Here is a 288358-nt window from a genome sequence, read left to right as displayed (position 1 = left end):
AGGAAACAAAACAAAACAAAAATAATAGAGAAAAAGCAGTGAAACTGAAAGCTGGTTCTTTGAAAAGATCCATAAAATCAATAAACATCTAGCCAATCTAATGAAGTAAGAGAAGACACAAATTGCCAATATGAGGAATGTGAAATCAGACATCATTTTAGATGTTACAGACATTAACAGGATAACAAGGGAATAGTATGAGCAACTTAATTGCAATAAATTCAACAACTTCTATGAAATGGACCTGTTTCTTTAAAGACACAAACTAATACAGCTCAATCAAGAAAGAATGGATAGCCTAATACACCAAATCTATTTTAAATTGAATTTGAAGTTAAAAAATCTTCCCACAAAGAAAACACCAGGCTTAGATGACTTCAGTGATTAATACTACCGAACATGTAAGGAGAAAATAACACCAAGTCTACAAAAACTCTTCCCCATCCAGAAAACAGATGATAAGGGAACACTTGCCAACGAATTTTATGAGGCCATCATTATCTTGATACTAAAACTAGGCAAATACATTACAAGGAAATAAAACTACAAATTTAAATTCCTCATAAACATAAACTCTAATGTCCTTAACAAAATATTAGCAAATTGAATGCAGCAATATATAAAAACAACACGCCATGACTTAATGGGGCTTATCGCAGGGATGCCAAATCAGTATATTTCACCATATCAACAGAAAAAACCACAAACGATTAAATCAGTATATGCAGAAATGCATTTGATGAAATTTAATACCAATTCATGATGAAAACTCTCAGCAGATAGACAGGAACTTCCTCAATCTTATTTATGAAAAACCTACAGCTGTCTTCAAACTTAATGGTAAAAGTCAAATGCTCTTCTAACATCGGGAAGTAGGCAAGAATATCTTCTCTCACCACTTTTATCCAACATGGTTCCAGACGTCACAGCCAGTGGATTAGCACAAGAAAATGAATTATAAGGCAGATCAAAATGGGGAAAGTCAAACTGTTTTTATTTATAGCAATGTAATTGTCTATATAGAAAAATCCTAAGAAAGAGTTTTTAAAAACTAGTAGTAACAATCAGTGAGTTTAGCAAGATCACAGGATATAAAATCAATGTACAAAGTTAATAGTATTTTTCAATACTAGGCAGAAACAATTGGAAATTGAAATTTAAAACATTACACCCTTCACAATAGCACCAAGGGATAACTTTAACAAAAGGTTTGCTGGACATGTATACTGGCAACTACAAAACTTTATTGAGAGAAATTAAAGATCTAAATAAAGAGACATACCATGCTGGTGGATAAGGAAACTCATTCTTGCTAAGATATCAGTTTTTCCAAATTGGCCTATAGTTTAAATGTAATCACAATCAAAAGCCCAACAGGCTTCTTCGTAGATATCTACGAAACAATTCTAGAATTTATATAAAAATACGAATGATGTAGAATACCCCGGAACAATTTTGAAAAAGAACAACAAAATTGGAGGACTTACACTACCTGATTTTCAGATGTACTAAAAAGCTTCAATAATCAAGCCAGTATGGATTTGGGCAAAGAGATAGAAATATAGGTCAGTGGAAGAGAATAGGGAGTCTAAAAATAGACTTACTTAGGTCTATATGGCCAACTGATTTTTTACAAAGCCTCCAGGGCAACTCAACATATGTGTAAATGTTGCTGGAACAACTAGATATCTACATGGGAAAACAGCAACAACAAAAAACCTTAAACCTTCCCTCACAGCAAGTCAAAAATTAATTCAAATAGTATCAAACTAAAACCAAGCACCAAAATTATAATTTGCTTGGAAGAGGAAAAAAAAAAAAAAAGATGCTCTCAGTGCGCTTCCAATACACCCCAAGGTCCAGCCTTGCCAGATTCTCACCTGCGTCCGTCGGCCTCGGTGCTGTGGCTTCTCTGTCTGCACCAGAAATCCATGTGGCCGCACGTACTCCAGAAAGGCCGAAGAGGCCAGAAAGGAGGTCCCCAAGTGAAGCCTGGGCTCACGTGACATCCACAGGGTAAAGCAACAATACACAAGCAGCAAATGCTTTCGAGTCTCCTGGGTACACTGGCAGGTGACAGCAACCCCTTTTCTTTTTGAACCATTTCAAAACCCCCTCACCTCATAGTGACAAACAGAAGTAGGGGCCTTTTATTCCAGAAAGTTTAGGGAAAAGAATTCCTGAAACCACTCTCTGCTTCAGCATGAAGACAGCTGGAGGTCCAGTCTCGAAGATGCCTCTTGACTCACATGGGTCATGACAAATGGTGCTCTCTGTGCCTTACCTCAGCAGGCTTTCTGCCCGAGAAGGGGGCTAGCAGGTGTCCTTCGGTGCCTGGGAATGGGTGGAAGGCAACAGGAAGACGCTGGGCTTCGTGCCTGTTGCAGGCTGAGGCTGAGGGACGGGAGGTGAGGGACGGGAGGTGAGGGTCTAGACTCACCACATCATGAGCAGCTGCCCTCTGGCTGGACGGAAGCTCTCAGACACTGAGACACCAGGGCTGTGCTCTGAAAGCAATAGCTCCTGGCCTTGAGGCCCATTTCCTCCTCCAGCTCCAGGCTGGGGCAGCTTATTCTCTTCTATTCTATTCTATTTTCTATTCTATTCTATTTTCTATTCTATTCTATTCTATTCTATTCTATTCTATTCTATTCTATTCTATTCTAAAGAGTTTATTTTTAAATAATCTCTCTACCCAATGTGGGGCTCGAACTCACAACCCCGAGATCAAGAGTCACATGTTCTATGGACTGAGTCAGCCAGGGGCCCCTGGGGTAACTTATTTTTAACAATAGGCTGCATGGCCTGGATGGTGCAAGCTTATTACCCCCTTTGTCACCAGCCAGGGGCAAATTCCACTAGCCACCCCCCCCCACCCCCTGAGTGGAGGTGACGACACAGCCAGGGCTTCATGTGTGCAACAAACCACTACAAACGCAGCGGCTCAAAACAACCCTGTTCCTTAGCTCACATTTCGAAAGGCAAGGAGTGCAGTTACAGCGTGGCTGGTTTCTCGTCAGGCTGACACCCAGGTGTTGGCTGCCATGTTCCCGTCCAGAGCTGGGGGTCCTCCTCCGAGCTCATTCGAGTGCCTAGCAGAATTCAGTTCCTCTGGGACACCATTGTATGAGAAATAGAAACCCCTTATTTGAGTCACTGTCAGGTCGTCTGTCACCCTGACCTGAGCACAATTGTTGACTGACTTAGGGTACACTTTGTGTCCCCACTGCACGGGGACAGACACGGCGGCACAAGGAGGCGCTGGTAGGCCCTCCCCCTGGAGCTATATCTGAGCGGTGAGACTAGGTTCTCACGGCCCCATCTCACACCTTTACACGGTATTATTTCATGAGACCCTCATAGCTCCTCTTCTGAGTTGTTTTAAATCCTTTTCTTACAGATGGACAAACAGGCCCAGAAAGATGAGGTAAATTTCTCAAGGACTTTAGCCTCCTAGGGGAGCTCAAAGACAGAGCCGGGTCTTCCTGACTCCTAACTCGGAGCTGGGTTTTCACATCCCATTGCCGGCCCGGCCCCGGCCTCCAGCCCAGCTCCCCTGCTGGCCACCCACGGCCCAGCCTCAGCCCCAGCCCTCAGCCTGGCATAGCGCCCATGACCCAGGGGAGGAGGAGGCTGGCGTGTCCTTGGGCAGAGGGCAGCATCCGTCCTCAAACATCTGCTCAAAGGTTCGTACCGCCTGCCCTTCCCTTGCTCTAGCAGAGGCGGCCACACCTGCCCCATCGGAGGGGAATGACAGGATCTGACCAGGGCTTTGATGGAGGGGGTGGGGGTGCAGGCTCGGTTCCCACGTCCCCCAGACCGGCCCTCAGCTGGGGTTCCAGAGGACCATTTTCTGAGTGCAAACAGATCTTTCGTGCCTGCCTACCAGCCCTTCTCGGAGCAGCCTGTCAGAATAAATTGTATATTATGGGTTCTGGGGGGCTGGGGGGACCAGCTGTTACCAAAATGCCTGGGCTAATTTTAAATCTATTCATTCCGCATGATTAATTACCAAAGCCCTGCGAGAGATACGTGAAGAAAACTCCTACAGCACGTGTCGAAGTCATGCCGGGAATATATTAGCCGAGTTACCTTTCTTCTCCTTTCGTTGTTGCTGTGGGGGCAAAAAATCTCATCTCAGGATAGATCTCGATCGGTACAAAAGTTGTGAAGACACTACAGCGTCTGCACTTACCCCAAATCTGACTTCCGCTGTTGCTCACATCTTACATTAGCGTGTCCGCTGCACGCCAGTATTATTAACTGAAGTCCGTTCTGTACTCGGATCCCCTTCGTTTTTACCTAATGCCTTTTTTATGTTCCAGGATCCCATCCAGGACCTCATGTCACATTTGTTGTCACGTCTCCTTGGGCTGCTCTGGGTGCTGACGGTTTCTTAGGCTTCCCCTGTGTTTGATGACCTTGACCGTTTTGAGGAGTGCTGGTCAGGTGTTTTGTAGAATGCCCCTTTTCTAGGGTTTTTCTGATATTTTTTTGTCATGGGTAGACTGGTGGTATGGGTTTTGGGAATGAAGTCCTCGGAGTTGTGTCATTTTCATCACATTATATCAGGGGCACATATTATCATCATGCCATCACTATCGACGTTAATTAATTAATTTGAGAGAGAGCACGAGTGGGGGAGGGGGAGGGGCATAGGGAGAGGGAGAAGCAGATTCCCTGCTGAGCAAGGAGCCAGACGTGGGGCTCGATCTGATGACCCTGAGATCATGGCCTGAGCTGAAGGCAGAGCCTTGACCCACTGAGCCACCCAGGGTCCCCTATCGATGTTAATCTGAATCACCTGCCTAAAGCAGTGTAAGATTTCTCTATTATAAAATTACTCTTTCTTTTCTTGACCTCCTTCCCATACTTTACTCTTTGAGAGACAGTCACCACACGAGGCTCACACATCAGGAGCAGGGAGTTACGCTCCGCCACCTCGAGGAGAGAGCATCTATATAAATGCTTTGGAATTTTTCTACGTAGATTTGTCTCATCTCCTATTTATTCCTTTTTATTTATTTATTTAACCATCTAGTGATATCAGTGTGGACTCGAGGCTATATATTCTATACTTTGGGCTATAATCCAATACTACAGTATTTATTCTGTTGCTCAACTTGGGAGCACTTGGGGAGGGCTGTAGGAATCACGCTCTCCCTCCCAGCGACTCACGGGGTGTGCCTGGACCAGCACGCTAAGGTGGGGCAAGGTGGGATTGGCCTCAGCTAAGGATCCCAGTTGTGATCGCCTGATTTATTGCCCGCACAACACCCATCAGCCTGTGCGGTTGGCATTGCTGCTCTGTGGTGGCACGGGAGAAAGATGACAAGTTTTGGAGACAGACGGAACAGTCTGAATTTATCCTTTGCCCCGTACTCACCAAGTAACCATAGGCACCTACATGAATCTTTGTTGCTCGAAGTGTGGCCGGCCGGCCGACCAGCAGCGTTAGCAGCCTCCGGGAGCTTATGAGAAATCTCAGACCCCACTACAGACCTACTGAATCACTTTAGGCAGATCCTTAGGTCATTTACAGGCACATTAAAGCTTAGATGCTTTAGTGAAAAACCAAGTTAGGGGAGTTTCACCATTGGTAAAATGGAGTCCCCAGTGCTCCCTTGGGCTCCCATTCCTACCACTAATGCGATGACATACCCTTTACAAATTGGAGACTCAGTTCCCCACAGCACAATTGAAACACAATGCTAGTTCAAGTTCCCTGTATGTCATTATTTCCTTGGCTCTAGACTTAAATGGCCTGAGAGAGAAGACCCTAGGGGATCCCCATCTCCCGTTTTTCCCAAATAGGAAAACTGATGGGGCAGAACCTTGCTCAGGATCCCAGAACGAGCTCACAAAGCTGGGCTGTGGGAGGACAATCTCCAGATTCCTACATCCCAGGGTTCATCAGTCAGCCCTGCTTCCCTACCCTGTCGCTGTCACTGCTCGATCCTGACCAACGCCACTTCCCTGGGGGAAAAAAGTGCCTGACTGCCTCGGGGCTCTGGCAGCCCTGCGTTCAGACCCTGGGATGTCCCTCTGGAGTTGTCTTCTGCCATTGTTGTTTTTCTGCTCCCGAGCTCAATTTCAGAAGGTCATTCTCAGAAGAGCCAGAAATCAATGCCTCCGGACGGGAAGGTCTAGGCTTCTGGTAGAGAAATGCTACTTGGAGAATTTCTTCTCTTTCAGCATCTATCCTTCCTCTAAGGGACAGACACCCCCTCCCACACACACACGCAACCTGTTTGTCACAGTTGTCCTGTTGTCTCCCCAACCCTTTGTCTCTCTCTAGAAGATGGTGATCTCCCCCCGAAGCACCTGTTGCACCCCCTTAAAACTGCCTCTCCCCCGAGGTGAGACATGTCTTCCGTAAGCAGAAACCAGCTCTATTCCACCACGTTTCCTTCTCATTCCGCCCTCCACGGCAGCCCTCCTGTTTCATCTTCACCACCTCCGCCATGTAGACGGCAGTCGTGCGGCTCACAGGGACCTCCCTCTGTTCCAATTGCCCCAGACTCTTGCACACAGGATGCCAGGATTAACTCAACTTCTTCATTCACAGATAACCAGTGCGAGGCTCAGAGAGGCAAAGAGACTTGCTCAAGACCCGTGGCTTTTTGGTGAACAAGAATTATCTAGACCAGCTGTTCTGTCAGGAAATTCCATACCCATCTATCTGTCCAATCATCTATCTATTAAAACCTCCTCTCAGCAAACTTTGCTATCCCCCAGAGTGGAAAGTACAGTTATAAGCAGGCAGGGACGCTTACTCAGCCCTGGTGAGGTTGAAAGGGACTGTGCCCCATGGAGGACGGGGCCCCATTGGAATCTTGAAGAAGAAGAGCTTCCCTCTGTGTCCTCTGCATCCCCTTCCCCCACCCCCGGCAGCCATCAGTACATTCACTGGCCTCAGATCAGATGTAGAAGTGCCCCTGTCCTGGAAACCACTGGAACTGCGGGTTCCCACCTTGCCAGAAGCAAGAGGACCCTCAGTTTCCTTATCTGGACGATGAGGAGCTTGCAGAAAGTGACTCTGAGGAAAGCCTTTGAAAACCATTGCATTCCATTAGAAATGCAGAACATCCTGGTGGTGGGTATCAAGGAGGGCACGTATTGCATGGAGCACTGGGTGTTCCACGCAAGCAATGAATCATGGAACACTACATCAAAAACTAAGGATGTACTGTATGGTGACTAACATAACATAATAAAATAAAATAAAAAAAGAAATGCAGAACATCTGCTTCTCTCTCCGTTTGGGTTTATTGGGTTTGACATGGGATCACCTGTTTCTTCCTACCAAGTAATCCAGCGGGTTCTAAAACCTGTCACGTTTGGAAATCACTCTGATGGGCCATCCTGACCTCAGGAGAATCTGCAAGGGACAGTTAGCCACTGTGAAGATCAGGGCTGATAAAACCGCTTCTCCGCCCCCCACTGGCCCGCCCCCCACCGCCCTGCCCCCGCTATGGGCTGGGATGCAGGGAGAAGGCTGGCGTTTGGTGCTGTACAGCCCTGACTTCTGTCATGTGTGCCCCTCTCTCATCAGAATCCAGAGAGCGAGACTCTCTGTTACCAAGCAGCTCCAGCCCCTGAAACTCTGCAGCCAACATGCTTGAAGTCAAGTGTTTCGGGGAATGTCCGTTGCCCAGGTTAAGTTTAATACTACAGTGCTGCTGGCTCACTTGCTACCGAGAATTAGCTAAGGCAAGACGGATGTTTGGAAAAGTCTTTAGAGAAAAGTGAAATCAGCTGGACTCCAGTAAGCTACCTAGTTTGCATATTTCCTCCCTCCCTCCCTCTCCTCCCTCCATCCCTTCCCTCCTCCACCCTCCTTCCTTCCTTTCCTCTTTCCTTCCTCCTTCTCTCCTCCATCCTTCCCTCCCTCCTCCTTCCTTCCTTCCTTCCTTCCTTCCTTCCTTCCTTCCTTCCTTCCTTCCTCTTCCTCCTTTTTTCCTTCCCTCCCCTCCCTTCTCTTTTACTTCTATATCCAGAAAACATTTTAATTTTGGAAAGAAATGCTCTGAAAGCCAAAGTTATGTGATATGTGAAAGTATGGGGTGTGGGAGGGGAGATTCAGAGGGAGGCATCTCAACACCTACCAAGGCAAGGAATTTGCTTTGAAAAGGATTCTGGAAAAACAACAAGCTAAGACACAGGCTTCAGAGGCATCCTAGAGATGGCCCCAAAGTGTCAGAACATGGAACAGTGCAATGACTCACTCAGATCCCGGGGACCGACTGGCCCTCATCCCAGGAAAGGCCGGGCACAAGAGGGGAAAGAGTGCATTTGGCCCCCCATCAAGCAATTCAATCAAGTGTCACTGCAGCCCCCCCCCCCAGTCCTCTTGCTCTTGACTGAGACTTTTTAAAACATGTGACTGGTAAATCCTAATCTGAACATTTGGATTGTGCAAGAAGAGTCCTAGATCTAGAAGTGAGGGTGAAAACCAATTTCTCAAGTACGTAGGAGCAGCTCCTGGGACTGGAATGGCAGTTGGTGGGTTAATCAAAAGTCTGCAGTATAGGGAGCACTGGTTTGAGTGGCAACAGGTGACATGTTTTCTAGAGAGAAAAGGAGGGTTGGTTGAGCTGGGAGCTAGTCAACCAGAAGTCAATTAAAAGAGCACCCATTCCATTTGAGAATTCCCAAGTAACAGCTCTCTTTAGTGTGGCTGTGCTGCGGTCTCTAGCTTGCTCCCAACCCCCCAGCAGGCACTCTGATGGCCACGGTCCCATACATCTGCTCCCTTCCTCTTTCTGGTTGGGTCGAATGCCTCCGAGGGTCAACTGTGCTTGTTGTCAATAAACAGTGTACAAACCCCAGTGAAATAAGGGGGCCAAATTGAATTGTTTCCACAAAAACTAAGTTTAATTCTTTGGAAAGCCTCCTTCTATAAAGGGAAGTCACTAAAAATAACGGCAGTTGAATTAGGTGTGGGCGAGGTGACTTTAAAAGATGGAGGAGAATGGTATAAATCTAAAAATACCTGCACTTAGAAGACTTTATCTTAAGTTCTCACTTGTTTTAGAGAAACCAAAATTGGAAATTAAAGAGATGTGTTTGGGGTGGGTTTATGTAAGAAAGAAGACCGAAAACTCCAAACAAAGAACTTGTTCTCAAAGAAAAGCTCTTGATAATCCATGAAATTCATAGGTTTTAAATTAAAATAAAATGTTTAATGTAGTATTATTTTATGATTAAGGGGAATCATAAAAATCATGATGGGTCATATGTGGCTCAAAAATTTTAGATATTTCCTGCAGCAACGGGCAGCCATGGAAGAATTCTAAATAGGTAGTGAGAAGATTGGCTTGGCTTCTCAGCTAGAGAGCACTGACTGTGTGTGGGGAATGAATGGGGGTTGGTAGAGACGGGGAGATCAGAAGAAAGGGATCAACAAAGAAGCTAGAATCCTGGGTGAGTGGAAAGAGTTTTGAATCAAGAAGATGGAGATGGAAAGAAGGGGACAGGATAGAGTGATATTTGGGAGGGAGAGCAGACAGGAGAAGGTGACTAGATCTGGAGGTTTGTGGTTTAGGTGACTGGGTGGATGGGGATACCTGTGATTCAAGGTGCAGCAAGTAGTAGGGACAGAGCCAAGTAGCAGGGACAGAGCAAAAATGTGATGAAAACAAGACAGGGGTTGGCACAAGCCATGTCCCATATCTCAAAGGAACTTCCCCTACCTGTCTGTCTTCCCCAAACCAATATGGCCTCAGATTCCCATGGAAGCGTCCAGTCTTTGAAGTCCCACCCCCAGAGGGAGGTGATCCCCTCAAATGGAGCTGCACCCCCACTTAGCCTAGAGCTTTTGCATTGTAGCACTGAGCGTACTACCCTGCATCCGAGAGTTCTTTGCTTGCTCATCATTCTTTCCTACTAATTGTGAGTCTTTGATGCCAGGGGCAACATCTTCTTCAACTTTGTGCCTTTAATTTATAAGCTAGTGTCAAGCGCACACTGATATCTCAAATGTGCATGTCATGAACTGATCAACAGTGTCATCTTCCAAATGATTATTTGAATTATATTTGTTTCTTTGTCAACCTATAGGTTGTCATAGCTGTCTCTGCAGAGAGTAACTTTTATCAAAAATTTATTAGTTTTACCCTACCTCCAGCCTCCAGAAAAATTATGATGCAATGTGTATAAAACACAGATAGTCAGGTCACTAACTTATGGAAGACTTTAACAGATTAAAAGAAAAAGTAAATTTATCAGAACCTAAGATTTTTTGTAATTTAGCATTGAATTTGTTCCTGAGACTCCTGACTCCTCAGTGTTAACGAGGAAATTATTTAAGCTACCTACAGAATTTTTCAAAATCACGTTTTACAATAGAGTTCTGTAGGATGCCAATAGATCACGGTGATGGAGGAGGGCAAGATGAGCCCTGAAGATCCTATTCCCAAATTAGTTTAAAAAGTTAAAGATGTCCTCTTTATTGTAAAACACGCTGAAGTTTGAATATGGCAAGGGGCACTCTGGATCTTGGGGGGCAGGGAGAGGTATTGAATGTGCCTTGACACCCTAAATCTCCCAGACTGGTGCCCTATGGAATCCCAGCCCAGGGAATGCTACAGTGTCAGGAGAGAGAATTATTTCTGGAAGCGAAATCTGCAAGGACTTTTGCACATGGCCCTTACACAGGAGACACAGGCTGTAGGTAGCCTTGTAGGAAACAGAAGCATCCCAGTCTCTAAGAGCCCTGCCTCAGACAAACTGATGTTCATATGTACGGGCAGGTGAAAAAACTTCCCCTTCCATTCTGTGCATTTACATCTCTTCCATTTTATTTTGAGGTTTAATTTACATACAATAGAAATCCCCCCCACCTTAGTGTTCATTTCTCCCAATTTCGACAAACGTGTGCAGTGGTGTAACCACCATCGTAATCAAGATATAGAACGGTTCTGTCAACTCCCCCAAATTCCCTGGTATCCCTTTGAAGCTGACCCTTTCCCCCATCCCTTGCCCCTGGCAACCACTGATGTGTTTTCTGAGTTTTGCCTTCCTAGAGCATGACGTGAGTGGAATCATGCAGTGGGTAGCCTTTTGAGTCTGACTCCTTTCACTCAGCATAATGTTTATGTGATCTCCATGTTGCTGCTGGTGTCCGGGGTTCATTGCCAGGTAATATTCCCTTGTAAGGAGGGACTCTATCCATTGTTTATCCACCCACTAGGTGAAGGACATGTGGACTGTTTTCCATGTGGGGGTCATTACTAAGAAAACTCCTATAAACTTTAGCGTATAGGTTTTTGTGTGAACATAAGCTTCAAATCACTTGGGTAAACAACTAGGAGTGGGAAAGTGCATGTTTATACTCTAAGTGTGTATTTAACTTAATAAGAAATGGCCACGCTGTTTCTCAGGATTTAAGGCTTTTGTTCCACAGATGAGCAGGGTAGAGGGGGAGGGGGGAGAGGGTCTGGCAGCACTTTCTGCCCCTCCTACTGCTGTTCCTGCCTCCGTGGAGACCACACTAGGGAGACTTTCCACCATCTCTGGCCGCTAATCTTTTGTGGGAGCCTCTCGTGAGGTCCATGGAAAGACCCCACCTGGGTAGGAATTCTGCTTGTGTCTGTAGCCCCCAGGGCTTCTATCGTCTCTCATTTGCCCACACTCAGCCTTTTACGACTTATTAAAATTGTAACTGAATTCTCAGTAGTGGCCAGTGGCATCTGCCCCAGTTACACAAGCTCTCGCAAGCCATCTGTACTTGGACGTACTAGTCTTTCCTTGGAGGTCTGGTTAGTCGGTTGCCCTGCAACCTCAGGTCTCTGATAGATTCAGGAACAGGTGTGACCTTGCAGAGTGCCGACCTTTGTTGTGATTGTTATAAGGGTGGGAATGATGCCCTTTCCCTCTCTCTTCATTCTCTCTGGAAGCTGGAAGTTCTGTGGGAGATAATGTAAGCATATTAACTTGAACCCTGGTGTATTACACAGAATTGATTATTCTCCTTGGTCTCAGGGTATTCAGAGGAAGAACAGGTAAGGTCTGCTAGAAGGTTGCTTTGTGATTCAGTCGGTCAGTCAGTCGTCAGTCTTTTGTGAGCCCTACTTTGAGCCAGTGCTGAGGAAGATACTGGAGATTGAACAGTGAATTAAGGGAGGTTGCTTGCTCCCAGTGGGGAGACAGACCCATAGGCATTTGGCCAACAAAGCCCTAGTAGGGGGACCCAAGATGTTTCAGGGGGTGTTGTCCAGTGAGGAAGGGGGTGGTTGTGTAGGGAAGCTTCCAGAGAGTGATGTCTGAGACCTCTGTGAAACTGGCAGGGGTGTGTGGGTGGGGAGTGCTGTCAGTGTAGCTGGAGCATGGACATGGGGAACCAGGAGGCTGGAGAAAGTTGAGTCTGGTTTGCTAAGCAGGCAGGTTCATATAGAGGCCAAGTATATGATTCTGGAACAGGCTGGGCTATTGGTTTTGAGTCCTGGCCCTGCCACCTAGCATCTGGGTGATCTCAGATGAGTTTTTGAACTTCTCTGTGCTTCAGTGTTCTCATGTGGGAAGCGAAGATGCAGCAGCAGGCTTACCTCACACATCTGTGAGAAGTTAAACATGTCGCCATGTTTAGCACAGGGCCTGTCCACGGTGACGGCCCTATCGGGTTAGCTGTAGTCAAGTAGGAGCCAGGCCAGGAGGGTCCTGAGAGCTACAGTAATAGTTCTAGACAAGGTCTTGAAGGAGTTGAGAAGCCACTGGAAGGTTTTCAGGAGGAGAGGGATATGATTAGATTCACTTTAGGAAGATCCATTTGACTGCAGAACAGGGAGTAGATTATGGTGGGAAGAAATCAGAACACCTGGGGGTGCCAGCATGCTGGGGCCTAAGTCAAGGTGGTGGCAGGGCTACAGAGAAGTAGGGAACTGGATGATGTTTAGGAGGTTGAACAGATGCACCTGCCAGTTAACTTAAATGGAATGTGAAGGGGAGAGAAGCCACTGATAGGTAGAGAGCTTTCTTGTCTGGTGAGGATGCTGCACAGTTACAAGAGGGTATAGAGTGTTCTTAATTTTCATCAGCAGGAATCGTGTCTTCTGAATTTTCCCGTTCTCTGAGCCTTGTGTAGTATCTGGCAAAGAGAATGTGTTCAAGAAATATCTGTTGGTGGAACGACTGGCTTCCCCACTTGAGTAAGTCATCAAGGTAAATCTAAGTGGAGACCTTTAAATGTTGAGCTGCGACCCCTCCCTGAGCTTCCTTTAACTCTTCACTGAGTCCAAAAGATAAAGGTACATGAAATGAAGGGATCCCTGGAAGCACAAAATAGTCATAAACCCGCTTCTCTGAGAAACATCCAGCACTTTGTAACACAAATGGAGCAACGTTCTGCAGCTTACATCTCAGCCATGACTACAAGGCAACCTCCTACTTCCGGCCATGAGAAAGATTCTCACTCCTGGGGAAACTGACAAGAAAATTGTATCTTTGGAAATTTGATAAAGAGGATGTTGTCTTTCATTGTCCCCTTGAGCTTTGCCAGAGAGGTCCCTGAGACACAAAGACATCTTTTCTCCCCACCCCCTCCTCCAATACCCATTGTTCCCAGGCCACTGTCCACTCCAGCCAAATATTTCAGCTATAAAATTGCATGATTTCCTGGTCAAAAATAGAACCATTTTTCCCTCCATGAAAGGCCTCACACACACATTCAATTTATAAGAGGTGATTATGATACTTTGTCCTTCAAAAGGTCTTTTTTGGCTTATAGTAGCACCAGGAAGGAAATTCCTAAACAACCCTCTTTGAAATGCACTGTGTCTAAAGAGGAATAAGGTGCAGCTTTTTGTAATAAGATATTTATTTTGTATGTCTCTTGTGTTCAGCCAGGAACAATCACGGGTAAATTGAGAGAGAGAGACAGACAGACAGGCAGAGACAGAGAGAAATAGCGATAGGGACAGAGACAGAGACAGGTAGACTGACAGAGAGCCCATCTGAATTAAAAAGGTGATTTTGTGCATTCTGCCCAGGTTTCTTACTCCAGGTTCCAGGGCCCCTGACAGCTTGTTTTGAGGGCTGACTTTGGGCCAGGCACCTCTCAGGTGCTGGAGGGACACAGGAATGATGGGCTGCAGGGCTCCTGCAAGAGGTCCCTAGAATGCTGGCAGGGGGATTAGACAAGTCCAAGTGCTGAAGGGGAAAACAATAAAATATGATATGCATGGTGGAGACTGGGGAGGAGATAGAGGCCAATTGGGAGTCAGGGAGAAGCAAAGGTAACTCCCAGCTGGACCACCAAGGATGTGCCAGAGATTGATAGAAGGGCTTTTTGGAGAGCACTCCATTTGATCCTCAGAATTTGTCTACAAACTGATGTCACCACCTAGCTTACAGCTGAAGAAGAGGAAGTTCAGAGACGTTAAGCAACATGCCCAAGTTGAGAGTCAAACTCAGGTTTGTGTTTTCAAAAGCTATTATGTGTGGTTGGCAGAATAACTGTCTCTCAAAGGTGTCCGTGTCCTTATCCTGTAAATATGTTAGGTTGTGTGGCAGGGGGAATTCAGGTGGCAGATGGAATTAAGATGCCAATCAGCAGACTTTGAGATGGCAAGATTCTCCTGGGTTAGCCAGTGGGTCAATGCAATCCCAAGGGTCCTGATAAGTGGAAGAAGGGGCAGAAGAGAGAGGACTGGAGAGATGGCAGCTTAAGAAGGACTCAACCTGCCATTGCTGGCTTTGAAGATGGAGGAAGAGTGTCATGAGCAAGCAATTTGGGCAGCCTCTGAAAGCTGGAAAAGCATGAAAACACATTCTCTAATGCAGCCCTGTTGACATTTTGATTTTAGCCCAGTAAGGCCCATGTTGGGCTTCTGATCTCCAGAATGGTAAGATAATAAATTTGTACTGTTTAAACCAGTAAATTTGTAGTAATTAATAGAAAACTAATACACTGTGCCACACTTTAAGCTGGATTTTTAAATTCAACAGCATTTCAACAGACATGTCATGCCTGAGAACTACATCAACTAAAAAACAGAGCAGGTGAGTCACTGCCTGATTGAAGTCCCTGTTCCACCCGTCACTAGCCATAGTTCCTTGGGCACATCATTTAAATTTTATAAGCCTCTGTTTCCTTCTCTGTAAAATAGAGATAATAAAAATACCTGCCTCACAGTGGTGTTGTAAGGGTCAGATGAGATAATACATAAAAATGGATTTGCCTAATGCCTGCTGCAGACTGAACACTCGGCAAATTGCAGCTCTCACCATATCACCACCATCATCATTGTCATCATCAGTGTTATCATCACCATCATCGTCATCATCATCACCACCATCACCATCACACCATCCACACCATCATCACCATCATCGCCACCACCATCATCATCACATCACCACCATCGTTGCCACCACCATCATCATCACCACCATCATCATCATCACATCACCACTGTCATCACCATGACCATCATCATCACCAACACCATCATCATCACCACTATCATCATCATCAGATCACCACTGTCATCACCACGACCATCATCATCACCAACACCATCATCATCACCACCATCATCATCATCACATCACCACTGTCATCATCACGACCATCATCATCACCAACACCATCATCATCACCATCATCATCATCATCACCATCATCATCATCATCACCACATCATCACCAACACCATCATCATCACCACCATCATCATCATCACATCACCACTGTCATCATCACGACCATCATCATCACCAACACCATCATCATCACCATCATCATCATCATCACCATCATCATCATCATCACCACATCATCACCATCATCACCACCATCATCACCACCACCACCACCACTATCATCATGATTGTTATTAAAGAGTCTCTCAATGGGAGGGAAGTTGGTGGGGCTGGTGGGGGGATGGTGGAAAGAGACAATTGAAGAGCACTGTCTCACCAGCCCTGACTTTTCCACTTCCTTTTCCTTCAGTAGGCATCCTTGTGTGGAAACCTCTAGCTACAACCAGAACTTCCCCATGGATTAACTCTGAGTCTTTTGGACCCAGAACAGGCTTTGAGCTGAGTCTGGGCACCATCTGGCCTGCACTTTGTGATATATGCAGCTGGGTTCTGCCTCTCTGTAGCTCCTCTGCCACTCCCAGCCCCCATGCCTCAGGACATAGGCCTTCCTTGGCAGGAGCCCAAGAGGGGGTCAGGCAGACATGCCTCTTCCTATGAAAGGGAACTGAAGTTCAAATTCTCAGAAAGACTGTCTCTGGGATTTTGCCAGATTTCCCAGAGGTCCCACAACTGGACTTCAAAGCCTTGAGCTTTAGGTCCATAGCATCTGTCCAGCATGCCCTGCCCCATTCCTACCCTGCACTCTTTGGCTCATGGCTTCCATCCAACAGGACTTCCAGTGCTATTGCAGCCAAGTGGAGCATAAAGGGCACCTGATTCAGCAAAGAGAGGTTTGCAGAGAATTCCGTTCTGGGCTCTTGGGTTGCGAGGCATGGGAACATGTTCAAGTAAAAAGAGGTAACGGGGACCGGGGGAAGTCGTATTAAGGTACCACAACCCCAAAGACAGAAAACCAATGCAGCTGGGTCTCTCACATGCTGGAATCAGCAGAAAGCCCCTGGGAGATGAGTCTTCTCTCCCATCCCATACAGCAGATGCCCTTCCCTCCTGTCTCATCACTGGGCATCTCCCATAGACTTCATCACTACTAGGATGTCATTGCTGCTAGGCCACGGATGCTATTGAATATAATAAGTCATGCATTCATCCTCATACCTCCAATTCAAAGCCAATGCCATGGAGCTCTTCCTCACCTTCCCCATTCCAAATTTGAATTTCCCTTCACCCACACAGAGAACCCTGGTTCTTAATAATGTCACTATATTAATTCATTTGCTCCATCCCACAATATACATAAAATAGTCTCTGACTTACTGCATTATTACTGCTACCAACAACAAAACAGAACATCAGTTTGCTGTTTTTGTCCTTAGAATATATTGCACTGAGGGTGTGCATTCTGGGGGCTCTGCTCAAAGGCAAGTGCAGTTTTACTACTGCCACTGACGGGGCACCAAGAGTGCCAGAAAATGAGGTACTTCACTGTCTGTCCACACCACTGATGCTTGTTCACCCTCTGAAACCTGAATACAGCCCTTGATGGGATGTCCACAGTGTTCAGCAAAAAAAACACAGGGGCCAGGCCCTCAGCAAACTAGGTTACCAGATGCCTCTATTTGACCTTTTGTCTGAGGGCAAATAGAGCTTCTAGGACATACAGGTGTCCACTCCAGTCCAGGCCCGGGTCATGCTGCTCTAGAGGCAAAACAAACATGCCTACAGTATCTTGGGGGGTATCAGTGGCTATTGCTAAGCAAGTTTCCATTCATTCATTGCCCATCAATAGTCATTCCCTGCACAGCTGTTGTGTGGTCAGCACAGAACACACGGCCAACAATGGCCAGCAGTTGTTGAGTACCAGTTATGTCCCTGGTGCTCTCCCTAGTGTTCTGCACATATCATGTCATGTATTCTCACCTTACAACAATCCAAGGGTGAGCACTATTATTACCTCCACTTATAGATGAAGAAAGAAAAGGCACTGGAGCCAGGGTTCAAGTGTAGGCAACCTGGAGATCTCTGTCTTCATTGTTAGCCTAGACAGTCTTCCACATGGTGGAAGAAAATCACATCAACACCAGAGCAGCTTCTGATAAAACTACATGGCCAATAAATCTTGGTTTGTCCAGGACTTTTCAGGTTTTGATACCAAAAGGCTCACATCTAGAAGACCTATAGTTCTGGGCACATTTTAGTGGCTGGTCACTCTAGGTGCCCCTTGGCTCTGTTTTTTTTTTTTTCTTGTTGTTGTTGTTGTTTGTTTGTTTGTTTGTTTTCTTAATCTCTCATCAAATAGAATCTTGGGCTTGTAGGGACTGTACACATCATCTTGTATAGGCCTTATGTCAGGCTTGACCCTCTTCCACTGTGTCTCTGTGATGGGGTATTCTCATCTCTGCTTTTACTTCTCCAGGAATCAGGGGCTCATGACTGTCCCAGGCTGTCCTTGTCATTTGGCAGGGCTGACTCTGAGCAAGGAAGTAGGACAGAGCAGACAAAGGACCCTGGAGTCAGACAGACCCGGATCTGATCTTGGTTCTGGCGTTTCCCAGCTGAGTGACCCTGGGTGAGTTATTGAATCAGACACAAAGTCATAAACATACCTCAGAGACCTGTAGTTCCCTCCTCCTGACTAAAGGTGCTACAGACGCTGGACCACACTGCTGGGGCACCTTGGCTGGCATCCGTTCTGAGCTCCCAAGCTTATTGGCATCCCATTTGGATCCTTGGGCCTGCTTAGCCCTTACTCCCCACAAAACTGAGCTTTATCCACACTGAGTGGACCTCCCCTTCCAGATTTGGATAGAAGACCACACCATGGGACTTTGGATAGCTTTCTGTGGGGCTCAATGACACTCTGCAGAAATTTGAGGGAATCAGGCCCCTATGGGGCAAGTCCTGACTCATAGGAAGTAGGAACCAGACAGATCAGCTCCTGCTACTTTCTCCCCCTGTGGAATGGGGAGTGACTGCTAATGAGCACAGGTTGCTTTTCGGGTGATGAAATGTTCTAACATGTGATTGTATTGATGGCTTCAAACTCTAAAGATACTAAAAACTACTGAGCTGTACACTTTAAGTGGGTGAATTTTATGGTGTGTGAATTATATCTCAATAAAGCTGTTATAATCGAAGCAGTGAGAAATATGTGTTATTTTTAAAGTGCACACATATATAATGAAAGATACATAGAAGATGTATATGTATATACATATAGAGAGTGTAAGTAGGGGGAGAGAGAGCAAATGTGGAAAATGTCAGCAATTGTGAATATGGACGAAGAACACCTGATTACAGGTATTTATCATACTGTTCTTGTTCTATTCTTCCAACTTTAATGTAGGTCTTTGAGTTTTCAAAATAAAATGTTGGGGAAAATAAACTTGCCATCATTGGAATGGGGAGAAAACCCACCCATTTGAGAATCCATCAGTGGTTCCTGCCTTTTTAGGACTTCGCAAAGCCAGTAACTCTGCTTACTTGGCTCCTACCAAATCAGCACCACCTGCACTCCTTGTGGCCACAGCTCACAGTTAGAAACCTCAAGCGTTCAAAGCCTGATCCTCCAGGCATGCTTGTGTTGCCCTCATGTGGTCAGCAGTACTTGATTGGCAATGCTCAATGGTCCGTGAGCTCACTTAGTGAAAAGACATCCCACAGTGCAGTCACCTGGAGTGTTTGCTGACCATGCAGATCCTGGGGCTTTAGCCTGGACCCTCCGAATAGAACCTCTGGCCCAGATGTCCACATGTTGAACCAGCTCCCAAGAGATTCTTGTGCATGTTCGTGCTGAGAAACTCTAGATGTGTGCCTCAGCATGCTTTCCACCCCCATCTGGCTGTTGGTTTTGAGGATTACATAGCAGAGATTCTAGGTCAGAGAAGACAGCTACAGATGTGACTGACAGGTGCAAAATCAAGTTACCCCTTGGAAACTGACACTGTAGATGTCCACAGAGACCCAACCGAAGTCACACAGCTACCAGACCTGACAAGCCACCTTTCAGAAGAGATTCCTCTCAACAATGTCCTCTTGGGAAGGAAGCTTTGGGGTTGTCCTTTGGGCTCTAAGGGCATGCCTGTGGAACATCAAGGGCATTAAGCTGGCAACACCCCTGATTTTGTTCCCGGATTTAGCCTAGAATGGTCCTGGGAGATGCCCATGGGTCACTGCTTGAATTTCCTCTCATGCATCGCCTGCCTGGTGCCTAACCTCAGCTGGATGACTCAGCCGCATGAGGCTGCCTGGCCCAGCAGGAACCGGTCTCAGAGGGGCCCTGAGTAAGTACATCTGCAGAAGGGCTCAATTCCCTACCATCCCCATGCTTTTGAAGGAGGTCAGCCCTATTTTTTAGAGTTTTGTCAAGGTGTTTCCCTTTCATACCTACCTCCAACTGTGAGTTTTATTAGTAACCTGAAATATTATCTGTGATTATCTGTAGGCCTTTGACAAGAGTGGGGAAAAGTAACCTCATTAAATCCTCTATTTTTAAACATTTAGAAAATGTGTTCCACTCAGAAGTATTTCAAGTTCTGCTCCATTGAATTAGAAGATTAATCTTGGCAGGTGAGAGACATTTAAGTCCATTTACAAAGTTTCATTTATTTGCTGTTGAGCTGTATACATTTTTTAACAGCCAAGTAAAACCCCAAACCAGTCATCACTGCCTAAACTTGCATTTGTGAAAGTGGGGAAAGATCTTCCCAGTCTGAACGAGGCCATGCTCCTGGGTTGAAGAAGGTCAGGCACACCGCTTGAAGAATTTTACGAAGTTTATTTGAAGTGAAAGATTTGAAAATGAAAGCAACTGCTAGTTTACCAGTCTATTAGGTGGTACCAATTCATACGTTTGCTTGACTTCAGCTGACTTACCCCCCTGCCCTGAATCCTGACAGGTGGTCCAGGGACATTCTCCCCTCATTGCTCCACCTGGGCAGAGGCTGATGTTGAATGCCCCAGTAAACAGCTGGTCTTAGAGGACAGACTTCCAGGGCAGAGGCAGACCTTGGGGTATATTTCAGTGCCCTGTCCCAGGCTGGGGAGTGGCCAGACCAGTGATGGCTGGAGCCAGTTCCTTGAGTCCAGGCCACACCAGTGGGTGACAGGAGTCTGGAGACAGAGGGAAGCTTTCTCTCTTCCCCAGCTGGCTCCTGAAGGGTGGTGAGCAGCCTGAAGAATTGAAAGGGGCAGTTGGGATATTCAAATAAAGTCAAATTTGGGGAAAATTGGATCTAGTCACCCAAGATGTTAGCAAAACAGTGAAAGAAGTTTCCCAAACCAAATCCTTGGGGATGTGCATGGAATCAACCTCACTAGCTCCCCAGCATGTTCTTAACAGAGCCAACCTTATCATGGAAGCCTTCAAGGTGCCCCCCACCCCCCGCCCTTCTGAAATTTGCTCCTGCCTCCCACATCCTCCTTATGACCTGTTCTTGGCTCAGAGTACTTCTTTTGCCTGGAATATTCTGGAAATGTTCTCTATCAAAACTACATGAGTTCTAAGGCCAACTAAGATTTGACTTCTTTCAGAAAACCTGCCATGATTGCTGTATGGAGACACTGTATATTCCTCCTTTGAACTCTCCTAATAAATCATCTCTCTCTCCCTTCCTCCCTCCCTTCCCCTGAAATTCAGATTTACCTGGGTGCTTATGATTTTTATTTCATTTTATTTATTTATTTTTAGAGAGAGCAAGGAGCAGGGGCAGAGGGAGAGACAGAGAGAGAGTCTCGAGCAGACTCCCCGCTAAGCATAGAGCCTGACGCAGGGCTTGATCTCATGACCCTGAAATCATGACCTGAGCCGAAATCAAATCACTTAACTGACTGAGCCACCCAGGTGCCCCTCGATTTTTACTTTTTAAATCTGACAACTCCCTCAGAGTTTATCTGAATCTAGGTTATGCATTCTCTACTAGAATCATAGGTAACATACTATTTAAGAACACTGCAGTAGCTTTGTCGTTAGACAGACTTGGGTTGAAATCCTGACTCCACTCCTTAGTGGCTGGACTTTGGGTATAATTCCACTTTGTGTCTCAGCTTCTTTTACTGTAAAATGGAGTGTCATGGACTGAATATTGGTTCCCCCCTCCATTTATATGTTGAAGTCCTTACCCTCAATGTGATGCTATTAGGAGGTGGGGTCTTTGGGACATAATTAGACTTAGGCGAGGCCATGAGGATGGGACCCCATGATGGGATTGGTGTTTTTTCCAGAGAGATCAGAGATCTAGCTCTCTGTCTGTCCCCCAGACACAGCAAGAAGATGGCCATCTGCAAGCCAGTTAGTGAAGCCTCACCAGGAACTGAATCAGCCAGCACCTTGATCTTGGACTCTCCAGCCTCCAGAGCAGTGGGAAACACATTTCTATCATTTAAGCCACTAAGTCAGTGTTATAGCAGCCAGAGCTGACCGATACAGGGCAATGATAAGAGTCCTGGTGTCCTGGGGTTGTTGGAGGCTGAAGGACGTAGATATGCTTGCAAAGATTTAGACTGTGAAGGCCCACAGCTGATGCCCATCCGTGCTGGTCATCACTACCAGCACAGTTAAAGCACAGACCAGCTCTTACTGACTCTGCTTCCACCTCACAGTGTCTATCAGTGTGCCTTGCTCTTAATAAACATTCAGTGACATTTTGCTAAATCAAAGAGTGAATTATCAATTGGTGATAAAGGTGAGAAATGATGCCCTCATATGCTCTTCACCACAGAAATTCCACAACTAATCCTAAATTTTTTACTCCAGCTGCAAACACATCTGGTTTCTGATATCAAACACAAAATCTCTCGGTGGGCCTTCCCCTCGACTTCTTCTGCAGGAAGTGTTTGCACAGTGACTCAAGCAAATTGCTGAGAATTTGGGAAGGATCAGGAAGGAAGAAAGAGATGCATATTGGTTGGTTGGCTGCTCTGTGTTGAGCATGTATGAATCCGTTTCTTCTGCCTTTGTTAGCTCACCTCGATCTTGAAAACCATGTCATTATTCTCATTTTCAGATAAAGAAACTGGAGGTTCAAAAGCCGAGTTATCCAAAGTCACCCAGATAGGAATCGGCAGGCTAGCATGTGATTACCACTGATTCCAAACACCTTGCTCTGCCTTTAGTGTGGGGCCCTGGGTCAGTGTTGGTTCAGCGCTGGCTACTTGATTAGCTGACCCGCAGTTCGGAGCGGAGTCAGCCAGGCAGAGATTGGAACAGGACAGAGTTGCTTAAACAGACAGCAAATTTGGTGAGGTTCAGGACACAGCAGAAGCAGGGAAGCCATAAAGGGGTGCAGTCAGTACCACGGACAGCTTCCTACCCAGCAAATGTAGACAAGCTGCTGTCTCCTGATGCTGGCAATGACAACCCCTCCAGATAACTGTCTTGAGTGCAATTAAAGAGACTGGTCTGGAAACCCAGGTTTCCTGGGGGAGTGAACTGATCAAGTATCACCCAAGACTGGTGATGTCTGTAGTGAAGAAGTGGGGCTCAGCTGGGCTATTTGGAACATGCAGGCTGGTGGAGATGTTCTCACACACAGGCCCCTGGACTCTTCCTCACTGGGTTCTACCTCCTCCAGGGTCCAGACCACACTTGGTCCAGGCACAGATCCTACTTGAGAGCCACTCAGCCAAGATCTTGGCCGTATAGTGTCAGGCAGTCCTGGGAAATATTAAATTCTGATGCGAAAGATGGAATGAGTAACAAAAGAGTCTCTAAATTCCCCAAACTGGGACGTCTGAATGGCTCAGTTGGTTGAGCGTCTGCCTTTGGCTCAGGTCATGATCTTGGGGTCCTGGGGTTGAGTCCCACGTCAGGGTCCTTACTCAGTAGGACCCTTACTTCTCCCTCTGCCTGCCTCTCCCCCTGGTTGTGTGCACGCTATCTCTCTCTCTGACAAATAAATAAAATCTTAAAAAAAAATAAATTCCCCAAACTGAAAAGTGGCATCTGGCTACAGCTCCTTAAACAGCATCCCCAAGCCTCTCCCTCAAATACCCACAAAGTTTGGAACAAGACAGCCAGTCACAATAACATTGAGAACTAAGATTGATGATATTCAAGGAGAGACTAAAATCTATCATCCTGTACAAGGCAGATGGAACTCCAACAGCAGAACTCACCAGGCTTTCCAAAGGGAAAAGCAAATCTCTGACAGTCGTCACATGTCACACACACTCCCCACACAAACAGCACACACACCATGCACACACACACACTACACTACATATATGCATGACACACACACCACACACCCACAACATACACACACATCACACAGACATCACACCCCCCACATACACCCCCACACACCCCACACACCACATATACACACCATGCACACATCATACACAGGTTACACTCACACAGTACTACGTGTCACACACACTGCATACACACACCACACACACATCACATACAGATCACACACAGACTCTGCACGCACCATACACGAAGTGAGGAGGGGGCTTCAGAGACTACTTTTAGGTATCACATTTAGGACTACATTTAGACCTCACTTGGGATGATTACAGAGCAAATTAGTCCTATTTAAAATCCTTCAGCAGCAAGCTGATTTACCACTCAGTGCTTAGCCAAAACTCCAGCTGGAAGCAGTGTCGTCTGCCCCATAATCTCTCTTATTGTCTGAGTTGTGCAGTGACAGGTTTGGCGTGTGCACATTGAAGTTGGATGGACCTGGTTCCTGAGCTCTGAGCATGTTTAGACAGACCTAAATAAACCTGACTACTGGTTTTAGGGATTTTCCCACTGCATTAAATGGCTCTTCAAACTCCCTAGAGGAAAAGCTTGGGCAAGCACTCCCTGAAGATACTGACATGGACAAAAACCAACATGCAAGATGTGCCCTGGCAGGTTCCCTGGAAAGGCCAGGACACCATGGACCTGCCCATCCTCGGACCTGGACGTGAGGCTGTGTGTCGGCATTTGCCTCCTGGCCGGGCAGGCAGCACATCAGAAACTGTAGAAGAAATTATTGTGTTTCTGAAAGCCTTCTGACATGGGAGGGCTGCTCCATAGGAAAGAAGGAGAGACCATGGAGGTGAGACCATGGTGGAGGGGAGAAGAAGGCTGGGGGCCTATGGGAGCGATTAGAGTCACCTTCCCCACACCTCGCCCTTAGTAGCTGTGTCCAAAAGGAGCACAGGGTATTCAGGCATTGGGGTGTTTGGGTGGCAGCCAGGGTCTTTGCACGATGGCACATCCATCATCTTAGTAACTAGTACTTCCTGGGAAGTAAGTAGGGACTTGCATCCTCATTATACAGATTCGGGGTGCAGACAGGTGTGGGAGCTCTCGAACAGTTGGTAGTCTGAATAAATTGAGTAAAGATGGCTTATCCCTCCAGAAAAAGATGGACGAATGCAGTTGTGCCCATCCGTGGTGGTAGAGGACCCTTGGAGAAGGCCTGCTAAGGTTAGGAGAGACCCTTCCCCACCCCTCATGGAACTCTCTTCCCTCTCCCTGGTTCCCAGCCCCACCCCCTTTGAGGAAAGTCAAAACCATTGGTTAAAACCATTGGTCAAGAGACCTGTTGGACCATGGTTCTGGGGGTCAGAGTTCACCGTGTCAGATTGAAGTCATTTGAACCTTTTCTTTTATACTCTCACCTGTCAGCCTCACCTGGAAGCACTTTCTCTCTTAAAATCGTCCCCTTCTGGATTGCTTCTTTACTCCCAGGGCTTCCTGTGTTTGGGAGCAGATGCTCATCTCTTCCTTAGAAAGACAGGAAGGGACTGGCTGGTGACCCAGAGGAAAAGCGCTTAGGCCAGCAGAGGGGGCTCTCACAGCTCTGGTGACCCAGAATGGCTCACTAGAGTTGGGGACCAGAGAGGGTCCTCAGTGGCAGCCAGTTTCCTCTCCATTCGAAGGACAGCAGAGGTGCCTGACGTTTCTTACGAGGGAGTATTTGTCAGCCTGGGTGCTGGGCCTTTTCCCAGGTTTACCATGCAAATCCTCGGGGCCATCCTCTGGGGTGAGGCCTCTGGTATCCAGGGAGGGTTGGGACCCTGGTCTTCCCAGCTCTGCCGCTCACTCGCTTGCTCTGCTGTCAGGCAACTTCAGCTCATCAAAGCCTCTAAGCCCCAGGACTACCAGGTTAATCATTTCCGTTTTAAAGACCAGGAAACTGATAGTCCAAGGAGATGCAGGGGCCGCAGGTGGCTGGGCAAGAACGTCACTGGGGTGTGGCTGCCTTCAAAGCACATGCTCCTTTGTCCCCAGTCCACCTGTTCAGCTCAGGGCTAATTTTGCCTCTGCCACCGGCAACCCCACCTGCTCTTGGGCACCAGTGGGGTCTCTCAGATGCAGGTGGGTACCCACTGTGGCTGCGAAATGCCACTCCTGGGATTCTCCTGCCCCGCTCTGTGCACAGCTTGGCATGTGAACTGACCAACATTCCAGTCTCCTTACCAATATATACTCCAATCAAGAAATACACACATGAAATATGACAATGTATGGAACGCACTTATTCCCTCATCCAATATGTAGTGGGCACGCAATGACCTCCACTGCTGTTCCAGAGGCTGGGGAACTAAGGCTGCTGCCGTGCACAGTCCTATGGACCCAGCCTGCCTTGGCCTCACCAATCAGACGCAGACTCCACAAAGCCCATTACTACATCTCCAAGACCTTTTTCCTGAACTGGACAGTTTGGTGATGGGAAGAAATCACATCCCAGAAATCATAGCTTCTAGCTAACCTGTAAGCTATAAAGGTTTAAAAAGGTAAAAAAAAAAAAGAGAGAGAGAGGGTGGGAAAATGTCTATTTTTGTGCTTTGAGACAGGCGGTCTTAGCAAAGTAACAGGTCCTCTTCGAAGTGCTCTTTGAAAATAAGTTTCCTATTTTAGCTTAATGACATTCCAGACTGAGCCAAATGATTAAATATTGAAACAGGACCGGCGATCTTGAGTTTCATCCGGCTGATCAATCTGAGACGAAGCAGCAGAAGAAAATGCAAATGTCAAATTACCAAATCCGAAGGAGTGCCAAGCCTTTGTAAAATGTCACAGGAGGTACCCGGGGCATTTGTATATTATTTTGGCCCAAAATGTAAGAGGCAGAGGGAAGCAATCAGGATTCTCCACACCCAGTTCTGCCCGAGCGGCTGGTTCGGCTGAGAAAGGTCACCCGTGCTAACAACCATGTAGGATCAGAGCCGCAGTGAGCGAAGCAAGGGTAACAGAAACCGCTTCTGCCTGGGCCTCTCCTGGGATCCTGGAGCCAATACCTGGCAGGTATCAGAAGACTCAGGGCCTAGAGGAGAGGACCCCCCCCCCCAAGGGGATTCACAGCTGGTCTCTGTGGCTCGGATTCTAGACCCACTTGCTTTAGGACTTGGGGTTGACAGATAAGGAGAACTAGGATAGCATGGTCACCATACTCCACAACCAACAACACTGTGGCCATTGTTCACAGACAAAAGACTGAAAGAGCCTGATTGTCTGTGGGGCTAGAGGGGATCCCCTTAAAGAAATCATGGCACATCTTTTCAATAGAATCTCTTGCAAGGAGATGGGAGAGAGACACCCCCCCCCAGATACCCTTTTGTATTGTTTGAATTTTTTTTTAAACGTGTGCCTATCACCTTTAAAAAATATCAAAATAAAAAATGATTAGGATTCACAAACTAAAAACATAGTTGAACTAGGTCAAGAATTGCTCTTTCTAAAACCCGTCTTCACCCCGCCCTTTCCCTGGCCAGTGTCTAATATCAAAACAGCTTTAAGTGGAGAATTGAATCCAACTAAGAATCACGGCTTAGGAATCACGTTATTCCAATTGTGAAAATAACTTTGCCAAGACAGTTGTCCCAGCAGCCACATCCTGACACAACATTTTGTGGACCTGGATATTATCTTTTTGAAATCAAGTCACATCCTTCCTTAAGTCCCTCCCACATTGCTCCTTCCCCCTGCAGCAAATTCAGAACCCCCAACTCAGCAGACAAGTCCCTCTATGCTTTGACCCTTCATAGGGTTCCTCACTCTCTCTTGCCATTTCCCGTGCCCCGCCAGTGCCCAGCAACTGCTCAGCCAACAAATACTTGTTAGATGAATGAATGAATGAATGAATGAACGAACAAAAGAATAGAATTCACCTGTTATATAGATGATTTTCCTCCAGTCACCTAGACCCACTACTCTCTATTCTTTATAGGAGCCATACTTCACACACTTCCAAGACTTTGCAGCTGCTGATTCTTCTACTTAGGATTCTTTCCAGGCCCTTCCTTCTCCACTCAGCCAATCCTAATTCATCTTTTCGAGCCCCACTCCCCTGCTGCCTGCTGTGACTTCCCCTTTTCTTTCCATGTAGTTCCAGGCTCTGCACTGAGCACAGGACTGGGACGAGAGGGATTGCAGACTGCGTGCTTGGAGCACGTCAGAGATTTGGGGCTCCAGATGATGGGGTCCCCTGCTGCCTGCCCTCCTCACCCTGTGCATTTCACCTGTTTGAACCACTGGCCAGTTAATGAACCAAAGCCCCTGGCAGCGAGATACTGGGGCTTTCTTCCGACTTTCCCCAAGATAAAAAAAAAAAAAAAGAAAGAAAGAAAGAAAGAAAGAAAGAAAACACTTATATTAAAATTTGATCAAGCAGCACAGAGCCAGGCAGCCCCCTGGAGCCACGGTGTCATCAGCCCTGCAGGTACATCTGAAGTGAGTTCCCTGGCATCGATGGGAGGACGGTGGTCCATTTGGACCAGCAAAGTTGTATTCTGCATAAATCCAAATAGCTTCGCAGAGGACTAGAATCCAGAGTTTGGTGACCTTGGATTTTCTTCTACTTCTACTTCTCAGCTAGCTACCCTGCTGGGAATAAGAAAAGACAAATTTGACACTGCTCAACTTCTGGGAGTGAAAATCTTTGACATGGAAGAGGAAAAACAGGGGACAGCACTTCTAATTTAGCTGAAGAACGAGGGAGTTCAACACCTAGGAGATCATGTGTTAGTGACATATCTGGGCTGGCTTAGATCCTGGTCACTTTCCCTGGGCTCCCAAATCAGGCATGATTCTCTTTTCTTTGCCTCTTGGCAAAGTAACAGGACAGAGCTGAGGAGCAAGTTCAAAAAGAAATGGCATTTCTTGGATGAAAGAGGACTGGGGGGAGGGGGGGAGGCAGTGGAGCCCAGTGGCGCCTGAGTTAACCCAGTGGTCAGAGGCCAACCTGGAAGGGAAGGTGTCTTTCAAAACTTTTTCTTTCAAAATAATTGTAGATTCATGGGAAGTTACCAAAAAATGTGTAATGAGGTCCCAATTTCCCTTCCATTTCCCCTGATGCTGATGTCTTATACGAGCAGGGAACTGACCCCCACACAGCCCACTGAGCATACCCGGGTCCCACCCATTTCCCAGGCACTCATTGTCATGTGTACACATGTTAGACGTGTGTGGTTTTGCGCAATTGTACCTCACACGTGGATTTGCGTAACCACCGTCACAGTCAAGATACAGAATTCTTCATGAACAAGGCTCCCTATAGTCACACCTTTAGAACCAGTCCCACTCTCCTCCCTAACTCCCAGCAACCACTAATCTGTTCTCCACATTTATAATTTTGCTATTTTGAGAAAGTGATATGAATGGAATCATACAGGATATAGCTTTTTGAGATTGGCTATTTTCACTCAGCATGAGCAGGAACGGAATGTTTTTTACAAAAACCAGTACTCCATACCAATGAACACAAATAGGACTCTTCAAGCCTCACTGTGTGGCTGTTTGGTTTATGGAAAACTTTCAGTAGGGAAGAGGGGGCCAACCTGCAGACCGACCCACCCTTGGTTGGGGTGGTTGGATGGGGGGTGAAGATGGTGAGGGTGATGAGGAAGGGAGTGGTGACAAGGACAATGATGACAGAGGTGACTGGAGCAAGTACTGAAAATGCACAAGATGATGATGGTGGACGAGGGTCACAGCCATGACAGCTCTGCTGACAATGACCTCGATGCTGGTCACAATGCAGACGACAGTGTGAATGACCACACAGAAGGAAGAACAAGGGTGCAGCTGACGGTGGTGATGCCAACAGGACTGATAATGGTGGTGATGACGAAGACTTTAGAGTGTATGAGACACCGTAATTTATGTTGCTGTATCTTCTCGACATGATAAACCCGTGCCAGGAATCTCATTGCAGGTGAGGAAACTGAGAGAGGAATAAGAGAGTTGTTCCAGGCTTGTAAGTGACAAAATGAGGTCTTTGCTGTTTTCTGACTCCAAATCCTGGGTTCTGTTTTCCTGCATCTTTTGTGTTTTGCATTTCCACGATCACAATAAGCCCTGTCGTCATACAGAGTAGCTTACTTCTGAGTTTTATTATAACCATTTTTGGTAAGCAGAAAAGCTGTCTATGGAACACTTAAGTTAACATGACAGCCAAAGGAGAGTGATTTCTCAGTCATTCCTGGGAAACCACTTTAACCTATCCAGCTCTCTTTCAGTCTATGTCCTGCCTGTGAGAACCACAGGACTACCACCAAATGTCAGCTTTCATGGTAGTTCTGACACACCATGCAAGGGTGGGCATGGGGGTAGCTGGGATTCTTCTCTGTCCCCCAAAAGCATCATAGCTTAGCTCCAGCTCTGCACAAAACTCCAAGCCCTTGCTTCTGTGAAATCTAATCTAGAAGACAATTAATCTCACGTCTACTTGGAGATCAAGAGGAAAGCACTGTCACCTAGACCCGGAAGTTACCCTGAAGCCAAATGAGTTCACACATACACACACACACACACACACACACACACACACACACACACACACACACCAATTGGGCTGACAGCCTTGGCCAGCAGAAAGAAGAAATGATCAAGCAGCTCAGTAGTTTGTCTCCACAGCAAGGTGACCCAGAAGGAGGAGGCACGGTTGGAGGCAAGGATGCTGGAAGAAGAGCTGGTCGAGTGCCCCAGACATTAGCGTAGCCCCAGATGGAAGCTGGATGGGTGTGACTGTGAAGCCCAGCACCCCGAATGGTTTTTAAAGCAGGTTCAGAGCCTCTGTCTGGTTGGTCTCATCCCTTCCATTTTCCATTTTTAGTCCTCCGTCTGGAGGCTGCCCTTCATTACTTATTAATGCAGCCAAGTAGTGTTCGGTTGTTTGAGTTGTGTCTGTGTCCTCAAAATCCAGTCGAGAGGAGAGAGGTGGCCAGCAATGGAAAATAAAACATGGCCAGAGACAGATGGCAGAAAGTGAAGTCTGTCTGTCACTCTGCTGGCCCTCAGGGGTGGTGGCGATGGGGAGTCAAGTGGGCCACCCAGCTCCCCTCCGTGCAGGATGAGGGGGAGCTCTCGGGGACAGCCCCATGAGATAAGCAGGAAACCCATTCAAGAAGATCCTGCTGCTCGTCCCTCAGCTACCTCTCTGGGTTAGAGACAGGGTGTCAGTTCATCCGTAAATATGTCAGCATGTGTCTCCCAAAGTTAGGAACTCCTTCCCCCCTCCCCAGACACCTATTATGTTTTAATCAAGGCACATGCGGGGTCCTCACAGTCTGCTCATGGTCCTGAGCTCATCCGAGGTGGCAGGGCTGCTTGTCAGAGCTGGATTTCAGGGGTCCACAGGGGTGTTTCAAACCTTGGGGCATATTCATGAACCAGAGCTCACAATAGTTCCATTATCATCAAATGTCCAAAATTTACATTTCTTGGTATACATTTTTTTAAATTCTTACAATTTGACTTGAGCTCTCGATAAGTTTCGTGCATCGTAATTGGTAGGTGGCTTTCCCCCTTGCAAGTACTTTATTGAAGAGCTCATCCATGTAATTTGTCCTAGAGTTTTCCATTATCTGGGTTTTGCTAATCGAATCCCTGTGGATTCAGAAGCTTGTTTTTTTCTGTCAAATTGGTAGTTAGAACTAGAGCTTTTGTCAGATTCTGGTTTCATTCTGTTTGGGTTTTTATTTTGTTTTGTTTTTTGGGTATTTTATTATTTTTTTTTGGCAAGACCGCTTCACAAGGAGTGTTGTGTGTTTCCCGTAGAGAGCCCATAATGGCCGTTTCCTCCCTTGTGATGTTAGCCATCGCTGAGAATCATTTGTTCTGGTTTAAAAGGACAAGTTCATGAAAGACATGAGCAGTAGAAGGAAAGGCATTCCAGGCAAAGGTCAGAAGGAAAAGTACATGGCCTGCCAGGGAGGGGAGGGGGCTCAGCGTGATTGGCGCAGAGAACACAAGGCAAGGATGGGGCTCAGAGGGCCTGGCCCAATAGGCTCCAGAACCTGGACTTGAACTTGCCAGGATGAGGAAAGAGAGGAGAGGCCATGGGTATTATCCCAACCCAGAAAGAGACCGGATCAGCTGGCTCTGCTGTTTAGGCCGTGGTGGGTCAGCCCTGGTCCAGCTGTGCTCACCTGGACCAGCCTCTGGATGGCAGGACCATCTTCTTCCCGGCCCAGGGCAGTTCCTTGCTAGAGCCCAGTCCTCTCAAAAACGCTTTGCATCGTCGAGTCCACCCTCCTCCGCTCGCGGTGCCGTACCACAACACCACGAGCTGGATGGCTTCAATACACATTTGTTCTCTCAGGTCCTAAAGGTGAGACGTCCGAAAGCAAAGCGTCAGCGGGGCCATGCTTCTTAGCCGCTTCTAGAGGAGGCTCCATTCCTGCCTCTTTCAGCTTCTGGAAGCCCCAGGCATCCCTTGGCTTGTGGCGGCATCGCCCCAATCTCGGCCTCTGCCTCCACATAGCCCCTATCGACCAAGAAGTAGAGGCTGTGAAGCAACCAAAAGTAATTGGGTTCTATCAGGGAACGGCCCTGGGCTGGGAAGAAGACGGTCCTGTCTCCTGCCATCAGGAGGTTGCGATCCGGGAGCCACAGAGTGGACAGAAACTGAAGTCGCGCTCTGAATTGCATGAGGAACGCGGGATTATAAAGGCAAAACCCACAAGCTTACATAACTTGTTTTGAAGGAATTCTGACTGGTGCTGGCAGAGTTTAACTGACTGCGTAGCACACGATTGGCTCTTCAGCCAACAGATGCTACATTATCTCGGTCGCAGTCCAAAGTAGAAGGACGTGTTCCAGGAGGTGGGCGAGGTACGAGCTGGGGGTGCAAATGAGGTCAAGTTGCAAAGGAGAAAAGTCAGAAGTCCGTGGTGTTCCCAAAATTGAAATTGGAGAAGCGCGTAGGCCTTGTGTCCTCAGTGTCCTCCCAGCCCTTGTTTTGAATGACTTTTCCCAATGCTTACCTCACTTCTGGAATCTCTGTTCACACGGTCTTCCCTCTGTGTGTCTCTGTGTCTTCACACAGCCTTCTCTTCTCTGTGTCTATGCTCTGTGCCTCTCTGTGGCTCTTCTCTTCTTGTAGGGACACTGGTCACATCAGATTTGGATCCCCCCTACTCCGTTATGACTTTAACATCTGGTAAGACGGGATTTGCAAGGAAGGTCACTTCACAGGCACCAGGGGGCAGGACTTCAACATCTCCTCCTGGTGGACACAATTCAATCTTTCACAGCATCTTATTACCAAAGCAAAATGTGAATGTCTTCAGCACTGACAAGCACTTTTTTCCCCCCAAAAAGGTGATTTTGGAATGATTGGTGTTCCCCAAGCCTCTGTGCCACAATTATTTCCTCTTTGGACACCATCCCACTCATCACACAGGATTCAGGCTGCCTAAATGTGGCCCAGCTGCATTCTAGCAGAGACGGTCCCACGGCATGTGGCGGGCAGGCCGTTCAGTGGCATACCCACCAAGCTGATGTTCACTTGGGCGTGCAACACATTTATAAAAGACAGAAAATCAGGAGAGGCCACTATGGTTCCAGAAAGACAGCTGTTTGCATATAATTAGATTCTTACCAAAATACACAATGAAGCAGCTAACGGAGCTTTGATGACAGTTGGGAGTAGGAGAGCGTGTGAAGTCGTGGTGGGCACGGCGCAGGGCCAGCAGCCTGGCTAACCAGCTCATCTCGAACCCACAGCCTGGCCTTCAGGGAGCCCTTTGTCCCTGTAGTCTCGGGCCTCCCACAATAGCGGGGGTTAAACTGGGCAGCTGGAAAGGCTTGCCCCAAGTCAAACAGGAGACGGGAGCCCCTTTTAAGTTCATCATGACTACTGTGAAGGATGAAATACGATGTCCCTACATGTCAAGTCTGCAATGTGGAGAGGGAAAGATGGCAGACCCTTCAGCCCCAGAGCCCCTGAGCTAATGCCCAGTTTGGGCTCGTGCTTCCGGGCTCCACCTTTGAGCTGCTGAGCTGGCTGTTCTCCCTGGAATTTGCCCACCCCCTGTGCCTCTCCCTTCCTGCCCTGAACTCACCCCTACCACTGACCAGGGCTGTCTGAATGCACGTGACTGTGAGGGCTGCACCCCCAGAGCTGATCTCAGGGCTCTAGCAGGTGTTTCAAACACTGGGGGGGGGGGCACAGACATGTGGGTACGCACGAAGATATACAAGCCCGCCACTTGCCATTTTAAGTTCCTGGGAACTTCCATCCACCCAGGATAAGTGGGCTGTTTTAACCAGGGAGCAGTCCTAGTATCTGTCCACGGAGATCCTGGGACGATGCCCTAGCAAAACCCGACAGAACCAGGATGCCTCATTTCCCTAACTCCTCGTATATCCCAGGCACACTGCTGCGCAAAAAAAGATCTCACTTAATCCTGTCAGTAATTTTAGTCACAACAATAGGTAACATTTATTGAACGCTTAGTCTGTGCCCTGCGTACTTCACTAAATGTTTTATAGAGTATTTCTTTTTTAATAGACTTTATTTTTTAGAACAGTTTTAAGTTCTTAATAAAACCGAGTGAAAGGTTTGGAGAGTTTCCATCCCCCGCCCCCCGCAGCTTTCCCTACTGTCTACAACCCCCACCAGACTGGTACATTTTTATAAGAGATGAACCCACACCGATACATCATAATCACCCCAAATCTCCCTTAGGAGCCGAAGATGTGGTCCCATTCCACAGATGGGAGCACTGAGGCTCAATAAGGGCCAGAGCAGAGGCTATAACCTTGTATCTCAGGCTGGAGAGACTGGGTCTTTCTCTGCTATGCTGCATGGTCCTGAGAATTGGGTATTGTCCCCATTATGTAGAAAGGGGGAGGAGGCTCAGTATTAATTGTCATCCAGCAAGTGAGTGGCCAAGCTGGATTCTAATCCAATCTGTTGGACCATAGAGCTCTTTCTTGATAGCAGCTCGCTGTCCCCTCTAGCCATCTGTGGACGGGAGACAACTGAGATCCATGACCTTGGGGCATGATGGCAGAGCTCAGAGATGTCCTCCAGCCTGGCCTGTTAATCTTTGAATCCTAAACTGGGGTTTCTTGGCTGTGGTGCAGTTGACATTTGCATCTAGAAGCTTCTTTGCTATAAAGGATTGCCTGTGCACTGTAAGCAGTATCCCTGCCCTCTGCCCACTAGACGCCAGTACCCCTTCCCGTCTTGTGATAACCAAAAATATCCCCTGGGAGGCAAAATCACCCCCTGTTGAGAACCACTGTCCTAAGTTGAGGAGTCCACTCTATTCTCCGTATGCCTAGCTCCCAGGAAAGAGGACACCAAGTGCATTGATTGGCCCTGACCCAGGGCTCCCAAACCTTAGCTCAAATGACATCACCTGAGGATTGAGCTAAAATGCAGGTTCTCACTCAGTGGTTTAGGGGCGAGGCCTGAGGTCCTGCATTTCTAACTGGCTCCCGGGTGATGCTGAGTCTGCGGCCCAGGGACCACACCTGGAGTGCCAAGGCCTTGGTCATAACTAAGCAAATCACTAAACAGGACTACCTTACGTCTCTGATTGGGACCACCACGCAGGCGATGGAGCCAAGCCAGATGCGAGGCTGCCTGCGGGACAGGGGGGCACACAAGGAGCTGTGAGAGATGCTGGGACGTGGGTTCTGCTCCTGACCTGCCAGGAGAGCTCGTGGGAGCCACTCGCTCGCTCTCGGGGCACGCCACCCTTGCTTGAAACCCCAAACGCATACTGCTGATCCCCCAACGGTCTGTTCCGTGGCCCTGAGGTTCACGTGCTTCTGTCCTGGGCCTGCGAGCAGCCTGGGAGACGGAACCACGTCTGTTTCTGTCAGGCGCTCCGAGGAGGCCACGAAGGAATGTTTGTTGTACAAACGAAGAAAGAGGCTGCTCTGGGGAGGGGGAACGTCGATTCTGTGTTTGCCTAGCTTTCTAAAGCTCTCAGCTGACCCGGTTGACTGGCCTGTGAAACAAGACTCAGGCTTCTTGAAGCTTTTTTCAGTCTCAGCTGAAAACACGCTGATCATAAGATCCACGAGTGACCGGCCCCAGTGGAAATGTGTCCTTTACGCAGCCCTTCTGGAACTCCTCGAGAACTTTGCTTTGCTGTTCACTTGTGGTGGGTTTTGTTTTGTTTTGTTTGTTTTGTTTTAAGATTTATTTATTTGAGAGAGAGAGAGTGCACGCAGGGGAAGGGTCGGGGAGAGAATACCCAAGCTGACTCCCGCTGAGTGCGGAGCCCAGCATCAGGGCTCCATTCCCCGACCCACGAGACCAGGCCCTGAGCTGAAACCAAGAGTCGGAGGCTCATCTGACTGAGCCACCAGGCATCCCTCACTTGTTTTAAGGTACACAGTGACTGCCCCCAAGGAACCAGTTTCAGGGAAGGGGAAAGGCCAGGAGACCCACTCTCCCCGGGCCTTCTGGGGACACCAAACACCCCTTAGTTCCCTTGGCTTCTTCATCCGCATGGTTGCAAAGACCCCGAGGACAGGGGGCCCCCGCAGGGAGGCTTTAAGCTGACACGCCCCGGGAGCTTGTTCGGGGTGCTGGGGACCCAGTGGATCCGAGCCCAGGTCTGGGCACATGACTGCAGCCCTGGGGCCCCAGAAGCCCATCTAGAGCCCCCCGGGGAAGAAGGGACGGAGACCTGCAAAAGCATCTCACTTTCCTTTTCGTTTTATTTTATAGAAGTAGACAAATACTTGCTACACAGATTTTTGCTGTAAAAAGAGCAAATAGTACAAATATAGGAAAGTCTCCATCGCCCATTTTCCAAATGTCCTCTCCTCCAAGACGTTTTTCCTTCTTTGGGGTACCCCCGTTGCTCTCGTCTCTCACTCCAGTTTTATTTCAGAGTTTAGGCGGGCGGAGTGCTCCATTTACAGAAACGGTTGAAGGAGGCGGGAGGGGCGGTTTCTCCAGTTCTGTGTATTCTTTTCCTCCTTCTCCCCGCCGCTCCCCTCCTCTCCCACCTCCTCTCCCCTTCTCTGTCTCTGTCCCGTTAAACTTCCCCCAAGGAAAAACATGGTGCAGTGGGTACCACTTTTGTTATCTATGTACATTGGATAAATGCACAGAAGGGATTTGGACATTTGTGACAGTTTAATAATAGGCGTCTCTGGGTACATTTGGGGGAGTCTTGTTTTCTTCCTGATTGTGTAGTTGAATTTTCTCCCCTAAGGAAGATGGATTGTTTATATAATTAAGGTGTTTTTTTTGAAATACTTTAAAAAATTAAAACCTGCACCTCTTTTATGACTTAGCACCATTTGCCCTCTAAGATAAAATCCTCCAAAGGCCGGCATTGGGGGAAAGTGTCAACCCATCGGTCAGTGCCTGGGTGACTTAGGTGTCATCTTCCAGACACAGTGGGGACCACAGGATCAGGAGGGGCTGAAGGCACAGGGCAGTTTCCCCCTGTTCTCCAGGTGGGGCGACAGGAGCAAGGGACGCAAACCAGAACGCTCTGCTGCATGGGGCTGGCTCAAGTTCGGGTCAGCACCCACGGCAGGTCCACAGGGGGAGGTGGAGGCTGGTTGGAAGAGCAGGAGACCTGTGAAGCCTTGAGCTCTGGCTCAGTGTCCAGCTCTGCCTCAGCCCTGGGCCAGCACCACGGCGTTTGCGGTTTTCTCATCTATAAAATGGGTGAGTATATACAGGGAAACCTACATCTCACTCAGCTGTGGGAAGAATCCAGTGAGTACCCAGTGCGAGAGGAATTGGAAAATTAAATCTCACTCCATGGCTCTAGGGAAGTATTATTACCGTATTGCTGTTTTTATATGACAGATACGTCAGCAGGCAGTGGTAGCATACAGACTAACACTGTAGGCGTTCGAGAGAGACAAATGACGTTTTCAGTCCCAGTTTCAGCACTTCTTAGCTCTGCGACCTTGTGCATTTAAGCAACCCCCCAGTACCTTCATTTCTCATTGGTAAAATTGAATTTCTTTTATTAGCAAGAAATACTCATAATGCGTATTTTATTTATTTATTTTAAGATTTTATTTATTTATTTGACAGAGAGAGAGACAGCCAGCGAGAGAGGGAACACAAGCAGGGGGAGTGGGAGAGGAAGAAGGAGGCTCCTAGTGGAGGAGCCTGATGTGGGGCTCGATCCCAGAACGCCAGGATCACACCCTGAGCCAAAGGCAGACGCTTAACCACTGTGCCACCCAGGCGCCCCCATAATGCGTATTTTAAAATCAATTTTACTGAAGTACAATTTATGAAAACCAAATGCATCCACTCTAAGTATAAAGTTCGATGATTTTTGACAAATGTATATATCCAGGCAACCACCACTCCGATCAAGATATATATGTGAGCTTTCCAAAACCATTTCATTCAAACCCCAGCCCCAGCCGGCCACGGATGGGCTTGCTGTCGCCACAGAGTTGACCTGTTTTTTCTAGAGTTTCAGATAAAGAGAATCATACAGTTGTGCTCTTTGGCTTCTCTTCTTTGGCGCCATGTTTTCGAGATTCATCCATGTTGCTGTGGATCAGTGGTTAATGCCATGTTTATTCCTTAGTAATATTCCATTGCTTAAATAGGTCACAATGTGCTTATCCATCTAGCTGTGGACGGACATTGGCAATGTTTCTGGGTTCAGGCTATTCTGAATAAAACTGCCAAGAACATTGTGTTGAATCATCTGTTGGACTTAGGCTATCATTTCCTTTAGCTAAATACCTAGGGGTAGAATGGCTGGGTCCTATGATAAGTGTATTTTTCAGTTTTTTTAGGAAACTGCTACATTGAGTCCCAAAGTGGCTGCACCCTAGTCCATCCCCACGAGCAGTGTACGAGAGCTACAACTGTTCCACACCCTTGGCCGCTCTTGATAGACAGTCTTTCCTTTCTCCTTTGCATCAATGTAAAGTGGCATTTCAGTGTGGTTTAATTCGGGTCTCCCTAACAAAGGCTATAGCCCCTGTTTCATGGCCAATTAGCCATTCATATAATTTTTTCTTGTGAACTGTCCTTTTAATCTTACACCCATTAAAAAATTGGGGGTTGTGTTTTATTATTATTAAGTTATAAGTGTTGTGGATACAAGAATTTTGTCAGAAATATAATCATAAAAATTTTCTCCAGTATGTGGCTTGCTTTATTTATTTTCTTAAGATATCTCTAGAAAGAGTTTTTAATTTTGATGAAGTCCACTCCATCCATTTTTTCTAATGGTTTGTGTTTTTTGTCTATTTTGTTTAAGAAACGTTTGCCTACTCCAAGGTGGTAGATATTTCTTCTTCCTCCTCCTCCTCTTCTTCTCCTTCTTCTCTCCTCCTCCTCCTCCTCCTCCTCCTCCTCCTCCTCCTCCTCCTCCTCCTTCTTCTTCTTCTTCTTCTTCTTCTTCTTCTTCTTCTTTCTTCTTTTGTAGAAGGTGTATTGTGGTTGCTATTAAATCTAGGTCAAATGATCTATTTCAAGTTGAATCTTTGTGCATGGCATGAGTAAAAGTCAAAGTTCGTTTTCCCCACACAATGTATTGAAAAGATGATCCTTTCCTCCTTGAAAAACCCTGCAAACCTTGTCAGACTTCAGTTGATCACATATACGTAGATGTATTTCTGAAGTCTCTATTCTATTTATGCTTATGTCAATACCACAGTATCTTGATTATTTGATTATTGAAGCTTTATAGTGAACCTAGAAATCAAGTGTCTCTCTTTGTTCTTTTTTCTACTTTGGCTATTCTAGGTCCTTCACTTTTCCAATAAGTTGGAATTCCTTCTGTGTTTAAGAACATCATCGGTAAAGACATCTGGACCTAGAGTTCCCTCTGTGGAGAGATTTTAATTATAAATTCAATTGATTTGATAGTTATTGATTTATATTGCTGATACCTACAAAAATGGTGCTCAGATTTTGGCTAAGATTGGCATCTAAAGATTAATTTTTGGAGAATTAATGACTTAACAATATGGAGTCATCTGATCCACAAGCATGATATATTTTCCCATTTATTTATTTGGTCATTTATTTGGTAATTTCTGTCTTTCAATGAATGTATCCATTTCATCTGTGTTCATTTAGATTATTTATTTAGGCTATTGTTTAGGTTATTTATTTCATTTGCCTCATTGATGTTTTATAGATTTTAATGTACAGGTCATGCAGATATTGTCATAAACTTATCCCAAAGTATTTTATATTTTTTGAGGCTAATACCATGTAAGTGGTATTTGAATTTTTAAATTTCCAGCTATCTGTTGCTAGTATATAGAACACTACTTTTTTGCTAGTATAAAAAATATAATTAATTTTTAATATATTGACTTGTATTTTGTAGCTATGTTGTGAGTTATAGTAACTTTTTTTATAGATAAGATGTATAAATGTTCTATAGATAAGAGTTTTGTATAAACATGATCATATCATTGATAAATGAAAGCAATTTTACTTCTTCATTTCCAAGCTAATTTAAGGTTTTTTTTCTTCCTTGCCCTATTGCACTAGCTAGGGCCGCTAGTGCAATGTTGAATGAACAGTATGAGAACATACATTCTTGTTTTAGTCCCAATCTTAGAAAGCATTCAGTCCTTCACTGTTAAATGTGATGTTAACTAGATTTTTAAAAAAGAAGTTATCAGGTTAAGGAACTCCCCTTCTATTCCTAGTTTTCCGAGAGTTTTTTTTTTTTAATCACAAATAGATGTTATATTTTCACAAATGATTTTTTGAGCATCTATTGTGATAATCATATTGTTTTCCTTTTTCAGTTTGTTAATATAGTGAATAACATTGGCTTCCAGATGTTCACCTAACCTCGCTTCCTTGGATAAATGCCACTTAGTCATCATGTACTATCTTTCTTTATAAATTGCTGGATTTGACTTGCTATTATTCGTCAAAGATGTTAGTGCCTGAGGAACACATGAGAGATACTGGTCTATCAGATTCTGGTGATATTTTTGTTTCTGCTTTGGCATCATGCCTTTATCTGTCAAGCTGGGATGTGTTCCCTCCACTCTGTTTTCTGAAAAATTTGTGTGGAGTTGGCATTATCTCTTTCTGAACTGTTCAAAAAAATCATTAGTGAAGACATCTGTGATTGGAATTTTCTTTGTGGAAAGATTCTAAAATATGAATTTAATTTCCTTAATAGATATTGACTCAGATTTTCTAGTTCTTCTTGAATTTATTTTGGTAATTTCTGTCTTTCATTGAATATATCCATTTCATCTGTGTTGTCAATATATCGACATAAAGTTGTTTAAAAATTCCCTTAGTGGCTGATCGTGTCTGTAGCATCCGTAGTGATGTCAACTTTTCACTTTCTGATTCTGGAAATCTGGTCTTCTCACTTTTCTTTCTGATCAGTCTAATTTGAGGTTTACCAATCGTCAATTTTTTTAAAAGACTATCTTGGGTTTCATTGATTCTTGCTATTGCTAGTTTGTTTTCTATTTTACTGAGTTCTCTTAACTTGATTGTTTCCTTCCTCTGACTTATTTTAGGCTTACTTTATTGTCGTTTCGGAACCTTAGATTGTTAATTTGAGACATTTTTTCTTTTCTATTATATATATTTAAAGCTATAAATGTCCCCATAAACACTGCTTTTGTTAAATCCCACATTTTTGATATTTTAATCTTCATCATGTTCAAAATATTTAGTAATTTCTCTTGCCATGTATTCTTTAATCCATAGGTTATTTAAAAATGTGTTAACTTCCAAGTATTTAGCAAATTTTTATTAAGAAATATTATAAAATAGTACTAAATGTAATACTAAATAAAATAACTAATGATAAAAAACAGAGCATGAGAGACATGCTGTAACATACATATGACTAGAATCCCAGAAGATGGAGAGGAAATGAGGTAGAAGCGATATCTGAAAGAGGATGTCTGAGACTAGCCCCAAATTGATGGAAGACATTAATCTACAGTCCCAAGAAGGTTGCCAAACCCCAAATAGAATAAAGACAAATAAAGACTTACTTAAGCACATCATGGCGTAACTGCTGACAAATTAAAACAAAGAGAAAATATCAAAAGCAGTTAGAGAAAAAAGACCCATTGCTTTCAAAGAGGGAAAAGAAAAATAACAGTAATGACTGACTCCCCAGCAGTAAACAGGAACCCAGAAGGCAGTGAAAATGATATCTTGAATATGTTGTAAAGGATAAAATGAAAACTAGCCATGGAGAATTTTATACCCAGTGAAAAATCTTTCAAACATAAATGGGAAATGGGATGTTTCCACACAAAGCAGAAGCTGAGACAATCCAAAAAATGCTAATGGGAATTCTTCAAGCTCTAACAAAATGAGCTCGGGTGGAAGCATAATCCTGCAGGAAGGAACTGGAGGCAGCAGAACTGGAGACTAATTATAGGTTATTTCCTCAAGAGGTGCACCATGGCAATTTTGAATGGATTGCAGGTGATTTTACTGTAGCTCAGTGCCTCATTTAATCCATAATGGAGCAATACTGCTGGCAAAACATTTTCTGCAGAAAAAGTAGTCATGATTATTTTGTAACACTACTGAAGAACATCATTGCCATTTTTAGACGACTGTGATGCCTGATCTGTGTATGTGGTTCAGATAGGTTTCAGGACAATAATCATTATTTGTGGGGGATTTATTTAAGCGTTGTTCTAGGTGTGAGGAATATCTAAGTAATATTAAATGCTTTCATGTAAGTGTGAGACGTTTACCTCATGTTTTCCCATTTGTATGAAGAGCTTTTGGAGTGGGGGGTTTAAGTAAGAATGGACAGATTAATGCAGATAAAAGTTGAAAATGTATCTATAGGACAATGTCTACCATTGCATGTGAATGCCGCAGTGCTGTTTGGTTCATTTGGTTTTGTTTTTACTTTTTAAAAGATGCTTAGGAGAGCAAACATATCTACTACTTCTACAGTTTAAGTTTCAAATTCCTAGAAGTTTCTTTTAAATTCAGAATATTTAGTTTAAAATATTCATTTCCTCCATAGAAAATCCATGATATTTTGTATGGTGTAGTTTTAACTTTTACTTTGATTTTCTATTCTCTTTTCCTACAAAATCTTAGATTCATATGTTTTTAAAACTGTCGTGCATTGGTTAAGTTTGAACTTTATTCTGTAGCTGATATGAATGTAATGCTTACCTTCAGGATTTTTTGTCTTTTACCAAAAAAGGAGGTAAGTCAAAACACTGAACTGAATTTTTAAAAACAAAACATTACATTTCTCTAAAAATGTTTGAGGAAAGGGTAAATTACTTACATCTTTAAAACATTGAAGCATTTGAATTTATTTGTAATTCTGTTTTCATAATTCAAAATGTCTTCCTTGTAATAGATGCTCACATAATCAGAATTGCTGTTTTGCTTTTTCATAAATCTGAAATGTACAGAAATGCTTGATTTTGATTTTTAATCTCCTCAAAATTGGTTAGTAAAGTAGAAAAGATGCTCTTGTTATAGGCACTTACATAGTTTCATAATTTTTTATTTGAATGTTCTATAATGCTCCATAATGTGGAGTTTTTGTGTTCATGGTAATTAAAACTTAATTGTTCCCATATTTGTCTCTCTTACCAGTGCTTTTTAAAGAATCACCACCATTTTAAAGAAATGGACTTTTTTAATAAAGTTTTTCTCCTGGGTAAAGAAAAATCACTCTAGAAGAGCAGCGTGTAGCCAAAGTGCTTACATAAGCTAAATGGAAAAAGACTATATAAGGTTTTCCCTCCATATCAGCCGAGTGTTGTGACTGAGTGGAATGATTCAATGAGATTCCTAAGTTGTTGTTTTTTTTAACTATTAAGGAATCTTTAGTGGGAAATAAAATATAGGTTACAAAAAGAAAAAGTGAAAGTAAGAGGATAAGAGAATACATATATATTTACCAGGCAAATAATCATAAAAAAGAGAACTGGAGTAGCTACATTAGTTTTAAACAAAATTAAATTTAAGACCAAAAAAAGGCATTAAGGATAAAGAAGGTCAATGTATGACGGCAAAAGAAAAAGTTCCCTGAGAAGAAATAACAATTCTAAATTGGTATGTATCCAGTCATATAGTCTCAAAATAGATAATAGAACAAAAACCAAAAGAATAAAAATCCATCCATCAGGTTGAAAAAGTCTTCATTTTTTTCTCTATGTGGAGCATAGCTAAAGGAAGCAGAAGTTGCAGTAACTTTGGAAAACATCTGTGCGTGGGCAAGGACAAGGATGTTCACCTACTGAAACCTTGCTCAAATGCGGAAAAAAAATGGAAAGCGCCTCAGTGCACCTTGATGGAAGAATGGATACGCTGGAATAGTCACATGACTGGGTAACACATAGCAGCTAAAATGAAGGAGTAGGGCTGCATGCAACGAGGTGGATGAATCCCGAAAACATAATGTTGAACCACCACGAAAGCCGTGATGGTTTATTGTGTTGTTTCCTGGATCAGATTTCCTCCAACTGATGGCACGAGGATGCCTGGCTCCCTGGATAAGGTGACTCAGGGCTTGGGCATGGGGTGTATGTCAGATGTCACCAATGTGTCCTCTGGAGATGTGGTCCTGCCAGGTAGCGTGCCCACTCTGGAGTCCACTGAACACAACAGCTCAGAAGTAGGTGCTTCTGGGGGAGAAACCCAAAGTAGCTTCACGGAGAAATTCCCCTTAGGAGACTCACAGAAAGCACCTGGAGGAGACCTTTTAAATCACCTGGTGCTCCCACCTTATTCTGCAGGTAGAAAAAGAGGGCTTGGAGTGGATCCCCTGAGACCAACCAGTGTGGCCACAACTGTGTGTGGTCAGGTCTGTGAGCAGCACATGTGGATTCTTTACCTCAGGGGTTCTGGGACACGTTCTGCATCTTGCACAGCAGAGGAGCTCCTTTCGTCCTTTCTCTCAGTAGAAGAGCGCTACTGTAAACAGGGAAACCAGCAACGTGTCAGGTGTCTCTCAAGGTAAGGAGAGAGGTGAGTTCTGCCCCCTCTTCAGGGCTGGGATGTTCAACAAAGAATTAAGAAGATAGGCCACCCTTGAGCTGACGTGTTTATCAGGGGTGGAAGGTGGGGGAGAACAAGGTGGAAGCAGCATTACAGGTAGAGAGAATACTGCATGAACGTGAACCTGTTGGCACGGGGACCTAGGCCATGAGTAGGGTAGAAGGAGCATAGCACAGAAGTCAGAGGAATCAGGATCTCAGTGTTCCCTCTCTGTCCCCTCACCTGTCACAGTTGGTAGAGAGATTCCTGGTTGGGGGAGAGCTGGGGATCAGGCAAAGAAACTGAAAACAAAGCCCAGGGCCAAGACACTGGCCCACCAACCTCCCACTCAAGAGAGAGGTTTCAAACAGAACGCTGCATGCCCAGAGCCAGCGGAAACTGCAATATCTCCCAGGGGATCTTAGGAATACACTGGCTTGGCAGGAGTTCCGAAAGAAATGTTATTTTCGCTTCGGATGGTAGCATCCGGAAAAACAAGACTGAGGAAAATCCCAGAGGAAGTAAAACTGTTCTACGCCGACTCAGAAGCGCCCACGGTTTCTCTGGAATTTAGGAGTTCTTTGGGCAATTGACCAGTAGGGCTGGACACAGTTGCCCCAGCTCAGTTACAACATTCAGTCAAACACGACTCCCTAAAATCCACCTGCCTTTTACACTGGGTGCAAGTGTAGACTCAGAGTGAACTGACTGCCCTTCCACCAAAAAGCCATCTTCATTAGTTTCCCCCACTGATGACATTTAACTGATATTTCAGTGACCAGGTGGTTCTGACCTGACAAAATGACGAGTTTCTGAGTATAGATGTATAACTGGTAGGAGCTTGTCTCTGGGCTCATCAGAGCCTGAAGCAAGGTCGGATATATCAGGTGAACCCTGGCATTTCCCAGACAAAGGCATTCAATCATTTCTTCAATCTGTGGGTCTCAAGCTTGCAGTTCACCACTGACCCACCAATACTCCCAGCAGCTTGGATACCAGTAGAGTAGACCACAGCGACAGTCCCTCTCAACAAGTAGCAGATGGAGGGTTGGAGGTTGGGGAGGAGAGTGGAAAGAGGGGAACTGTGCATCCCAGTGGATAACCAGTGCCCCAAAGCCCCCTTTTGCAACCCTAAGTTTGAAAATAAAGATGCTGCAGAATAGTAACTCACTGTTTTTGAAATCTCTGTACATCTCCTCTTTGGGACGAGACAATTATCTCCATTTCACAGATGAATATACTGAAGCCCAGAGAACAGGTACAACTTGGCCAAGTCACACAGTAGGAGAACAGTGGAGTTGCTCTCACATCCTCATGAGTTAGGACCCAAAGCTACCACGTTGACAGAGCCCACAACATGGACTGGTGGACATTACATAAATTCAGTGACAAGTCCAAAGACTTGTAAGATCCAGTCTATCCTTGGGGAGCTTTCAGCACAGCTGAAAAGAAAGAAGGGGTCAGAGTGATTGAATGTTACCATCCAGTGTTATGTCCCCATAAAAGTTCTCATGAAAGAAAAAATGAATGAAAGACACAGCACCTGCTTCAGTATTTTGGGAGGGGCAGGTGGCATTTAGACTTGTGTCACTCTTGCACGTGTCATACTTAGCTAGATCTCCCACCAGGAGAAGAGCCAGGGCCCATGTCTGTCTGTGTTCTTGGCACCTATCACAGTGCATGGCACGGAACAGGGGCTCAGGGGTCATCAGATGAAGTAAGGAAACACAAATGACCTGGGGGAAGGGACGCTTCCCATGTGACTCGCTTAAAAGGCTTTTGCTATAGTTGTTCATGGATTCTTTGCTAAGTGGAAATAGTAATACTACCACCTTCCTGATTTTTGTGAGGCTAAAATGAGACCAAAAAAGATAGAGAAAGTGTATGGTCATTGCTAAGGCTCTCCAAGGTAAAGACTCATCCCACAGACCTGCTGGCCCCAGGCGGCCTTCACAGAAGGATCAGACATGGCTTTAACACCTACCAGGTAAATGGGCCAGGCTGAGTTTTGCATGTTTGCAGTTTTTCTACACTGCTTTAACTTCAAAAGAGATACAGGACAGAAACTAGCCTTGGTCAAGATCATCACTCTTTAAATATTTATGTCTTGTCTTCTTAACTAGACTCCTTGACAGAAAAGGCTGTGACTAATTCCCTTTACTGACTACTGGGGGGCCAAGCAGTACCTGCTGTCGGTATTGGTAATAAGGAGCACTTACCGACCTTTGCCTGGTAGCTCCACAAACACACATTGAACCCATATTCATGCACTTATTTATTTATTCACGGATTCAATCAATGTATACTAATCCCTGACTCTGCCAGGCACTGAACTGAGGACATAAAAATGAACAAGACATGACTTAATATTCAAAGGGCACATCTCAGCAGAAGACGCAGAGATGCGACAAACACCAGCAGTGTAAGGATGGGTGCATCCAGAGTGTGAAGCTCAGTGTGGTGCAGCCCAGAGAAGGGGCCCAGGGAAGGAGATCCTGGACTGAGGGGCTGAAGGGGTGAGGAAGACTTTAAAACAAAAGGGACATTTGAGTTGGGGCTTGAACGATCGCCAGGGGAGAGAAGGACAAGACTTGTGGAATTACAGAGATGTACATGAGATTATTAGTTAGTGAACAAGTGATTTTATGTGAATGTAACACAGGACCAGTGCCTGGGTTGGAAGGAGGGGAGGCTGGATGGGGAGATGAAGCTGGGCCTTGGGGTTCTTGCATTGAAGCCACAAATACCATGCTGGGGAGTTTGGACTCCACTGTATGGACAGTGGGGCAGGGGGCAGGACAGATTTAAGCTTCTAGAGGAGGAGGGACACAATCTACTGATGTTGTGGGCAGAGGTCAGGAATAGAAGGGACAAGGGAAAGGAAGGAAATCAGGAGAGTACTGTATATATCCGGCTTGAGATGATGAAGTTCCGAACCAGAGCAGCTCTGGTCAACTGTGTCCATCAAGAAACCGCACTGTAGGATTACTCATCTCTCCAATGCCCTTGGCCTCTCCAGCTACAAACTTAGGCTGGGTCAGCTGAACCTCCAACTGTATGAACGGAGAGAGCAAAATTGCAATCATTTACTTGGATAGGTAGCTTTGGAAACACATAAGCTTGAACTGTGGTTTGACTTTGCGTCAGGTTAGCCCCATCCTGGGTGACTCATTCACTAAATTACTCACTGCTGGAAGCGTTTGAGCAAAAATGATGACCAGCAATTTGAGGAACACTTGAGAGTTTGTTCCCTCCCCCCACTGGGAGATGCTACACTGGATGAACTCTTCAGCTCGAGGGTCCAATAGTCTGCCATTCTAATGTCCAGACAGATGGTCAGAGAAAAGCCCTTTCTGGGCTCATGTTCTGAAGACTTTAACTTGCAGCTGTGGGGCAGAGTGGAGTCTCTAATCAACTTTTATGTGCGTGATGTGACTGCACACGACAAGCTTCCCAGTGAAAACCAGTACTACTGGTGACTCATCTCATTTCAGTGTCTTTCTGAGCATCAGGGACTGAAGAATGAGATATGCGGTTCACCCCCAGAAGGAGAAACCAGGCAGGGGGAAGAGTGTCAAAGATAGCTTCAGTTTTCTCTTCGCCACTTTTGACATACCCTTGCCTTTGTCAGCATCCCTTGTGCGTCATCCTTTTCTAATATGAGGAAGGAAGTCCCAGTGGGGCCTGAGGTGTCTGGAATGTGACCAGCTCAGTGTGGGGTGAGATTGTTTCCCTGGATGACTAGGGTCATTTGAGTAGAAGACTACTTGGAAGGTGAGTGGCGAGGTATCAAGATTCCTCCCCTGCTGAAGCCAAGGTTAGCTTTCCTGAGGTTCCACATTTTCTGGCCCCCACATCGTGGCTGAGGATAGAGCAGAACGCTCATAATTTGCTCAAACAATTCTCAAAGCTTTAGTGCTGGCTTATGCATCCCCATCCAGACAGTTAGTGAGAGGACAACTATCTTCCGACTCCTAGCAGCACTCAGAACAGCTTGACATTTGTCCCCATCTCAGCTGCGATCCACGGGCCAATGACCCTCATGATGGAAGTAGAGTCAGTGGGGGCTGCCTCATCACTCAGTGCGCCTGCCACACGTGGCCCCAACCGTTCTCTGAACCTGCCTTGTCTTCCTCCTGTTACCCCTATCCTAGGGCTACTGCTGTTCCCCTCATGCCCCTAGAACCTCCTGGCCTCTGTGATTTTTCTCCCTTGGCTCGTCAATTTCCTACAAATCCAGTCACTCAGAGCTTATCTCCTTCCCTCTGAACACATCCAGACCTTCCTACTTTTGTCTCCATACTGAGCCCTCAGCCTTGCCCCCTCTTCATACTGTTGAATTCTTGCCTTTCCTTTAAAGCCCAGTTGGAAGGCCACCTCTCTCATGAAGGCTTTTCCCAATCCTTGGTTGGAATGAAATTTCTCTGGGGCTCCTATAGGTTCTATAGGTACTGATGCAGTGAAACCGCCCCACCCATACTACAGTGACCCAGATACACGTCCCATACCCTTTCTCCAAGCTCCCTGAGATCATAAATAGCATCTGATCCAAATGGATACCTCGAGCTCCAAGCATGATGCCTAGGAGGTACTTCATTACGGATTATGGCAAAATATATCACGATGCCTAAAATCCCCCCTGCACAGTCATGCCTCAGGTCCCCGGAGACTGGAACATTCTATGAAGGGCATTTATTACCTGTCAAAGGTCCCTCCAGAGCCACAGTGGGTTTACCAATACGGTCATGAGCAGCCTGCGTTAATCCTATACAGGCACAGACTTAAAAATTTCTTTAAAAAATACTATCAAAACGTGTGTCCCTTCAGTTTGTGAAAACCTCATTTTTCCGCTCCTCTTATGAAAAATCCATTTAAAGATGAGACCCATTCAAGGGAAATAAATACAGCAGGAAGGTGTCCTCGAACACCTCTAGGCTGGAATGAGCTCTCCATCCACTTTGGCCCACGTGCTCTGGGACTTTTGCCTCTGATGACAAAAACAAACAGCCTAATGAAGATGGAAACAGTCTGTCAATTGTTTGCACATCGAGGATCTGCCTCAGTGCTGGAAGTAAAATTGGCTAAATTTTTACAGGTCCAACCCAGTGTTTTCTGTCCGAAGAGCTATGGCAAAATTGGGCGCAAATCAAACACAAACTATTTGAGGAGTCCGAACAGTGCACGAAGTTGGTATATTTCCCTGACATTTAAAATGGAAAATAATTGAAAGCCAGGAAGGAAAAAGAAGCATTTGCCTGCGCTGGGCAAAGAATGGAATCAAACAGTTCAGTCGGCCACAGAAAAATGGACTACGAAGGTTATTTCCAAGAGCTTCCTTATGGTCTTTGCCTGCAAATTTGAGGACTTCTGAAGAGTTACTTTGCTTCTTTTCAGACCGGAAGCTGGGTGCATCCCCAGGAGGTGTGTGGGGCACACACCACAGCATCTCCTCTGCGTCTGTGGTCCAGGTGAGGCCGGGCTGGCTGGAGTCTGAGAACCACGGCTGCAGCTTCTTTCTTGCTGTCCGACAGGACTGGAGGTGGGATGAGTGACCAGCCAGGGAGGAGGCCAGTGTCCTTGCCTAGGGCTTTGTTGCCATGACTTGAGCCTTCTGTGGCTTTGCCTGTCAGTAGAGAGAGAGTGACAGGTGCAGAATCCAAGGCTATCCCTCCCTCCTTGCTCCTGGCAGTCTCCTCTCAGAAATGAATGCCGGTTCTTTTAGAAGAGATTGGGCCCACGCAAAACTCAGGGATCCATTGGTCGGGTTTTTACTCCTAATGACGGAAGTTTCAGCTGCTTTAACAGCCAGTTTCTACAAACTTAATTAGGTTGGCCATGCAGTCCCTCCAATTCATATCCTCTGATTGCTGAGCACACAGCATGGGCCAGCATTAAATATTAGGAGGCTTTTTCTGGATTTCCTTGATCTCTAGTCTGATATGAGGCTCTGCTCTGACCTCCTTAAATGGCACTGCTGGGTCAGATGGCTCCCACCCCCCGGGGAAAACTCTTTAGGAGAACGTAGAGCGACAGTTGAGTTGGCTCCATGTGGCAGTGCAAAGCTTTCTGAAGCAAAGGATGAAATGATGGCATTGTGGTTCACCAGCAAGCCTCTGGCATAGAGAGAGAAATGAGAGCCACAGGCAGACCGCTCTCAGTGTGGGCTTCCTCCCCGCTCATGCAGTTGGACACATGCCATGGAATTGGTGACACTGGGAAGACCCCAGACCTCTCAGGTCTTACTGGCAAGCCAGCTTTCCTCCAAAGAGAGCATGCAACAGAGACTTCTGGCTACAAACTCTGTTGGAGTCAAGGCCGATAGGCCTTTGTGATGGATTCCAGGCTCGAAGTCACTCAAAGCAAACCTGCAAATAGCTCAAATAGTGGACAGAACTCATCGCTCTCTGGGGGCAGCAGGACAAAGAGGCAAGGGTGGGGTTTTTTATTTTTTATTTTTTTTTATTTTATTTTTTTTAAAGATATAATTTATTTATTTGACAGAGATAGAGACAGCCAGCAAGAGAGGGAACACAAGCAGGAGGAGTGTGAGAGGAAGAAGCAGGCTCATAGCAGAGGAGCCTGAGGTGGGGCTTGATCCCATAACGCCGGGATCACGCCCTGAGCTGAAGGCAGACGCTTAACCGCTGTTAAGCGGTAACCACCCAGGCGCCACAAGAGTGGGGTTTTTAAATCATTTTGTCTGACGTGGAGTCCCAGCTCCACCCCTCATTAGTGGGAGTGACCTTGTGTGGGGGGTGGATTTCACCTCTTCTGGCCTTGGTCTCCCCGTTGGCAAAGTAAGACACTAATAACTCCCTTGTAGGGTCGTAGCCAGGATGATGCAGAAAGGCATGGGATCTAGGAAGAGCTCAGTTAAGGTTAGTTTCTACTCTTCCTGGCAGAGCCTGGGTCAGAACTGGACCAGCTCCGTGGTGGTTGAAATATGGTGTTCTTGCCCAAGTGCTGGGGATAGAAGGACCGGTCAAAGTAGTATCATCGGGGACTGGTGACAGGTACCCGACAGAGGAGAGCTGCTCCAAAAGCCTCAGGGTCATGCCCTGACATTAGGGGTCATGATCAGTTCACTCCTTTATTATTTAGTGAGTGCACTTTATGTGCCACCTACAATGGTGCTTAGCTCCGGGAATATAATGGTGAGCCAGGCAGATGCCGCTAGCCTCATGGAATCTACAGGCTAAGGCAGTGTTTGAGTATCATTGACACACAATGTAACATTAGCTTCAGGTGTACAGCACAGTGATTCAACTTCCCTGTGCATCACGCTGTGCTCACCGCAAGTGGAACTCCCATCCGTCACCATGCAACCCGACTGCGGGATCATGGACTGCATTCCCGGGGCTGTGCCTTCTATCCCTGCGACTTATTCATTTCATACCCGGAAGCCTGGACCTCCTCCTCCCCTTCCCCCTTTCGGTTCAGCCTCCCACCCCCTCCCCTCTGGCACCCACCAGTCTGTTCTCTGTATTTATAGGTCTGATTCTGCTTTTCTTTTGTATGTTTATTCCTTTGTTTTTTTCAGATTCCACATATGAGTGAAATCATATAGTATTTGTCTTTCTTAGCCTGACTTAATTCACTTGGCAATAATGCAAGTAGTAATAATACAAAAGAGCTGATATTTAAAAGAAAGTGTTCATCTAAGCAATTCTTATTCCTTTTTTTTTTTTTTTGAGAGAGAGTTGGGGGGAGGGGCAGAGGGAGAGAGAGAACCTTAAGCAGGCTCCATGCTTGGAGCCTGACTCGGGCTTGATCTCGCCACTCCGAGATCTTGACCTGAGCAGAAAGCAAGAGTCGGATGGTCAACCAACGGAGCCAACCACAATTCTTATGTAATTCTCTCATTCTAATGTTACTGAAATGTACTAAAATACAAAACTACATATTAGTTTCGTAGGTAACTTCTACACGACTAGGGAAATAAAGCAGATTCACAGCTAAAATAGAAATAAAACTGTAAAACCAATCACACTTAAATTATCCTAGTTTGATGTGACAGATGATATTGTTTTCCTGAAACTAAACATCCGATTCGGAATTTAAAAGTAGAAAGATGCCGTCTCGTGTCTGTATTCAATGCAACTTTAATTTATGGACCCATAGAATGGGAGGCATTATTTTCAGATCATATATCTGATAAAGGACTGGTGTCCAGAATATAGCAAGAACTCTTGCCACTCAATATAAAAAGGCAAATACCCAATTAAAAAAACAGGCGAACATTTGAATAGACATTGCTCCGTAGGAGGTGTGCAAATGGCCAGCAGGTAAGTGAGACGAAGCCCCACTTCCTCGGCTGTCAGAGAAATGCACGTCGACACCACGGTGAGAAACCGCCAGGATAGCTACACTCGGCAGCTGGATAATAACACGTGTTGGCGAGGAGAAGGAGGGATTGGAACGCTCACGCACTGCTGGTGGGACTGCTTTGGAAACCAGTTCGACGGTTCCAAAAAACGCTAAGCACGGAGTGACCATAGGACCCAGCCGTTCCACTCCTAGGTATATGACCAAAAGAACATAAAAATGGGCCCGTGAATGCTTATAGCAGCAGTTCCTAATGGCCAGCAAGTGGAAATTTCCAAATGTTCTTTGACTGTTTGATGGATACACGAAACGTGTTCCTCCATCCACTGAGTAGATCGTATGCACACAGCCGCCTAGCCCTACAATGGGATATCATTGGGCCATAAAAGGAACGCCGTCCTGACATCCGCTACCACATGAATGAACTTAAAAACACGTCAAGTGAAACAAATTAGTCACAGGAGACTCCTACTGTCTGATTCCGTTTATATGACGTGTCCGTAGAGGCGAGGCAAATTCTTGCAGACAGAAAAGAAGTTAGTGATTGGCTAGGCCGCGGTGCAGTGGGGTGGGGCGCGGGTGGGAGTCACTGTTGATGAGTATGGTGAAAATGGGGTTTCTTAGCTGTGTGAGGTGAGCAGGGACCAAAAGCCTCCAAAACTAGATGTTGATGGTTGAACAGCCCTGGATATACCAAAAAACGTGATCATAAATTTAAGTGGATGAATTATACAGTATGTTTTTTGTATCTCAATAAAACTATTAAAAAAAGAAAGACAACACATGCCCAGAATGCCTAAAAAACAAAGGTGTGGTATCCGGCGGCTCTGTTTTCTAGTGCTGGACACGGAGCCTCTGCATAAAACCGAAACTTTCCCTGAACAATCCGTAAATGCCAATTTTAACGTGGTGCCCCATTGAAGATAGTTAGCGTTGGGGAATTATTCAAGCCGGGAAATTAAATGGATGTCTAATCTGATGACCGCTGGGATGGCGAACAAAACGTATTTACTATTGTCGTTGAAGGTTGGTGCACACGGAGAGGACTCCTCACACTGGGCCCGGTTTCCTGGCAAGAGCCTCTCACACCAGGGCTGGAAAGAGTCCAGTTCTCAAACACCGGCACGACCCGGTGCCAGGTGCTACCCCACCTGCGTTCTGTCCAAGAAACCATCTACACAGGTGCCCTGACATCCTCTGGCGCTCACCTGGCCCAGACGGGATTGCGAACACATGTGGTGACATTGACATTCTAGGGAAGAAATAGGTTGTTCGATGGCCTCCCTAGAAATTGTGTGTTTGTCGTGCACGTGCACGCACACAATGACTGTAGAGAAATCTCAGACCCGGTTAAGAAACACAGATCAGGAGTTTGGAAGGGATGGAGATAAGCAGAACTACGTGGGAGAAACCGGGTCCAGGGGCTCATGGGATACTGGGTCAGGGGCTTCACTGGGCAGTGAAATAAGCATCTGGGGGGTAATGGGCCAGAGTGAGGCACTGCAAGTGGGGTGGGGGGGGCTCCCTACTTTAAAAGCCACAAGGATTTGCAGAGGAGAGTTCGAAATGCTAAAATGTCACTTGTCCCTCCTGCCCCATCAGCTCTCCCTTCATAGACCTGGAGGCGGCCTCTAGACCTTTTTGTTCTTTCATCCAGAGATTTCCAGCCATTTTCAGGTAAAAAGAGGAAAAGCGCAGATACAAAGAGCCTTTGGAAGGCGCAGCCCACGACCCAGCAGCAGAATTATTCCACAGAGCTGCCAGGGGAGCTGGCCTTCGGCCAAGACCTCAGGCCTACGGCTTTTCCACACCTTCTTTGGTTCCTGGGGGTGGAAGGGAGAGAAACGAACTCATTAGGCCTGAACATCAGGCCACTAATTAACATTCTGGATAAATAAGGACAGAGAAATCACTCCTTCTCTTAAGCAACCGACATGGTGGGGTGGTGCGGGCATATTTTCCCCTTGGGTAGCCAACGTCCAATCCAAAGACCCCTCTCGGGCCCGAGCCTTTCCAGTGCCTTCCCAACCCCTTTGCTCAGCGCCAGTGCCCCGGAACAGGACCCCAGGGAGCCAGAATGCTCTTCTGTATTTAGCACATCGGACAGCATTCATTGTGCTTTCGAAAGGCAGGTGCTGCCCATAGCTGCTGTGGGGTGGCAAGCTCAAGGGTGAGTCTGGATTGGGGTGCGGCAAGTGGGGGCAGAGGGCAGTGGGGAGAGTTTTCTGTGGGATGGTTCTCTATCCTGGGGAGTCAGCGTTCTGTCTTCCAGCCCCAGGGTGAGGATCGGGGAAGCAGTGCCAGTGGGCTGGCATGCCCGAGCGACAGGAGACCCCTTCTACTGAACACCCACTTCAGAGGCGCCTGGCATGGGTGACTCCCCGGGATCCTGGCATCTAGACCCCATCACCCAGCACACTGCAAACAGGTATTGCCATGGAGGCAGAAAGAGGAGGGGTCCAGCCTGCAGACCTGAGTGACATTCTGCCAGTTACCAGCCACACAACCCTAGGAAAGTTAGGGAGCCTTGTTTTCATCCATCAGATGAAGACAGCAGTGCCTAATGATGCGATTGTGCTGGTAAACGCTGACCCCCCCCCCTCACCCTACCCCCAACCCCCCATGTGCGCGCTCCTCACCTTCTGATCGTGTCATGGCTGTCTTCCTACTTATGCCTGTTTATGATTTGCATATAAATGACCTTATCGGATCATCCCCCAAACTGGGGGTCCTGGCTTATTGTTGCTGTGTAACCGATGAGGGAACTGAGAGGTGGGAAGGTGAGGTCACCCGGGGCAGGTCCCTGAGCTGAGTTCCCATCACCCAAACTCCCTGAGTGCAAGTGCCTGTCCGTGCCCTCTGCTGCCCCCTGGTGGAAGTGGGGGTGGACGGCCCCGTCATGCACTGCACCCCACCCCTCCATGAGCCCTGTAACCCCTACTTCACTGCGGAGAACCCACCACCCCCTTTCCGAATTTATGCTCCCCAGTGCCATGGATTCAGTGTTTTTACATAGGTAACATTAATGGACCTTGTTACAAGAGAAGCAAAGAATATATGAGTGTGTAGTAACGGGCAAGGAAGGTCCTCATCAGCCCCCCAGCCTAATGCCTCTCTCTACCCAGACTGCCTCCAGGAAGGTTTTGGAGCATTCTTGCAGCCCTTTTGCTATGCTTTTACATGCATGTTCTTGGGTATATATATTTTAATACGCAAACTATATATTATTCTGAGAACTGATCTCAACAATATGTCTTGGGGAAACTTCTAAATCAATGGCCTCACTGTAAAGGCCTTTAGAGTGCTCCCTTGTGTGGTTGATCTCTATTTTACCACTTCTCCAGCGACGGACATCTAGATTGCTTCCATTTTTTTATATTTTGAATGACATTGCAATGACCACTCCTAGACACTGGTCTTCGTGCATATGGACAAAAATGTCTGCATTACACCCATTTTACAGGTAAGCAAAATGAAGCAGGCTGAGCTGAAGGGATTTGCTGGGACCAAAACATGGGTATTCCTAATCTTCCGTCAATGCTCGTGTTCTTCAGAATTCTCAGACTTCCTCAGAGGGAGCACTTCCCACTGCTGCATGGAATGCTGAGCACAGGTCCCTCCTCCCGTCATCCCACACACAGCACAGCCCTGACCACCCATTGCCGCTTACACCTGCTCACCGCCCCACTGCCTTCAGCGCAGAGTCTCAGCTACGTCTAGAAGCCTGTGTGACCCACTGACTCTCACCCCTCCAGTGCATCCCTAATGCCTCATCCCCTTGGGAGTAGCCATGGGGCCCTCTTCCTTGTTCCCTAGCACTCCTACCACACCCCTGCATGGCCCTTGTTTTTGAACTCCCTTGTCCATGCCCCTGCTCACCAGGTGAACTGCCCCCCACTCTCAGGTCACCGTGACCTGTCATGCCCCCAAGAAACCTCCTGGTGTCCTTCACAGAATTTTCTAGTCTAGATTGCACTCCAGCTGCCTGTCTCACACCAGACCGTGAGCTGCTGGGAATTAAGGACAGCCTCTGCTCCTAAGTCCCCAGGAGCAGTGTTGGCCTGGCAAGGACCGTGGATTTGCAGAACGAGTGAATGACTACTGAATGCCTGGCCCAGTCACATTCTGCTCCCCCTTGGTGCCCCCTGAGAAGCTGGGGGACATCGGACACTCAGAAAGCACTGACACTTTGGCGCGAGGCCACTCCCAGTATCCAGGGCTTGTCACAGTTCACAGAATTAGCTGCTTTCCTTTGTTCTATTTCTGATGCTGCAGTAGCCCCAGGAACAGAGTCTCCCCCAGAGGAAGGGAAGAGGGAAAGGAAGGGGCCCAAGAAGGAAGGATGGAGGGGCCCAGAGGGCCACAATCAAAGATGTCTTCGGACACTGGCACCTCGTCTGTGACGGCAGGGAGGGCAACACAAAGAACTGTGACAGCGTTGTGGTCACTGGATGAGACCGTCCCTGTAATCTGGGTCTTGAAAGGCCCAGCACCATGGAGCACGCGCCCTGTGCAGCCGGGCAGAGCTGGCTTCTCGCCTCACAGACCCATCGACTGGCACCGTTGGTTCCGTGGACATCGGCACCAGCAGAGCGGATGGAGGACCGGCTGCCCAGGCACCTGACTACCCAGCGTCCTCGCTGTCTGTGCCTAACAGGATTCCTGTTCCTGAAATGTAGACATTATCGTGCCCATGGAGCAACTGAACAGTGGAAGTTGGAACCTGGAGGGATGAGCCGCGTGGGCGTGGGCTCGGGAGGTCCCAGCCTGGCCTCCGTGTCTCCGGGCTTCGCCGCTGGTGCTGCAGAGAGCACGGGGGACTGAGAGCTGGGGATGCCATCTGTACTTCTCTCCCCCCCACCCCGCCCAACTTCCTCTCCCCCCTCTCCCTGCCACTTTCTATGCCAAGCTTCTTCTTTGGAACAGACCCTGTGAGTAATTGCTCCTCGGAGCACACAGTTCCCAGGAAAAGACCCACTGCCCTCGTGGAAGGGTCTGTGCAGCTAAAGCAGATTGAATGCTCGAGGACTGGGATATTTTTGATTTTGAGGCAGGTGGCTGAGGCAAGATAATCCCTAAAATTAGAGAAATGTGTAAAATGTATGCTTTCGACTCTCTCTGGAGGAAGACTCCCTGCCCGAGACGGGTGCCTCCCAGCATCCCTCAGCCTGCAGCCAGCTCGGCATCCCACCAGGGCATTGTAATGAGTTTCAGGACGGCTAATGCCCTTCCTTCCTAAGTGGTTCAAATGCTACGATAATGCAACGATCCCTCCAGATTCCAGAAGGGGCTGGATGACAGCATCTGACCTGCATAGGAAGGGACCAGAAGATACAGAGAAAGGCTGTCACAACCCGGGGTGGGAGGAGGGATGAAATCAAAGAAGAAAATAGCTGTGTTTGTTAAGAAGCACTAAACAAAATTAAAGGGGAAAAACCAGTTCCGGGGGATGCGGGGGAGGGGAATAAGTTAAGGACACCGTAAGGAAGCAGCTGGACAAATCCAGCTGGTGGGTTTGTCTGCAGGGGGCTTGACCCGGTGTCCTCCACAAGTCTGTCACTTTATTGGGACTTTGCTGATGTAGCAGGGACCTGGGGACAGAGCAATATGCTCTGAGAGGTCCTGCATCAGATGCTGCTGTGAACGAGCCAGCTCTAGGGAACGTGGCTGGGTCAATCAGGGAAATTAGAATATGGTCTGGGGACTGGATGGTGTAAAAATGTTCCAAAACCGACAGCAAAGTAGAGATTATTTACTGAAAACAATCGGATTATAAAACATTATGTGCAGAATGATCTCATTTGGGTGAAGTAAAAAAGGAAGGATATGCACTGAGGTGTTAGTGGTGGAAAGCTCTGTGTGGTAGGAATGTGATAACTTTTCATTTTTACTTTTGCTTGACTACATTTCCCCCTTTCCATAATGCACATGCAGGGGCGGGGCCGGGGCGGGGCCGGGGCGGGCCGGGCCGGGGCGGGCGGGCGGGGGGGGGGGGGCGGCGGCGGTGACTGGCCTGGTCTCTTCAGCAAGTCTGTCACTTTGCCAAGTAACAGGGACCTACGGACAAAACAATATGCCGTGGGTGTTCCTACAGAGCTTCTAGAACAATGAAGGATTCATTTAAAAGCCAAACAATTTGGGCAATCTTTCCTTCCTCTTTCCTTCCTTTCTTCCTCCCTCCCTCCCTCCCCCTTCTTTCTTTTTCTTTCTTTCTTTCTTTCTTTCTTTCTTTCTTTCTTTCTTTCTTTCTTTCCTTTCCTTTCCTTTCCTTTCCTTTCCTTTCCTTTCCTCCTCCTCCCCCTCCTCCTCCTTCTGAGAGAGAGAGAGAGAGAGAATGCGCACACATGCGCTAGCAGGGGTGGGGAGGGGCAGAGGGAGAAAGAATCCCAAGCAGACTCCACACTGAGCAGGGAGCCCAACACAGGGCTCGATCTCATAACCCTAAGATCACAACCTGAACTGAAATCAGGAGTCCAAGCCTTAACCAACTGCACCACCCAGGTATCCCTTGGGCAGTATTTCTACGTAGGCACGCCTACGGCAGACAAAGGGTTAATAACCCCAAGGGAAGCATTCCCCTGGTCTGATGAGAACACACCTAGGGAAGAATGGAGACCTGGGGCCCTGACAGGAATAGAAAAATCCAAGAACAAGGAAATGTAAATGACTAGTACATTTGAAAATGTTCACCCTCATTAGTAATCAAGGAAATGCAAATTGGAACCAGGAACCAACTCTGTCTCCATCAAATTACTAAGCACGGGAAAGAGAAAGAAGAGCCCGCTGAGTGAGAAGAGGCTCTGGTGGGCTCGCGCTCGCTACCTCCATCGTGGGAGTAATCTGACCGTGAACATCGGGACCCCTGAAGATGTCTGCACTCGTGAATTCCACCGCCGTAAAGTTTTCTTTAAAAAAAGGAATCTTAATATGAAAACTGGGGTGCTTGTTGCAACACTTTATAATTCTGAAAAATTAAAACGCCTCCAATCGTCTGGCGTGTGAAGGAGACTCAGGTAGACAGTGACAATTCAAGCGGCCACCTCAGGAAGTCAAGATGTGGGACGGATTTGTTATAACATTAAGTAACAAGGGCAACCGACAATATCATCCCCATCGAGGAAAGCAAAAGAGCAAAAAGAAGCCTAGGAAAGGATGAGAAAGAAATACCCAGAAATGTTTCCACCTCTGCCTGGAGGAGGGAGGCGTGGTCAGTTCTTTCCTTCTTTCCAAATGTTGACGCAAGCCTCTTACTGTCATCATGAGGAGCTAGAAAAAATAGCAAAAAGCCGATCCTGAAGATTTTTTTTGGATTTTGGGAAAGTTGAGAAAGCTCTGAGTGTGGGAAAGTCAAGCCGGCCAGTGCCATGAATGGCGGCCACGCATGTGCTGGTCAGTCCTTCCGATGCCTGGGAGCCCGGGAGCCTCCAGGTCCAGGAGGGGCTTCTGTGCAAAGGGAAAGGAGGTGGGGTGGAAGGAAGCCCAGGCAGGATGTGGACTTGCCACAAGGCGTGGGAACAGCCTCAGGGAAGGGACAGCACCCGAGGGTCTGACTGCAGTCACCCCATGCCAGAAGCAAAGCCACGCAGGCAGAGTGGTGCCAAGGAGACTCTGCCACCTGGTGGCCCAGAGCAGGGGCCAGGGTGGCCCGGAACGAAGGAGGGGCTTGCATGGCTGCATCCCCTGTGGCCTGCTCCGGGGCCTGAGTCCCTGCCCCAGCCTCCCTCACACTTCTTGCCTCTGTCCCTCTCTGGTGGTGGCTTTGGGTCAGGCTCACCTCTCCATGGCGTGGTTTAGTCCTGCGTCCAGTGGGGCATTCCTTCCCTAGGATGCTCTAACAGCATGTGGGGCGTGTGTTCTCTCACAGTTTTGGAGGCCAGGCATTTGCACTCAAGGTGTTGGCAGAGCCTGTTACATCCACACGCTCGGCGAAGGACCCCTGCTTGCCTCGTCCAGCTTCTGATCGTTGCCGGCGTTCCTTAGTGTCCTCGGCTTGTGGCGACATCGCTGAAATCTTTGCTTCCATTTCCACGTGACTGTCTTTCCTCCATGTCTGTGTGTCTGGGCCCAAACTTCCCTCTCCTTATGGGGACACCAGACATGGGATTTGGGGCTCACTCTAATCCGGCAGGACCTCCTCTTGACTAGTTACCTCTGCCAAGGCCTTCTTTCCAGAGAAGGTCACATTCTGAATTTCAGCATGGACATGCACTTGGGGGAGACCCTAGTCAACCCTGTACAGGTGGAGACACTAATCACATTTACTGTGTGCATTCTTTGAGCTTTAAATGAGTTACTATAGATAAAGTACTGAGAACAATGCCTGACATATAGAAAGCACCATCTAAGCCATGATTTTTTCTTCAGCCGAAGTCTGAAGCAGCCTTCTGGAACTTTCCCTACTCATAGGCAGGCATTCAAAGATGCAGAACAAACAGCCCAGCCATAAACATGCCCTCAATTTTACTGCCCTTAGATGTTTTCCCAGGGCTGCCATGGTTTTTAATTCCTTTATGGATTGCTCTTCATGCTTCATAATAGCCTGCGCCCCCCACCAGTGGGAAGTGGAAAAATGGGGGACAGGGAGCAGAATGGGGTGCATGGCAGCTACCAGGGAGCTTCCTTGGTCCTCGGGCCTGCATTGGACCCCCGACACCTCTATGAGGGATGTGGCCCATCTTGGGCCACACTTTCTGCTTCTTAAAATGCTGTCCCCTCCTGTTGGCAGCCACCCCTGCCGGCACAGGTGTCTCAAGTCCCCAAGGAGTTCAGCTACACCAAGTCCCCACAAAAAAACCCCAGGTCACGCTGTTACACCTCCTTTCCCTCCTTGAAAGGTAAACTTAGTGCCCTCTTCACCCCTGCCATTGCCATGCCCCGGGCGCTGTGGCTGATCCTGGTTGTAAAATCACCTTTGACTGATCTGCTTTTAGCTAAACTGGGGGCAAATGTACCTTACACTCTGGAATCTCCTTTCAGCCCCTGGAAGAAGGCTCATTTGTTATTTTGTCCACATACAAGCACAAAGCACAAAGATGACAACGAATTGGCACAGCTTTCCAACTGAGAACTAATCTCTCTTCTCTGACAGCATTCTTGACCGAAAGCAGTGATGCCCACGGCTCGGGTGTGAGCACCTGACCCAGCTCGGCCACTCAGAGCCCTTCCCTGGGATTTGTTCACGTCCAACTAACAGAAGGGGCTGGGGTCCCCTTTGGAGGTAAATTGATAACATGGGGGGTTTATAGGTCTTCAGTCACCACATTGTCTACCAGACAAATGAAACCAGCACAGAGAAGAAAGCTGATATGGAGAGAAGCAGGGTGACAAATGGGGACAGAAGGTGGAGGACAGTGCTCCTGGGGCTGCTCACAGGTGCCTGTGAGGCACAGACAGTCTCCAGATCACGGTTAGGGGCCACCCCAGTTTCTTTCCAATAGATCTCTTTTTTTCCTAAACTAGTTCACATTGGGTTTCTGCCCGTTACAAACACAACACTCTTCCTAAAAGAACCGGCTATATGCCTGTTCTCTTGGGACAGATTTTCTTTTTTTGGATGGAAAAGGAGAAAATTGAACAAATAATTCCAACTGTGACCAGAATTACAAAAAAGAGAAACATCAGGGATGGTAAGGTCTGATGCTACAGCCTTGGGTTTTAATGTATGCTCTCTTGTTGCTACGGGAAAGAAAACAAAGAAGAGAGAGAGTGTGTGTGTGTGTGTGTGTGTGTGTGTAATTAAACACAAACAAAGACAGCATCCTGTGGGCCCCAGCTGAATATTCAGAAATAGCCACACAATCATCAAAAACAACAATGTGCTAAGTCGTCCTGGGTTTTGTTTCTCAGGTGTTGGTGGTGACAGGTGCTCTCTAAATTCAGCTCCTGTCAGCTCTTCAGGACGTGTCTAACCATATTTCACATGAAAGACCAGTATGGCATGATGAAGGAACGGGGAGCCTCTCCCAGGCCAGCGAGGAATGGGGGGAGGGGTTGGGGTCACCGTCTGATCAGGGGGGCTCATGTCTCCAGGGCACCGCCACGTGACACATTGCCCACACCACTGAACCTTGTCCCAACAGGCGGCCTCCATTCCAACAGGATCAGAGTCTCTGCTCGTGGCATTCGTTCGTGGTTCGTGGCATCTGCACCTTAATCTGAAACAAGGCTAAAGAAAAACTAGTGTGGTCTTTCCAGCTCAGGGGCTAGAGATCTCCTGCAGGCTTCAGGTGTTCTCACAGTGCATGTGCATAAACTCTTCCTTCTACCAAAGTTGCTCTTCCTCCTGATTCAAGTTCAGGACTTAGCTCAGATGTTACCTGTCGGGTCCTTGGTCAGCCAGCACATCCTTAGCGAGCACCTACTGTTTGCAGGTAGTAGCCTTGAGGGCCAGGATTGGAGAGCCCTTGTCCTGTGCCTTCGGTGAGGTCCAGAGACCCTGTGTACTGTGCTGAAGGGAAGAATGAGTGAGCTGAGGCCACACGGGAAAGTGAATGTAATTGCTTTATGATGACTTCTTAGACTTAGCTTATGAACACAGAGCTGATGTCCTAAATAATCAATGAAAACTAACTGTGAACTTCTTAAGGGACAATCAAACACTCCTACAGGGCAAGCCTTTCAAGATTCTCCTCCATTCTCCCGTCTTGAGGAACCTCACCCCAGCCTACCCGTATGAGCTCAGTCCCTTCCAGAAGAAAAGAGCCTCCTGACTTCCCCATGGGTTTATATACTGAGCCTTACCAAAAACACAGCCCATCCCAGGGGAACCCAGGCCCTGGGTCTTGGCTCAAGCATTGTGTGATTCAATGCTAGGGCTTTGGCCCTTTTGGGTTCCCATAGCTGGAAGCTGTGGTGATGGGGTGGGGGACAGCCCAGGGTGGTTTTGCAGGATTTCAGGACCATCAGACTGGCCTGCTATTTTGTTGTGGGCACCATACTCACAATGGAGAGGATGTAATGTCTGAAACCGCCTTTGAGTCCACCTGGACACAACTGACCTGAGCGTGGACAGAGTGAGTGGAAAACTCCCAGAAGTGGTGGAAGGAAGTAACCAGCGGCCGTGAGCCTGCTCTCCTGAATTCACACGCTGACCATTCCCATTCCCTCTTTTAATTGACAAAAGAGGTGGCCCAGCCTAGAGGCCACTTGGAAAAGAATGTGGGTTTTGAATATTTTTTAAGGATTTTATGTATTTCTTTATTTATTATTTATTTAAAGAGCAGAAGTGGGGGGAGGGGCGGAGGAAGAGGGAGAGAGATAATCTCCAGCACGCTTCCTGCTGAGCACGGAGCTGGACACGGGGCTCCATCTCACAACCCTGAGATCATGACCTGAGCTGAAACAGAGTCAGACGCTCAACTTACTGAGCCCCCCAAGGGCCCCAAGAATGTGGGTTTTGAAACGAAATAGCCCTGGTCCTAATGCTGGACCTGCCAATTCTTACTGGAAAACTTGGGCCAGTTCTCCCAAACTCTGTCTGTGAAATGGGGAGAACTATGTTCTGTGGAGTAGAATGACAAAATCACATGGAATCACCCAGTGTAGGAGTTGGGGAGTCTGAATGCTGGATGCATAGCAGACAGAAAGGAGAGAGGGTCTGGCAAGAGATACGAGGAGGTTGGGTGTCCACAAGAAGCCAGGAACTTGTCTCAAGGCCAGTTTTCCTGGGCTGCAGCCAGGTGAGTTCTTCTCAGGGCCTGGGACCATCTCAGCCAGGACAACATCACTTCCTGGTTGCCTCCAGGGTCGCATTGAGGAGACAGGCCCTTCTGGCCTATGTCTGCAGTCACATTGTCCATTCCTGAAAGAGTCCTTCACTGCTGCTAACATTCCCTGAGGTGAACCACCCAGGAGGACAGGGACTCAAAAGGAAGAGAAGACTCGGCTAGACCCAGGCCCTTCCTGGCCAAACCCTCTTCATCCATCGATGTTAACCTTTGAGGGTCCCTATTTATGAGACATCTGATTGGCAGCCACTCTGATGCACATCTCACTGTCTCGGCATTCCTGAGGGCTTCCTTTTGAGGGCAAGTAAGTTATACTATCTACATGAGAAATGGGGCTCTTGTTCTAAATCTTCCAGCGGCTGTGGGGCTAGGATGGGGTTTGGGGAATCAATTCACTTAATGTGCTGCCTTTTCTTTTGTAAAATGGAAGTAAGGCGAGTTACATTCCTGGCTGGGGGGCAGGGTTGGAGAGTCTGGGTCTAGGTCCCAGTGTTATGTAACCCTCTCCAGGCTTTCAATTACCATCTGTAAAATTCTGGGGCTGCCATAGATTATTCTTAGGTTCCTGTTAGCCTTTGATGACCATGACTCTGATGATACAGTCTTGCCTCATGAAGGACTTAAGTGTGAGTAGTCTGAAGGGGAGGGGGCTGGAGATGCTTAAGGGACATTGGATCATTCAAAATCCAGACTCACCTCCCCAGCAATTTGGACATGAAACTATGGGACCAGGTGCTCGAGGAAAGACAGTGGGTTGCCAACAATAACCATAAGGCTCTTGCTACATAACCCCCCCTCCCAAAAAATAGAAACCTTCCGTTGGAGCTCTGTGCTGGCTTGACCAGAGGACTCAGTGTTGGCAAAGGCATGCAAGTCTTCTCTAAAAGCATGGACAGACTTTACCAAGAACGCTGCTCTCTCCTGAAGCCCACTTCCCTGGGCTGCTCCCCACCCCAAACCTGGCCGATACACCAGCATTACCCCGGATCAGGTGTTGCTGGAGGCACTTTAGATCAAGCTGTCTCAGGAGGTGATATCGACATGGTGGGAAGAGCAGATGGATGTTCAAATACCAGGGCATCTGTAAAATGGGTGTAACAATGCCAGACTGTCTTTTGCTAGGCAATTGAGGTGAAAGCAATACTTGCTGTGGTCTTAGTAATCCTTAATCTTATTAGAGAATGCAATAACTAGAAAGCCAGTATTTGGAAAATCTTCTGAGTGTGATATAGGAGACCCTGGCAGCCTGTGTGGCCCACCTGCCTCAGCCCTGAGCCTTTCTTCTGGGATCCAGGAGCTGCTTAGCAATATGAAGTCCAAGTTATCTCAGCCTGGCTTGAAGGATGCTTGTCCCCAGCTGCTGTGTTTGGCCCCCAAATTCTTTTCTTTCACTTTCAATTTTATGTTATTATGGTGGTCCTGTCTGATCAGTGCAGCCCAGCTCCCCCATACTGTGGCCTCCAGAGTGGGGACAGACACTTTTTGCATCTAGTTTTCATAGAGGGTTTAGCCTGAACTGCACAAGCACCTCCCATCCACAAGTTCTAGAAAGATTCTAATCTTGCTGCTTTCTTCCGCACCCCCTCTGCCCACCTAGGCTGCCTCTCTCCCACCCCCTCGCGGAGCACTGGGAGAGGTGCATGAGATGACATATACAAAGTACCTGAATCATCCCTCTTTCTATTAAATAAATTGAATACACACTTTAAAACTTTCCAACAAAGAAAACCACATGCCCAGAGAGCTTCATTGGTGAATTCTCCCATTTGGGAAATAAATAATATCAGTTCTATATAATATCTTTCAGAAGTTTGAAGAGAAGAAACACCTCCCAGTTGATTTTCTGAGGCTCGTATTACACTGATACCAAAACTAGGCAAATACATCACCAGGAAAAAATGTAGGCCAGTATCCTTCATGAATATAGATACAAAAATCCCCCAAAAAACATAAGCAAAAGGAATTCAGCAATATATAAGAAGGATAGCACATCAAAACAAGTGGTTTTTTCCCCCCCCCTAGGAAAGCAAGGTTGGTTCAACATTTGAAAATCAATATAATTTGCTATATTGAGATTAAAGGAAAAAGCTAGACGGTCATTTCCATAGATGCAGCAATAAGATTTGACAAAATTCAACGTCTATTCATAATCCACACCACTGGTAATCTAGAAATAAAAAGGAACGCATTTAGCCTGAGATAGAGCATCTACAAACTGCTTACAGGTAACCACAATGGATAGTAAAGACTAAATGTTTCCACCTCAGACTGGGAACAGGGCGAGGGTGCTCAATTTCACCACCCCTAACATAGTGTAAGTCCAAACCAGTGAGATAAGACAACCAAAAATAAATAAAAGGCATGTATATTATAGATGGCATGTTTGCTTACATAGGAAATACCATGGAATCTGCAGAAAATCTCCTGGAAACAATAAAGGAATTTAGCAAGTTCTCAAAGCCAATATACAAAATCAATTCTCTTTCTCTCTCTATATATATCTATCTATCCATCTAAAAGCAATGAATAATGTAAAATTAAAATAGAAACCTGGCACAATTTACATAGCATCAAAATATGAACTCAGGTGTAAATGAGTTTAGATATAAATATAATAAAATATTTTCAGTACCTGTATCTGAAAACTCAATAGCACTAATGAAGGAAATCAGAGATCTAGAGAGACGTATCATGTTTATGAATTAAAAGACTCAGTATTTCTAGGATATTATTCCCTCTGAATATTCTATAGATTCAACACATTGCCAATCAAAATCTGAATAGGATTGTTTTATAGATATCGACAAAGCAATACCCATATCTGTATGGGAAGGAAAAGTAAACAGATTAGTCTGAACAATTTAGAGAAGCAAGAACAACAAAGGGGAGTCACCATAGTTTATTTCAAGACTTATAATTAAGCTACAGGAATTGACACGATGTGACATTGGTGAAAGGACAGATACAGACATCAGTGAAAGAGAATAGGGTGTCCAAAATAAAACCCACAAATAAGTGGAAATATACTGAATTGCAAAGCCAAGTCAATGAAGAGAGGATGGTCTTTTGAACACATGGGTGCTGGAGCAGTTGGATATCCATATGCAAAAGAATGAATCTTGACTTATCCCTCACACCTCATAAAAAAATTAACTAAAATGAATTACATACCTAACATAAAACATAAATTTTTACAACTTTACAGCATATGAGAAAAGTCTCTGACTTTGGGTTAGACAAAGGGTTCTTAAAACAACAAATGCATGATCCATAAGAGGAAAAAATGAGAATTGGTACTTTATCAAAGTTAAATGTTTGCTATATGAAACACATTGGCTAAGAGATGAACCACAGATTAGGAAAAAAATACTTGTGAATCAACATATTTAACAGAGGACTTGTATCTGGAATTTATAAAAGAGTCTCAAAACACAACAATCAGAAACAAAACTCCAATTTAAAAGGAGCAAAATCTGAACAAACATTTTGCCAAAGGTAAATAAGGAATGAAAAGATGATCAATGTAATTATTCAATGTGGAAGTGTGAATTAAAACCACAGTGAGATACCACTACACACTATTAGAATGGATACTTTTTGAAACCAGCAATACTAAGAGCTAGGAGGCATGCAGAGAAACTGAAGCTCTCATATGTTTCAGATAACAATGTAAAAATATCATAACCATTTTGCAAAACAGTATGACAGCTTTTTATAAAGGGAACATTTCACAAGTCTTTCCATGAGGAAGGATAATCCTGATACCAAAACCGGACAAAACCAGCAGAGGAAAATAAAACCATAGGCAGATATTCCTCAAAAACACAGAAGCAACAAAACCTTGAAATCTTAGGGAAAAGAAGGGCCAACTGGGAATGTGGAGTTGGCTCATCATGAGAAAGTTAATGTATTTCACTAGATTAACATTATAAAGGAGAAAATACAAAGGATGACATTTTCCCCAAACTATCTAGGGATTCATTGCCATCCCAGTCCAAAGTCCAGCATTTAAAAACGAAAATAAATTGTCCAGCCAATTCTAAAATTTATGTATCATCAAGGACACCATTAAGAAAAGAAGTAGACAAGCTGCAGATTGGGAGAGTCATTGCAACAGATAAATCTAATAAATGACTTATATCCAAAATAGATTTTAAAACTCCTACGACTCAATAAGAAAAAGACAAACAGCCTATTTTAATGTTGGTTGCACTGCAAAATTGTACAGACACTTTGGCAAACTGTTTGGCACTTCCTCATAAAAGTTAAATATAAACGTAGGTATTTACTAAAGAGAACTAAAACATATGTATACTAAAAAAAAAAAAATGAGTGCAAGAATGTCCATAGTAGTTTTATTCAGAATATCCCCCACTTGTATATAAAACAAATGTCCATTAATAGGACAATATCTAATCAAACTGTTGTACATTCATACACTCCATTTCTACCCAACAACACAAAGGAATGAACTACTTAAATACATGACAGCATGGATAAACCTAAAAAATATGCTGAGTGTAATAAGACAAAATGTAAGACAATAAAGTTGATCTAAAAGAGGACACATGTAAATTTTCGTTCATATGAAGTTCTAGCTCTTTGCAAAATTAATCTATTATGATAGAAAGCAGGACAGAAGTTAGCTGGGGTCAGGGGTAGACTGACTGGGAAGGGGTGTGAAGGAACTTTCTAGGGTGATAGACACATTCTGAATCTTAATGAGTGTGTAAATTTCATGAATGCTATGGAACTCATCAATGGCATATTTGTATCTTACACTATGTAGATCAAACCTTGGTAAGAAAAAAAAATGAATCTGCACAAGAAAAAAGGAGGTTCCAATATCAGAGTCACAGCAGACAGAAGAGAAAGACTCCCACAATCTGACTGGCTTCTGAACTGCCACCCCAATGGGAGAGCAGAAGAGGGGATGAAGCCTTCCATTCCCATCTGGTTAAGCCAGGCCAGTATGACATCATTTGGTGGGGTCCCTAAGTACCAAAGCTACAACATCTGGTTCAGACAGTGACTTCTGATGTTAACAAGTGGTAATTGAGAATGCATGATCAGCCTTGGGTCTAAGAGAGGCACACTCCTTTCTGTAACACCTCCATCCCTTATCTCTCCTCCTTGAACAAATAGTTTGGTTTTCCATAAAGTGCCCTTCAGAATCCATGCAAAATAAAATTTTTTTCTGCTTTCTAAATCTTGCTAAGGACCCCCAAAAGTTGGGTCATTTAGTAGGAGATCTGCATCTGCCTCAGTTTCCCTTGTTCCCAAACCATGAAAAAAGATCATTTTCATGTCTCTAGCCGGTCTGACTCATTCCCTCTCCCTTTCCAACTTTCTTTCTTTCTTTCCAACTTTCTTTCTTTCTTTCTTTCTTTCTTTCTTTCTTTCTTTCTTTCTTTCTTTCTTTCCAACTTTCTTTCTTTCTTTCTTTCTTTCTTTCTTTCTTTCTTTCTTTCTTTCTTTCTTTCTCCCTTTCTTTCTTTCTTTCTTTCTTTCTTTCTTTCTTTCTTTCTTCTTTTCTTCTTTCTTCTTTCTTTCCTCTCTCTCTCTCTCTCTCTCTCACACACACACACACACACACACACAAACACACACACACACACACACACACACACACACACACACACACACAAAACCTCTGCTCCCAGCAGACCCACAAGCAGGCTCTTCTCCTGAATCATATACAGAATAGGGCCTGATACACATACACAGTCCCCTTAGGTGTGGTGAGGGCAGAAAGATGAGCCCCATGATTGTTCCGACCAGAACACAGTCAGAGGGGAATGAATCCTCTCACACACACACGCCCCCATACAGACCTTTAAGCTAAAGTCGTGCATGGACTTCAGCTGCCACTGTAGTGGAAGGGGTTGAGTTCCAGACAGATGGGGAAGGAAGGCCCCACAATGCCTGTCTCTGCTCCCACACCCCCTTTCCTTTTCCTTCTCCCTGTATCAAATCCCTGATGTGGCATCTTTAAGCAGCCTAAATTCACAAGTGAGATTGCCTCATCCACCCACTTCATTTCACAGATGGGGAATCTGAGCTACCAGAGGGGAAAGAACTCCCGAAAGGCATATGGTCAGTTAGGGCAGTGACTAGACCGGAATCCTGAACTCCTGTCTTCCAGTGTAGGGTACTATCTGCTGCATGACTCTGTCGGCCCAAGGTCTCTTTCCCATCAGAAAGATGGGCTCATTCCCACTGGAAAGTACTGGAAAGTGGTACTCAGACCAGGGCTCCTGCCATAGTTTGCTGAGGATATCATGTGACTACGGTCCCAGTCCTGGAGTGGGGACAAGACTGGGAGAACTTTACAATCACCAGTAAAGCATGCCTCCCCTTCAGACCCCTCAACATAGAACACAGAGGTACAGATCATGGGAACAGTCCTCAGGAAACTTAGTGGAGTCAGGTCAAATCAGGCCACTTATAGGACAGGGAGCAGCCTGGCATGTGTTCGGCATTGTAAATGTTACAGGAGCTGTTGATGGACAGAGAGAGTGGAAGACATGGTTTCCAAAATGATAGAGCAGTATAGTTCAGTGATTAAAAGCATGAGCTTTGGAATACAATAGACCTGAATGTCACCCCTCACTAGATGTGTGGCCGGCCATGAGCCTCAGTTTCTGAGTATACTGAATGGAAGACAACAGCCTAGAATTTGCTCAATAAATGGTAGTTGAATCTGGCTTGTTTTAAAGACCTGGTTTAGGAACTCAAAAGACATAGTACCAGGAGGCCAACTCTGGGCTTCCATACCCAGTGTTCCTTGAAAAAGATCAGAGAGCAGGAAGTGGCTAGGAGGAGAGGAGCTGTCCACTGTCTCAGTGCTGATCAGTCCGGAACTCAATCCTGGGCAAGAGCCCAGAGCCTTCCCACTGCTCAGGACCCCTGCTAAACCGCCAGTCAGCTATTGTGGGGGAGTAGGGACAGAAGCGGGACAAGAAACTGGGAGAAACAGCCCTTGCTGAAGATTCTAGTCCTGGGGATATAAGACAAGCTCCACTGCTCCACTGCGGCTCAGAGACAGGAAATGAACAGAAGCCAGACATCCTTAGAAGTCGGTCCAAACTCAGAGAAGCCATTGTTCATGGACCGGTTCAGTGCCTCACAGTCTAACACTCAGGAAGATCAATCACACACTTCTGTCCTCCTGGAGCCAGTATGGGTTGCAAATAAAGAGGCTGCTATTGCCATGGGCAGGTTTAATGGATTTTCAAGGCAAAGTGCAAACCTCACTGGCTGGCTGTGTGGGCACAGTGAGTTCCAGTGGAGAGAGATGGCTCTATATTTTGGCCAGGCAGACTCCAGCTGGATGGTAGCTGCTTCTGTCCACCCAGCTGGGGGGGGGGGGCAACTGTGGTATAGATGGCAAAGCCCTGGGCCGGGGGGCAGGGAGGAGATCAGCATTGCAATCTCAGACTTACCACAACTATCTGTAAGACCTTGGGCAAGCTACATAGCTGCAAGACCCTATCATCTCACCCACAAGTGGGATGGCGATTCCTATCCTCTGAGCTCTAAGTTGGATAATGAATGTAAAGTGCTCAGCAGAAGGTCTGACCCACAAGGAGCTCTCAAGCCTACATGTGTCACACACTGACTTCTTACAGCACCCAGCTGATGCTCACCCTAAAGATCCAGCTTGGGAAGGAAGTCAGAGGAGAGCAGGATGGGAGTGATGGTTGATGAATATCATCAGAAGACACCAAATCTGGGCAGCAGAACAGAGTCTCAGTGGTTACATGAATAGTGTTCACATCCCTTCCTTTCTTAACTGACACCCTGGATACACTGATTAACTTTTAAAACCTCAGCTTCCTCATCTGTATGGTGGTGGCAACTATAGCTTCTCTCATATAGGGTTGCTGTGAAGATCAAATGAGATTGGGTAGGCAGAATGTCTGGATCATCACCCACCTTTGATAAATGTTCTTAGCATTATGAGTCCCATTAGACTCATCTCTTCCAGGAGATCACCAGCTAAGATTGCCAGGCAATAGGCTTCCTCTTCCTTCTCCTGAGCCCACTTCCTTCTATGCCTGGTCTATGGGTCCTGGGACAGCCATGGAGACTCAGGAGTGGCAAAGACCCTGTCCAGACAGCCAATTCCTCTCCTCCCTGCTAATAGGCAAGTAAGCCAGAGGCCTGATGGTCCTGTTGGGAAAACTCTGTTCAGTTGCTTCTGCTTGCCCGGCTTGAAGGCTGGGCCAGGGAGTATGCATAAACAGCCTACCTGGGGAGGTGCCACCATAGAGGTACCACTGCGGGAATGGGCAGAAGCCAGCAGTAGAGAGGGCTCTAGATAGTGAGTCAGGATACTGGGTTCCAGGCCCTGCTCTGCCACTTATCAGCCACATGTTCTTAGGTGAGGAATGTCACCTCTAGGATTTATTTCCTTATCTGTGCAACAAGAGTGTCTCTGTGTTACTCCTAGACTCCCCAGGGTTCAACAGGGTGGCATGAGTTAGCAGGTGTGTAAGTGCTTTGAAGATGGAGACCTGATGGTGGGCTCAGGTGGAGAGCTGCCAGGGATGTATTCCCAGGATGGTTGGGTGCTCCAGGTCCTGGAAGTCATATCTAAAAGGGACCAACCTTTCTGTCCACAGCCTGGCATTGGGCTGACATCCAGGGTTTGCCACCACCTTTCTTTCCATCCATTCTATAGGCCATCTTCTCTTCAGAACCACAAATAAGCACCAGACTTTGGCCTCCAGGCGTTTGCTCAAGTAACTCCCTCCCCCCAGCTCCTAGGCCCTTCTCCACTTGCAAAAATCCTGAATCCTCTGATTTCTTAAAGGAAGTGCCCTCTGTGGCCGTGGCACTTCAGTGAGACCTTTCTCAGAGCATTGGTGACATTGTGGTTTCTGTTCAGCTTATCTAAATCCTTCACCTCTTCTTAAAGATAGCAGTGGAAAGGACCACCTCTCATTGTGAGAATATGTGGGTGTGGGTGTGTGTATTCAAGCATACATGTGACAAATTTAAAAAAAATTTTTTTCACATGTGACAAATTGTGTGATAAATAAAGTGTCATAATTGGAAAGGCATGGGTTTTAATGTCCAATAGGTAAGGATTCTAATGCTGGCCCTGTCATCTTAATTCATTCTGCCCTATCTATTGATGCCCACCTGGAGTGACCTTGAACACATCGTGGGTCTTTCTGGGTCTTGGCTCCTTTGCTTATCAAGACAGACTCATGATACTTATGCAGGAGGTTGTGGCAAAGATTCCCAGCCATGGGTGCATGTGCCTGCCTCTATGTAGAACTAGATTCAATGATCTGAAGGGATGAGACTCAGTTCCGTTTGTGAACATACCCACGGGGCCCAGTTACAGCATTTAATGACTCATGTTAATGCTGTCATGAACATCCCATCCTTTCTCTCCAGCTCAGAGAAGTATGCAGACATACAGATCTGGCCACACTGTGGCCCCCTGAGGACAGGCTCCAAGAACTTACTGCTCATGCCCCCTGATCAGATGTCCCAGGTGCGAGTCCACTCACAAGAGGCAGTGGGGACCCAGCATCCAGGCCTGGACAGGAACAGGCATCTCCCTTCCTTGGTGACTATGAACTTCCTGCTGGTGTCTGGGGCTCTGTCAGCACCTGCATCGAGGGAGGCCCAGCTTGATTGAAGCCATGGAGGCTGGGGACCTGGTCACCAGGGAAGCCAGTCCTCCTTCAGCCCCCCTAGGAACAGAAAATATTGTTCACAACCAGAAGAAAATGAACTCTGTTCTTTAGGAAACGGAGTTAAAATATTCTGAGTGTCTTTCTGGCATTTTAACCTTTCAATGTTGCCTTTAAGAATTCAGAAGGCAAATGATCTTCAAAATGATGTGTGTGCATGCGTGTGTGTGTGTGTGTGTGTGCATGTGTGTGCACGTTCACTGGCTTATTGCTCTTAGACCTGGTTACATAGTCACTGACATCATTTTAATGTTGCTAAGTTGAGATACCTTCAAGTTCCCCACCAAGGACGCCTGCTTGAGAAGGTGATGGAAGACCCTGGGAGTGTGCAGAAAGGGCCAATCTAGGGAGCCACTGCTCCCGGCTTCCTCCCTTACCAGCTCGCCCATGCATGTTCTTTGAGCTTCAGTGTCCTTTTCTGGTCATTGTTGCAGGGACTAAATACAGTGTGATAATGTTTGGAGGTGTTCTGTAAATGCCGAAGTGCTATGAGGGTATTAGTTAGCTCTTGACGTTGTGCTTCCTACACACACTGGTGTCGCTTTGGCATGTGCCTCCGGGCCAGAACTCAGGCCATTGCTGGAGGACGTGCTGGGGGTGATGAGCAGACCTCCAGCCGGCGCACCAGCCCACTTCTCATTGAGCGTGCTCCTCGGGCATCCTCACAGATCACCCTCACTGGAGTTACCTAAGGAGCCCACTGACAATGCAGAGCCCCCGACCTGCTGATTTGGAAACACCAAGTACGACCCAGGAATCTCAATCTTTCACCAGTACCCCAAGTTTATCAGGTGAGTCTGAGAAACATCAAAGTGTGAGAATCGTGGACCCACTGGTGCCCCCAGAAATGTATTCCTTGATTTATTTACTCTACAGCAGTGCACGGACACCTATCTCAAGCCAGGGGCTGTGTGGGGGGACAGTCTTTGGGAGCAGGGGAGACGCACAGGTGAACACCCCACTCTGAGGTCACACACCAAGAATCTCATGAAGACGTGTATTCAACCCTGAATTCTGTGGGCCCTGTGAGGGGGCCAAGGGATGCGGAGACAACCGGCATTCGGCTCCGTTTCTTCCCCTGGGAGGCAAGGCTCTGCACACACACCATCATAGTTATTGCTCACCAGAGCTCTGAAAGGGAAAGAAGGAAACTGAGGCTCCACAAGGTTAGTAACTTGAGCAGGGTCCTGGGAAGGCCATGGTGTGCTGGTTAATGTTCAGTCAGGCTCTCAGGGTGGTGGTGGGAAGCTCTGGTCCACACACCTTCCCTGCAGGGTCTTGGTAAAAGGACAGAAGGGCCACCGTCTCTATGCACTTTCCTGAAGGTAGGCTTACACCTTGGATGCCCAGAGTCCCTGAGGCTGCCACCAAGCCAGGCCACCCACCCTCCTCCCCTTTCTCTGAAGAGCTTCGGCACATTATGCCATCTAGGTCCTTCATTAACTGGTACTTGCTGTCTCACCAGACCCAGGGCAGATGGTGTGTGTGGCTGGCGATGGCAGCAGCTGGAACTCAGGCTGGGAATGCTGAGCCACACCATGGCGCTGCTGAGGCTGGCCCAACTGTGAGTGCTCAGGGTCGGACACAGGCCTCTCCTCGCTGAGGGGGATGCCCAGAGGATGTGACAGCATCCCCCCAGCAGACTTGAGAAGCTCCAGCTGAAAGGTGGTGGGAAGGGAACCTGGAGAACTGAACACCCCCAGGAGCACCGCAGGTGCCCTGGAGCCAGGCCCTTGGTCATGCAGGATGGAGAAATTCGGGTTCCTTCCGCTCTCAGCCTCTCTGAGTTCCCCTAGCTCCCTGGAGAGGGAGGAGCACATCAGCCCTGGGCCCCTCCACCCGCACAGGTGGGTAGGACCTCCAAGTCAAGGTCTGGCTGGGCTGGTGCTCAGGCTGGGACAGGTGGCACTGAGGCGTGAAGGTGCCCAGGCATCCGTCCCTTTTCTCAGACAGACTTCCTTGACTCAGCCTGTCTTGGACACACAGAGGGGAGGTCTGGAGGGGCGGGGGAGCGGCAAGAAGCCAATCACCCTGCACCTGAGCCTTCAGGGCCGGTTCTCTCTCTCGGTGCGAGAGCGTGTGTGCGCATCAGCGGGGATTTCTGTGATAGAAGCAGCCAGATTCCAGAGAGGGAGAGGAGAGGCGAAGAGGGGGAAGAACCGGAGGGGCGGAGAAAATTGGGGGTGGGCGAGACAGACGGAGAGAACAGCAGTGGGAGAGAGGGAAGAGAAGCGCAGCCAGGAGGGAGAGGCAGAGGGAGCGGGCGGGAGAGAGCGAGAAAGTGGAGGGGAAAGCAGAAAGGGAGAGCGAGCAGGGAGAGGGCAGGACGAGAGAGCCGGGAGCCGGCGGCGGGCGCGCGCGGCGGCGGCGGCGGCGGCGGCAGACCGCGGGTAGAGGGATGGGGTGAGGGCGGCGGGAGGGCGCCGGGCAGCCAGCTCCGGGGCGCGGGCGCGGGGGCTCATGGCGGCGGGGGCCGGGGGGGCGCGGGGCGGCGGCGGCGCGGGGCTGAGCGGCGGCGGGGGCGCCATGGCGGCGCGGGGTGGCGGGCCCTGAGCGCCGCGGCGGGCGCGCACCATGAACTCGTGGGACGCGGGCCTGGCGGGGCTGCTGGTGGGCACGATGGGCGTCTCGCTGCTGTCCAACGCGCTGGTGCTGCTGTGCCTGCTGCACAGCGCCGACATCCGCCGCCAGGCGCCGGCGCTCTTCACCCTCAACCTCACGTGCGGCAACCTGCTGTGCACCGTGCTCAACATGCCACTCACGCTGGCCGGCGTCGTGGCGCAGCGGCAGCCCGCCGGGGACCGCCTGTGCCGCCTGGCCGCCTTCCTTGACACCTTCCTGGCCACCAACTCCATGCTCAGCATGGCCGCGCTCAGCATCGACCGCTGGGTGGCCGTGGTCTTCCCGCTGAGCTACCGCGCCAAGATGCGCCTCCGCGACGCCGCGCTCATGGTGGCCTACACGTGGTTGCACGCGCTCGCCTTCCCCGCCGCCGCGCTCGCCCTGTCCTGGCTCGGCTTCCACCAGCTGTACGCGTCGTGCACGCTGTGCAGCCGGCGGCCCGACGAGCGCCTGCGCTTCGCCGTCTTCACCGGCGCCTTCCACGCGCTCAGCTTCCTGCTGTCCTTCGTCGTGCTCTGCTGCACGTACCTCAAGGTGCTCAAGGTGGCTCGCTTCCACTGCAAGCGCATCGACGTGATCACCATGCAGACGCTCGTGCTGCTCGTGGACATCCACCCCAGGTGAGGGGGGGGCGGGGAGGACTTGGGCGGGGGGTGCCGCGGGAGGGGGACTCGGTTCCAGGAGGGCTCTTGGGGAGGAAGGTGGCCCCAGCGTGCGGCCTCGGGCAGGCCCCTTTGCCACGCACGGAGCCTCCATTCTTTCTTTGGAAAACACAGGTGGGGGGGAGGGACCAGTGCTGCCGGTCTTGAGACAGGTGCCTAGAGCATCCACAAAGCAGGGCCGCCAAAAACGTGGGTGAAACAGTCTGTACGTTTTTTGAAGCCTCGGGGTAGAAAGGAGAGTCCGAACTTTGTTGGACTTCCGATACTTCTTTGATGTGTTTGTCGATTTCCCTTTAAACAGCAGGCGAGAAGGCAGTGATCTCTGTTCAGTGCTTGAGTCCTTTAAAAGGTTCTAATCAGGCCCTGAGAGTGTGGCTTAGATGCTTGGGGAGCCCGTGGAGAGCTCTTCAAGTGGGAACGTCCTGCTCTTCTGGGTCTTTCCTTTCTCTGTGTCTGGCGATGCCTCTGTCTCCTGATCCTGTGTGTGTGTGAGTCCTCGGGCTGCACCCTCCTCTGGAGATCCTTAAAGGAGCATCTGAAGGGCTCTGAGGGAACTGGAGGGGTCTCTTCCTGCTCTTCCCAAACGGCACTGCCCTGCGTCTCCCAGACTCGGAGGCAGGAGGCCCCTGCAGAGGGAGAGTGTCACCCACAAGGCTCCTGGGAAAAACCTGCCCACACCACCTCCACCCTCATCTGGCCACTGTCTCAGAAGGCAGGTTGGGGTGGGCATTTCAGGTGCGGCTACTCCCTAGGAACTCCTGCCATCCCCTGGAGCATCTCGGGGAAGGAAGGAGGAAACTCTTAGCTGAGGTGTCCTGAGCTCACCTTGGCTTTCCTTATGAGATTAGGAACCCAAGGGGGGAAAGAGCTGGAGGTGTCTCTGAGGACTCTGCCATTTTATATTTCATCATTCCAGGGAAGAGCAGGTTTCCCCTCTGTCACCCAGGACCCTGAATCCGGGGGCTTTGGCTTCCAGATGGCGCAGAAAGTGAGGTAGACAGAGAGCTCCTAAGGGGGGGCAGTGAGGGAGCTGGGTCCTTAGGGTGTGAATGCCCCTCCCCACCCAAGGAGAAGTAAGCTCAAGGCTGAGGGGGACAGACCGGAGGTGTCAGTCTGAGCAAAGTTTCCTTCAATGTGCGTTGTTTCTGCCCATGAGCAATAGAAAGAAGAGCCCTTAAACTTCACTGTGTCTGCACATTGCAATGGCATGCACGTGTGTGTTCATCGTTTCACTTCGGAATGGCCCTTCCTCATTCCCTGCCGGGCCAAAGCTTCCAGCCACAGAGGCTTCCCCATGTACGGTATTTACATGTGCATGACCGATAGCACAGAGACACCGGGCCTCTGAACCCATGTGTGTGAATGTGTGAGCTGCATGCATTGCATATGCTCGTGTGTAAACTGCACGTCTAACAGACGGGTCGCCGCACGTGCACACGTCGCAGGTGACATGCACGCACACTGACCACAAAGAGCCCGGGCTGACTCACTGCACGTGTCTGTTCACGGTTCAGTGTCGCTTACGGAAATGTACGGCAGCCACAACTGCAGAGCTACTCCCCTTCCCGTCTCCCGGGCGTGAGGCTCTCACTTTAGACGGTGCATCCCTAGGACTTGACTGGGGCTCTTTTAGAAGCTGAGGGAGTGTTGAACAACCGGGACTAGAACGATTCCTACTGCGGGCCCTCCCACCACGAGTCTAAGCAGAGAAGGCGTTGAGCCAGGAAAGGAATCCGTCCTTATTCAGACCGGTGTAAATCCCATCCCTGCTGTCCTTCCCCGTTCCAGAACTGGAGGGGCCATGGCTCCTTTTTAGCCCATTTAGGATATAGGGCCGTTTCCACTCTTGCAAATCTGTCACTGACTCCAGGCTAGCATGCTCCCTCTTTTCCCCTCTGGGGGAAGCTTGACCTCTTTGAAGCCCCGGGCTGCTCTCAGGAGCCCTGATTCCCAGTGTCATGAGGCCCTGGCTGGGGAGAGGAAGGGCTTCTGGGGCAGCGGTGGCCCTCAGCCAGTTCAGACAGGCCCCACTGGCCGAGCGCCGGCCTGAGGTTATAGCGTAGCAGGCACATGTGACAGCACTGTCCCTTCAGGGAACCCCACCTGCCTTCTGTGCGGAGACAGGTCCCCAGAGCGAGAGGGTGGGTGACGGCCACACAGGAGGGCACCAGCTTCCTCACAGCTGATCCACAGCCTTCTTTCCCGGCAGCTCCAAACTCTTCCTCTCCACAAATGAGAAACTGCAGAGCTAGCTCGGTCTGACGGAGAAGGCTGCCCCTCGAACCTCCAAGCCCTAGGCACGAAGGCTCCAGAAAGATCAGCCAAGCCTCCTGGGCTGGTTTGGTGCTGACAGCCAAGGGAACTGGGGGATCAGCAGAAGCCAGGCGTCCTTATCGGGACAGCCAGGGCAGCAGGTGGAGTCTTCGCTTGCTGGAAGTTTCCTTAACAGCCACCACACTAATGGCCTCCTGGGACTTAATTAGAAGGGGCCCGTTTGGAGTTCCCTGAGGCCCAAGGTGACGTTTGTCAGAAAGCTCCCTGGTGGGGCCTGCTTTTCCCACAGAGTGCTTAACGCCGCCGTGAGTGGCAGGCGGGGCTCCTCTGTTTCAACACTGCCAAAAGATCAGGGGCCCTCTGTTTTAAACTAAATCTGTCCTGAGAGACATTCCCCACATTCCGTCTTCCTGTGGTGGTTTTGCAAGTTGTGACATTGGTAAAGCAATTAGGAATTCCTAATATTTATTACCCACCTGGTCCTCCGATTGCTCTGTTTGCTTGGTTCTGTTCTCCCAAACCACAGCTCCGGACGAGTGGGGAGGGGGGTCCTCTCTCTGGTGTTGTCGGTGGCGTGGGCTTTCACCTGACGTGGGGCAAAGGTAGGGTGCCGGGGCATCCCTGCTCCCCCAGTCCAGCTGAGGGCCGCCGCTCGCCAGGACGGGTCAGTGACCTCACAGTTGGTGAAGCGCACTCATCTTTGTGACCAGGGTCTGCGGAGGATTGGCTAAGGGGCTGGCCCTGGAGGGCGTCCAAGCTGTGGCATAGGAGATGGAAGGGCCCATGGAGGTAAACCTCACTGTGCCACTGGTTTTACAAGTGAGGAAACTGGGAGACCCAGGGAAGGAGGGCAGGGCACTTGCCTAATTTAACAGATCGAGAATGTGGCTCAAGCCAAAACTTGTGCCCAGTTCTGCCCCTAAGATTTCTAGGTGGGACAAAAGTGCAAATAGAGGCTCACAAACCATCTATATAAATATTTAGAAGTTCTAAATTAAGCTTACAAACTGTTAAATGAAATATGTTCTATCCTCCTACCTTGACAAGTATACATTTATAACCCTCTGCAGGGCTGGGTTCAAATTTAGAATTCTCGGGCTCCTTGGAGTTCAGCCTCGTCCATGGTGGGGAGAGCTGACAGCTCAGCTCCAAGCACACGGCCCCGGCCTCTCCTCCCCACCCCTGGCTCTACCCAGCACCGCGAGGAGCCTCCACCCCTCAAACCCTAAGCCGAGCATACCTGCGGCATTTTCCACCCTCTCGGCTATGGGCCTGGGGAGGGTGCCTGCTCACATTCTGCAAGCAGGAACGGGGCATCTGGGCAGGGAATCCTGGGTTCCAGGTACTTGGAGCTTGATCCAGAGTGGATGATGTGGGCTCTGGGTGGGCACATGAAGTCTTGATTTCTTGGGGGGAGGGGCGTGGTCCCCTCACTATCCAGGACCCAGGACAGGGCCCCCTCTTCTGAGATCTGAGGACAGGACTTTTCACACTAGCGTCCTGACCCCAGACCCAAGGTCTGCTCCATCACCGGTCAGCCTGTTCCCTGGCCTTTTGTTTTGTTCTTTTAAAAGCCAGCAAACAATCTGGATTGCCCTGGGAGTACTTGGAGCATGCGCTCAGGACCGACTGCGGTCATCTGGGGACCATTCAGGGCCAGACCATTGTGTTGGGCATGGCGGTGTCTGGGACTGGAAGATTTTGGCTGTGATTGCCTCGTTTATTCACTTCAGATATTCCTGGCCTTCTCTGTTCATTCTGCCATTTATTGATGCCTACTGGGGAACATCTCTCTGGCCGCACATGTCACGATGCCAGAAAGCCCATCTCTTTGTCACAAAGAAGCGGTGGGAAGCCCCACACTGATCCACTCACTTGTACTCCGGGAGAAGATTGCTGGACAGAGAGATTTGGGGCCTCTCACCCTCTGCACTGCAGAGTCAGCGTACAAGTCTGAAGACTCCAGCTGCTACCGCTGTGCCCAGAACAATCCGGAGAATGCATTCATGTGGCTAGACGCAGCTTGCTTATTGCTCTGTGATCCTATGGAGAGGAGTAGGATCTGGGGGAAACACCCCAGATCTTGGAGTCAGGAGTCCCAGTTCTGTCCTGAACTCATTGTGCCACCCTGGGCATGGCATAAACCCCACTGGCCCTCTGTGCCCTCATCTGCAAATAAATAAAACAACAGCTCACAGGGCTACCAGATTTCAAGGAGCTCAGTTTTGCAAAGCTATGGTGGGGAACAAAAATGAGAGCGAGTGCAGAGTGCTTTTATTCTGTTGTTCTGGGCACAGGCGAGATGCTCTCATACTGTGCTTCCCAATAATAAACAAGGGGGGTGCCCTGCTGCCTTGTCCTCCTTCTCCTGCCATCTCCCTGCCTTACCTGTAAATTGGGGGAGCTCTGGGCAGGGAGGATGGACCCGTCCTCTCGCAGGAGTTCGGGGAAGCAGCCGTGTGGTTCCTGACCAGGAACACCAGACCGGGAGTCAGTAACTGGGTGTTGACTCTGCCAGCATCTCACTCTCTGGGGCCGGGGCGGGGCACGTTCCTCTCTTCTCTGAGCCTCGTTTTCTCCATCTGTGAGCTGGGTTGGGTGGATGAGGGCGTTTCCCATACTACACATGACCGTGTGACCGTGGGGTCCAGCCAGTCTGTCCCAGAGCAGAGACATGACTAAGCCCATGTGGGTGCTAACCCAGACACGGCATCCGCCTCAGACACCTGCAGCGATACCAGGGGCTGTTAAGACAGTATCCACTGGGTTCCTGGAGGCCAGAGAGGGTCACAGAGCCAGCACGAGAGTCAAGATTCAGCTCCGACCTCCTCCGGCATAGCCCCTGGTTACAGCCGTTTCTGACTCTCTGTCTCTCTCTCTGTCATAATTGCCTAGGGCAGAGAGAAAACTTGTGTAGTGGGGGGGGGGAGCCCTGTGGTTTTGGAGTTCAAGATAGTACTGGAACGTGGTAATCGTTCAGTAAACATGTTGAATGGATAATAATCGTGGTTAGCATTTACTGAGTGCTTACTGAGTCAGGCGCTGTCCTAGGTACTTTTTGGATGTTAATCTCACTAAGACCCTAGGAGATACATACTCTTAGAATTGTCATTTTAGAGATGAAGAGGCTGATGAACAGAGTGGTTGTGTAACTTGCCTAGAGCCACACAGCAATTAAGTGGTGAAGCCTGGATTTGAACCCAGACAGCGGGCTCTGGGGCCACACGCTTACTACCACACTATTAACGAGAAAGGGCTCCAGGCTAGTGGAAGCTTTCACGGCCTTGCTTTGTCCAATCGGCTCAAGATTTTTAAGGCTCATTTAAAAAAACCGGTGTCAGAACAGGTTTCTACCATCATCTCTTTTGAGGAGGTCACTTAAAAAAATGATCGAGACTTAATTTTCTAAGACGTCTTTTTAAGGGTTCATCACTTCATACCACATGGACTTGATTGGGTGTTTTCTGGATGTCAGATATCGAGCTTTGAACTGCGGACACCCACAGAAATACTGTGTCTGCAGAGTGCTTGCCATTTAATGTTTCCTGTTGTATGAAGCTTTGCAAGAACAGAGAGAATTATTCCCCATAGATTTTTACAGTGCACAGCAGTGACGTTGATCATTCCAGCCTGTACAGTGTCCATTTTATTCCTTTAGGGTCACTGAAATATGCCTGTTTATCCTTCCGAAGCTTTTACCGATAGCTGCTTTTAAGTATTCCTCACGTCGTTAAGGAAGGACTATCTGGTGCGGTGGGGAGAGGGGAGACAACTAGGTCCTCAGCTCGCAGCAGTGAGTGCAGTCCCTCCTGGGGGTGTCGGAGGACGCTCCTCACTCCTCAAGAGCTTGCTAGCTAGCTGATGAGTCATTTCTGTCCCTGATAAATGGTAGCTCTAGTTATAGCCATTATGAAATTCCCCTTGGATAAATGAGGAGCAGGATTCAGAGAGACTGAGTGACTTCCCCAAGGCCACACAGCAATGAGGGCAGAGCTGGGCCTAGGACACCTAACTCAGAACTCCTTCATTCATTGGGGTTATTCTGAAGCATCCAGAAATGGACCATATCGTCAGGATCACAGATGGGAGGAGGGCCCAGCCCCAGTGCCACCATCGGTTTCTTTGGGGTACCCTTGATGTGGTGCTCATTTTAGGGGATGCCTAGCATGCCCTACTCCTCTCATGGGGTGAGTGTACCATGATGGCTCAGGACACCCAGCTCGTGTCCCAAATCTCCACCATTTCTCAAGTCAATTACATGAATGTTTGGGGGAAATATTTCAATGCTAAAACAAATGGGCCTGTGTTATAGAGAATATACCAAACTTACTGTGCCCTAGGGTGACCACTGTCCTGGTTTGCCGAGTACTGACGGGGCTCTCTGAGGACACAGGAGTTTGAGTTTTGAAACCAGGACAGTCTTGGGCAGACAAAAATGAATCAATTACTTCATGGTACCCAGACCTCCCAGGTGGGGACCTGTGACTTCTCTCCGCGCCCACCCATATCACGCACATGTTACAAGAGCCAGAGGACGTTCATAGAAGACTGCAGAGACCCGAGTATAAATGAGGAGCTAGGAGATTAAGACTGACTCTTGCTCTGTGACCTCAGGCAAAGTCTCCCAGTCCTCCTGCCCCGTCGGCTGTGTTCTTCAGATTTTCTGGATAAGATGACGCCCTGGTGCATCCCAAGGGGCTTGTGAAGATCCCTACTAGTTGGGAGATGACACTCAAGCTTCCAGAGTCAGATGACCTGGGTTCAGATCCTGCCATCACCTGGGGCAACCGACTGTCCTCGTTTGCTCTCGATGGAGGGGGGGGTTTCCAGTCCAGTCTCCAGGCGAGACTTTCCAGGACAGTCCTGATTACCCAGGACAAGCTGGTCATCCTAGCACCACTACTCACCAGCTGTGTGATCTTGAGCAACTTACTAAACCCCTCTGGGCCTCATCTGCTTATCTGAAAAAAAAAAAAAGATTATAGTTGTATCAATCCTCAATGTATAGCGATGTGAGCATCAAATAAACTGAGGCTCAGGAACCTCCATCAAAGTGTCTAAAATGCAACGGGTTAAAGCCTCGAGAAATGTGGATTGTTACTAATATTAGTTATTAGAAATTAATTAGTAATGTGATTTGATAGCAATCCTTTTCCAGCCAGTGTGAAACCTGTTCGTACCAAACCAAACTCCAGTTCCCAACTCTACATTCCCAGGCAAGGGGAAAAAGTCCTGCAAGAATTTCAGGGGCCTTCAATCCAATCTAACATGGAATCGTCCATCTGTGATCGGAAATACGGTGAAGAAGAGTTTTGATTCAGTGTTTGTGGAAGGAAGGGGAGGCCGCCCTGGCATTCATGCTGCGTGTGAACCTGGCTCATGCACGTTCTCTCTGCTCCTTGCTTTCCCTGAACGGACTGGCCTAATTCTGGGGCCAGGGCTCTATAGTCAGGGCCTACTTTGGCCAGGTTATCTCCACTTCCTGGGCAACTCTGTCTAAGGTCTTCCTCCTTGTTCATTTTGGAATGACGTGATTTATTTTATTTTTTTAATTATGATATGTTAGTCACCACACAATACATCATTAGCTTTTGATGTAGTGTTCCATGATTCCTCGTTTGCATATGACACCCATGGCTCCATGCAATACGTGCCCTCCTTAATACCCTTCACCAGGCTGCCCATCCCCCCACCCCTCTCCCCTCCAAAACCCTCAGTTTGTTTCCCTGGGGTCCATAGTCTCTCATGGTTCGTCTCTACCTCTGTTCCCCCCCCGCTTCATTTTTCTCTTCCTTCTCCTACCCATCTCCCTGCTGTTCCTTATGTTCCACAAATAAGTGAGACCATATGATAATTGTCTTTCTCTGCTTGACTCACTTCACTTAGCATAATCTCCTCCAGTTCCATCCATGTTGATGCAAATGTTGGGTAATTTTCCTTTCTGATGGCTGAGTAATATTCCATTGTGTATATGGACCACATCTTCTTAATCCAGTCATCTGTTGAAGGGCATTTCGGCTCCTTCCACGGTTTGGCTATTGTGGACACTGCTGTTATGAACATTGGGGTGCATATGGCCCTTCTTTTCACTACATCTGTATCTTTGGGGTAAATACCCAGCAGTGCAATTGCTGGGACATAGGGTAGCTCTAAAAATAAACAGTAGATGGGGCACCTGGGTGGCTCAGTCAGTTAAGGGTCTGCCTTTGGTTCAGGTCATGATCTCAGGGTCCTGGGATCAAGCCCCACATCAGGCTCCCTGTTCAGTGGGGAGTCTGCTTCTCCCTCTCCCTCTGACCTTCCCCCCAACTCATGCTCACTCTCTTTCTCTCAAATAAATAATTAAAATCTTTAAAAAAAAATAAATATGTGGGCAGAACAACTGCCCACATGGAATCCCATGGGACGGAGCATGTAAGACCTAACGGCCGGATGGCTCTTCGCGTTCTCTGACGGTGGTGACAGACAGCTCACTGGTGCTCATGAATCACTCTGTGGCTGCAGGAAGTGGGCGGCACAAACCACTTCTCTCCGTTGGCACGAGATGTCAGTTCTCGAAAGTCCCTGGGGCCAGGGGAGTCACGACCAGGGTGTGGTTAGAAGCCTAGGCAGCAAGCTCCTGATTCCATCCTCGAAGCTGTGTCCCTGATTTCTCAGAGACCTGACAGTCTCTTAGCTTCACTGAGCTTGGTCCCTGAAGGAACCCAGTGACTTCTCCCTGTGACCCCCTAAGGTAGGGCCTATAGCTCCAGGCAGGGCTGAGGCTTTGGGATGGAAGACCCGGGACTGAAGGCGTGGAGGAAAGGAAGAGTCCAGGTCAGCCCAGGTAGAAAGGACCAGCTTTGAGAAACACGGACAAGGGTTCCAGTCCTGTCTCCATTGACCAGCTGAGCAAACTGTTTGGCTTCACTGAGCTCGTACTCTTCACGGTAACACAGGGCAGGCGAAACCCACGTGGAAGGTGGAACACACCTGGCAGGATGAATATTGGTAAAGACAAGCATCACAGATAGCACTCAGAGAATGTAGACTCTGGCGCTGGCATATAGCAAGTGGTCGGTGAATTTCATGGGCAGTAATAATGCAAATTTATACTTATTTGCACTTGGGCACTGTGCTAACGGCTTTATCTGCTTTATGTATTGAACGCATCTCGTGCATCTGTGTGCTTTTTGCATTTAATTCTCGAAAGAGCCCTTGGTGGCATTTTATTATACTACTATGCACATTTCACAGATGATGACCCTGAGGCTTAGCGATGCCATGCGTGTCCAAGGTCACATGCTGATGGCTGGGACTTGACCTCAGGTCTCTCTGGCCCCTCCCTGAGTCCCTGCACTCAAGGCCCGGCCTGTGTTCATTCATAACAAGTCATCCTCCCGTCTCTCGCGCAGCGTGCGGGAGCGCTGTCTGGAGGAGCAGAAGAGGAGACGGCAGCGGGCCACCAAGAAGATCAGCACCTTCATAGGGACCTTCCTCGTGTGCTTCGCGCCCTACGTGATCACCAGGTGAGCCTCACTGGCGGGACCGGGGCTTTAGGGGACAAAGCAGGGCCCGCATGACCTGGAGCAGTCACCGGCCTCTCTCGGACACATGTTTCCAGACGGTGTGCTGGGGGTGACCGTGAACTGGACAGGTTTGGTGAGAAGGAGGATGCCTGCTTTTTCTCTTCAGCCTTCAGAACCAGAAGGAATGGGAAAGACTCCCAAATCACATCGTCTAACCCTGCAGCCTCGGCCCCAGCCCTAAGTGGCCTGAAGGGAAAGGAAAGGGGAACAATGGACAGAGGAAACACCCTGCTCTCGTTGGGCTCCTATTGCCCACGGAGCACGGTGTGGCCCCGTCCCCCGGGCGTCCTCCGCCTGGACACCCTGGTCGACAGCGGGCACCACATGCCATCGGCACAGGGCGCAGGGATCCTGCTCCGTGCCCAGCCGGGTAGGCCTGTCTGTCTCGCCGCTCTGGGGACCTCCCGCTGTTCGTGCAGGCGCTGTGAGCTGGCCACCTTCGTTCCCATCTGCAGCCCCCCCACCCACCCCGTGCTCCGAGGCGCAGCTCGCTGGCCGTGGGGCCGTGCGTTCCCAAAGCCAACCTGCTCTAGCTGCAGGATTTCTCTCATGCTGTAGCCAGGCAAAAAATACCATCCCATCAGTTTTGCACACTGGATGGGAAAAAAACCCCACAACTCTGTATCCGGCCGGGCTTAGCTGTTTGGGAAGTTGATAATGAAAGGGGACTTTGTGATGTTTAATTAGGAAGTGGATGTTGAGCCTGGGAAGTAGGATTTGTGCAGGGTGTGTGTGTGTGTGTGTGTGTGTCTGTGTGTGTGTGTGTGTGAGAGAGAGAGAGAGAGAGAGAGAGAGAGAGAGAAATTGAAGAGGACACAGCCCAGTATCCCAGCGTCCCACGCCATGCGCTGTCCTCGGCTGGCAGGGGGAAGGGACCCCCTGCCTTGCTGTCCCCCGGGGCGGGCTTGCATGCTCTCGGGAGGAGGAACCCACCGTAGCCAGGCCTCCCGGTTCCTCCCGTCCATCCCTATGCTGAGCTGACATCTGGTTCCCTGGAGAAATCCCCACTTTCTTCAGCCCCTCCTCCTAGGGGCCCTGCTCGCCCAGGGCAGCCCCTGGCTTTACTCCTCTTGGAGAGTCTTCCATTGTCTTTTCACAGCCGCTTCCTCTGGGGGAAATCTTGCTTTGCACGTTGGACCTGGGACAGCCTGCAGGTCCCTGGATAGGTCTGACCTGGGCAGAGCAGAGCCATCAGTTCTTACTTCTAGAGCCGGTGACTAGACCTTCCCAATACTGACAATTTGAGTGGGATCCCCTTTGTGGTGGGGCTGCTCTGTGCATTGGAGGCTGTTAGCAGCCCTGTGTCTTCTACCCATGACTCGCCTCTACTTCCCTCCTGCTCCGCGTTCACGACTAGAAATGTCTTCAGACACTGCCCTGGGGATCAGCCTCCCCCTGGGTGAGAACCCGTGGTCTAGACACGCCACACCCAGCCAGGACGCCAGAGCTTGCATAGATCAGGTTTTCCAGCGGACATGAAGCCCAGGCAGAGGCAAGTGGGTTTCTGTTGCTGTCCCAGGGTAGGGCCCCAGGGTGGTGACCAGCATGGGCTCTGGAATGTGCCCACCTGGGTTCAAACCACAGCTGTACTTCTTCCTGCTGTGTGACCCTGGGCCAGCGGTATCACCTCTCTGAGCCTCCAGCCTCCCATCGAAGTGAGCAGTGCCTGCCTCTTTGGGCTGTTTTGAGGACTGAAGGGCTTTGAGCGTGGGGAGCGTGGGCAGCACAGGCCTGGCGTGGATGACGTCTGTGGTTGGCACTCCCTCCCTCGTACTACGACTGGCTGGTGCGTGCAGTGAGGGGACTCAATCCAACCAGGAAGGAGGCAGTGGGAGGGGAGGGCAGGCAGACAGCTCTCCTCTTAGGTCCCACAGGAAAGGGGACCTGTGGGCTAATGACAGGAACTTGAACCCTCGGAGGAGAATAGGTAATGTGGTTCCAGCTCTAAACTATTGGATTTTTCTCTGGCTTAATCTCATTTCCCAACAAAATTTTCCTTTTTTTCTGATTATAGCTTGGTTCCTCTAATGGTGCCCAGAAAATAACGTTTCAGTAAAATTGATGGTAGATTCACAATGCAATATGTTCCCTCCAAATGGATTTGATGCATTTGGGGTTTTTAAAAATATTCGCAAAACCATTCATCTTTTATGGGGATGAATGGCAACTTAGCAAGGAGAAAAAGCTATGCCCGGAAAACCTCATACATCCAAATAGTCTGGCGAAGCCACCCCCACACCCACTACCACCAGCGACCAGCTCCTGGCTTGACTTTCTTTTTTGGGGGTGCTGGTAAATTTTAATTTTTTTTATTGAAGTATAAATGACATACGGTGTTATATTAGTTTCTGGTGTATAATTCAGTGATTCAACACTTCTGTGCATTACTTGGTGCTCATTGAGACAAGCGTACTCTTGACCCCTTCTTTCTATTTCACCCATCCCCCGCCCACCGCTCCCCTCTGGCGACCACCACTTTGTTCTCTGTATTTAAGAGCTGTTGTTTTTGTCTGTCTCTTTTTTTCTTTGTTTCTTTTTTGTTTCTTAAATTCCACATACGAGTGAAATCATATGGTATTTTTCTTTCTTTCCCTGACTTGTCTCACGTAGCATTATACGCTTTAGCTCCATCCATGTTGTTGCAAATGGCAAGATTCCGTTCTTTTTATGGCTGAGTAATATTCCACGGGGTGTGCGTGCGTGTGTGTGCGTGTGTGTGTGTGTGTATCACATCTTTTTTATCCATTCCTCAGTCAGTGGACACTTGGGTTGCTTCCATATCTTGACTATTATAAATAATGCTACTATGAAAAGAAGTGTTCATATATCTTTCCAAATTGGTATTATTTTCTTTGGGATATAGCCCCAGTAGTGCAATTACTGGATCATATGGTAATTCTATTTTTGATTTTTTGAGGCATTTCCACACTGTTTTCCACGGTGGCTGCCCCAATTCGCATCCCCACCAACAGTGCACGAGGGTTCCCGTTTCTCCACATCTTCGCCAACACTTGTTATTTCCCATGGTATTGATTCTAGCCATTCTGACAGGTGTGAGGTGGTATCTCATCGTGGTTTTGATTTGCATTTCCCTGACGATGAGTGATGTTGAGCTTCTCATGTGTCTTTTGCCCATCTGTCTGTCTTCCTCGGAAAAATGCCTGTTCAAGGTCCTCTGCCCATCTTTTAATTGGATTATTTGTTCTTTCTGTGTTGAGTTGTGTAAGTTCTTTATACATGTTGAATATGAACCCTTTTTCGGATATGTCACTTACAAATATCTTCTCCCATTCCGTAGGTTGCCTTGTCACTTTGTTGATGGTTTCCTTTGCTGTGCAGAAGCTTTTTATTTTGGTGTAGTTCCAATAGTTTAATTTTGCTTTTGTTTCCCTTGCCTGAGGAGACAGATCTAGAAAAGTGTTTTTACGGCTGATGTCAGAGAAATTACTGCCTGTGTTTTCTTTTAGAAGTTTTATGGCTTCAGGTCTGACATTTAGGTCTGTAATCCATTTTGAGTTTATTTTTGTGGGCGGTGTAAGAAAGTGGTCCAGTTTCATTCTTCTGCATGTGGCCGTCCACTTTACCCAACACCCTGTATTGAAGAGACTCTCTTTCCCCCACTGCCACCAGCCCACCCAGCTCCTGTCTTGGCTTTCTTATGTGAGCAAAGGAACCATCCTAAGCAAACCTCATAAAATATGCAGACATTCCCTCATTTCATTTCGGCACACATTTCTCCAGCACCTTCTCTGTGCAGAGCATAAAAAAGACCCTGCAGAAGGAGGTCCTGCCAGAGACCCCCTCTGTGGAGACACTGACCCCGTAGATATGGGCCTCTCACCCGGACAGAGCACTATATCATGTCATCTGATAGGGACAGGGTCCAATGGTTCTGAGGCCGGAGGGAGCTCTCCTGGCTGGAGCTTTCTGGACCAGCCTTGTGAAGTGGGTTTGGCTATGCTGGAGGGACGATCCAAGCAGAAGGGACAGCATGAGCCAGGTTTAGAGCCCTGCATGGTGTTTACCCATTACCCAAGTTTAGAGCACTTGAACATGGCCTGTCTGAATTGAGATGCTCTGTAGGTAGAAAACGCACACTGAGTTTCCATGGCTTAGCATGACCAAATATATATATTCAATATAATATATTAATAATATTAACAATATTGTATAATCAATAATCAATAATTACATATAATCAATTATTATCAATAATATAATCAGTAATACATATAAAATATGTATATGCACACACACTTTATATTGATTCCATCAAGAATAGTGATACCTTGGATTAAATAAACTATACAATTAAATTTAATTTCACCTGTATCTTTTCACACCTGTGGCTTGCCTTCTCTTCCTACTGGACAGCACTGGTCTGTAGTCAGTCTGGGGTATGAGGTGTGCTGATGCCCTTCCTCCCAGCACCCTCTTCCCTTGCCCTTTAGCTTCTCATATCACCGTCCTTCGCTGACCAGGAACCCCCGGGACCCCCAGTCCTGCTATGCTGCATGAGTGCTCAGGACACTCTGCCTCACTTGCTTCCCTGTCCAGGGTCCTGCTCCATATCAGAGTTTATCTGGGAGCATACATGGAGTGGCCAAGTCACTGTCTCCCTCCACCTCAGGTGCACCGAGGCAGGGGCTCTTGGACGGCTTGAATGGGGGGACATCAGGCCCCAACAAGGGTGGCAGGGAGGCGAGTTTGTGGCTGGCACATAGTTAGTCCCCATGAAATTATACCCCTCTTGGAACCACCTGTCCCATCCCCACACGACATGAGAAGAGGTTCTGATGAGGTGTGTAGTGTTTATGGTCACGGGAGGCCCCAGGCACACGCCCCGGGCATAGGCCAGCATGCTCTTCACATGGAGGGAGTTCTGTGGGCTCCAGGGGTCTCCTGGGTGTGGCCCGGGTCACATCAGAACCACACTTTCACAGCCACGGGGTCCACACTGCCAAACAGGGTGGGCTGGGGCAGGATTTGCTCTCATACTCACCCCCAGAGAACCTGCCCCAAACTCTCCCATCCTGCTTAGAGCCCGGCCAGGAACCACACACTGGGTGCAGGGAGCCCATCAGGTAACCAGGCACGGCGCTCAGCTCTGTCCGTTGCCACCAACACTGGAATGCCGGTCGCTTCTGGTGGTGACGGATTCTCCTGCTCTTCCCAGCCGGGTTTCCAAGTGTCCACTTGACCTCCCACCTCAGAAGGAGCTGAAGACAGACCCCACTCCCGAAGTGTAGTTGAGGATTTAACCTCTTGCAGGAAGTGATTCCTTGCGGAGAACCTAGAGCCGGGGGTATTGGAAGGGAAGGTCCCTTCGTGGTCTCCCATCCAGGGAGCGCAAGCTGGTTGCGCCTTGCGGGCCAGCGGGTACCCACGGCTGGTGGCAGCTGAGCGCCTGCCGAGGGGCACCGTGAAGCCAGGCCGGGAGCGGTGGGAAAGGGCAGTGAGTGAACGCCTCCCCTGCCTCAGAAGACGAGGCGCAGGCTGTGTGGTTTGCAAACTTGGCTTCACATTAGCATTATCTGGAGAGCTTGAGCCCCCGAACCCCACGCAGACCTCACACTGGACCAGTTTAGTTAGCAGCCCCGGTGTGGCGCCTGGCATTGGTGGTTTCAAATCTCCCAGGGCATTCTAATCCTGAGTGGTGTTGAGAACCACAGGTCCAGTTCACACACTCACTCTCACACACATGCACACTCACACACAAGCATGCACACACACACTTCACTGATGAGGAAACGAGCCTGGGTTGTAGGGACCATTGCATTGCCTAGACTCTCGCACCAAGTCCATGGTGGAGCTGGGCCTCCCGCCTCAGTAGGCTGCCTACCAGCTCTTCAGACTCTCAGAAAGCTTGGTGGGTCTTCACAGACCCCACCTCTCCCCTGCTTTCTCACGCGCGTCTGTGGCTGTGGCATTAAAACGTCTGGCATGCAGATTGCTCCCTGACTCCCTTCCCCTGAACCCTCTTACCCACGGGGAGAGACGACCTTGTCAAATGACCACGTGGTATTGGGATTCTCCAGAGAAACAGACACGTAGGATAGCTACATAGGGAGATCGAGGGACAGATCGTAGGATAGCAGAGAGAGTGTGAGAAGTCCCCCAATCTACCCTCTGTAAGCCGGAAACTCTGGAAAGCTGGTGTGTGATTCAGTTTGAATCTGCAGGCCCAGCCACTGGGAGAGCTGATGGTCTAAGTCGTGGCCCAAGAGCTGGAGAAGCTGAGACCAGATATCCCAGCTCAATCAGTGAGGCAAGAAAAAAAAAGGGGCGAATTCCTCTTTCCTCTGACTCCGGCTCTATTCACGTCTTCAACAGATCGGCTGAGGCCCACCCAGCTGGGGAGGGCAACCTGCTTTACTGAGTCTGCTGATTCAACCGCTAAGCGCATTTGGAAACACCCCCACAGATTCACTGGAAGGTTTAATCTAGGCATCCGTGGCCAGTCAAGCTGACACGTGACACTAACCATCACACAGGTGCTCCTGGACTCAGGCCAGCCGGCCGCCCCTCAGCAGGCCTTGTGGAGAGCCACCCTTCCCTGGGACAGGCCGAAACTCTGGGAACAGGGCAGGGGTGGGCCCTGGAGAGTTCCCGAGCTCAGGGAGAAGGAGGTCACCTCCTTGGTCAAACAACACAAGCTCTCCTGGGGGCAGTAGGCAGCTGTGTCTCTCTGACCTGCCAGGTGCTTGGTTGATGAGGGTCCCAGTGACTTGAGCTCAGGGGCGGCGGGGCCCTAAAGTAGCAACCAGAATATGAGGCCAGTGGGGTCCCTGCCAGGGGTCAGGTCCCCGGGGTGTGTAGGGCTCCTGGGTTCATGAGGGATAACAAGCCCCAGGAGGCAGCGTGTTGGGCAGAGGTGGGCTTGTGGGAGCTAAGAGTTACGTTCTGGGACCAGGTTAGCCGGACCTGACATGGCTGTGCCTTCCGGCCACTTTCATGTTATCCTCCTGCACCCTGCGCTGCTCCCAAGGGCTGGGCTGGGCAAGCCCTGTGAGCGACACCCTGCAGATGGGGGAACTGAGGCACAGAGAGGGAAGGAATTGCAAAGATCATCGTGCTCACGAGGCACAGGTTGCTGGGCAGCCTGAGCCCAGTCTCGGCCAGCCACGGAGCGGCCCCGGCGACTCTCTGGGTACAGCACCAACTCTTTGCTCTCTGCCTCGCTCCCATGCACGGAAATGACGGTCAAAACCCCCAAGGCGGCAACTGGCTGACCATGTGGAATTCGGAGAGGAAAAGCTAGGAACCAGCTCTGACTCCAGAACGAATCCTGTTGAGCCCCACCTCTGTGCCCAGACCTGCGCCACCCTCCCTGCCTAAGTCTCACCCTCATTTTGAGGTGAGGATACTGAGGCTAAGACAGGTTCTAGGCTCGCCCGATCCAGTCATTGACTCAGCTGGGGTTCCAGCTCCAGTCTGCCCGTGCAAGGCCCTCGTGCTGCACTGCTCTGCTTCTCCTCTGAGAACACAGGGGTTCCCGCCCTCCTTCCAGGAGGAAGTAGGAAGGTACTGTGTGCTGTGACCCACTCAGATGCAGAAAGATGCAGTTTGGGGGATGAGTGGGAGCCAGCTGTCCAGGTGTCACTTAAACCCGTCATTGAGCTACCAGCTGGGAAGCTAGTATTTGCCCCCACTCTGCAGTGACTGTCTATCCACATGGTCTGTTTTCCACTTGCACCCATCCAGCCTTACAGATGGGGACGTGTGCAAGAGGGCGGGTCCGTGTCGGGACCGCCGTGGTGAACGCTGGGAGCTGGCAGAATTGGAATGCTGGAAAAGAGAAGGGGCTTCTGCTGTGACCTCTGCCACCTTTTTGAGTTGATCAGGAAAGATCTGGCTGGCTGGGGGGGGGGGTCCCCATCTATTCCCATCTCCCTGATAACTTTCTTAGACAGGAAGGCATCATTCTTGGGTCAAGAACCATTCAGGTCTTCAAATAGGTTCTCAAGCTCCCCTTCTTGGAGAACTCGAAGTCTTGATAGCTGCACCTGTCACCTATCATGGGACACCTGTAACGCACCTCGGGGTTACCAGTACGTACCTGATTGCACTTAGTACAGCTCTCCTGCAAGGTAAGTACTAGAATCCTTGTCTTACAGAGGTTCAGAGGTGAGATGAGTTACCTAAGGTCACAGGAGTAACAACTGGCAGGATTAAGGGTTAAAGGTCAGTGTCAAGCCTGTTGGCAATAATTTAACCTTGCAGCCATGCTGTATCTCCAAAGCCTGGGGACCAGGCAACGGGAACTACAGAGACGCCCATCTACGGGGTAGAAGCCCATTCAAATTCCTACGCCCAAGCAGGTCCGGGTGAGCCCAGACACAGCACCCGACCCCTATGGGGAAAGGCAGGTAGAAGTGGTGGGTTTGCATGGGGTCACCTCTGACCACCTGGCTGACCGCAGCTTGGGTAGACCTGGAGTAGGGCCCAGAGGCCATCAGCTCGGGCAGCGGGAACCATCCATAGACTTGGCTGGCACAGCGCGGGCCGTGCAGCAAATACCTTTCAGGAAGACAGTTGCACCAACTGTCCCAACCAAAGAGCCACTTGGAAATCTCCACCTTCACTCTTAAGGGGAGTGGCTACCTTCTGACACACACTCCCGGTGGCTCCCAGGTCCTTAGAGCCCTGATGGGTCACATTTGGCTTTTTCCAAATGTTTGAGCAGGGTCTGAAGATCCACAACAGATCCTCAACCAAAAGCTCTAATTAAATTTTTCTGAATTCAAATTCACATGTCTAGAAGCATTCGTAAGGCTATTATCTCTGCAGCGACATATGCTTACGGATAATTACGGTTGTCCCAAATCACCAGAGTGCGGCTTTGAAGCATTAGTGGACCTGACAGCACATTGTTCTGGCTTTTCAAAGTCACGGAATTATGTAGATGGCAGAGGGGTTCAATGAGCAGATGGTTGTCCAGTGTTAATATTCTTTTAATAAAATGTCTTCTAGTCTAATATCTCGTGAAAATGTAAAGTGTCAGCTTATTACTTACAGGTCTCCAAATACAGAAGCCAAGTTCTCCAGGAGTCTTGGGAAGACGTCAGGCTGGCTTCCCAAAGAATGTTCTGTGGCCCATGTCGCCTTTGGTGCACAGCGAGTGTGTGTGTGTGTGTGTGTGTGTGTGTGTGTACAGGGTGTGTGCACGGCAGCGGGGGGAGTAGAGAGGAAGGAGGTACTGAAGGTGTACAGAGAGGGCACTAATTTACTGCTTTACGTGCAAGAGTTGAAGGTACAGGCCTTTGTACCCTGGAACGGGGTCGAGGAGCTGGGAGGGGCATCCCGGCACCAGACAGGCACGTGCTCGCTGGTGCCCACAGCCCAGGCTTCAACTCCTGGTTTTTCCACATCCAGGCCGTGTGGCCTTGGCACACCACCGTGCCGTGGTTCCTCCTCTGGGCAGTAGAGGGGCCTCTGTCAGGGGCTTGAGACAATGTGAAGCGGCCGTCAAAGCCTTGAGCCCCGGGGGAGCCGGAAGGGGAGCTGGGTCTACAGCTGCTGCTATTACTGGTCCTGTCCTCCCCCCACAATTTCGTTTCCTTGGAGATTCTCATTGTCGAGCAGAATGGAGACACTGGTCTCTCTGGAGGTTCAGAGAATGTCTTGGAGTTCTGGCAAAGGTACCCCCATCCTCCCTTCAGGCAGAACTTCCAGGCTGCCGGGTGGGGATGAGACCTGGGGGTGAAGGGTGAGGGGGCGGGGGCTTCTGGGCCTCATCAGCCCTCTGCGGTAACAGCTCGCGCAGGGACCTGCCAGTGACCCAGATCAGGGGCCTCCTGCCAAGACAGCGGAGCATGGCTCCCTGGAAGAATCCCCCCAGTGAATGCCGGGCAGAGGGGTGCAGAGGTGGGGCCAGGCACCGCGGACTGGCGGAGTGAGGCGCAGGGAGGGGGTCTGCGGGGATCTGCTGTGCGTCACCCTGAGTCAGAAGAATATCCATGCCTGGGCTCTGCTTCCTATGTGTGCACAGGCCCCATCCTGCGGCATTTCACACCTGCCCCCATCCTGGCAGCGCTCGGACACCCCCGGGTACTCGCAGCACATCCCTGAACCACCTGTGGCAGAATTACCTGGCGTGCTGGAAAAGCAGCGTCCTGCCCCTCTTCCCCCTCCCCAGTCTGCCCTGTGGACCCAGAGTGTGGCCTTCCACGCTGGGGGATTTGAGCGGGGAGCTGTGTCAGGGCCGTCGGGGGCAGGCCCGTGTGCATTTGGAGCACAGAAGCATAAACATTTCCCCCCCCCCCCCCAGCAGAGCCCGCTGGCAGAGGTTTTCCTGGTTTGTATCCCAGGCAGTAAAGGCATGGAGAGTCACTTTGGTGCTTAATGGAAGGTCAGGGATGGGCGGCAAGGAGCTCTGCTTCCTGCAGGTCGAAGACGAGGCAGTGTCCAATGCTTCTGCAAACCCTGGGCTCCACCTTGCCGCACACAGAGCTCTGGGAACAGAGTGGGGCTTGGTACCCTGTTGTGTTATTATAGTCACAGACAGCCGGCCCTGCCTAACTGCCCCCTGCCGCCCCAGGGGCTTCCTCACTGGGTGTGTATTCGTCTCCCAGTGCTGTCGGAACAAGCTACCCCTGAGTGGCTTAAACAACAGAAGTGTGTTGTCTCCGTTCGGGAGGCTAGAAATCCAAGATCAAGGTGCTGGCAAGGTTGGCTCCTTCTGAGGCCGGGGATGAGGCAAAACTTGTTCCAGGGCCCTCCCCTGACTTCTGGTGTCTGCTGTCAGTCTTTGACATTCCTTGGCTTCTAGAAGCATCCCCCAGTCTCTCTACCTCCCTCTCCCTATGGCCTTCTCTCTGTGTGACTCTGTGGCCAAAGTACCCCCTTTATAGGGACACCGGTCATATTGGTTAGTGGCCTACCCAACTCCAGGCTGACCCCATCCTCACTGATTTCGTTTGCAACAACTCCACTTCCAAATAAGGTCCCACTCTGAAGTACTGAGGGTTAGGACTTCAACATAGGGATTTCAGGGAGACAGTTCAACCCACAGCAGGTGATAGAACAAAGGGAAACGAAGTCCTGCTTTATGAACACCTGAGCCCAATAATCCCTAAACTCGGGGCTCTCAGGTCAGAGCCGTCCAGGGCAGGAGAGGGGAGTTCAATCATCCACCACGTGCTTTTCCTTTTCACTAAAGAGAGAAGAGGCACAGCAGCAGGAACCTTCAGCACACAGTGACCTTGCCCTCACGGAGAATAAGACTGATCAGACCAGTAATGCCCCTTTCCTGGAGGGGAGGGGGCTCGGAGGGGCTGAGCGGAGCTAGATCTGGCATAACATGGGCTGGAGGGTTCCCTCTATACAGGGTCATCTGGAGGGGGCCGCCTGGTAGCCCTGCCCAGATCTAGAATGAGAAAGCAGCCGTCGTGGCAATGTGGAAATCCCGGCCCCTTCTCAGTCCCCTCGAATAAATGGGGACTTAGAACTGTAAGAGCTACGTTGGCGCAAAGCCGGTCACAGCAGGTGCACAGCGTGGGGCAGGGGCCACGTGCTCAGGAGGTGCAGGGAGTGGGTCTGCCGGTCACATGCGAGCATGGGAGGGGGTGGTGCCCCACCAGAGCCGCGTCCAGGCCTGTGCTCATCCAGCACATCTCTTTGCCTGGAGGCCCTGATGAAGGCCACTCACTGGCTTTTCAGAGCAGGAGTCATTGAGTGTGCTGTGGTCAGGGGCAAGTGACAACGTTCCGGGCAGCGCGGAACCGTGGAGAAGGGGTTCTTGGGCTGGGAGAGATGGAGAGCTCATCTTGTCCCGTCTGCGGTGCTGGATCTGAGTCCCTTTAGTCAGCACTCAGGCTGCAGGTGGTGGAACCGGGTTTCCACGTAGGAGCCGCTGGCTCTCTGAGCCTGGATTTCCAGGTCTGTGAAATGGGAATGATGCCCGCGCTACAGGATAATTGTAAGAGGAGAGACTGTGCACATCAAGTACTTTGCCCAAAGGAGACACGCAACGGGGAATTATCGTTACTGAACCCGGCAGAGAATTGAGACTTTACATAAAATCTCTGAGAATCAAACGAAATAGATTTTATCTCTTAATTATCTAGCGGTGAAATCTTACATGGTCCCGAATCACTTTATTAAACTGTGAAATCTACAGAACGTGCAAATAATAATGTTGATCTTGCTGGATGGTTTAATGATATTTGGCTCTTTTAATAAGTCCTCTCGGGAGAGCCAAGAACGCTAAGACTGAATTTAGCGACACAGAGGAGAGCAGACGTTTTGGAAAAGCCGTTCGGCATCACATAGCAACAATGTGTTGGCATTCAGCTATTTCGTTGTTATTATCAGGTGTGAATTCTAAATTCAGAGTTTTTGTCCCCTTAAAGTCATCACTTCCCAAAATAGGTTTCTTAAAAGTGCAGCTTTCCCAAATGCTAACAGCTCCATTCCTCATTCAGGCTAACAAGGACATGAGCAGAAATGAGGCCACATTCTCCCACGAGGTCAGAGGGCAAGGGTAGCCCATGGTTCTCGAAACAGGAAGCCAAATGGGAGGGTTTCAGAATGGGTTCATTAAGGGTCTGTTCAAAAAGGGACATTTGGGTGGCTCAGTAAGTTAAGTGTCTGTCTCTGGCTCCTGTCATGATCCCGGGGTCCTGGGATCGAGTCCTGCGTCAGGCTCCTTGTTCAGTGGGGAGTCTGCTTCTCCCTCTGTCTGCCGCTCCCCCTGCTTGTGCGCTCTCTTTCTCACTCTCTCTGGCAAATAAAGAAATAAAATATTTTATAAAGGGGGGAGGCATGGCAATGGAGGTTTGAACCCTACCAGCTTTCTCCTCCTTCCCTTCATGAGCTTGTCCTCACAACCTCGGCCCAAAGAGAGTCAGGGAAAGCACTCAGGTTGGCCGTGCAGAGTGACCGCCTGAGTCAGTCCTTTCTGGGGCCTCACCTGGGCAGCCCACCACACTGAGAACCACGGCTGCCTGCCATCCTGCAGACAGCCCTGCCCCAGGGGAAGACAGGTGCCAGATCCCAGTTAGACAGCAGGTGCCGGACCTTCCTCTCTCACTCCCTGCTGTGTGATGCTGGGCAACCCCTTCTCCTCTCTGGGCCTCCGTTTCCTCATTTGGCAGTGGGCAGGGAGAGGGTAACTCAGGATCTCCAAGCTGTGGCCTTTTCTACCTTATATCCATGCTGGATGAGGTCCAAATATGGTCACCGGTGCTGGACACTCTTGAGAAAGAGTAAGAGGCTTGATTTGGGGGGGGGGGAATTCCATTGACACAGAGGAAGGCCTTCACTTCCTCACAGCCTGGTGTTAGCCCCACTGAATGGAGCTGTTCGATGGGCACTGGGGGACTTTCAGAAAAATGCCCCTTTGAGACATGGGCTGTATCTCCCACGTATCATGAGGGCACTCGAGGGGACCCTGGCTGCTGTTGTGGCCAAGGGCCACCAGAATTGCAACCCTGGGAAGAGGCCTTTGTCACCTGCGGCTTCTTCCTGATTCAGGACGTACTCTGAGCTTTGCAGAACGGTTGCAAAATTAATCTCAGCCCTCCCTCCCAGGCAGCCTTCTTAGGAGGGCAGAGCTGGATTTGACGCAAAGAATCAGTCTCTTCTAGTCGTAGAGATGATCTTATTCAACCTCCTCCTTTTTCATATAAAACCTACAGGCCCGAGGAAGGGAAATGACTTGCCCAGGGTCACATAGCAGGACAGCAGCAGAGCTGGAGCCAGCAGCCAGGCCACTCTTAGCCACTAGCCTATTTCTTAGGTAAGCCTGGGTTCCAGAGTCAGACAGACCTGGGTTCAAATCCTGCCTCTACAGTTTACTGGCCGTGTGACCTTAGGCAAATTACTCAACCTCCTTGGACCTCTATTGCCTCACGCGTGAATTGGAGACAGTCACATCTCGCCGGGTTCCACGGTCACACGTGTGAAGTGCGTTGTTACTCCAGGAGCTGGGGTGAACTGAGGGCCTGCTGCACCGTCCAGTCCTGCTGTTGCTGTAAGGTGCTGTCTAGGAGGCAGTCCCAGAGAAGCTGCGGCTTGGCCGGGGAGGGGGCTGGGCTCTGGGTAACAGGCTCCTGTGTCTCCGCAGGCTGGTGGAGCTGTCCTCCTCGGTGCCCATCGGCTCCCACTGGGGGGTGCTGTCCAAGTGCTTGGCCTACAGCAAGGCCGCGTCGGACCCCTTCGTGTACTCCTTACTGCGACACCAGTACCGCAAAAGCTGCAAAGAGATTCTGAACAGGATTCTGCACAGGCGCTCCCTCCGCTCCTCGGGCCTCACGGGCGACTCCCACAGCCAGAACATTCTGCCGGTCTCGGAGTGAAGGACGCCGTTCTTGCTGGACACCGAGGAATGGCACAGTTGGTGAGAAGCGGGGAGGGAGGGCTCGGGGTCCCGGGTGGACACCTCCAGCTGCCACCCACCTGGCCGGCCAGCCAGATTCCAGGACGGTTCCCTGGCTCGCAGGGGCTCTGAAGTCTGCTTCCCGGTTCCTTGAGGGCAGAGCTTGGACTGTCCCTCCTTTGCACCAAAGGACGACCGTGGTTATGCACTCTGGGCTTTTCTTTTGGAGAAGCCCCTTGGAGCTCCTGGACTCCCCAGATACTCCCCAGGAGTGACGCTGAGTCCAGTCATGATCAAGGACACGCAGTGCTGGTGGCAGGTGGGGAAGCATGGCGTCCACCTGCTTCCTAGCCACTAGGCATTGGGAGCCATGCTGAAGAATAGTGGTGGTCTCCAGGGGACATCAGTCATGCTGAAAGTGAGGTTGGCAGTGGCCATTCGGCCTTATGTCCAGCATGGCTACTCTTCTCCACATGGTAGTGGTGGCTGCTTTAACCCAAATATTATCCAGCTGGTACTCACTAAACTGTGCTCTGCTGGGACTCTTGGGACCCTGAGCCCAAGGGGAAAACGTTTAACAACTAGCGGCTACCCCATTGTTGCCGAGCAGCGGTCTTAGAAATGGTTCTGTTGGATTAAATCTGGTCCCCCACTTTCCCGCAAAAGCTAACGTTCGTGTGTGTAGACAATCTTAGCATGAAAATGGTTTAAATAGGCAGGCAACACATGTATTAATGTTCTTGGAGGTCTGACCTTGAAGTCACCTTCTTCTGATTCACACATCATAACTGTTGGAGCCAAGGAGAGGCAGGAGGAAGGTGGCAGCCTGGTGCCCCCACCCCTGGTTACGACCTGAATTTGTAGGAGGCCTTTCACCTTGTCTCACACATCTTACCCGCACATCCTGTGAGAGGCACCCGCAAGAACTGACCTGAGCAGGGTTCGAGCGTTGGTTCTAAGGCACTGGGTTCCATGGTCCTAGTGGGTCCACATCTAGTCTCCATGAGTCTATCAACAAAAAGTCGAGGCTGTCCCAGGTGATCAAGAAAGTGCCCTGTGTTGATGAAGGGAGGGTGACATTTTTGTCAAAAATGATAACTTCAGTACCTATGCCAACCCATTAGCAGCCTCATCTTGAGTTACGGAAGCCAAGGTGAGTGGGCTGTGCTTTCTACCCATCCGTCTTTATCATTTTGGATGAAGTGTGAATGCTAAGAACAGTATTTCTCGGTCCTGTGTTCTGATGCCTCCGGCATAGAAAGGACGGGGAGCCACAGACTCTGATAGCTCATTGTCTCTTTCCAGTTCTGTGTGTCCTAACTTTGGAAGTGCGGGGGGGAGGGGGTGGAGGACATGGTCCAGCAGGGACCAACTGGGAAGAATCTGACAATTTTTACTGCCAGGGCCCCCAGTATGGAAAGACAGAGAAGTGTCGTGCCCGTCTCCTTGAAAAGATGTTGCCTTACTTAACTTCGCTCTCCATTTAGAAAAGAGATAACTGAGCCTGGCCCAGTCTTGCCTCCTTTCAAGGGTTTCATGGAGACGAGAACAGGGACAGACGTAGCTTCCCAGGCCTGGGCACCTGTCAGTTATAGTTGGAGGTGTGCTTACACCTGCCTGGAGGAGCCCGTGGGCCACATTCCTCCCCAGTCCGGTGTTCAGGGACATCACGTTGGTAGCTTGAAATCAGCCGTGCTGGGAATATTCAGGCAAGAAAATCAGCAAAGTCTAGAACCAGGACTTCCGCTCCACTGAGAGCTGGTTGCTCAGCACCTACCAGCGTACCCCGGCCCAGACGTGACTCCGTGTGTTCCCGAAAACGCGCTCTGATTCAGAGCATATCCGTGTGAATCGAATTTGAATCACAGCAGACATTCATTTTTGTGGAACTTTCCTAATGAGAAGCAGCCGTTCACTCCCACCCCGCTTGTCCCAACACCAAAAGTATAGAGTCAAGAAGATATGCCCAACTGAATCCAACAGTCTCCCTTTGCACACAGATATTCTCAAAATCGGGCGACAGAGGAGTAGGGACCTAGTAGATGGGGCCAGTCGACAGTCAAGTTCAAGCAGCAAAATGTGTTTTCATCAATGTCAGGGAATGACTGTGTCAAGTCCTCCTTCCGCTTGTTCTGTGTAGACAGACAACCTATTATACTCCCAGAAGCAACTAGATCTCTTCTACCTCTTCTTGAGCTAAGAAAGAAACAAAAGATCTATCACCCACACCACCACACATCTTAAAGAAGATACACGTCATAATTTTTGCCAAGCCCCTAGGACTGCTAAAAAAAAAAAAAAAAAAGAAAACCAGTTATATTGGCATCATGTAGACAAAAGCCCAGATAAGTCAGCCAAGGGGGAGGTTTCACTATTGTTCAAACAGGCATTAAAAGCCAAGGAGAAGCAAGAAGAAAAACATTACCTTAGCGGTCAGCACCGACTCTGCCGTCATGACCTTCACGTGAACGTCGGTGATCATCTGTGCCCAGTCTATGAGATTTTCCCCTGGCTTCGTTATTCCCAGGTGAATTATCTACCTCATTTGGTAATTTAGTTTATCCAACGTAACATGGGTTTCTCAGGTAAAATACTTAGAAACAGCAACATCATTGGCCTGGGAATACTCACTTGACTTCAGTGTAGCGTGAGGCTCGATGTGTAAGCCCAAACTCCGGTGGAAGCCTGAATCAGGTGGGAAAGCGTTTCAGGAAGCTTGGAACTGAAGCCTAGCCTGGGGGGGGGGGCATCCAATTCCTGGCCCCCCACGCAGGGCTCTGTTTCTAGCCCTACACAATCAGAAATGTAAATTTAATCCCCGGCCCTGGTGGCTTTTTCAGTCACTCTGCAACTACTCCAGGTTTTTCTCATACTTTTTGAAAGAGAGGACGTCAGAGCCCTAGGACCCCCCCCCCCCAAAGAACCACCAGCTCAGGTGAGGGTCATGGTATCTCGTGGTCAGCTGACCTCCCAAAGGCGTGCCGCGGAGAGCCAGCCTGTTTTTACGGAGAAAGCGGCTGGATCGTGAGGGAAGTTGACTTGAGCCACCTGATGCCAGCGGTCCATGCCTTCTAGGATTCAGCTCAGTCTCCTGTCACCCTGAGCAATAAACCTCTCTCCTCATGTTTCTGAAATTAGTTTTCTTTTTCATGGTGCCTTTCTCTCTGAGAGAAGACAGACAGAACAGGCTGTGCCCACGTGGAGGCAGGTAGATGATGTCTGGGGTGTGGCCTGTGGCCGTGCATTTCTAGAATTTAACCCAAATGCAGGATAACCCAGATGGCTTATGGTTTTAATGAGGATATTTTATCAAGTGCCAGAAACCCCTTGCATCGTTTCCTTTCCTTTGGACCGTGGACACCACAGGGAAGAGCGAGATCCTGGGTAGATTTGTGGCTCCCACTGCCTTTCTGGAAGGTTTAAAGCATCTGAAACAGCCTTTGGCTCTTGAACTTCACTCTCCACAAGAATCACCAAGGGAGCGTGTTTAAAATGCAGGTTCCCGTACCCCCTCCTTGGAGATTGGTGTGAGGAGGTCTAGGCAGGACCTGGGATTCTGCATTTTCAACCATCTGTGCCCGGGTGACAGCTGCGGGTGGCTTCCCAACTCTTCCCTGAGAAAGGGGATCTTGGCCACCTGGATAAACTCCACGGAAAGCTGGATCTTTCTAAATATCTCTGTTTCGTCCTGTATCTTTGCCCACATCTCCAGATAGTTCTATCTCCAGCCTCATTGAACGGCTGAGTCATTTCGCTCTCAGAGCAACAAAGCACTCACTCCATGAAAGTCTAAAAACCCGTCTTCAGAGACTCCGGTGGAACAGCTGCCATCCTCCCCTCCAAAGGTATTTGCAAAGCAGCCTCATTCCATTCCGCGGGGCTCCCGAGAGGAAAGCGTGGGTGTCTGTGGGGTGTCGCTTCACTTGGGGCCGGGACACTTGGTTAGAGAGCAGGAAGCTGGTGCTCAGAGGGTCCCACAGGGACACCTGCTTGGGTCTGGACTCCACCTCTGCCTGGGAGCCTGGCTGTGGGAGCCGGTGGTGTCTGGCCCCTCTGCCACGAACCACAGCCAGCCCACCGCCCTTCCCATGCAGCCTCGCTCCCCAGGAGAGGAGCCAGGCTGAGGCCGGGCCGGAGGGAGATGGTGGCGGATGCCGACCCCTGGGTCTGGGTCTGTTTTTGGTTCCCCACTTCATCCAGCAAGGCTGAGCCGGCCAGGTCCCCCCGGGAGCAGCTCCTCCTCGTGACCGTGGTCCACAGTCCTAACAGCTTGTGTGTACTGAGCGAGGCCCACAAGCCAGCACCGGGCTGAGTGTTTCGGGTCGTGTTTCCCTGAGTTCTCACCATAACCCTAGGACGTACGTACTAGCATCTCCTTTTCAGACCTCTGGGAAGATCTGTCCATCCCGGGGCGGCAGTTAGAGACATGTGAGGGGCGATGCAAAACAGGCCACGGTCTCCCAGAAGGGTAGGCTAGTGCCAAAGGGCAGTCCCCCGCTGTACCCAGCTGAAGGCACAGCAGGCGTCTTTCCATCATCAGCAGAGAACACCTTGCCCCCAGCCTCTGTGCTGACACCCACACCCACCAGCCGGGCCCTGGGGCCCTCCCATCCCACGGCCACCACTTGCTTGGAAAGGATTCCTCTGGACTTCTCTTTCTCTAGGGGAGTTCGGGGGGAGGGGCTGAGCAGAAGCCCCTGGACCCGGGATTTATGGGTCCCAGGCCCTTTTCATCTCCAAGAAATCTATCTGACGAGATGTGTTAGGTGTCTGAGGATTCACTGTCAGCCTGAATTTTCCTGAAACTCTGGGCCAGTAGCCCTTATGACATCAGAACAAGACAGCACTGCCCTGAAGCCAGAAGGTTCTCCGTGGGAGACCCTGGTGTTGGCCTAGGACCCCGGGCTGAGCCAGCCATGAGGAGAGGTTGGGTGGAGGTGGCCTCCCTGGTTTGCTTTTAGGGGTTCAGAGGAGAAACTTGGCTGAGAGCAGTGTGCTTGGCAAGCCTCTCTACGTTCCCAGCAGGCTCCCACTTTCTCTCAAGACCAACTGGCCTTGTAGCCCCAGAAGAGCTAGCCCAGCCCTTGGCCAGCTGCCTTTGCTCTGCTGCTGGCCGAAGCCGTGGCCCGGAGGAAGGAAGAGAGGCGGGAAACTCAGGCTTGCTGTTGCCTCCCCAGTTCCCACAGAGCCATGACGCCAGAGGCCTCCTTGTGCCTCCTTCCACAGATACAGGGCATGAAATTGCTCATCTTCCCGGGGAATCTGTATCGGGACAGGGAGGTGGCTGGGACACGTGGCTTTGGGCAGCCTGACCTAGACGTCACGGATGAAGCAGGGGTCTCGGGGGTGGGGAGGTCCAGGAAAGCAGAGTCCTGGAGCCGTTGGGGAGTGACACGTGGCAGCTGCAGGCTCCAGCCCAGAACTGCAGAAAGATGTGCCTGTCATTCCTCAGATGTTCCCTGAGCCCCTTCTGTGTGCCCAGCCCTGCACTGTGTCAGCCTCTGGGGGAGACAGGAAACTACAGTGTAAGACGGGGCTGCCCAGGAGAGGTGAGCACATTGCCAGGGACTGCAGGAAGAGGGCTGAAGCACTTGGCCAGTGGGGAAGGAGGGTTCTGGAAGGCTTTTTAGAGGCAGTAACATTCGCCCAGGACATATAGTAGGGAAGAACATAGGAAAGACACAGAGGAGAGGCGAACGTGTACGGTAAGGAGTCTTATGGGCTCAGAGCTTAGTGTGTGCCCAGGATTGGTGTCAGGTGAGCCCCGAGGAGACAGAGTGCCTCCCGAGAGAGTGACTGTGATATGTGGCCCATGGGAGATGATCCAAGCCTTGAAGTTAGGAGGACTGAAATGAGATCTCTTAGAGAAAATGTGGGGGGAAATCTACCTGCATTTAGCCACCGAAAAAAGAAAAGGAAGAGAAGAACAAAGGAAGGACGGCAAGATGGAAGGAAGGAAGGAAGGAAGGAAGGAAGGAAGGAAGGAAGGAGAGGAGGGAAGGAAGGAAGGAAGGAAGGAAGGAAGGAGGAAGGGAGGGAGGAAGGAAGGAAGGAAGGAAGGAAGGAAGGAAGGAAGGAAGAAGAGAGGAAGGAAGGAAGGAAGAAGGAAGGAAGGAAGGAAGGAAGGAAGGAAGGAGAAAGGAAGGAGGAAGGAAGAAAGGAAGGAAGGAAGGAAGGAGAAAGGAAGGAGGAAGGAAGAAAGGAAGGAAGGAAGGAAGGAAGGAAGGAAGGAAGAAGAGAGGAAGAAAGGAAGGAAGAAGGAAGGAAGGAAGGAGGAAGGAAGGAAGGAAGGAAGAAGGAAGGAAGGAAGGAAGGAGGAAGGAAGGAGGAAGGAAGGAAGAAGGAAGGAAGGAAGGAAGGAAGGAAGGAAGGAGGAAGGGAGGGAGGGAGGAAGGAAGGAAGGAAGGAAGGAAGGAGGAAGGAAGGAAGGAAGGAGGAAGGAAGGAAGGCGGAAGGAAGGAAGGAAGGAAGGAAGGAGGAAGGAAGGAAGGAAGGAGGAAGGAAGGAAGGAGGAAGGAAGGAAGGAGGAAGGAAGGAAGGCGGAAGGAAGGAAGGAAGGAAGGAAGGAAGGAAGGAAGGAAGGAGAGGAGGGAAGGAAGGAAGGAAGGAAGGAAGGAAGGAAGGAAGGAAGGAGGAAGGGAGGGAGGAAGGAAGGAAGGAAGGAAGGAAGGAAGAAGAGAGGAAGGAAGGAAGGAAGAAGGAAGGAAGGAAGGAAGGAAGGAAGGAAGGAGAAAGGAAGGAGGAAGGAAGAAAGGAAGGAAGGAAGGAAGGAGGAAGGAAGGAGGAAGGAAGAAAGGAAGGAAGGAAGGAAGGAAGGAAGGAAGGAAGGAAGGAAGAAGAGAGGAAGAAAGGAAGGAAGAAGGAAGGAAGGAAGGAGGAAGGAAGGAAGGAAGGAAGAAGGAAGGAAGGAAGGAAGGAGGAAGGAAGGAGGAAGGAAGGAAGAAGGAAGGAAGGAAGGAAGGAAGGAGGAAGGAAGGAGGAAGGAAGGAAAGGAAGGAAGGAAGGAAGGAGGAAGGGAGGGAGGGAGGAAGGAAGGAAGGAAGGAAGGAAGGAGGAAGAAAGGAAGGAAGGAGGAAGGAAGGAAGGAGGAAGGAAGGAAGGCGGAAGGAAGGAAGGAAGGAAGGAAGGAGGAAGGAAGGAAGGAAGGAGGAAGGAAGGAAGGAGGAAGGAAGGAAGGAGGAAGGAAGGAAGGCGGAAGGAAGGAAGGAAGGAAGGAAGGAAGGAGGAAGGAAGGAAGGAAGGAGGAAGGAAGGGAGGAAGGAAGGAAGGCGGAAGGAAGGAAGGAAGGAAGGAAGGAAGGAAGGAAGGAAGGAAGGAGGAAGGAAGGAAGGAAGGAGGAAGGAAGGGAGGAAGGAAGGACCAAAACGCATTGCCTTTACTTAGAGAGGCATCTACATTTACCAGTGAGCGGGAGGCGGGCATAATTCATTCTTCAGAAACCAACCACACTTGGCCAGGGCACCTCCCTGACAACATACATGAGTGGGAACAAAGGTCCGTCTTCAGTAGTGAGTGGACATATGCAGTATCCCTGGAGGGTCCTAATGGGCACTACCATGTACCCCCGGGGACAACTGGAAGAATTCGCACAAGAACAACCATGTTTGCGAAAGTTGTCCTCATGCCACGTGGCAGTTCAGCCACACCCCCTTCACACCCACACCGTCACCAGGCTTTGTACAATCGGCTCACGCAGAGTGTCATGTCAAGACGTCTCTAGCATTTCAAGGTCCATCATTAAGAATCTACTCAATCTTAGCCATGCTGTAGTTTATCACGTACTCATATTTAAGGATTTTTAAAATAATTTGGATTGTAGACTCCGGTGACTGTGCGCACCTTTGGGAATGCTTGTGCTCTTAGGAAGACGGAGTCGTGGCATTTCCTGAGTCCTTCTTCCCCCGGGCCTGTGACTCTGTAGTCGCCATCTTACTTCTCCCCTGGTGGAGAAGAGCTGTTGCACATATGCAAGAGAAACTCAAGCCCATGTTTTGATAGTTTCAAAGAACCCCAAGTCTGTATTTGGACACAAAATCCCACTCTGATCATCACCGTCAAGGCCCTGGCCTCAGGAACAGCCCAGCCTTCCAGAGGGAGGGTGTTGGGGAGAGCTTCAGACGCCATCACGATGGCGCGCCACTGATGGCTTCATCCGAGCTGCCCCACTTCCTGGTGACCAGAGCAAAGCGATGGCTCATGCCCAGCTAAAACACCAAACACCCAGCCCCCCGCGGCTCAGCCTGCCCTTGCCTTGCCTACAAGTCATTTAATACCAAATCCTGGCTTGAATTACTTGTAACCAAACCTCATGTTCTAAAAACCTTAAAATGCCAAGTTCCCCTGAAAACTGAAATCATTCCAAACCTCAACAATCCTGTTTTACAACAAGCATGTAAATATAACCTCTTCTGGAACATCTGAGGGACAGGTAATGAGGGTCGTGTCTCGCCAAGCCCATCAGGGTTTCCCCAGGGGAAACCCAGTTAATTGCAGGTCGCGAACAGCGTTGGTAGTCCAATGACAGCTCATAAAGGTACCTTGCCTTACCCTCGTTGCCACACGGGGCATTTTTCTAAATACTGGAATAGGCCAGTCTTTACATTTGTAGGCTCATTTGGGGGAAGAGATTGAAACCCTTGCCATTTGGACGTGTGTTATCCATTTTGGTGAGACAGCTCCTGGGAGGACATAAATCTATCCCTCTGTTGTGTCTTGTGGAGGTCAGCCTCCCTGTCCGCCCTCCTAACGGAGCATGCCCGTATCCCAGATAGAGGCTTTACCCTGCTCGGTGCCCAGTGGGAGAACCATCACTTCTCTTAAGTGAGAGAGACTTGTTAGATTTTACCCTTAGAACTCTTTGGAAACTCCACACCATGAAAGCACCAAAATCAAATTCTCGGCCTACCTTGAGTTTTCATAGATTTCAGTATTTTTTGCTGTCTGTGCAAAGCGGGGTGGGGGACTTACACCGTCTGTAGCTTGGGGCATCCAGAGAACAGGCCAGTAGAGGACGAAAGGGAGCCCACGTTAAAGAAACCTAAGGCGCGTGCCCCCTCGTTTACCATTCCACGTGGAAGTGTACTTTATATTTGGACACTCGAAAAATACTTTTGGAAACCAGGATTTAGACAAAGAGAAGAGATTTCATTCCCGGAGACAAAGTGATCTGGCTCCTGTACCACGTTCTATCCCTAATGTCAGACCCATAGGAAAATGGGTATGTTTATGTTGGAGCAAAGGCGCCCATGAACTCGTGCGCCGTGATTCCGTGCGCCCACGAGTATACGCGTATGGGTCCGTGTTCACGAACTCAAAACAGCTGCATATTGAGTATTAAAAAAAAAATGAAGCAAAATTTTAGCAGCCTCTAATGTTTGTTACCATGTAGCTTTAACTTTATTTTCTCCTAATTTGTTAACTATAGCTTCATTAAACACACGCACACGTTACTAGGAGCCCTCCCAATGCGGCAATATTACCTTTCATGTAATACACTTGTCAACACTGTTTCTCTGTCGCAACGGGACTCGAGATTTTTGAATCCAAGGCCGATGTTGCCTGCTCTGTTTACAACGGCTTGTGTTTTGTGAAAACATATCAAATGTTGTAATATATTTTTATGATAGAATCGATAGTTAATACAGGAGGGGGGAGTATATATTGTGATTCTGTCCAATAAAGCCTCCTGTTATAAAATCTTGTCCACACTTTGATGACCTGGTGTGAACACATTTTTATCACGTATGAGTTAATTGTCAGAAACGCTGGCTTTACGTAACTCCACGGCGGGGCATACGTTTATACTTCTTTTCTCTCCTATCTTCCTGTATTGTATTCTATCTTCTCTCCCATCTCCACTCCCCAGATGCCCCGGCCCTCACACAGCCTTCTGAGGGGTAGGGCCTCATCTTTTGGGGTCCCTTCTTGACTCGCCCAAGCCCATAGCAGCCACCCCCTCCCAAACACACTTGCCCAGGGACTGACTGCCTGTCCCTGGGAGACGCATCCCCCACCCCTCGCAGATACTGTGCAACTTTGCCCTGACCTCGCTGGGCCCACAGACGCCTCCAGAATGGCCACAACACAGGAGGCGTCCTCTGCCTAGGCGAGCTTGGGGTGAGCCCCACAGACATCCTCTCTGGGTGGGGTCCAGGCCGCTGCTCAGATTGGGCCTCTTCCTGCCCTGCGGAGCTAAGCCGAGCACCCAGCTGCCCGGAGGAGGGCTGGGGTGGCCTCAGGGGAGTGGCGTGTGGGTTCCAGCCTAGCCCCCAGAGGAACAAGGAAGAAAGAGGAGGGAATGCCAATGTCCTGGCAGTGGGATGTCCCAGCCAACGGGAGCCTCGTCACCACCAGGGGATATCTCTGGTTTTGGCTACAGGAGGAAAGGCCCTCATGCTGACTAAGGGTTGAAGAGTTTCAGGTCCTGAGAACCTATGTGTTCCAGACGCTGTGTTAAATCCTTCCACAGCACCACCTTCGTCAACGTCTAATAGTCCTACGAGCTTGGTTTTATTTCTTTCTTTTTTTTTTTTTTTTAAAGATTTTTATATTTATTCGACGGAGATAGAGACAGCCAGCGAGAGAGGGAACACAAGCAGGGGGAGTGGGAGAGGAAGAAGCAGGCTCATAGCGGAGGAGCCTGATGTGGGGCTCGATCCCAGAACGCCGGGATCACGCCCTGAGCCGAAGGCAGACGCTTAACCGCTGTGCCACCCAGGCGCCCCTTGGTTTTATTTCTTATAACCATCTTACAGTTGAGGAATTGTGATGGTTACTTTCATTGGTCAACTTGACTGGATCATGGGGTGCCCAGGTATTTGGCTGAACCTTATTTCTGGGTGTGTCTGTGAAGACATTTCCAGACGAAATTAGCACTTGAATCAAGGGGGCTCAGTAAAACAATGTATCCTCCTAGTGAGGGTGGGCCTCACTCAGTCTCTTGAGGTCCTGAATAGAACAAAAAGGAGAAGGAAGGATGTGCCCCTTCTGCCCAGACTGTTTGATCCAGGGTATTGATCTGCTCCTGCCCTTGGCTATCCTGCTTCTCAGGGACTTGGACGATGGCTTTCCTGGGTCTCCAGCTTTTGGAGGGCAGATGAGAGGACTTCTCGGCCTCCATGATTGCATGAGCCAATTCCTATAATAAATTTATATATCTATGTGCATGTGCGTGTGTATCTCCAACCTGTTGATTCTGTGTCTCTAGAGAACCCTGACTCACACAGGAACCTACAGGGTTGGAACGGCTCACGGAAGGTCCCATGCGTGCCATGTGGGGAGCCGCCTCCAGCTCCACCGGCCTCTCACTTCTGCAGGGCCCCCACAGTCAGGCTGGTGGGCTCCCAGGGAAGCCTTCTCCTTCAGCGTCAATATCCACGCTACTATTTACTATTTCCCTCTTTGTTGACTTCCAGCAAGCGTTAACGATGAATGTGAACAAGAGGCACGTTCCATCCCAAGCCTCTAACTTAATCTGCTTTCATTACATACACGTCTCTTGCCTCTCTCAGCTCCAGATTTCTCGTCTTCAAAAATAAAGCTGTGCTGTAAATCAGGCATATAAATCAATGGAGAAGAACAGAGAGTCTGGAAATAGACCCACATGTATACGGTCGATTGATTCTGACCAAGTTGCTAAAGCAGCTCAGTAGGAGAAAGGATAGTCTTTGCAGCCAGATAGTACTGGAGTGTCTGGATATTCCCACGCAGAAAGGAAGAATAACCCGGGCCCAACCCTCAGCCCGGGCACGGAGCTTGACTTAAGATGTATCCTGCACCCAAATGTTGTAAAGACTAAAACCATGCAGTTTCCAGAAGAACACGTAAGAGAAAAGCCTTGCACCTGTGGGGCAGGCTAAGATGTCTTTGATGAAAAAGCATGACTGCAAAAAGTCGATGAATTAGATCGCTTCATGGTAAAAAGACCAGTAAGAAAGTGAAAAGACAAGCAAGCTACACAACAGAGAGAATATTTTCAATACATGTGTCTCGCAAAAGAATCGTACCCATGGGGCGCCTGGGTGGCTCAGTCGTTAAGCGTCTGCCTTCGGCTCAGGGCGTGATCCCGGCGTTCTGGGATCGAGCCCCACATCGGGCTCCTCCGCTGGGAGCCTGCTTCTTCCTCTCCCACTCCCCGTGTTTGTGTCCCCTCTCTCGCTGGCTATCTCTCTCTCTGTCGAATAAATAAATAAAATCTTAAAAAAAAAAAAAAGAATCGTACCCAGAATATATAAGACAACCCAATAACAAGGAGCAAAAGTTTCAGATAGACACTTCCGAAGGAGAGCCAGGCACACGCCAACAAGCACACAGAAAGGTGCTCGACATCATGAGCCACCAGGAAAGTGCAAATTAAAACCACATGAGATCCCACTACCCAGGGAGTGGCTGGAATTAAAGCTTAGAAATACCGAGTGTCAGGAGGACTGGAACAACTGGAAGTCCCATCTGTCACTAGCGGGAACACACCGCGGCACGACCACTTTGGAAAGCAGTCTGGCACTTCCCTATAAAGGTAAACTGACACTTAGGACTGGATCCAGGAATTCCACTCCTCAGTATTTCCCAGGAGAAATGAAAACACGTGTCTGCAGAAAGACCTGTGCACACGTGTTTATAGAATCTTCATTTGTCACAAACCCCAAACTGGAAACATCTCGAACACCCACCAACACATGAGTAAAAAATTGTGGTATATTCTGTAGGACGCCATTGATATGAAATGGTCAAAAAAAAAAAAAAAAAGACAAACCCTGTCTCCAGTGACCGGGTGAGCTGGGTTTGGGGTAGTGGGGCTTATAAAGAGACACAAAGGCACATTTGGGAGTGGTAGGAATGTTGTGTATTTGGCTGCACCAAAGGCTCCTTAAGTGTTTACGTTTGTTAGAACTCACCCAACCGCCCGGCTTCGGATGGATGTGTTTTACCGCAGTGTGCATTTGCTTAACACAGCTGAACTGTGTGCACTTAAAAATGGTTAAATGGTGGGGTGCCTCGGGGGGTTCAGTCAGTTGAGCGTCTGACTCTTGATCTCAGCTTAGGTCATGATCTCAAGGTTGTGAGATCGAGGCCCATGTTGGGATCCACGCTGGGTATGAAGCCTGCGTAGGATTCTCTCTCTCTCTCCCTCTCCCTCTGCCCCTCCCCCCTGCCTCGCTCACTCGCTTGCACTCTCTCTCCCTTAAAAACATTGGTTAAATGGTGAAGTTGATGTATTTTTTTGCCACAATTTTAAAACAATGAGCCCACAGAAAAAATGGGGGCATTTTATTAGGTATAAATTTAAGCTGAATAAGGTTAATTCAACAACCAGTAAAGCTATAAACCCCTAAGATTCCCTCTAGCTCCTGGAAATCTTTTTCTTTCTTAAGATTTTATTTATTAGAGAGGAGAGAAAGCACAAGCAAGGGGAGGGGCAGAGGGAGAGGGACAAGCAGACTCCCCACTGAGCAGGGAGCCCCTATAACATAGGGGACTCCATCCCAGGACTCTGGGATCATGACCTGAGACGAAGGCAGATGCTTAACCAACTGAGCCACCCACATGCCCCCAGCCTCCAGAAAATCTTGAACAATACGCAAAATGTCTGCTTTGACCATAATCAAAAATTCTACACTTTTCCACACTGCCCAAAATTCTCCTAATAAGAGGAAATTCATCCCTACTAAGTCTTCCTTTAAAGGAGGGGTTTTAACCTTTGGTGTGCCATGGACTTATTCACAGTCTGTGAACTCTGTGGGCCCCTCCTACAAATCCTAACATTTTTTTAAGTAAAAAAAAAAAAGAAGTAAAATACAGAAGATCTCAAAGTAAACAAATTCTATTAAAATGTACTTTCCAAAATATTTTTTTTTAAAGATTTTATTTATTTATTTGACAGAGAGAGACAGCCAGCGAGAGAGGGAACACAGCAGGGGGATTGGGAGAGGAAGAAGCAGGCTCATAGCAGAGGAGCCTGATGTGGGACTCGATCCCGGTACGCCAGGATCACGCCCTGAGCCGAAGGCAGACGCTTTAACGACTGCGCTACCCAGGCACCCCCAAAATATTTTTTAAATATGTTTGCAATATAGCAATGTATGTGCTTTGTTATTAATATATTGAATGTTAAGTTCTAGTGACAGTCTAGGAATTACCATCATTTTAAAAGATGAGCCTCAACAGTATTGCAAGTATTTGCAACAACTGTAAAGTGACACAAAGACACCTGTGATTTCCACTGGTGGCAAAATCACAGGCAGGCCAACACCCTGTCTGCATTATAATTGAAGGTGCTGCTGAATTTCAGCTGGAGGTTAGTGAAAATGAAGTTGCAATTTTCTTTTTTTTTTTTTTAAGATTGATTTATTTGTGGGGGGGAAGGGCAGAGGAAGAGGGAGAGAGAGAATCTCAAGCAGACTCCCTGCTGAGTGCGGAGCCCAGCGCAGGGCTCAATCTCATAAACCTGAGATCCTGACCTGAGCTGAAATCGAGAGTTAGACACGTAACTGACTGAGCCATCCTGGCGCCCTGAAGATGCACGTTTCCGTCCAACTTCATAAACGGACTTCTGTCTACGGAACCCAGTTTAAGAATCCCCAGCTTAGCGTGTGATTTTGTCATTTACCCCTGGTGTGAAATTTTTCATCAGACCTCTTTCAGTTAACCCTGAGATCTTCCAGAGAGGGCAAGACGTGCTTGCCAGCGGCAGCAGCTGGAGGTGGCAGAGCCATCCTCGGGCCCTAGGTTAGTGGTTCCCAAGCCTGACGGTCCTCACAATTGCCTGGATCGATCACTGCAAACCCGACTCCTGGGACCAATCCCAAACCTGCACCATCAGAACCTCTGCCGAGGGCCTGGCATCAACACCGGCAGTGAGCAACCCAGATGGCTCCAGTGTGTGGCCACTTCGGGGCCCGTGGCCTGAGCCGTTCCCAGCAGTGCCTGAGGAAGAGGCTGGGTCGGGTCCTCTGACCCCTGCACCGGGTGCTAGCTGTGGGAAGAGAGCAAGGAGACTGTCACTCTTGGGGAGGAAGAACATACTGGAAATAGGCGTTGGTCCAAGAAAAATCACAGCCTTGATCTACCCACCCCTTTTTTTTTGTTAATTTGATCTAAAGCTCGGGAGGATGTCAGGGGCATTCATCATATCACCATTATTTTATTCTCTGATTCTCTCCACGAGATTTAAAGGAAGAGGCTACATCTTACACATGTCTATATCCCCAGTGCTCAGCACAGAGCCAGGTATGCAGCAGGTACTAAATAAATGCTTCTGTAATTGAATTTCCATTATTAGCAACACTGTGTGAGAGGCACTTTCATGACAGAATCTTCCGCTGCCTCTTGAGCTCTGCAGATGTTAGGCGTTGCCGAGAACGCTGTATTCCGAGTCACACTACTCGTCGTGACACATGATGCTTCCAGTTTCCACAGTCCCAGTCATGACCCCATCATGTGCTTGGGCAGGAAAGGTCAGAGCTCTGCCGCAACCCTTGGTGGTTTTTTCAGTACTGGTCTGTGGACCATGACCAGGAGGGACTGTAGGCCTGGGAGCACGGGCCAGTGGGTCTCCAGCGGACCAGATGGAGTCACACATTTCAGGCAAGGTCAGAAAGCCCAAGGACCGTAGCCCCTGGGTGGCTCAGTCAGTTAAGTGACCGACTCTTGCTTTCAGCTCAGGTTATGATCTCAGGGTCATGAGATCGGGCCCCACGTCGGGCTCCATGCTTAGCAGGGAGTCTGCTTGGGACTCTCTCCCTCTGCCCCTCTACACCCCCGCCCCCCACGCTCTTTCTCTAAAATAGATAAATAAATAAATAAATAAACAAGACAATAAATAAATAAATAAGCCTAAGTACCCAGGGTCACAACCCCCAGACATGCGCTATTGCCCCTGGAGCAGTGTGGAGATCCCCTTTGACGTTTTTCCCTGTTTATCTCATTAAAAAAAAAAAAAACAGCTGCCCGGGTCAGAAGTCTGCTCCTGTCTTATTAGGTGCGTCCTCCCGATTGCAGGTGTGTGAGCCAGCTTGAGGCAGAGCCTCGCAGGGAAATTAAACCCAAAGAGAGAACAAGGAAGGTGCGTGGGAGTCGGATAACAGTGTGTGTGTCTCTAGCGGGGGGGGGGGGGGGGGGGCTCAGGCGAACAGAGCCGCAGATGGGGTCGACACTGAAGGAAACGCGGAAATGAAGCCCAGCTCAGACAAATGGTAATCAAAGCAAGGCATGGAGCGTTTCTGGACCAGCCTGCAGCTCTTTGTTTGCTGACCTTACCGGGTACTGACGCCGACGTTCTTCCCCCACTCCTGACGGCTCTGGGCTGACCTCCTGTCTCCTCTTGGTCAGGGAAGGGTTCTGGCACCTGCTCTCAGGGCCGCAGGTCCCTGAACGCCAGCCAGGGACAGTTGGCTTGCACACTCCCTCCCTGCCTCTCCCGCCAGCTGCACCCACGCTAATCCAGCCAGCTGCAAACCTAACCAGGGCACTGGAGGGCTCTAACCACTGGACTTTCACAGAGCAGGTGTGGATTGCTTTTTCAACCCGGAATCCTGCTTCGCTTCTCGTCCAGCATAGAGGAGAGAAAACATCATGGCTTTTGGAATCAGAATGACCTGGTACAGAATCCACGCATTGCTATGTGCCCTTAGCCTGTGAGAGCCACCCCCAGTAAAATGGCAATTGTGGTACTTAAAGTGTTAGGAGGATTGAGTGAGCGCCCTCTGGAAAGTGTTGGAACACAGCAGATGATCCACTTACATTAATGCCCTGCTTAGTCTCCAATGTCTGGGAAACTCTGCACATTTTCTGGAGTGGAAGGACAGACTCTTTGGGGTCTCTGAAACTTCTAGCCTTCCAGGGCAGCGTCTCTGGAAGAGACAGTGAGGGTCAGTGAGAGGAGCCCTGTGGGTTTGAGTCTCCTGTGACCTTGGCCATGGTCCCCATCCCCCATCTCTGAGCCCCCCCCCCCCCCCCCCCCCGCCGGGGGGACCGCCAAGGATTTGGAGATCCTGCCCCAGGCTTGCCCAGCTCAGCTCATGAGGTTGTGGTGAGTTCTGGGTGGTTGAGGCATGGGAACGAGCTCTACGAACTGGTAAACGGGAAGGTTCATTCTGACCCACATCAGTAGCCTGGGGGCATGGGCGGCTCTGGAAACCCACAGAGGAAAAGAGTTGCGAGGACTTCTGTTAGAGACGCTGCGTGGGCTGGACGCATGACGTTAGCACAGCTGCTGCAGTGCAAAGAGTGGTGGCTTCAGAGCCCGATGACGACGTGTGACTTCGGGGAGTCCCCTCACCTGGCAGCGCCCCTGCATCAGAGCCGCCCGGAGGGGAGCCAGGCTGCCCCAGCGAGGACGGCATGTCTCCGGCTGCCAGGCTGGCCAGGTGGAGGCTGCACAAATCATTCTTGGGGGGTTCCACCCCAGAGCCGCTAACTCCCCAGAGGGAATCTGGGCTCCATTCTGGCCCTTTTTTTTTTTAAAAAAGATTTTTTATTTATTTATTCGACAGAGATAGAGACAGCCAGCGAGAGAGGGAACACAAGCAGGGGGAGTGGGAGAGGAAGAAGCAGGCTCATAGCAGAGGAGCCTGATGTGGGGCTCGATCCCACAACGCCGGGATCACGCCCTGAGCCGAAGGCAGACGCTTAACTGCTATGCCACCCAGGCGCCCCACCATTCTGGCCCTTCTAATCCTTCCCCCCCTGGATCTTGGAGCGACCGTCTACAGCACCAACCTGAGCATCTCACAACCCCTCCCATTGTAGGCAGGACACACTGTGTTCTCTCCAAGCCTGAAGTCCCCCCGAGTTCTGTTCTCTGCTGCTCTCCCGAACTCGCCCTGGCCCTCTCGCTCCCTAGGATGCCTTCCAGCTCCCTACGGCTGGGAACTGATCAGAAGCACTGCAAGCACATCAACTGTGCTTCTCGACTGCCCCTGGTTATTATTTTGCTCTTTGATTAAAAACACAGGGGCACACATGCCTACTTCAAGTGTCATCTGCGGGCAGAGGAAGCCCATTGGGCCATTACAGAAAGCAGGCACCTCATGCCTCGGGTCATACAATTCCACTCGCCCAAATAAAGTGGAAGCATTTGTATTGCCCGTGAGGAAATAGGACATGAACAAAAGTGACTGACTTGTGATCAGGGAGACACTGGCTTGGCGGCCGGTGGAGAGAAATTCTGCCCACTGAGATCAGGAACACGGGGTGGGATGATGGGTCTGCTGGCGATATGTCTAGTCCAAGATGCTGGGGGTGTTCCGGTGGGGACGTCCAGGACACAGCTGGTGAGATGACTTGAAAAAGGAGAGAAGGTTCTCGGTTGGAGAAGAGAATTGGGAGCCATCAGACCCAGGTGGTGGTTGAAACTGTATAAATGAAGGGATCACTCGGCAACTGTGTGCTCAGAAGGAGACCCAGAGAAGACCCAGCTGGATCCCCAGGTGATGGGACCCAGGGAAGACAGGAGAGAGGAGGAGGGAGCTGGGGGTGCCACAGAGACCAAGGCGGGAGAAGTTTCGAGAAGGAGAGAAATATGGCAGAAAGGACCAGAAAGACCTGGCCATCTCAGTAACCTTGGCCCGAGGAGTGAGGGGTCTGCGGAAACGGTGCCAGTGTGATTCGGGGAGCAGGCTGGAGGTGAAAGTCAGAACACAGAAGACAGAGCCAAGAATGGGAGCTGGGGCAGGGCTCCCTCCCGCAAAAGAATGAGAGAAGAGGCCACTCTCTCCAAACCCTAAATAAGGTTGACAATAAACTAAGAAAGCCTAACGCCCCTGTTTCCCAATCCCTCACTTCGGGGAGACCTCCTCTTCAGCCTCATAGACTGGGGAGGGGGTGGTATGCGCCGTGTTTAAGTCACTTCGCTTTCAGATTCTTGCCTTAAAACTACTTAAAAGCAAAAAAAAATTTTTTTTAAATGCGTATCAGTCAGGGTTCTCTAGGGAAGTAGAACTAACTATAGTAAGAGATTTATTTTAAGGAATTAGCTCATGTGATTATGGGGGCTAGCAGGTCTGAAATTCTTAAGGCTGGCAGGCTGGAAACTCAGGCCGCCTTCCGACAGAATTGCTTTTCTGGGAAACCTCAATTTTGGCTCTCAAGGCCTTCAACTGACTGGATGAGTCCCCCCCACCCCACCCCAACCCCCACATTACTGAGGACAAGAATCTCCTTTATTGACAGGTCCGTTGATTGAGATGTTAACAGCATCTACAAAAGCCCTTGACAACCACACATAGACCAGCGTTTAGCTAAGTAGCTGGCAGCTCTGGCCCGGCGGAGTGGATGCAAACACTTACCCATCTATCTCATACCCCTTTGATAAAACATTGGAAAATGGAAGGAGGACTTGGGAACCTTCCATGGCCCCTCAAGAAGTCATGAAAAAAAAAACAAACAGAAAAAGCTGCAATTCCACCTTTTTGGGCGATTTTCAGCTTCTTCGAAACTCGCCCCACACGACCTATAAGATTCAAGGAAACATCTTATTATTTACCCAACAGTTGTACTCTTCGAAGTGACTTTCTCCACGACGTGTTAGCAACAGGCGCCTTGTCAATGACAAGCAGTCGGGCAGCTGATAAAGTGCTCCCTCCCACACTCCGTTCTTATGGTGCGTTTAACAAGGCTAAATTGGTCGAGCGTGCTTGCTTGTTGTTTTTTTTCCTCCCTTCTTTTAATGTCAACGATCAGCAGCTCAAGTGGATCTTCCTTGAGGGCTGCTCTTCCATTTTCACAATATGATACGCTCTGAGATGCCCACACGGCCACCCCCGAAAGATGCTCTTGGTCCCAACGGAATATGGTCAATGGGAACAGTCACTGTCCACAGCAAGCATGGCTAGAAGCAAAGCGATGTTTACCCGACCCGTCTGGAAAGATTTGGAGAGTAGCACCAATGTGTCAGACTGAGGAATTGGCTGGGGGTGTGCAAGAAGGAGGGGGTCAAGTTGAAGGACTCCAGGGTTTTCACCCAGGACAACAGAAGGACGGAATTTCCACCAACCTGATGTGGCAGGGACGACACGTTGGGTGAGGAGAGGTCAGGGGCTCGGCTCATGGAGTGCGGGATGGTGAAGCAGCATGTCAGTGGGATGTCCGGTGACTTTGGACTCCCCCGTGTACTGGGGCCGAGTCTAGTTAGAGGACAGAAGGGGTTGAGATCTGAGCCCAGCCCCCAACCCCCCACATGCATAGCAATAAGTATGTGATGCAATGGTACTACCTGGATATTGGCGTAGCCTTTTAAAATAGTTCAGAGAGGCGCCTGGGGGGCTCAGCAGTTAAGCGTCTGCCTTTGGCTCAGGGCGTGATCCCGGCGTTCCAGGATCGAGTCCCACATCGGGCTCCTCCACTATGAGCCTGCTTCTTCCTCTCCCACTCCCCCTGCTTGTGTTCCCTCTCTCACTGGCTGTCTCTCTCTCTCTGTCGAATAAATAAATAAAATCTTTTTAAAAAATTAAAATAAAATAAAATAGTTCAGAGGGGTGCCTGGGGGGCTCAGTGGGTTAAGCATCTGCCTTCGGCTGAGGTCCTGGGATCCAGCTCTGCGTTGGGCTCTCTGCTCAGTGGGGAGCCTACTGCCCTCTGCCTGTCACTTCCCTTGCCTGTGCTCTCTCCCTCCCTCTCTTTCTCTCTCTCAAATAAACAGATAAAATCTTAAAAATAAATAAAATAAAATAAAATAAAGTTCAAAGCTTCCACAACTGCCGTCTAGGCAGACACCTGTGAATCCCGATTTGATGGCTGATTACGAGGCTCCACAGTCCAGCATTAATGCATTCCCCAGCCCTCCCTGACAGCCCACCCTGGTCACCCTCGGCAATCCTGGCCAGACGCCTCCACGCTGTCCTCCTCTCTGGTCTCCTCTTTAAGGAGCTCTTCCCCGTTTCCCCAGATGACAAGCGCTGCCTTGTCTAGAAACCAGGTCACAAGTCATGTCCTGGGTTAGTTGAATTTTGGGGGGGCTGCAAGTTTCAGGAAACACACTCAATCTAGGTTAGGAAAAGGGTGTGTTGAGGGGGCGTTACAGGCTTGAGTCAGCAAACCATAGGCGGGAGGAGACGTGTCAGGGGAGGATGGCGGGTCACATGGCGGGTCACATGGCAGATCCCTCCGACAGCCAGTGGGGTCTGGAAGAAGGTTCATACACCATTCCCTGGGTGGTTAGAAGGTGCCAGTCTCAGCAGATAGGGAGCTAAGCAGGTCTCTGCAAACAGTGGTCCCCGGGGGCATGGGGGTGGCTCTATTCTCGGCTCTCCAGCAGTTTGTAGCCCGTGGGCTCCAATTCCTGGTTTGCTTGTCTACCTCGCCATGCAGACTGTGTGCTTCTTAAGGCAAAGGGCCGCATCTTACTTAGCAGCGGGCGGAACCGCGCCAGGCGAACAGTAGGTGTGCAGGAAAAGTTTTGCAGGGAAACAACAGACATAGATTCCTACATGGGGCGCATATGCCAGGCACGCACAGACACCTCCTCCTTTTCATCTCCGCTCCCAAGCCACGTGCCGCCTGCGACAGCAAGAAGTCCAGGCTCCAACACTCCGAAGTCACAGCTCCCACCTTCGCCTCTGCAGCAGACCAAGGGCAGGCACCCAAGCCAGGGACATTCACATAGCTGGAACGAGGGTGCAGTTCAACCTCCGATCTTAAAGGTTAACAAATGCTAGGCGCCAAGTAGCCAGCTAGTCTTCAGCAGCGGGGCCCCGTTCATGGGAGGCTTTGTGCTCAGCCAGCCGGGAGATTTCTCTTACATCATCCAGGGCATGAGTGGTGGCTCTCCGCTGTGACTTCCAGGAGTACTTTGTCTCTCATAGGTAAGGATCCCCTGTGCACACGTGGCTACATAAGGGCAAGTCTCTAACATACACACACTTGTGCACACACGCACACATGTGCACACACGCACACCCCTCGCAACCTATCTCTGATCGCACAGAAGAGCCCGCAGGACTGCTGGGCTCCTGGCTACAAGAGAAGGTGTCAGGGCTTCCAAAGCTACCTCTGTCTCCATCCCCGTCTCCATGGAAACCTTGAAACCAGACAGGACTAGGCCAGGCTGAGTTATTTGTCTCCTAAATGAGGAGCTACAGAGTGGAGTCCGGTCCCTGGGGCTAAGAGTTAATAAGACAACAGCTTTTCAAATAGACAAGCGCAACACTTCTCTGCCTCTGATTACTGGGGCCTCGTAGTCTGGGGAGAGTCCTTCAAATAAAGCCAAATGTACTTCTATGTAAATACGGCCAGTGCTGGGACCAAATATGGGCTAATGTCTGCAGAGGAAAGGGTATCTTAAAAATTTACAGCTACAGTTTAGTGATGATAACACATACCAAAAAATAACAACTATCAAGACTTGAGCACTTACTATGTGCCAGACACTAGGTGAAATGCTTCACCTAAAATTATCTCCCGTGATCTGCACAAAGATGAATCTCCTGTAGTTATGTCAACCCTCTCGGATCCCCAGATTCATTCATGTCCTCCCTCTTCTGGGAGTCCTCCGTGGTCGAGCTGTAGCAGGCTGGGCTCTTGCTTTCGGTCTGCTCTGCCCGTACCCAATGCCCTTCTTCTGGAAACCATACCTTGGTCTTCCCTTGGGAAAGGGTCTTCCCCACTGGGGAAGCTGGGCAGCACTGTTTGAGAGCTGACTCCATTCCAGATCCAGGGCTGGATGTATGACCCAGGTCTAGTTGACCGGCACCTTCCTTGGCTGTGGTCATACTAGTTCATGGATGGACACTGGCTCAAGTCAGTCCTATGTGGGGTGACTCCAGGACATTCACAGGAAATGCTTATAAACAGGCTTGAGACCAGGATCACTAAGCGAGTAGGATGTAGGAACCTATTTGGGTTCTCTATTGTTATACAAAAAACCACCCCAAAACTTAAAGGCTTAAGGCAACAACCATATCATTATCTCTCACAATTTGGTGATTGGCCTGGGATCAAAGGGGAAGTTCTTCTGCCCCCTGTGATGATGGTTGGGCTGCAGCCTTCCTGGGCTTCTACTGGGCTGGAACGTCCAAGATGGCAGGTGATGCTGGCTGTTGGCCGGGAGCTCCGCTGGGGCTGCTTCATGGGGCCCGAGCTTCACCGGGTGGTGAATGAGCTCCAAGAGCTAGTGTTCGAAAAGGAAAAGCCCCAGTGGGCAAGTGTCTATCACGTCTCTTCTTGCGATTTCATGATTGGTATATAAGCAAGATCATACCGTATGTAACTTCTCGAGCTTGGTTTTTTCCACTCACATAATGACCTTGAGGTTCACCCAGTTGGTTATGTATTACCAATAGGTAGTATGCCATGGCATGGGTGTACCACAGTCTTCTTTATCCATTCACTTGTTGATGGGCATTCAGGTTGTTTCCAGTTTGGGGCTATTCCAAACAAAGCTACGATGAACATTTATCTACCCATCTTTGTATGAACGTATGCTTTCATTTCTCCTGGGTCAATAGCTATGAGTGGAATTGCTGGATTCGTTAGTAAGTCTAAGTGTAACTTCTCAAGAAATGACCAAACTGTTTCCGAAGTAATTGTACCATTTTACACTCCTGTGAGCAGCGTATGAGAATTCTAGGTCCTCCACATCCTCACTGACACTTAGTACAGTTGGTTTTTTATTTTAGTCATTCTCATAGGTGTGTCATGGTTTCTCATTGTGGTTTCAATTTGCATTTCTCTAATGACTATGAAGTTCATTATATTTTTTGTGTGTGTGCTGATTTGCCCTCCCTATATCTTCTTTAATAAAGCTTGTTCAACTTTTTTGTCTATTTCTTTAATTGGGCTGTTTAGGTCTTTTTCTTGTTGAGTTTTGAGGGTTTTTTAAAAATATATTTGGAATACATAATCTTTGTCAGATGGAAACTTTGCGAAGATTTTTCTCCCAGGACTGGATCACAGACCTAAATATAAAACCTAAAACCATAAGACTCATAGAAGAAGACAGAGGAGAATAAAAAGATTTTATTTTTTAATAGAATATTTAAAAAGAAGAAGAAAAAGAAGACAGAGGAGAAAATATTTGTGAGCTCAGGTTAGGTAAATATTTTTTAATACAAAACCAAAGTCGTGATCCATCACACAACAAATGGATAAACCAGACTTCATAAAATTAAAAAACTGCTCTTCAGAAGACAAGTTTAAGAGAATAAAAATGTTGAAGCTAATTTTATTGGCTTTCATAGGTGAGTATGTTGAGTCTCATGAAGACCAAGTAATTTGCTTAAGGTGACTCTTCCAGGATGTGAGGATCCAGACCCGAACCTGACTGTGGGACATTTTAAACAGCATTCTCCTTTTTCTTTTTAAAGATTGCATGTATTTATTTGAGGGACAGAGGGAGAGAGAGCATGGGCAGCGGGAAGGGCAGAGGAAGAGGGAGAACCAGACTCCCTGCTGAGTGGGAACCCTGACGCAGGGCTCGATCCCAGGACCCTGAGATCATGACCTGAACTGAAGTCAGACAACCTACAGAGCCACCCAGGCGTCCCTCAAAACTGCACAGTCTTACACAGTTTCCCTCTGGCATTTCCTTGGAACGTACTGTGTCTTAATTTCCTCTTTAGAAAATGGGGTCAACCCTTTAAAGCACTTTCCAGTAATTCAGAGAGGGTGAAACTCTCTGAAACATTTTCAAAATCCAAAAAGAGAAGAAAAAAAGAAGACACACATGTTTGAGGGGGGAAAAAGAAACTTAAGAACTCCATCAACAGACTCAACATTCTATCCTCCGGAACCTGTGAAATGATAACCCTTTCAGCCTCTTAGGAGGAGAGGGTGAGCTTTGCGTTAGAAAAATGGTTTCCAGCCCAGACTCCAAAGGTGGTCCCTCCTTTGCAGGTGCTTAGCACCCTCACGTGTCGGCCGGTGGAGAAGACCAGCTCTCCAGGTCGAGGCCACGAGAGCTGCGAGGTAAGACTTGGCTGGGACCCGTGATGGTATCATGCCCACCGAAGCCCTCTCCACACGGCTCCTGCACACAAGAACCAAGGTTAAAATAAGCATCAGGGCCATTCTGAGAGGACAAAGTGGACTCAGATGGAGCCCTGGTAGAAGGGAAGGGAAAAGTGAGCAATTCTCTTGGTCCAGAAATGTCAGGAGGCGTTGTGCATAAACATGACAGGAGGTGGAGGGGTGAGGGAGCCTTCCTCTATGAGCACTGCTGCTTTTGTAGACACCGTTTTAATCAGCATGACACCAACACTGATGGATTTTCGTAGGTAAATGTTTCTTAGAGAAGAGCTCATAGGTACTAAGAACTATTTTGCATGTGTCAAACACTTTATAAACATTATCATATTCAATCTTTTAATAGCCCTGTAATGTTGGTATTATGATCAATCCCCATTTTAGAAGCTGAAAACGGTTTACCCTGGAGAGGTTAGGGTCTCAGACTTACTAAGTGGTGAATCCAGATTCAAACGCAACTGTTCCGCTGTACCTCAGGGAGGTCTGGGCCATCAATGGGAGAAAAGACACTGGTATAAACCAGTGCACCCCGGGGGTCATGCAGACACAGCCCTGATTAGCACTGTAGCAGGCGGGGCAGTAGGCGGGAAGGCAGGAGTGGAGGGAGCAGGTGTGGGGAGTGACAGTGTGGATACAGTATGGGTCTGCTTTCTCCTGCACCCATTTCAAGCCAGTCAAGGACATGGCAAGGGGTAGTGACCTCTGGGTGCTCAGCAGCAGACGCTACAGGAGAACCTCGAGTGAGGCCCATGTGCTCCTGAGAACTCTGGCCCAGCGTGCTGTCACTGCAAGTGTGCTCTCTCTAGGACTGTGGATTTTTGTTGAAAACAAACATGGTGCCCAGACTGTCCTCAGTAACCCAAAACTATCTGAGCTCCAAGCTGCCCTGGGGGTCAGCTGGTTCTAAGGCAGAGGCAATGCCTGATCTCCCTACCCTAGATTACCTGACTCCAGGCGTTCCTTGATACTACCAAAACCTTCCCACAGGGACTGTGCAAAGCCGCATCCCCAGTTTCTTAGCCTGACTCTGCCCTGGTCATGTTCAGGGTCAGGAGATGAGAAATCAGCAGGTGGATGGAGGACAGAATGACCTACATTTCCACTCACGACTGTGCTTTTGTCCTTTACTAGATCTTCAAATAAAGTCCTTGTTCGGGTCCTTCTATACCCCACCCCCGAGTTAGAGTCCTCTTGACATTACAAAGTACAGTTTGAGACAGAAATTCTTAGTTAAAAAAGAAAACCCACAGCCTGAGTTTTGATGGCAGAAATGTATTGTTACAGATCCAAGGATTTCTTCTCATTTCCTCAGACACAGACTCAGGAAGTACAGTCAACCAGCGATGCAAAGGTGCATGAGTCGATTGCTGGGATTTGGAAAATACGAGCAAATAAATGCATCTGTAAACGGAGGCTGCAAGCACAACCAGAAGCAAAGAAATGTGTCTTCTGGGCTTGCTCCATTCACATCCAGGAGCCCCATGTCCCAGCTGCCTCTCATCCAAGATGGCAAATCCTTTAGGGCCATTAAATGTCAAAGGGAAAGAGCCTTCCCCAGGTCACGGCACAGCAAGCAGAGAGCAAATGGGGGGGGGGTGTGCCATCTGCCCACAGGTGCTATTCATGTAGACCCCACAGGGGGGCTCGTCTACTCTAGCAAGTGCAGTTAACTTGGGGCTCAGTCCACGTACTCCCACCACACACATATCGGGTACCGGTGTGGGGTACACCCAGCAGGGAGGAGGCAAATTTCCCTGGGAGGCTTGTGGAATCTTATTAACCAGACTCAGAGACAATCTAGTGCTTGAAGGGAACAGAGAGGGCCTTGTTGTGTAAGATCCCTTACGAGAACTTGCAGCAAGGACCAGATCACCACGTTCCCGCTCCCAGTCGTGTCTGCAACAGAGTGAACACACGGCACCAGTGACATATTGGTCAACAAAACAGCGGGAGTCCCTGTTTCCACGGAGCTAATATGTTGCTTTTGCAGCCAGACGATCCCCCTTTTCTGAGAAGAGCACCCTGGTTTCCTTTGTAGAACCACTCTCTCCCCCATTCTCCCATTCTGTTCTTAGGATAGACATGACCCCCCTTCCCAGCCTGGGAGGTGGACACATGACCCAGGCATGGCCCCGGGAACACCTCATCCCCTGTGCCAAAGAAACTGGGTCAGAGATGGGCATGCGATCTGGAAAAGAGTAAGAAACGAACAACGTGGATGGACCTAAAGGGTATTACACTAAGTGAAAGAAGTCAGACAGAGAAAGACCCCATATGATTTCACTTATAATGTAGAATCTGAAAAACCAAAACCAATGAACAAAGAAACAAAAAAAACACTGATTCTTACCGACAGAGAACAAACTGGTGGTTGCCAGGGGGGAGGTGGGGGGGGTGGAATGGGGGAAATAGAGGTACAAACTTCCAGTTATAAAATAAGTCACGAAGATGTGAAGTTAGCATAAGGAATGTAGTCGATGATTACAAGAATGCTGTTCAGTGACAGATGGTGAGCACATTTACGTGTGAGCGGAGGAACGTACAGAACTGTTGCGTGATGACGTTGTACACCTGAAACTAATGTGACGCTGGCTGTTAATTACACTTCAATGAGAAAAGATTAAACATTTTTTAAGAACCATCTATTTTGGTCTCTGCCCCCAGTTCCTACTAATAATTGGTTTTGAACCCCAGATCCTGACACAGGGCTCCTAAATCCCTCAGAGTTTGCTGGGTGATAGAATGTCTTTTGTTCTGATGAGGTGACTCTGAGTGGGCTCCTGGATATGGATTTTACAAAGAGGCCAAGCTGTGATTAGAAGCTTGGAATTTCCAGCCCCTCCCGCCATTCTTGGGAGAGGGGGGAGGGGCTGGAAATTGAATTAATAATTGGTCACATCCCCTTGATGAAGCCTCCACAAAAACCCCAAGAGCACACGTTTTAGGGGCCTTCCAGGTAGGTGAAGGTGTTCATGTACTGGGAGGGTACTGTACCCCAACTCCATGGGGACAGAAGTTCCTGCACTCAGGACCCCCCCTGGACCTCTCCCTACGTATCTCTTCATCTGGCTGTTTATCTGCATCGTTCATCACATCCTTTATGACGTCATAAGCCAGTAAATGTAAGTAAATGTTTCTCTGCATTCTGTCAGCCATTCTAGCAAACCATCAAACCCAAGGAGGAAGTCATGGAAACCTCAATTTATAGCCAATTGGTCAGAAGTTAAGTTGACTTGGTATTGGCATCTGAGTGAGGTTGCCTTGTGGGTTTGGGCCTTTAATTTGTTGGATCTAACACGAACTCCAGGTTGATAGTGTTAGAACCGAATTGGATTGTAGGACACCCAGCTGGTGTTGGAGAACTGGTTGGTGTGGAAAAAACCCATGCATCTGGTTTCAGAAGTATTTAGTGTGAAGCTAAAAGAAAACTGCCTTCTTCCTAGACACAACCCAAGTTTGGAGAATCCTGGTCAATCTGAAGACTTTCCCGGAATTATTAGGAAAGAAGTGCTCTCCTCTCCTGGTGTTGTTAAGCTGGTAGAATGGAAGTCTGGCACTACTAAGATTTATCTCTAATAATACATGTTGAGAACCCTCCCACCATGAAGCAACACAAGAGTTGGAGACAGGTGCCCCATGATCTCATCTGTGCCCAGATACAGCCATGCCTGATGTCCACATACTTCTAAAGTTTCATTTGCATTAGTTAATAAATTCCCTTGTATCTAAAGCCCATTTCAGTTGCTTTTCTATCACTCTCCTCTTCTCCACCCCCAATAACCAGCACTCCCTCCCTCCCCCACTTGTACCCCACCTCCACTCCCAATATCCCAGACCCTTCTCCATTGTCAGCCTGTTTGGGGTAGCCATCTCCCCACCCCTGTCCCTTTCCCTCAGAATCATATTTGGTACCGGAACCACAGTTCTGGGAGAGGCCTCTCTCCTACTTCCTTTCCTGGACCCAGGGAACCTCCCCACCAGGAGAGATCAGATGGAAGTCACATGTACTATCTCACTGAGCTTTTCTAGGTCAGAAAAGGCAAAAAAAAAAAAAGAGAGAGAGAGAGAGAGAAATCCCAAGAAATGAAGAATATTGCTCTTCCTACTAAGGATCAGCAGATAGTAGGGGTTACAAACAGGTTTGAACACAGAAGATCCTTTATTTGAATTCCTTAGCGACAAAAGTGACTTGTTCCCCTAAAGGTTAATTTTAAAAAACCCAAATAATCTTGGTAGTCTCATGTTCTCTTACCGTTCATATTTCCAGCAACAATGTTTCGGGGATTGGCTTAAATCGTAATTGAGTTAAATGCTTTGTAAAGATTAAATCAGACCCTAAAAGTTTAAATGAAGATGCCCTTGTTTCCTAGACTTATACTATGGTTTTAGAGGCTTAGTTCCCATGCACTGTTTCTCCGGATGTGGGGCAGGGAGGAGGAAAAAGGAAAGGAAATATTAACAGAGTTGTTTCTGATCAGAAGTCACAAACTCATGCCCACAAACCAAATCTGGCCCCAGACGTTATTTTTATTTGAATTCATGACCAACAGATACATTCCCCCCCAAAATGCATATCATAATAATAAAAGAAAAAAGAAAAAAAATCCTGATTTCCATTGTTTCTTGAGAAGTCAGCAGATCTGGTCCTGCTGAGCTCCGTTTGTACAGGGTGCTCGGTAATTCCAGGCTGGGCACACCCGCTACTGATCCACCTGTTCCTGGCCTGGCTCACTCGACCGCCACCCCTGTCCCGAGTCAGCCTGAATGAAAGCAGCTTGGCTTCTCCTCTCCCGAACCACTGCCTGGCCTGGGAGCCTGCCGGGCAAACAGGTGAACTCACCCTTTGGGAAGAGCATGGGGATGTGTGGAAACCACTCCCGCGAACACCTAGTCCTCTAGGAGTTTTGGGCTTTGGGAGGGCCACCCCTCATGGTGTGGAGGCTGGGAATTGGCAAGTGTGCCCACAGAAGGGCACCCCTAGAAAGAACCTCACATTTCTCTCGCCTACCATCATTTTTCAATCGCCCGATTAAATGTGAAACCCAGAATGCGTGTCAGGAGCAAGAATGTGAACCAGCCTCTGGCATCTATGCTGAGTGGGGTGATTGGTAGTTGGTAACTTAAATGTGTGAGCCGATACCGCTAATTTTTCAGGAGCTTGACGTGTCCCCAGGAGAACACGTCATTTTCTTTTAGGACACAGCTACTGTCAACAGCGTTTTCCTTCCCGCAGAAGGCACATTGCTTTTCCGGAAGGATATTAGTTGTTTTGTGTGGGAAACACTACGTGACGCATGGGATGTAGAGATATTTGAACAGGCAAGGACTATACCGCTCATTAGATCCTCTTGTTGGCTGCCCCACATGGGACCGATCCACTGTACTGGAAAAATTGGCACCCTTTTAAATCTGTTCCCAACGTACAGAAAAATACCATGCTTTCGTCTCCAGAAAGCATAGCCAATTAATACAATGGTAGCATATGTTCTTCTTCTGAGAAAATGATGATTCACGTTTTCTTCCCATTAGTCCAAAGGGGAGGGAGAGCGGGTTTTGCTCAAGGTTTTGAAGAGTGGAAGAGAATCCTGCCTGAAGGCAGCTTTTAAAATGTGGTAACAGCCTCCTGGTGTTTTTGGCTAAAGCCAGTGGATTTCATCCGCTCAACTCAAAGAACTGTGGTCTGGACATGAGTGGGAAGGACGGGGATGATCAATGGTAGCCTCGCTGATCCCGAGCCCTTGGGGAGTCATGGCTTTGGCATCCGTCCTACCTGATGGGGGGAAAGAGGGATTGGCTTGGAGACACCAGAGGCCACGCCGAGCTTCAAGATTTTTAAGTACCAATAGGGCAAGTTAGATGCATTGGACTCGAGACTTGACGTTTCCATCGGAACGTGAAGCAGAGAATCCCTCTGAGCAAGCCCTAGAATGTCCAAAATGTGATGTCACTTCCTGCCATGGCTCCGGCTCTGCTCCAGACTTTTATCATCTCTCACGGGGACTGGGAGAATAGCTTCCAATTGGCTCCTCATTCCCTGCAGTCTTTCCCCCGCTCCCCACCCCCACCAATGCCATCCTTCCTGCTGCTGTCAAAACTTTCTTCCTAAAATATAGAACAAAAGAAATGGCGAAAGACTGCTCCTCCTTGATCTATAGCCGTCTTCAGGGTCGCTCAACCACATGTGTGAAGAAATGACCACCTGATCCATCAACTTAGCTGGACCTCGCAGGGCTGGAGGGTGTATTTTTTCCCTAGAACATCTTATTCCCCTGCAGTGAAAGGGCCCCCATCTCCTCCTAATCCCTCCGCCTCCTGACCCCATCAGGAAGACTTGAGATTGACTCCCAGCCTCACATCTCCCTCCAGAATCCACACCCTACAGGCCTTTGCCCACATCTTTTCCCTGGATGACTTCAAGTAGCCAGGAACGTCACTACCTTTGACAAGGAGCCGCCTCACCTGATTCCCTCCCCCTGCAAGTTCACATCCCAGCTTCTCTGCATCCACAGAGAACCCAGGTGAGTTGAAACACCAGGACATCGTGAGGACAGGGACCTTCTGCCTTCCTTCCCTGCTGTACCCCCTGAGCCCCAGCACAGTGCCCAGCAAACAGGAGGTTTCAGTGAACCTTGGTTATGTGAATGAGGCAACAAATAGAAGTGTTCGGCCACACTTTCCCTTCATTTCTTGCCTTCTACTTACCAGAGGTTTCGATTCCTTATAATCAACACTGTGTCAGGTTGATGAGGGGACAGAGATCACCCGGGTCTTCCCCAGTCCAGGGCACTGAGGTGTGAATTCGGAGCATCTTCCACTCAGCCATCGCGTGCATGGATCAGTTTCCTGCACCCACCTGTCCCCTGTGCATTTCTGGGGTCACGGACGCATTTGACGGCTCACGCCCACGCCCCCAGGTCCACCTGCCAAAGACCTTCACACGCACCTCCTGCTGGAAGTGTCCCCTTCCAGGCTCTGTGCTGCTTGCTTCTCACACACAGGCCCTCCTCGGACACCCAGGAGCCCACCAGGCTTCACACCAGCTCCAGTTTCCTGTCCCGCAGGTGGACACAAGCAGGAGGCTGTCACATGCTTCTCAAAGTCCCTGGGGGCGTGGGCCACCATTGCCTACAGCAGTGGCCTCATGTGGCTTCTTCCCAGAGACCCTTTCCTGCCTCCTTCACTCGTGCTTCCTGGCATCAACCCCCAAATAAACTCCCTGCACCCAAGTGTTCATCCCGGACTTCACCTCCACAGAACCCAAACCAAGGCACACCATTAGACAAAATATTCCATTGTGGACGTTTCCTGCCCCAAATTCCCATCTTGCAAACTTTTCAAGTATCCATCTTATTACCAAAGGCTGTCCTCTCAAAATTTCTGCTTTTGGATAAACTGAAAGGAGCTTCGGCAAGTTCCTGACCACTCCCAAGCTTCATTTCCCCATCGATAAAATGACAATAATCACACCCATCTTCCCCAGTTTCACCGCGGTCCTGGCAAACAGCACAGGGCAGGCTACTGTGTGAGTAGTGGTTGCAAAGGTACCAGATTTGCCAAACTCAGGTTTGCAATGAAATGCTGCAGTTTCTTGATTTAAAAAAAAAAAAAAAGCCTATTTATCTTTCTTTTTTAAGAACTGAACAATTTTTCCATTCCATTTATTAAAAGGAAGGTTTTTAAGGGGGATATTTTTAGACTGAAGTAACCACTCACCAAAATTGCCCCATTACTTCTCAGTGAGAAGCCGTGTTCCTGCTCTCTTCTATTTCCTGGAATCGGTTGCGTGCCCTTTGCTGAGTCCTCCCCCAGGCACCCACAGCGTCCTGCTTAAAACCTAACCCAGCACCTGAGCCTGGCACGATCCCGCCCCTACTCTCCTCTTGGTCATGCTCGGCCTTCCCTTACCTGATTGTTGTCTCCCTCGAATGTGGGGTCCTTTCACAATGCCTCAAATACAATACACCTTGGTCGTCTTTGTGCCACTGTAGACTGTCCCCTCTCCCCAAGAGTCCTGCTCTTTGTCTCCTGGTCTGCCAGGCAATCTCTGGTTTATCTTCCAAATGCAGCTGAAGGTCACCTTCCCTGCCCAACACCACCCCAAGTCACCAGAGAGAACTGGCCAGTCTTTAGGAAGGCCATCAAAGGATATTGGCTGCCCTGTTTTAGCCTGTGTTCCAACAGCCAGGCTGGGGTCTTTTCCATCGTAAGGCCATAGGGCCTCCCAAGATGGGCCCCTGGCAGATGCTTGATAAAGGCTTTTGATAACAAAGTTCATCCTATGACAAACCTTCATTTCAAGGGAATCCACAATAAATTGCTACAGGCAGGACAGAGTTTCTTCAGAGAAGAAGGTAAGATAATCCACACGGTGGTTGGAACTGTCGGGTTCCATTTCTGTGTAGGATGGCTTTACATCTTAGCTATAACCCATCCCAGGAGCTACAGCAGATCCTTTGGTCTCTTCCAGTTCAAAGTGTACCCCAAACTTTCCCCTTTCCTTGTTCCCCGGTCGCTCCTGAGGGCTGAGCTGGTTGTTGCTTGGCCAGAATACATGACGATCACAAGTCTGTGTTTTTGCCCTGGGTGGGGTTACACGTTTAAAGGCACAAACCTCTATTCTCTTTCCCTCTTGAGCCCCCACGCAGACCTAGGCAGGCCCTCACTTGGATTCCCTGTTCATTGCACAGGGCACTGAGCCCTGCTAAAATCACTGGTTCAGCACTGCCATTGGGGGTGGGGCAGGGCTTGGTTTGTGACCACAGGAGCCGTCACTGGCTCAGATCTTGAAAAAGTGGCCATGACTCCTGTGGCATGATTGCACCCCTTCTCATGGACCCTCTAGGGATGGGGAAGAGGTGAGTGACACAGAAGGACCCGGACATCTCTGCACCTCCTGGCCAAGAGCACCAGTATCCCATTTCCAACTCGAATGGTGCCTGTTGCATTGATAACAGAGTGTCAGCACAACAGACCAGAGAGTGAACTAGAACGAGGTCCTAAGAAGCGACTGGAGGGCTGCATGTGGAGGAAGCCCAGGAGTTGGGAGCATCATGGAAGGAAGATCTATTCTGAATCAGGGTCCACATTCCATATTCGCAGGCTGTAAATCCTAAGAACATACTCCCAGAAGTTAAGCAAACATGCTTGGTTTGGCTCTTGGTGCTAACAGGGACAGGGCGGATAAGAGCCTTTGCCTAACTCTGCCTGCACAGCCCTTGCTAGTGAGGCAACTGGTCTACCAGCGTCTGCTCCAGCCTCACTTCCCCAGCTGCATCACAGAGCTGATCAGAACCCAGGGGGTTGCTGGGAAGGATAGATAAAATAATGGACATGCAAATCCTCTGTAAACGGCAAACTGCATGTAAATGGGAAAAAAATTATTTACCCAGTGTTCCTAAAAAATAAAGAAAAGAAAGGAGTCTGAAAGTAATAGAATTGATTTTTAGGAAGTGACTTTAGCAACGCAGAAGGATTCTTCACTTCCTGCACGCCTGTTCTGTGTCAGCACCAGGCAGGACGATTTGTATCACCGCCTCCTTACAGATCATTAAAGAGACGCTGGGGCGCCTGGGTGGCTCAGTTGCTAAGCGTCTGCCTTTGGCCCAGGGCGTGATCCCAGGGTTCTGGGATCGAGCCCCACATCGGGCTCCCTGCTCTGCTAGGAGCCTGCTTCTTCCTCTCCCACTCCCCCTGCTTGTGTTCCCTCTCTCGCTGGCTGTCTCTCTGTCACATAAATAAATAAATAATCTTTAAAAATAAAAAATAAAAAAATAAAGAGACACTACATGGTGACCTTTGCTGGCCCATTTCACAGGTGAGGACAGTTACTGATCACGTCCTGGCCACTTTGTGGTGATGGCTTCGGGGCTTTAATGTTTGATCCTGCGTGACGACAAGAGATAGAAGTCTAACTTCCTACAAGTCTGACTCGCAGACAGCAGGCTGGTTTCCTGGGCTGGATTCTACAGATTGTAGGTCAGAATTCTACTTTTATATCTGGTCTGGCTGTGGTCCATGTGTACATTCAGTGCCTCACTCCCCTCCACCACCTGACTCAAAACGTATGCCCTACAAAACGGGACACGTTGCTTTCCTGGGGTTTTAAGAGAACACAGGCAATTCGATCCCTGATGAAGCAACTGAACACACAAGCAAACGCCCTTGGCAGCTCACGACCTTTCTGTTAACCAAAAGAGGGGCGCCTGGGTGGCTCAGTCAGTTAAGCATCTGCCTTCGGCTCAGGTCATGATCCCAGGATCTGGGATCAAGCCCCCCATCAGGCTCCCTGCTCAGTGCGGAGCCTGCTTCACCTTCTGCAGATCCCCCTGCTTGTCCTTGCTCTCTGTCAAATAAATAAATAAATAAATAAAATCTTAAAAAAAAGAAGTATCTTGGAAAGTTCTTTCTTTATTGATCAGCTACAAGGTGTGAAGCAAAGTTTTGAAACATGGCGCTTATATTCTCTGCGAGTACAAAATGACCCGGGGTCACGGATAAGGATTCCTCATGCTGAAAGTTCCCACCCAAATGTGTGAGCGCAGCAGCGTTCCAGCTCCACGAGGTCGGTGCACTGAAGAGCCATATTCTTGCTCTATAATCCCTAACAATGGTGCTGCGGGAGGAGGCGCTGTCCAGCGACAGCTTGAGGAACATTAGAAATAGCAGGCGACTCGGTGGGGATGTTCAGAAAGGACCTCCGTGCAAAACGAACATCTGAACACGAGCTGAAAATACCCCAGCAACACGGTTCTTCTTTTTAGTCACAGTTTAGCATTTTGGCTTTTGGTTTCTAAAGCTCGGAGACAGACTAAATTAGAAAAATATATGCAAAAATGTTCCTGAGTTCAGCATTGCTTCTGAGTTGGAGATGCTGACTTTTGCATCAGAGGGACCTGAAATTGAGCTTTACGTCAATTAGGATGAAGACCTGCAGTGTATAACGTAAAACCCCCTCTCCCCGTGGCTGACATGAGGTTGGAAACATCGAGAGGGAGACAGCTGGGGACTGATAGGTGGCACTTGGGTATCTCCTGGCTCCGGGCTCTGCCAGCCTCAATTCTTGGTTTCTTATCTTCAAGGTCAGTATCAAGGATGGCTGCTGGGGTGCCAGCCTTCATGCCTCTGTTCCAGGCTGACAGAAGGAGAAAGGATCAAAAAAGGTACGCCTTCTTCTTATTCACACTTCTTAGAATTTTCACATCTTCTTATCCAGAACTTTTTTATAGCGTGGTGCCACCCCTCCCCACAAGGACAGTTTAGAAACGGAGACTTTTTCTTGTCCATATAAAATAACCCCTGAACGTACCCAGGTTCATCTACTAAACATGAAACGGATATTAGGTAGAAACTGACGGGGGTCTCTCCGGACGCAGCTTCTGAAAAGCGAATTTGTATAAAAGGGAGATTTACTGGGAAATGAGTCCAGGAAAACCTGGCAGGGACATGGAGACCTCGGATCAGGAGAAGGACCTAAGGTAGGATGTGATGTTAAATTAAGCCATGTCCCACCAAGGGCAACTTTCACCGGTCCACCGAGAGCTCTGGGACAATGTAGGGTCCACTCAGAAAAGTCCTGATCAGGGTCAAAGGAACGGGAATATTTACACGTGCACACCCCTCACTCATGGAGGAGGGGATGCTCCAGGGGGGATGTGCTCCTAGACAGTCTGGCTCTACAAGCACAAGCAAAATGAACCCCGAAATTTGAGGGCAGCCCAGTGCCTAGAAAGGCCATTACTGGCGGTGGAAAGTAGGAGCTCACCTATAAGCAGTCTTTCGTGTGTCCATTTGTCTACTTTCAGGTCATATCAACTAAGAATCGTGTGCCTACCAGGAAAGAAAACAAAAATATCTTTGATATTTGGATCTGTGACTTTTTATAAAAGGTGGTTAAAATGGCAGACTCGAAGCTGTAGGTCCTCCTCTAGGGACATTCGTGTCTGTGTGTCTGTAATTCGAAAGAATTCTACCGTTCATTGTGTATTTGGTGTTTTCTTTCCTCCAGAGGGTATTCATAAATTCAAGTACAAAGTCTCTTAAATTAAAGAAGTGAGGATCTGGTTGGCTTACAGAAATAAATACTTACAGAGATTATTTCCTAAAATTGTTAGAAAATAAGAACATTAAACTTCTAATACTTCTACTATGTTACTGGAACTAACTTCAAAGCATTTGAGGAATCCATGTAATTAAGGTAACTCTTTGGCAGATGAGACTGGTTTAATCATTTTGATTTACTAAAAATGGCATGTCTTTTCTTATTCGTTATTAGAACCACGAATGTTTCCTGTAGGGGAAATGGCACCTGAGAATTTTTTAAATGTTTATTTCTGGATACATTTGAAGAGGACAGAGAATGCCCTGCATGTTAATCACCTCTTAGTATTATTAAGCTAGTCCTTCCTCGACGAGCCCTGATGCCTGCCCTCGAGTAAAGTGTCCGTGGATTCCGGAACACACAGGCACTAACGAAGGACAAACTTGGAGTTTTCATGTGGTTTGGGTTTTAGTACCTGAATTCAGAAATTCCAACTGAGTCTCCCGACTTTGTGTGCTTGCGTCGTTATCTGTAGAGGTTTGAGAGGAACTTGTCCTCCTTGTTACTAGGATATAATTGGAAAAGTCGGTTATGCAACAAAGGTCTTGCCTAGAAGGTCATATTTGAAAATGGTGCTTATTGATTCGGTGTGGCCACGCTTTTTGGAAAAAAGAGCTTTCATGAGATATAACCTGCAGTGGGCAAATCACTCATTCCAAGTATACAACTCAGTGGTTGTTCAGAGTTGTGCACAGTTCTAGAACATTCCGTTACCCCCAAAGGAAACCCCATCCCCCTTAGCCACTACGCCACCCCAGTCTCCCAATCCCCCCAGTCCTGGGCAACCACGGTTCTGTCTCTACGGATTTGCCTCTTCTGGACAGTTTGCATAAACGTAATCACACAACATGTGGTCTTTTGTGCCCAGCTCTTTTGACTTAGCGCCCAGTTCATCCACGTTGTAATGGCCTCAGTCCTTTTTCTGGCTGAATAATATTCCATTGTGTGGCTTGTTACGTTTCACTTACCCATTGGTAAGTAGATGGCCATTTGGATTGTCTTCTCCTTTTGACTACTGTGACAAGGGCTGCTGTGAACAATCCCGGACCAGTTCCTTGCGGGCCTATGTTTTCACTTCTCTTGGGTGTGGACCTAGGAGTAGAATGGCCGGGTCACGTGGTAACTGCACATTGAACATTTCGTGAAACTGCCAGACTGTTTTCAGAAGTGGCTGTACTTTTCTCTAAAGATTGCCCATTTTTATTTCTAGATCTTTTCAATGCCAAAGGTTCCAAGCGCTATGAATTTATTAGCATTGTCTGAATCTCCACAACAAATCCCTGCAGGGCAGGGGTTACTCGGCCCATCTTACAGATGAGGCTCCTTGTCACTCAGATGGTAAGAGGCGACCCTGGGACACACTTAAGTCCATTCAAACCCAATGCTCCGTCCCTCCCCTCTGGCTCCCACTGCTCCCTAAGGAGGTGAGTGTTTGGTGGGCCCTTTCCTTCCTCCACAGGCCTAGGGGTGCCATGGAAACTTCCTCTCCCTCCTCTTCTTGCCCAAGCGAATCCCCCAGACCCTGAGCAGCGTGTTTCGTATGAGCCAGCAGAGACACAGAGTCAGATCCTGGTGTCCTCGAGGCTTTGGGCTTGCCAGAACTAGAACGGGTTGACATCCAGAGGACAGTGGGCTTTGTTGTGACCCCCGGCCCATCTGGGGAGTCTGAAAGCAAGAGCATAAGGGCTCCGCATGGCAAAGAGGTCTCTTCTGTAGCTCTTGGGGTCCGTCTCTTCGGCTCCCCTCTTCCTTCCTCACCGCTCAGCTGGTGCAGGTCTCGAGAACAGATTAAGTTGATCAGAGTGATTCCATCAGAGAGATTAACATAAAAAAATCAAAGGAGATGATCTGGCTACCTATACCTAGGCAAGCCCTAGGCCTGTTTCCTCATTTGAAAAATAAATAATATTTGCCTCTAATGCAGCTGTGGGGATGAAAAGTCACATTGCTCGTGCTGGGAACACAGTACCCAAAGATACACATTTGGTCTCTTGTCTGCATCTTGGCGCTGGCAGTGTGCCAGCTCCTGGCCTAAATGCTCACGATGGGGACCCTCGTTCCAGACGTGTGTGCAGCCCTGTTACACCCACTCTGCCGATGAGAAGACCGAGACTCAGAGGTGATAAGGCTGTGCAGGGAGTAGGACGCAGGGCTGGGACTACAACCCAGCCTTCCTGACTCCGAAGACAAGGCTCTCGCTACACTTTGCTATCTGACGGCCTGCGGCTGGGTCAGGCGGAGCTGACTGCTGGTCGTGGATGCACAGGTCGTGGATCCACAAGCGGATGGGGCGTGGACAGAGCCCACTAATGGCGGCACTCGGGAGCGTGAGGGGGGTCCCTGTCCCCTTCTTCCTCTGTGGGGTTTGCTCTCGTGAGAGAGGACAAGAAACCCCGGCATGGTGCTGAGCTCCGGCTGCTCAGAACAGGCCGCCAAGAACACAGAAGCTGTACCCACATGAGCGTCTCCAACCTGAAACCAAACAAGGCCGGGGAGTCGGGACAGCGCCTCGCTGTTAGGTCACCTGAAGCAGACAGGGAGCTAGGAGGTAAAGAAAGCCTGCAGAGGTGGGCCTGCGGCACACATGTCCTGAGCTCCTCGCTAACGGTCTCCCGGGTCAGCTGATCAAACAAGGATTCCCATCTTTTGTCCTCTGATTTCTGAAACGCACCTGGGGCTCCCAAGGCTTCCATCACTGCCTGGGAGCTTGATCTGTTTTTGAGAAACTCGGCCAAGAGGCACAGCCCTGGGGCTGGCTGCTCCGGGATCGAATTCGAGTTTTCTCCTAAGACACAGGAAGGAGCATTGCCCTGAGTCCTGCCTCTGTCACAGACTGAAACACAGCTCTGGACACTTGAGGCCTCTCCCTGGACCTCAGTTTTCCTCCCTCTAACCCCACGAGGACTGGAACTAGTTTGGGGATGAGAACGAACAGGGCTGCCAGCCCTTTCCGTGCCCGGAGAAGTTACACCATTCGATCCCACTGAGCCAGGACTCTGCCTCAGAACCCTTCTTAACACAGAGCTCCAAGCAACTACTACCGATAGATCAGTCAGCTTACAAGAGGAAACCTGGTTGCCGTCCTCGGACACATTCATCTCGAGGCCTCCCTCAGCTCTAAAGATTCTGTCATTCTCCTCTGTGCCCCATATGTCTGTCCCCTCGTTCCTTTTGTCTAGGTTTCCCTGGACTCCTTGTGCCTTGGCTGGGAAGCGGGGGCTGTGTTTACGTGGCAGGGGATAGACAGGCAGGAGGAAGAGCTCCCACGGCCTCGGGAGAGGTTGTCCTGGTTCTCAGAGCTCAGCTGCAGAATCGGGCCGTGGGGAACTAGTCTCTGCAGCTTTCTGGCCATTTCCTGCCGAGTGTGGCTTTGCCGGTGGCAGCTATGCTAACCGCTAGTAGGAGGACACCGACACAGAGTGGCATGGGGGCTTGAGCTCCTCCAGGCAGGGGGGACCACCAGAGCCAATTCAGAAGCTGCACACGTGAGACCCTCTTCGGGCCCGGCCACCTAAAACCCCACATCCAAGCAGCATCCTTGCTACCACGGGGCCACCGTATACGTCAATAGCTTGATGTCGTTCTAAAGCGGTTCCTAAGGGCTTTGTGAGACCAAGACTGAAGAAATCCTGCGGTTTCCTGTTACAGTCACAGAAAATGAGCTGTGATGGCTGCAGAAGATTTGGGGCAGCTCCTTAAGTGCCCTTCAACACAAAACATAGCGAGCGTTAACAAGAGCCGCGTGGCTGTGCCCCCCACTGGCCTTGAGTAGGACGACAGGATAAACAGACGGAGGATTATCTGCCAGAAACAGAGGTTTTGTGTTGAGTTTATGCTGGCGAAAAACACCCAGATAGAAAGCAAAGCCTATACGTTTTCTAGACGTGTCGTTCCACTCAGCGAAATACCAGACCTCACTGACAAGGTAAAGACACGAAATTCAAGCGGCGAATTTTCAATTTCTGGAGTCACATTTTCTTAGCTTATAAGGGAATCCTAAAAGCAAAGCGCCACGTGGCAGAAGGCCGTTCACCTCCATACGTGTTTGTGGAGCACCTGCTGGGAGGACGGAGCCAAGACAGCCCCAGGGGAGCAGGTATCAGGGGGCATCGTTCCTGCCCTTGCAGAGCTTCCAGTCCAAAGGCAGAGAGAACCAGAAGAAAATTTTCCAGTGGAAAAGGATGCAGAGCTGTCCCTCTGAGAGGCCCTGAGGGCTCTGCAGGCCCATTCAAACATGTCCAGGTCAGGAGAGTGTGGAAGGCTTCCTGTAGGAGGCAGCATCTCAGACAGGTCTTGAGAGAGAGGCAGGAGGGTTTTCAGCCTGGGGAGAGATATGCAGAGGCCCATGCTGAGCCCGGGGGCAAGATCCAGGAGGGGTAATTCTGGCTGAAAGCAGGTAGAAACCAGATAGCAGAGAAGCTCCAGACACTAGGTCAGGAAAGGCGTTCGGGGCTTGAAGGCTTAGAGAGGAGCAGCGGCTCCTATCACAGAGGTGCAGAGCGCCCACTGGAAGGCCCGAGTCCAGAACCTGCTCCAATGGAACAGAGCGTGAGGAATCCAGGGTCTGTTCTCCACCAGAAATCAGGGGACACCACAGCCAGCCTGGCCTTTGGGGCCCATCAAGGCCACAGCTTTACGTTGCAGGAACCGATGGGAGAGTAGAGAGAGGCTGCCGGGTCCAAGGCCACACGCCGGGAACGGCACAAGCCCAGAGCCCACAGCACTGGCCTGCAAGCCCAGGATGCCGGTTGGTGGGTTAGCACCAACGGCAGGCCTGCAGATGGCAGAGCTTGGTGTGGACACTCAGGCTGTGTCCTGTCACCCAAGGGGACAGCGCTGGTCGCCAGCAGGAAGACTGAGTCACGCTGGCACCAAGTGCAGGGCCCTGACAAATCCGGTCTGCTGAGGCCCTTGGAACGGCGACAGCCCTTCGGAATGGTAGCCCTGGTTCACCACCGCCGGGGTGTTACTGACGTCCCCGCCCACCCCCTCTGATAACGCCAGGCGCTACCTACCGTGGGCCAGATGGAGAGCTGCATGGGCGAACAGGGCTATTACAAGCGAAATTTAAATTAATGTAAATGATATACCACCAGAAATCCTGGCCCCCAGCTGCACAAGCCACGTTTCCAGCACTCGCTAGCCACGCACGCGTGGCCAGTGACTGCTGCGTTAGAGCGCACGGAATAGAACGTTTCCATCATCGCAGGAAGTGCTACTGTATAGCACTGATTCGGAAGAGGGGTCAGCGAGCTGTGCCCCAGCCTGGGGTTCAAATCCTACTACCATGTGTTTTTGTAAATAAAGTTTTATTGAAACATAGCCATGCTTGCTCTTTTGTGCACTGAATGCCTATCTGCTTCTGTGCTACCACAGGAGAGCTGAGTACCCAGGGCGGAAACTGGCTGCAAAGCCTGCAATCTTTACCATCTGATTCTTTATAAGGCAAGTTTGCCATCTCTGGTGTAGACTGTCAGAAAGTTGCATAAGGATCTTTTCTGGAAAGCTGCTCGCTGGCATCCCCAGCAGTCACTAGTGGATCCCCAGCATCAGGATGGTTTTACCCAGGCACGTGGCTCTCCTGGGAAGGAGGCAGGGGACACACAGCTGTCAGCAGCAGTACCAAGCTTGGTAAGGGCACAGGATACCCCTCCCCAGGCTGGCACCGCCTCTGGAAGGACCGACCTCAGGGAGAGGCAGTGGGGCATGGCATTTGGGTGGCTGCGAGTCTGCCCACGAAAACCACACGCTGGAAGGGTCTCACCATTAGCTTGCTTTATTTTTCTCACTCTCCCCAAGTCAGTGAGACAGCAACGTTAATAAAAAGAAGACAAACTGTTCTCTTGTATCACCCCTCCCAAACCAATATTCCACAGATAATTCTAAGAGCTTTTCATCACATTTGGCCTAATTGGAAGGTCTGACATCCCACACATCAAAAATAACTCCCTTGAGGATGTTAGGCCAACTTATGAGCGCTCATTTCTATGAAAGGAGGGACATCTTGAGCAGAGAGAGGGGTGCAAGTCAGCTTCCTTCTGGCTCTTCTCAAGTTCTTGCAGGTCTAAGAGGGGAGCCAGGTGGAGTGATCGACTCCCTTTGGGAGGGCAGCACCTCCCACTTGCCCCTGTCCAGGCAGCACCCGGTGCTGTGTGGACCCTGCCCTCCAGCTGCCCACCAATCACCGGTGAACTAGCTCAGCATTTTTCTCCTTTTATAAACACAGCCCTTTGTGGAAAGGGGGACTAGCGGGTTCAAGAGGCTCCCTGATGCTCACTTGGTAATGTCTTTATTGTCGACAGAGTGTGGTATTAATCTGCGGCAGCTTGCAATGTCCCGGGGCCAGAGAGGGTGGATTCTCTCAGAATGCCTGTGAGCATCTCAAATGGTAACTTCTGGGACTGCAAGGCCCGGGAGTGCTGCAATTGCAGCCATGCAAAATGCAAACGCACAGGGAACTTGGAACTCTTGCTGTCACGCAAGCAAGTGGGGGGTGGGGAAGCCAATGCTTCCTGTGCAGCTGGGAGGCCCTGAGCTGGCAAGCCCCCTCTCTGTCTCTAATTCCCAGGTTGAGTTCTGAATTCTCACTCTTACCAGCCTTTCTCTGTTGATCTGTCCGACCTATTTGGATAAATGGAACAAAGACAATAAAAATATCCTAAGCTTTCAGCCCTCCCCTCGGGAACAGCCTTGCAATACACACATTCTCCCAGGCCTTCTGGAATTACAGAGAAAACAACAGAGAGCGAGTCCTCTATGGAGTTACGACGGGGGGGGGGGGGGGTGTGGTTTAATTTGCAGGGGTCCGGGACAGGTCTTAAGTGTTGGGAGGTCACCCGCGCTGTCGTCTCTTCCGCCCCCGCAGCTTCAGCCGCCTGGCTGGCAGGCTGATGGGCTGCTTCCCGAACTTTTCCATGATCTCCCTGATCCTCGCCAGGTTGGTTTTGCTGAGTGTGAAGTCGCACTGAGTGGCCCCCATGTCATAGCCGACCATGCAGTTCTTGGTGGAGGAGGTGAACCCTTCCGCCTTGGCTGTGACCACATACTCTCCGGGGTTCAGGAGGCGCCAGTAATCCCCATCGCTGGCTGTGAAGAGAAAGGAGGGGAATTCAGAGCAGTTCTCTTCTAAGGCAGATACCACCAGCCCGGCTATTCCAGGACTGGCCTCCCAGCCAGAGAGACACTCAGAGGCTGGCCTCGTGGAATTCGAGCCTCTGCAGAGGCAAATTCTTTTTTTTTTTTTTTTTTCCAAATTCTTACTGCATTTTGAATGTTTTCCTCTTTGGAAGCCCCCTAAATGGTTTTAACAGGCAGAGGGTTGGGGGGTAGGCTCCCTGCAGTGTTCACACACGAGTGGAGATGGAGAAATGATCACTCACGCTCCTTCCTCTGCGACAATACACACCATTCATTATGAACGCGAGCTTCCAAATGCTGTGCCCTCACCACAAAATGCCATCTTGAAAAGCCATCAGCACCTGGCTTCCTGGCCTCCCTTAGCCTGGCGATAAATACAGAAGAGTAATTCTTTTAAGAGGTGGGGCTCTTCACTTCGGAAAAGAGAAATAAAAGACTCCAGGGGACCAGGGCCAAAGGATCTGGGAGGAGGCCTGGTATCTGCGTTCCCTGACCTGGGGGGGGGGGGGCTCCCCGTGGCTCTGCTGCTCAGCCACCCAACAGACACGTCACGGACCCCACGTCCACTCTTAGCTCTGGGCTCCGTCTCCGTTGCCGAGAAGGGTTCCAGGCTAAGGCTCTCCTCCCAGGAGCCTACAACCTGCTGAGGACCCTTAGACCCCTGACCTAAAAGAGGCTTTGAGGCAAAAAAGGGGTCAGCAGCGACACCCCCCCACCTGCCCCGTGAAGGACGTGGTGCCCAGGAGGTCGAGGCAGGCACTGATCTGCTGAATCTCCAGGCAAACTTCTGAGGCCGGTTGTATGATGAGTCCCCTTTCCACGTGAGAAACCTGATGCCCAGGGAGGCACGACGTCCGGCACGAGGTCACACGGCCCGCCACCAGCAGGCCCCCCAGCGGCAGGCTCGGCTCGCTCTCTCAGGGCAACCTGAGTGCCCCACTCGGTGTGAGGCTTTGGTGTCGGAAGAGAAAGAGGAAAGGGGTAAGGAGGCCCCCGGGCAAGGCTCCCTTGCGGACACGAGCTCTGAAGTCTTCTGAGGGACAGGGGCAGCGCTGTGTGTGTGTGACTAGCTCCCCAGACACACGGAGGACGCTCTGAAGCATCAGGTCCAAGTCACCATCTTCATTCATCTGAGACGCCCCCACGCAAGCGAGGGAGCTCATGAGAACACATGAAAAATGAACTCCGTAGGCAGCTGTCTGCCACACGTACATGGGGGGCTCCCTGGTAAATACGCCTCGGTGTCGGGGGTCGGGGTCCACACAGCGCAGGCAGCTGGCTCCCCGGTTCCTCGGCGCTGTGCCCTGCGTCTTCCTTTGGTAAAAATGCGAGCTTTTCAATGAAATAAAATGTCACCTCATGCTTTCCAGAAGGCAAGAGCCCATCGAGTCTTCTCTGTCGTGCCGTCAGCCGGCCTGGGCCTCACGATGCAATTCACCCTTCGGAGAGGGAGACTTCCTTGGCTTTCCCCCCTGGTTCCTACAGATTATCCAAATTCTTTCTTCCTTGGCTCTCACCCTAGTCTGCAATTAGCTTTTAAGTCTTCCTGTGCAATTGTTTGTAGACCTGCCCCGCTAGAATGTCTACTCTCTGAGGTGAGCGGCCATATCCGTCTCCTTCGCCGCAGTAGCTAGGCCCGCACACAGGAAGTGCTCTGTAGGACGCGTTCGAAGAATGAATGGAACGATCAGGAATTTGTGCAGGTTCACAGAATGAGAATGAGGGGTGTCAGCTCTGCAATCTGCAAGTGTGCGCTTCTGAAACGTGGAGAGCCTGATGCCCTCACGGGCCTGGCAATGCACCCTCTCCCCCAGCAGCTCTTGGTTAGGCTTTCCCCACACTTCTCCCCAAGTCTCTTGTAATCTCGGCTTCTTCCCCTGACCACCAGTAAAGTCTAGAATCATCCACCTCAGGGGTCAGCATGTTAGGTTACTACCCCACAGGGTGACCAGGTCCTTGTTTAAGGGTGAATGTTCTGTGGGGCTGTAGGGGGAGGTGGGTACGCAGCTGGGGTCGCTCAGCACAGTGGACAGAGGGACAACCCAGATCTCACAAATGTCCATTCGGTAGCCGGTCAGGTGAGTGTCCACCAAACAGAGGACAGTCACGGTGCATTCCGAGCCAGGTGTTGGGCCAACGTATTTGCATGCATTTAGAAAGAAGGACTCGGACTAGCTGCTCTCTCCTTAGACTTCAGTTCCCCTGTGGACTGGATGCAAAATCCCTCCTGAAAGAAAACTTGTCAGATCACAGAAGCCTCGGAGAGAGATCAAGGCAAATTCAGAGCACATGCTGAGCACTGAAAGACGCCGAAATGAGTACGATAAGGAACCACATGTAAAGTACGGGGTTCATGTATCATGAGAATACACTGGGAAATTATTTTAGGGGGGAACTAAAGGGAGAGGGGGAGGTGGCTCCCATCGGCTCACCCACACCGCCTCCGTGATCACAGGGCCTTGAGGTTCCGAGCTCATTAGACACAGCACTCTCTTCCTGCTTGTGGGGCCCGGGGGACTCTTTCTCTCCCACCGCCTTTACAACCTTCCTGTTTTCTCACATGGTGTACAAAGCACTAATAGTCCCAAGAATGTTCTAGGCTCTTTTGTGAATCCTTCTTTTATAGGAGCTTGTTAGCAATATTTAAAATACAAGTCCTACGCGGAGCCAGAAACAGCAGCCCCTTCTATTCGTGACGGTCGCCAGCACCCCGTGGCGATCCCATCCGTCACAAGTTCAGAACCAGCATCTGTCGAGCGAGTGAATGAGTCCGTGAATGAACGCACAGTCCTGCGGTCGCAGGTGAAGGGCTGCTATGTACCGAATGCCATGTGTGCGGTGGGAAAGCTCCCGGGCAGTGGCTGTGAGGTCCTCAAGCACAAACAGCAGGCAGGTTCAGAAAACGCGAAGGTGCGTCATGGCTTTACACAGCGGGCTAATCTTTTGTGGCGTGTCAGCTATAATCCACCCACTTAAACGATCACTGGCCTTCCGTACGGGGCATGTCAGTAGGCAGTCGTGTCAGCCTGGCACTGAAGATCACGTGGGTGAAGTCTGAAGCCCAGCCTACCCCCTCCTACCGTCCCAGAGGCTCTATTTCCTTGAAGGTCAAATGAGATCGCTTGTCGGAAGGACCGGGTCTGTTACTGTATGTGAACAGTCTGGAGAAGAGGCTCCCGTCCCCTCAGGAGGGACAGCATGGGGGTTAAGGGCAGGGGCACCGCATTCGCAGTCCCTAGCCCCTGGCTCAAATTCAGACTCAGCCCCTCTGCGCGCACCCCCAGCAACATCATGTCATGTCCATTCATTCATTTGAACTCATTCATTCATTCAACAAATATTTATTAAGCACCTACTGAATGCCAGGCAGTGGGCCTGTACTTCATTAAGGCACAAAAGGGTCAAGGATCCCTGGTCTAGGAGCCCATGGGGGAGGGGCAGAAACACCAGAAGGACCGTAGGTCCCAGCTTCTCCTCCCAGATGTCAGGTGTGGAGGCGTGATGGGAGGAGAAGGGGGGAGGCCGAGAGGAATCGGCAGGTGGTCGGGGCAGGTGTGCAGTGTTAGAAAAGGCAGTCACCGTGCTTGGCCTTGTTGACATAGTGACATCTGAACAATGAGGAAGGAACCAAGGGATTCTCAAGGGAAGGAGGTTCAGGCGGCAGGAGGCACTAGAGCGAGGACCCCCGGTGTGTGGCCTGAGTCCTCTAGGAAGGAGCCTGCAGGGGTGCCAGAGGGGGGCAGAAGCACAGGGGAGAAGTTATTCCTGCTCCACCCAAACCAGGACTCGTGATGTTCAGTTTTAGATGGACAGTCCTGGGCAAACCGAGAGAGATGGTCGCCCCAGAAGAAGCGGTTTGGGAGGTAAGTGGCAGCCCAATCCCATATGGCCCCTGGGGGGGACCACAGTGACCCCAGCAGGGGCTGCGGCTGAGACCGGCTAGCAGCCGAGGCGGCGCCGAGTGGGCATAGGTTCTGCATCTGCGTGCTGACAGAGTGGGGGCGGGGGGCAGAACCAAGGCTCAGGCTCTGCTCCTCGTCTGCACCTGGGGATCACTTCAGCCATCACAGGCCGTACAGGCGATAACACGTGGGGAGCACAGGAGCAAGACGGACGTGGCCCAGTTTCCCTGGATTGCCCCCGTTTTAAATCCGACAGTCACACGTCCTGGGAACCCCCTCAGCCCCAGGCCACTGGCTGCCCCATCCAGTGTAAGCTCTTTGAACCAACAGGTCCAGGTCAGGCCGCATTAAACACTCGCCGTATTGGCCTCATATCCTGTTTCTCCCAGTTGTTCGAGGGTGTCGAAGGGCTAATAGGTCTTTCTCGTGGCCATCATGCTTTCCCCTCTCCTGCTGCTGAGTCTGCTCTGTGCCCACGTGAGACCTGGAGTAGGCTGAATGACAGCCCCCAGAAGCCCACATCTACTACCCAGACCCTAGGAATGTGACCTTGTTTGGGAAAATTATCTTTGCAGATATAACTAAGGGTCTCCAGATGAGATCATCCTGTATGACCTGGGTGGGCCCTAAATCCAATGACAGGTGTCCTTATAAGAGACAGAGAGGAGACACAGGAGGAGGCCACAGAGATGGAGGCAGAAGTGGAGTGATGTGGCCAGGGAAGCTACAAGAGCCAAGGAAGGGTCCTCCCTGGGGGCTCCAGAGGGAGCACTGCCCTGCTGACACCAGGATTTCACACCTCCGGCCTCCAGAACTGTGAGAGAATACATTCCTGACTTTTTAAGTCTGTGGTCATTCGTCACAACACCCACTGGAAACCAACACAGGACCCAACGCCCCGCTCACTGCAGCCGACACCAAAGCAAAGCCATCCGCCCACGGCTGTGACACAATGCTCCAGAGAGTCTCCTGGCGGCTGAATCCTCTGTGCGTGGGTGTCAACAGGCCCCTGGACACACCATCTGCACCAGAACCCCTGCAGACAACCTGCTTTAGGCGTCTGGCTAATTCTCTTCCCCGTGTACCTGTCATTGCCTCATGCTGCCCATGTCCCCTGTCACAGTCAAGACCACTGCTTCCTCATGTGGCGCTGGACACTCCGAGCACCATCCCGGGTGACGACGGTTCTGGGCACAAGGGAAACGTACACGGGTTTCCCAGCAGCGCCCGGGGCTGGGAGCCAGACACTCGAACCCGGGCCCCACCTGCCTCTTAAACCACCAGCGGGTCCTTTCACCTCCCTGCGCCTTTGGTTTTCAACTGAATAAGGGAGAAACCACAAAGCACAGGTAGAAAACCTTGCTTTCCAGGGTCTCCATGGGGAGTCTGAGGATAATTCAACTCTCCGTAAGAAGTTTCTGGTGCTCGACGTGTGATTTAAACCCAAGTAAAACAGTTCGAAAAAACAGGCATTCCCTACCGAGAGTTCATCGATGCTCGCGGTTACCTGTTCGGATGTCATGATTAACGCCTTCCACAGAGATAACGGCACTCGGGATTCCTTTTCCATGGAAGTCCCTCACCACGCCTTTGATGCCGCGATGGACCTGCTCAGCAAACATGACAAGAAACGGGGTGAGCTCATGACGCACTCCACCCGGTGCGCACAGTGAAGGGGGCTGTAAGCCGAACGCCACCCCGGCACTACCCGGAACTCTCTCAAAGCCTTATCTGGCTCGAAAGCTCCCTGGCTGTGCCTGGATCTGGTGTGTAAATTTCTGTCTTCCTTTTGGGTCCGCGTACTGGGAAGGCTTCCATCAGAATTCAGATATCCCAGAGGCTTAAAATATATTAGGATCTGAGGTGGTTCGTATCAAGCACACCCAGTAAAAATGGAATTTAATTTTTTATAGGCACATTTGTGATGACTTTTCTGAACTCTATGGACCTAATATGTAGACCCAACGACTTAAGAGTCAGAGAGAAAAGAAAAGAGTCAAAGGCATTCCTATAAACTACAACTCAATCCATAGGGCCCTTCCGCTGATGAGCTGTGTCACGCAACATACAGCACTCTGAACGTCGTGCCTCAGTTTCCCCATCCGTAGAACAACGTGACAATCCCAGGTGGCATACCATTATTTCCTATGACACTATATGTATTACCGTGCCTGAGCATTTTATCCATAGCAGGTGACTTGGCGACATGGGATTACTTTAGAATGATCAGAGACTTTTCTCTTTTCATAGATGAAATGAAAAAGAGCTTGCCCTCACAAAATTCCAAGGTGCGGACAGAGAGCATGCTCAGAGCTTCCCAAGAGGGAAGAACAGGTTCATACCCGCTGTGCCAGGGAAGTGCACTGGGGGCTGCACAGAGTCTCTGGGGACCCTCGTGGGGCAGACTAGGGCATTAGGTGCCAGGGCTGACCTCTGCCAAGGTCAGTGGAGGTGAAGGTACAGAGACCAGGAAGCTGTCAGTTGAGCCATTGCCTGAAAGTTTCTTCTGATTCATCTACAACAACCCGTGGAAGGGGTGGCCTCCGCGCACGATCCTGAAAGCCTCAGGACCACACTTCCTAATGGACGGGAGTCACGGCAGAGTCGCATAATTGAGGCCCAGGGTTCCTTTGTTATTCCTCTGGCTTCCCGTTAGTCTGTTCCTTAGCGGGGCATGGATGTTATTGGATTCGCTGTAGCACCGAACTAGGATTGGTTTACTCGATGCTCCTGGATGGGCGTGTCCTTGAGAGCAGGAGGAAGGGAAGGCAAGGAGGTTCCTTGTGGACCCAGCAGGGCTTCCTCACCAGCTGCAAGCGGAACCCAGGAGCCTCCCACACCTGCAGCAGGGCCTCTGATCACAGCCGTGATGGACACCATGGCGTCCTCCAAAAATCCCCATGGTGAAGTCCTTACTCCTGGGACCTTAGAATGTGACCGTATCTGGAGACTGTGTCTTTAATCAGGTGATGAAGTTAAAATGAGGTCATTCGGGTGGGCTCTGATCCAATCTGACTCCCTTATAAGAGGAAACGTGGACCCCCAGAGACACCAGGAGCATGTGTGCATGAAGGAAAGACCACGTGAGGACATGGGGAGCAGACGGCCATCTGCCAGCCAAGGAGGCTCCCCCGAATGAAACCAACCTGCCGACACCTTGACCTTGGACTTCCTGCCTCCAGAACTGTAATTTCTGTTGCTTGAGCCCCCCGGGTGTCTATGTTTTTATGCGACCCTAGCAGACTAGCATAAGGGGCCTGGGCATGCTGGCTCGGACCATGTCACCCTCTCCCCCCAGGGCAGCATCCGGTCATACTCACCATGACCCAGTGTATCAACAAGGCTTTGCGGCTCACTTTGTGGGGCTGAATCGAGTGCAGACAGACGATGGTCCCTCCAGCACTATTTGGGGCCGGCCCAGCATGACAGCACTAACCTGGTCTCAGACTTTCAGCCCCCTAATCGGCCCCATTCCTTTGCCAGCCCCACCCGGATGCGTGCTCGTGCCATACCTGCTCCATGAACACGATTAAGGATTCTCGATTATTCTCCCACTCCTCGGGCAGCTCGCTCTCGTGCGGATACTTATCACAGCCCACATAGATGGACAGCTCGAAGCAGTTGGTGTGAAGGTAGCTAAAATCGTTGAGACCTGCCAAGCCAATCAGACGACACTGTCACCAAACAGTTTTCCAAGGGGGCAGGAGGGAGACAGGGAGAATGTTCAAGAACGGGATCCAGAAGACCTCACTTGAACAAGGAGGTGTCCAGTATCTACTGTAAACTACGAATGAATTACAGCAAAGATGAGGGGAGGAGGTGGGGGAGGGAGAGAGGATGCAGCCAGAATGGTTTCAGGGCAAGGCAGGTGTATACGGAAACACCTCTGATAAAAGGAAGACTGAAATAGGTGCTTTTCAGATAAAGTTCTGCTTATTAAACTTGGTTTAATGTACTATTTTTAGAATAAAATTACTGAGAATTAACAGTATGGATTCTAAGTGTTTAAGTTTCTCTCTATAGTTACGCTCTCTCAGCTACAGTTCTGGAATAGTGTTCCGTTCTAATTCTTACCAGGAGCTACCCCGACCGCCCTCCGCTGAGTGCCATCCATGAGCCAGCACCTGTCCTTAGCACTCTGCACCCACAGAACACAAGCTCAGCAGAGAGGGAGGCAGCAGAGCACAATTTCACAAATAAGAAAATAGAGGTAGAGAACAGCTAAGAAATGTATCCAGACCCATGTGTCTGAAAAGGGCCAGAGTCGGGGTTTGAACCTAGGTGTGTGTGATGCCAAGACCTTGCTCTTATCTCCAGGTCTTGGCTGCTTGGGGGCCGCAGGGCAAACGCACTCACCCACAGAGCCTGACAGCAGATGGATCTCGAACATCCTGACACTACTGCAACAGGCCGTGGAGCGCCCAGCCTGGCGTGGAGTCGGGCCCTGCGTGAACATCCTAGGGCTGCTGTTACGAATGACCATAAACTGGGGGGCTTAAACAACAGAAATGTATCCTCCCATAGTTCTAGAGGCTGGAAGTCTGAAATCGAGGTGTTGGCAGCACTGTGCTCCCTCCAGAGGCTCCAGGGGAGGAAACTTTCTCACCTTCTCTAGCTTCTGGTAGCGCCCAGAGTTTGTGGCCATGTTGCTCTAACCTCTCCCTCTGTCTTCACCTGGCCTTCTCCTCTGTGTGTGTCTCTCCTCCTCTGTCCCTTATAAGTACATTTGTCAATGATCTTAGGGCCCATCTGGGTAGCCCAGGATGACCTCACCTTGAGACCCTTAATTTAATTACACCTGCAATGTCTACAGCCATACTACCCTGAACACGCCCAACCTTGTCTAATTACACCTGCAAAGACCCATTTTTCACATAAGGTTACATTCACAGGTAGCAGAGATTAGGAAACAGATAGATTTTTTTTTCAGAGGAGGGCACCATTCAACCCACTACAGCACCCAATATTTGTGAAGGAAAGAAACGAATGTTAGGTGGCATGAAGTTCTTCCTGACATTTTTATTTTGGGGGAACAGGGTGATTAGCAAGAACACGGTGCAGCTATGCTGTGCGTGACCACAGGAAGCACGTGCCCGGCAGGAGGCCCCTCCACGAGCCCCCTCGGGTTCCGAGGGTCCAGGCTAAAAGAGCAGAGTGGGGTGCACTGGGTTTTCTCTGTGGTGACTGAGCTAAGGAGCAGGTCCTCCTACATAACCAGCCTCGGTCCTCACCACGCGTCTTCCCTCCCTCTTGCCTACCTCGCCATCACGCTCAGTGATGCACTGCTCAGTATAAAGGCCTGATTGAAAATCACGGCTTTGGGGGACAAGAGCAATTCCGCATCGATCTGCCTAATCACGAAAGTCATGGGCAAAATGATACAAAACATACAGCCACTCTCTCTGGCGGATTCCAGATTTGAACTACACACATGTCACCAGATTGGCCTTGGACCACATTTGTGAGAAGACAGAGGCAGAGAGCTGAGGGATGGAAGGGGTGGGACTCTGTCACGTTAATGGAACATCCTTCACAGGGGCCTGGTCTGGTTGGAGAAGGTTGGTCAAAACCCCGCATCAATGCATCCACTTGAACCCGAAGGAGGAATCACAAGCGGGCACGGCGTGGCCGACAGACACCATGGCCGCTAGTGAGCACAGGCAGGACACGCTGACAGGACTGGATGTCTGTGCACACAACATTTTCATTACTCCCAACCTTTTAGGCCTTGTTGGCACAGAAATAAATCAATGCTACGCATGAAACTGTAGAGTGGGCCTGCCACCTTGCAACGTGTCTTCAAAGCACTAGAAGTGCCGACGAGTCGGTGAGAGGCTGAGAAGCCAGGAGAAGGGTGGAAAAGCTTGAGTCAGGCTAGCTTTGCTGCTGACTTCTGGCCTGGCAGCAAATGGTGGGAGCCGAGAATATTTGGTGAAGAACAGCTTCAAAAGCACGATGGGGGGCAGGGACCTGTGACGTGACCCAGACAGACCCCCACACACCCCAGGTCCCAGCTGGGTGGACGAGACGTTCCTCTGTGCTCTCCTGGCCTAGCGTCCTACCGTCACGGCTTCTGCGTGGGGCACGGAGCTGCGCCTGCCTTAAGGCCCGTGCGCGTCATCGTGGGCAGAGGACGCGGGATGGCAGCCCGGGAGCCAAGGGGGTCTGGCGTCACTCTGGAGTTGAAATGCACACGCTACAAATGATGTGTGTTTTGAGCCTTCTCGAAGCCTGCTCTCGACGGCCCCATCTCCATTAACTAGTGCCTGTCAGTCACTGCTAATGAGCGAGCAAGAACCGAACAGAAAGATGGAGCGGAGGTGGAGGGGGAGGGAAGGAAATTAGAAGTCACATTTCATTAATCTACAAAGAGAGGCATCCGCGCACTTCCTCACACCGCCGGGAGGAAGAATGATTAAGAAGGTTCGAGCCGCCGCACGGCTCTGCCACAGAAGTCCCTGAAATAATGGAAAATATAATTGATAGGAAAAAATCAAATGCTGCCTATGTGATTATGTGGCGGCCAACTTTTCAAAACGTGACTGTTGACCTGGCACTGGCGAATCCGGCTGGGTCTGGACCCGAGGTAGTCGCAGCAGCCGCGACAAACAAACAGATCTTTCACGTTAAGGCTGTTGCGGGATTTCAGGGCAGAATTGAGAAGCGAGAATGGTTTTTGGCCATGAGAAAATTCTCTAGATCGACAGGGATTTGCCATTCTTTTTTAATTTTATGCAGGGCAAAACTACAATGGCATATAAATAAACATCTCTGCTGGGTAGGGAGTCCAGAAGAAAATGGCAAGCTTTCTGTACATGTTAAAACATGGCCACAGGAACAAATCTATTCACTACTTTTTGAGTTTCTCTTCCCAAGCACAGACACATACCTGAAAAGCACATGAAGCCTGAATCTAGCAGAGGGAAATGATATGACAATTAATTAGGGAAACAGAGAGCAGGAGGGGTGATGGTGAGCATACTACAGGGAGGGGGAGAAGGTGGACAGGGGAGGGGGTCCCAGCTGCGCGCCTCCCTGGTAAGCTAGACAAAAAAACACCCCACACCTGCCACCCACGTGAGCCTCACGACAGTCCCAAAGGGCTCACCATCTTCATCGTTACCATCGTGTCCATTTAACAAACGGAAGATATGGGGTTCAGAGAGGTCAAGGAACTCCCCTGGGGTCATACAGCATCTGAGTGATGAACTGGAATGTGAATCTAGGTCTAGCTGACATGGAACATTTTTCAAATTCAAAAGTGGTTCGACAACCCCCACAAAGTCAAGAAAATAAGCAATGAGCATTATGCTTGGGGTCTTGCCATCCCAAAGCTGAAGGACCTTAGGGAATGTGACATCCTCATCCCTCCTCGTCTGGGAGCCCTGGGCCAGCACAGCCCGGACACAGCAAAGAAAGCTTATCCTGAAATGGGACCCTGGGGTCCTCCGTGGCTGCTGCGAAGGAATTCCCAAAGTCCCTGCTGGAGCCCTCTCTGGTCTTGCGTGGATGCCAGGCGCAAAACCGCATATTCCCCACATCGCACACAGGCGGGCTTCGACCAAACGCCCTGTTCTGCCTGGGAGGCCAGGCCACCAACGTCTGGCAGAGGGGCGGTGTGTGAAATGGTGTTCACTATGAGTCGGGCCTCAGGACACACCTGCAGCTTGGAGTCACTTCACACCTGAGCATGGGATCGATGCCGGCCCTTCTGGGGACCTACAGCATGGGATGTTCCCATGATGGGCACAGCTCTGGGTGAAAACACCTGGCCCCAGCTTTTTGGTCTGATACTTCCTTCCAAGTCTATATTTACCCATCTCGGACCCTACAGAATCCAAACAGCTTGGTGCTACGAGCAGACCACAGAGCCAAACAGACCTGGCTCTGCCCCCTCTTGCTTGGAGAGATCCCTCCAGACCTCCAAGCCCTGGTGATCTCGTTCATGAAACAGGGAGTAGCCACATCCCCCCAAGACTATCAGAAGGATTAAGGAGGAGTCTGTGCAGGAGTCAGGAGCGCTGGCACCCTGTCAAAGGCCGACTGCAGTAGCTACTATCCCCATGACAGATGATAAGGGCAGGCTGGGTCCCCCCCTGTCCCCGCCGTCCATTACATTGAGCTCCACAGCGACAGCAAGGCCATCAGAGACTTACTTCCGGCGACAGTGTGCCAGGAGGCCCCATTGACAGTCCCGTCCTCTTTCTGGAAGTCCTCTGTGTGACATACCCTCCGCCTGGCATCGGTCATGAGGCGGTGCGTGGAGGCATAGGAGTAGGCCAGCCAGCGGAACACGTGGTCGTCAGGCGTGGGGCTGGGCTCCTGCGTCTTCCACAAGGACCGCACCATGTCGTAGGGGTACGCCACCACCAGCTCGCCCCCCTGCAGGTTGCCGCCCAGTACAAAGGGAATTTTTTCCATCCAGGCTATGACAGCCCTGGTCTCCACCGCCACCTGCGAGCACGGCAGATTTAAACAGGCTTTGATGAATACAACAGGAAGGAAACTGCTTTCTCTCCCTACTTTCCAAACAGTGACAGAGTTGAAAGAGCAACCAATTTATGGAATACTTGTAGCAAAAATGCAGAATTTCAAAATCGGTCCGAGGAAAACTGGACTTGGTGCAAATCATGGATAAAGAAAGAGAAATCTAGGGAAGTTTCTTTTCTGTAGGAATATTCTAGTTAACGCCCAGAGGGAAAGACAGAGTTAGCCTAAAAACACTTGGCAACACCAATGAATCAATGGGCCAGGCATGTTCATCCCTGGCTCCAAAGAGCAGAGAAGGAGCGAGAACCAACAGAATGTGTCTCCCAAGAGAAGAATATACACCTCAAAGAAAAATATCAACCAGGAAGAGGACCGAGCCTCTCACCCAGGGGCCGGCGGCCCTTCTCTGCAAAGGACCAGATGGGAAATACTTTAGGTTTTGAGGGACCTGCGGTCTCTGTCCCAGCTACCCAACGCTGTCCTTGTAGCAGGAACGCACCAGAGACAATATGCAGATGAACAGGGCTGCATTCCAATAAAGCACCATTTATACCAACAAGCCTGGGCGGGAGTAGCCCACCTACAGGCTGTCGCTTGCCACCCCTGTTCCATGGAGCCTAGGCTGGTCTACATCTCTTTGCCAATTTATAGGAAACACAGAAGCACAGGTTACATGACATGGTAAGTATACGGCTGGCAGCACCCAGACAGCGGAAAATGCGACAAGATGATCTAGTCGCTGATAGCCTAGTTGTTACAAGATAAGCAATGAGCTGAACGACAGCAAAATTTCAAGGATAAAAGGCAGGAAGTGAAACAGGAGAAAACTAAAGGTTAAAGGAAACTGGAAAGTCAACACACCTGATCACAATGAGGAAGCTTGAGTTGGCTAAACCACAGGAGGGGCGCCTGGGTGGCTAGTCGGGTAAGCAGCCAACTCTTGAGTTAGGCTCAGGTCGTGATCTCATGGGTTGTGAGACTGAGCCCCCCCGCCCCCCGGGCTCTGCACTCAGTGCGGAGACTGCTTGAGATTCTCTCTCTCCCTCTCTCTCTGCCCCTTGCCCGCTCTGTCTCTCCAAAACAAATAAATAAATCTTAAAAAAAAAAAAAAACACCTATGAGAGGGAGAATGATAATAGGGCAAATGTGAACCCTGACTGGATATTTTATAATACTAAGAAATAACTGAGCTTGATATGATAATGGTAACTGTTCACGGTTTTAAAAGAGACTCTGAGCTTTTAGAAATACTTACTGAAATATTTGCAAATGAAATGACACCACTCCTGGGATTTGCCTCAGTAATTCTGGAGAGGAGGAGAAAGTGGGTACAGATGTAGATGGTACGTGAACGGACGGGTGTTGAAATTGAGATGGGCAATGGGGGCCCTGAAAGCTTTTGCTCCAATTCTGTATGACTGGCATTTTTTTATGGTAAAAAGTTGAAAGAAAGAGAGAGAGAGGGAGGGAGGAAGGGAGGGAGGAACTGACAATGTTAGAAGCAAAAATTAGAAAGCCTGACATGGTCAATACTGATATGAATTCAAAAATTTATCCTAAGTTACTGATTCCTGTGAAGAGAATTCCAGCAGAATAAAATTTGATAATGGTAAAGAAATAAACACTGGAAATGGCTTAGCTACGCAGTACAGAAAGCTGACTGAGGAATGAAACTGACTTGATAGGATTCATTAAGGTTTTTGTTCCTAAACACATCAGGGCTCTGGATGGGACTCCATGTAGCACTTGGCTCATTACACAGTATCATTGCTGGTCCATGCTTGTCCTCTTCTCTACGTTGATACAATAAACACCCGTAAACCCACCATCCACGCCCCAAACCAGATCTTACGGACAATTTCTGCATAATACGTGATTCCCTCTGCCCCATCCTCCTGCTTCCCACTCAGAGGTAACGTATCCTCAATGACATGCTTCTCATTCTTTTTGTTTTATCCTATATGTGTATGCTTAAGAATATATTATTTGGTTTTACTTGCTTTTGATCTTTTAAAAAGGGGGTAACCACACTGTTGTCTTCTGCCATTTGTTTCTCTCGATTCATGTTTCCAAGGCGCGTCTGGATTATTGCCTAAAGCTGTAGCTCAGCCCCTCCCACTCTGGTATGAGGATGTCATCGTTTAATCTGTCCTTGTGATGGTGGGCATACAGGTAATTTTCCATTTTTTGCTGTACCGAACAGTGTTGTTTGAGCTTTCTTCTGGCATACATGTGCTGAAATTTATCTTGCATAAATCACCAGAAGTGGGACGGCAGAGTCATAGGAAATACACATATTTCACTTTACAAGATAATCAAATTATTTTCCGAAGTCACGGTGCTAATTTACACTTGCACCCACTATGCCTGAGAGATCCCCTGGCCCCATACCCTCTCCAACGCTCAGCTACCGTCAGACTTCTTAATTTGCCAACCAGTGGGTGTAAACTGTTCTCTTATTTGCATTCCTTAGTACTAGGAAGGCTGAACATATTTTCATGTTTATTAACCATGTTTCCTCTTCCACAAATTGCCTCTTCCTATTCTTTTTCCCATTTTTCTATTGGGCCGTTTATATTTTTCTTATTTGTTATTCTCTATGTATTTTAAAGTTTTAATTCTTTTCCAATTACCTAATTTGCAAATAATTTCTCTCGGTTTTTAGCTTCTCTCTTACGGTTTTAAAAATTTTGATGAGCAAGCTTTCTTATTTCGATGCAGTTGAGTTTATTAATCTTTTATTTTATGATTAATGTCATTTAAAATAGCCTTCTTCACCCTGAAACTAGTTATCTGTATTATAAAATTTCACTAAGAGATTTTACTGGGAGTGATTATTAAATCCTACCAAATGATTCTTTCTACAGACAAATCCCTTCATATTTTTCTTCTTGGTGTTTCTATCATTTCACTGGTTTCTGCTCTGATTTTCAATCACGATCTTTATACATTTGCGGGGGGGCTCTTCTGTTATTTGCGTGCTAGTTTCTTTAGCTAATTTTTAGCCTTTCTTCTTTGGAATATAATCATTGAAAGGTATAAAATTCCTGAAAGCACATGAGTTTTTGTGGCACACCGCAAATTTTGATATGTAACGTTTTCATTACTGTTGGGTTCTAACTATTTTTTACTTGCCAGTACAATCTTTTTCTTTGACTCGTTATTTAGAAGTATGTGTTTTTTTTAATTTTCTTAAAGACGTGGTGATATTTTCATTAACCTTATTACTATCTTCTGGTTGGACAGTATGTTGGTGAGAGCACGATGGTCTGACTCCTATTCTCTGAAACTGGTTGAGATTTCCTTTACAGCCCAGACATCGTCAATTTTTGAAAACTATATTATAGTTTTTTTTTATATTATACACTATATTATTACCTGCCTAGTGGTTGTAGAATTCTTACAGATCCCTACGTCAAGCCTGTTGACTGCTTTTCAAGTCGTTTTCTTTGCTGACTTCTTACCTAACATAAGCACAACTGAAAAAGATATTGGTGGTGGCAGATCTGTGAGATTCCCTGTGTGTTTCCCAAAAACAAGCAGCTCAGAAAGCTAAATTCTAGTCTTAAAGCAAAGACTGATAGTCAAGGGCTTTCTATGACTATGCTGAATAATTCCTTATTTCTCATAGCCTCAGGGCCAAGAACGCTGGCAACCATATTCCAATTCTGGTCCAAGAGTTCCCAAATTACAACATCACTTGAATTCTCAGCTTTACCAGTCGTCATTAGGATGTTAGGGTTTTTTTTGTTTTTTTTTTAAAGATTTTATTTATTTATTTGACAGAGATAGAGACAGCCAGCCAGAGAGGGAACACAAGCAGGGGGAGCGGGAGAGGAAGAAGCAGGCTCATAGCAGAGGAGCCTGATGTGGGGCTCGATCCCAGAACTCCGGGATCACGCCCTGAGCCGAAGGCAGACGCTTAACCGCTGTGCCACCCAGGCGCCCCAGTACGTTAGCTTGAAAGAAAAGAGTATGTGGGTGTGGGGGGGATTGTATAGGATGGAATTAGGAAATCTGAGAGAGAACACAAAAGACTCCATGGCCTTGAACTCTTTACCTGCCCGTGGGCCCCCTAACCACAGATACTGCCACTGTCTGTCTATACCACTTCACTGGTTGCTTCTTGAGGGCCTGGATAACACCATCCTGCGTGTCCCTAAATGAGGCAATTGTGCTGGCCTTCCTCCAGTAAGTGGTGCCCACCCATGCGGCGGGCTGGAGCCCCAAGGCAGAGCGGGGGAGTTGCTTTCTATCCATTCCTCATTTCTTCCTTGATTCCTCAGGAACAGAAGCAAGTTATTTTTATTTTTGTTTTTCTTGAGCTTGCAATGTGCTTGTCTAAAACACAGCATTTTCCAGCCTTCCCCGCAGTGGGTTGATAGCATGTTTTGACTAAATTCTGGCCAATGAGATTGAAGCATAAGCATTATGGAGGAACTCTAGGAACGACTCTTAAAATTAACCGCGTTGTCTAAAAGGAGGGTCTTCTTTTTTCTTTTTTGTTTTTTTCTTAACTCTTGCTCCCCTCTTCCTTCACAGACATGACAGTTGGAGCACCCGCTGCCATCTTGGATTTTGATCTTGAGAATGGAAGTCACGTGCTAACATGGCGGAGGCAGAAAGACAGATGAGTCATTGGTTCTTGATGCTCACAGGGCTTCTGGCGGGCCGGGCTTCTATCATCTGCCTTTACGGTCCTCATTAGGCTGTTATTTTGGTTTTTCCATTGTTCCCACTGAACCTAACCCTAACTCACATAAGCAAGCAAGGCAGCCCTCCTGAAGGACAAACACAATCAGAGGTCAGGGGTAGAGGTAGGCGGCTATGCGTAGAAGAGGCAATGAAAGGTGTGCAAAATTTTCTGAAAATTCTTTCTCCAACACACTCTACAAAAGAAGACGGGAAAATTGGGGGGAAACATTTCTCATTCAATGATTTTTTTTTCTTTCCAAAGAAGCACTACACACATACATAATCTGTGGGGACTTATTAAAATAAAATTAAGGTCTCTCAAGCAATCGGTAAGGTCTAAGGACAATTTCATAGCAATTCCATAGCACTGCCAAGGCTGCAGATAATAGGATAGTAATGACGCCACAGAATTCAGGGGCAGGGTTTTCGGCTTTTTGTTGTTGTTGTTGTTGTTGTTTTTATTTATTTTTTTTATTTATTTTTTATTTTTTTAAAGATTTTATTTATTTATTTGACAGAGATAGAGACAGCCAGCGAGAGAGGGAACACAAGCAGGGGGAGTGGGAAAGGAAGAAGCAGGCTCATAGCGGAGGAGCCTGATGTGGGGCTCGATCCCATAACGCCGGGATCACGCCCTGAGCCGAAGACAGACGCTTAACCGCTGTGCCACCCAGGCGCCCCTGTTGTTGTTGTTTTTAAAGCCCTGTGTGGTTGTAAAGAAATCTAATTCAATGATTTCTCTTTTATGAAGAATATCTGCAAATATCAACGTTAAAGGTAGTTATTATCTAGCACACTTCCCCACTTCGGGAGAAAACATGAAAGAAAAAAAATGGTTTTGTCTTGTTCTTAAATGTCAGATCCGCTGCAAATACCAGCGGGTGTTAACTTTGGCCTTCCACTGCTCTGCAGATGATGGGGTATTTTTACTCACCGTGGCATTTTCAGACAGAAACCACTCAGGGATTGCAATATAGTGATTGGGAACTTTCCTTGCAATGTTCTTTCGGTCCTCTGCCTCCCAGAGCAGTGTGTTTAGGTCGGGGAAGTTGTTGTTGATGTCGATGCCATCATGGGTCCAGCGCCCCAGGGACCAGCCACCCAGCTCTGAGCCCTGGAAGACAATTCCAAAGGGGAGGGACCCGCAGGCTTCCAGACTTCTCTCACACAAGACGTCCCCATCTCCACGCCCACCATCCCCACCCGGGTGTGTCTCTAAGCCTCACAGGTCCTCTGGTCCAAAGACAGCACCCAGGAGGGAACACTGAAGCATCTTCTAGTACTGCTTGGTGGGTGGTGGGTAATATCACCAAATCACCCCAAGAAGGAATGTAGAGCCTCGCCCCAGACACATGGCCATGTTCAAGAAGTATTACATCCCTTCCCTTCTACCCCCCACCCCCAGAGAGCTTCTAGACTAGTCAGATGAAACTCTGAGTAGGAACGAATCCAAGAGCCCAACATTGCAAAATCAACCATCACCTGGCTAATGCATTCTCCCTGCCGTGCCCACGAGTCTGGCTCACAAACCCTGACCAAGGGACCTTGCAAATCGGGCACTGAAAATCCCCAACCAACACTGTACCCACAAACACAACCATAATTCTATATTCTAAGGCTTGCATGTGATAGGTACCAAGTACAGTTTTCCACTTTATTCCCAGATAATACTAGTAATAGTCTACACATAACTGTAACCTACACAAAGTCGACATCGTAAGTAGAACATGAAATGTAAATGATATATCGGAATAATCAAAACAACTCTTCTCAGAGCACTGAGAGGATTATAGGCAACAATCGAATTAAAGGGCCTCCTTGATTATGTGCTCGATCAATGTTCAGTTAATTTATTCTGTCCTATTGTAATCATTGAAAATGCAATCTGTATTACTCCTTCGTGCTCATTTTCTCCAGTTTGTTGGCAAGTCCACCTCTCCACTGCCCACGGTTCTCAACTCCTGCTTTGCGTCTCTCATGAACCCTGTGAGCTTCCCTGTCTCAGCAGAGAGACACTGACAGGGAAGCCAGTGATATGAGACTGAAATCGACTCAAGGCCCAGCATGCTCTGCGGCGGGGGCCTAACTGCTGCCCTGGGTGAGGGGAGTGGCATCCTTACCCCTTCGTAGGCCTTCTCGTAGCCGTCGGGGTTGAGGGAGGGGAGGATGTGAATCCGGGTCTCCTCCACCAGATGGACGATGCGTGCGTTGTGGGCCAAGTACTCTTGGCACAGAAACTGCATCAGCAGAAGGGTCAGCTCCCGGCCCAGCACCTCGTTGCCGTGGGCCCCGGCGATGTAGTGGAACTCCGGCTCGCCTTTACTCAAAGACGGGAAAAAACACAGGTTCTTATCGATGCTTCTAGCAGAACAGCCCTTACCATTTTTTTAAAAACACTTTATTTATTTATTTGACGGAGAGAGAGACAGCAGGCTAGAGAGGGAACACAAGCAGGGGGAGTAGGAGAGGAGAAGCAGGCTCCCAGCGGAGCAGGGAGCCCGATGCGGGGCTTGATCCCAGAACCCTGGGATCATGCCCTGAGCCGAAGGCAGACGCTTAAATGACTGAGCCACCCAGGCGCCCCAGCCCTTACCATTTAGGAAAAAAAAAAATCTGAGTAGTAAGTAGTATCAACTTACAATTTTACCGCATCTCTTCTTTCAAATAGGCCCCCAAATTATATCACTACACTTTTTTAAAATTCCCAAATAGGCATATAAGAAAATGTGCAGAAAATCTTCAGCGATACCAGCCCCTGGGTAATCATGTTTATTCTTATTCAGCAAGAAGGGAGAAAGTAACACAGTGCGTAAGGTTTAAAATTTACAAATTAAACACAAGCCATGATTTTTCTCTTTTGGGAGGCAATCATTCTTCTCAAAAGAAGGTCCTATTAAACTTTACAAGGACACAAAGCAGGAAACAGATCAGCAGGGACATTGGCACTGACACAATTTTGTAAGGGGGCTCCTTTGAGTTTTTCCTCCTCCGAGCTCAGCTTTCCCAGCGTTGGGGCTTATCAGTGCCCGGCAGGGGCTGACAATACTTCTTCTCTCACAGGCAAAGCTACTGCTTTTGAGGAAATGTGATTTTACCTAGGATAAAGTCCTTACCCTTTCAAAGAAACTCCTACGAGGAACTCCTGAAATAGTGACAACTTTGTAGTTGAATGAAGCAGACGAATCTCAGACTTAAAAATTGGTGGATTTCTAAAGGACTCATAGATTTCCCGAAAAGAAAACCAGAGAAACCCCTCTGACCCAGAGGAGAATCCAAGGAACTGGGATTCAGGAGTAACTGAAAGAGAAACGGCTAAAGATAGGAAATGCTCAAAAATGGAATTGAAATAAAAAAATATTAGGGGACCTCCCTCAAAACTTAAGCCATTAAGGCCTGAAGTCCAGAATTTCCTTCCATAAAAGGATTTGGTCCTAACCGTCTCTGGCCACTTTTTTCTTTGGTCAGTGTGACCAAAGTGTGGCCTCAGAGCTGGAGAACAGAATTAAATGTGGTTCAGGGGCGCCTGGGTGGCTCCTTCGGCTCAGGGCGCGATCCCGGCGATCTGGGATCGAGCCCCACGTCAGGCTCCTCTGCTATGAGCCTGCTTCTTCCTCTCCCACTGCCCCTGCTTGTGTTCCCTCTCTCGCTGGCTGTCTCTATCTCTGTCCAATAAATAAATAAAATCTTTAAAATAAATAAATAAATGTGGTTCAGTTGGAGAAAAGGCAGGTATCCCTACCTTAAATAAGTCAACAGCTCATATCACAAGATAAGAGAGCGCTTCACAGAACCAAAATCTGCAGAACCTGTCTGTGTGCGAGTGGTGCGTGGACAGCTCCTGGCCTGTTTCAGGAATGTTCTCACAGGGGTGAGCCATCTCCTGGCTCTTTAAGAAGGCACCGGGCATGGAGGAACAGGTGGATCACAGAGGGGCAACCTCACCGACTTCGTGCTCCCCAGGGTGGTCGGAGATCTCCACGGCATACAGCTTCAGGCCCTGGTGGCTCTTGCCGATGTTGTAAATTCTGGTGATGTTAGGGCACATTTCGTTCACAACCTTCATCAGCTGAAAAACAAAACCAAGTTAAGGCTCGAAGCAATGATGGCTGTGCATGAATGGCACAGAGCTCCCAAGACAGCCACCTGCTGTTCCCCTCCCACGGCCCCCCTGCATGCCCTCACCCTCCCTAAACACCAGCGCTAACCCCTCTGCCTGGAATATTCTCCTCGGGTTGTGCTTATCACCTCCTTTGGCTGGGGTCTTACCCTTTTACTGTGGTTTCCTGTTTTCCTTTTGTCTCCTCACTAGACTACAGATCCTTCTTTTAAAAGATTTTATTTATTCATTTGACACACAGAGAGAGAGAGAGCACAAGCAGGGGGAGCAGCAGGCAGAGAGACAGGGAGAAGCAGGCTGCCCGCGCAGCAAGGAGCCCGATGTGGGCCTCGATCCCAGCACCCTGGGATCATGACCTGAGCCGGAGGCAGACGCTTAACTGACTGGGCCACCCAGGCATCGCAAGACTACAGATCCTTTAAGGGACAGACTGAGCCTTCGATCTCCATAACGCTGCCTAAATAAATATTTATTCCTGAATATCAATTTTTTCTCACAATTTAATGAGCATCTTTGATGTGTCAGGCTGAGGAAAGACACGGCTCCCACCCTCCTGGAGCTCACAGTGCAGCAACAGAGGGGAGCCGTTTGATGACCCAATTCACGGATGCTAAGTAAGAGGGTGTAGGGAAGCCATGATAATGGTGGGTCACATGGTGAAAGAGTGAGGAAAGGGGGCTTTGATGAGAAAGTCGAATTAGATATATGTTATTTCCTGAATTTTATGTTTGAAGTTGAACTCGTTAGACAGACAGCTTCGGTTTGAGGGGATGAGACGAGCTGCCAGAGGACGTAAGGAGGGCTCTGCTAGTCACAGGAGCACAGGCTGCCCTCGAGAGGAAGGGGGGGCTGACGATAAAGGACTCTCGTCCGCAGCAGGGCAAAAGCAGAAACCCACCCTCAGTGGAGAGACTGCACGTGAGGGAAACGTAGCTTCCAGGCCCGTCACGGTGGGGACACATACATGTTGCAGGGCTGAAGTGTGACCACGCGCACAGCATCACATCTTCCCAAGGGACACAGAGATAATGTCACTAATGATGTCAACCATTGCATTAGCCACACATTCTATTCCTTCCCTAAATTTCACTGTCTTGACCACCAGGTGAAGTAGGTAAGGCAGAGGTGACGGTCCCCATTCTACAGATACGGAGACTGAGGCTCAGAGAGACATGGAGTGATTTGCCCACGGTCACCCAGCTGGTACCAGGTGCTTCAGACTCAGGGCTCTTCTCTGTCCCTGAAGGTGCAGCAAAGCAATGACATGAGCACATCTCTGCCGCCTGTTTTGTCAGCTGCACATCACGACCGTTCTGAAAATGGCCGCAGCGCCATCGCCAGCTGATCTGAGGCCCCGCATCCTTGTCCCTGCAGACTGCAGTCATCCTCATCTACCAGCATCGACCTCAGCAAATCCTGAGCAGAAGGTGATCCACTGCCTTGGTTCGGATCAATGACTAGTTCTGCACGCACAGCCCCTCGAGTCACCCTTAAAAACGCAGCAAACACAACCACTCAGCATGGAGCTTGGCTGTCCCTTAATGCCCACCCTCCTCCTCCATCCAATCAGCTGCAGGAGCAACATGCCACCTGTGTTAGAGATTGTGACCTTGACACTGGAGAACAAACTCCGCCTTCCGCTGGATGCACACTTAGCCATGGAGACATCTGTCGGTATGGGATGGCCTCAGCCGTGACTCACCAGTCACCTCTGCATACTGCAGCCATCCTAGCACTTTCCTCCGGCCCACATTCCCTCCTTGTGCTGAGGTGTCACGGGCACCTTTACACATGAGAATGAGGACACAGGCATTTCAGGAATCTCCTTTATGAAGGTTCTTTACAGTTCTCTCTGCACAGACAGAAATTCTCTCTGAAATGCCAGGAAGGGTTTCTCCAGTGGCCACCCTCCCCATTAAAGACCTGGCTGGGGGTCCACCTTGCTTATTCCTGAAAAGAGTCAAAGATGTCTTATTGGAGTTGCAGTCTTGATGGTTAAAATGACAGTAAAGACTAGAACTTCTTCCTGGCCTCAGAGCATGCATTCTCTTTTTTTTTTTTTTTTTAAAGATTTTATTTATTTATTCGACAGAGACAGAGATAGCCAGCGAGAGAGGGAACACAAGCAGGGGGAGTGGGAGAGGAAGAAGCAGGCTCATAGCGGAGGAGCCTGACGTGGGGCTCGATCCCATAACACTGGGATCACGCCCTGAGCCGAAGGCAGACGCTTAACCGCTGTGCCACCCAGGCACCCCATCAGAGCATGCATTCTCAGTGGGGGCAACATTACCCCCCAGGAGGCAAAAACTGGTTGTCTGGGCGAAAGGCCTCACACACCACAATGCTTTGTGGCCCTCCAAAGCTCAGCCCTACCCAACAAAATCTTACTCGTTAATATTTAATATAATGGGTGGAGGATAATTAAGAAAGTGTCTAAAAAGCCTCGGGGGGGGGGGTGATAATGAAACCAGGTTGAGAATGATCACTACACAGCGCCTGGGTCTGCAGAGTCTGAGCCTCATTGAGACTCTGTTTCCTCATCCCCAAGATGCGCATACACTTTGCTGACCTCGTATCTACTGAATCCTGGGCTCTGCTGCCCTCCTCCTCTGCAGGACGGAGAAACAGAGCTCCTTCCTCTAGCAGCTCAGCTTCCAGTAATAGACAAGAAGGGACTTCTGCATAAAGGACGCTACGATGACAGGCACGACGGCACTTGCTGTGGTGTTTCACCCTTTCCCGGGGGCACTAAGCCCGGAGATGTCCCAGTGCTCCAGGGCAGGAAGGCAGCGGGGGAGAGCAAGCTCCATCTGCCCCCTCCGCACCCTGGGACGTTCTGCAGCATCACAGTTACAACTATGGGGACAGTGTGGAAAATGGCTTGTGATCCAAAATTAAGTCAGGAAGCAAGGCAAAATTATCACCATCCTCGCATTAAAATCGTATGAACTCTGTGAATGCAGAACCTGAAACTCTGGACAGGAATGGGGGGAAATGCAGATGGTTGATTTTCAAGGGTCAGTGGTTTCAAGGGACATTGACCTTAGACTTTGGGTTTGCATTTGATGTTGACATAACATGGTTTCTCCAAAGAATTAAAATGTTTTTAAAAAGGGTATCGGCGGGCGGAGGAGGGGGGGCTGCCTGGGTGGCTCAGTTGGTTGGGCGTCTGCCTTCGGCTCAGGTCATGATCCCAGGGTCCTGGGATCGAGCCCCATGTCGGGCTCCCTGCTCCGCTTGGAGCCTGTTTCTCCCTCTCCCTCTGCTCCTCCCCCCTGCTCGCTCTCTGTCTTGTGCGCTCTCTCTCTCAAATAAATAAAAAATCTTAAAAAAAAAAAGGGGGGGTGGGGGAGAAGAGAAAAAATCCCCTTCCACCAGCTTTATTCATTTGCCTGAGAAACAGGCACTGCATCTGGTCCCGTGGAGAAGGAATCTCAGAGGGCGGGGGGGGGGGGGATGGTGGTAGGAGGTGGGCTTGTCCGGGTCCACAGGCCGGCTGCCCTGCCCTGGCATCTTGCCACCATCGCCCTCCGCCGCCTGGGCAGGCTCAGCTGCTGCCCCACAGCCTGGTGCCCCTGACCCGCCTTCACTGCCCTGGAAACAACGCCCTTAGCTGGCCGCCTTCGACCCATGTCTGCATTACACCCTACCTCATGGCCAGCCAACCCGACTTCCTGGACATGGCGCCCTGACAGCATCATGCCCAACACCAAAGTCAAATCATGAACCTTTTCTTCAAAACCACTTATTTTCCTCCCTTTGTGGACGGTACCCCACCCTCCTCGGAACCTTGCCAGACCCCTCTCTCTCCCCCAACTCATTCCAACAGGGGACCTAGGACTAGCCAGTCCTCCTCAGAGCTGCCTCTCTCTCATCCCTCTTCAGGCCTGGTGGCTGCTCTCCTGGGGACCGCGGCCGTCCCCACCAGTCCACTCCCCACATGCCTTCCAGATGGATCTCCCCAAAACACTGCTGTGCCATGTAAAAATCTCTGATCCTCAGACTCCAGACAAAAGCTTCTCCCAGCACGCAGGCAAACCTCCTCTCCCAGCAGACTGTTCCAGAAGCATACCATTCTGCTCCTACCACCATCCCCTTGCTCTTGGCTGCCTGGAGTGCCCTCCCTTCTGTCTCCACCCACCTAAGGCTGGCCAAAGGCCCTGGACCACAGCCGACCCCATCTGCACCCAAACCCTCCCCAACCAGGCCCACTGGGCCAGTCATTTCTCCCTCCTACCCCCAAATATCTCCCCTGGAAGGACCTCCGATGTACATATTTATCTAGTACACATTACCGGTTTATGACAAAGTGACAGTCTCTGCCCTCGTGGTCCTAAATGAAGGAGAAGTATATAGACAAAGAGGTGACCCAGCAGTTAGAAAGGGTGTCACATGCTGTGAAGGCTGGAGCACTCCTAGAGGGACAGACTCACTCTGCCTGGCGACATCAATGACCTGCAACCTGCTCTTTGCCCTCCCCTTCCCTTCCCATCCCACCCGCTGGGGCTCCCCCTGCAGGAGAACAGCGCCTTAAGTCAGTGCTCTAGAAATATTTCCTGCGCACATTCTTAGCATTTCCCATGCAATATGTTTTTCTATTTTCTCTTTTCTCTTCCTGCTCCACTGCTGTTTCTCTCTCTCTCTCTCTCTTTTTTTTTTTTTGTTTGTTGGAAATGTCTCTCTCAATACTAGGATAAACCAACATTTTTTTTTTTTTCTGAAGTAGAAAGATTTCTATAGTAACCCAGCAGACTCCATACGGGGAATTGCTAAAAATGCTGGCTTCTTTCTCGTCCCCGGGAGCCAGGAATCCAAATGGCAAATCGCTTCCGGCTTGAACACCCTTCAGGATTGATAGCTGTTCCCCTGAACAGTTTCCACCTGGGGGTCACCCACCATCCCCTGCAGGGGCTGCACCGACCATTCCAAGTGTCCCCTTGGCTCTACATCACCAAGTGATGGTGAGCAGAGTTGCCCAGGGCAATAAAGTACACTCCACTAGCGCTCCTTTTCTGGAAGGACTCCGGTCTTCCACACGGAACAACTATTTAAAGACACCAGCTACCCAGAGTCTCTGTGCAGTGGCTCATTTTACATGCATTTAGATTCATTGCTTTTGACATTAATTGCACCAGCTGAGTGGATATTTGCCCAGCTTCTGGGCTCGAAAGATAGCCTGAGATGTGCAGTGAGCAAGCTGAATTAACCCACAAGTGCTCCGTAAAATGGAACGGTGCGCAGGGTCCTACGAATGCCAGAGAATGCAGAGCAGCAGGGACGATTCACAGAGCTCAGGCCCAGATGCACTGTCCTGATTTCCGAAGAGCAAGAGAGCAAGACAATCTCCTTAGCATGTCCCACCTCTCGGTCTAGGCTGACGGGTGTCTGGAAGCTCTGTGTGCGTGTCTCAGATTAAATGACGTTGAGACAAACTGGGTTTGTTGATTCCCTGGGATGAGGCGGAGAGGCGTCTGGGCTTAGTCTAATGGCTCCAACCTCAGGGACGTCTCTGGCACTTGGACTGGGCGGCTGGCTCCTTCTCTCGGCACCCGTGAGCCCGTGCTTTGAGCCTGGCCAATTTGCCCTTGGCGAGTCCTTGTTCTGTAAATGTGTTCGTGAGGCTATCTCTCCATTCTGTCTCTTCAACCAGATTCTCAGGTATCCAAGGGTTTCTTATTGGTCAGCGCCCCCTGAGCTTTCCAAGCACCACACCGGGGGCAAAGGCTGAACAGGATTTCATAGGCAAAGCACTCCGCATAGGCACTGCTCTTTTAGTCTGTCCTAATAAACGCTAGCCCCTCTCCCTTCGGGCCCAGCATGCAAACACTGTCCACAGCTCGGGATTACTTGGTTTCTGTTACTAAATCTGGGGACAGTCTTGGCTGGGATGGACTTTGCTCCTAAGGGCACTAAAGTACTAAGATATATAAAGGTATCAGGCAGTAGTTCTGACGTCTGCCATACGTTAGAAACCCAAGGAGAGCTTTTAACAATTTAGACCTCCAGGCCCTTCTCCTAAGGATTCTGCTTTAAAAAGTGGCCTGAGATGGAGTTCCAGTACAGATATTTTCCCAAATTTCCCTAGGTGATTCTGTTATACAACCAAGATAGAGAATGAGAGAATGAATAACAAGGGGTGGAGTTCTAGATTTCCTTGGTGACCGGGCTTCCCCATCAGTAAGGTCAGGAAACAGTCCCCGCCCTCCTAGGGTGGTCAGGAGGGCTGACCATGTTGACACAAGTGAACTGCTAACACAGTAAATTAACACAGGTCCTGCGTGAAGGCTTCCTGCTGTTACTTTCATCCGTGGTGTTCTAGATCCTTTTTCTTCTTTAACTCTGCCTATGGCGAACATCCTCAAGTCAGTTATCCCTCACACACACAGTGAGTCTTAAGAACTATTAATAAATCAAAAAAGTTTGGGTCCAGAAAATTCTGTTTCAACCAGTTGCTGGAGAGGGAGCCTTCCTCTGGTCCCTGGAACCCCAAGGAGGCATTCTCAACCTAGAAACTACAAGCATTCAGTGTGGCTTCAGAAAACCAGATCATTCAGAGTCCTATACCAAAGCACCATCCTAATTTCTAGAAAGGAAAAAAACAAAACCAAAAACAAACAACTCTGTTCTTCGGGGCCCAGGGCAGAATGCTCTTTGAGAAATCTGGAACTTACCTGGCGCATTTCCTTATAGTTGTGGTGCTTAAAATCCAGGTCGTCGGTGGTGGTCATTTCATTCCGTCGGTGATAATAGTTATTCGGATCTAGGGACAGAAATAGGGTTTTGAATTCACTCACGTAATTCGGTTACTTGTGGTAGCTCTGTTTGCCTGTGTCATATGGAGACACAACCCAATCTCCAGCTTCTAACATATGCACAGAGGTGAGAGAGCCAACTTTCGAGAAGCATCTCAGGAGTCAGGATCAGCCAGTGCTGGAAAGGGGCCTGGAGCCAGAATGCTTGGTTCAAATCTCCACTCTTCTACATAAGTGCTGTGTGACCTTGGATAAGTCACTGGAGTAGTCTCTGCCTTAGTTTCTTCTTAGGTACTTCCCTCATTGGTTCACTGTTGGTATGAGTTGGCATAATCTATGTGCCTGGCAAACTGTTGGCTCTGAATGAATGAATGAGTGAATGAATGAATCAGCAAATGAATATCACAACTATATACATAAATGGAAGCTTCTGGAAATACGGTGCACACTATTAGTTACTCACCCAGCATTCAGTCAGTCCACTTCCATCTTTCCTAACAGAAACCCTGTGTGGTTTGGGAATCACCCCAGTGCTTCCAGGAAACAGACCTCGCATCCCAGCTCAGGGAGCCAGCGTGACTGGTGTCAACCAATCAGAGCCCAGCAACGTCCTGGCCATTCTTCCTGGTCCAGATTGAAGGGAAGGACTTTAGTGGCACAGAAGAGTGAGTGAGAATCTCTCCAGAGTAGGGGGCAGAGGGAACCCCACCAGCATCAGGAGCTACTTCCAATCACGTGACTTGTCCAATTCCCTGACTCACTAAGCCAGGGTCTGGGGTTTCTGTTGTTGGAGCTGGAGCACCCCAGCAGGCCATGATCAGGGTATTTTAACACTGGTGGCCTATGGGGACCGGGATTTGGGGGTCTGGAAGGAGATGTCTGCTCTTGACTTGATTCTCTTCCTCATATAAGTTGACCTTTTTCTTTAATACATGTAAACCCTGTTGTTAATATAATTATAAGAACAAAGGACACTCAGAAGAAAGGACAGGCTTGGGAAGAAGAGTGAGGAGGAGGATAAAGGGGAAGAGCCCTCAGTGGGTCTGGAGGTCTTTCCCCAGACCTGACCCACAGTTAGCCCGAGGGCATCTCCCTCTGGGGGATGAAGCCAGAAATCCTGGCCAGCTTCCGACACTGAGAGAAGAGGTGTTTTAGACAGCTGGCTCTCCTAACCCAGACACCCTGTAAGCAAGGCTGGAGACAGCAGCTGTGGGTTTGATCCAAGAGGCTTGAAGGGGGATTCCAGAGGCAGTGGCAGAGTGGTGGGTGACAGAGGGATAAGCGTTTGCCCCGAGTGGTATTGGGAACAGCGGGTCCCCCTTCATGCCATCAAAGGTGTTCCTCAAACCAGCACTCTGACTGCCTGTTCAACCCTGCCCAGACCTACTGAATCAGAATCCACCAGAAAAACAATCCCCACTGACTCCATAGGCTCGCAAGTCTGAGGAGCACCGTGTTGAAGGACCGAGCATGCTGCCAGTAGGAACGAGGCCCTCGAGGCTCACTGCACACAGCCACACGTAACCAACCCTCAGGGGTCACTCAGTTTTCACCTCGAGAACTGAGGCTCCGTGTAATGAGTTGAAAATCACATAAAGACCCACACACCAAAAGCCAGATTTTAATATCCGCAAAAGTATCATTTGCCAATAATACCATGAGAAACAAGGACTGTCACTGAAAGGGAGGAAATGGGAAGGCAGGCTGGCATTTTGTCCAGGAAAGAGCGGAAGCCCATCAGGTTTGGCACAGGCGCCCAAACACGTTCCACGCACTTTCCTTCTGGGAGCGCGGGCTGACCACGCCCAAGCTGCCGCCCTTGGGTTTCCAAAGCTGTATGTTCCAAAGCAAAGATAAAGCAGAGTTTTCACAGTAATTTACACTTCATTTATCCCTATGATGTTCTCTAAGAACTACTCAACACTCCCCAAGTCCCAGAGGCCTCTTTCCAAAACTCTTTAAAGCCCCTTTGTCTTCAAACACAAGTTATGCCTTCAAGGTTCTTAAAAAGGATTGAAGAAAAACTCAGAACTCTAAGTACAAAGGAGCTCCACATTTGGCAACGTTCTGCCTTCCATAAGACTAATCAATTTGCCTAGGGACAAGGGTACAAGTTCCAGAACTGTCTCAAAACCACAGGTCAGTATTCTTCACAATTTCCCAACAACCACATTTTGAGCAAATAATTCTTTGTCAATTGATTCTGATTAGATAAAATTTTATTGAGAACCTATTAAAAGCTCAGTACTGCAGGTAAAGAGATGAGTAGGAGCCAAATCTGGCCCTCTTGGGGCCCAGAGTCTGCAATTCCAGGCAGTTAGTCAAACCACTGGCCCCTTCCTCTTTCTGTGGGCAAAAGACCCCCTTTTCCTGTGGGGAATCTCTTGCAGATGTTCCAGATCAAATTGCCTAGCCCAGCATGCCCAGTTATGAGTATGTGACCTAGGTCCAACCATAAAACACGTATCCTCTACCCATAGTCACTGGCTCAGAGGTGACCCCCAGATCCTAGGATCCAAGCTGGGAATCAGAGGACTTTCCTCCCAGAGCTGTAGGAGAAGAGTCTCCTTCCACCGGAGTTGCTCAGGTGATGGGATAAGCTTGGGGTGTTGATCTCCCTGTCTGTGAGATGGACAGAAGGAGAGGCCTGACTCCCCAAGAAGATCCTGACATCGGAGACTTGTTCTTGCCTGAAGCCAGAGTCAGAGTCAGATCCAGCCCTGGAATTTTCACTTATATGAGCCAAAATCCCTCCCCCCATTAAGCTAATTAGAATAGGGCTTCTGGCATTTGAAACAGAAGTCCTGATTCAGTGTTTGAGGCCTTTATCCACGCAGATGGAGCTTGGGACAATCAGTCTCCTGCTTCCTTTCGAGTGTGTGTTTTCACATGTCATGCGCTGAACACCAGCAGATTCCTTCCAGAATACCTAAGTTACAGGGACAAACTCCTGACGGGGCATGTGGAGCCTAAAACCATCCCCCCAACTTTTCTTCTCTTATTCAGCCATTTAAAGTCCTGCTCTGCCTGAACCTGTCTACTGATTGTACCTTTTGGGGTTGAATTCTGTCCCCTCCCCCAAAAAATATATGTGGGAGTTCTAAACGAGGCACTTCCAAATGGGACCTTATTTAGAGAAAGGGTTTTTACAGAGGTCAGCGAGTTAAAATGAGGTCATTAGAGTGGGCCCTGACCCATTGTGCCTGGTGTCTCTAGCAAGGGGGGTGCAGACACAGAGGTCAGTATGCAGGGAGAAGGCTCTGTGGAGGTGAGGGCACAGATGGGGTGATGTATCTACAAGACAGGGAACCCAAAGACTGCCAGCAGACCGCCCAGAAGCTGGGGTAGAGACAGGGAGCAGATTTTCCCTCACAGCCCCCGAAGGAGCCAGGCCCGCTGATGCTTTGATCTAGGTACAACTTCTGGCCTCCAGGACTGAGACGATAACTTTCTATTACTCCAAACCACCCAGGTTGGGGCACTCTTTACGGCAGCCCTAGGACACTGCTAGGAACCTGGGACACTCCAGCCTCCTTACCACTGTGGACACACCTGCCAGCTCCCTCCACAGGGCTCTTTTCATGACAACAGTGAAAATCCAGACCACACCGCATCCCTGGAAATTCAGGGGAGTACACCGAGATTCTTGGACGGTTCTGTTTTGTTATCTGCTTCTTTGGGGACCTTGCTCAACGGGAGCGGGTGCTCAGTGGGGAGAGGAGACGCTACCTTTGCTGGAAAGGAGGTTCACATGCAATCAAGACGGGGACTCACGACGCCTTTGACTTTCCCGTCCAGAGCAGGCAATCCATAGGGGCAGAGATGGAGGTCATAGGGATGGTGGAGGGGATTGGAAGCGCGTCCACGACGAAGCTTGGAAAGCAGACAGAGCTGGTGCTTGCAGCACGTTGCAAATACACTAAATACCACTGAGCTGTACCTTTAACATGTTCACTGGACGTTACACAAGTTTCACCTCATTATTTTAAAAAAAGGGCTGCCTGCCTCATAGAGTGCTGTCTGAGGACGACAAGGCCACCAGAGGCACAGAGTGACAGCAGCTCTCCCTCTGCCTGCCTCAAGGCCAGCCTCTCCCCAGAAGGGCTGCCACTGTAGCCCTGGGCCCTCCCGAAGCCCCAACACCCCCAGCAGAGATGCCTGGGTGCAGACGGCCTGGTACCAACTGCAGACTGAGCGCCCAAGGGCTGGGCCCCTGGTGACAAGAAGTCACCTCTGCCCACGCCCCACCTGCCTGTTCTTATGACAAGGTCGTTCCAAGAGGAGCCAGGAGGAGAGCTGGGGCCTCTGGCAGAGCCCGTGTCGATGGCAGGTCACTACCATCTGTGGAAGCATCAAACCCGTAGCTGCAAGTGGCTCCAAGCGAGGAGCAGCACGTCACTCAGGCTTATTTTCCTTTCCCCCCCACTTCCTATACTCCTGCCGCATAACAGCTCCGCTGGGCTGCACGCAGAAGCCCGCAACCCCTTGGATCGCTCCGCGGACACTGCCTCTCCAGATAGTCCTGGGGCCAAGCCGCAGCCTGACTGCCAGGAGGAACTCTCAGAAAAGACAGCTGTCAAGAGTGCTGAGGTTTTTTACGGTTCCTCAATAATCAACACGGGGTGGGTGGACCAAGAAGAGAAACCGCAGGTTTATTTGTACTCAACAAGGGCACGTTGCCCTCAGTTGCATGGAGGACAGGCGCTGGGTCCCCCTGAATTGAGAAGGGTTCCCTGGGGGAAAGGATGCCGACACGCTCCCTCAGTTACACTGCGAGAGCTCCGGGGGCAGCAAAGGTGTCTGTCTTCTCCCAGAATCCCTGGGCCCTGCCTCAGAAGAACGGCACATCTTACATCTTTGATGTACGAATGCATGAGTGAGGAATGAATGAATGGGTGGACGGATGCACAGAGACCCCAATCAAGTTATCTAGGAAAGACTACTTATGAAAAGGATAACACTCTCTGGAGCCAGGAGAGCTCTGAGAAGGGGCCCACTTCATGCTGTGATGCTATTCCCTATCTCCATGGCGGAACGAAGACAGGGAGGTAGGGCGGAGGGGCTGGTGAATGCCAGCCACATCCTCGGGACTGAGGACAATTATGGGACATTATGCCATTTCTGGGTCTCCAGTGTGCTAGTTTTCTAGGACTGCCAGGACAAAATATCACAAACTAGGCAGCTTGGACCAAAGTACCCTCTCACAGTTCTGAAGGATCAAGGCATGGGGGGAGCTGTGCATGCTCAAGGGTCAAGGAGAGGAGATTTCTTGCCTCTTCCTAGCTTCTGGAAGCTGCTGGCCACCTTGGCTTATAGCCATATCATGTCAATCTCTGCCCCTGTCGTCAAATGGTCTTGTCCCTCTGTCTCTCTGTTTTCTCTTCCTAAGGACACCAGTGATTGGATTTAGGGCCCACCCTGATCTTAACCACATCTGCAAAGACCCTCTTTCCAAATAAGATCACATTCTGAGGTCCCTGATGGATAGGAATTGGGGGGATGCTATTCAACCCAATGCAGTCCCTCATGGCACGCCCGATACAAAGGTCACTGGGGGAGGACCGCCCACCTTTCTGAATGGAGCTACTTTGGTGCAGTAAGAGGTAGGCTTCTTGCCATGTTCCTGAACCCAGGGCAGAAGGGAAGTCTGTGGTTCCCCATGTGACCTGCTATCTCATCCCCAAATCTCAAAGTCCTCTGCACAAGGGGGAGACATGAGAGGGAGGCATTCTGGTTTCTCGAAAAGTAGAGGCTTATCCCCATCAGCAGGTCTAAGAGCACCAGTAGCCTGCACGTTATACACAGAGGACAAAACAAAACCAGGACGAGAAGAAATGAGACATCTTCTCTCCCATCCTCCCACTGTCTATGGGGGCTACTGGCCTTAGAAATGAGTTAGTCACAGAACCAAGTGGTCCAACCAAAAGCAGTAAAAGATGGGGGGAGGGGAAAGTGGGGGAAATGACATTTGTTCTGCACTGACCAAGTAAGGGCACTCTACAAATGGCTCTCACTTAGCCTTTGGGGGTCTGTGCATCAGGACTGAAAGAGCAGATGAACAATGACAAGGAAGAAAGAGCCCAGCCCGCATGCATTCCAGGCGAACAATAGCGACCTGCTCGTGGAACTCATGGCTTCGAAAGGCAAGGTTCCATCAAGCCAGGGTGGGAGGAGGGAGGGGAAGGGAGTTCCCGGTCTCTGTCTAAAAAAGAAACAGATGTTTCAATCCCAATTGTTCCTCCTCTCCCAACCCAGAAGCCCGAGAGACAAGAAGTCAGAGGAAGACTGAGCCAGACAGGAAACGGAAAGCAGAGGAAAGGTCTAGGCTGAAGAGCACCATCTCAGCAGCATGGCGGCGGGCCATGGATCCCATTTGCTGGGATGACCAGGAGTCTTAGGGACAAAATGTTGACTGTCAGGTCTGTGTGGTTACATGCAGCAAAACCCCATTTTTATCCCCAAACCTCAGTGGTCAGCCTTCATGTGAGTTATCCTCGGAGACTATTGCTCTCAAATCCAGGGGGAACGGGGATGATGAGCCGACCAGGAGCAGCGCTGGGAGAAGGCACGGAAAGCAGAAGGCAGAAAGCAACCCCCTGGCAAGTGCAGGAGACCACCCCAGGTAGCCCCAGAAATACTGGGGGGCGGGAGAGGAAGGGAGACTCAGGACCTTCCACAGGCACACGGGGAGGGCTTGAGTCATCTCACGGGGATGCTTTAGGAAAGCGTGACACAGGAGTGGAAGGACTTAGTCCCAATTCTACAGGGAAGCTCTTATCTCCACTTCAGACATGAGAAAAGCAAGGCACGGGGCATTTCTACAAGTTTCGCGAGACCCCAGGTGCCGGGGGATGATAGTAGACCGTGAACCTGATCTAGGCCAGAGCTCGTGCTCTTTCTGTCCACCCAGCTTCCCCGATAGGGACATGAATTCTTCTCTCTCTTTTTTTTTTTTTTTTTCCAGATCACACAAGGCCCAGGCCACCAGTAACAGCAAAGGCAGTCTGCAGCTGGGACACAGCCCTTCCCATGAGCGCTTCTAGTTTCATCCAAAAGAGGTTGAACACGTCACCCTTAGCAAAGCAAGAAAAAATAAGGGCCACTGCAACTCTGTGTTCTGATGCCTCTCTTTTCAAAACCCAGGCCAGGGCCCAAAATAATGACCAGTTCCACGGGATGGTAGGTATTCAGATTGTGGCCTTTGTGAAGAAAAGTGGAAGACAGCAAAGGGACTAGACTGATGAAGTCTCTTGCAGCTCTGCTGACCCATCCAAGCCCATCCATCCCGTCCCTGATTTCTCCATATTGATGAGGGTGGGGATGGGGCTGGCTGAAACAGGTCAGCAAGACAGGTGGTGGTCTTGCAACTGAAATATCTTCTCAGGGATTTATACCTGCGAGGGCATGCACATCAGGAGGAAGGAAGGCGATGCTGCGTGTCCAGTGCTCCTGGTCCCCCCGCAGGAATGACTGTGGGGTATCTGCCCTTAGCAGCTCCTCCGTGCTGGAGGGAAAACAAGCCCCTGCCCCCAGACCTCTGCCCGGCTCCAAGAACCCCAGACACCTCAGCCCTATGCAGATGGAGGGCGGTCGCTCAGACCCGGCGGCAGGGAAGACGAGGTGCGAGGAGTGGCGCTCTCCCCGGGGAGGTCGGAATCACACCACAGCAGGAGCTGCTGAGCTGCACCGGGGCTCAAGCGTTGCCATCCCTGGCCCTGAAAGTCACTGCCTGGGCCCCTGCGCACGCTCCTGTTGCCCTGTGGTGAAATCATGTGCGGCATAATGGGGTCCTTTTCAGAGACAGAGAGCACACATGGCAGTATTGTTTACAACAGCGAAAGAGCTGAAAACCACCTCTGTGACCTCGAAGTCGGCCAGTGTGTGTCTCAGCCTGAACTATTCATTATTAAAAGTGTATCTTAGGAAGCTCTCCCCAGCTTCCGGTATGCATAGATCTTTATGCATACTCATCCAAAATGGGCAAGTCCATTCAAATTTGGGGAAGAGGACTTCTTTTTACTTTTATGTATTTATTTTAGAGAGAAAGAGAACATGAGTGGGGGGGGGGAGGCAGAGGGAGAGGGAGAGAATCTCAAGCAGTCTCCCCACTGAGCGTGGAGCCCAACGTGGGGCTTGATCCCAGGACCCTGAGGATCACGACCTGAGCCAAAATCAAGAGTCGGCCGCTTAACCAACTAAGCCACCCAGGCGCCCCGAATTGTTTTTTTTTACTTTTTAAATAATGAACAACCTAGAGGGTATTATGTTAAGTGAAATAAGTCAGACTGAGAAAGACAAATACCATATGATTTCACTCATATGTGGAATCTTAAAAAAACCAAATGTGTAAACAAGCAAACAAAAAGCAGAATCAGACGTCTAAGTACAGAGAACAAACTGGTGGCTGCCAGAGGGGAGGGGGGTGGGGGCTGGGCAAACACGGGGGAAGGGGAGCGGGAGATCCAGGCTTACAGTTATGCGGTGAGTAAGTCACGGGAATAAAAGGCGCAGCATAGGGAAGACAGCCCGTGATCCTGCAACGGCATTTACGGTGACAGATGGGCGCTCCACCCGTGGTGAGCACAGCGTACCCACCATGCTCTACACCCGAAACGCACGTGACACTGTGTGTCAACTATGCTCAAATTTGAAAAAAGAAAAGGATAATAAGACATTTTTTGAATTAAAAAAATTTTAATTGTGGTACAATACATATCTAAGTTAGCATCCTAACCATCTTTAAGAGTCCAGTTCAATAGTGCTAAGTATATCCCCGTCGTTGTGAGACAGATCTCTAGGACTTTCTCATCTTGCAAAACTGAAACTGTAACCATAAACAACACTCCATTTTCCTTTCCTTTTGAGCTTTTAAAATCCTATTAATAGACCATGGCATGCAGTAATTCATTTTCCAGTTCAAAAATTTCTGGACACATTACTCATGAAAGCTTGAAAAGAATCACCACCTTCCTCTGCCCTGCCCTGAGAGTCCTCAGGAAGATGGCAAGCACAGAACAAAGAGAGCAGAAGCAAAAGGTAAATGGATTTTTCATAAACAAGTGTTCCAGGAAAGAAAGACTCTGGGCGGTTGCATTTAGACCACGAGGTCACCTTGGGATTGAGCAGCTGAGTTGGTTGGGTCGTCTCTGTCTTTGGCCTCATTAACTTGCACAAAGGGACTGTGCCAACAGCAGGGCAATGAGCAAGGTTCACTCACGCACATGGATGTGGGGGTCCCTGTGCCGTCCCAGTCCCTCAGATGTGACCGCCCCCAGGTGGCACGCACAAAGGCCAGTTCCCCTCTGGGCAGACTGCTAAGTAACTTCTAGAAGAGAAATGGCCCTAAATACTTGGGGTTGGAAATAGAGCCATTCCAAGTCTATACTTGAAACCCACCTGGAATTCACATTGTAACTCAGTCTTGGAGTTTAAATGGCCTCAAGGACCTATCTTCAAACACACACACACACCAAGAATAATTTCACAGGGAAATATTTATTTCATGAGACTCTCACAGGCTGCCCTTTGCCCTTTACCAACAATGGATGAATTCACGCCCACAGAGAGAAACCATGACCGTGCTCTTTCAAGCAAGCAGACGGAGGCTATGCTGAGTGACACCGGAGAGCAAGCCTCCTGGCCTGGCACAAAGAGGGCCTCTCAGACACCCGCCTGCGTCTGTGTCCACAGACTCTCTGTCCTCTGGACAGCCCAGCAGGCCCTGGGTGGCAGCAGGCGGGACCTGTGGTGACCACTCCAGGACCAACCAGCCACAAAAGGAGGCCCAGGTCCCGAATCAGGCTGGCCTTCAACATCGTCTCTGGATCAGCCTTGAAAACGCACACACCCTTTGCACCAGTGACCCGATTTATCATAATCTAACGTCAGCACTCATCCTGTAACTGAATAATCCGGTAATTTACACAGCAGTCATGCACGCGCACCATGACACAGAAACAAAGATGTCCTTGTGTGGCTCTTTATGGAACCAAAATATTGGAAACCACTAACTTCCCACTGGAAGGCAGATTAAAGACAGGATTTTTGTCTATAGACTAGATAAATGCATCCACAAGACAGATGGTCTCTAATAGTTTTAATGACATAAAAAAAAAAGTTTTGCAAGCTAGTAAGTCCAAATATATAACAAAGAATCTGTCTGGTGTGAGCGTGAGGAGGTAGGCAGATAGACCCATGTTTCTCACCAATACAGAGTTTGTGTTCTAAAAACTCATACTTGGCAAAGCAAGAACTTGGATATGATGGGATTGAGAGAAAGCAATAAATGACATTAAATGTGCTTTGAAAAGCAATAAATGTAAGTTCATGGTGGGGGAGGGGCGGTTGGATGGCTACAGAAAGAGCCTGATGGCTACAGTGGCTCCTGGAGCATCAGAGCTGTTGGTACACCCCCACCCCCCCCGCCCCGGGCTGGGTGAGCCCCAAAGGAACAAGGCCTCCCTCTCCCACGAGATAAGACTGGTAAAGAAAGCTATAACCCAAAGCCGTGTTCCTTGCTCCCCAGGGACGGACCACGGGTGGACAGGGTTGTGGAAATGCCTACAGGCCCTAATGGAGAGCCTTTGGAATGTGCTGGGAGCTAGCTTCCTGCCCCGCAGATGCCCGGGGCGGGGGGGGGGGATGGAGGGGCTGCCTTCTACAGGCTCCATATAGGCACAGACTCACAAGTTCCCAAAGGCCGGGCCGAGCCAGCCATGAGCCAGACCCGATCAGCCTGTCCAAGGCAGACACCGGCAGGGCTCCAGATGACACACACGTGAACTCAAGCCCCCTTCTTCCTGCCACCCTGAGGTCACACCCAGCTATCATCGTGTGAAAGCAGGCCACGGGAAATAAAGAGTCATCTACCCAAAGACACAGGCCCCCAAGCAAAGCGACTTAAACAGAAAGAGACTGGGTACATGGTCACATTTAAAATTAACTCCAGCCACCTCCTCTACTCTGAGTAGTGGGAGCACTCAAGGACAATTAAATATGCTATGAAAATTTTTCTCTAATTTTTTTGCTTGCTTGCCTCCAAGTGGTAGCGTTGAGTGAATTTTCAGCCTCGAAACGCTCATCATCTTAAAATCCCGGTAGGCTAAACCACAGTTGGCACGTCACTTGGCTACCCTCAAATATTCATGGTGTTTCTGAGTGGGATTAGGGGAGGGTTTTATTTCGTTTCTTTCTGCTTAGCTAGGTTTTCGAAATATTCTGCAATAGATGTAGTTTTCAGGTTTTTGTTGTTGTTGTTGTTTTGCATGAGAACGAGATTGCTTGGTGTGTTTGTGGTCACTTCAGCTAGGCGCCTGTTCTCCATCAGCACCCCCCGCCCCCACAGCAAGTCAAGAAGGGCAGGCTCACCTGGCAGCGGACAGCCAAGGATCTCCATCCTCATACAGATGCTCCCGTTGTCGAACCAGGACCGCGGATTGATGCGGATGTAGCGGGCCACCATGGGGACGGGCAGCTCGTTGAGAACAGGGATCTCCTTTTCACTGTTTCCTTCAAATATCTACTTGTACACAAGGGGGGGGAGGCGAATCTTTTAGGGCTCCGTTGTCAAGGGATAAAAGAGTAATTCACTCATTCCATAAGACCTCACTGAGGAACACCCAATGTGTGCTGGGCATGGAGGGGAAAAGAGAAATGAATCAGGCATGGAGCCTGCCCTCAGGAAGCCCCCATCTACCGGGGTAGCGGAGAGAGGAGGAGGAGGGAATACTTTGATAATCTGGGTGAAACCTATTAGTGCCATGGCAGAGGGATAGCCACGGAGCTTTGGGATTTCAGAAGAAGGAAAGGACCAGGCAGAGCTTTAGGGAGCAGGTGGCATCTGAACTGGCCTTGAAGGAAAACTCTTTAGATCTGTGGGACGGGAAGGATTCTAGAGAAAAGCAGCAGGAATGACTGGAGAAGCCCAGAGGTGGGCTTCAGAAGGAACAGAGCAGCTGGCCCGCTCTTCCGGGAACACAGAGGGAGTGTGCGCAGGGGGTAAGAAAGAGAAAGAAGGTTGAAACCAAAGATGCCGAAAGATGGTGGAAGGCTCTGGATACCATGAGGAAGGATGTGCTTGAGAACCTGAGGATGAGGGTGACATGATCAGAACTGGCTAATCTGGAGTGAATCATGGAGCAGAAAGCTGGATTATTAAAGAAAGTTGGAGAACTGCTGCAACCGAGTAGCTGTGAGGGGTGCCAGCATACCGCCTGTGCCACAGGACCCCCGAGGCTGACCTGTGGATTGTGGAAGAAACTACATCCCAGCAGCTCAGAATTTCACGTTGGCTCTAAACGGGGGGTTAGGGGGCATTATCCAGCATCGGTTTGAGTTGACGCAGTATCAGCAGACGTTGGGGGGCACACGTTGCCTCTCTTTGCAGAGACCCACACAGCCAGACACCAAGGGCATGGATGGGGGAACGCGAAACTCACCATGTCTCCAGATCCGTTCTTAACGGTGACCCACGTGTGGCTGTCATTGCTCACCATGACCTTGTAGGAGGTCACCCAGTCACTCCTAAAAGAAAACAAAACATCACTGGAACCACACATTTTAGAATAATCACCTTTGAGGAGCCTGGGTGGTGCAGTCAGCTGAGCATCTGACTCTTGGCTTTAGGTCAGGTCGGGATCTCGGGGTCGTGGGACTGAGCTGCGCTCCGTGCGGAATCTGCTTAAGACTCTCTCTCTCTCCCTCTGCCGACTCCCACCACTCCCCCGCCCCCCGCCTTTCAGTCTCTCTCTCTCTCAAATAAATAAATAAATCTTTACATTGTTCACCTCTTCTATCTAGAGGTGCAGCATTAAGGAAGGTGCAGCTGGCCCCCGAGCAAACGGGTGTGAACTACACAGGTCCCCTCATACGTGGGTTTTTCTTGATAAATACAGTACAGTACTATAAATGTATTTTCTCTCCTTGCGATTTTCTCAACGGCGTCTTTTCTCTAGCTTACTTTCTCGTAAGAATACAGTATACAGGGGCGCCTGGGTGGCTCAGCTGATTAAGTGTCTGCCTTCAGCTCAGGTCACGATCCCAGGGTCCCGGGCTCAAGCCCCACGTCCGGCTCCTTGCTCAGTGGGGAGCCTGCTTCTCCCTCTTGCTCTGCCCCTCTCGTTCTCTCCCTCTCTCTCTCACTCTCTCTCTCAAATAAATAAAACCTTTAAAAAAAGAATACATATACAAAATATGAATTAAGTGACCAGTACGTTAACTTAGGTAAGGCTCCCTGCTGGTCAACAGTAGGCTATTAGTTTTTGGACAGTCAAAAGTTATACACAGGTTTTCGACTGTACAGGGTGTCAGTGCCCCTAACCCCTACATTCAAGGGTCAACGCTCGGTCCCAGCAGTGGACAACATTGGGTCACAGCCTGGCCCCACTGCTCACCCTCCCTGTGGCCTCGGCCGGCTGACCGACCCATCTATGCCAATGTTGACTCATCTATAAAATGAGGACCCTAAAATCACCAAGCTTGAAGGATTAATGTGAACCCCCAGTGGTTTAATACTCCTTAAACGCTTAGGACAGAGTGTGGTCCCAAGTAAGCACTGCGTGCTGGTCGCAAGGAACACGTGTTTCTTTATACCGAGCGTATACACACGGTAGACAGTGCCACACGGAAAAGTCACCTCAGTAAAAACTGCGAGTTGGTCTAGAAATTTCATTTGGAAAATGATCTGGGGACATAACAAACTAGATGCCACCAACCACAAAAATAACAGCTTGACTGTCTAAGAGACACTGGGCTTCTCCTTGGCTGTCAGAGCCGTGCAGACAATCCCCCCGCCTTGTGATAATCCGGTGCTAGCTGGGCCCGAAGCCAGACCCGCCATCACGGCCTACTGCACAGAAATCACTGAGGTGACAACAGCCATCAACAGACTTCCCAGAGTGGGGGTCAGTCTGACAGGCCACATCAACAGACAACCCTCATGAGGAAAACACATTTGTCCCTCAAGCCTCAGCTGTTTATAACATTAATCGTTAACCAATATAGAAGATTCTTATGGAACATCATCCTTTTTAATTTTTAAAATACTGGAACGAAACACCAATTCAGTAATCCTTTAGAACATTCTGCCAGCTGAAGCTCTTGGAGCCCTTCTTGTCCTACTGTGAAGTCTCCCGGGATTCGGGATCCAGATATATCCCATACAGTCTGAGTTTCCGAGGCAGCACGGCCTAGTAAAGTTCCTTTAGAAAGACGAGCTGCTTCTCTTCATTCTCGTTCATCTGACTGACTTGTGAAAATTATTCCTAGGTGCTCTTAGAGGTGCTTGGAAACAAACCCTCCCCTCGAGCCTTCTCTCTTCGCTCTCCTCCTTACCAGCTTTGGCTGAAGCCCCGCCAGGCGCTGGGAGCTGTCAAACAGCGGGCTCCCCCTGCGAGGGGGAAGGCCGAACCCACGCCGGCAGACCCGGAGGCATCAGGCATGTCTTCTGACAGGCACCTAGGCACAGCTCGTGTCCTCTGCACTGGAAAACACCCTCACCCTAAATAGCTACCTGTGTCCCACATCCGAACAATCTCTAAACACTTTGCAACTGCGGTCCCTTTTGCTGTCTGTCTGTCTGTCTGTCTGCCTGTCTGCCGCTAAGGCCCACAGGGATCTGGCAAGGCAGCCTGCCGAGGCGAGGGGCACAGCCTACCTACAGAGATGGAGGCGATGGCCTTAGGAAGCCTCTCGGTCATGAGAAACACACACACCATAAGGGAGGAGTAGAAAGAAAAATTAAAACAAGCTGTCCAAAGAAAAGGGGAGGAACACAAAGAAATGAAAACCAAATAATTTCTCAAACTTAAAACAAACGTGGACAAATCCAGCACTTACGTTTGAAGGGCAATTCATTGTGTACGTGGTTCTGACCTCCCCTCTGGACTGCAGACCTCCGTCCCTTGCTCTGCCTGTCTGACCTCTCACCACTTCTCATGTCCCAGCAACATCTCAGATTTACCCTACCCCAACCGATGGAGGCATGGCTCCTGCTCTGCACCCCGACCTGGGCCAGACCGAGCTCCTGCCTCAGAAAAGGTACTGGCATCCCCCCCCCAGGGGAACAAAATCCCAGGGTCCTCTGTGGCACTGTACTTTCTCTGCACCCCCCCCCCATGCCTCCACTGAGACCATCACCAAGTTCTGTCAATGTCGCCTCCCACATTTTTCTAGAATCTACCCAACTCTCTCCATTTTCACTGCCACTACCCCAGCCCATTCTCTCTGGCCAGGACTGCAGCCGTTCCCTCTGCCTCCCCATCTATCCAGCAGTTAGAGACTGGTTTTTCTAATGAAGTATGATCATGTCACCACCTGCTTAAAATATCACTGTTCCTCAGTAGTAAGACCTCATCAGGTTCTATGAGGATAATCTTGTTTACCTTTTGTTTTCTGGGCTCTTTCTTTCAATTCCTGATAACGATTATACTCTCTTGCCTCAGGGCCTTTGCACATACTGTTTTCATCTTCGTCCTCTCCCATCCTGTCTGCCTCTAAATCATTCAGACCTCAAATCTTATCAGACAAGGCAGGCCTAATCCTCCAATCTGGCCAATTTCTTCTCTTATATGTTCCCTTCTTTCATAGTTTAATTCCACTTATAATGTTATACCCCTTTCCAGAATTATCTGATAGTGTTTTTATATTCCACTGGAGTGTAAGCAACTTCTGTGAAATGCTTATTCAAAATTCCCCCCTTTTTAATTAAATTGTCTTTCTTATTTTGATTTGTAAGAGCTCTTTATATATTCTAGCTAGGAGTTTTTTGTTGAGTATATAGATTGCTAATACCTTCCCCAGTTTGCATCCTCCTTTTCATTCTCTTTGTGGTATCTTTTTAAAAATTTTATTTATTTATTTGAGAGAGAAAGAGAGAGAGCACAAGCGGAGGTACGAGCAGAGGGAGAAGCAGACTCTCCGCTGAGCAGGGAGCCAATGCAGGGCTCGATCCCCTGAGATCAGGACCTGAGCTGCAGGCAGATGCCTAACTGACTGAGCCACCCGGGCACCCCATCTTTGTGGTATTTTTTAATAAACAGAATGTCTTAATCTTTACATAGTCCAATTAACCTGTTTTCTTTACAGTTTTCAGTATCTGTGCTCTTTTCAGTACATTTTTGCCTATTCCACGATCATAAAGATACTCTCCTAGGCGTTCTTCTAAAAGCTTTATTGCTTTACCTCTCACATTTAGATCTGCAGCCCACACAGAGTTGACTATTATATGGTGTGAGGGGTCAAGATACCTTTTTTTCTTTAAGGGCTTCCAGCTGACCAAGTTCTGTCAATGTCGCCTCCCACATTTTTCTAGAATCTACCCAACTCTCTCCATTTTCACTGCCACTACCTACAGAGGTAGAACCATTTATGTGGTTATTTTTCTACTGCACATCAGTGACACATTTGCTATAGATCATGGGGCTATATATGGGTAGGCTTGTTTCTTGACACTCTATTCTCTTCCATTGGTCTATTTTCTATCTGGTGCTAAACCCATCTTGTCTTGATTTCTACAGCTTTATAGTACGTCTTTATATCTGCTAGGGTACATTTTCCCATTTTGTTTTTGCTTTTCGCAGTTCCCTACACTAGCCCTTTGTGTTCCCATATAAATTTTAGAATCACCTTGTCAATTTCCAAAACAAGGATTTTTGGATTTTAATTGAAATGGCACTAAATATATAGGTCAGTTTTAAGGGAATCAACATCTTTCAATATTAAATCTCCTAATCCATAAACATGGTATATCCCTTTACTTACTCAGGTCTTATTTTACTTACCTTTTGCTGGATTTATTCCTAACTAGTTGATGTTTTTGATGATTTTATAAATGATATTACTTTAAATTTTATTTTCTCCTTGTTTGTTGCTGGTATGTAGAAATACAAATGCTTTTTGTATGTTGATTTTATAGACAGCTATTTTGTTAATTCATTAATTAATTCTAATAGTCTGGGATTCCCTTGGATGTTGTTAAGGACACGGCAACGTCATCTGAGCCCTATGACAGTTCTGCTTCTTTATTCCCAAATGTTAAGTCTATTCTTTCTTTTTCTTGCTTATTTGTTACACTGGTTAGGATCTCCAGTTCAACACTGAAAGAAGTGGCACTAATAGCTTTTCTTGTCTGATTCCTGAGATTGAAGGAAAGGTTTAGGTATTTATTCCACCACTGGGTAAGATGTTTCCTGTAAGATTTTCTCCTTTGTTTATTTGTTTTTATTTTAATGAAGTATGAGTTCGTTATTTTTCAAATAACAAGAGAATCTGGATGTTTGCAGCTGCTGGGACTTACTCTGCTGGTTGATTGTGCCAGGGTCAACCTCAGTAGACATTCATTTGTCTTGCTTGTTATCTCAGAGCCCTAAGAGAATGTCGTCTTTGGGCTGTAATATAGTTGCTGCAGCTCCATATTATATCCACGTTCAGAAAACACTGGATAAAGTCTTTTGGTTTCTATCCAACTACCTTCTAATGACATAACAGGACAATGTCAATTCCTATTGTTTGGGCGCTTCTTTTTCACATTATAAAATCTTACCGTTCTTGAAATGAGTCAGTACGTGCAAACTCTGGACCTACTGCAGAAGCTCCAAGCAGATGCTACGGTATGTGCCCTGGGGCCCCTCACTGCAAGGGGCTTGACGATACTCTACCACAGGTTTTCTTTACACATGTTTTTTCAGGTTAAGGAAGTTATTATTTACTCCCAGCTTTAAAGGAGTTTTTTCTTTTAAACACAAATGACCACAGAATTTTCTTCGATGCCTTTTCTGCATTTATCAGAGTGATCATATGATTTTTCTCTTTGGTTCTGTTTACGTGGTGAATTACAGAGTTTGGTTACAATTGTGGCTCAACCTTATATTCCTGGAATAAACCCCATTTGGTGGTGATACGTGACCCTTTTTAAATATACTGCTGAACCCAATTAGTAATATATTGCTTAGCATTTTTACTACCTATGCTCATGAAAAAAATTTTCCATAATTTTGCTTTTTGTAATTTCATCAGATTTCGATATCAAGGTTATACAAACTCATAGTTGGGGAATGCTTCCCTGTTTCCATTCTCTGCAGTTTTTTAAGTGCCATTTCTTTCTTAAATGTTTGGAAGAATTCAATCAAACTTTTTGAGATTAAGAGGTTTTGCAGGGGGGCAATATTTGATAATGAATTGATATTTTTAGTTGATATTAGACTATTCTGATATTCTATTCTGTCAGTTTTAGTAACTTGTGCTTTTTGAAGAATTCTTGCATTTCTGCTCTTTTCAATGTTACTGGCATAAACCTGTTCTTAGTATGACTTTATTGTCTTCCTAACATAACATCCGTAGCATTTTTAGTGATGTCCCCTTTGACAGTTTTGACATTGATAGTTGATTTTTTTCTCTTTTCCTAATCAGCCAAGAGTTTATTAATTTTATTAGTCTTTTCAAAGAATCAACTTTTGGCTTTGTTTACCCTCTCTACTATTTGTTTCCTATAGGAACCATATAAAACCACGTGTCTCTTGTTAGGAACCATATGACCCATATAAAACTACCATTTTTACAGACCAAAATTGCTGACAAGCAGCAATTTCCTAAGGTGCAAACTAGCATTTTATTCATTTCTACTCTTTACCGTTTTCTTCTTGGTACATTCTTTAGGTCTGATCTGTTCATTTTGTATAGTTCCTTGAGACCATTAATTTTCAGTCTTCAATCCTAATATATGCATTTAAGCTTCAAGTTCTTTCTGAGCACTGCTTTACCTACATGCCATAATTTTATATGTCATATCTTCATTATCATTTAGTTCAAAATATTAATTCCGGTTGTAATTTCTCCTTGAACGATGGACTATTTAGGAGTGTAATTTTAAATTTCCGGTCTGGGGTTTTTTCCAGTTATCTTTTTATTATTGATTTCTAGTTTAACTCCATCGTGGACAGAGAACAAACTTTGAATCATGTCAGTCCTTTGACATTTGTTGAGATGTCCTTTATGGCTCAGCATGTGGTCAGTCTGGGCTAATGTTCCATGTGCACTTGAAACCAATGTCAGTTCTGTAATTTTTATGTACAATGTTCCACATATAAATTTTGATCGAATGTACTAATTGTGTTATTCACATCTTCTGTATACTTAATGAATCTGGGTCTGCTTATTCTTTTTTTTTTAATGATTTTTTATTATATTATGTTAGTCACCATACAGTACATCCCCAGTTTCCAATGTAAGGCTCGATGATTCATTAGTTGCGTATAACACCCAGTGCACCATGCAATACGTGCCCTCCTTACTACCCATCACCAGCCTATCCCATTCCCCTACCCCCCTCCCCTCTGAAGCCTTCAGTTTGTTTCTCATAGTCCATAGTCTCTCATGTTTCATTCCCCCTTCTGATTACCCCCCTTTCTTTATCCCTTTCTTTCTTATTCTATCGGTTTTGGAAGGAGGTGTATAAAACAATATCAATCTGACTGTGAATTTATCTGTTTCTCCTTCTAGTTCTCTAAACCTTTGCCATATATGGATATGTACAAAGCGAAGTGGTTATTGAGTGCATACAGATTTAAGACTGTCATATAGTACCAGTAGATTGACTCTTTCATGATTAAAAAATGTCCTGTTTTTATTTCTATCAATGTTTCTTGCCTTAAAGTCAACTTTGTCCGAAATTAGGATAGCTAACCTGTTTTATTTTGGTTAGGATATATGTATTTCTTTCCATTCTTTTACAGTGAACCGTCTGTTTCCTTAAATTTAAACTATGTCTCCTGTAAATAGCATATACTTCAGTTTTATGAGGTTTCTCTTTAAGTACAGTATGATCTTATTATTCTTCTCCTGGAGACTGTAGTTCATTTAAAGGTAATGTAATCAGTGTTATATCTGGATTAATATCTACCATCTTACTATTTGTTTTCTATTTGACCCATCTGTTTCATATCCCTTTCTTTTTTTGCATTTTTATTTGATAATCAAATAGCCTTATTATTCTATTTTGTCTTTATTAACTTACTAGTTATACACTTATGTTATTCTTTTCATGATTACACTAAATATTTCAATATGTATATTTAAGTTACTAGTCTTATTCAAATTATAATTCCACCATTTCCATGATAACACTAGAACCATCCAACACTTTAAGTCCATTTACCTATCTTTTGCATTATTTTGGAACGCAATTTTAATTTTTAATTCTGTATTAAGTATATTTATAGTTAATATTTAATTCATTTTTCTTCTATACATTTTTTTAAAGTTTGTAGCAAATTACTATTGTTTCATACAGTTAATATTCATAAGCCTACTTATTTACCATTTTTGGTATCTTTTTTTTTTTTAAGATTTTACTTATTTGAGAGAGACAGACAGAGTGGGAGGGAGAGGGAGAGAGAATCTGTAGCAGAAGCCACGCTGAGCATGGAGGCCAAGGTGGAACTCGATCCCACAACCCTGAGATCATGACCTGAGCCCAAACCATGAGCCTGAAATTTGACTGAGCACCCAGGTGCCCCACCCTTTCTGGTAGTCTTCATTTATTTTTGCATTTCCATATTTCCATCTGGATCATTTTCTTTCTGCTGGAAGAACTCCCGGAGATATTTATTTTAAATCAGGTATGCTGGCAATAAATGTTTTCAGTCCTTATTGTCTGAACATGGCTTTATTTCATCTTCGTTTTTGAATGATATTCTTGCTGGCAATCCTAGATTGACATTTATTTCTTTCAGTACTTTAAAAATTTCATTACACTGGCTTCTGAGGCACTGTTTAATTTCACACACAACTTGAAGCTACTGTTATGACATTTAGTAAATGTACAATAAGAGTATGAGTCGAGAACGGAGTGCTAATAAGCATGTTAGCTCAGATCCAGCTTTGTCAATTACTAACTGTATAAACTTGACAAACTGCCAAACCTTCTGAAAACAATAAGGATACCTACAAGGTGGTTATATGTTAACTTACAGATTGAGAGCTGTATTACTATAGTGGATAAAACCTCGGGCTTTGAGGTCAAGAAGCCCAAAGTAAAATGCTAGCTCTTCCACTTACTAGCTGTGACCTGTATCAGAGTGATGTGACCTCTGCACTCCAGCCGTGAAACCAGGTGACAATCTTATGCTCAGAATGAGGTAATGCATGTACGGTCTGAGTATAATGCCTGAAACATAGTAATTGATCCATAAACCCCAGCTCTTAAGAAGAATGACACTATCATAATGAAGACAATGTCAAATGCTATACAACATACAGGACTGCAGCTGAAGTGTAAACATAATTCAGGTGCTCCTCCAGACACTTCCGGGAAGTGACTAATCCTGCAGCTTAACCCTTTGTACCCCAGTAATAGTAACAATCTGACACAGCCATAAAGAAATTAAGAATTAATTAATTAAATCGTAATTAAAATTAAGAGGGTTGATCATCCAGGATGACAGAAGAGGTATTTGCGCCAACCAGTAATGCTGTAGGAGGACGGAATGATGCCCGAAAGTTCTATCCACATGAAAACATTATGGAATGGGTTAAGTCCTACTCCTCACCCTGCAGCTACTGTATTACAAATATCATGCCAGCCTCGGAAAAAATAAAGGTTAATTATACATGATCTCTTTACTCAAGGGTTTTAGAGGTTAATGAGGAAGACAGGGAGGTAAGCTGGAAATCTGAAGAGAGTATGATTAAATGTTATGATGAGGCCAGTGGTAGGGGTACAGAGGAAGAGGGCGTGGCTTCGAGGAATGAAGGGGGGCAGGCTAGGGAGTGCTACGTACTCCTCATCTCATACAAAAGCTGCATATTTTACTTTTTTGTTACAAGCACATCTATTGTTATTACAAAGCCAGCTTCAAAGTTCTTGGAGCTATAATGTCCACGTTTCCTGGCCTCTTAATCCTTGGGTAAGGTTTGAAATTCACAGCACTTTGTGGCTTTTTTCCGCTTGCCTCGGAGAGATTTTTCCACATCACAAAACCACCTTGACATTTAATTCTCTGTGGCTGGAGATTTCAACTCAAAGCAATGCAGCCCAAGTAAAGAAGTATTTGTGTCAAAGACTTCCTGGACTGCAGAAGGAGGGAGGGGACTCTCCTCTGGGCTCTACCAGCTCTCTCACGTGAAACAAAAACAAAAATAACAACCAAACCAAAACAAAAAGCAAAAATACTAACCTTGTATGAGATTACCACACTCCCTACCAATTCAGCCTTTCTTCAGATCAGGAAAATAGAGAAGGGGGGGCTACGAAAACAAACAAACAAACAAACAAACAACTGGGACACATTCAGATATTTTACTACCCGACACCTCTTTGGTTTAAATAAAAACCGAGAATGTCCACTACCACCAAAATGGCAGACTAAATGCTTGCCAAGTCTTCTGCTACAATACAAGTGGATCCTGGTTACGCTAAAACAAAGGAATGTTTTAAACCATCAGTAGGCTTGCAAGCAAGTAAAGGAAATCTCCAAGGAAAAGAAAAGAGCTGTGAAGGGTGGGGGGAGGGGGTTGCCTTAAGGAAAAACGCACATGCACAGAACGGTGCTGGGATCAAAATGCAAAGCGTAGGACAACAAAAGCTAGAGAAGTTGAACCAGTGACTTTTCCCTGGATCCTCAAAGAGGACTGGCATGGTCTCAGAACAGTAGTGTCTACTTGGCTCCCCAAAGAAGCAAATACAAATCCTCTCTAAAGCAGTCTTCAGTTTAAGCTTTCAGAGGTTTTGCTAAATTCAATCACACGGGAGCTCACAATTTTTAAAAACCGTGAAACACACACGACTACATTCTCCATGAGAAAGAAACAGCAACAAATGTAAATCCTAAAGAACTTAACTGTCTACAGAGAAGACTCAAAAGAAACTTGGAAAATTATTATTGCTAAGATAGTTCAGCAAAGTGACTGGATATAGGGCTACTATACGAAACTCATTAGAGTTCTATACACCAGCAGCCCAAAATCAGGTACTTAGAGATAAAATGAACAAAAGATGTGGAAGACATTTATGGAGAGAACGTCATTAAAAGATATTTTAAAGGCTATAAATAAGTGGAGATCCATACCATGTGTGTGGATAGAAAAATACCGTAAACATGTCAGTTCTCACCAAAAATCCCAACAGTATATTAAAGAAATTTGACAAACCGATCTTAAAATTTATATGGAGGAAAATAATCAAGACATTTTATGAAAAGAAGAAACAGGGGTGCCTGGGTGGCACAGTCGTTAAGCGTCTGCCTTCGGCCCAGGGCGTGATCCCGGCGTTCTGGGATCGAGCCCCACATCAGGCTTCTCTGCTGGGAGCCTGCTTCTTCCTCTCCCACTCCCCTGCTGTGTTCCCTCTCTCGCTGGCTGTCTCTCTCTGTCAAATAAATAAATAAAATCTTTTAAAAAAAAAAAAAGAAAAAAAGAAATAGTGGAGGGAATTGTCCTATCAAGATATTAGAACTTACTTTAAAGAGCTATAGTAATTAAAATATTGTGACAATGATGGACATACAGACAAATTTATAAATGGAACAAAATTGAGAGCCAAAACGACCCATGCACATACATAAACTTGATAAAGATGTCTTGCATATCAGTGGGAAATAGATGAACTATTAAATAAATGATCTCAAACTAAAAAAGGATATTAAAAATATTAACTAAATATAAATATAAAGGATATTAACTAAACAAGGATATTAATATTAAAAGAAATTGAAATTTGGCCTTATGTTTCACATCTTTCAGAAAAATCATTACTCAATTGATAAACTACTTGAAAAACTTAAAAAAAACTAAAGAATATATAGGAGAATTACCCCATAACCATGAGGCATGGAAGGATCTTATATATAAGACATGATCAGTCTAGCCGTAAAAGACAAATAAATTGAGCTACATTAAAATTAAAAACTTTTAGGGACATCTGGGTGGCTCAGTTAGTTAAGCTTCCAACTCTTGATCTTGGCTCAGGTCATGATCTCAGGGTTGTGAGACTGAGCCCTGTGTGGGGCTCCATGCTGAGTATGGAGTCTGCTTAAGATTCTTTCTCCCTTTCCCTCTATCCCGGCCCCCATTTGCATGCTCATGTGCACTCTCTCTCTCTTTCTCTCTCTAAAAAATTAAAATTAAAAATAAATTTAAAATAAACCAAAAAAATTAAAAACTTTTATTTTTCAAAAGACATCGGAAAGAAACCAGCGAGAGACACTTTAAGCTGGGAGAAAGTATTTTGAGCACATTTAGCTAACGTAAGGATGAATATTCAGAATATGGTTTTTTTTAATTCTATAAATCAATGAAACAAAGAAAAAAACCACAATGTAAACAAGGAGAAACATGACAGGTATTTCATGGTAAAGATAACACAAATGGTAAGTAAACATAGGAAAAGTTCATCCTTATGAGTGGTAGGGAAATGCAAGTTAGGTCTACGATGAAAGACATGGCTTCAGACTCTTTATATTGAAAATTAAGGAGAATGGCAATACCAAATGTCGGGGAGGACGCGAAGCACTCAAAAACACCGCTGGAGAAAGAGGCTACTCGGGTAACCACTCTGGAAAACAATTTGTCATTTTCCTATTCAACTCCACATCTGCATACTTTTCAACTCAGACATTCTGCTCCTAAATGTAGATCATGGAGATCTCCTTGTACACGTGCTCCAGGAGACAGATACAAGAATGTAAAGAGCAACATTATTTTTAAGAGCAAAAATAGTACTACTAATAAAATAAAATAATGAAAAGTTGAAAAGGGAGAAATCCAGTCTACATCAAGGAAGCGTGGGTAGATGGCATAGTCACAGGGCTAAATAATACAAATGAATGAATCACAACTACAGGCAAAAACATGGATGAGCTCTGAAGTGTAATGTTGAGTGAACAAAGCTAATTTCCAAAAGCTACCTAAAGTATAAAATCATTTTTGTAAAGGTCAACACAAGAAAGAGAATCTTTTTTTTTTTAAATACATCAGTACTTTATTTTTTTTTTAAAGATTTTATTTATTTATTGGACAGAGATAGAGACAGCCAGCGAGAGAGGAACACAAGCAGGGGGAGTGGGAGAGAAAGAAGCAGGCTCACAGCAGAAGAGCCTGATATGGGGCTCGATCCCATAACGCCGGGATCACGCCCTGAGCCAAAGGCAGACATTTAACCACTGTGCCACCCAGGCGCCCCAAGAAAGAGAATCTTTTGCATGTGTGATGCACAGCGGTAAGACTGTTTTTAAAAGGCAAGGGAATGATGAATCCTTCAGAAAGAGAAAGGTTCCATTTCTGGGAGGAGGCACATGGGTGGCATCAGGAAAGAGCGCATAGAGAATTTCTGTATTACTGACATAAGTGGGTTCATGAGTGTTGGTTTCACTGTAATGCTTTATACCTTACGTTTATATATAGTACATCGATTCTTCCGTATCCATCAAATATTACATAATGAGAGAGCTAAAACCTTTATTTAATGCTGTCTAATAGGCTTCTGCACAGGAAAATGTCACAACTATCTCTTGTGAAGAGACGTAGGTGAAGACGCCACATTCATCTCGTAAAAGACATATTTTAAGAAAAAAAAGTAAGATCTTTGCCCTTGTAATTTCATATAAATACAATTTTTTCTTGAAAGAGCAACTATACTAGCATTTTCTGTTCAGAGTTCATATGGCACTTCGGTTTACAAAAGGCCGCCGCCCACACAGGGTCTAACTTACCTGAGAAGAACAAGCCAAGTTTCTCGTGAAGGACATGGCTGCTAACTGGGCTGGTCAGGAGGAAAGGGTCGGCTCGCTCGTATTGCTGTTTCTCCACACCTGGATGTTCCCACCTCCCATCCTTTGGTCTTCATCATACTCCTCTTTTCCCCAGGCTCTACCTACAGGATTTTAGTACCCCCAGATCAATCACCAAATGTTGGGGGCGTTTACACAAGTTCTCTGGAGCTGTGCATGGATGCATAGCAATTGCTCTCAGTCACAAATGCTTACATCTTAACCCTATCGTCAGCATTTCTCCATCCTTGCAAACAATCTCACTCGCTACAAACACAAACACAGGATGATGTGCGGTCGCTAAAATAACTTTCAAAACTTACGAAATTGAACATTAAAAACATGAACTAAACATGAAATCTATACCTGAAACTTTTCTAACGAATTTTATGTAACGTCCGTTGTTTTCAAAAAATACAGAGATGAGAATCTCAAGTATTTGAAGGTGTTCCAAAAATAGCAGTGGCCTGACAGATATAATTATACCTGCCCAAACGCATTATTTGGTGTGTTCAGCCCTATCATTTTCGGGAGTTACGTTTTCACCATACCTTCTACACGATTACCTTTGGAGCAGATGTTTTAGGCAGCAGGACGCTGCACCTTGGCCACAGCTGAACAGCCTAATGGTGGGTCCTAGGCCAATTACTGTACCTTGACGATGTGCCCAGCTGATGTGCTTACACTTGACACTTGACCCAAATGGGGCCAATACATTCTTCCCTAGGATTCTGGATTTGAAACCAAGACATAGCTGCAATTGTAAGTTGTAGACCTTGGGTGCTGATGGCAGGCCCATTTCCCATCGGGTAGCTGGAGAGCAGAGGCCAGTCTACAGAGAGAGAAGAGTGAGCCAGAAGCACAGAGAAGCTCGAAATCAAGACCCTCAGAGACAGTCCCAACAGTGCTTGGACCCCAGGTTCCAGCAGAGAAGCCGGAGTTCACAACCTCCACTCCTGCTCTTAAGGTCCCTGAGACACACAGTGTGTCTCAAGGTACGATTTGGTAATTGTCACCCAAGGAAGTCCTACTCAAAAATGAACTTAGGAGCTTGCTAAAATCTGGGGAAGGCAGAGAAGATAAGCCCAGGCTGGGAAGCTGGTAACTGTTCTGCACGAGCAAAGCACTGAAACTGAGGCTGGTTGTGTTTTGTGATTCAGTCCATAGACCCAATGAGGCTGGGACAACATAGCTATGATTAAGATCCTGGAGTGGGCTGGCTATATCTTTTGACTTCAATAATGTATGTGTCATAAGGGGAGACAGCCTCCAGTCCAGACTGGTGTACCTGGAAACAGGCAGGGAACAGCAAGGCAAGGGGAATTGTTGTCAGAAAGCCCTATTGGCCCCACCAAGCAACCGAAGCCTGCTGAGGGCAGATAGTCAAGTGCCCGGGCAGCCAGCAGCCAAATTCCCCACCGCAGCTTGAAGAAAGTAGGTGGATTAGGAAATGGAGATCGCTACCATTATTATAAGGATTTTTGAGAGGAGCCAAAAGAAACCCAGCAGCCTCGTCTCCCAAATCCTACACTTTTCAACATGCTTTCCAGCAAAACTGAGTGCGGGGAAAAGGTAGATCAGCATTATTACTATACTGTAACATCTGCCATTTGTCAAGACCAAATGAGCATATATATACATACATAGTGTGTGTGTATATATATATATACTTATATATATATATACACATATATATATATACACATATATATATGCATCAACTCTTGTACTCAGAAATACAGATGTACTACAAATATAATATCATCTTCTTTCAAACATCTTGATAAAAATAATAGGACCATGGGGCATCTGGGTGGCACAGTCGATTAATAACTCTTGATCTTGGTTCAGGTCATGATCTCAGGGTTGTGAGATCGAGTCCCATGTCGATCTCTAGGCTGGGCATGGAGCCTGCTTAAGATTCTTTCTCTCTCCCTCTCCCTCTGCCCTTCCCCATGTTCCCCCCAAAATAAGATAATAAATAATAACAGGACCAGACAAAGAATACGTAAGCACCAAAGTGGAATAGAGATGTGCATCTGTCATGCTCTGAGTGGTTGGACCTGAGTCCTTCCAGGTAAGCTGGGATTTGGGTTTCTGCTCAGGGTAGGCCATGTCTCCATCCTGCAAGGCTCTGTATTCTGGGCAGTGCAAACAGGCACACACACACATACACACGCATGCACAGACACAAATCACAGCTCTAGCAGGCCAAGGGTTACCATGTGAAACAAGGATCAGCACTCGCTCCAGAACGTCTGCTCCTAAGTGCCCTGCTTTGGGCTTTATGGACTCTTGTTCTGACTTCCAAAGAGAGCTATGTGAATTTCCTATGGCAGGTGTAACGAACTACCACAAATTTGGTGGCCTAAAACAACACACATTTATCATCTCACAGTTCTGTAGGGCCAAAGTCTCACCGGGCTAAGGTCAAGGTGTCAGCAGGCTGGTTCCTTTCTGGAGGCCCTAGGAGAGAATCTGTTTCTTTGCCTTGTCCAGCTTCTGGAGGACCCCCGCTTGCTTCAGGATCCTCTCTCCATCTCGAAGTCCTCCACTCAATCACAACTGCAAAGTCCCCTTTGCCAATAAGGTAGCATATTCTCATGTTCCAGGGATTAGAATATGGACATCTTGTGGGAGGAACATCTGCGTACCACAAGAACCCCATTCCGATTCTGGCTCCATTCATAGACTCATTCCAGACCCTTTTTCTCCTTCCCTAGGCTTGTGGGTCCCAACAAATCCTACCATTTTGGTCCCAGCAGGATAAACAATGGTTACCTAATTCTAGGCAATGAGTGGGAAGCTGAGGACTTAGCCAGAAAATGGCAGCCACAGAAATCTAAGTCACCGCCCACCCCAACACACCAGTCTCTCTCCAAGAGTGGATAGTAGCGTTCAAACACTAAGGAAATTCCTTCCAATACAACAAATCAATGTTTGACGTCATGGTCCACTTACCATAGTTTAAGTTACCTGGTGTTTCTCAAAACATCTGGCCTCTGTTTCTACACAATGTTAGAAACACTTCCAGAAAGAAGTGCCTATCATGAGCCCAACTGGGAAGAACAAGTAGGTCATTGTACTGGCCATGGGAGACTTCTGAAAACTCTTCCAAAGCCAGCCCAACGCTTGATATGCTCTTCTGTGCACTCCAGCAACTGTGTGATTGTGTCTCTCCTCTACTGGGGAACGCCAACTGGCCCTGGACACTATCACCAGTCGTATCTGACTGGAAAAAGACCCCAAGTCCATGGGTACCACAATGTTTCTCAACTAGGGCTTGTTTTGCCCCCCAGGGGACATTTGGCAACATCTAGAGATATTTCTGACTATTATGACTGGGGGTTAGGGTGCCAAGTAGGGTGCTACCAGGGGGCCCTCTAGTGGGCAGGGGCCAGGAATGCCGCAGGACATCCTAAAATGCACAGGACAGACTCCCTAGCAAAGAGGTCTCCAGCCCAAGGTGCTATCAGTACCGAAGTTTAAAAACCCCAATCTGACCCTTCAAAAACAACACGGTCGGGGCACCTGGGTGGCACAGCGGTTAAGCGTCTGCCTTTGGCTCAGGGCGTGATCCCGGCGTTATGGGATCGAGCCCCACATCAGGCTCCTCTGCTGGGAGCCTGCTTCTTCCTCTCCCACTCCCCCTGCTTGTGTTCCCTCTCTCGCTGGCTGTCTCTATCTCTATCGAATAAATAAATAAAATCTTAAAAAAAAAAAAACAGTCATTCTTCATTTGCTTTGCTCCAACCCATTTTGAGGAAGGGGTGTCACTGGTGATTAATTAGTGAGGAAACTGAGCCACGGAGTTTTCAGGGGCTTATGACAGTTTACCTAATTGGGGTGGGTATCACGTGATACAAGCTTCCTCCACATGCTTCTGTTAATTTGCCTAAATAACAGGAAAGACTCAGAAACAAACACATGACCCATGAAGAAGGTGGGGACTGTAGGGACCTCACGGAACACAGCTCAGCCGCCTGACAGCCTCGTGCAATAAACAGCTGTTCAGTGGATAGAAACTGGCTTTCTCCCAAACGTCTGGACAGCCCCTGGACAGGGTAAACATTGTTGTTCTGCTTACTGAAACTTGTCTTTACAAACTGTGCCAAACTCGGCGCAAACCTTGCTCATCCTAGCACAGATGCCGCCTTCGTTCGCTCGTGCACCAAATTTTTGTCAGTAGCAGGTAGAGGGAGGGTGTGCCGGGCACTGGGGCAGAGGGAATCCCAACGCAAACCTGGTTCCTGGCCCCAGAGAGCTTCGTCTGGTGGGGAAGACAGGGATTGTATAACTAATTACACAGTTAATTACGGAACTGCAACTGTGACACTATTCAAAGGGGAAACACAGACAGCTTGTAAGTGGCGGGGGTGGGGATGGGCTGACTTAGTCTAGGGCTGGACGGGGAAGATGTTCCTGGGAAGCGGTGTGTGAGCTGAGATGAGGAGGATGAAAAGGAGGTAACAAGGTAAAGATTGGTCAGCATTTTAAGCCAGAAAGAAATAAATAATGCAAGATATTCAACATGCAAATAATAGTAATTTCAAAAACATTGGCAGGAGAAAATGGAGAGAAGAAGAGGAAAAGTTAGAGGAGGAGGAGGAAGAGGCAGAAGGAGGAGGAGAAGGAGAGGAAGAGTAGGTGAATAGGAGGAGGAGGAAGTGGAGGAGAAAGGAGAAAAGGAGAAGGAAGACAAGAGGAAGAGGAGGGGGCAGAAGGAGGAAGAAGAAGAAGAAGAAAAATTAGAATTTCCCCAAACTGAAAAATACGATTTTCCATATTTCCAGGTCATGTCAAGTGGCAGCTACACAGCACACATTGAGTGGTTTTTAGCACAAGGGATATAGAAAAAACCCTAAAACTTTATTGAGGAAAAATAATTCAAAAATTACAAGTATGAATATCCTCAGATGCCTATATTATAACACTGAAGGTAAAGAGGCAATGGAAAATGTTTCCACGTTTTGAGGGATAACAACTAAGAGGTTTCTTTTCAGGATGATGAAAATGCTCTCAAAATGGTTACTGTGATGATTCCACAACTCCATGAATATATTAAACACCAGTGAATTATACACGTGAATTATATGGTAAATTATATGGTATGGGAACTATTATCTCAATAAAATTGTTAAAAATTGTTAGGGAAAGGGGCGCCTGGGTGGCACAGCGGTTAAGCGTCTGCCTTTGGCTCAGGGCGTGATCCCGGTGTTATGGGATCGAGCCCCACATCAGGCTCCTCCGCTATGAGCCTGCTTCTTCCTCTCCCACTCCCCCTGCTTGTGTTCCCTCTCTCGCTGGCTGTCTCTATCTCTGTCCAATAAATAAATAAAATCTTAAAAAAAAAATTGTTAGGGAAAATTATTTCCAAACTACCCATTGAGGGTAAGTTCAACAAAAATGTCTATGCTGACATTCAAGGAATCCAGAATTTTACCTCCCAAGCTCCATTCCCAGGAGACAGAGGCCGCCAAAATAAATGGGAAATTGAGAGACACGGGATCTATGAAACACAGAATACAAGTCAGGAGACAGGTGAAGAGAATTTCAGCAGGAACGCTGGCCAGCCAGAGCTCGGCCGTGGGCCTGCAGACCAGACAAGCTCAAATGCCAGCAGAGGCCACATGACTCCAGAAGGGGGTTCTCCAGGAGGACAAGGAAAGACTCAACTGCTGGTATTATAGGTGTATTCAGGGGAGATTTTCAGGTCTATCAGAAAGCTTTGGAGTGAGTTGGCAATAGGTACCTAGAAAACCAAGGAACCATTAAAAAGAAGTGATTATTACCTCCAGGAAAAGCCAAAAAGCTATAGAGGAAAGTTAGTATAATTATAGTATATCACGTGACCGAGCTATAAATAATAGTTCAACAACGACCTTGATGCAAACATTAAATACTGAGCTAGCTAAAGTTGGTAAAATAACTCCTTTGGGAGGATGGGCAGAGACACAGAGACGGAGACAGAAAATGTGTGTGTGTGTCTGCGTGTGTCTGCGTGTGCATGCATGTTGGAGGGAGGTCAATAAAAGACATTCTCCAGGCAACTGGGTGGCTCAGTTGGTTAAGTATCCAACTCTTGATTTTGGCTCAGGTCGTGATCTCAGGGTCATGAGATTGAGCCCTGCATCAGGCTCTGTATTCAGCCAGGAGACTGCTTGAAATTCATTTCCCCCCTCCTCCCTTCCCCCTGCTCACTCTCTCTCTCCCTCTCTCTCAAATAAGTAAATAAAATCTTTAAAAAATAAATAAAATAAATAAAACAATCATGCAAGAGAACTAAAAGCATCTGTTCAAAAAAACAAGCGTTATGATAAATAAAATAGAAGAGATAGCAGTAGTTGGCTTGGGACACCAGGAATCGGGACCAAGGGTATGGGACAGAGGCTACTTCTTTTTTTTTTAAGGAGGCTCCACACTCAGCATGGAGCCCAACTCGGGGCTTGAACTCATGACCCTGAGATCAAGACCTGAGCTGAGATCAAGATTTGGACGCTTAGCTGATGGAGCCACTGAGGTGCCCCTGGAGGCTACTGTTTTTAATTTTAAGTAGTATTATTTGACTTTTAAAACTACACACATGATTTTTTAATTAAAAAATTAATGCGCATATTTCTTTCTCATGTCTGCTGAGCTCTGGCACTTTCTCAATTTCGCCACCCAGTTGGTCATTTCCATCAACGCGTGCAAGAATGGAGGCCAATTTACATCCCAGTTATAAATTCAAAGCAGGATTAAAAAACAAGGATTCCTTTTTTATTTTTCTTTGAAGAGTTCACATTTTACTATGGGACTCTGGAGAGAAAGTCAGTGGAATTTTATGAGTAAAATTGGAAAGCATTTTGCTTTTTACTTCCTATTGCCCGCCTTGGGTTCTAAATGTATTGCCAATTGACTGGTCTGTTGGCCGTGCTGATGTTATTTTTTTAAATAGACTTTAAAGAAACACGGGAGATCAGAAGGTTATTTAAAAAGAAGAAAAACAGTGGCTTTCTGAAACCTAGCAAAGATGTTAACTTTTAAAAATGCTTAGGAAAAAAACACGGGCTCAACCACTCCCCCCACCTGGGCTAAAGCTAGCACCGCATGGAAAGTCTCCCCCCACCAAGTCTCTCTTTTAACAAGAAAATAGGAACCTTCCTACCAGGCAGGAAAGATGGTATCAAGGGAGCAAATCCACACCAGGAGAGTGAGACGTTCCCAGGCCCGGCTGGAGTGTCCCAGGGGAGCAGGCCGAGCTGCTGCCCACAATTCCTGCAGCGGACGGCGTCCTGGGAACGGGCCGCAGACCTGGCACCCGCTCTGCTGTGGACTAACCCTGGGCGGTCCCCTGTAAGACTGAATTGTTGAATTCTGACTTCCAGGGGCGTCGTAAGGCACGGAGTCAGCACATCCGACTGAAGTAGATCGCCATGTGGTAGCTACTTTCATCACGATTGCTCTGTAATGAGATGTGACAGCTTCGAGCGCTGAAGGACGCCCAGACATGGCGCCGACGGCCATCTTGCCAGCATGGGTGGGAGAGGCCAAGCCGACACGGGAGAACACGGACCCCGGCGAATCGTGTCTTTTCCTGTTTGAAAGTCTCCTTTCTCCCAAATCAGAATTACCAAACATGGTTTGGAAATTTCTGCTGAGATGGTTGGACACCTACCAGAAATTCCAGAAAGACCAGAAGCTTCTGGGTTGAGGGCTATGAAGGGAAAACACTCATTTTTCTGGACCTCAACTGTGCCTCGAGACCACAATTCAGAATGGACTTCATAAGACAGAGTATCCCCTGGCTAGGTTTCACAGAAGCTCTCACACCATGTGTTACACACAGATATTCAGTGTGTGTGCGCGTGTGTGCGTGTGTGTGTGTGTGCACGCACGTGTACTCATCAGAGAAGAGAGAGGAATAATGCCAGTAGAAGGCAGAATTCACTGTGGCTCATACATGATGGTTCCCCCAGCATGTTAATATTTGTACCACTGAGTCACAGCAGCCAAACAGAAGCCGCACTAACTCAGCTGACTGCAGCAGGCCGCCAAGGATTCCAACCTCCAAGGATACCCACACTCCTTCTTCCTCTCTGCTCGGTTTGGCCATGACCTCTAACTTAGAAGTTAGATAAACTTAGAAGTTCGTTGCACAGTTATTTACTATCTTTACGCAAAAGAAACAAGCAAAAGATACTGAGCGAGAGCTTTCAGCTCTGTCCCCACAACACCTGGCCGGAGTCTGCAGCTGCTAGCCTCCACCCTACCTTCTGACGATGATGTCCGATCTACCCCTGTCTCCCAAACATAACACAGCAGCCTCAACCCTTCCCAGCTAACTTCACCCTTCTGTTCAAAGTAGTACCCTTTACGTACTTGACTGTCGGATGTAACATGCTGCTGCTGGTCTTTTTATTAGGACTGTTGTCAGTTTTCATTGTGTTCTGGTTCCATGCCACTTGGGTTTTGTGAGGTCAGCCCAAATAAGCTCCATTATTTCTAGTGCGCCATCTTTGCCACAGAAAGGGCTCTCCTGGGAAGCAGGAGAGCCCCACGGTTTTTCTTACAGCCCTCAGAGGTATCTCGTGCGGACACCTTCTGGGATGCCCACTTTCCACTACTAGCTTCCTTTGGTTCCAGGAACCGGGATCATTGTGTATTATCAGGAACACCCACCAGACAGGAACTATGTGCCAGCCACAGTTCTAGCTCTGATACTTATTTTATTTCATTTAATCAACATTATGAGGTCAGTACTATCATTATTCGCATTTTGCATAAGGAAACAGAAGCAAGAAGTCCAGTCTCTCGCTTGTGGTCACAGAGAGGATGGACAGTTCTCTGTCCCATACACAGAAGGCAGCACCTGGCAGGATCACTGCCTCCTTAGGAAGGTGGTACTACTGGGCATAGAAAGTTCCAGAGGCTTTCACAGTTCACTTAGAGGTGGAATGAGACCTCAGACCCAAGTATCCTGGTGGTTTTTAATCTGCTCCAAATAGCTCAAGAAGAAGGGCAATTAAAAGATATTAAAAGTAATAAATTAGATAGTGGAGGCTTAGGAACATTTACCATGCAGAGGTGACCAGTAAGCCAGGTAACAAGTCAGCTAAAATTGGAAGGAGCAGAGGGAGAGGGGAGGATATGAAGGAGAATTACACACATTTAATCATTTGTTCATAATACGGTGTTCATTGGTAGTGTCTGAAGAGATACTGCATTGGGGCATTATAGAAAATTGTAGTCAGAGAAAGAGCCACGAGAACTACATTACAGTCCTTCCTAATCATCAGAGGAAACACAACTCTATGGATATACACAAGAAACACACAAAGTGAGTCAGAAACGTTGAAACAGAAGTAGGGACACATAGATATCAGCAAATGCAAACACAGAGAAAGCCAAGATTGCAATTGTGAAGTCTGCATGTCGAATTCAGCGGGGAAAAAAGCATTAAGCCAGACCAAAACATGACACCACATAATTCCAAAGGATAGAGCTCACAATAAGGCAGTAAGCAGTCATGAATCTCTATGCACTAAAACATAGCGCCAACATTAACGAAACTAATTACAGGAGACACATCCGCCATGATGGATCAGCACGAAGGAGATTAAACACCATGATTAATAAAGTAAATCTAATGGCTATGCATGGGTTCTGTAGTCTGAAAACAAAAATAGTCCTTCCATTTTAGATCTCAAAAGAAACTTCCCAAATACCAAGAAATTAGAAAGTAGAGACAATATTCTCTGACACAATGAGCCATGTATGAAATTAAAACTCCAAAACCTTCTTGTCCCAGGAAATGTGAACCAGTTTCCTAAACAATCTTTGATCCAATAGAAAATGAAAATTGAAACTAAAGGACATCTAGAAAATAACAGTAATAAGACATCATATGTCAGCACCACCAGGACAGAGATAAGCAGTACTCAGCCGAGGTGTCTTGGTCTTACAAAGTGACATCACTAAATAAGGGGAGAAAAAGAAATGAATGGATGAAGAATCCAACTCAGAAAGTTAGTGGAATAATAAATCTAAACAAAGCAAAAGGAAAGACTTGATCTAAAGAAATTAATGAGTTCAAGAAACAGAAAAATTGCAGAACTAATAAATAATTACAAGGAATGCTCTTCTTAATAAAGGAAGGGAAAAGGGCGTCTGGGTGGCTCAGTCGGTTGAGCATCCAGCTTTTGGTTTCTGCTTAGGTCGTGATCTCAGGGTCATGAGATCAAGCCCTGCATCAGGCTCCACGCTCAGTGGGGAGTCTGCTTGAAGATTCTCACCCTCTGCCCCTACCCCACTCATGTGCCCCCCCCCCAAAATAAATAAATTCTTTAAAAAAAAAAAAAGGAGGGGAAAATGGTAAGATAGACAATGCATTAGATAGTCTAGGGAAGTAAAAGAAGGAAATGCACAAATATTTCAAAATCATGAGAAAATAATCACCGACCAGAAGAAATGAATCCTTACACAATTCTGCCGAATCAAATATATTTCAAAACACAAATTTTCTAGGACAATAGAATTTATCAAAACCCACTAAAGAGACAGAAAATCTTAGCAGCCTGAGCACTGGGGCAGAGGAAGTCTTGCAAGAGCTGCCCCAGCCCCGCTGAAAGCTCATGCCTGGATGTACTCAAAGCACCGAAAAGCAAGGAAATCTTCCCTGCGTCACTTGGAAGATTTGATACCAAAAATCAACAGACGGCTCACAGAAAGGAAACTTTAACGTAATGTCACATATGAATATTGATGCAAAAATCCTAAATAAAATATGAGCAAACAATACCACTCACATTTGCTCAAAAGAGAGGAAATTCTTAGGTGTCAACCTAATAAAACAGGTACTGGATTTGTATACTCAAAACCATGAAACACTGGCAAGGGAGTTCAAAGAATTCTAAATAAATGAGAAAACATTCCCTGTTTGTGGATAAGAAGATTCAGTACGGTGAAGCTGTCAACTCTCCCCCAAGTTAGTAGACAGGTTTAATGCAATTCCTGTTAAATTCTCTTAGGATTTTTTGTAGATATAAACAATATTAATCTAAAATTAATATAGGAAGGCAAAGGAACTAGAAACGCTAAAACAATTTTGAAAAAGAATAAAGTGAGAAAAGCCATCTACCCTGTTGTAAGACATTATATAGCTAGGTACACCAGCTACACTAATAAAGACAAGGGGGTATGGATTCCACGTATCAGTGGAACAGAGCAGAGAACTCAGAAATAAACCCACACAAATATGGCCAACTAACATTTTTTTAAAAAGATTTTATGTTTAAGTAATCTCTATGCCCAATGTGGGGCTCAAACTTACCACTCCGAGATCAAGAATCCCATATTTTGGGGCACCTGGGTGGCACAACGGTTAAGCGTCTGCCTTCGGCTCAGGGCGTGATCCTGGCGTTATGGGATCGAGCCCCACATCAAGCTCCTCCGCTATGAGCCTGCTTCTTCCTCTCCCACTCCCCCTGCTTGTGCTTGTGTTCCCTCTCTCGCTGGCTGTCTCTATCTCTGTCGAATAAATAAATAAAATCTTTAAAAAAAAAAAAAAAAGAATCCCATATTTTACTAACCGAGCCAGACCGGGTGCCCCACGGCCAACTGACTTTAAACAAAGGTGCAAAAGCAATTTTACGGTGGAGAGACAGTCTGTTCAACTTTGGTGAGGAAGCAAATATATATCTATACACAATTATACAGCCTCAGGTTTAAGGAGATACATCATTAAACCCCATTAAACCTCACAGTATATATAAAAATTAACTCAAAATGGATCATACATTTAAATGTAAAACGTAAAACTATAAAACTTTAGAGGATAATATACAAGAAAGTCTTTGGGGTCTAGAGCTTCGTAAAGACCTCTTAGACATGACCCCAAAACACAACCTGTAAAGGAAAAAAAAATCAATAAAATAGACTTGATTGAAATTAAAACCTTTTCTCTAAGAGGTTACCATGTGAAGGCAAATGTGGAAAAGATTAAAAAATAAGCTACAGACTAGGAGAAAATATTTGCAAACCATAAATCTGGGAAAAGACATATCTAGAATTTATCAACCCCATGAGAGACAGGAATTTAGAATATCAAGTTGGAGGCCCTTCAGTTGCATTCTGAGTCCCTGTGGGCTCCTATAACCAAACACCACAGACTGAGTGGCTTATAAATAACAGCAACTCATTTCTCACAGTTCTGGAGGCTGGGAAGTCTGAGAAGGTCAAGGGTGCCGGGCGGTCACAGATTCTCCTTACAACCTCCCATGGCAGAAGGGGTTAGGGAGCTTGGTGGGGCCTCTTTTATAATCCCCATCATGGGGGCTTCACCCTCGTGACCTAATCACTTTCCAAAGGCTCTACCCACAAACACTACCACATCAGGTATTAGGATTTAACATACAAACTCTGAGAGGACACGGACATTCAGGCCACAGCAGTTGGAGAAGATATGGGGGGAAAAAATAATGTTGGGACGTCCTAGTGGCCATTTGATCTATCACACATATGCCAACACACATCCCAAAATACAATGGTTCAAAGTCTTCAATGTAGAAGTCGAAATCATAAAAGTGCTCAAAGAAAATATGGGGGAGATTATTTACATCCTCAGAAGGGACAATGCCTTTCTAAGTATGACATAAACCTTCGGAGACTAATTATATTAGCCACATAAAAATGCAAAGTTTTTGTACAGCAAAAGGCAAAGTGACAAGAAAGGGAATAACTGGGGAAAACATGAGTAGCTCAAATCAGTCAAAGAACTAATTTCGGGTGGACACAGGGTAAGATCCGACGCACCCATTGGGGGTCTACCACAGTGGAGTTTCATGACACTTGGTCTTGCTAGTCAGATTCTTCTCTCCTTCCACCTCACAGGACAGAATCCCCCCAAATCCTCACCAACAACCACCATCTGCTTCAACAAACACCACTGGCTATGGCAAACGAGCAAATCAGTCAACCAGAAGGACCACGAATAAGCCACAACCCCAGCTGTAACTAGCACTGAGTGCTGTCCACTTTTCTCATGCAAGCAGGGAAAGCACCATTAAACCCCTTTTCAGTCAGAGAAGGAAGGGCCCAACAATCTCTCCCAGTGTTTAGGCCAATTATCTGCTGGAACCATGGGGAGGCTGGCAGCTTCCTCTTCCTGTCCATCACCTCCTTGACAGGGCTTTGCAGGCTCAAATTCTGGCTGTGGCCAAGCTACACTGGCAAGACCACTGCTCCCCAGAGGTCTAAAGTTGCCTTTTGTAGCATCTTGAAACAGTATGGGGGGTGGGGGGAGTGTTGCCTTTTGTCTCTAATAGGCATGGTACCCACAACACTCAAGAACACAAATGCATCCTCCTTATTCCCTCCCTCCGTCCCGCCTCCTCTCTCTGCTGGAATCGGTCACATGGTTAAATGGGTCTGCTATATTCCCAGTACAGACAAATGCTGGGCACTGAAAGATCAGCCCATTGATTTATTAGATTTTTCACTTTGGACCAGTTACCGTGGCCTTTCGAAAATGCAGACCATAGGAGGGAATGTTATAAACTTAGAAATACTATCCAGTTTCCATTACCTCCAGTAAAAAATGTCTACCAGGGTAAAAGGGGAAAAATACCACTTTGGGGGCCAAGTCCAATAAATTTGGGTAAAGGATGAGGCAGTTCCCCTAGTTGAGGGGCTCCACAGCAGAGAACTTAAAGTAAAAAGAAGATATTTAAAGCCCTTTAAATCTGGAAGAGTCACTCAAGAGACCAGGACAAAAGGAAGCAAAGAAATGGCTCACAAGAATCCTAAAAAATAGAAGAGAATTGGCCCCAATTCCGTTCAGTTAAAACGTGTGTCGAGCATGGAGCTAACTGGCAGTCCCTGCCTGCAGCTGGAGCTCTCTAGCATGGCATGACCTTGCATCAGAGAGCAAAGCCGTGGGGCAGCCAGGCCTCGTGAGGACTTTTGGAGGCCCAAGAAACTTTTGCCTTTGTGGGTGCTGTGTTTTCTATGGCTGCTGTAAAGTCACTACGGACTTAGTGGTTTAAATAGTATACATGTATTATCTTACCGTTCTGCGGGCCAGAAGTCCTGAGGTCAAGATGTCAGCAGAGCTGTGCATCTCCTGGAAGCTTCTAGAAGCCACCCACATTCCCAGCTCAGGGCCCCTTCCTCCAGCCCCAAAGCCAGCAACAGCTGCCGTCCCGTTAGCTGTCCTTGTGCCCACCCCCTTCCACTTTTAAGGACCCCTGTGTCTACCCTGGGCCCACCCAGACAACCCAGGATCATCTCTCTATTTTAAGGTCAGCTGATTAGCAATCTTAATTCCATGTGCAACCTTGAGGCCCCTGTGACATGAAACCTAGCACGTTCACAGATTCTTGGGACTAGGACATAAACATCTGGGCAGGCCACTATTCTGCTGAGCACAGGCCACTTCCTCCATAAAAAATTCCTTTAAAAACCATTTTTTGACTACATGAGTATAAAGACGAATATATGAACATTATCTATTAAAACATTTTCTTCCATCTAAAAGCTCATCTATTTTATTCAGCTTCTCAAAGAGGTTAAACATTTTCACAGGCCCCTAAAAGTCTCCAGGCCCTGGCACCGGGCCTGCTGTGTCCGAAGGGTAAGTGAGCCCTGGATGCAGCCAGCAAAGCCCTTTGGCCCCAGCCCCTGCAAGCAGAAGCACCCACGAGTCCATTCACAGGGCTTGAGGCCTCAAGGTGTAGGAGAACACCGTGAGCAACAGTGGGAGGAGGGGGGAGCAGAAAGTACAGGTACAGTCGCTCTGAGGCAGAGAGAGAGAATCAAGTTACCTGTGTTCTCCAAACCTCAGTTTCTTCATCCCCACAGTGGGGACAAGACAGGGATGTTCCTGGCAGAGTTACTGACAGCACCTCGTACAGTAAGGCAGAGAGCTCAGCCACCCTGGTATGGGGAAGCAGCGTGGTTTTATTTAAAGAAATTTCCTGCCAGCCAAATTAATGTCAACAACACACAGATGTGTCACAGGAACGTTTTCACAAAATGTCAGGCTCGACTTCTTCACTCCAATGTGACTGATCCAGTTCTAGTCTTTCCTGGGTGCCCTCTGGGGACGAGGAGGCACTGGAGGTTCAAGCTGTGAAGCGCTAGGGGAGGGGGCTCCAAGGAAGAGGGAGGGTGAGGCCACTTTATAAATCACATTGGCCACGGTCCACGGAGTCTCTGCTGTGGCCCCAATGTGCTACTGCTTCCATCTTCCATTATAACAAGCTGAGAGAGGCAGTCGTCACCTCTCCCTACAGACCAGGAAACAGGCTGGGAAGGGCTGGGAGCCCACCTGGACCACCGACCCACTCCGGGCTGGTGGCGGCTGCCCCCAGGTTCAGGACTCGAAGACCACACAGAAGGAGCGAGGGCCATCAGAAAGCAGAGAGGACGTGGTCCGAGGGCCCTAAGAGGGCTGGCTGGGGAGAAGAAAGAGGGGTTGGGGCAGGGGCTGGCACGTGAGCAGGACCTTCTACAAAAGACCAGAAGAAATACCAAGAAATCAGCAGCCACCGGGCACTCACTGCGTGCCAAGGACTATCTTAACTGCCTGCTGTGTATTAACTCATTCAGTCCCCTCAGCCACCTCACGGGGCAGGTACTATTGTCATCATTTTATAGATAAAGAAACTGAGGCACAGAAAGGCTCAGAAACATAGGCAGGGCCATGCCAACTAGGAAGTCTGGAATCCCCGTCTCACCCTGGAATCTGTGCTCCTGGCCGCCCTCCCACACCACCTGAGGACCTGGTCATCGGAAAAGGAAGGACAGCGAAGACATGCGAGAGCTGCATCCCCAGAGGGTGTGAAAAGTTCCTTCTCAGTGGTCTGCACATGCAAGAGCCCCCATACTTGGGGTGCATTCTGGGCAGCCTCTGGATAGGAGAGAGTCGGGACCTGGTCTGAACAGTTTTGAATGATGCAGCAGGAGCGGCGGTCACTGAGGCTTTCCCTCTGGAGGGCACTATGTAGCACTGGGGGTTTAGTGGCAAATAAGAGTTAGGTCCTACCTGCTGCCTGGGAGTGATATTAGGACAAGTACCAACAATAAATAGGTCATCAAATAAAGCCAAGTGAGGACACAGAGCGATTAAGAGTGGGTTTCAAAAGAATGGTCAGAAAAAAGCCTCTGAATGCAAGAGGGTGGAGCTTTAGCCAGAATGGCAAGTGCAAAGGCCCTGAGGCAGGAGTGTGCTTGCTTTATCTATGGAACAAAGAGGAGGCTCCTGCTAGGGGTGCAGGGAGCAAAGGGAATGAGTCAGACAGATAGCGGGGCAATCCACGAAGTCTATGTGGGTCCAGGGGTGGAAGCATGAAGTGAGCCAAGCAGGGGAGGGGTCCCACTGCAGGCAGGGCTCCCTCCACCAGGAAACAGATGAGAGAAAAGATGGGGTGTACCCAGCAACCTTCTGGAGGGTTTCCTGGGGAGTCACAGCTAGGGAACGAAGACCCTTGAATAAAGCAAGGTAGAAGTTCCATCCCCGGGAAGGAGCTCTGGAGTTGTTTCCATTTCAAGGATTTTACCTTCTGAGAGCCTCCCTCTCAGTCGCTGGCACCCAGGAAACCACGAACGAGCCATGCGGGCATTAGTGAGAGTTTTACTAAATTTCAAACTCTCCCTGCATTGGGGAAACACACCGTGAAGAAATGGTTGCATGCCTGGCCTTCTGCTTGAACTTGCAGAGGTTTGCATGAAACCCCCTGCATTTCGTGCCAAAGTCAGCAATTCAAAACTGTCAGTTTTCAAAGAAGTTAGAAAGGAGTTTGGAAGCTTCTGTCTTCCCAGCCCCCCACAGGTGGCAAACATCTCGTGTCGCAGTAAGTGAGGAGACACAGCACCAGGCGTTCCGAACACACACACACACACACACACACACACACACACACACACTCAACAGGAGGTGAGTGGTGATGTGCCAGCCAGCCTCCCTTCCAGCTCTGCTCCAGGCACTGCTGGGCGTCCCTCCGAGCTCCCGGCCCCAGCCCCGGCACCCCTGCCCTCTGCGCCCTGGTGGGCAGCCGCTGCGCCTTCTGGGAGGCGGGGGTGGGGGGGATGAGAAAGCCATGAAGGCAGAAAACACCAGATGAGCTGAAGAGAAAGGGAGGCCTGGGTGAACACTTCCCATTGGGGAGCCAGAGGTCCAGTCACTGGGTGGAACCCCGGGCCAGGCAGGTGCCGGGAAGGTCCCCTCTCCAGCCCCATCTCTGGATGAACACCGTCCAGTGGCGTCTCTGTTCGCCTCTGTCTCTTCTCCCCTGTGTTTCCCTCCTTCCCAGACTCCACCGTCTCTTCAGGCGCCCCCTCCTCACCTCTCCTGAGCTGGGGTCCCGCGTGTCCTGCAGACGCTCCCAACAGGGACAGCACGGAGCGCCAACCCTGCAGCCTCAAGAGTTCCAGACGTCCGCTCCTCTCTGACCCTCCGCTCACACGCCCCCCAGCCCCCAGCCCATCACCTCTACTGACCCTGTAGAGTCTTCAGATGACCCCTGTCCTCCCAGCCAAGGCTGTGTCACTTTTAAAGCCTCGTCATCCCCAATGGCTCCTTGAACTTGCCCTTCACTTCCAGGAAATCAGGCCTCTGCCTTTGCTTCAGCCCTGGAGCAGAACCTCACATCCTTCCTTCGAAAGGTGCTCTGTGCCCTACCAGCTCCCAAAATGCCCTTGTCCCTGAACCTCCTCCAGGGAAACAGCCACCAACTCTACCGCCCCCTAGTGGAGAAAGTGCCCCCAGTGCCAAGTGGGACCATTACAATTCGATGAGCTCCGGACACCAGCGGAGCACTCCCTGTCCTCTTGCTAGAAGCTTCCAACCTCTAAACCAGCCACACCCACTGTCTGCAGAGGACCCCGCCTCCTGCTCCAGTAAGAATGTAAGACCAACCCTCTGCTGCGAGGGCTGTGAATCCACCTCAGGGTTTCTCCCCGACCTTCAGTATCTCAAGGGACAAGGAGACCCTCTTCCTTTCCAGGGTGAGCTCCCCCACCAGCGTCAGTCCCACTCCTCCCAGCCACCCCCGAGCCCCTCGGCGATGCGCCCCATCGGCCACCAGCCCCTGCTGTAAATACAGATGTCTCCAGTGCAGAAGGGGGAGTCAAGCCTCTCCCTGGGGCACCTCATCTCCTTTCTTTCACCATCAGAACTGGGCACCGGGAGGCGCACCCTCAGAACCTTTCCTACAGCCTTCCACGGACAAATATAAAGCCAGCTCTGCCATCCCCCTGTCCTCGGTCACAAGCCTGGCTCACCGCCGGGGCCCGGCTTTTCTGGCTCTACTGAGCCTGACTGCTTTTTAAAAATTCAGCCAACCAGCCGAAACCTCCCAGTCCTCACCTTACAAACCCATCAGTCAAACTGCTACCTCACTTTAAGGACACATTTATAGACTCTCAAGAGAATGAGAATCGTTTTGTTTATTAAACAATTAAAATTTAAAACATTTGGTTATTTTTAATCGCCTGTATCTTGCCCACGTCGTTATAGCATCTACTCACCTCCAGCAGAATAATTAACTTTTCAATCATCACATTGGTTGTAACTGTAACACCCATATGTCTAATATACTTTCCGAAATTAGGGAAATTAAAGATTGGCTTTTATTAGTATACTAACATTTCACTAAATCGAAGTGCAGTGGAGAAGGATAATTTCTACTGGTGAAAAATATAAATTATTCAATATCATGAAAATAATTCTATTTTGTTACTTTCAAATAGAAAAACTATTAAAACTAGAATTATATAGTTTTTCATCAACTGGATTATGAACTAGTCACAGACCTGGGCTAAACCTTGTGACCTGCCATATGGTCCTTCATGCCTACATCCCAAATCTGTTAACAGCTCTATCCCCATTCCTCATCGGCGGGTACTTTGCAGGTGCTAGTGGGTCTGTGAACATGCTGGATTCTTCCACCAGACTGAAAGCTCCCTGCAGGCAGGCCACTCCTGGCTCCCCCACGTATCCCTAGTGCTTAGTACAGAGTGCTCAATGACAGATGAATGAATCCATAAACACACGAAGAGAATGTCAGAAACAACAAAGATTATGGCTGTTCACTTACAAATACTAACTATGAAAGTCCTATAGATGAAAGGCATTAAATATATATGTACTGTAACCCCAAAATGCTCCCCTATTCTAACAACCAGACAGAAGCCTTTATAAACAGCAATATCCATCTAGCCCCGACCTCAAAGGGCCAGCAACCCCTTGCCCTTCCGTTCCTAAAACATTCCCAGCCAAAATGCAACCCCCTGGGATGAGGGTAGGCTCTGCATGTTTAACTAGAAAAATCAAGCTCTAATTCCTACTCGGCCTTTGCTTGTCTTGGTTTGAATTCCACATTTTTCCTTTACCCAGCAAGATTCAGGAAGCACCATGGGCCTTTGGAGGAGCTGGCAGGGTTGTAAGCGGCACAGAGGGCCCACGGGCTGTTCAGTATGCTTGTTACTGGAGCTACTTGGATGAAGGCTTCCTCCAGGGCTGCTTCACGATGGGCGGAAGGGAGGGCCAGGCAGGCAAAGCTCCCCTCCACCCCCCAGATTGGCACAGGGCAGCCTCGCCTCCTGTATCCTCCAAAGGTTTCTGTGGCTAAAAATAAAGCTTCCAAGCCACTGTTTTAAATAAATCCAAAGAGATGCAGAGGGATGAAACTAACATTTACTGAGCACTTACTATGTGCAGGGTAATTTTAAAACATTGTAACAATTCATTTGACCTCCACCAGATCTTCACCTGATAAGAGAATAGCTATCTTATTTCAGGCAGCAAACTGAGGTTCCAAGAAGGGAAATCTCATAACCCACAAGAGTCAAGAGCCGTGACATGACTCCAAAGGCACTCTGTTGTCCGTGCTGTCGTCCATCGCTAGAAATTGTCACTCCTCAATCTTCCACGGCCCCTCTCCTGTCCCGACTCCCATTGCAAGCTTGTTCTCAGTCACCGACACTCGCAGATTAATGAACTCATTACCATTCCCTGTGAACGAACCTTTGTCAATTTGTTACTTCCTAACAATATTCGTTCATTAAAAAATCATTACTTGAGCATCTAATAGATGCCTGGTACAGGGCGAGGCCACCAGGCATTGCCTCTATCATGAAGGTACTCCCAGACCAGCAGGGAGAAATACAGAAGCCTGTTAACAGGAATATTAAACACGGCACCGTAGATGCCTGTCCTGGGAACAGTGTGGGGCCAAGGTCACGGGGAGAGGGAATGAGGGACACCTGCTGCCTTCATTACTGATAGTATTTGATGGTTGCTATGGCTGACATGTTTTCTGGTCATACTGGGACAGATCCCAATGCTTCCAGCATTATTCATGCCTCTGGGGGAAAAAAGGTTCAGATACCAAAATGTATCCTTGTCCTATTTCTTCTTCAGCTCTTAGTGGAGACAGTCCTATTCCAGGAGGTAAGACAAACTGAAACTCATCAAATTTCTTCCCAACGTCCTTGAAGAACAATGGGACTTGAAATACATTTAGACCAAAAAACCAAAACAAAGCAAAACCCACCTGACTCTTAAAAGCAATTCTATCCCTTGTCTTCCCTTTAAGATGTTCCTGTCCTGGGCTAAGTCAAAGAAAGGTACTGTCCTATCACAATTTCTTGTTTACCCAAAATGTTTTTGTGCTCTAGATGAAATGGAATGTGAGTGTTATTCCTACCCTCCTCTTTCTTTTTTTTTTTTTTTTAAGATTTTATTTTATTTATTTAACACAGAGAGAGACAGCAAGCGAGAGAGGGAACACAAGCAGGGGGAGTGGGAGAGGAAGAAGCAGGCTCATAGTGGAGGAGCCTGATGTGGGGCTCGATCCCATAACGCTGGGATCACGCCCTCAGCCGAAGGCAGACGCTTAACCGCTGTGCCACCCAGGCGCCCCTCCTCTGTCTTTCTACTACAATAACTCGACTACTGGCTCTCTAATGACAGTGGTTAGATGGGTTAATATCCAAGCATTAAGGTAAAATCCCTTCATTCATCCCTATGGATAATCTCAGACCAATCTTTCTGTCCAAGTTTCCATTCCCCTTGAGCAATTCAACATTTTCTTCCCCCAAATTCTTGCCTTTCAGAAACTAAACAGTGAAAACAATTGTCGTGGTAATAAAGCTGATTAGAGCACAAAGTACACCACAGAGCGAAAATCATCATTACGAGCACAGATATAGGCGCTGATGAAAAGCAAAGTGAAAAAAAATGCTCTACACAAAACATCACAAATACATAACCAAATGTTGTCAAAATGCACATTACCCCAGCTCCGGAAATGTATTTGAAGGACATAATTCAAGGGAGGAAAAAAGTATGAAAATGCTTTCTTGGGGCGCCTGGGTGGCACAGCGGTTAAAGCGTCTGCCTTCGGCTCAGGGCGTGATCCCGGCGTTCCGGGTTTGAGCCCCACGTCAGGCTCCTCCTCTATGAGCCTGCTTCTTCCTCTCCCACTCCCCCTGCTTGTGTTCCCTCTCTCACTGGCTGTCTCTATCTCTGTCAAATAAATAAATAAAAAATCTTTAAAAAAAAAAAAAAGAAAATGCTTTCTTGCAAAATGATATGTGATACCAGAAAACTGAGAAGGTGGCCGGCCCACGGCTGAGTAAATTACAGGCTATTAAAAAATGATCATTATGAAGTCTCAGTAACAGCATGAAAAATGCTTTGATACAGTCTTAAGTTAAAATAACATGATTGCATATGTAATAAGATTACAAATATGTCCAAAAAAAACTATGTTTGTCTAAGGACAGTGGAACCATGGGTAATGTTTTTAAATGTTGCTGGATGTTACAATATCGTCTTTACAATAAAAAAGCTCAGAGGAAAACAGATGATGAGTCACTGCCTGACAATTGTCACTATGTAAGAAAGTCCCCTTTATAGTGACAATGACAGGCAGTTAAATGTGGGCACAGATGTCAGGTTCCCTTCCTTTATCCTGGTTTATTTATTAATGTTGACCTTTCCAGGAATTAAAAATTAATCGAATCAACAAATTACAGACAGATTTTACACGACTGCCAAGAGGTAATGAGCAAATGCTGAAATGAAATTCGAGAGTGTGGCACAGACAGAAAGGTGAGGCAGGCAGGGCAGGAGGGGTCTTCGCTAACTGGGCCAGTTTCCTATGTCAGTGTGGAAGGCATCTGTGCGTGCCCTTGGCTTCTCAGTTGTAATCAGATGTTAGAGGAATTGAAAATTCTCACTTAAATTCAGAAAGCACCCAAGGTCCTGTGGTCCCTTCTAGGCCTTGCCTAGCGCCCAGTCTCTGCATGCCTTTTCAGCCATTTTTAAGTGTACTATTCAGTGGCATTCAGTGCATTCACATCTTTGTGCAACCATTGCCTCCATCCAGCTCCAGAACTTTCCATCACCCCAAACTCTGCACCCATTAAACAATAACTCCCCATTCCCCCTCCTCCAGGCCCTGGAGGCCACCAAGGAATCTCACATTGGGATCACACAACGTTTATCCTTTTGTGAGTGGTGTATCCCACTTAGCGTAATGTCCTCAAGGCTCATCCATGGTGTAGCAGGTGTCAAAATGTCCGCCCCTTTTAAGGCTGAATAATATTCCATTGTATGTGTGTACCACAGGATGGAGACTACCTCTCTTAGGATTACTACTGGGTCATCTTGTTACTGACCCAACCCTAGGCCCAAGGTCAATTCTGAGAAATGGGCTCCATCTCGTTCTCAGGCCTCACACTGGCTCACCCTTCACTTCTACTACTTCTCTGGTAGTCCTTCATTTGGGAACCTCTGTCAGCTTCCAGTCCTCAGATTCTAAAGGATTAATACCGTCTACTCCAGAACAGTGGCTTGGACCTGTTACCTATTGCTCACTGCTTGCTCAGAGTTCCCACCTCAGGCTGTGCTCAGTCTACCAGTCAGGGTACCAGTAATTCATCACAGATCCAAGATGGCAGCCACCTGCCTAAACTGCATTGTTTTAATAACACCTTTGTCTACTCAGCCCAACCTGCCATGTGGGTCCTTCTCTCTGTTCTTGTACAGGGGACAATATCATTCAAGAGATGCTCATGTCTACAGCACGCCCAGCATCCTGTCCAGATTCCAATTTTCTTCCCTTCTATTGCTTATCACGAGATACTTCTCTGCATCTTTCCTGTCTCTGTATAAACCCTAGAACATCAGACCCAAGGCATGGAGTCGAGAAAAACACAGGTCCACCCACACTTACAGCCAAAGTGAGTTCCTTCCTTGAGTGATGACACCAGTGAATTTGGTCAGACGTCTAGCATCCACTTCAATCCACTGATGGAGGTCATTCCTTCCTGCACACCACGCCCCATCGTAAAAATCATTTTCATTAATACCTGCCTGGAAAGAAAGAGAAATGTTCTTCAGAAAGACCCAAAATCAATGAATATTTTCATGTGACTTGCAGGGGTTGGGGTGGGGGGTGGGTAGAAGAAAATGAGCAGGGGACAAATAAAAAAAAAAAATCACCATGCCCTGAACACTCCTTATCCTAAATCATAAAATGGAGTGGCTTGTTATTAACGAGTTGGAAATATTTCAATATGATATGTCCTCTTCTTGCCCAGTGTGGAAGATGAAATTTAACGAGCTCCCCTATTACTCATGCAGCCAGCAGGCACAGACCGTCTCCTACATACCAGCCTACACATGCCAGGTGCTGGGGATACAAAGGTGAATCGTTCCCTCCCAGAACCTCACCATCCAGGCAAGAAGAAAGACATGAAAACAGATGAATTAGAAACACAATGGGGCCTGTGTTATTTCTGGAACAGAACAAACTGCTAAGGATAATGGCTAACTTGGTCTGGGGGAGATCTGGTTCGGGGTGCTATGTGAGCTGAGTGTTGAACGGTAAGTTTATCTAGTGAATATTTATTTACTGGTGTTTAAGGCACTTGATGTGTTGAGTTTTGGCTACTATTGCTATCAAAGAGTCTTTTGATCTGAATTTACAAGGTATATGGTGTTTCTGCTCTGGAATTTTCCCTATATTATCACCATTTCAAAAGAGGATTCCCTGACGAAAGAAAGAAAGAAAGAAAGAAAGAAAGAAAGAAAGAAAGAAAGAAAGAAAGAAAGAAAGAAAAAGAAAGAACATCTGAACTAAGTGAAGCTTCCTAATTTACTAAGACCCTTTCTACACGAACCCCGTGGCTATTCCCATAGCTATTTCACAAATACAGAATCAGGAAAAAAGTCTAAGTGATATTTGAAAGACAGGCCAGCCCATCTTTCCTCCCTCTGAGCACCTTTCAGCTCAAATTCTAGGGCAGCCTTCCTTCTAATGGGCAACAGTGATGTGAAACTCACAGTCCGGCTAGAGCAGACAAACAACATGGCCAAGGCTTCCGTGAGCAGGGCCCTACCATCTCTGCACCAGCGAACATCAGCCTCATATCAGGACCAAACTATAGTCCGTGCACTCCCACCCCCTCCTGAAACAATCTGGAAAGAGCTTTGAGGGCAAATGTCAGAACACTCACATATCTTGATCTCCTGAAAGCACGACCATCTCAAGGGAAGCTGACTAGAAACACCCATTAGTCAACATTCTCCAGAAACTCAAGCTCTCAATTAACCAGCACCTCAGGGTCTCATGGCGTCCGGGGCATCTGTGATAAGGACCTGGCAGTGCTACAAGGTTCCGCCTTCGAGAACCATCCAAGAAAGGCTAAATTGTGCAAGTGTGTCCTGCTGGGACACACGCATGCTTCGGTGGGTTTTGTTAAAGTGAGGGTGACTCTTTGATACAGGAGCTCTCATTTCCCAAAACTTCCCACCAACAAGGAGACCACTGCCCCCGGCTGGAGGTTTTAATGGTACAGTCCCTGCACTTCTGCACCGAAGGCCGGGTCCTCCCAGTGACAGAGAACCGTCTAGCACGTCAACACTTACAATTCCACCATTTAGCTTCTTCCAAGAAACCGTAATACTGAGTTTTTGCTGGGCTCCTCTTTTTGCATAAACAGCCCACAAGACTGGTGTTTATTTAATTTATTAAAATCAACCTTCACCTTGCCTCTACTATCTGCCAGGTACTGGCCCGGGTAAGAGGAATGGAAAGCTGGAAAACATGTGCAGTCCTGCCCCCTTGGTGCTCAGAACGGGCAGACGGGCTAAAGTCTACGTGCACAGCTCGTGGTTTGGTCTTGGCACCTTGAAACCAAGCACTGCACGAAGTGCTGGTTAAGAGCTTGTGCTCTGAAGTCCTCCTGCCTCGGTGTGAATCCCAGTCCCGCCACTTGCACCCCGTATAAACCCAGGCAATTTGCCTAAACGCTCTGTGCCTCAGTTTCCCCATCTGCCAAAATGGGGACAACACTCATTTCTCCCTTAGAGTACTGACAGGGCTTCCAACAGGCCCCAGCATACTGTGTGTGGGCTAAAAAAAAAAAAAAAAAAAAATGAGCACGTGATAAAAGTTATCAGTATATGTAAAACAATGACTATTTGGCAAATTATGGAAACATGGATGCTTTATGAATTATCCCACATTCTACAAAATTATAAAGTATTACAATACTATTCCAGGCACTAGCTGCCACATTTTCTACAATATTCGGAACAGAGCTACAAAATCTGCAAAAAGAGGAGACTTGTAGTCTAAAGTCCTCAACAAGAATCCACCATGTCGCCCCCCAGGGGAGAGTTGGCGATGTCTGAAGACATTTTTGGCTGTCCCCGCTGGAAGATGTGTGTGCTACTAACGACTGATGGGCAGAGACCAGGGATGCGTGCTAACCATCGTGCAACACACAGGACAGCCCCGACCCAAAAAGAAGGGTTTCAGACAAAATGGCAGCCATGCCAAGATGGAGATTACCTGGTCAATGGCTACGCAGACGAGAACAGAGCTGCCACAGAGCCTGGGATTTTCAGCCTGAGAGAATCACAACGCAGAGGAGCTCCCCCCCACCCCCGCCCCGTGCTATTCGACCGAAAGCCTACTTGACTCAGACTTGGAATTAAACTGGGGGCTCCTGGTTCTGCCAGCCTGGGTATTTTGTTTCTGCTGCTGATCTCAGCTCTTCCTGAGCCACACTAGACATTCGATTAAATGCAGTAAGGTGTCAGGGGACTGGAAGGCCCTTTCCGAAGCTGACTCACAGGGAAGTGACAGCTGCCTCTGCAAAATCAATTACGAATTTATAAAGCAAGCGCCTGGAAGGATTTGGTGAAAGAGGAGGGGCCAGTCCCAGAGGTGTCACCGAAGTCCAGCATGGCGCAATCCGTGACGCCAGGACGACGTCTTGGAGACCAAGAGACAGGTACACTCATCCCGTTCTGTTCAAAAATGCAGGGGAGACTTCACAATGATGGAGAAATTTCTATCAGAAGTTGATGGAATAAAAAGTGGGATTCCTTAGAGTATAAGCTAGTCCTGAAAACAGCACTAAGGTGGAATGATAATTTGTACTACAGGGCTCAATAAATTAAGAATTAATGTAATTTTCTCCAGGCAATTAAGTCATACTCATCATTTCTTTACCTTAGAAAAATGCATCTAACAGACTAAATTTTGCTTAAGCTAAATGTGGAAATTATTAAATCCATGACAGAGAGAAAACCTGATACTATCTATTTTAGATCAAATGGGATTCTTCTGAGGTCCCTGGGTGGCTCAGATGGTTAAAAGACTAACTCTTGATTTTGGCTCAGGTTGTGATCTCGGGGTTGTGAGATCGAGCCCTGAGTCAGGCTCTGCACTGAATGTGAAGCCTGCCTAAGATTCTCTCTCTCTCCCTCTCCCTCTGCCCCTTCCCCCCAATCTCTCTCTCTCTAAAACAAAACAAAAAACAAATGGGAGTTTTCTGTTTCAAGATGATAGAATAAATGTTGATTTCTCTGTGCTCTATTCTCAAAAATTCCCCTCAAAGAAAATAAGATAAAGAAATACAACCTTGATCTCTGACAAAACTAGAAGACATTTATCATCTCCAAAGTATAATATATGAAGACAGAAATCAGATGGAGGCGTCCCGAATGACCCAGCAAGAGAAGGAGATGCGAGCTTACAAGGGGAACACGGGTGAGAAGCAAGTCAGAGCTTCAAAAAGCTCAGAAACTAGACTCCTAGGTAGCTTGAAAGGCAAGGCAGGGCTGAAAACAGGGAACGGATTCAAAATATGTATAAAAAAATAGATTCCCAGGGCGCCTGGGTGGCACAGCGGTTAAGCATCTGCCTTCAGCTCAGGGCGTGATCCCGGCGTTCTGGGATCGAGCCCCACATCAGGCTCCTCCGCTATAAGCCTGCTTCTTCCTCTCCCACTCCCCGTGCTTGTGTTCCCTCTCTCGCTGGCTGTCTCTATCTCTGTCGAATAAATAAATAAAACCTTTAAAAAAAAAATAGATTCCCACAGAGCTCTGTCTACAGAGCTCCCCACCCCACAGAAGACCTGAAATTTTTCTCTTAAAAAAAACAAACAATCCTAAAGGCTCTGCATTTGGGGGCTCCAGACACTGGAGGGCAGGGATGACATGACAGATAAACACGGGAACTCAGTCAGTGGGTAGCAGCAGATTGAAGAGTGAGACACCCAGCTCCCCTCCTCCTTCCAGCTCCAGGACACAAGGCAGCCAGGCTTCCAACAAACAGAAATTAAATAAACTAAAAATATAATGGGGAACAGAAGAAAATCTCAAAGAAATTGTGATGACTATCCCTTGAAAAAGTAGCTCTTGCATAAAACAAAAGAAGGATATTCTTAGAAAGGAAAAAGGAACTCTTGCAATGTGAACATTCCAGCAACAATGGGCAATCAAAGAAAAATAAGAGCGGAGAAGGAAGTTACAAAAAAAAAATACTATAAGCGAATAATGTCCCACATCTGTAAGTTTTAAGTCTCCAAAACACTAAGAATCCACTACGATGAATAAGACCCACACCCAGACATATCTCTGTGAAACTTCAAAACATCACACATGGAGAAGATTCTAGAAGATTCCAAAGAGGAAACAAAAAATAAAATACATAAAACCAAGCCAAAGGAACCAGCATAGTACCAGAATTCCTAGTAGCAACATCTGAAGCTCAAAGAACGGAGGGATAATGACTTCAAAATCCTGAAGGAAAAGACTTTTCACCATGAATTTTACACTCGGCCGAACTGTCCATTGCGATGGTAAAATAAAGACGTTTTTGGATTCACAGATTCTCCAAAAATTCCTCACGCACCAATTCCATAAAGCTGTAAAATGAATGCGTTCCGCAAAAATGAGGCAGAACACTAAAAAGAAGATACGAGATCCAAAAATCAAGGGCGCCAACATAGGAGAGAATTTCCAGAATGAGGGAGGAGATAGTCCCAGGAGAACAGCTGTATCAAGACCTGGAAAGCAAGCCATTCACAACACGGCAGGTCAAGGGCTCCTGGAGGAATGTCTTACAGAAACATAAAAAACAACTGTGAGACTAAAAATCATTGAACAGGTTTGACCTTATAGAAAATCGTATTAAAGGGTATTTTACAGACCCCGACCTATTACAGGGCATGGGAATTTTTTTAAAAAAAATATAAGCAGCTTTAGGAAAACAAAAAGTTGTCAAGAAAGGATATACAGTGTGTCTCTCTTGGCTCAAAACTGCACTATTTCTTGGCTCAAGTAGTAAGCATATTTACACAGTCCTAATAATGAAAACCTTTAATGTAGATTTACCAAAATTTGAGATATAATTTTACTGGAAGGATTAAAGAGGCTAAGGTAAAGGGGTCATAACAATGAGCTGAAACTTTCATCCTATAATAGGAATTCAGAATAAAAAGTCAAAAATCTACAAATCAATACATATCAATACGTGCATACTATTTAGAAATAAATATTTGGGGCACCTGGGTGGCTCAGTCGGGAAGCATCCAACTCTTGGTTCTGACTCACGTCATGATCTCAGAGTCATGAGACTGAGCCCCGCACTGGGCTCTATGCCGGGCGTCGAGACTACTTAAGATTCTCTCTCTCCCTCTCCCTCTACCCCTACCCCCACCCACTTAATAAAGTAGAAATATTTGAATTCCCAAAGAAACAATTAAAAGGAGTTTGGAGTAAGTTGCCTCATTTACAACATGTGATGGCTTCAGGGGGTGGGTAGGTATGGGGGTGCACTGGCAAGGCACCTTTGTTTTTTGTTTTTTCCCATTTTATTGAGGAATAATTGACAAACATAATTCTATATTTAATATATTACGTAACTATATCAGGCATAAATATCTGCTCTACTTTAAGTGTACAAGGTACATATACACTGTGAAATGATTACCAAGATCAAGATAATTAACACATCGATTACCTCCGGGTTAACTTTTTATGTGCTGAGAATGCTTAAGATCGGCCCTCAACAACTTACAAGTGCACAGTACCATATAATTAACCACAGTAATGCACTGTGCGTTAAATCCTCTGAACTTATTCCCCTTATAATTGAAAGTCAGTATCCTTTGTCCTACCCGCCCCCACCTGCCCTTCCCCAGCCCCTGGCAACCACCATTCTCTGGGGTTTTTTAAATCATCCTTTAACACTCTGATTTGTCAAACTACTTGCTTACAAAACTGATTAATATAAATTTGAATTTTAAAAAGCGAAGGGAAAGGCACGCACGGATCCAGAGGGCGACTGGCGTAAAGCCTGCTTTGTTTACTCTTCCATTTTCCAGGTGTCGACAGAGCTCCTGCTACACACTGGGCATCATGAAAAGCGCTCTGCCTTACAGTATATGCAGAAAACAATGAATCGCGGGGCGCCTGGGTAGCGCAGTCGTTAAGCGTCTGCCTTTGGCTCAGGGTGTGATCCTAGTGTTCCGGGATCGAGTCCCACATTGGGCTCCTCTGCTGGGAGCCTGCTTCTTCCTCTCCCACTCCCCTGCTGTGTTCCCTCTCTCGCTGGCTGTCTCTGTCAAATAAATAAATAAAATCTTAAAAAGAAAAAAAGAAAGAAAAGAAAACAATGAATCTCAAAATTACTATGCTGTTGTAAAGTCACTGATCTGCACTATAATTCATAATCATGGGCTGCCTCTCTACAGAAGCATCTGGAATGAATTAAAAAGCGATATCCAAGTGAATATAACTCTTTAGCAATTCCAGGATAATTGATTTACAGCTGCCACTGTGCAGACATAGCCCAGGACTATTAGGACAAAAACAGAATAATGTGCTAGTTATTTTAAAATATCTTTGAGGAAAATCTTAGAAGCAGGGGCTGAAACTTTACATGTTACCAACGAGGTACCTCCGCTGGAGGGGGGCATTACCTAAAAATGTCAGGTGTGACATATGATCAATACAGTTAATCTCCCACACCCCTCCCACACCTCCCATCCTGGCCATCATCTGCCCAGCATATCTCCTGCGGTAAACCTCTGTGATAGACCTTTGATAAACCCGTTGAACTGCCCAGGTACAAATCAGCTGATTCTTCTGCAAATCAGCAGACTATCTTGTCCCAGTTCAGACTTCAATCCTCAGTAGAGCTGGTTGAAAAGAAATATTCATTGTTTTTGAAGTGATTTTTAAAACCCAAAATCATATCTTAAATAGGTCCTTGCACTGGTAAAGGAAAACAACAAAGACCTAGAGCTTGAAATGTAAAACATCTTAAAGTAAAATCTATTAAATACACCATAAGCCACTTGTTTAAAAAAAGAAAAGACAGGGGAAGGAATGTACTAATGGAAAAAGATGGTAAAGGATTTTCACGTCAATATTCTAATTCAATTCCACTAAAACACGGGAAACATCGCCTCTCAAAGGAATAACTAGTTTAATTCTCAAACAATTATTTATTCACCTGTCAGCAATCCACATAAAGATAGAGATTTGCTCCTACACTCTAGGGAGGCAGCACAGCACGGAACAGCCTCTGGGGTCCCATGGGGGCTAAGTTCAAGTCCTGGCTATGGCTCATTATCTGGATACCGCCATTGGGCTGTAACATAGGGACAGAAATAGAGCATAGGAAGGACTTCACAAGTCCTATGGAAGTCCTGTACTGTGCCTGGCACACAGTCCACACTCAGTAGACGGAGCCACGGGGGTACAAGCATGACTCACTTTGTTCCAGGCTCATTATCTGCTGACATCTGTGGCTGAATTCGCTTTATGATACAACCTAAGTTAGTTTTCTTCTACTAACAAGTGAGCGGTCAACTTAGCCCACAGACGAATGTTCTTTGTCATCAAGAGTCATCAGCTTTTCTCAGATACTGTATTTTTCCTGCTTCTTTTGCTGGTGCTTCATCTTTGACTACTGAGCTGTTTTCTTGGTTTTAAGTCCATGCTTCCTCTGATATACTTTATTTTTTGTTGGCACTATAAGTGATTTTTACTCTTTCTTTATTACTCTTTTTGGGGGTTGTTTGTTTTTGGTTTTTCTGTGGTTGTTGTTTCAAGTTTTTATTTAAATTCCAGTTAGTTAACATAGAGTGTGATATTAGTAGCAGGTGTAGAATTTAGTGATTCAACACTTCCCCCACATCCCCCGGTGTTCATCACAAGTGCCCTCCTAATCCCCACAGCCCATGTCATCCATCCCCCCGCCCACCTCCCCTCCAGCAACCCTCAATTTGTTCTCTCTAGTTAAGAGTCTGTTTCCTGGTTTGCCTCTCTCTTCCCCCCCATGTTCACCAGTTTCCTTTCTTATCCTCTAAAAATTTTAAAGGTGCGTCTTTGTTTCAGTGGTTAATTTAATAACTACATAACTTACACACCTTTGTGCAACATGCTTAATTCTATATTTTCTTAGAAAGTCTCTGTTGACTCCCTACTATAGGCAGTAATGAATTCATTTCTACCCCCTGCTATGTCCCCTTCCTCTCCTTCATCACCTAATTTCATTCACCATATTCTTAACATTCACTTTTAAAGTTTAAATCAAATATACCTCCTATGATTTACCAGCTTTTTAATACAGTTTTCATTGAATTAAATAAATGTTTCTATGTATAAGGATGGATATTAACCAGACTTACTATGGTGATTATTTCGCAATATATACAAATAACAACAATATGTACGAATATCCTATCATTGTATTGTACACCTGAAAGTAATGTAATGTTGTATGTCAATTACACCTCAATTAAAAATTTTTAAAAATTACTCCCCTAAAGAATCTGATGTTTACGTTATGTAAAAATATTAAAATCATTTTAGTAACTAAATGGTAGTCCTGCCCAGGCACACCTGGTTTCATTGTGCTTTACTTTATCGCATGTCACAGATATTATGGGTTTTTTTACAGATTGAAGTTTTGTGGCAACCCTGCATCGAACAAGTCTATTGGTGACATTTTTCCAATTACATTTGCTTATTCCATGTCTCTGTGTCACATTTTGGTAATTCTCACAGTATTTCAGACTTCTTCATTATTGTATTTGTTTCAGTGATCTGTGATCAGTAATTATGACTCCCCGAAAGCTCAGATGATGGTTAGCATTTTTTAATAATAAAGTATTTTTTAATTAAGGTATACACTTTATTTTTTAGATATAATGCTGTTGCCCACTTAATAGATTGTGGTATAGTGTCAACATAACTTTTACATGCAACGGGAAGCCAAAAAATTCATTTGACCCCCATTTACGGCAACATTCCCTTTATTGAGGTGGCCTAGAACCGAACCCACAATATCTCCAAGGTATGTGTGTACTGGAATTAAAATTATTAAGAACCAAAGAAAAGGTAATTCTGAAATATGATGGTAAAGCAAGAGAATAGATATATGACTTTATTGTTATTTCAAGTTTCAATAAAAGTTGAAATAAAATTTTTACAAATAAAATATATACAAAAAAGTGCGTGAGTCCGAGATTCGATAAATTTTACTGCACACTCACCCATGTGTCCAAACCCAGATCAAGGTATAAACACAACCAGCTTGCCACAGCCTCCCTTTGGCCACCTCCCGGTATCACCTGCCAAAGATAACCTCTACTCTGACTTCCATTTCCAGAGATTGGTTTTTCTGTTTTTTAATTTTATGTACATGGGACACCTGGGTGTCTCAGTCGGTCAAGTGTCTGCCTTCGGCTCAGGTCATGATCCCGGGGTCCTGGGATCGAGTTCCACAACAGGCTCCCTGCTCAGAGGGGAGTCTGCTTCTCCCTCTGCCCCTCCACCTCTGCTCATATGCTCTCTCTCTCTCTCTCCCGCTTTCTCACTCTCTCTCAAATAAATAAATAAAATCTTTTTTAAAAATTTATGTAAATGAAACATACTATAACTACTCTGTTGTGTCTGGCTTCTTATGCTTGATGTTATATCTGTGAAATCAATCCATATTATCACGGATAGCAAGCACGTATTCCTTTTTGCTGGTGTAAAGTATTCCATCGTGTGCATATAGCGTGACTCATTCATTGTATGTTGATGGACACATATCTTGTTACCATTTTGGATTATCATGAATAATGATGCCATGAACCTACCTGTCCCGGCCTTATCGTGTACATAAGAATGCGTTTCTTTTAGGCATAAGGGTGAATTTGTTAGACGAACAGGTATGAGAATGTTGAGCTTCAGTAGATATTCCAAAAACATTTCCAAATCTGTACTATTTTACATTTTTAGCACTGTATAGAAGTTCCTGTTGTCCCCCTTCTTCGCCTACACTTCATACTGTCCTTTTTCCTTAAAGCCATTCTGGTGCCTATGTGCCATACGTCATTGTGTATCTTGTATTTCCTAGATGAGTAATGATAGAGAACATCTTGTTCCCTACAACCACAGGGCCTTTGTACATACCATTCCCTTCGACTTGGAATTCTTGCCCCCTCCACCAACCTTTCGTCTGATAGCCTCTTTGGTGATCGTCCTACTTCAAGTCTTAGCCCAAGGACCCACCCACAGGGAAGTCTCCCTGATCTGCAGTCTGAGGCAGGTTTACTGAGCATAGAGAACCGCAGTGTTACGGGTTCAATTAAAGATATATACGAGTCCTAACCCCTGCAACTTCAGAGTGTGGCCTTATTTGGGAAAGGGGTCATGGCCGATGAAATTAGCTCAGTGAAGTAGGATGGGTCCTAAATCTGATGACTGGTGTCCTTACAAGAAGGGGAAATTTGGACACCGAGACAGACACACATAGAGGGAAGATGATGCAGGGGCACGCGGAGACCCCCATGTGACCCTGGAGACGGAGACGCGAGTGGTGCAGCTATAAGCCCAGGGACACCACGCGATGCCCGGGCCACCAGAGGCCGGAGGAGGCACATAAGGAGCCTTGCCTCGTCCCCAGAGGCTTTGGAGGGAGAGCAGCCCTGCTAACACTTCAGTGTTGGTCCTCCAGCCTCCAGAATTGTGACAGAATAAATGTCTGTTGTTTTCAGCTGCCCAGTTTGTGGGGCTTTTCCGGTTGCCCAAGGAAACGAAAACACGGTGCTTCCTTCTCAGGCTCATCCCAGGCTCTGGTCATGCCTTCACTGGTGATCTCGCTTTTTTTTTTTTTAAGACTTCACTTATTTATTTGTCAGAGAGGGAGAGAGAGAGAGCACAAGCAGGAGGAGCCACAAGCAGAAGGAGAAGCAGGCTCCCCGCTGAGCAGGGAGCCCGATGCGGGACTCGATCCCAGGACCCGGGCTCATGACCTGAGCCGAAGGCAGATGCTTCACCGACTGAGCCACCCGGGCGTCCCTTGATCTCTCTTTTTAATAGTTTCACTTCCCCATTAGATTGTCAAAGGGCTAGGCCAAAAAACACCAGAGGCATCCTTGACTCCCCTTCTTCTCTCTCACACCTCTCATCCGGATGTCATCCAGCCCCATCAGAAAATCCTGCTTTCAAAATATCCAAAATACCACCACCTCCCACCGCCTCCGCCGCTCCTGTCACAGCCAGAGCCTGCACCGTCTCCGGTCTGGGGTGCCGAAGCCACAACCCAACAGGCCTCCCTGCTTCCACACTGCTCCCCTAAGTCAACACAACAACTGGGTTGGTCCTTCTCACCTGGAAATCACAGGATGTCATTCCTGTGCCCCAAAACTTGCCAGCGCTCCCCCAATTGACTTAAGAATAAAAGCCAAAGGCAAAGTCCTTCCAGTGCTCCCGCCAGGCCTGAGCCTTCTTCCCCGCAGGCTCACCCTGCTCCAGCCACACCAGCCTTCTGCTCCTCCGTGCTACCATGTATGCGGTCACCACAGGACCTTTGCTCAAGCCATTCCCACTGCCTGGAGTGCTCCTCCCACAGCTGCCTGACTCCCTGATGATCTCCTTCAAGCCAACTCAGCCTCAGTACCACCTCCTCAATGAAGCTTCCCTTGCTTACCTTTAAGGACAGCCTGCCCCCTCCCGAGAGCTAGCCCTCCTGACCCCCACTGCCAGCTCTAAGTTTGTCGTGTGTTCTCTCCAGAACACTCGCCACCTTCTGACACACTAGAAAAGCTCTATTTTATTACATTCCCTGCTTTTACGTGCCTCCCCCACTAGAATGGAAGGTTTCAGATGGCAAGGATCTGTGTCCGTGGGGTCTCTGAAGTATCCCGAGCGGCTAGACAGGGCGCAGCGTATGGCAGATCCTCCCTAAAGATCTGCTAAAATATCAGAACTATTTCTATTCTTGCTCCTCACGGTTTCCCCAGGACTAGAGGTGGGTTTGTGTTAATGAAATCAATCAATCGACCGATCTCCCAGTCAATCAAAGCGTCTGCTCTGATCTCCTTTCTTTCTCTTCTCCTCGCTCTGTCCCTCTCCTCCATCCCCTCCTCACACAGGCCTCTCCACCTGTGCCGTGTTGTGCTCATGGAAGCCCTGGCGTAAAATGCCCAGCACACCGCCTCCCACCTGTCCACGTCCAGAAGATAGCCAGGCTGGCCCGCGCGTGGCTACGCAGACAACCCACCCCCACGAGTCAGTATTTGCAGAGGCCGAGTTTGCTCGTGCCAGCCGAATGGACGCGATGCCCGTGCCCGGGACTGCTGGCGCCCCTTAGGCTCCTCTGGGCCCTGCCAGGGTGGGGCCTGGAAGGTACTGGGGGACGCTCAAGTCAGCAGTCAGGGAGATGAGTCACAGGATGGGATGCCAGCCAAGGCCACAGCTGGAGAACACGCCGAACCTTCTCGTGGGTACCGGAGATAACAAAGGGTGAAAATGCGGCCAGAAACCTTGCATTCGAGTCTCAGCTCGGCATTTATTAGCTGTGGGGTTGGGGCAGGTCATTTAACCTCTGACTCCAATTTCCTTATCTCCAAAACAGAGTTTCCCTCCAAGTACACTGAAGATGAAATGAAACATCAATTTAATGAGATTTAATAAAATAGTCCAGAAAATTCACACAGCAAATAACAGAATAGGCATCCGAACCAGAAAGACCTGTGGTTTCTTAATAATCTGCGGTTCACAGGCTGGGGAGCCCCAAAGGGCCCCTACCTTTTGTTTCCCTGTTCTTCTACTCTTTGCCCTTTTCCTGCTCGGGTGTTCATGACGCAAGCTTCTGGAGAATAAGAACAGTGCATTATCATCATTCTGGTAAATTCTCCTTTTCAATTTTCCAAGAGACTCATGATTTAGAATATTTGGTCCTGTTATTCCCATAAAAATCCAAACATCCAAAATTCCAGCATTTTGGCCTCCAAACACCGTCTCCCAGACTGCTTCTTAAAGCCAGAGAGAGCACAAAATCCCTTTATCGGAGCAAGCAGGACATTCCTCGGTTTGGAAGCGATCCCCACCGCGATTACTTCTGTCTCTGCAGCACTTAGCCCGCTTACAGCCCCCCCTAGGACCCGGAGAGGTACGGCAGGGTTTTGTGCAGCCAGAAACAGACCGGAGGCCAAGCACCCAGAGCAGCGGGACCCAGAGAAGACAGGCTGTGGGGTCAGAGGACTCTGGGTGCAGACGACTCCACTGATAAGCAGGAGCGGGACAGGCACGGGGTGACACCTGAGGAAAGAGTGCTGCCCTAGGTGGCCCCCACATTTGGGCAAAGTGGAGCCCCAGGTGTCTGAAGGGCAAAGGAGACAGGGAGACAGACGACGGGATGTGCCCACGCACACCAGCTTAGACACCATGATGAAGGCCGGCTCGATGTTCTATAAGCATCTTCCCGCCTTCCCAGGGTCTGCATCTGAAGCCACGGGCTTCGGCCGTCTTCAAGGCTTACACTTCATTTCAGGTAAAAAGATTATCCGAACATTGGAACTGGATCCTAATCTCAGCATCCAGGTGCTCCAGAGGATTCCTTTAATGGCATGACTAACAAGAGGCACTGTGGTGGGTGTCAGTGGTACTGAGAAATGGCTCGGACAGATGCTCTCATTATAACCAGACATTTCCTCGAGGGAGAGGTACCAGAGGTGAACTACTCTTGGGGGTCAAACTCCAGCGAGACAAGACATGGGCCTCAGAACGCCACGTGACCATGAGCAGGCACCACAGAGACATCTGGAGGTGTTCATGCAGGGAGCCAAGTTTGTTCTTGTGACCTCAAAATGTCAACTCTTTCTTCAAAACTCTGATCTGAGTACCGACTGTCTTGCATTCCCAGCTCTAGGCACGAATCGTGGTAGTATCCTGAGTTCCAGCCATGCTCTTCTGATCCATGTCAGGCTCCTACCTACCATAGTTTTGGAGTCTCAAGAATGAAATCGAAACCCAGCCCTCAGAAGTGGCAAGTGTGGCTTTAATTTGCTCAACGATTTGCGGCGATGGAAGCATCTGACATCATAACGGGGGGATAAATCACTCAGGGAGTGGCGCCGTCTTGGACTCCACCTTGCTTACTTTACGAGCCATGGAAAATCTCTTGGGGTCTTCAGAAGATTCTGGAAGGACAGGACACGTGATGAGCTGCCATTAAACGACCCACCTGAGTACAGAGCCACCTCCTCAGACCGACTAGAGGCAAAGGATGATTCAAGAGTGACTTTAGAGGTCATTGCCAAAACGTTCTCTTTGAGACTTGAAATGCTCATTTCTATTCTGCCTGTGGCTGCTCCTGGAGCAGAAGTCCACAAGATCACGTGCTCCCAAGTGGGTCGGTGTTAGAGGATCGTGGGCAGGCTGGAAGAACAATCACAGGTGAGAGGACAAGCCTCTGCCAGCCTGCTGAACTAGATCTCTTCCTCGAATTCTTGGAAGATCTATCTTCCCTCAATATGAAGAACTGTGAACTTGGGTTTCTTCTCTAAGCTTGTATTTTTTTTTTTTAAAGATTTTATTTATTTATTCGACAGAGATAGAGACAGCCAGCGAGAGAGGGAACACAAGCAGGGGGAGTGGGAGGGGAAGAAGCAGGCTCACAGCAGAGGAGCCCGATGTGGGGCTCGATCCCGTAACGCCAGGATCACGCCCTGAGCCGAAGGCAGACGCTTAACCGCTGTGCCTCCCAGGCACCCCTCTAAGCTTGTATTTTTAAATCAACATCAGTAAAATTCCACTTGCAAAAAAAAAAAAAAAAAGAGGTTTTAAGTGGAGTAATAAGGTGCTTTTATTCTTCCAAAGTCTCCTGCTCAAAATGAGGAAAAAAGAGTGCCGCAGACAGACCGTGCGTGTCCGTATGTTAAAAAACTAAGGTGATGGTGTGGGGAGGCAGGGTCTCAGGGAAGTGAGGAGGCATGAGGGTGGAGCCTTTGTGAGTGGGATTAGAGCCCTTATAAAAGAGGGCTCCAGAGCCCCTAGTGCTTTCCACCACCTGAGGACACAGAAGAAGGTGAAGAAGGTGGCCATCTGTGAGCCAGGAAGCCAGCCCTCTCCAGACACCTGGTCTGCCGGCATCTTGACCTCGGACCTCCCAGCCTCCAGGACCGTGAGAAAGAAGGCCGTGTAGTTTACAAGCCCCTGGAGATAGGATATCGTCAGAGCGGCTCAAGAGAACAAAGACAAACGTGTTTCTGCTATAATGTGGCAGATGCAATTCAATTATAGCTCCGTCTGCAAAACGTGCACTCTAAAAACTGACGTCACAGAAAAAATAAGAGTTCTAGCCAGACTACTCAAAATCTATGTAATCAGAAGACTTAAAAAAAAAAATTCTACAAAACAGTGGCACACTTAAGAGAACATAGGAGTTGCTTTAAAAAATTAAATACAGCCACAGTGATAGGACTGGACTCTAAAAAAAGGGGGGGGACTACAACTGAAAGGAGCAATCTAGAAGAGGGTGGAAGGAACAGAGGAAGCAGCTTGGCTGCCGGGACAACGGCCCTCGGGCAAAGGAACTGAGCTGCAAGCACCCGGAAATGGAGCGCACGACCCCTGTGGGCCAGAGAACACCAAGTGACGAGCACCACATGCAGGAGGGGGGGGCCTCTGAGGCTCCGCGCTCAGCCGTGTGGCTGCCCTCTGGAGTCAGGTGCTGGTACCGGGTCCCACAGATCATTCACGTACTGGCAACGATGGCACACGAACCAGGGCTACTTCTGGGTCAAAACGACATCAGTCCTGCACTTGCCAAGCGAATTTGCAAGAGCAGAACCACAGCGCGCCAGCCGGCCCCCTCATGACATCTGCGCAGAATCCCCGGGACCCCCGCATCGCCGCACCTGCCCAGACACGCCTATTAAGCACCCACCTGTGTGCAGATGCAGCGGAAACAAGTGTGGGAATATGCAGAAAAACAAGATTCACATGGTCTGCAAGATCATTTGGTGAGGGTGACAGGTGCGTCGATCGGTGCGAAATCACGGTCGGAAAAGAGAGAGAGGTGTACGCGGTCGAATCATCCTGCCCCACGCACCGCAGACACTCCCGTCTGCTGACTCCGCGGCAGTTTTGCGGAGTCCTTAGGGGCAGCCGCTCCAGGTTGAGAGTAACTGGGATTGGCGAACTGCCTCTCCTGGGGAATCTTAACCGAGCCGCTCTACCAATCTGTGTGTCCGTTTTATCTAAGATAGAGGTAATAATAATAATAGTGCTTGTCTCCTGTCGTGGCATAAATGAAATACTGGGCAGAATGCGCTCGGCCTGGAGCCGAGTCCGCTCTCCCTCCGCATCTGCGGAAAGAGGGTACAACGAGCGCCTCGCCTTTGCTCTTCCACGGTCCAGCACGGTTCCTGGCACATAATGGGCACTTCTCAGGGCTGGGCGGAGTGCATGAATTCTGACGGGCACCAGTACGGCATTTGGACATTGCTGAGGACCGTTCTCTTTCTTCACTCTGCTGGATCCTCCCATTCTGAGAAGGTGGCAGTGCTGGTGGCGGGGCCTCGATTCTCTGATGGAGACACCCAGCCTCCGACAAGGCGGCCTCTTGCCTACAGCCGCTCGGCTGGTCATCAGCGGAACCAGGACCCGCAGCCGAGCCTGCATGCCCTGGGCACCCCACAAGGCCCACGGCCGAGCCTGGGGGGCGCTGGGGCGGGCGGCACAGGGCTGGGCCACCCCGCTCGCATCCTGAACGACAGCGTTTGAACAGTTTCTAATTCTGACACCTTGGTGTTTCTCACACATCAAACCCCATTCGCTTGACACACCTACAGAATAGTCCTAAGGGAGACGAGATGCTGTTTTTAAACCGCATTTCAAACAGTATGCGTGGGAAGATGTATTTTAGAGCACCTGTGGCGGTGAAAGCAGGCTTCACGGGACGCTGCTTCTGGAAGGTAAGAACCACAATAGGGGCCCCGACCTAGTCATTATTCCCCCGTGGGGGCTGTGCCAAGGCCCCTCACACAGCTGCAAGCAACACTCGACTCTGTGTGCTGAACACCCCCTCAGCCACGGGGCGGAGGCCCCCAACTCCCTGTTAAAGCAGCTAATTCACAGTGTAAGAGCAGGTGCAGAGATTTTGTTCAGAGGGCATTTGGGGGAAATGATAGACCATTGAAGAAAAAACATAAATCCCATAAGGACAAACAGCACTAAAGTGGTTTTCAATGACTCTCCTACTTCCTCTTGCCCAAAGTCAGGAGGGTGGGTCTGTCCACACTTCCAGGCCAGGGCACTTGCCTCCTCCCTGGGCTGTGCCTCCCTTGGGTGAAGGATGAAGTAGGGATGACAAGGACCTAAGGACAGCCCAGCCAGCTGCTCCCTACTGGATGACTGTCCACCAAGGGGGCCTCCTGTGGGGCCCAGGAAAGGCGGGGCAGCGAACGCCCACCATCTTCCCTTCAGCCAGGTCCTCGCCTGACCCTCTCTGTGCATGTCCTGTGTGCCGGACGACGTTCTGGGCTGGGAGGAAGGGAGAGGAGGAGAGACCAAGCCCCTTCTAACCTGGGTCTTCTGCTCAAGGAGGGGCAGATGACACGCAAGGAAACAAGTCAGAGCATTTAGGGAGGAACAGTGTCCCACAAGAATTAAGACGGGCCAGTCACACAGGGCTGGCTGGGAGTCTCCAAGAGAACCTGGAAGCTACCGAAAGCTATAAGCAGAGACGTGAAATGACCCAGTAAATGTTTTAAAATTATAAACTACTTAATTTCACTGCTCAATAAATCCTCTAAGTTCTCAGGACTCCATCTTCTCTGGTGAGGCAGGGAAGGCCTGGAGCCATAAGACAATAATTCCAAGACCCCAGAATCTAGAAGTGTCAAGGCCAAGGTCTGACCTCCACACGCCTAGGACCCCTGCACTATGACCACTCCTCCCCATGCTCTGGGAGTGGAATTCCCAACTGGAGCAACACAACTCCCACCCCCTACCCCCACCAACAAATTCAGGACTAACAAAGCTTTCCAATTTTTGACTGAAAGCATGGATAAATGTGACACTTCCTCTTTAATAAAGGATAGCTTCATTTATAGAGAGAGCGTGCAAGGCATTAGCTGACAGCTCCTCTCACTGCTGCACGGAACAGGCCCACACCCACCGGGATCCGGCCCTGCTAGCCCCGACTTTACTTCCACGGAAGCCTGGACCGTGTTCACAGAACTGCAGGCACTCACGTTAGTACTGGTCACTCTTGTGAAACTTGGAGATGCCACCCTCTTGAAAAACACAATGTCCAGTTGTACACATCCAAATGTTTTTCATCAGCTGTTATTAAAAAACAATCCTACTTATATAAACCAAACTTTGGACTTCATTAAAGTTAGTTCTGGAAACGTTCTACCGGAATCCTGGCCTGCAAAGTGGTGCCGGTTGAGCGGCTTCAAAGTCTATGGGGTGCAGCTGAGTGTTGAGAGAGGAGGGAAGAGCCGACGCTGGGAGTCTGAGCCCGTGAGCTCCCAGGCAGGGGCCTCGTCCACCCTCGTCCAGTTCCCAGCACAGTGGCTGCCTGCAGCGTGCTTATGGGGACCGCCGAGGGCATGAGGTGTTGGCGCTGCCGCTCAGAAGCTGTTACCCTTCATGGCCCCACGTCTCAAGGATGAAGGACCACCTCCCCCCAGGAGGCTAGATGAGATGGCGCGCATGCAGAAGGGGTTTGGGACACACACGCGGAGTTATGGAGCAGCTGGGGAAAGACAGCTAAAATGCCAGAGACGCACCCAGGACAGCGCAGGACCCAAAGATGGAACGGCAGGAGCTCGAGCAGGAGGGAAAAGGCCTCATGGTTGCGCTGGTAGGATAAGGTCCCTTCCCCAGCAGAGATGCCAACACTAATCCTGGAACCCGGGAATGCTCGGGGCTACCTGGTAAAAGGAAATGAAGCTTGCAGATGTCAATAAGGTTGCTTAAGATGGGAGATGATCCCGGAGCATCCACTAGGGTCCAGTGTCATCGTGAGCCTCCTTAAAAGTGGAAGAGGGAAGCAGAAGAAGGATCCAGAGGCTTAGAAGGAATGCAGGTACCTCTAGAATCTGGAAAAGGCAAAGACATGGACCCAACCCTCCAGCTCCAGAAGGAACACAGCCCTGCCCACACCTTGACTTAGCCCAATGGGGCTTCTGTCCTCCGGAACTAGAAGAGAATAGGTGTGTGTGGCCTACGTGGCTGCATTTATGATAAGTCGTCAGAGCAGTCCAAGAAATCGATCATCATGGGTGCTGCGGGACTCATGCTGCCTGGCAGGGTGGAGGGTAAGGGGTTGCAGGCAGGGGGACCTGCCTGAGGCAAGACAAGAAGTCAAGAACCCCATGGTGTATAAATTGTTCGAGAAGGAGCTCACCCTCCTGGAGCAGGACCTTGACAGGAGTGGTGGCCAAGGTCACATGACCCTTGAGCCTCAGAGGAGGAGGCCAAGACACGAGGTACTGGGCCCCAGAGAGCCACTAAGGGTTTGACCTGTGGGGAGCCACAGAACAGCCTGGAAGAGGTATGTGTGGTGGGGAGAAGCCCTGGTTGGGGGGAAGAGGACAAAAGCCACTGGCTGCCGATACTTGCTGGAGTTCACCGCCCTCCTCCTGCCCGGTCCAGACAGATCCCACAAAGGGCAAGAGCTCAAGAGGTGGAGGCCAGCCGACCTGGGACCACGTACCGGCAGCATCCTTTGTACTAAGGGCTCTTTGTAGAAGACACAGACCCTGAGTCCCATCTCAGGGCTCCCTCTCGAAGATGAGGGTCTGAGGCATCGCCCTTCCTGGTGGGAGAGGTGGAGCTAATGCATTTGAAATGCCGCGCGGGTTATCCGACCTAAGCTCAACGAACCACGGGCTGCGTCTCCTGCCAGAGAAACTAGCAATGCAATCAGAATCCTTCCTGCGCAGCCGGTACCTGGATGTTGAGTCTCCCTCGATGGGCCCCGAGGCCATAGCGCTTCGAAGTAGACGCGTGAAGCTGGAAGTCTGTGATTTTTAAGGTTTCCAGACCGAGAGGTGGGCAACCTAGAAAGGACAACGCTTGTTAAAAACAAAGACAGATGTTCAAAGGCAAGTTTCTGGCTTTCTAAATCTGGCCTCCCGCTTTCCCATTGGACCCTGAACCCCTGTCCCCCACCCCTCGGGCATGTCCAGTGCATCCAGACATATGCGGTCAACTCAACCGTCAACAGTGTGCAACTGCCTCTCTCGTCGGCATTTCCTCTCTGGCTGTTGTGCTCTGATATTCCTTCTCTCTGTCGCTGTCCATGCTACTGTCTGAGGCTGTTTCCAATTAAGGATCCTTCCACAGTGTGACTCAGCCAGGGAGCGCTATTGGTTAGAAATTTCGGAGCGATCCCGTGGTTGAGCTCTGCAAATTAATCAGAACTTGTTGATTTTGCTTCAGCAACTCTGGCCTTTGTATTATGCATGCTAATGAGCAAGACAATATAAATAGAAGAAAATCTATTGTTTTCCATTCTTGGCAAAACTGGTAGTTTTGAGAACAGCTACCAGCTACAGTTTGGTCCAAGCTGCCCCTGGAATAAGAAGCTGGCACTTGGGCAGGCCCCTGGCAAGCCTCCCTGTCCAGACCAGTGTCCCTGTGGGTAAGAGCTTTAACAGCAGCTCTGGGGCCGGATCCCAGGCCTCCTGACTCCCAGGCTGCTGTTCTCACCACCCTCCCCGCCTTGGGGCTGGAAGTCTCCAAACGATGCTATCTGTCTCCTCAAATCTGACCCTGGTAAAAGAAAACACAAACTCTGGAGGAGAAGCAAAATCTGTGTCTACTAGAAGTGTGAGAAATCCCTCATGTAAGAGGCACATTTAAAAAGCTGTGCAGCTCACTGCTGAGATGGGCATGCCCCCGGGGAACCTGAGGAGACGGGGGAATCTGTCCATCCATGACAAACCCCTGCAGGGAGAAAAGCCCTTAGGATGCTGGGGGAGCTGCAGACAGGAGCCAGCACCAGTGCTCTGTGGGCCACTGGGGAAGAAAGTCAGTCCGGGGCCGGGGGGTGCGCTTCTCCCTGTGCCCCTCCCCCCACTCGTGCTCTCTTCCCGCCCCCCCCACTCAAATAAATAAAATCTTTTAAAAAAGACAGAAAGAAAAGAAAAGGAAAGGAAAGGAAAGGAAAGAAAAGAAAAGAAAAGAAAAGAAAAGAAAAGAAAAGAAAAGAAAAAAAGAAAGTAAGTAAGTCGGCCCGGGGAATGCTGTCAGAGAGACTCAGACCCGCCAGGCCCCAGACACCATTCAGTCCTCCCCTTGAGTCCTCAGAGAGGAAGCCGAGGCCCCAAGACTGGAGGTGAGCCTTCCCAGGCATCCCTGCCGGCAGCAGAGCTGGATCTCGGATCCTAGCCTCCAGATTCTCGGCTCCGGGCTTTCAAACACTGCCACGCTCCTTCCCTGGCCCTGCCCGCGTCAGCCACGCGGCTGCCTGGGTTGGTACACATGCATCAGCCATCCGTGCTGGGGAGGCAGAGGTACTGGTCCCCAGCGTGGTGAGAAGCACCAAGAGGGGGGTAACAGTGCCACTGCCACCCACCTGATGCTGCAGGAGACCCCAGGAGGCTTCGGGGGGCCCCATGAGCAATGGCGCTCCAGCTGGATTCTGCCAGAGGGGGCCGTGCCTCCGGTGGGGGGCCGTGGGAGCAGGAACCAGGCATTGAACGGGGGCAGAGGGTGTAGTCCAGCGGGCACCAGAGAATGAATGGGGAGGGCATGCAGCCAGAGCAGGGCATGTGGCCAGCAGGGATCCATGCAGCAAGCATCCCTAACCACCCAAGGCTGATCTCACAGAGGGCACTCTAGTTATCGTAAGCCCTTTCCCCCACTAGGCTCTACCCTGAGCACTTTCCAGGCCTGGAGGACACAGGGATCTGACATACATGGGTGGCATTTCCTTGTGCTAAAAGAGTAATTCTCCATCATGCCTACTGGAAATTGACCAAGTGTCTGATGACTGAGCAAAGATATTTCTTACATACATATTCAGAAATCCATGCTGCCTGCCTCCACCAGCCATGCCTAGTCACGGAACCTGTTCATGCTGACCCAGCAGCAGCCACACCTGCCCCTCCGCAGCTCAGCCCCTGGGCGCAGGCTGTCAGAGAGCAGGAGCCCGAGCCCCCACACGGTCCCACTGTGGCCTCAGGATGGACAGCACCTCCTCTCCATGCCACTCGCCTCTCTGAGCCATTTCCCTCCAGCCTCTCAGGCCCCAGTGGTCACTGGTGGGCACCTGAGGCCATGGTCCAGATTCAAGGCAGGGACTGAGGGTCAGGATCACTTCCTATACTCTCTGGGAGGTTAGATTCCAGAATGTCCTTCAACCTGCCACTCAGCCCTGGCCCTGACCCCGGGCTTGGAGCTCCCTCGGCTGGAGATGCTGCCCACTGTCCCCAGTTCTTACCCACTCTCCTCCTTGTCACCTAGTCCCAGCCCGCCCTGCTTCAGAGACATCAGCATCCACATCTCCTGGGCCCTGACACCAAACTGGCTGGTCAGTGGTTCTGCATCTCGATTCTGCCAGGAATGCCAGCTTTGGTTTCAGACCCTGACGGGGAACAGGGCGCTGGTCTCTCCCTCCCATGTCCCGGGGCTCCGTTCAGAAGCCCAGTGTTCTCACATAAGCAGGCATCAGAAATGCAAAGAGAATTCACTGCCATTTCAGTGAAACTCTTGCACAGCTGTTCCAAACATGTCCACATCCCCTGGCCCCACCTTCTTAGCAGAAAACACAGCAGGTGGTGAATTCCGGGTACACTTCACCGAGGTAACACCTACCACTTCTCATTTACATTGTCAGATAGGCAAACTGACAGATGAACGACACGAACACCTATTATTTGCTCGTTAAATAAGGAAGAATAATTGCTATCCAAAGCATTTCTTCCAGGAAAAGAGAACATCTCATATGCACATGAATATCTGAATTCAAAAAGGAACAACCTGGGGGCGCCAGGGTGGCTCAGTCGGTGAAGCGTCAGCCCTCGGCTCAGGCCATGATCCCAGCGTCCTGGGATCAAGCCCCACATCGGCCTCCCTGCTCAGCGGGGACCCTGCTTCTCCCTTTCCCTCTGCCCTGCCCCCTCCCCCTCTCATGCTGGCTCTCTCACACATACACGCTCTGTCTCTCTCTCTCAAATAAATGAATAAAATCTTTTAAAAAAAAAAAGGAACTACCCAAATAAAATTGCATATCCATCAAAACCACTCACATTGTTAAGTTGAAGCTCCACACATCCTCCCACCGGATACACAAGGGGTGAAAAGAAAGTGCCCATAAGTGGGGTGCTTACTGATTGCACATCTAATACCAACCCAAAAGCTCAACGCCTGCCCTCTCCAGGGGCTCGACCATCACGTACACCATGCAAATGTGGGGTCCCACACCGCCAGCACCGCCGTCAGCTGCCCATCGGACAATGTCCGCCCTTGCCCACTCTTGAGATGATGTGACAGCACAGGCCAGAAGAGCCACTCCTTCGGTCCGCAGCACAGCTGACGACGCCTTTGGTGAGGAGCCCAGATAAACACACACACACACTCGGCCTGCACACAAACGCCCTCTTCCCTGAATCCTAATAAGGATTTTTTTTTCCTTATCAGAAGACACCATCTTCAGAGAATTTGGTTTTGTTTGTCGTCCATGCCCTTACTAAAGACACTAGAGACAGACCCACACTGAGTAAGACCACGGCAAAGTCACCGAGGCGCGGAGGTCGGTGAGGCATCTCTGGTTGTTAGAAACCAACAATGGTCAACTTAAAGCAGGAATCGGGATCAGTGGGGGCATGGCAGGAAGCTCCCAGAAGGGGCCAAGGCAGGAGCATGGGTCAGGTGCAGAGTGGAGCCCCAAGAGCTCTCATCACCCAGGCAGCAGAAACCAGGAACCGTGTGCCACCAGAGGACCAGACAGGTCCCGATAGCACTTCTGGCCACCTCTCCCCTCCCAAGGGTCTGCACCCAGCAGACCCCAGAGAGGACCTGGCCCCTGCATCACCAGTCTGCCCACCAAAGTCAGGTACTGTTGGAAGAACCCCGATGCCGGTCTGTGGTTCCCAACTGCGCGTGCAATGGGAGGGGCGTCTGGAGCTGCCTGTGCAGCCCTGCAGGCCCCCCCCACCCCCACACCACCCTGCCTCGCCCTGTACCTCCCTGTACCGCCCTGCACCGCCCTGCACCGCCCTGCACCGCCCTGCACGCTGTGGTGCTATGGGTTCTCCTGCCACCTGCCCCCATCGCCCAGCCCCACATCCCCCTCCCCTCCACCCATCCCCTTCTGGATTTTGCATTCTGCACTCTGGTTGCTGTCCCCAGGCATGGCAGCTCTCCTTCTTTGGTGGCCTCCTCTCCGTCCCCCCGAGTCCACTCCCTCTTGGCTACTCGCGCCCCGTGGTTGCCAGAACATGCCCGTCTTAGTCCGCTCGGGCCGCTGTAACGGAACCCCGAGGGCAGGCGGCTTATGCACAGAGGTTTATGGCTCACGCGTCTGCAGGCTGGAACACCCATGATGAAGGCCCCAGCACAGCTTCTACTGCACCTGGTAGAAGAGGCAAGGGGCCCCTCTGGGGCTCTTACTAGAACACTAATCCTGCCAGCGAGGGCTCTGTCCTCGGGACAGAAGCCAAAGCCCCTGCCTCCTCAGACCATCACCTTCGGGGCCAGGATTTCAGCAGAGGAATTCTGGGGGTGCGGGGACACAAACATTCGGGCCAGGCCATGATACTTCCCTGTTTCTCCCCTTCCTTCTTCCTGGTTCTTGGAGCCTTTTCCTCCCCGGCAGCTCAGAGCTGTCCCCCTCCGGCTCCTAGACAATCGTCCTTCCCTTCCCCCTGAAAAATCCGCATAGGCCCACGGCTTCATCCCTGCAATGACAGATGCCAGCTCCGCCAGCAGGAGGCAAGTCACACGTTTGACGTTTCAACTCAGGACCCCTCCCGTGAGTGTCTCTGGAGACCAGACCATTCCACAACCTTCCATACGTGAGGTCTGCTTGGCAGCAGAAGCCCGGCCAGCTGTGGGCTGTGAATATCTCCCCCGACGTGTCCCCACCGTCTTCCACAGCCCACTGCTGGAGCAGCTCTCCGAGGCTGCAGTGACTTTCTCCTCCTGCTCAGCACGCTGTCCCCGCACACTCAGATGGCAGAAGCCTGGGCAGGGTCACGGAGACACAGCGCTAGTGCCGTCTTCACCCGCGAAATTCCCCTCTGCCCCCCTCCCACACTGGACGTTCTCCTTCCTTGGAGTTCCTCCACTCCTTTCCTGCCACGACGTGTCTGCTCCACATGGGCTTGGCTTCGATCCCCACGGCCATCCGCGCCATGGAGCTCAGCACACATTCCACACATCCCCACACGCAGGGCGCGGTGCACGATGCCCACTGGGCTGGGCCGAAACTAAACGCTACACCAGCAGGGAGTTCCCTGCCTTCCCAGAATCACATTTACAACTTTTTTTTTTAATTAATACAATGTTTACACATAAAGTAGTTCAGCACAAACTCTCTATCCCACATGACTTGATGCAAGGATCGACGAGGCAAAAATCCTGGGTCAAAACCACATTATTCTGGACAAAAAGTTCCTAGGCCTATCTTAATGGTTTATGCTAAAAGTCTGACACAGGAGTCTCCACATTTAGAAAAATGAAGGGTTTTCCTATACTGAAGGACGGGACAATGAAGGACGGGACAAATACCTTTTGATTTAGAGATTCCAAATTAATTCAAAATACAGAATATAACAATGTCCATGTTAAATCCTTAACTCTGATGAATTTCAGTATATTTCCACCTGATGCATTTTCCCCTCTGCTTTCTACCCTTGTGACATCACCCTCAAGACTTTTGGCAGGGCTAGTCAACGTCCACCATGAGCAAAATGAACGGCCCCTCCACCTGGGGTTCGCCCGCAAAGTGGAACAATACTGCATTGGAAATAAAACTGCAGAGGACAATTAAGGAACCACTGCCAAGTGCACTTAGCCACTCGGGAGAAAGGTGCAGGTAGGAAATCGAAAACATACAGAATAGTCTGGAAGCCTCAGACCTACGTGGGCGAGGCATGTGTCCCATGTTGCTGAAACACTAAAAGCACCTCGGATCCCCCACCCTGCAGCATCCCACAGAGGGGCACGGGGACCACTCCTCCCCCCAGCTGCACCCCAAGCTATCAAAGATCGAAGAGTCACACAAAGAAAAGGAGCCGGAAATGGCAGGCTGACCACATCTGGCCACCAGCTCCACGACCTCAGGCCAAAGCTCCTGACCGCCTCCCACTCCTTGAGGTGACAGCTGCAGAATTTCAGTGACTCAGCTGGTCCCTGGTTTTGGACACAACAGGGGACTGCTGCTAACATTATAACCCCAGGGGCAGAAAGCAGCCAAACAAAATCCACAGAATGAATCAGCCTCTGCATCTTCAAAACCAGAACTTGGGGAGGGCAGAGAGGGTAGAAAGGAGACAAACACACCAGCCCAGCTCCAGCCCCGGGCTTATCCGACTGCTGGAGAGGATCAAGACACTGATAATCAGACCAACACGAGACTTGTCATTGGCGACTTGTGCACCCCAGGGCTCAGGAAGAGCAAATGAGAATCTAGAATCCACTACCAGTCAACAGCCCAGGTGGCTAAGGGCATTTTCAGAGCTGTAATACTTAGAAAATGTATCCTTTCTGACCAGACCCAGAGACTCTCACTGAAAAGAACTTCTGGAATAAGGAGCAGAGACACACAGACACACAGACACACACAGCAGATGGGAAGAGAAGAGTACTCCATGCAGCAATTTCCCCTAAAAGAAGCCCAGAGAACTCTGCAAACAAAGCCCTCCAGCGGTGCAAGGTTAGAACAAGAAGTGCGAATTCCTTCGGTTTTAAACTCTCAGAGAAACATCCCGCCCTGCCGAGAAACTGTCCACCCCAATACTCTCCGCCCCAACACCGCTAGGGAGGGCTCCTCGGCATCCTTCGGGACACTTCACGGAGGGGCCAGGAGTGCTGCCCCAGTGAGCAAGGAAACAGAGAAGAAACAAGTGCTTCGAAGCTCACTTAAAGGTCCACGATCAGAAAGTCAAGATGCCAGAAGCCAGAACTGAAATCAGCTTGTATTACAGCCAAGCCTGTAACGTCCACGGAGGAGCTCACCGCCAGGCTCACGGAGTGCTGGGAATCCGCGGGGAGGCTCAGCCCCCCACCCTCCGGGCTCAGCACCAGCACTGAAGCCGTGGCCAGGGACTCCGTAGAGACCCCACCGCAGCCACAGAGCCCCCCGCAGCGCTGCTCCCTGCCCCTCCTACAGAACAAACCCACAAAAAACCCTGTATCAGCAAATCAAGTTTTTGTTGTTTCTAAAAGGAAAAAGATTAATGCTCGGAAGCAGCTGCGGGAGGAGAACATGAAAATGGGTGTGACAAAGACGACTTCGGGAAGGTATTAAAGATGGGAGACATGTCCTAACCCAGAGGACAGAGGGTGACAGTCACCAAAGATGGCTCCACTGGGCTCCTAAAGGCAGCATGACTCTACGAGAAGGCCCTGTGGGGAGTGGGCACCATCCGCCAGGCCTGCGCCCTGCTCTACCTCCCCCCTCTGACAAGCACACACGCGCGCGCATGCGCGCTTCATTCGGTCTGTCCCATGCTTAAATTCTGTGCTGTAGCCACGTCACAAAACAGCTGCGAGGACCAAGCACGAGGCACTGGTCCCCCAGGGGAGGCCTCAGTGGCCCAGAGTTACAGGGTGACGTCCGAAAGTTAGAATTCTGGGTCTGCAGCACCAACCTCAACACCCCACCCCCAAAACCCCAGTCCGTCTGGGGGCAGTGGTCATGACGGACAAGTCACGAAAATGATTTTAAAAGACGAATGATCTGGGGAGCGATGGGACTAACGTGTGGGCAAACACCATGAGCCCGAGGCTCTGCAGACATTTCGTGATTTCATCTCCCTAAGGACCGTGAGAGAAGGGTGTCATCATCCCCGTTTTCCAAGTACACAAACTAAGACTGGAGGCGTCTTACGCGGTTAAACAGCGAAGCACACAGGCTGAAATTTGAAGATCGCGTGGGACGTAAAACCTCGGTTGGTATGTCACCTGCTTGACTTCAAAATGCAAGAGGGTAAAGCAAATGCGAGTTTCGTGCTGGTGTCTGGGGTCACACCAGAGAAAGGCAGTGGAGCCAGGACAGGCGTCACCAGCTGGCCGAGGGGAGCTCGAGTCCCAGGCCATCAGGCCTGCTGTGATCGTCTGCTGGAAGCAGAGCAAAGAATTCCCCAAGACCTCCAGAGTGCTGGCGGGGACAAGCGCACAGCCGCGCTGCCACCATAAAGCGAACAGCTCGGACGTCTGACATTCTACCCTTCACCTTTCTCAACCTGACATTCCCTTTGACGAATCAGGGTGTGGAGGCAGCTTCCTGCTGTCTCAGACATGCCCAGCTTCCCAGAGAGGCACACCCCCCCACCCCCACCCCCAGGCTCTTGGGAAAAGGAGTTACTGTCAGCCTTATCCAGCCACCCTTGGGAAGGACCTCCCTGACCGCAGGACTCCCTCCCACAGCGTCCTCACCCTGACCCGACATCAGAATCCGAATCCCCTGGGGAGCTTTAAAAAACTGCTGTTCAGAGCCCTCCCCAGAGGCTCTGATGGACAGGGCTGCAGAGGGGCCCCGGTCTCTGAGGCTCCCAGGTGCTCTTCTGAGACCCTCAGAATCTGGCTGGTGTCTCTTCCCTTGAACCTACACAGGCTCAGAGCCCCCCTTGCGCAGGCCCTATGGATCACACAGGAAATCCGCAGGGAGCCGTGTCCGCGGGCTGAAGCCTCATGCCCGGACCGCACCCACAGCACCTGCGTCACAGAGCCTCTGACGTCTATCGGTGGCTGCTCACTTGAAAAGCCACCAAGACTGACACCCACCCCTCTCATCCTACCCCCCCCCCAGGGCTAACAAAGGTACAAAGCACACTGTTGACTTCACAGGGCAGCAACCATGAGCGTCCATCACTGAATCCCCAAAGTCGTCAATATTTCCAAGGGAAATGAATGAACGTGTCTTATGATCCAACAGAACTGATAATTAGCCTGCACGCTGTGGAAAACTAGTTATTCTGTTCTTTCTATATTGCTTATCAGGCCAAAAGAGGAGGAATTATTGTTCCAAAATAGCACTTCTCAAACCTCAACCACCTGCTATTATCTTTGTGAATTTTTCCATATCCAAGTACCACCTGCACTCTTATTTCGTATTTTTATTTAAATCAAGAATTTTAATGGAAATAAATGAGTGCAAAAGGAAGTCTTTTTCTAGAAGACAACATAAGAAAATGTCTTTATGATCTTGCAGTAGGCAGAAAAAATTTAAACATACAACAAAAAGCACTAAAGGAAAATACTGATGATTTGTCTGTATTAAATTTAAGAACATCTGTTATTCAAAAGACAGTGTTACTAGAGTTCAAAGGTGAACCAGGAAGCGCGAGAAAATATTGCCGTGCGTACATCTGACAAAGGACTCGCATCCACAGTATTTTTAAGAAAGACAAACAAAAGGAAAAAAGTCCAATAAATCAATAAGAGAAGCAATGAGCAAAAGATCTGAGCAGGCATTCATGAAAGAAGATAATCTGATGGTGAATGAGCATTAGTCATTTGTCTTCAGGAAAATTCCAATGAAAACCACAACGAGATGCTAGGACACACACACTGACAGGAATACGATTAAAAAGACACATACCAAATACTGGCAGGAGGCAAAGCAACAATACTGCTAGAGAAGTGTTAACGGGGACCACCGATCTGGAAAACTCTCTAGGGGAATTTACTAAAGATATAAACGCGCAGGCCCTGTGACACAACAATTCTACCGAGGTGCAGATACCCAACAGAAACACACTCGCACATACACCAAAAGACTTATATGCACGAATGATCCCATACGCATTTGTGATAGCCGAACACTGAAGACAACGCAAATGCCCATTAATATGGGAATGAATAAGTAAATTGTGGTACAGCCATGCCACAGAATACTATAAATCCTTGGATATACATGAACCATAACTATACACAATAACCTGGAGAAATCTCATAACCACGCTATTAAGTGACAGCCATCAGACACAGCGTACAGTTCCATGGATATGAAGTTCAAACACAGGCAAAAGTAATCTCTGAGGGTGATCACCCTTGAGAGAGAACAGGGTTAGTGACTAACCGGGGTGGGAGGGGGGCCTCATTGGTCTGGTCATCGATTTCTTATCTAAAGGATAGCGAAGATAGTGCATTAACATTACATGTGAGTGGTTCATATGACAATCCAATGTGTTATGCTCTTAAGATTTCTAGAGTTTTCTGTGTGTGTGTTATACTTCAATAATAATAATAATAGTAGCAATAGTAGTAGTAACAATAGTAATAATAAAAAACTGCCTTTCCTGACTATCTACCTCATACACCAACTAAGTCTATTTGTCCAATGTGGAAAGAGGAAAAGATAATTATTACACTGAGTGAAAAAAGCCAATCTCAAAGTTATATACCATATGGTTTACTTCATCTAACATTTTTGAAAACACAAAATTATAGAGAAGGAGAGCAGCTTAGAGGTTGTGAGGAGTTAGGGACTGCGGGAGGGGGGATGTGGCTAGAAAGGGACGTCACAAGGAAGCCCTGCGGTGAAGGGACAGCCCTGTATCTCCCTGTGACAGTATGCCCACGAAATGGCAGATGTGGTACAAGCACGCAGAACTAATGCACACACACACACACGGATAATGGATGGGATCTGAACATGCTCTCTAAGTCTTGTTACTGTACCACAGTTATGCAAAATGGCAGCACCGGAAGAGGCAGGGTGAAGGGTGTGTGGGACCCATTTGTTTGCAACTTCTAATGGATCTCTAATTATTTCAAAATAAAGGTTTTTTTTTGGTTTTTTTTTTAAGATCCCTTAAAAAAAAAAAAACTTTCTCACAACGTGTTCCAGGTGATTTAATGTATCTCATAAAATCACCAGCTGTACAGAAGTGTCACAGACTTCGGGGACTTCCAGTTTAAACCTTTGCAACATCCCCCAAACACAAACATAAAAACCTACAAGACTCTCAAAAGGAAAGATTCGCAACAATGCTTCAACCTAGTGCCAGATGGGCAAGAATATTCCCCACAGCTGAGTCCGATGGAGGCAGCTGGGGGAAAAATGGAGATGACCAGAGGAGGGACAGAAAACCTTCAACCCTTTTGCGTGCCTCCATTTTGAAGTCCAGGGTCTGCAGCGACAAGAAAATTGAAAATGGGACACCATCACTAAAGCTCAGATCTGGCTTTCTGAGGTGGCCATGTGCTCATCTGTCCTCCCCACCCCCCATCAGCTTTCCAGAACTGTTTGGATCAGAAACTCTCAGAAAACAACTGGACAGGAAGGAGGGACAATTGTCACACAGAAGGACAGTGTGGGGCAAAGACAAGAACACTGATGACAGCATAGGAAGGTAATTACAGTTCCCCCACATATCCCATCAGAAAAGAGGATCTAAGAACTGCAGCCATGGAAGCAAACAGCACCCCAGGGAGGCAAAAATATGTAGAAGATAAAGAGCTGCTTGAAACTGAAAACTGTACTGGGCGGTTGCATGGCGACCCAGTCAACATCTGTAGATCTGAGAAAGGGCTGCAACTGCCCCCCAGTGGAGAAAATCTGGCTGCATTTTGCCTTGTTGAAAGATGAGTAACGAATAAACACTGATATGCCATCTATGAAGGACAAAATTCCACAAAAAAGAACCTGAGATATAACACCCAAAAGACTCCAAGCAATAATGTACCTTTGAAAGTGATTTCATGTAATAACAAGGAAAATATTTTCCCTAGAAATTGTTCATCCAATGTATAGACAAAATATTTAAAATAAGGCGGGGGGGGGGGGGGCGCCTGGGTGGTTCGGTTGGTTAGGGGTGCAACTCTTAATTTTGGCTCAGGTCATAGTCTTGGGGTCTTAGGATCAAGCCCCATGTCAGGTTCTACATTCATCAGGGAGTCTGCTTGAGATTCTCTCCCTCTCCCTCTGCCCCTCTTCTCTCTCTCTCGTGCTCTCCCTCCCTTTCTCTAAAATAAATAAACAAATCTTTAAAAGAAAATAAGGCCAAATATTAAAAAAATAAAACTACAAACCCCAAAACAGAATTAAAACGTATGGAAAGACCCATAATTTTTAACCTGGGATCTTTGCAAATGAAGTAAAGAAAAATAAGTAAAAAGTATAAGAAATGGAAAGAAAAAACAAAATTGTCATTATTTAACATGTATTATAATGTTGTACCCAAATCCAAGTAAATATATAAATAATTGTTTAATAAGAGTTTAGCAATGTTGCTGGATATAAATCAGCATAGAAAAAATCAACTGTCCTCCCGTATACTAGCAATAAAGAGTTAGAAAATTGAAATTAAAAGCATCATAAACTAGCAAATATCTAAGAATAAATCTAGTAAAGATAGGCAAGATCCATTTATGGGGAGACATTTAAAAAGATTTAACAGGTGGGGAGATATACCATGTTCATGGATTAGAAGCCTTAATGTTGTAAATATGTTAATTCTCCCCAAGTTGATTTATGGAATCTATGAGACTGTCATCAAAACTCCACAAGTTTTTGGAAAGGTATTTGAAGGTATTTGAAGAACCTGACTGGCTGGTGTAAATATATGTGTGTGCACACATACACGTGCACACAATGAGTCAAGAATAACCACAACTTTTGAAGAAGAACTAGGTCCTGCTCTACTGGATATCATGATGTGTTATAATGTTATAGTAGTTAAGACAGCAAGGTATTTCGTGTATGGGTAGAAAAATGAATTAACAATAAAGAACAGCAAGCCTGAAAACAAAGTCATACATACAGGGACTCTTAATCCCCAGCAGACAGAGGCAGCACTGCAAAACAGCGGGGACGCAATTAAGGAAAAAATAAAATTGAAACAAAATCCATTCCAGGTGTCTGAAGACCTAACTGTGGAAAATAAAAAAGGAAAGAGAGCTTTAGAAGACAATATAAAAAATCTTTATGACTTAGGAGTAAGAAGGGATTTCTTACACAAGTCACAACTAGTAGCAACCAAAAAAAAAAAGTGATATATTTGGCTACATTATAATTAAGAACTTCTGTTCATTAGGACCCCACAGAATGAAAAGCAAAAAACAGAGAACATATTTGCCAGCAACATTAGAAAACCAAAATCCAAACTCAGAATGGATAAATCTATAAGGAAAGAAATAGAACAGAAATGTCACCAGAAAAGATAATCAAATGACAAATAAATCTATGAGAAGATGCTGAACCTCATTAATAATGAGGAAATGCAAATTAAATCACAGGGAGTCACCACTATACACCAGCCAGACTGGCAAACACTGATGTCTGATCATACAACAGTTATTCAGAACGTGAAGCCTGGAGCCTACGAAATGCTGACAGGAAGTCAGAATGGCGTGCCCCCCCCAAGGAGAAAAATGACTGAGCATGTGTTCAACAGTGAAGCTAAACCCACCCACTCCACATCTACATGTATATATACTTGGAGACACTTATGCCCATGGGTGTTAGGATGTATGCACAGGAGTTTCCAAGGTGGTGCTTTCCATAAAATACAAAAACCGGAAATAAGTCAAACATCCATCGGCACTGAAATGGATGAAAAAAATTGTTGTGTAGTCCGATGATGGAATCCTATCCAGTGATGAAAATGAAGGAACTACACAAATATATAACGTTAACAGGAAATTATAAGGTATGTAGGACTGAATATACACAGCAGAATTCCATTTATATAAATTTCAAAATCAGGCCAAACTAACTTATTTAGAGATACCGACGTAAGTGGTAAAGCTCTGAAGAAAATCTTTTAAAATTGGGTAGAGTTCGCCTCTAGAGTGGAAGGGATAAAGACGTGATTGACAAGGCTCTTGACTCAGGTGATGGTGACACTGGCTTTACAAATATTTGTTAGAAGAACATATGTAACATTATGTAACTTTTCTATGTCTGCCTTATTTCAAAATAAAAGTAGGAAATATCCTACGTGAAGCAGTAAGGGTGAAATATTACGCAGAAAATCACATCAGTGATGTGCTAACAAATTTGTAAAGATTTCAGAATGCATACTGAAAGGACAAAAAAAAAAAACAATAGTAACCTTTTTTTTTTTTGTTAGTGGGGAGGGTACTATAAAAAGAGACAAAAAAAATCCCTTATAAAACGTAAAATACTTTTACCAGATGATCCAGTAATTGTGCTCCCCAGTATCTGCCCAAATGAGTTGAAAACGTGGCCACACAAAAACCTGCCTGTGAATATTTACAGCAGCTTTATTCATAATTGTCAAAAGTTGGAAGCAACCAAGATGTCCTTGCACAGGAGTGGATAAACAAATGTATGCAGACAATGGAATATTATTCAGTGATAAAAAGAAATGAGCTGTCAAGCCATGAAAAGGCATGGAGGAACTTTGAGTGCATATGACTAAGCGAAAGAAATGAGAAAGCTAGATGCTGTGTGATTCCAACCGTATGAGATTGTGGAAAAGGCAAACCTCTGAAGACAGTAAAAAGATCAGCGGTTGTCAGAAGAGCAGGGAAGGGAAACAGAAATAAGTAGGCAGAGCACCGGGGATTTCTAGGGCAGTGAAACCATTCTGGATGGTACTGTAATGGTAGCTGTGTGTCATTACACGTTTGTCAAAACCCTTGGAACATACGACAAAAAGACTGAACTTTCATGTAAACCAAGGACTTCAGTTACGAAGAACGTATCAAAATTCCCATCACTTGTAACAAAGTATCACACGAATGGAAGCTATTATAATAAGGGAGCCCAGAGGAGGAGCAGAGATATAGGGGAACTCCCTGTATTCTGCCTTTATTTTTTCAAAATCCAAAATCTAAAACTTCTCTAAGATAAATAAATAAACTAGCTGACAAACTAACAAAACATAAGTACATAAATTGCAAAAAGGAATACATCAACAGAGTGGTGATGTCTTCAAAATAAACCTTAACAAAATTAACTAAAAGAATAAAAAATCTGGGGCGCCTGGGTGACACAGCGGTTAAGCGTCTGCCTTCGGCTCAGGGCGTGATCCCGGCGTTATGGGATCGAGCCCCACATCAGGCTCCTCCGCTGGGAGCCTGCTTCTTCCTCTCCCACTCCCCCTGCTTGTGTTCCCTCTCTCGCTGGCTGTCTCTCTCTCTCTGCCAAATAAATAAATAAAATCTTTAAAAAAAAAAAAGAATAAAAAATCTGATAGATCAAGAACCATGAAAGAAAGTAGATATATCAAAGAACTTCTTCAATGGAAAATGCCTAGTTCCAATGAATTTATGGTCTCGTTCTTTCAGACTTTCCAGGAATAGATCATTCTGCGTTCCTGCACTATTACAGGCCTTTAAAAAATGAGTCAAGTGCCCAAACGAATGACCGATACGAAGTTCCCGCAAGGCAATGCGTTGGCCAAGTCACTGTTGTGAGTGCTTTACTCAAGTGATCTTATTAAATACTTATCCCAATCTTACGGGTATGTCCATTTATAACCCCCATTTTGTATTTGAGAAAATTGAGGCACAAAGAGGTTAAATAACACACTCAAGACCACACAGCTAGTCAACAGTGGCCTGGGCTTTGAGCTCCACTCAGTGCTGTTCCAGACTTCTTAACTCCCCTACACTGAGATGTATAAACAGAGGGTCCCTTGTCCCTCACATATAGGGAGCTCTTATAAAACAACACACACACACGGAGAAAATGGGCAAAAGAATGTAAAAGTTGGGGCGCCTGGGTGGCACAGCAGTTAAGCGTCTGCCTTCGGCTCAGGGCGTGATCCCGGCGTTGTGGGATCGAGCCCCACATCAGGCTCCTCCGCTATGAGCCTGCTTCTTCCTCTCGCACTCCCCCTGCTTGTGTTCCATCTCTCGCTAGCTGTCTCTATCTCTGTCGAATAAATAAATAAAATCTTTAAAAAAAAAAAAAAAGAATGTAAAAGTTGGCATAAACCTTTCGAGAGAGCAGTGATGACTTTGCAGTTCCTCCTCCAGGAAGCATGAACTCAAGGAACGAGCGAGCACACAGACAGAGACAGAAGGAGGGGTGCAGAAATGCTCACAGCCTGGGACAGTTACGACTCCATCACAAAATGGAAAACATTTCACATCATGTCATAAAAGAGCATTTAATGACATAAGAACGTAACAGTAGCACATTGAGAATAGAAGGTTACAAAACCAGACGAGTACGGTTTTGTAGAAAGTGCGTGTGTCATCTACACACATACCTGTAATTTTGTTCCTGATGCATGAGCGTGCACACGTGTATGTGTGCGCACACACACACACGGAGTGACAGGAGTGGAGAGCCAGACTCCAAGTGCTGACTATGGTTATCCCTGGAAGATGAGACTGTGCGTTGTTATAGTCCCCTCTTTGTTTTTATATGTGTTCCACATTTTCTACAAGGTGCCTCCATTACTTTCATAGTCAAAACGCTTCGAAAGCCAGGAAAGAAATACATTTTAGAACAGCTTCCACTCTGAGTTAAGTTTCTAATTTTTTTTTAAGTTTTAGGGTATGATGTGGCGAATTCGGTTTCCTGCTAAATCAGCCCTGAGTCAGTGACGTAGAAGTAAAGAAGAGGATCTCATCACAGGAAGGCTGAGAAGTTGGAAAGAAGACAGGCAGATTGTCACGTGAACAAAGTCCCAAGAACAAGCAGCACGTGTGCTGACCTTTGCTGCATGGACTCAAAGGAGCTGCAGCTAGAATTTCTACTTTGTAAATGGACTCATGTGACCTTGGTCAACCAGAGCCACACCTGGGGTCAGCTGGGTGACAGACACGAGCGGAGCTCCCAAGCACATCAGAGCTCTGGCCCCCGACCCCTTGTCTGGGAGGAATTTCTATGCCGGCAAGTCCACCATGGCCTGGATTCCAAACGAAAGCTTCTGCAGCCTGTGGCCCCAGGCTCGCCACACTGCCCACACGGCATTAACAGAACTCAGTTTACACTCACGGGCAGCAGCGAGCCCAGGACCCCTCATCGAACCCAGCAAAGGCCCTGCCACAAAACCATTGGAAGAACAAAATAAATCTCTCCCCATTGCAAAGGAAGGCCAGAAAATCCTCACAAGACACATTTCACGTTAGAGACTGAAGAATAACTTTCTAGGCATATTTGAGACACAGTGGAAAGTGGGGGAGCTAGCCAGGTGTGGAGGAGCCCTTGGTGTCCCAACTGTCCACATGCATCAGGCTTCCCAAATAAGGTGTGTCTGAGAGGGCTGGGACCCTGTCCCAGTTCTGGCCCCTCACCTCCCCTCGATACCCCTGGAGCAGATGCGGCCGTGTAGCATAGCGTCTGCCAGGTCAGCCAGGACGCACTCCCCTGCCCTTGCCAGCTGTGCCAGATGTCTGGGGGAGACCAGAGCTGAGCCCCCCAGAGGTACCTGGCCATGCAACACCGGGGAAAGGCTCACAACAAGGGCTTGGATGAAAAACCAAACTGTTTCTGCTACAATGAAAAACTGTCAAGTGTCTCTCTCTTACACACACACACACACACACACACACACACACACACACTCAGTAGATCAATCCCCAGGCATGATACCTGGCTGAGGCCTCAAATCCCACCCAGCCCAGGCATGAGGGAGCTCTTGTTCACCAACGTGCATCGTTTTGGGAAAACCATTCTACTTTCATGATGGCGGGAAGTCACGTCCCTTTCCTACAGATCCAAGAGCATTTCCTGTGGAGGCTAGCCCTGCTGTTCTGGGTCATGAAGAATCCACTTGAACATACGTGGAATACCTGCCCTAGAGCCCAGAACACTGGTGACAGCACAGGGCAGGTGCTCAGTAAACGAGTCTGCCATTCTTGTCGAGGGCTATTCCAAGGCTGCGGGTGTCCTGAGAAGAATCAGAGGAGACCAACTTTTGAGTACTCATATCCTCACAGAGGAGAAGAGCTGCCTGTAGGAATCACGAGGACGTGAGACAGGAAGGGCTGGGGACCCTGAGGAGGGGGTGCAGGGAAATAAGAGAGGTGATCAAGGCAGTCTTCCTGGAGGCAACATTTGCAGAAAAGTAAAGTTCCATGGCAGGGCCTGGCGAGCCTCAGCCCCTGTGATGGCCAGATCCAGGCCACCACCTGTGTCTGTCTGTATGGCCCAAGACGTAAGAATAGTTTGGTATTTTTTTAATGGTTACATTTTAAATGGTTATTTAAGTAACAACATAATATCCTCAATTTTGCTTCTTGGCCAATAAACCATATATTTACGATCTGATCCTTTAAAAATGTCCGCCAACTTCTCTGAGGCACAAAAAAAAAAAAAAAAAAAAAAAAAAAAAAAACCCAGATGGCAAATAAAAGCCATCGCTAACGTTCACTGAGAGCTTGCTGTGGGCTGCGGGTGCTGTACCCTTCGGACACTATTGAATCTTCAAAATAATCCTATATAGGGATCTCTTCCCCACTCTTGCAGGGGAGGAAACTGAGTCACCGAGAAGTTAGGAGCTTGCCCAGAGACGCACAGGCAGTGAGAGTACAGCCTGATCCAAAGCTGTCCTCTCAATCACCAGCTTAGATGCTTTCCCGTTCCCTTTGGAGAAAACACGTGAGCCATGGGTTTCGGCACAGGACATGGTGTGAGAAACAAGCCTGTCTGGCTGGGGGGGAAAAGGAGGCAGAGGCCAGATGAGAAGCGAATAGGAACAAGCAAATCCTCTGAAGCCCTCAGCTCAGGACGGGCAACCCTGGCACTCCTCCTTACTCCACGGGACGCGGCGAGGCACAAGGACCGGCCCAAAGTCCAGGGCCTCTCACCTTTCATGAAGGGACCTGAAAAGTCACACGGCAAAGGGCTGGGCCCAAGGGGGGGTGAAGAACTGCAGCAATAATTCAACCAGCTGGGCCAATTATTTTAGGACGATATCCAAGATGCATTCTGGATTCTTGCCCGAGCCGACGCTGCTCCCCAGCCCATGTGCGTGTTCTCTCCCTCGAAGCGAAAGTTCCTACGGGGAGAGTCCGCATCTGACGCAAACTCGCGATGCCATCCGCTCACATGACGGGGGGGGGGGGTGTTTAATATCTGCACCACCCACTACCTTGAAAACGAAGCGGGTCACATCTCCTCCATCTGCCACCTTGCACACGACACAGGTGACGTCCGTTCCACCTGCTACCTTGCGCATGACGTAGGTGGCTGAACCCGCCACCCGACCCCTTCATTCTGCCACCTCTCCAGCAAGGCCCCCAGGGAGACCCGCGCAGAGAGAGAGAGGAGGCTGAGCACAGGGCCCTGAGAGTGCCCGGCTATATATCTGAGGCCGCGTCCCACCCAGCACCACCCCCCAGTCGCCCCCGCCTGACCCCAGGCCAGTGTTCCTAACTGCCGTGGCTACCTGCTTCCACGCACGCCACCTCCCTGGCCACAGTCCTCTCTCTCCCTTCCATAGTGCATATCACGGCCCCCACAGCGTCTCTGCCCTCCCGGCTCATGCCCAGTTCCTCAATTTTGTTTTAACGGAAGAGCAGTATAAACAAGTTTCGTAGACCAGAATCACTTGTCGTGCACCCAGTGAATCAGAGCCACAGTGGCTGCCCTGGAGACCAGAGACCCCAGCCCATTCAGACAGAGCTCTGAGGCCAAGGCCAGGGGAGCAATTGTGCCTGGGCTAGCATGTAAGTGTGTGTGTGTGTGTGTGTGTGTGTGTGTGTGTGTGTGTGTGTAGAGAGAAATGGGCCTTGAAAACTCTCTTTGAAAATGCCTCCCCAGATTTTAATAACTTCCAATCCTGGTAATGAATAACTAAAATAATTCAAACCAACCCTTGTGCTGAGGCTAAAAAAAAACAAGACCTAGACAAGATATTTTTTAAATGTTTAAAGTACTTAAAAATTAACAAGACAGTAAGGGAGCCTGAGGCCCAAGCAGGAGGGAGCAAGAGCCCAGAGAGGGGAGGCCAGCACTGGGAGCTGCCTTGCCCTGGGGCATCTGAGATCCTGAAGGAACAGCTGGTGTTCGGATCAGCCTGCTGGGACAAGGGAACAGAAGTCATGCCCAAGGCCCACCCGAGCTGGGAGTCGTATTACCACCCATCTCCTTGAGACCCCAAAGGTCACCAGGGCTCACCAGGGTGAACAAGCAGCGGCACAGCCCCGCATCACACATGTCCTCAACACAACCCCCTGGCAGCGCTGGGTCCTCCCGGGGGCCGTGGGTACCCTACAGGCCCGCCTGCTTTAAGATGGAATAGAACGCTCATTGTTAAGTGACTGCAGAAGGTCCCTGTTGCTGAATTTGTTTTGATTTTAGGATGCACTGTTAGTCATACCCTAGGATGACTCTGACGGCGAGCGTCTGGTTGGAAGCACAGCCCCCAACCACTGCCTAAGGGAACACACCATTCCCTTTATGACAAGTGACGCCGTGACACGGTGTACGGGCTCACACAGCAGCTGACCACAGCCCCCGCCTCCGTAAATGCGTATCTGTGAAATGCTGTGTTTATTTAAGCCTCTGTACTGCTGAGCAGAAAGCCTAGGGGGATCTAGAACATCTTGGGTTCAGATCCCTGTTCTGCCAGTTAGAGGCTACATAACCCCACGCAAATGGCACATACTACCAAGTCTCGTCCTCCTTATCCATAAACTACGGATACTGGTGATGATGACACTGATAATGTCCACCGCATGCAGAGAGGCATGGGGAGATACCAAACGGGAGGCCCAGTGCCCGGCCTTAAGCTACGGGCTGAAGCATTTAAGAAACGCTTACTATTAGCATTAGCAGAAGTGCGATCCTGGATACCAGAGCTTAGAATAATACATACAATAATCGTAATGCTAGTAGTCAAGCACAGTAAGAGCTATTGGAAATGGGCCAGAATTGGCCCGGGAGTCTAGAAGTAATGGCTTCGACCATCCTAAGGTAAATAATTAAAAGACTAGTATTTTTACAAGGGAGTAAGACCCCAAGACTAGCATCATGTGGCCTGTAAATAGAAGACTTGCTCTCTGACTCCAGAGGCTCCAGGGGCTGGTTAGGAGACAAGAAATGTACATGCAATGTACATGGGCAGTTGTGAGGCCTCACAACAAAGGAAATGAGATTGTTTTGGGATTGAGGGGAAAGGGCTGGGAAACAACCCAGGGTTCCAGGAGATTCAGAAATGACTTCAGTTGAGCCAGTGGGGAAAAGGTGGCTGTGGATTATTTTGCACTGCGGGGGAGAGGGTGGCTCAGAATGTTTGTGCCCCCAAACAATAGTGGCAAAGGAGAGGCCAGACAGGCCGCAGGCCTCCCCAGGCAGCCCCAGGAGGATCTGCAGCTGGCAGCTGCTCCAGGGGCCTCCGCCCTCCGTGGGCCGGTGATGGAACCAGCAGGAGGTCTCTGCAGAGCCTCACTTACCCTCTCTGACATCGACACGGGCCACGGGAACGCTGTGATCATCACTGGCAGCCTTCTCAGAGCTCTTGGTTCTCACGCCTTTTCTGTTGCTATTTTTACCTAAAAAGAAGGAGAGAGAGAAATGCTTTACTTCCACATATGTCAGAGTCCTCCCAGGATGGTGAGAGCTCAACCATCTTCTGCAAAGCAGTGTCTGCCCCCCGCCCCTGCGACCCCTGTCCCCAGCGATGGCACCCGAACTCTGAGGTGCTTGCTGGAGATTACAGGAGATAAGGCATCTTATTATGAACACCCAGGAAAATAAACACTCCTTCAGGGAGGGAGACAAACCAAAGAGATTCTTAACCATAGGAAACAAACTGAGGGTTGCGGGAGGGGAGGGGAGGGGAGGGGAGTGGAGGAATGGGGTAACTGGGTGATGGGCATTAAGGAGGGCAGGTGATGTAATGAGCACTGGGTGTTATATGCAACTGATGAATCACTAAACTCTACCTCTAAACTAATAATACACCGTATGTTAATTAACTGAAATTAAATAAAATCAAATTAAATTAAAAAAAAAAAAGAAATACTCCTAATAAAGACAATGTATACTTGCATGTCTTCACTATTCTAAGACTGCAAAAATACGCTATGGTAGTACTTTGACCCGCTCTGGGGCCCAGAGAGTAACACCACACCTAATTGATAAAACGGAGCTGGAACTCCGGACTTCTGACCCCAGAGCTAGCATTTCCCACCATGCTGGGCTCCTCCTTCCAGTTCTCTCCAAGGGCCCTGGCTGGGTACCTGGGGGTGAGAGTGGGGGGTAATGATGCTCCCACCAATTGGAAAGATCCTTACCAGGGCCTAGGAAAGCTACCTGCTCATGCCCCTGGCCCCTTCAGCTTCCTCTCACACTGAGCTCCCTCTCTCTACTCCTGAAACACCAGCCTCTTCGCAGCCTTCATCTCATGTGCTGTTCCTCTTCCTGGAGCACCCTTCCATTCATCTCTAATTAACTCCTGCTAATCTTGCAAATCGCAGCTCTGATAGCTCCTCTTCTGGCTTTCCAGAACTCCCCACCTAAATCAATGCCTCCTTTAATGGGCTCTGATAGCGCCTGTCTTAGGTCGACTTGCCTCTAAGCAGAGCTTGATGTAGGGGTTCAGTTGGGGGAGGGCTCTAGAGGGAAAGGGGAGGGAGAAGCAGGATGGGGCAGAGGAAGGAGCAAAGCAAGGCTGTCCTCCCTCTCAGCTCGAGGCTGACTCGGCCTGATCCCATAGGGAGCTCTGCAGTGGGAACTACACACAGTATTGTCCCCACCTTGAGACAAGAAGCCACCTTTTCTACTGCTGGTTAGCCTCTGGCTACAGATGGACCAACTGGGGAGTGCGAACCAGGCTTCCAGGGGCAATGCTCCAGAGAAGGGATCAGCAATGAGCCATCACAGTCAAGACCCCAGCGGCTGGGAAATGGGTGTACCTGCGGGAAAAGGGCCCGGGCGGGATACCAGCAGCCCCCACCGCAGGTGCACACGCCTGTGCTGTCCCGCATCATCGCATGCGCGGAACATGTGCTGGTCTGTTCGTGAGGGCAGGGACGGTGTCTGGTTTTGCTTACTGCTCTGTCTCTGGAGTCTGGTGTATAACAAGCTGTGATGAATGAGTGAACGAACATACTCATGAGTCACCGAACGACAAACAGACAAAAATAAGAGGAGGGGCAGGAGAAGGATACTTAGCTTGGACTTTAAAAAGCAAGTCGAAATACCAAAAACATCTAGTGGACTGTGTGCCAATGAATGAATCATTTCAGACTGTTCTACAGTCTTCCCCCTCCCCCCCCACCAAAAAGAGACTCATCGAGAAAACCTTAAATCTTCAAAAAATTCAAAGGCCACATGGGGTCCAGCCAAGAGTAATGCTCTCTCTATCATCTTCTGGGGCGATGCCTGCTGGGAGTAGCATTCATTTTTCATGTAAATGTCCCCCTCACGTCCAGAAAGTCGAAACACCGAAATGTTCAGAAAGGCCAGAGGAAGACAGCTGACCCGGAGGACCCAGGAGCACCTAACATCAGCCTGATGTCACCTCAGCATGTGTCCCACTTCTGTGCATCAGAATGTCATGGCCGGTGACCTCCAAAGATGGCCTCTTCTGAAGGGGCCCGACTAAGGGTCTGTAAAGATCTTGATTGTTCAGAAAAACTGGCGACGTCACCTTTAAGAGTGTGGAGTCTGATTTGGCAGAAAGATAAGATGTTAAGGGGGAATAAAGTTTTACAAAATATGTGAGGAAAAAGCCAAAGTTCTGGAAAAGAATGTTCTATCCCAGCCCTCCCCAAAAGTCAGCCATTGGTTGCAAGCCTTCTGTCTCCCAGGGCAACGTCCCTGGAGCCTCCATCACAACACAGGAGCAAGAGTCAAAGAGCACGGCGCGGTGACACCCTCGGCCTCTCCCGCCATGTGCCAGATCCACGCCCGTGACACATATGTCCCCACGCAGCTCTGCGCAGCCAGCAAAGGCCCAGATGTGGGGCAGATGTCAAAGCCCTGAGAGTCTGACTTCCCAGGCCCCCGACATGTAGGGAACAGAATCCCTGAGTGGGGAACAGAATCCCCAAGGGGGTGGCGAGGAGCAGAGACCACAGGCAGAGGCCCTGCCACCTTCTCCAGGGGGCACACTTCCACCTCATCGCGGCCTGATGGGTCCGGTCCCAGCCCCAGCCCCAGCCCCAGCCCGAGGCGGCCGGGCTCTGCCACCGCACGGACCACGGCGTGTCCTCGGGGGACCCACTCGACCTCTCGAGGAGCCGTTCCCTCATCAACCAGACAAGTACCTGCTTCCACGAAGTTATGGGGAGGAAATAAACTGTATATCGAGCCCTTAGGGCCGTGTCGGGCCTGCAGCAACCACCAAACAGAAGACAGCGTCTCTCCTTCCGCCACGGATCTGTCCTCAAGCCCCCGCGCGTCACAAAGCGCCATCCCAGCGGCTGAAGACTCACGGCTCACACGTGGAGCCTGATTCACCATCTGCAAGGCGGCATCTTCACGGGGATTGTGACACTGGACCTCGGCAAGTACCCAGCGGGCAGGAAGCTTGCAACGAACGTGACTTTACAGATGGGGGCACTGGGGCACAGAGCGGGAAGAGACCCACCAAGGTCTGCGACAGTGCCAGCAGGCAGCAGAGCGGGAATCAGACTCCAAGGCGAGGCCCTGCCCGGGCCCGTCCTCTCTCACCGCAAGAAAGGCCGCACACGGTCTGCAGAGATGAAAGGGGAACGTACAGCGGAAGAAGCGTGCACAGAAGGAAATCAACAACTCCATCTGGGCTGCGTGACAAAACTGGATTCCTTAAAAGTAGCGAGCGAAGTGCCGACGCGGGCCACATGTTCTGGTCTATGGTGATAAACACCATGCTTCTGGGTTGATAGGAAACTATTTTTTCCCCTCTCTATACAAGGAGCTTACAGTAGCAAACCCCCCCCCCCGAAACTGAAAAAATTCTTTGCTGCATATTTGCATTTTCCCCAGGAAATTCCAGTCCAACAGCATCTGCACTCTCTCTCGTGAGGGATTCGGCCCAGGGCCCTAGGCTCCTCTCCTGTCTCTTGCTAAAGGAAACTGCAGGAGAAGAAGGGCCTCCCCCGAACACACAGCGGGTTCTCAGGAGCTTCCCAGAAGTGCAGACTCACAGGCCAGACAGCAATCACGGCTTTCTAAAGCACCTTGACACGTGCATGCCTGCAGAGAACTCTCTCGAGCGAGGGCCGGCAGGACTTTGCAGATGAACGGGAAGGCCTCAGCAGCAGTGGTTAGAAATGCGTGCTCCACGCGGCTGTGAGCAGGCCGAGGGTCATGACACAGGAGGGAACAGCCTGTGTTTTATCCAGTTTGGAGAAAGGCAAGCTACTGGTGGAAACAGGAATCGGGGCAGACGGGTAGATCCTGAAAGGCAGGCTGAGTGATTGGATGAGATGCTTGCCTCCGTTCATCGGTGACCTTGAAGGCCTGCGCTGGAGATGGGGGCACGAGTGCAGTGTTCTAAGTACTTTTTACCAGGGCCAGACCAAAATCAACCAGTCAACCAAACAATCTACAGCTTTCCCCTGCCCGCTCAGCTGTGTCCTCCCTGGGAAACCAGCTGGCCGTCCTCTGCTGCTCTGGGCTAGCCTTCTGTGCCGACTCGGGTCTCCCTCAGGGCCCCAGGGAGGGCCTGCCCTCCCAACCTCTACGCAGCAGCAGACACCTTCCTGACTTGCAACCAAGTAAGAAGCCCCTTGCTTTTCTAGAGCCAGTAAGAGGAGCAGGTGCGGACGCACAGGGGGCTGGGTAAGCCACCGCCAGCACTTGCCTGACTCAGTGTGGCTTCCATCTGGAAAGAGCCCAAGATGCAGCCTGACTTAGGTGCAGGCATGGATCTGGGAAGGGACTTCATGAAGTTCCAGTAAAGAAGTGGAAGGAGAAAGACCCAGAGAAGGGAACTCCAGCAACCCAGGCTGTGTGCAGAGCAGGACCCCCCGGGACTCCGCCCAGCTGGGGACCCTGGGGAAGAGGGTAGAAGGTGCCCCCAACCATGTCTCTGAACGCGGGAGGCTGGAGGTGGACCCATCGCACGTCTGGAAGCAAGGCTTTATCACCCTTCCCGTGTCACGGTGAGGAAGCCAAGGCTTGGAGAAGTCACGCGTGCCCGTGAATGGCAGAGCCAGATTCTGGTCCCAGCTCTGTCTGAATCCTGAACAGACTGCCAAACAAGCACATGTGGTTTGCATGACCGAGCACGCCATAAAAATCCGGGACACTGGAGTCTTCAGTTAACACTCTGGAGGTGTTTTGCGCCCCTCCGACCGTCTATGATGCCTGGAGGAGTAGCCAACTGGATGCCAGCCGGTTATGGACACCAGCCCTTCCCCCTGGCCGTCCAAAGATACCCTAATTCCATGTGTTTCGTGAGCCCAGAGTGGCAGTGATGGTGGCAGGGACCTCAAAAGGCCACAGAGGCCAGAGCCATGGCTGGAGATGCCAAGCCTCCCCGGCCCCATTGGGGATAGCTGAAGGAGAGCCTCCCCTCCACACTCCCGCCTCCGGGTCCCCGGCTGCCCTTGTCCCGGCACTGACGGCACCATCTGCCGTGAGATCTGGCAGCCATGGACGCCTGAGGCCCCTGAAGAACACGATGGCTGGTTTTAGGCACCACAGCACCCAGTCCGGCTTCCCCTAACATGGCAGTGTCTCCCCTCCATGATCCACGCACAGACGCTGGCTTCTGGAATGAGGGGCACAGGCCAGGGACTTGCCAGCATGAATAGCTGACTTTGGAAAGCATCTTGGAAAGAGAGGTGGTGTCTTAGAAAGCTGCTTGCCGATACACATCAAGCGACCTTTTTTTTTTTTTAAAGATTTTATTTATTTATTTGAAAGAGCGAGCGAGCAGGAGTGGGCTGAGGGGCAGAGGGAGAAGCAGACTCCCCGCTGAGCAGGGAGCCTGATTTGGGGGGGGGGGGCTCCATCCCAGGACCCAGGATCATGACCTGAGCTGAAGGCAGACACTTAACCGACTGAGCCACCCAGGTGCCCCTCAAGCAACCTTTTTTTTTTAAACGTCCTTTCCCTCAGGTTTCTATAGGGAGTTATCTGGAAAACACTTTGGATTTAACTCTTCAAGCGAGCGTTTAATATCCTGATGTAAAGAGTTCCTGCTTTTTGTTCACCTGTGCTGATAACACTGTGATTGCTTTTAAAATACATAGTGAAATAGTGAAAATATTGACAAAAACACTCTCCCGAGCCTCACGCTCCAGCTTGGCCCAAGAGAAGACGTTTCCTTCCAAAGGCCAAACACAACAAGACACTCTGAAGAGCGACTAGACAAAGCTCAAAAGTGAGGCCCTTTCCAGCAACTGGCCTGCAGCACACAACAGAAAGGGCTTTTGTTTACAACCACATAGGCTCAAATAACAAGTCTTTGGCTATTTCCCCCCCGTGGCTGGGGCACAACACAGGATAAAACGCAAACTCGCTGATTCCCGGCACAGACATACAAACTAACGTGGCTCGCCGCCCACTCTGCAAATTCCACGGGCTCAGGACTATGGAGCAGGCCCACGGGTGTGATGCGGGCGTGCCCATACTCAAAACAGTGACACATTCTTGCCACTACTGGAAGAAAGCAACAAACAAACAAGCAGGAACCCAAAAGCAACCCAAGGCCCAATTGCGGGGAAGAAAAAAAAAATCTTCAGATCACCCTTTTGGAGTCTTATTAACCGGTCTGTTTCTTACTACCACTTGGCAGGGAAAAGGTAAACGACTTATACTACCTATGGGTTACAGCTCTGTTCCATTTGATTCTCTACCAAAGTATGGCCACAAACCAAGCTTGTCACTTTGAGTTGACATACAAGGTAGGTACACTGCAAACCCACCCACGTGCCAAAAATGTGTCCCTGTTTTATTCCTCATGCTGGGATAATGGAAGCAGCGACCTGGGACTCAGTCTCCGGGTCCCAAAGCATTCCAACCGCAAAGACCTAGAAACTATTGAATTTGCCTAGCAACCGCTGAATAAATGGAATTAGAAAGAAGCAGGTAGTCAGGTCTCTACAAGAAAGAACACTCTAGCAATCAATACTGCTCATGCAATGAACACGGTAGGAAGAGCCCATCGAGGGACGTGTGTGAGCAGAGACCGGGCAGCCCGGGGTTGGAATCCTACAGTGAACAAGGATCTGCACACAATTACCACATGGTTTCCTCCAAGTTCTGAAATTCCGGGATTAATCGATGTTCACAATGAGGACCTCAGAAACTGTCCGACGGTGAGGCCCACTCAACCTCAAAAAAAGAGGTCCTCAGGGGCACCTGGGTGGCTCAGTCGGTTAAGTGTCTGCCTGCAGTTCAGGCCATGATCCTGGGGGCCTGGGATCAAGACCCATGTCGGGCTCCCTGCTCTGCAGGGAGCCTGCTTCTCCCTCTCCCTCTGCCCCTGACTCGTGCTTGTTCTCTCTCTAGTGTTCTCTCTATAGAATTAAAATTAATTAATTAATTAATAATAAATAAGAGATCAGGTCTGTATCCTGATGCTAAGAGTTGTTCCAGGAATCTGTACATGTGATAAAACTGCGAGAACTTACACACACACACACACACACACACAACTGCACATAAAAGCTGCGGAAATATTTAGTATGTAATCTAGTTAATAGTATCGTACCAATGTCAACTTCCTGTTTTGAGAGTGTACAGAACAGCGATCCTCAACCCACTGGGGGCATCTGACAATATCTAGAGACATTTTTGGTGGTCACAGCTAAGAGGAGGGTGCTACTGGAGGCCAGGGGGTTAAGACCAGGGAGGCCGCTACACATCGCACAATGCACAGGACCGCCCCCCCAACCCCCCCCCCCCACGGCATACACAGTTGGCACAAAATGTCCATACTGCCAAGGGAGAGAAATCCCGTACTACAGTTCTAGAAAGCGTTACCATTGGAGTACACAGGACCTCAATGTACTATGTTTGCAATTGCTTGTGAGTCTATAATTGTTTCAAAACAAAAGAATCTAAAAATTCTTTGAAGATCCCACTCTGTTGAGCATCTCAGAGCTCTACTTCTCCGGGAATCTGTCAGCCCCTCCTGGAAAAATGCAATGGTCTCAATCAACCGAAGGATTCAGCTGCCCAAGCCACCTCCAGAATGACAGCATGGGACATCCACTGCACATTTTTGTGGTGGCATGAAGGAAGAGCCACGGGCCAGGGCCAAACTTACACCAAGATCAAGTCCCCAGTATCCTAGGCTCCTTAAGCAAACTTTCCTCTGGGATTAAGACAAGACTCCTTCCAGAGTCCGCCACACAGAACATTTGCCTTCCATCTTCTCTTGAGCCAGATCTTGACGCAAGACAAGTGCTATCCGAAAACGAGGTTATTGTCTATAAAGACAAAGCACATAATTGACTTTTAAATTAGTCATACACGTTTGCCTTCTTATCCATCATTAAATCCAACCCCTCACTCCCGGGTTAGCCCAGCAGAGCCTGCCACATAGCGTGTATCATCGACCCTGTGGAGCCAGGTCCGGAAGCCCACACTCCACACCCCAGGCTGCTGTACAAGGTTCCTGCCTCCACTGATGTCTCCCCATGACCTGATGACCACCTGCGTGTGAGACAGTCCAATGCAGGGATGAATTTTCTCAGCACAGGTTCACTGAACACAACTACCACTGACTCCTCTGATCGAGTCATTCTTAAACCAGTCTCCTGCATGTAAGAGTCCAGGGAGGAGGGTTCCACTGGCCAAACACCCAAAAACAGGGGGAGAAAGAGGACAGGAGTTTTAAGTTGGGATGAATGTCCCACTTTGCCTGTCCCAGTTGGTGGGCTCTTAAAAGCCCACGCAGGTCCTTAGAAAGAGTGACAGGCCTGGGGAGGCAGCTCTCCCAGGAGGCCTCGAAGATGAGTCTAGAATTTCCAAGGACCTTTTTCTAGTTTGGGGATTAGCGATCCAGCCCTCAGCACAACTGTGGTCACTTTTTCAACGCCCCCCCCCCAACTTCTATGTGACCCACAGGGGCAGGGGGTGACCTGGGCTCTCTACTCCCAGGACCTCACCCAGCACCTGGCGTCGGACAGGTTCTTGGGAAACCACCTGCGGAATGAATAACGGCTCACCGATGGACTAGCCCAATCCTCAGCTGACACACTCAAAGCTTTCGTGGAAAAACTTTTACAGCAACTGTCCAAGTAAAGAGAGGTAGCAGGTGCAGGCGTCCTTTGCAGATGAAGACACCCAGTGCCAGGAAGCTGAGTGCTGAGCCCCAGACCTGGGGTCTTCAGACTCAGTCCGGGGCTTCTTCCACACTCCCCCTGCACTCCCCCCAGCAAGTACCAGAACCTCACAGACGCGTCTCTCACCCAGCGGGCCCGGCACTGCGCTAATCACACAGCACATCCTAAAAACCAAAAACACATGCAGATCTGATTCAAACCACCAAACAAAAAAGGCCTTGAGTTAAAAATAAGCACAGAAGGGCTTTCAACTCTCCCAAGCCAGCAAGTGACACTAAGTTACTTAAACTGTCAGCGCCTACGGTTCCTCATCTCCTCATCTGTAAAATAAAAAGAACACCCACCCCTCAGAGCCACTGAAAGAATCAGACGAGACAGTTGTACAGGAAGCTCCTAACGGAGTCCCAGCAGATGTCCTACAATCACGACTGTCTCTTCATACTCCTGCTATTAAACCGCTGTGGTTTTACACATCTGAATTCCCATAATTCTCCAGTCGATATTGGAAGTTCTGGATGGTTCTGTTCGGGATTGCACAACTCACAGAACCGCCTGCCCGCTGGCACAGTCGCTCACACCCGGGAGCATGGCAGGACAACCCCCCCCCCCACCTCCACCCATGTGCAGAGGGGCTGCTGGGATCGGTCCACACATTCAAGAGATCTGTGTCCCCACCTCCTCCCCTCTCCCGCTGCCTCCTGCTGACTTTCTGAAGAGTTTAACCAAACAAAAGCAATTCCTTCCATGCCAGGAGCCCTGTAACGGTGCCACCAGCTTGTATCTCCTTTCAAGGAAGGCCATTACAAGGCCAGGGAGCTTGGCTACAACCCGGCTCACTCCCCAACCCTGAAATACTAGGACCACAGCCCTCTGCAATTTGAGCAAAGAACATTTGGAACAATTAAGATGAAAGTCCCCCCTTCACAAGGAGTGAAACCGAATGGAAGTCATTTGCCAAGACAGGGCTGGCAGAGGCGCGGATGGGAGAGGGGTGTGAGTAGGGATGGAAGCAGGGCATTGCAGGCTGCCAGCCCCCCCTGGGCTTTCCCACCATCTGCAGCCCGCCCCCTCTCCACGGGCACTGGAGCCTCCCAGCAGAGGCTCTGCCATCCTGCCCCAAGCGGGGGGGGGGGGGGGGGGGGGGGGGGGATTCCAGGGACCCACAAAAAGCGGGAGGGAGGGAGCTGAGAGGGGACACTGGCTAGATTTTGCCCCAGAAGGCCATTGTGCCAAAGCCAGCCAGCCCTTCACGTGGCCAAATCGTAAATTCACTCCCAAGAAAACGCCCTGTGGGAACGTTAAGGGGTGTCCGGCGGAAAGAGCTTTGCCCAGCCCATTTCAGACCTGGGCCACCAGCTCCGCGGGCAGCTTCCCTACTGCACTGCTGCGCCTCTACCTGTGGGGGATGCCGTCCGGTGTCGGTCCGGGACGTTCCAGAGCGGCCAGAGGGATGCGCGACACAGTCCCCAGGGAGGCGCGGGGGGTGGGGGGCGATGGGTGGGTTCGAGGGCTCTGGTGTAGCCGGCACACGGGCCTGGAAGCCAGCTGTACCCTCAGAGCAGCGGGCCACCGCTGGGAGAGGCGCGCAGCCTCGGGCGCCCCCTTGGGCCGCCCCGCGCACGAAGTTACTTACCTGGTGGAGGCGTCTCCTGAGCCAACTTGTCCCTCTTGGGAGCTTTCTTGGGCTTGGTCGCCTTCTTGGGCGGCCTGGGCTCGGGCGGGCGCGGCTCCCGCTCCCCGTCCCGGGTCCCCGCGGGCAGCGGCGGCGAGAAGGGCTCGGGCTCGGGCTGCCGGCGCGCGTAGTAGGGCTCCCGGCTCCAGGTCTCCTGCACGTAGTAGTCCGGGGCCTGGAGGGCTGCGCCCTGGGCGCCCACCCCGGCCAGGACCACCGCCAGCAGCGCGAGGGCCAGTGCCAGCGCGGCGGCCCCCCGGCGGGCCATGCCCGCTCCGCCCCGCGCCCCGGGCAGGGTCACGGGCGCCGGGAGCGCCGGGCGGGCGGCGGGCGCGGGCGGCGGCGCGGGGCAGGGGCGCCGGGACGGCAGCGCGGCGCACGGGGCGCGGGAGGCGGCCGGCCGGCGGCGCGTGTGACCGGCCCGCGGGGCTGGGCCGGGCTGGGCTGGGCTGGGCCGGGCCGGGGGCGGGCAGGGGCGCGCCGAGGCGCGGGGCGGGCGCAGGGGGCCGGCCCCGCCCTTCCGTCTGCCCTCCCTCTCCGCGCTGACCCCGCGGAGGCCGGCCCCGGGAGGCAGGTGTTGGGGCCCCCTTTATCCCGTCAGCCGTCTCCAACCCTTGCCCCGTCTCGCTGCCCCGACGCCGGCCGGGTGAGCTGCCCTGCTGGGCGCCTGCTTCCCCAGAGTCTCAAAGGAGTTTCCACCCGGGAGGAAGCTCGAGCGGGTTCACAGGTTGGAGAAGCGCGACCCGCCCCGAGAAAGGATTTGCCCAATGCCCTAAAGCCAATTAGGGGCGGAACCTAGCCTCCAGCTCTCCTGACCGCTGCTCTGTCCCTGGCTGCACACCAGACACGGTTCTCCACTGACCATACCAACCTTTCGCTCGACTTTACCATGATCCTATTTCAGTAACTGTGAATAAGGAATTCCTGAGACCCCGGGTCCCCAGGGCTCCAAGGAGTAATGTTTCCGTGAAGGCGGGGCCCTGGTGACCCTGGAGGGCCCCAGCTCCTGAGACAGGGACTCTGTCTGACCAGAGAGAGAAAGCCGAGTTACCCTTAGAGTCACAGAGGACATTCGGTTCATCCAAAGAGCTGGCTCCTGCCGGAGGGTTTTCTAGTTGGAGAGGCAGGGAGCTCATTCACTTTTAAGAAAGTACCTTCCGTCCTTGGACAACTTTGTTTTGGTCCTTCAGGCTGGGATTGGGGAAACGAAGCCTGCACTGGTTTCCTCTTGCTGCTGTAACAAAGTTCCGCAATTTTCGTGGTTTAAAACAACCCCTATTTTTTATCTTCACAGCTCTGCAGGTTAGATGTGTGAGCCGTGTCACTGGGCTGAAATCAGCAGGCTGCATTCCCCAGGGGAGCCTCTGGGGCAGAACCCCCTTCCAGGCTCCGTCGGGGGCTGGCCCAGTTCGGTTCTGCCAGGTGGGAGCACCCAGGTCCCAAGTACTTGCTGGCTGTCGGCACCACCGCTCTTGATGCCCCCTGACTGGCTGCATTCCTTCTCATGCTTTCCATGAGTTCCAGTAGCTTCTTCCTGGTCCTTGTATGTGGGCCTTACACCTCAGAGCCAGCACTGGCACACTGCTCCCTGCCCCACACACACACCCATGGCTTCAAATCTCTCTCACCTCCCCTTCTGCCACATCTTCCCTCCTTTCGGTTGGAGGAAGGGCTCCTGTGATTAGATGGGCCCACCCAGATCATCCAGGATAATCCCGTGTCTTCACGTAACTTCAGTCACATCTATACAATCCATTTTGCTGGGTAACCCATTCACAGGTCCCTAGCATTCTGCTAGGGAGGTCTTCAGGGGCCATTCTGCCTACCCCAGGAACAGACAGAGCCTCGACCCTCGCTCAGGCTATCACTGTCCCAGTCCCTTTGGGCCCTGACATCTCAGGATACCACTGAGCTGAGTCCAGGCATCCAGGCATGGCCTCCCCATTTCCCTGGAGTCTCACTTTTGCACCCACACGGTGGGCAGGGTTCGGGCCTGGCCAGCTGCCGTCCTCTACCGCCAGCCTCTCCATTCGCCACCTCGTTTTCTCTCATTGTCCTCACACAGGCCGCCTAACTAGGCCATCCTTTAGCGCAGGTCTTCTGGGGTCCCAGGCCGCAGACCAAAGAGAATGGCCAGAATGAGAACAGGAAGCTACAGGCTGGGGCAGGGCCCTGCCCTGTCTGCAAGGGCCAGGAAGCCTTGGACCTGACTATCGACAACCCCGGCTCCTGCAGAAAATTCTGGACTCCAGAGCCAGCAGAGGTCTCCAGAGTGACAGAGAAGGGCCCCCTTCCCCTCCCACCACTCTCCGTGTAGGCCTGGTCTGGGCCCGGTTCATGACCCCTGGTGGATGCTTGCCCACCCTCACCTGTGATATATCCCCAGGGCTCACCCATGTGGGGCTCTTTCATCCGAAGCCGACTACAAAACAGGGCTTCAGGGGCAAGTGGTGCACTCAGAAGTTGCAGCCAGCTGTATGAAGCACAAGCAAGAGGACCGTCTAGAATCCTGGCCCCAAGGGGCCTAGAGCCCATCCCTGCACCACTTCCATCGGAGACCCCAGAGCCTGCTAAACATGCAGGGGCCCAGGCCCCACCCCAGACTTACAGAATCTTCGGAGAGGTGGGATTGAGCACGGGCATGTCCAAGAAGCTCCTCACATCATTCTGATACAGTTAAAACCTGAGACTGACCTTCTCCCTCCCATTTTACAGAGGAGGCAAGTGAAGCCCAGCCTCACGCGAGGACCCATAGCCAACTACCTACAGGCAAGACTAACCTTTATAAAATAACTCAAGTCAGGCCGTATGACTCTTGGTAACCCCACACGCATAAGTTCTGAAAACATTTTACTTTCCTGGCACCGCTTAGACAAATAAAATAACATACGCGTGCTGTGCAGTGTCTGGTGAACGTTCCGAGAATGCCCCCACCCAAACGTGAGTCTCTACACATCCCTACAATCAGGAAACAAATCCCACTAATCACTGCTCTCCCCTGTACGGCTTGCTTGTTTGTTTTCCACCGAGAGACACATCATTAAAGCAAGCAGAACAAAGAGAACAAGAATTGATCGCATCGACGCCAATTCTCCCAACACACAGCTGCCTCTTGCCTCTTGCGTGGTTCCCGGAGCTCCCACGCTGCTCGCCTGGAAATGGGCAGAGCACAGCCAGCAGTTCATGAAGTTTAGAAAGACAGGATGGCCAAGCTTACAAGTGCTCTTCATCCCCAGGCCTCATCCTGCTTCTCAACCCAGCCATCATCAGCCCCGGGGGCGCCGCTCAGCCTTCAGCCCCCCAGATCCAGACTGTGTCCCATTTACGCTTTACTTTCTCCTGCGTCTGACACCTCGGAAAGTCCTAGTGCTTCTCGTGGTGCATTTTCTTGAACTCACCTCTTCCTCTGCTCCCTCTGGCAATGGGAACAATGTTCCCATTGTTCAGAGCCCGGCGCCAGATTGTTGGAACACTGCTCAGCAGGCCTCCCGGCCTCTGGCCTCTGTGACTTGCTGTCCGCCCCACAGGAGAAGCTACCGAGCTTTCTCCCCAAGACCCCCGTTTCTAATGCTGCTGTCCTACTGAGGGACCGAGTGCTTACGGATCCCACGTAATCCCTCCACGTGGGATTCGGGTTCACCGGCTCACCCACACTTGGCTCTCCGTGGCCCCAAACCATAGGGCACGCTCTTCATTTCCCCTTACGCAGAGTTTACAAGCCCTTTATAAACCAGTGATTATTCTAACCTGCTAATTTTACATCTTCCGCAGAAAAAGAGAGTACAAGAAAGACAGAAACTTGTCAATAAATTCTCGTTGCCTGCCTAATCTTGGCTAAGGATTTTTGTAGCATCGTCAGAGAGTGCTTCTTTCTGAGATCTTTTTGTTCTCAATCTACCAATTTGTCTATTTAGTTTAAGTCTGGGATCCTAACAAAGGGCTGTTGGCATCTCCCGAGAGTGTAAGTGGAGCTTGGTAAAGTGCTAACTTTTATTGGACGTGTGCCATGCTATAAAACCAAACCTTCCAGCAGGGTGCGGCAGCTGGGGACAGACTTAGAAACCAAAATGGCAGCTCAGAATCCCGCCTGGTTTTTCTGAGTTTTTAAAATGGTGTCCTTTAAAGTCAACCCATTGCTTGCTTCAGCTGGGAATCTGTTATGGGCATTTCTGTTAAGCAAGGTAAGCCCCTGTTTATTTACGCATTCATTCGTTTCTGAGACTCAGGAGTCCATTAAGCCAATTTCTGTTACACAACAGAAATCTGTACTTGTCAAATAATCCTCAAACACCTTACAGAGCTAATAATTTTTCAAATATTTATGAGCTGCACAGCAAAGATTTATGTTAAGCTGCTTGACAAGGAACAACAGAGTGTATAGGTCCAGAGAACATTCTGTTGAAACAAATGTTGTCAAGACATCAATACTTTTATAGCATTTTTCATAACGGACTTTCACACCTGCTCATTTCCCTAATTATCCTGGAGACTTTTACACCCAGAGAGAATGAAGATGGAATAGTGGGGTGTTTTTTTTTTTTTTAAGATCAGTAATTTGAAAAATTAGCTGCTATATAAAGAAAAATACATGCTCAGGCACAGTCGTTGCTAAAAATACAGTCTTGAGATAGATGTTCACAGAGAGAGATACTAAGTTGTTATGGCAACTATGATTATAATTACGAAGCTGGAGGGTTTTTCCCGTTCATTACTGCGTTGAGATGTGGTGGTTTAAATGACAGCGTCCTTTGTAATGTCCTCAGTCTCATTACTACATAATTACCCATTTCATATTTAATTTTCAGCATGTTTGTTCTTACTCCTATGCTCTGTAGATTCGGCATCTTCTGATAGAGCCTTAATCTTAGTTCATGGGTCCCCCTGCAACCCAGATCCCTTCCTCACTGGTGTCTCTACTCCGATTTCATTTTCATTTTGACCTGGGGAAGTTGGTTTTGGCTTGAGAGATTCCATTTGTAAACATAAGATGCTGTTGTGAAACTGTTAAGAAACCATGGCCATGGACACCTGGGGAGACACCGGACTCCAAATGGCCAGAGGCTGCTCAGCGGTCCTGGAGAGCCATCATTTCCTGGCCACCTACTATGTGCAAGACAGCTAGCAGATATGACCGCGTCTAAGCTTTGTGCTGGTTTTTGTCTGTTTGCACGTCGTCCAGTCCCTGTCCCTCTCAGCCCTCTGCATCCTGGAACTTGACCTTCACGCTTGAGTACCCCTGCCCTCTGGTTTCTGATTGGGTATGATCGATGGGAGGTGCCAGCAGGAGAGAGGAGAGAGAGAGATCTATCTGGGTACTTCTTTCCCTTCCCCACAACCCTTCCCCATCCCTCTCTACTTAGGCCCCAAGGGTGCTGGTGGGGCTGCACATTTGTTGCTGCCCTGAAGCCCCCCCCTTAGCTCCAGGTTTTGCAGGCTAGTGGGCGGTGTTAACCTTAAAAAATAAAACTGACAGTTATGTCACCAGCAAAACATCCGTTTATTCAGCAATAGCAGAGAATTACAATCTGGAATCAGCTATGGCCGAAGCACAGGCAAGTCCAGAGAACAAAGGAGAGGAATACTCCTTTATAGAGGAAAAGGGGATGTCGGGAGAGCTCTTATAAACAAAATGTCCATTGGAGTTTTGAAGTATGGTGGCTTTTCCTTGGCTGATTTGTGGCCATCTCTCATTGGCTGGGGTGTTGCCAGGGGAGAAGGAAAAACTTTCTTCCTCTGCTGGGTAACAAAGTAGTACCCACCTGGCAAGGTCTGTCTCTTTCTTTTGGATTTGCAGTTGAGGACAGACAAGTGGTGGGGCGTGAGTACGCCCCCTGCCGGCCCCTGACTCCATTTTAGGGAGGACTCCCTTGATTAATATCCATAGCAGTAATGACTGCCTGCAGGCTTAAGCCCGAGGTCGCTAGTCTCTGGTGCCTCAGTATCCCCTTTTTGTCCCCTCAATCCCGCCCATGCATCTGGGCTTCATTCAAGTCACTTCATCTGTATGATTCTATGAATCAGTGAATTGTCAATGAAGTGTCTGAATCAGAAAAGCATTTCTTAAAATTCAACACCTATTTAGGGAAGAAACCCTTAGCAAACTACAAATAAAAGGGAACTTTCTTATCTTGATAAAGACTATATATCAAAAATCCACAGCAAATATGGTAAGTAATGGAGTCAATTCAGATGCATTCTCTTTAAGACTGGATTCAAGGCCGGATGTCCACCATCATTATAATTGCTTCCTCTGGTCCTAGAAGCTGTAGGCAATGCTACAGGGAAAGAAAAGGACAGGAAATGTGTACATTTAAGAAGGAAAGAAAAAAACTTTATTATTACAGATTAATAATTGATCATTTCTCCAGGAAAGACCATTAGAATCATCAAACAAAATGAAACATAGTTTTGCAAGATTGATTGATAAAAGGCAAATTAAAAAAAAATCAGGAACATTTCTCTACACCAATAATAACAAACCAGAAGATATAATACAAGGTAAATTCACAATAATAGCTAATTATGACTGGAATTATTTTGGAATTTATCTAACCAAGAATACAGGAGCTCTGCAAAGAAGCAGACTTGAAATTTAATAAAGTACATGGGAGTTGTCCTGAGCAAATGGCAAGATACTCCATGCTCTTTCTTGGCCAACTTAGCAACTATAGAGATTCAGTTCTTCCCCACCCACCCCCCACCGCCACACACAAAAATTAATCTAGAAATTAAATAATTATAAGTAAGTCACATGCAAGAAAAAATCCAGTTGGATTGTTTGAGAAATTCAATAAGCTTATTTTAAAATATATATATGGAAGAAAGAAGTCCTAAAATAGCTAAAATAGCCTACATTTACCCGACTAGATATCAGGACACCTTACAAAGCCAGAGCTGAGAAAAGGGAAGAGAGAAAAAGGAATAGAATGCATGGTACGAGCACAAATTGAGCCACAGACTCATGGAGCAAAGGGGAGGGACTAGGTACCGAGTTCCGTGTAGTACGTCGGGAGCGAAGCCCAACATGAGAACATTATGAATCCAGGTAGAATCCTCCCCGTACGGCCCTGGGAGATCCAGCTCTCGGGGGCAGAAAACTCAGCCTGGTTCCTGCTCTAACCACTCACAGAGGCGAACTCCAAATGAAGAATGAACTAAAGGTGAAAAGTGAGGTCATAAAAATAATAGAGGGGAAATATCTTTGGGACCTAGAGAAGGGACAAACTTCTTAAACAAAACCTCAAAAGTACAAACCACAAGGAAAAAATATGAACAGGAATAATTGGTGAACTTGCTTACGTTGAGAAACCCTTCCCCCCCCCCCAAAGGACACAAATGGGCGGGCAGCTAACACATTAGGAGGTGACCCAGCAACAGCTCAATCGGACCCAAAGATCATATCCATGATCCCTAACGAAGGAGAAAAACAGCAAAGAATAGGAACAGGCTACTTATAAAGAGAAAATTCAAAAGGCTAATGATCTATAAGGAGACGCATAGTCCTTAGTAATCTGGGAAATTCACATTTCAACGAGGAGGTATCCACTGGCAGCCATCAGCCGGATGGAAATGAGAAAGCTGGGTCATGTCCTAGTGTTGATGACGAGGTGGGGGTCACAGGAACCCCCAAGCACTGCCAGGGGTGGGGGGCATGGAGACAGGTGACACCAATCTGACAGGCAGACTAGACTCATGTGTCCTGATGCATTCCTCATGAACACACGGCCACCAAGCTTGAACGCCCATCATTTGTTTAAGAGAAAATGACGAACCCGATGACAAAGAAAAATTAAGCTGAGAAGCAGTTTTTCCTGCTCAAATGCTGGCATCAACAGAGGATAGTTCATTGACTCAGGATGTACCCCCACAGAAACAACATCCACGTTGCCATTGGAAAACAGAAGACTGAACTGGTATTTTTTTTCTTTTCCACTGAGCTAAATAAACCAACCAATTTTACGGTACTACCTTCTCGAGTCAGTCCAAATTAATTAATTATTTGGTAGCGTGGCGTGACCTTTTTATTCTTCCTTACCTTTCTCATTACTTCTAGGGAGGAACGGCTGTCTGTGCAGGTAAGCAAGCACAGTATATGAAAATCATTTGTGATACGCCCTTTTGCCATCGGGGGACTAAATTGCATAAATACCCCCCATACAGTGAGAAAAACAGATCCCTGCTCTCAAGCTACAATTACTTGATTAAGATCATAACACTGAGCATCCACCAAAAGCAGAGGCATAGTGGTTTTTAAAATTCAGCTTAATTACATCTACCCTTAGGGGCACAATCAGGAAACACATTTTTTTAGAAGTGTTGGCATCTTTCTTTCACACCTGGGCTTTGCTGCCGACTCCCTCCAAGTCCTAAATCACGCGCTGAAACGCCGCTTCGGAGGGGCTCAGGCATAAAAGATGGGGAGCTCTTGGGAGCAGCAAACACTCCCTCTCCTTTCACCCCCTTTGCTCCCTCCTTGTGCGAAGGAAGCTAAGTTGTCACATCCAGTTACAACGTTTATGCTAAGAATCCATTTCTGTTTCTAAGAGGGTAGACTTTCAAGGCCGAAAATGCGATGCTCTGTGTATCCAACCAAAGTTGGCGGCCACTGGGACAACCTGGATCAAATTCTTAAATCTTTTTTTAAACCCAAGCGTCCATAGTCCAATGGATAAAACAGAAAGTATGCTTGTCCTTGTTTCCATTCTCCATCCGGGAGGTGGGAGCGAGGCGCGGTCGGTATTGCAGTGTTTACATTGTATATTTTAATATATAAACAGCCTGCAAACGCAGTTTCCCAACCAGGACTGGTCCATCTGGGGCTGTGCAGCCCAGACCAGAGGCAGGTCACCCACCAGGTCAGACCAACATGGGTGGTAGGACCTCTCGTCCTGACCCAACCTTTTATGAGCTGTCAGACCGGGGCAGGGACGGACGGCACCACCCCTGCGTCCGTCTGCACATCTGGGAAGTGGCAGACTCGCATCCTGACCTAGCAGAGAACTGTGGTCAGACGCTAGCACTGTCATCTACGTGACCGCTTAGCATAAAGGTGGGCACATAGTTTGTGGCTGATCCTTGGCGTTGTTTCCTTGCCCTATCGGAGCAAGGCTCATGCTCATCACTGCCTAGTGGAGGAAAGAGATCCCCACGTCAGGCCCTTCTTTGCCTCTTCATCACCCCCCACAGGCTACCCCCACTTGTGCGCACCGTTCCACTACCTGGCTGCTCTCTGGCCCTTCCTTTCCTGGCAAACTCCTGCCCGCACTCCTAGGTGCCACACCTGGGGAAGCCCTCCTCCCTGCCGGGTGGGGAGCTCCTCTCCCCCTGCCCACTCCCCCCCTGCCCCATGGGCTCCCGTGGCGTCCTGCACATGGCTTCCACGGCCCTCAGGACATTGCATGTAGGCACAACACTGATTTCCTCACTCCCCGGTGATCGCCTCCAAGGGAGAAAACGTTGGAAAGCAGTTGGCATCTCTCCTGCATGCAGAAGGTGCTCAGTAAATGCTGCCTGCATGGCAGCACGAAAAGAACTTGAGAGCAGAGTCTGGAGCCTGATTGCTCTGTGTGTCCCCTCCAGGGTCTATCCCAGGGACTGGCTGACAGTAGGGGCTCAACGAACGGTTGTGCATTGAAACTGACTTTCAAAGTCCACATCGACTTGTCCAAGGGGCCCCTCCCGGCCTCCTGCCGCAGCCTGAAGACCTGCGACACCCTCCTGTCCTATCCCATCCCCCCACCTGTATCAGTACCCGGTCCTCGGGTCCCCTCTCCCCACCCCACCTGGCGTGGTCGGAGCCCTCCCAGGGACGGGTGCACAGCCACTCCTCCCCTGAGCCCAGGGCACAGTCTTTCCTTCTCCCAGTGGCGGCGCCCCGGTGGGGAGCGGAGGTGCGGAGAACATTCCCCCGTTGGCAGAGCCACTTTAATTTTACAAGGGATCTTGTTCTCAAAGGAGGAAAGCTGGAGCCAAACCAATTAATTTTTTAAACACCCCAGAGATCCAAATTAAACACGGTTTGCCAGACATAGCTATAGCCTGACAAAAATAGGAGACTTTCTGGGAAGTTCTCCGCCTCTGGTGTGGGTCAGCCTGGTCAGGACCTGCACCTGCCCCATCGAGCTTCTTGGCTTACTCCCCTCCAGCTAGTAGAGTGGTTAGCTCCCTCTTTGGAGAAAAAAAAAAAAAAGGCTGATGAGGTGAAGTAAAAACAGCAAAACAACGACTAAAATCAATATGCAGTATTTTCTTTTTCAAATGAAGCCTTCCCCAGTATTCGTTAAATCCCTCCAAATAATAATTCTTAAACATGTACTATCCCTTTCATCCTTCAGCACTTGGTTTTTTGTTTGGTTGGTGTTTTTTAAAGTAATCTCTACACCCAGCGTGGGGCTGGAACTCACGACCCAAGACCAGGAGGCAGCCAGGCGCCCCATTCAGGGCTCCGTTTAATGTCCCTTCCTCAGAGAGCCCTTTCTGGACAATTCTATTTCAGATAGGACTCACCCTTCTCCCCTCATTTCCTGGTTCTGCATCCTGTTCGTTTTCTTCACGGCACCCACCACACTTGGTCATTCTCTCCCGATCGATCGCCCTGATGCGTGAGTAGCTAAGAAACGGGCGGGTTCAGTGGCTGAGAGAGTCGGCCCTGGAGCAATGCCTGAGTTCAGATGCTGGCTCAGTCACTCACCAGCTGTGTCCTGGAGCAGGTCCCTCAGCTCTCTGTGCCTTGGTTTCCCCTTCTGGAAAATGGGGACAATAATAGTCCCCACCGCACAGACTGGTGGGGGCTGGTAAATGAGTTAATATGTGTGAAGTGTTGAGAACAGAGCCTGGGAAGGATTTAATTATATTATCACCTCCCCCACTGTTAACTTCATATGTCTTCTTCGCTGAGGTGTGACCACACTGAGCACAATTTCTGGCGTGGGGTCAGGGTTCCATAAGGGCTGGCACAGGCTCTCCCCGACTCTGGCCTTAACCTGTGTTTCCAAATTCACCCCTACCTCTTTATTCGTGAAGCCCTTCTCCAGCCAAACTGAGTGTCTCTTCTGCATTCATACATTGGGCTCCCTGCCCCCCTACACCAGCGGGGTCCCCTCCGCCACCACTTGTCCCATCCTGGCTTCCTGTTCTGTCACCCCTCCCCCATTTCCCCACCTCGCCTGCCCACTGGGGCGCCAAGCACTGCCCTGCTCCACCCTCCTCGTGGAGACACCGCCCTGCTGGCCCTGGGAAGCCGGAGTCCCTGAGAGTGCGTCCAGTGACCATGCTCGGGGCCAGGCAGGTGGCAGCCGTGCAGGGAAGTGACCCTAAGACCAGGACAGAGCAGGGCTTTGCAGCTCTCTTCTGAGGTGCCTGCATTCAAACACCCATGCTGCCCTCCGCCGGGCTACTTCTAAAGGGCACGTGGAGTGACGCGGCCTTCCAACGAAGGCAAAGAGGGAACAGGACAGAAGGATGAGGGACACAGCAGCCTGGCCGCTGGGCGTTGCAGCCAAGTGTTTCCAGATTTCCGGACGGTGTGACCTTGACGCTGAAGCCATGGTCCCAGAGAGAGCAATCTAAAGAGAGGGCACTGGACCCGAGTCACTTTGGTTCTAGGGACACCACTCTCTCTCCCTTTGTCTTTCAGAGCCTTGGTCGCCCCGTCTGCAAACTAGGCGGTTCAGCAGGTGACCCTGGAGGCTCCTCCTTCAGTCCCTGACCTTCCGATGCAATGTGACTGTTCTCCTGAAGCTTTCAGTCCAGGACAGAGGACGCCAATGACCCAGAAGTGGCTCAACTCACCACACCGGGCTCCAGACTTCCTCGTGGCCCCGGGAGCCGGACCACTTCAAGCTTGCAGCCCATCACGTTCACGGCTCCTCCTTCTTCCCACCCGGCCACCCCCTTCTCTGGCTCTGTATGCCCCGGCGTCAGGTCACCCAGTCAGCAGAGTCATAGACCCTCCTGCCAGTGACTTCTCTCATTTCACTGCCTCCCGGCCTCCCCCCGCAAACTCACCCCACTCCATCCTGCGTCCTGCTCTCCCTGAAAGTCTGCCTTCTCCGCCTCTGTCAGTGCCCAAGTCAAATGCTTGGGTGCTTCCCTGCTATCTGGAAGATGATGTCCAGACCCCTGGTCTGCATGCACTGGCCAAGCCTCACCTCCCCAAGCTCTCCCTTCCCCCTCCCCGCCCTGGTGTTGGCCAGATAGGAAACAAAGTCACAGCGTCCCCATGGCTCTTGCACATTCCTGCTCGCCCATATCCCACCCCCCACCCCCCCTGCTGCTGCAGGAAGCCTCCCCTGCCAGCGCCTTCACCTGCTCCCATTCCAGATTCCTATGTCTCTGAACTTCATTCCAGAAGTCTCCTTAGAAACGTATGAGAAAGGGAGTCATGGGCAGACCACCTGCTAACCTCATCATTTCACCTTACCGAGCCTCAGGCTCCTCATGTATAAAATAGGAAACTAGTGCCGACCAAGCTCAGAAAGGAGATGGAATCAAAGGTGCTTCACAAATGGGAAATACCTCACAAAGGTCGGGCTGATGCTAAGCCAAGGCCGGCTTCTCCTCCCGCCCGAGGTAGCCTCCCCACTCCAGCAGATATGGCCCGTCTTCAGACCGCCGCAGGATCCTGAGCGGTCTGCCCGATTGCCGCTCCCCAAACATCCCTGCCATAAATCATGTCAGCCCCCCTCAGCGGTCTCTGAGCCTCTGGCCATGTGTGCACAATATCGGAATAAAGTTTAAATTAAATCCAGAAGCTGTAACGCTTCATAAAACTCACACTGCAAATCCCCTGCCATGGAATGCCAAACCAAAATAATAATAATAAATAAATACTACATTTTCCCCCATGGGCACTAAATTCTCCCAAACTTGGCTCCGTAAGACCTGGGGACGTTCCAAAGATAAGAAATCTGTGCAGGAATTCATGTTGTTCCTGTGCATTTTCTAG

General features: G+C 48.7%; 2 protein-coding genes across 2 annotated transcripts; one reads left to right on the top strand and one right to left on the bottom strand.

The window, feature by feature from the left end:
• Positions 1–77100: 77100 nt before the first annotated feature.
• GPR26 (G protein-coupled receptor 26) lies at positions 77101–101952 on the top strand. The gene is made up of 3 exons (XM_026493671.2): positions 77101–77768; positions 87479–87592; positions 101721–101952. The coding sequence occupies exons 1-3, from the start codon at positions 77101–77103 to the stop codon at positions 101950–101952; spliced, it is 1014 nt and encodes a 337-aa protein (XP_026349456.1).
• Positions 101953–144783: 42831 nt separating this feature from the next.
• CPXM2 (carboxypeptidase X, M14 family member 2) lies at positions 144784–275685 on the bottom strand. Its single transcript, XM_026494334.4, has 14 exons — positions 275374–275685; positions 264963–265061; positions 243414–243523; positions 223096–223235; positions 186554–186638; positions 185484–185634; positions 174036–174124; positions 167190–167313; positions 165368–165564; positions 164182–164361; positions 158219–158516; positions 153575–153714; positions 151570–151669; positions 144784–146109 (listed from the first exon to the last, which is right to left on the bottom strand). The coding sequence occupies exons 1-14, from the start codon at positions 275678–275680 to the stop codon at positions 145856–145858; spliced, it is 2274 nt and encodes a 757-aa protein (XP_026350119.3). The 5' UTR covers positions 275681–275685; the 3' UTR covers positions 144784–145855.
• Between the last annotated feature and the right edge of the window lie 12673 nt (positions 275686–288358).

Source organism: Ursus arctos, unplaced genomic scaffold (assembly GCF_023065955.2).
Source record: "Ursus arctos isolate Adak ecotype North America unplaced genomic scaffold, UrsArc2.0 scaffold_7, whole genome shotgun sequence".
NCBI lineage: Eukaryota > Metazoa > Chordata > Mammalia > Carnivora > Ursidae > Ursus > Ursus arctos.
This window is presented reverse-complemented; position numbering and strand designations above follow the sequence as displayed.

Excerpts from the sequence above, each read along its gene's own strand:
- CPXM2 (XM_026494334.4), bottom strand. The coding sequence starts at position 275,680 with ATGGCCCGCCGGGGGGCCGCCGCGCTGGCACTGGCCCTCGCGCTGCTG. Across the intron at positions 186,639-223,095 it reads GGAAGGAACTCACTTTGGCT|GAGTGACTGGGTGACCTCCT; the intron begins GTAAGTGTGGGT and ends GTTTTCTTTTAG. Across the intron at positions 185,635-186,553 it reads AGAACGGATCTGGAGACATG|ATATTTGAAGGAAACAGTGA; the intron begins GTGAGTTTCGCG and ends GTGTACAAGTAG.
- GPR26 (XM_026493671.2), top strand. The coding sequence starts at position 77,101 with ATGAACTCGTGGGACGCGGGCCTGGCGGGGCTGCTGGTGGGCACGATG. Across the intron at positions 77,769-87,478 it reads CTCGTGGACATCCACCCCAG|CGTGCGGGAGCGCTGTCTGG; the intron begins GTGAGGGGGGGG and ends TCTCTCGCGCAG. Across the intron at positions 87,593-101,720 it reads GCGCCCTACGTGATCACCAG|GCTGGTGGAGCTGTCCTCCT; the intron begins GTGAGCCTCACT and ends GTGTCTCCGCAG.